The following is a 286,658-nucleotide window of genomic DNA, read 5'->3' on the forward strand; positions in this document are numbered from 1 at the left end:
GGAAATTTGAACAGTCCTTCATTTTTTAATCCTGCTGTGCCTAGTCACATGCAGTGATGCACTGCTGTGTTATTACATAACGACTAACCAAAATCAATAAGCTTTCCACTTTTTATTTTAATCTATAACCGCTGGAATAACCACGAGGCAACACCACCACTAACCAAACACGCTACACGTGCTTCACACACATTAGAGCCATTTTCAGGCTTACAGATATCTAGCAAATGGCTCCATATGAAGCTACCAACTTCTTGATGAACAGCAAGCTATTTAAGTACATTGTGCATTCAGAAAGTAAGAGGCATGTAAGGATGTGGCACTCACCTCTGTCATGAGCCCATTTAGCTCCACTTCTGGTCTGCTCCAGTGGCTGTATACACATATATTGATTCACTTGCAGCATCAAGTGCTTCATTCACAGTGTCTGGTATATATTGAAGTAAATCTATGACAAACTCGTCAGTTTATAAGAATTCAGTCTGTTTTCTGAGCCTGACCACAGCATGGAGGATGCTTCATATAAACTGAATGTGCAGCTGTTGGTAGGAGATCCATCAACTTCCATCATATTTGATCTCTCCTCGTCCTTGGCATGTACACAGGAGCCATAAATATCTCATATGTAGCTCAGGTGTAGTATAGGAAATTCCTTCTCTTATTGCAGGTTTCAGCAATCAGAAGCGCGGGTGCCAAAGAAACCCACTCCATTTAATTTAATTTGCGAGAAACAAACGCTATTTATGAGAAATGTCTCTTCCTAGAATAAAGTAAATTTATGACAGGAATGGAGGCCAAGTCTACTAAGGCCTTGCTATCCAGATCTGCCATCATAGTTCAGTGTACCATGGAGTAGTCAGAAGCATTTCCATTTTACAGGATTTTATATTGGAGCTGATTAAAGGTTTTACTTCATGCCAGACAGCAAAAACACATATCAGTATGAGAAATTATTCAAAGAAAATTTAAACTTTAAACAATATCTGTTTTATCACTGAGTCTTTTGTTGGGGAATGTTGATAGATATAAGTAATTGTCACACAGAGAATTCAAAATCAAGTTGATAGTTGGTAATTATATTGCCTGGCACTTACAAGTAACAGAGAATTCAACAGATATCCAGTTAAAACATAATTAAAGTAATACTCACATTTAAACACCATTACTGTTAGTTTTTAATGCAAATATCAGCAGATATCAGTGAATGACTGACTGCTGCAGAGAAGTTAATAGTGCAACATAAAGAACATAAAGAACAGGTGCAGTGACCAAAAATTATTTTCACAGTGCAAAAAAACAAAAGCTTCAACTGAGAAAAAAAAAAAAAAAGCATATTTTGACATGCAGAACATTACTGTGGGAGCCAAGTGAACAGATACAACTCACTGGATCAAGGGAGTTCATTAGTGAAATTGTCAGTGTATTCTCATATACTATTCAAAGGTATTTGTAAATGTATTCAACATAGAAAAAAGTTATTTGTGTTTGCTCTAATTTTCAGATTTGTCTTGCCACATTTGACAAACAATGACATTCAAACCATGATCTGTCTTTGACTATCATACTCATCCACGTTCCCCTTTTGCTGGAGTGACAAAAATCACCTGAGCATTTAGAATGATCATCAATTTATCATCATATATTTCAATTTTAATTTGAAACTTGTTCTACCTCTTCAGTAGCAAACTGCATTTTTGTGTGTGTGTTTAATTGGAAGCACTTCAAAGTAATTTTTTTTCTAATGTATTAGCATAGCACATAACCACATCTGTATTCTTATTCAATTCAGAACAGGATATTTCAGAACGTTTGTGTTCAATAGTTAGTTTTGGGGTCAAAGGTATGACCACCATTTGTGAAATGATAAAAGCCTGGCTTAGATGTAAGAAAATGAGTGCCAAGCCTTACTGAGATGTGGATCCATGCTTTCTACAATGTATGATAAAAAACAGCCCCTCTTTGAGCCAGTAGATTGATCAAAGTTAGAAAGGAAAAATTTAGATTCAGGGAGAAAAGTACACTAGAGATATGGTATACTTGGTAAACTGCTGATTTGTGCAGCTAGTACCCAGGGAAGCCAGAGAATGTGAATGGATGCAACAAGTTTGGAAAGGAAAAGGCATAGACCAATGTAGGTAGAGACTCTATGAAAGCATTAGACGTGCAGGAGTCAATAGTTTAAAAGTATTTCTGCAATAAACAAATCCGAATTTACATGCAAGATTCGTTTTTGTAAATAAACTGTAATAGTAAAATTAGATATTTCCCTTGAATGTCTTCTTTTTTTCTGTTTCCTCCCAGCATCTGTATAGTCACCTATCAGATAAAGTCACTTTTCCCCTAATCTCTTCTACATGGCCACATCAAAGAGTATGAACACTTAAAGACATTTGCATGGTATTAATTCACACACAATTCACACTATCTTTTGATCAGGATTACTTTGATTATTTCAAACAGGATTGGCTATATTAAATTTTTCACACCCCCGACATCATATTAATTGTTTGCTCACCACTGCCATGAAAAATCACATAAGCTGGAAATAATAGCACTGGCATAAACATCTTGAGCCTGATTATTAAATGTAAATATTTTAATCTGATTTTTAAAAATCTCTCTTTTTACAGATTAAAAATAAACAGATAAATGAAATATATTCATAAATAATTCCAGCGATCACACTGAGGAGGCAAATTACTGCGGGCTTCTCTGGGCATGTGCCAAGCCATTAGATCACAGTGAATGTTCTAGAACTCTACAACTTCCTATAACACTATTCTTATAACCTAGTGCTTTACCATATTTTTAGGATATCAGCCGTGCTTTGTGTGCAGGTGAAGTGCTGTAGCCTTGCAAGCACATCATAGGACCAGGTATTAAAATCAGAGGTCTCATTTATGATCTTTCATGTATTTGATAGGTGGCTCTAAGAAAAGTCTTTATAATCAATTGCAGCATTGGGATTGCCCACGTTGTAATTGCAGTTGCAGTAATACTGCCTCTATTATAAGTGACTTTGCGATCAGCTGACTGGGAAATGAGAAAGGCGAGGGGTTCTGTGGGGTTGTCCAGAACAACTGCAAAATCTTTACAAGTTGAACCTCTGTGTTGCAAGTCAGCCTCATGGATTTCAAGCCTAACTTCAATAGGAAGCATCTGGGCAAATGCTCAGCTGTACAATCACAAATCCATTTTCACATGCCCACATTAAAAGCACCCAGCAGCCTCACAAGATACAGCTCATCAAGGAATGGAAAACATGCAGCTGATGGTCCACCTCTAGGTCTTGCTCAGAATCAGAGATACTGTATAATCAAGAACTGACTTGTTTTGCAGTGACAAGCACTCAACACCACTACAGAACAACCCAAACTATTGTATTTAAATTACCAACAAACAATCCCATTAGAACAGATTGAGAAATGCTCATGCACATCTCTCAGAGAGTGGAGAGTTGGAGCACACAGCATTCCATAACAAAGGGAACCCCTGTCCTGTCGCTTCCCAGCTCCACAAGCAGACAAATAAAACTCCTGTCTCAGGAGTCTAACATAGCCTGTGGAAGATCCCCAGAGGCAGAAAGGATGCACTGTTGTCACTAAATAAATTGAGGAACAGCAGTGTTGAAGATTCTTTTCAACATTTTTCTCTAAAAAAAACATAGTAAACTAGCAAAAGATTAAGATTTTGTGATTAGCAGCTGAATAAAAACAAGTAATTATTTTTGAGCCAAACAAGAATGGAGTATCCTGAGTAATTTACACTGAGTAATTAAAGTAATGAATACTTGAGACTCTATCAAATAAACAGTCCCTAGAAGCATCATTTTAAGAGAGGCATGATTATAGACAGAACAAAAGATGTACAGCATACCTGTTTCAAACACATAATTAAAAAAAGGCACAAATCTCAACAGCTGAGCCTCTAAATTCCTCACTGAATATGATCTGTTCCTCAAACATTGTTTACATGGGTGAATCTCCCATCAATTAACTGGTACAACTGTACAGGTATCATTACCTACATGAACACAATTACTTTAGATTCCTTCAACTCCGAGCTGTGAGGCCTGCACCCCACCCTAGGCATCACTCAGTCGCCACAGTTGCCAACCTTCATCCGAGTGTCAAAATGCTTATCTCCAATCTGCCAGATGGTAAAGTGACATGAAAAGACTGCGTGGGTTAATGTTTTCAATACAACACCTCAGCAGGGTAATAAAACAGGTAAAGGCTGCTTTCATAAAACAGGGAAAAGTGTGTTCTGCCATATAGCTGTCGTGTATTGAACTTGGCACTAAATCAACACAATTGTACTTTCTTTGTCCTCCAGATTAGAAGAACTGCCTAAGTAGCACTTTTGCAATGTTGTAATAGCCAGCGTGGTGAGTCACTCTTCTGAATCCATTTGGGTGCCTTCACCAGAGAAATGAAGCTCCAAAAGTGAAGAGTTGTTGCTGATTATCTCAGCAAGCTCCAACCTTCATCTGTTTTATACCTCTCATCAGACAAATTATGGCTACTTCTTAGAAAACCTCGAAAAGTATTTCACTCTTAACACAGAATGGAGAGAGAATACTGCTACAGAAGACTGAAGAGTCGATTTGCACGGCCTGCAACCATTCTTGCATTGGGTCAAAGGTAAGCACGTCCCCAAGTCATTTTGGCCTGGGTAGAGCATAGATTACATCACCTACTTCAGTGAAATAATACTCAGCAATTTGGACTTTGCAAAGATTCAGGATGTTTGGATGTCTCCTGTGGTATGACTGCATTTGTAAGTTTGAGAGGGGATAATATTTGGAGGTGGCAAGTTCAATTTCATATGTTCCTCCTGGCAAAGTATAATATATAGTTGAAAGAACAGACTACACTGAAATTTCCTTAATGAAAAGCTAATTGCTCATAATGTGACCTGTTTCACCAAGAGACTCTTATGTTCTGATTAAGAAGAAATCTCAGGTGGTTCTCACAAGATGAATCTTTTATATATAACGAAATATCTAACAAACATTGGAAAAAACTTCCAGGAGGCCATAGAACAGCCTTTTTCACTTCTGACTGATGTTAGCTATAGACCAGCTCATCAGCTTGAATCGGCTGCCCCTTGCTAGAAGCAGCTTCACTGATCAGGAGGAAAATAATTTACATGAAGCCAAACTTTGGGTTATCTATTATTATTAACTATTAACTATTGCATTAGCACCCATTAGCATTCATAGATGCTTATGAACATTTATGGAGACCCACCAGTGAATGTCAGTGCAATGAGGCAGTTGCATTTCAGCAGAGGTGACAGCAACTCTGCTTGCGTAGATTATTACAAGCACAGCATTACAAGCACAGCTCTTGTTCATCACTGGTGAAAATGCACCAGTGACTAACTAGCTAATGATGGTGAATGTGTTGAAAAAGAGTGTTTTGTAGCTGAGAATTTGATCAAACAGTGTTATTGTTCTCTTTCTAGCTAGTAGTTGTAGTTTCCATGGAAATAAATAGGAGGCATTACTTTCAGAGCAGCCAGATGTTTGATGATTTGGTAACATGACTGTAATTTTGGGGAAAAAAAAAAAAAAGATAAACTGAACAATAGTTGAGAGCTCCACATAACTTAAATGACTTGAATTCAATAGGAGTAATTAAAAACAAACAATTTGCATTTGGAAAAAAAAGCATGAGGATTCATCTGTGATATTTCGTAGTGATATTTCAACAGCGTAACCATGAATTTTCCCAGTGTTAAATATTGGCTGTTCTGCAGAATTTTTTTTTAATGTTTGTTTCTTTGTTTAATAACAAATCAGGAGAAAGGCTTTGTTTTTTATCAGCACAACAATTTAGATCACTGTTTTAATGGAAGTAAGAGCAGTAGGCATTTTCTTCACGCCAGCACCAGCATGTGTGAGCTGAATTGTCTCTGAACTACAAGCAATAACAAGATACTCCTGGTGCCAGAAAGCAATTAATTATTGTGCAGCAGCCAGGTTAGTCTCGGGGGTGGAAGCCCCTATGGCACAGCCACATGGCAGCCTCAGCTTCTGTACGAAGCAAATCCATTTCTTGGGTAATTGCTAAGTGGTTTTAAGACCCCTCTTGGACTCTTGGAAATACACCACAGAATTTTATTAAAAAAAAACATCTTTCTAAAAGGTTTTAGAATCTTTTCCACTGTGTGGGAAAATAAAAAATAATTTAAAAAAAAAAAAAAAGGTAAAAAAAAAGGGTGTAGTCAAAATACTGTTGGTTGTCCTGAAATTCAAAAGGGCTATGGAGACTTACCACTGCATACGAATGACCTTTTGTCAGCTTTTCCCATCTGTTATAGACTCCATCATCCAACATCTGCTGTGAATTGGGATTTACAAGACAGACAGCAAAGAAACCACTCATGCTGACGAGGCAGGGAACTCCCAGGTCTCAGTCCCAGGGGAAAAACTGCTCTGAGGGTGCAGCATGCCCAGTGAGCCTTAGAAAAACACTGTTGCCTGCCCAGAACCAAAAAGAATACCAAATGCTGATAAACTATCTGATTAACTATGAGGATGAAAGATTTTTTCTGAAGCCTGCTAAGTTCTCTATAACTGCACCCAGATGGACAACTGTCATCTACTGCTTCCTCTGTAGCAACGTAACTCCAGTTACATAAGCATGCAGTGCACACTGAATTTCACATCACTGATGCTGCTTGAAGTGTGCCGTAACATTTTCCAGCCGAATATATATGTTGCTCCAACTAATATACATATATCTCCAGAATGCAGCTAATGAGATGCAATTATTCACAACTGATAAGACTCTTGTTCTAAAATCCTCTACATGAAAGAAAGAAAAAATTGAGTTGCAGAGAGACTTCTCCCTTTCATCACTACTGTCAATTATAATTCCAACATTATGTAAGAAACAAGAGAAATTGGCTCTGATCTGGCTAAAGGTTAACAAATGCAGCAGTTCAGGGAACTAGAGCAGAAGAATACTAATGGCTCCTGCACCTGGAACACTGTTTCCCTTTTTAATTACCTTCTTCTACATCAGTGCATTTATAATGCATTCAAGCCCAATACATTTGTGAAACAGCACAGATCTTCAGCTTCAGAAAGTCAAGTTCAAGTCAAACAGAGAAAATAAGAAGTTAACAAAACACTCACACTGTTATCGCTAATAAGGTAACATAAAATAACAGTTGACAGTCCTGCTCCTCCATCCCCACTAAAGTAAAACAAAATAAAACACAAAGCATTTTTCTCTGGATTAGTTCACAAATATGTTTGTCCATTCTCCTATGTTAATATTTTTAGATTTCTCTATAAATATTCTAACTTCTTCGCGCATACTGACAGGTGACAAAAGTTTTGCAGCAATGATGTATTTGTTGTGAAACTGTGTTCACAACAAGACATGTAAAAATTTCAGCAAGAATGCTATAGCAAGAGATTTTCTGGCATGGAAGTGGTCAGGATTATGCGCCAGATGTTAAATTAAATGTCTGAGGAAAAACACAAGGGAGGGACTTGAGGAGTGATGAACCGCTCATCTCTCAGTGCCATCAGGAAGTGCAACAATTTGCACGCAAGACATGGACAGGATGAAAACGTGGCTCCTTCTCCCCAACCAACTGTCCCACCCTGCAGAGGCCAGGGGTCACTGTGACACAGCATCATGGAGCTGACAGTTGACCCTTGCACACCCTACCGCCAAGAAATGCATGATCTCTCCCAGACGCTGCTCACCCACAGCCTGCTTTTTGTCAGCTTAGTACCACTGGAGAAAGAGGTGAGGTGAACTGGTCAGAGCTGTTCAGACAACATTTTTGCATGAGATGAGTCACTTCATTTCTGAATTCTCAGTGTCTGTAGGTCTATAGTCTGTGGGACTGGTAGGCAATCCCAGGAGGCAGAAGCCCTCCCTGCTCAGTGGGGCTGCACGCTGACTATGGCAGGACTATGACCAGTGCCAGCTCTCTGTCCCCCTGCACCCATCACAGAAACATCTGCACTGCAGGCAGGATGACTGTTCTCTGATCTGCTTTCTTTTTTCAGGGCAAGGAAGCCATTGAATCCAGCAAGAGGAAGAGGAATTTTCTGTAGATAAGAGGCAGGGAGCATCAACTGCTTCCAGAAGGGAATCATGTGGAGAAGACGCCCAGCACCTAGTGCAGCCATCAGCATCGTTCTGCTGCTCGCCTCTTGGACCAGTGTCTCTCTCCAGGACTGAGGGGATGCCTTTTTTTTTTTTTTTTTTTTTGTGAAGATTGCTTCTGCTACTGCAGCAAGCTGATTTCAGAGGCAGAAGTACATCCTTGTTTAATACCGAGGAAAGATTAGTTACATGTTGTGAAACTATGGCTACAGTTATTCATTAGGGACTTGTTTTCTTCTTTTTATTTAATTTTTCATTAGGTCACAGGTTGTAGTTGCTTTCCCATTCTTGCACTCAGCAGATGCTTGTAGGAGCATAAACAATGTATGGTAATTAGCCCCACTAACACTTACTCCTTGCAGGAATGACTTTTTCCATGGTGTATATCCTGCCAAAGGAAACCAGGAGACCTGTGAGCTCTGAGTAAGAGGCCCAGGCTATTAAATGCCACTTGGAGACTCATATGCTCTCAACAGAGGCTATACAAAACAACCCCTTGGGTGAGAATCCTGCTTCTTTTGTTCTGGGAGGTGTGAAAAATTAAGTGTAGTACAATTTAAACGTAGTGAAAGCCACAACATTGAAGCCATTTTTCATGAAGCTGAGTGCAATCATTGGTGTGTGGGTTCTGCATAACCCACTGCTTTGCCCAAGAATTTTTCTAGTCTGACCCAGCTACTCCAGCTATGAGCTATCAAGCAGTAGCTGTGGCTGAGAAATAGCTGACAAAAGTTTAATGTAAAGAAGTATCTCCTTTTCAGCCCATGAATGACCTTTCTGATTCATGCCAGAGTGCTTCTGCACATGGATAGGTCAAACAGAAAATCTGCTCAGTCAAAACACAGCAGAAATACAACTGCTCAGTCATGAGTGTGACAGACCTGTTAGCTGCTCTTACAAACCTGACTGCATGTCTCGCAATCCTTTGGGCTTTTCTCACAGCTTTAGGTCTTGATGGCAAATGTTACCCATCTGACGGCCTAGCCTGCAAGCCACAGGCCCTTTACATAGACAGTTGTCCATCTTGTAAGTGCAGAGTGAAACAGGGATGGGGAAATCATGGGTAAAATAAATAGGTGGTTTTATTTAGTTGATACTTTCTTTGTGAAAACCATTTCCTGTGCAAGTGTTTGAGCCAGAAAAGCAGGAGCTGAATGTCCCCTAGTTGACATGGGTGACTCTACTTCTACTGCTGCTCCACATTAGGGTCATCTGACCCCACCATGCAGCTTCCCAGGGTCCAACTACAAAATTTCTATCTTAGTTTCTTCCCTTTCTCTAAGTGCTACTCTTAACATTTTCTCCTATGTCTTCCATTTTGAACATGATGTTCTATTATGGTCTTTTAAGTCTCCTTACCTTTTCGTACTTCATTAGTCTCTTCCCATGCAGTCTATTCAGCCTCCTCATGGAGGTCCCATCAGCAACTCATTACTGCCAAGTGAGCAACTTCAGAGGTCCAAAGTCCCAGCTGTGGCTGGAAGATTCTTCAGCTAAGCAGGCCTGGCCACAGGGCAGGAGTTGGAAAGAACAATCAAAATGAGTGCTCTGGTTAAGCAGGAATGTCTATCAATCTACATTTGAGTGGGTAGGTTTTTGCTACCTAAAGTAACTTCAGCAGACATATTTCAATGTCCACCAAACCTGCCTTGAGATATGCAGAGAGCACAGAGGAAGGAGAGCAAGAAGTCTGTAATGCCACAGACAATGAAGGACTGTGGTTCCAGTATAGAATGTTAACGGAGAGTTGCTGTGACAAATTAATAAAAGTCGGTCGAAAATACAGGCTGTGCAATAATGATGTTATCCAGTTCAATTTCATTTTATTCATTCAAAGTACTGAATCAGAATTATTATAGTCACCAGCCAGTGGTCTTGATAATTTTCCCTGCCTGCATGTTTATTATCAGGTTTTTCAGATTAAAGCAAGAATAGTGAGCAGCTCATGTTAAAATACAAGGCTGTGAGCACATTCTTCAGTTTATAAAAATTGCATTTGTCAAGCTTCAAGTTGGCACATGGATTGGGAAGGAAATTAGAGAGTGCAAATCCATTTGCAAATGCACTTCATTTCATAAGTAATCATGTGGGGAAACACAAGGATGTTAAAACATCTAATGTATGGTATACTCAACAGATAAGACATCTACACTGGGAAAACAGATTTTTCGAAGTAATGCAGTCAGAAATAGAAGTCAGTGGAGTCTGCCATATTCTCTGTGCCTGTGCAATACACACACACACACACTGGCTTTTTTCTCGTACTGCACACACCAGGTGAACATGAGATCTGACAAGGCCTTTCATATTCACCACTTGCAACCTACCCTCGCACTCTCTGAACTGAAAGGTTTTGTTCCCTGTGCAACCTGTCCTACATATATTTTTTAAGGATCTGAATTCACTGTTCGAAGAAAGAAAAGAAAGTAGTTCATTGTTCACAGCTTAACTGATGTATTTCTGCACTGGCACCTGCATAGACAGTTTCTCTCATAGGTATGAAAGGACAAAATATCAAGGATGGCTGAACAGAAGTCGATCCCTGTGACACTTCCCTACAACTAGGACAGACCTGATGCCAAACAGAGCAGCACACAAGAGCTTATGGCTTCTTGCACCGAAGGCTGAAATTCAGCATCACATCACCTGCAGACAATTCCCAAGGTGGTCCTGCACTCCTCCACACTGGAGTTTCACCAGTTCTTTGTTTCATTAAGAGCTGTTGGAGATTTAATGTAGAACACATACTTCTGAGATGTGTGCCAACATTTTCAAATTGTTTGAGAGGTCACAGCGTACCTGAAGAATACACTGCCAGAGTCCATGGCATTCATAAGGCCCCTGAAAGGTGATAGTACTGTTTGTCTGCCAGCGTACATCTATCAGTGCACGCCGCCAGGACAGGGTAAGGTATCATGGGAGAAAGGAGACTGGGGAAAATGAACAAAGAAAAAAAGAAACAAGAAAAATTAAAGTTTCTTTATTCTAAAACTTGATTATTCTAAAGAAAAAAATGATTGATTTTGCTCTTGCTAAGAAATTTGCCACATTTATCTCTTTCTTCCCCTCTGTACACCTAAGAAGAGTGGTGTGTTGTGTGTGGAAATAGCTCAATCAAGCTTCATTGTATGTTGCTTGAAATTATCTTTTATGGAGCTCAGCATCTTGAAGAGAATTTCCAAAATGAGCCAGGCTGCACTAAACTAGCTTCGTTAATGTAATAAAACTTCAAAGTAAAGGATTTATTCCATCTGTAGCAATCAAAATGTAAATAAATACAAGAACTCAAATCATTCATCTAAATATTTGGGTGATTATATCACTTTTGGGAAGCGTAACACTTACACCAGCCCATCAGGGAACGGAAAACAGGAGATTCACTCTCAGGAGATTCATCTACATTTGATGGCACAATACTGGGTTAGACAGCACGTTACTTGGGCTGCACAACACCTCTCAGAATGCAGGCCCTGAGTCAATACTGCTGTTGTACGACATGTTGTGTAACATCTCTTATTCATAATACAGTATTTTTAGTTAGCAATTGCAAAGATTTACCAGTGTAAGGAGGGCTTTCTTCTGCTAGCTGTATGGGCTAGATGCCTGTTATTTTCCACATTTAACTGAGAAATTTGAGCAGGGCAGTGCCATATTAGGTGCTGTACTGACAGCCTCTGTGTACTGCTCCATCCCGTCCCAGCACTGTCATGCTCCAAATGCTCCTTTATCCTCACCAGGAAAGAGAAAACAGTAGCAAATACAACTTCTTACCTTTCTCCTCATGGCTTCAGTACTGCTGAAGCAGCATTTCTGCTGGGAATTTTCATTATTACTTTTTGAAACATTCATTAGATATTTTATTTCATGCTGTGGGACAGCTTGAGTCAACAAGTTTAAGAAGCATCTGGACAACAAACTCTTAGACACATGGCCTGATTCTTGGTCTGTACAGAGCTAGGAGTTGAACTTAATGATCCTACCTGTGCAACTTATTGTAGGGAATCTGCTTTGGCAGTCCCAACCAGGGGGTTGGACTTGATGATCTCATGAAGTTCCTTCCAAACCCTGCAATTCTGTGATCCTTGTAAGTCCTTTCCAGCTTGGGATATTCTATGACTTTATGAAGTTACCCAGCAACGCCCATTCTTCTTGCTCTTCAATTCCCTGCCTGGTCAAATAGGACTCTGTGAAACATTGTGAAGGTTTTTTGGCACACGCTGTGCACTGAAAGCAATGAAAAGACATCATAATGTTAAAATAGGACTGTCACCATCTTACAACTATGAAGAGATCTTTAGTTTGATTGGTGGACCATTAAAATGCAGCCCCTTAATGAAGATGTAGCTCTTGCACAGGGATCATTTCTGGAATATGAACCAAGATTTCTGATTAAATCTCCAAAGCCATTAGGACAGGGCTTTTCTTTTTATAACCTATCTCATTAAAAAAATATTTGGATCCCTCTTGTTACAGTTAGCTCAAATTCTCATTAAGTCCTCTTTTATGATCATTTTTCTAAAGCTGACACTCGTAAAGGGAAACAAAACTACTTCCTCCAAAGGGCTTTTCCTTTGTGCCCGCTGTAAGGAGGACAGCGCGGTAACGCTCAGGAAAGCTGCTCTGCACCGCACACAACCAACAAGACAGCAAAAACAGTGAAAACAAAATTAAGCCAGAAAAGGAAACACTCATATTCATGGGTCCTGAGGACACTTCAACAAGTTCACAAGGGTCTAAAGCACAGCAAATGTCATGAGCATGATCCACTGAAAATATCCTGCACAAATCTTAAAAGAAATTATTTAAGAACATGATTTATGTGAGGTTAACGGTAAGTTAGTTTTGCTTGTAAGATCAAGCCAAACAAGCTAAGAGAGGGTAAACTGATTAATGCTTCCCATGCTATGCCATCAGTTTGGGGTCTGCAACTTTAAAAATAATGCTTCCTCCATGTGCTCCCAGCACAGACCCGTCCTCAGTAGCAGAGTGACGTGGTGTCAGGGCTTCGAGGTTTGCCTTGCAGGTAGATGTAGACAGAGACCTGTTTGATGCTTACCTTTACTGTCATATTTCACCCCCAATGCTGGTGGCTCAGAGGTGAGCTCAGCTTCATTGTATGCCTCTGTGCATTGGGCTTCTGCTGGTAAATGGTTATATGTTGTGAAATTATCCTAATAGCTTCCAAGTAGAGGGAAATGTTGCATTTGTATATTTTTCACTGTTTTATTGTTGTAAATCCTGTTGGCTTCTGCCACAAGTGGGAGATTCTTTCAGTGCTTGATCCATGAGAAAGTGGCAAGGGATGTATGCCAGCAAAGACTTTACTGTCAAATGGAAGGAGTGAGATCATAGAGGTGAGGTGCATGACAGGTTCCCATGGCATGGTGATGTGGGAACCAGTGTTAAAAACCAGGCTGCAGAAACCAGGACCCTGCTTTGCTTCCAACCAAAAATAAAGCAAGACTCGTAAGTTCCACAGTCCTGACCAAACAATGCAAGGTTTTACATCCTAATCCAGGACAAACCGTTAGCATGCAAACTGGCCAACCACCCACTGCACCGCATTATCAAGGTCTTTTTGACACGCATAGGCAGTGTTCCTCCAACCTCAAAGACTGCTGTCTACTTAAATATCTCTCCTATGATTGCTGCTGAAGTCAGCAAAAGGGTTTTGGTATTGGGAGTGTTTCATTCACTTTAGAGAGGATTTAGAGTGGAAGATGATTTTTTAAAATGTATATCCACACACATAAACAGTCACGCTCACACACACACACACAGAAGCAGTTCCCTAAAATAATATCCCTCACCAATCCCCAGTAGCAGGCACATTTCTGGACTGCTAAAGCCCTGTGGTGTCTGGGACTCTTTAGCTTTTGGTGAAGCCAGTGGGAGCACTTTGCAGTTAGTACTGAAGTGTTCCCAGGTCCTAATTAGTCTCTACGCGTAGGATGTTGAGCAAAGGGACCCTGCATCCTCACTGGGGTAACAGGAAGCAGTTTGCTTGGAGGTAATTTGTATTTAGTTCACTGCAGGTTACCCATGTGTAAATAACTACATGTCACCCACTTATGCAAAATCATAGGATTTTGTTGATACAGCATTGAGGCAAATATGGCACAGGATTGCAGTCTTAAGCAGTAATGCACAGACAGTAAGAGGGCACAAGTATCACACTGCAGATAACCTTGCATGTTACTTTTCTCAAAAAGCAAAAATGCTTCTGCAAGAAGCTTGGAGGGTCAGCTGGGGAATACACTGATGTGAGCAACCAGGTGGCAAGTCTGGTTCATATACTCTTCAGTCTCCCCACTTGCTGTTCTAAGCCCCAAGGAATACAGAAAGGCATCATGATCAAATAGGGCTGGTTTCACCAGTGACTCGATTTCTCCTTGTTAGGCTCGTTCTGCTGCCTGTGTACAGCTTCTCACAGAAGTAAACTGATTTTTTTTTTTTGGTAAGAACTGAAGACAAGTGTGTCATTTTTCTCAAAACATCAATATTTAACATGTTTCTTGATAAACTAAGCTTTAGTTTTCTTATTCTCTGACTTCAAAGCATTTAGTGGCCTAATACCACACCAGCATACCACATTACATAATGAAGCTTTTTTTGATGCTGAATATTAATTGAAAAAGTCCTCAGCACATGGAATGCAACAGCAGCACACGTAGGCATCCAGGTCACAGAAGTATGCACATGGACCCAACAAAACCCATACAGAACTGCAAGTTGTAGCCTTGGCCTCAGCCCACAGAGGACCTATTCTTTCTCTGCTATTCAAAACTAAACTGAGTTGAACGATATCTAAAATGACCTATCAGACTCAAATACTAAGAAAAAAAAAGTTTAGAAATGCCAGGAAATAAATATACACTAGGGAAATGATTTAAGCTATCCAAATGTTTTGAGTGCAAAAATAACATCTGAAAAAAAAAAGGTTATAGATGTCATTATGCTCTGAATACTGAAATCATTGCAGAGTGGCAGTGCAGAAATAAATGCAATGTTAGTTTTTGTAGAGACAGAAATAGAAAAGAACATAGAGATTACAATGCACTTAGAACTAACACATGGAAATATGCTGACCCTGCAGCTCTTGCTCAAGGTGGAGCTCACACTTCCATCATATTCTAGCAGGGACAGAAACAGAAAACTGTTAGGAGTAGACAGAGAGAATGAGAAACTAGAAGGAAAGTTCCAAGAGTAGAGCTGTTTTGTTCAGAGAAGAGATATGTGAAAGCAAGCAGAAGTACAAATATAGCGAAGGTCACATTGGGTGCTCCATTTGCTAAGATAATACTGCATCCATGGAAGGGAGCAGCGGTGGTTTAATGCTGAGCAATACATGACCTGATTTTCTTTCAGAAATCAATCCAGCCTTTCTGATTAGGGTCAAAATCTGAATAACATAACAATCTGATGTTTGATTTTTCTTAAAAGAATATATTGAATAGTTTCCTTACTTGGTAAAGACTGAGAATGAGCTGTTCTTACAGGTGAGAGTCACATTCTAAGAGATTTGCACTATCCTTTGTAGGAATCCTGACAGCTGTCTTTCCTATTCCAAAGTTTCTCCCATAGCAAAAACCCTCCAAATCATCCCCACCCCTACTTTTAGTCATAAGCTCTTCACGTGTATTTAAATAAAATTGGTGACAGTGATTAATATACTCTGCAGATTTCAAAGTCCATACAAGGAAATCCTCACTGTGGTCAGTTGAGTGCAACAGCATTTCTGTTCTCAGAGGAAACAGGAAAATCAAAGTTATTCTCTGCTTTTATTTTCTCCAAGGTACACAAATGTCTCTTCTTAGCAACTGCAGTAAAGAAGCTCGGAGGCATTTCAGCTGCCACAAGAATTACACATTTGATATTTTTTCTCTTGCTGGGAAAGAGGAGGGTAAAACCAGCATTGTGATATTGTGGCACAAATGGAGAAGTTTTTACTTCATTTGGGAAACTTCTCAACTGGTTGAAATGATACCATCTTGGAATGTGGAAGTAAAACCTGTCCAAAATCTGTGCCTCCCTTGTGCACAGAGAAATCTCCATTAGGTTCCCTGTTTGCTTTTCCCTATGCAGGGTGAAAGGAGAGAGCTGATCACAGCCAACCTGCTGAAGTGCCAAACATCATCAGTCCCAAAAGTAATTAGTGGAACTATATAATTCTATAAAGAGAGGGACTTAGACTCAAACATGGTTGGTGGTGTATTTTTCTCTCTAAAGACTCAAGTTCAGATTTTCAGCTTTTTTGTAACTACCATGGTTATTTAAATGATGTGTGAGATGTTACCGGCCTAAACATTCGAAGCATGAAAATGCTCAGTTATCTCACTGAATGTGTCCAAAGGTCTGCTCTACAGGGAGGAAGAAAACAACAGACCTTGTACTTTTGCAACAAAGGCTCTTAGAATACAGCCTGGAATACCTGGAGCTGCATGGAGATAGCTGGAAAATGTCTTTGACCTTGCAGTAACCTTGTGTAAACTACATTAATCACAAGTAACTTCTGTATGACTGTCCCCTGTTGCCCATGCAGTGTTAAGAAACATCAGTGCATTATAATTGTTACTGCCATACTTAAGGAACTATCATCAGTTGTGCCATAGATTACCTTTAATAAGTACATTTTGAGCATACTGATTTGAAAATAGTACAGTCAACTTCTGAAATGATCAATCATCCTATGTAAGCTGGACAGAAAACAAATCATCAATAAACTAGACCACAAGTTGGAGGAGAACAGCAGTAGTACAAGATAAACCACAGGACAGATTTCATGCAGTTGGTGGGAACCATGATTTGATTTTTTGTACTGCAACAAGGCCACAAAGGGAAGTTGAAGCTGTTTGTGAACTGTTGGGGGAAGCAGAGAGACAAGTGGCACATGTGATCAATAGGAGAAAAGCACCACAATTTGGAGTTTTGGTGTTCCTGTGTGTAGAGACAAGTTGACTTCAGCTGTTGGTCTCAAGACTAGGGTTTTGGCCCAAATAAGAGGAAGATACTTGTGTTCATGGCTAGTGAATTGCTCAGTTTGCTAGGAACGCTGCTGGCATTACTACACACAAGATATCTGATTTAAAAAGTGTTAATTTTCCAGTCACCCCTTACGTTTGTGGTTTTTGGTTTTTTTTTAATATGCAAAGTTGTGCAGGACTGACAGTTGCCATAGGCACATCAGTAAAGGTTCAAAAGAAGTACCTGGGAGAATATGATTGCCTTTGAATCAGATTCCAAAGGGAATCAAAGCTGAAACTGAGTTGACTCATACACACACAGATAGACATAAACTACTGTGGCAGGCGAGGCAGGAGAAGCAGTCTGGGTACATGAAGCAGCCCAGCTCCCCAGCCACACAGCAGTGCTTCAGGACTGGAAGCACGCCGGCAGTTTCCTGCATCACCCATTTCCTTTATCGACTCCAGCTGCTTTTAAATGACCAGAGGACTTGAACTGGGCCTTCGAGAGACAGCACAGAAGGTGAACAAAGCCATACAGACCACTGTTTGTTACTCTGCTTCACAAAATGGGAATGTTTATATAGAAATAGAGAGGAATCCATTTACAACTGTCTTCTAGCAGATGAGAGAAAGCTCAGCAGTCTTTACTTCATTAAGAGGAGAGTTTCAGTTTCATATCTCTCGTACTATCTGTGCAGTCATGTTTACCACGGGAACAAGCAGGACTGCTCTGCTGAGATCTGTGAGCAACCTTCACCTCTTGTCCATTACTTTTATATTCCACTACATAAAGCATGCATATCAAAATGATGCTTTGAATTTAGATAATGGCTTTCATCCCACTGCCTCGAAGAACATTATTCTAACCATTGAATGATTGCTTAGGCTCATTTTATTTAATAAAGGAAGACTTTCATTAACTGATTTGAAATTCTTGAAAATGGGTCATACTGAACCACCTAGGAACTTCATGTGAACCTTGCTCCTTCAGCCTCACTGGCCTGGCAAAAGGACAACTCTTCAAAAAGATTTGGATTGCTTCACTAAATCTCCTGTTTTAAATGAAGTCTTGATTAACTGAAACATCAAACAAGTTTGCTGATATCAAGGACAGATACATCTCTGCCATTTTCAGCCTGATCTAGTGCTTAATGTAGCAGTTGGCAGCCCTGCCTGCAGGAGGAGCGTTGGAATTAGATTATCTTTGAGGTCCCTTCCAACCCAAGCCATCCTGTGATACTATAAGTACCACTTCCCCCTCAGGTTTGCTCTCCCCAGCTTTCACCTGCTCAAGTGCTGTCATGGCCAGGGCTCACCATATTCCAGCTCTTTGGAGCACAGCAGCCTCCCAGCAATGCATCCGCCTGGGGTTGGGTGCTGCCTCTGCCATCACCCAAAGAGCTCCTGCATTTCTGCAGCCAAGAGCATCTCTTTCACGCAGGGCCCCCATGTATGTGGTGCCATGCATTAACGGACCACCCTCGCCCCATAGCTTCTCTGCTCCCTCTGTTCAGGAGCATCATTTAAACAACATGACTCACACTGAATGTATTCCTTGTAAGTTAATTGTCTTTGTCCTTTTCATTAATTAAATTAAACTGGGAACATCAAGTCTATACTGTCAGCCTTAGCTTCAGGCGCCTTCACCTTTAGATAATTCCTAACAACAAAGGATGACTCAAAACACGTGGCTGTTAACACCTTTCAAATCAAATACAAAAAAAAAAGATAAGCCTTATGCACAGGTGACGCTTATCTTCTACCATTTAGCAAGGAATACAGACAAGAATGATTCCATTGTTCATTTTCATATCAACTGGCAGAAATTATCTTTATTAGAAAAATGAATTTTTCATATATTTACATTTTTTACATCATGTTATACTTGGCACGTGTGTTTTCTCCAAATAGTTATATACATTTCGGTACACACAGACATTCGAGTCTCCCATTCCCTTAATGTTTTTCTACATATTTAACAAAAATGAAGAACACAATACAATTCTGTATGACAACCATAATCATTATATATTTCTCTATCATAAAAAGTTTGAAGCAAACATCTGTTTTAGATATGTTTCAAAATATTTATACAGTATTAGCACTCAGTCATGCACTGGGTTAAAAGGTGGGTGGGGAGAACTGCTGTGAGATGGTACGCGTAACGCAGGAGAGGTGCACGACTCCCAGCCCCTTTGGGGAGCACTGTGTGCTGTTGGGGAGATCCTACTACAACCAGGGCTTTAAAGGCGTGGACAGATGGGTGCAGGGGTAGCTGGGTGTATGCGTGTGTCCATAGCGTGGCAGTTTAAATTGTCTGCACGGAAACCTGCGTATTAAAATTAATTTCATTTTGCTAACCCTATCTAATGAAACAGGCAGTAATTGGAATGCCAAAACTAGTTTTTAATTCTTCTTTTTTTTTCCCCCAAAAACCTTTCCTTTTGAACAATCCATTGCGCTATGAGTTTTATCGTGAAATTCTGGATCCTGTGAAAAATGAATTATTTCATCCTTTATTCCACTTTCAAGATAATTTTTTTTCTACTCTAATGTCCTGATTAATTTCCCTGGGTGCACAGAGGTCTTCAAACCTCTGCTATTCTTTGCTAGCAGTAGGAAATTTATGAAATTTACTTTGCAATACTATGCTCTTGAGGATGTTACGGTAAATGGCACTAAGTAGCAGCAGTGATGGGCTTTTTAATTTACTGTGTATGGAACCAAATGGTTCCAGGATTTCTGGTAAGATGCTGTTTACGGAATGTGAACTTCTTTAGCTGCAGTGTAGGTTACTGCTCTGTGCAACAAGATTGGTACATGTAGAGCCTTTTCCCCAGCAAAATAAGAATACACTTCCAAGTGTACCAAATAATTTCTTTCTGAGAAGAAAACAGAGCTAATATTGTCAATTCTTTTCAAGATACACATGAAACTAACCCGACGCCAAAGGATCAAAGGTTCAATATTAATTTTTGCTACATTTAATTTTCTTTTCAGAGTACAACTGCAAATAACTTCCAGTCAAACTCAAAATAGCATATTACTGGAAAATGTTAATAAATGTTTGTAGAACCTTTGTCACAATGCTGAATTTTTCTCCTGCCCCTCATTCCTAAAAAAAAAACCCAAACCTTTATACACATACATTTATATAAAGCTTACATACAGCTTTCAAATATATACATGTATGTATATAAGGAATAATCAGAACAACACATTACATTTACAATATTCAAGTAAATAGGTAAACATATTTTTTTAACTGCAAGCTAAACTTTTAAAATTCTTCTGGTGATTTTTGTTTAGCAGCACACAGAAATATTTGTGTTTCATCTTAGTCAGCAAAACATCTTTACAGAGGCTGAAACAAAGCATGAAATGCCCAGGTTAGTGTAAATTCAACTCTCATGAGTTAAAGTTAACAGTGTTAGCTCACAGGTGAAATGCTTCTAAAGAACCTAGAATGTATGGATGCAAATTTTGCATAAAAGTAGCATACTTAGATAAAAATCAGGTAGGAGTCTGCCTAATGGTAATGAATTCTGTTTGTACCTTCTGGTTTGTTCAGGGAAGACACAAAATACACTGTGCACGTGGGCGTGAGGTGTGAAGACAGAGAGATCAAGCTGTTCTTCATCAGAGCAAAATGGACGCTCTGAAATAAATAAGACTATTTTAAAATAGTATAGCTGATATAAATTGTAAACAGTTCTTATTAAAAATTGCACAAGTTTCCTTTCTAGCTGCACGCAATTTTACATGATGCAACTTCCCTACCTTTGCAACATGAGGTTTGGTTTTGGTATTTTAACTCTGAGCACGACCCACACTAAGAATGTGCTCTCCCATCAAGCACTCACACATCTCTAAGTCAAATAGTGTTTTGCCTATAGTAGAAATCCAGATCTAGGCTGGATAAAGACAAGATAACAAAAACTGTTCTTACTGCAGGGAAAGGAGTTGGAACAAAGTCCTTCTCCAAGACACACTTGCAATGAGTCATAGAGAAATGCTGACCATACCAAATTTTCTGCTTCCCTGTTTAAGTATGGGAAAAAATGACTAATTATGCAATGCTCCCTTTGAAAAAAAGCTCAGGAGTAACTTCAAATAAATGAATCCATGGCAATTTTTTATCATAAGTTTTGGTTAGAGCATTCTGAATTTAGAAAAGAAGCCAAATATCACCATCTCTATGTCAGGACTTTCACATAGTAATAAAATGGCCAAAAGCCCATGCACCAAGAAGTTACTAACAAGCATCACTGCTAAATACTGCCTCTGTACAAAATACATTTTGAAAACTGCAGTCTGCATGGATGAATAGAATGGCCTCCACTGGTACACACACCCACTGATCCTTCCTGGAAATTTTGGGTTTTAACTATTCTCCCTCAGCTATTGTAAATAATGTTTTTAATGACCACGTTTGGATCACATAAATTGGCACAAAATTTTAACATCTGGACCACTGGGCCAATAGACTGTCTCTGGTCATTAATCCTCAAAATAGCACAAGAAGACATGCCTGCATATATGGAAATGCCAGCAAGTACCATTTCCAGCTCTTTCAGAAAGAAACTCTCATTTATTTTCGCATCCTGGTATTCCTGATCCCCAGCAAGTCCCTCAGCCTCTTCAGCAATAGGCATCAAACACTACAGTAAATGCTGCTAGGGAATTGGTGGCTTTAGGAGGTTTGGAAAGGAGAGTAGAGAATCATTTACAATAAAGCACTGCTGGAATGTGCCCCACATTTGGGAGATTACTCATATATGACTGGGTGGGAAAGGGTATGCACGCACACGTGTTTATACTGTATACATATTTAGGTTAAAAACTATTAATAAACAGCTTTCTTCTGGTATTTGGTAATTAAAATATCAGGCTTGTATCATTCAAAATAGTGCAACCTACATAGCAATATACAGGAAAATTACACGCATTGTTCCTGTTACCATTGATATGCTCTGGCACATCAAGATGACAGGATATCCATTTCCATAGGATTAACCTTTTGCATATTTAATTGTATTCTTTGGCCCATTTTCCTGTGAAACCTCGTATGACAATATAAAGACTTTGGCTTAAAAAACAAAAAGAAATAAGAAACTCTCTTTTTTATTTCAGTGATTTATAATCTCCAGCAGGATTCAAATCACCTTCATTAAAAATTAGCTTCTAGAAACCACACTTTGCTGCCCATCACAGACCATTCCCTAGTGTGGATAACTGTGAACTTCCAATTTCCCTCCTTTTTCTCATTTTGAACATAATTTACACTTCAAAATTTGACCAACACATACTCCAAATTCTTTTTTGACTCCTCTAATGTTGTTCCATCAATGAACAAGAGAAGTCTCCTTCCCCAAAGCAAAGGGCACAGGAACCTTGTGAGGGCCTTCAATTGCAGAACTATGAGTCCAAATACAGTGAGAAACAGAATCCAAAATATATTTCCAAACTGTGTTTTGCCATTAGATGCCATTATAAAACAGGCTTAATGAATGATTCTCAGTCTAAAGAATCCTGTAGTGACGATTAACACAAAGCTCTTCAAAAGGGTTATTCTTATGTATGGCAATGTACAATACTTCAATTAAAAATGTATGATCATAATTCAGTTGTTCAGAAAAACACACCATTTCTTCTAATAGTTCTAGAAGTGCAAAACAAGAACTTTCTCCATTAAAATTTCATGTAACTATAAATATTACCATTTGCCCACATTAAAGCTCAGGACCATTTGTGAGAAGTGAGGAAACCTTCATTAATTCACAGGCAAATTATCATCTCACTTGGAACTTTACAGTGCACTGAAAAAGTATCATAATATTTACTGGTATTTACTTTCACAGTTTAGAACGCGCACACAGAAATATAATTTTTGAAATATCAGTGAAAACAAATGCTAATTACAAAAGGGAAAGGATGAAACATCTAACAGTATAACTGCTGATCACCACTACTTCTGAAGAGCTGGAGAGTCAAAAATCATCTCTTTTAAATATGTAGTACTCAATTCAGTGTGGTTATCTGCTAATAATGATATTGCATGACTACAGCATAGTTATATTCTCTACTAATTTAATACAGGTAAAGAATTGAGGAAAATGAGTAAAATACTTAAGTGCAAAACAATGAAATCCTGCTAAATATTGAGGTAACTTAATTTTACTTCTGTTATTTCTGGTTCTTAAATGATAGATATGACAAGATCATCACATAATCAGCAGTGGATTCTTACAGCTGTTTAGACTGGCATTCATTTTAAGAACACTTTTAACCAGGCTAGATGCATCCTGCAGGATGTAACCAAAAAGCTCCCAAACCTGCATAGACAACAGTGCATTCTCGCTGCATTGCAGGGAGATGCATGCTTGTAATCATGACTTCCAAAGAGAGCATATTCTTCAACAAAGTACTCTCTATGCAGGTCTAGTGAAGAAGGGCAAAAAATTAAATTAAATGAAAAGCTGGATTTGATTGAGGGACTTATTTACAAGCAGTGCAGTAACCCTCCTCCAGCAGAGCAGAGAGAAGCAAGGCAGAATTTCTGCTCCCGCTGAACAGAGGAGCAGACACCAGTGAACGCAAACAACCACTTCTACATCCCACAGACATTGCTGCTACACTGCAATGAAGGCGAACAGGTGGAAATGGGATTAATTTCACAATGACAGCTGAGTGTCAACAAGAATTTTACACTATGTACAATATGTGCACATGAGACAGAGAAGTCGGCACGATCAGAACGATGGAAGAGACAGGATGGTCTTGAGGCTACTCTTGTGTAACTTAACCAGAGCTCTGCAGGAGACTTCAGCTAGAACAGGTGGAGTCTTTTCTATACCATAACCTTTGTCTGTCTGCATTTGCATTTACGTCCACAAATAAGTACACAACAAGGGATTAAATTGTGCTCCCTCCTATTGAGAATCACTACTAGCATTTTGCTAATATGTTTAAGCAAGGTGGTACAGGTTCCACTGAGCAGGGAAATGAATCATACATAGAGTCATACTTTGAAAGACCTTTACACTCTTTCAGAAGATCCTTCAGCACTAATTCGAAGGTTCCACTCTCAATAGGAAAAAAGGTTTTGATTAAAAAAATTAACATCAGTAAAACAAGTGAATTAAGCATGTCACCAGAAAACTGCTTTTATGTTGTAAACCAGACTGCCCTATGCAGGAAATACACCTACTTCAGAAGGATATTTGAGCTAAAATTAGAGCCAGATATTTGAGCTAAAAAAAAGCTAGAGCTGGGAAAGGCAAAATTTAGCAAGTGGATTCACAACACTCCATTTTGACAGAAGCACAGAATGTGATGATTAACACTTAACACTAACTTAACTACCCAAGTCACACAATGGATGCTGTTCTCTTTTAACTAAGAGGACTTCATAATAAAATATCTGTTTTCACTAGGTTTTATACATAACACATTAAATTCAAAGTAAAACAACAAAAACATTCACTCTTTAATTCTTTCTACATCCAGCCTGACTCTAAGACCTGTATCATAATTCCTGTTCTGTTTTTTGTTGGTGAACTCAACAAGGGAAGGAGTGGTACTAAAATCTTCCCCATCACTGTATCTTAAGATGCATATGCTACACAGAAGAAATATAAAAATAGCAAGTTATTCTACAGGGAAGAGATGCTAACACTTTTATTTCATGCTGGTTAGTCACAGGGTATAAAGAAAATGGTGATACTGTTTAGGTTGGAAGTACTGCAGAATCCACAACAGACAGCTGCAACTTTAGCAGATATTGAATAAGCACAGGAATCTATATGATCTGCAAGGTGTAAACTGGCACTCACAGACTCAACTGAGCAGATTTTGAGGCTGGGATAAATAGTCCACTACTCTAGTAAGCACGCCTGAGATCTCTGATTAGTGCCCGTGCTTCCTAAAATATCTGCAATAAATGCTTTCAAGACACATCAACACAACTGCTTCCAAGCCTCCAGTGCTCTGACTGCCATCAGGAGGGAGCTTTCTCTCTTTCTCTCCTTACACTGGCAACACAAAGAGCTTAGCCTTCCAGCAGAGAAACCCAAGCGCTACATACCTCTAGCTTTTGCTACCTTAGGAACTATGTAAAAAAATTCGTTTTCATCAGGAAAAAAAAAAAAAACAAAAAACAACTACTAATTTGCCTTAGCTTTATTGTTACTGTTAATTTAACTAAGTGTTCCTGAATGACCACAGAGAGAGAGACATGTTCATGAGATGCTGCCAAAACATGGTGGGCTGGCGGTGATTTGGATTCAGTGTGTCCACAGCACTCTGTTTCCTAACTGAGCTTCTAAAGTAGCAAAATAAAGAATTCTGAGCGAAAGCTGCCAAAACATTGAATGAAAATTTCCAGAAATACAAAGAACTCTTAATTTCCTTAATTTTATCTTATATATTAAAGTATCTTATTTCCATGCTTTTAAGTTAGTGGGTGGCTACACTGCTCTACAAAACACAAGCAGAAAACAAAATTCATTTGAAAGGAAAAGGAAAATGCACTGTGGTGAAAAGGGGAAGACAAAAACATGAAGAAATTCTACAATGTCTTTAAAAGAGGAAAAAAGCAAGAGGCAGGAATGTCTACATAGCTGTTTTTACCTCCATGTACCTACTTCATTCCTCAGCAATTCAATATCCTGCCTCCATAAAAGTTGTCGTCCAGGAGCAGTGTAACACTACGGGACATGCTACCAAGAACGGCCCATATCATTTACAGCCTGATTCAGTTCCAGCTGGAGTCACGGGAAATCTTGGTGATAGGAATGACCAACAATCTGCTAGAGCTGTAATCAGGAAAATGTAACAAGTCACCAGCACCATCCAGAAAGGTACAGAAAGGATGGCCACTTATGCAGGAAGATTCTTTTCTCCTCTTCAAGTATAGCAGCAGCTAGAGTGAGAGAGAGGGAAATACAGAAAGTCTTGATCTCAATTTAATTGAAAGTCAGTGCAAATATATCAACAAAGCTCAGGCAATATTCAGAGTTCCATATGCCCTACAGCTGAGCCTCACAAGCTATGGCTTGTGGCTCTACTGTTGGAGCTTTTCCTTCAACTTCTCAGCTTCTTCTTCTTTACATGTATACATCAGCAACCACACCAGCTATTCTAGCTACAACCCTGCACTTCAGCCTTTTCTTCCCCCTTCATTCAGACATATTACATGCCAAGATCAAAACCGCAAACACATGCATGATTCTTATCCCTCTACTTTCAGTATCCTTTTTTTTTTTTTTAATCTCTTTCTTTTTCTTTTAAGGCAGCATAGTTTATTCCCATGTGAACAACTGCTGTGCAACATTATCAAGTCTTCCCTCTGTCTCTTTAATTTGGTTTGGTGTGGGATTGTATTTTGTAGATAACCAATCTCTACAGTCACCAGAAATCTCAAACGAGAAAAAGCAAACACTGCAGTGTACTTCTTTTTAGCTAATTTGCCTGAACATTTCACAGAAGGATAAATTCACCTGGGTTTAGCATGTTTGCATTTGGATCTCAACAGTTTATTTAGAAAATGTCGTAAGTGGGAACTTTTCTTTCCCAGAGTTTTATAGACAGTACTTGTCTATATATTGAAGCATGGGTGTCTAGTTGCAGATAAAGATGAAGTTACAAAAGACTTGGAGTGAGCAGACAGTATTCTGAGTGCTTTCAGATGATGTGAAAGACAAGAGCCACCATGGAGTTTTATGATTCACTTGGTAAAATTCCCAGCAACTTGCACAGTAGTTTTTGATGTGATATCAGCAAACAGACAATTTGCTGAAAAACACAGGTGGTTCCAAACACTTAAGATCTTGTTTAATCTACTATGATTTAGAAATTAAATATGATTTAGAAATTAAAATTTGCCTCAAATATTTTAATTATATTAATTACAACAATACTTATGTCTTTAGTGCATTTTCCTTCCTATGGACCTAAGATGAATAGGGTAAACGTGTATGCACATGGGAAAGGGGGTTTGATTGTGAATAGTAGTGCTCCATCCCATCCATAAACATCCTATCTCTGCTTGGTTCATACAGCTATTCCTGAGATAGAATCCCTGTAAGGGCAGTCAAGGATCTTTTTATAACAACCAGAGCCAGTGAGAAGCCAGAAAGCATATCATGTGAACCAGGGCCAATAATTGCAACCAAATGTCGAACAAGAAATACTCAAAAGATATTTGCTCTGGACAGAGTGCAGATGCCCATAGATATGCTTTCTGAACACAAATATAACAAAGTATGCTGAGATTTTTGGAAGCTAGGAAGGGATTTGGAAAACCCAAATCCCATTGAATTTTATTCCTTCCAAAATATCATCCTTCACCATTATGACGAAAGTACAAATACATTTGCAAATATCAAGAATTCATTGTGGACCGTTTAGTAATTAGTCAGCTCAAATCTGTTTAATAAAAAAATTGTAAATAAAAATTCAATAGGCCGTATTCTATCTATCACTATATGTCATTTATATTACCTCCCATTTGCAGCGCTCGTCTGAAGGATGCTAATACTAACTACTAAACAACTTGCATACTGTAACTCTGACTTGCAGATATACAATTACAGCTGATGTAAGTATGATTCTATTGAAAACAACTTTTGTTTAGGGAAAAGTCAGGGTAATATTTACATTTTCCAATTCACAGTGGTAATGGTTTCCTCGTTCACTGATTTTCAGTAAAATCTAAGGAATAATTTAATAATCTAATCATCTAAACTTCCCATACATGGACAAATAAATAAATAAAATCAGAGTGATTCTTATACTACCAGGACAATGGGAGAGAACTACCTGTTGATACTTTAAATATATTAGCAATTTACTTCTTTAATTTAACTACAATTTACAACTGTACACTCTACTCAAGAAAGTCTTCCCCTTTTCCCTTTTACACTCCCTTATGGCTATGGGATGAGGAAGGATGCATAGCACACATTTTGTTTCTGAAATATGCTGATTGATCTTCACTAGAAATAAAAGTCATATAAGAATACAGCCTTGTAATGTGAATATTTTTTGCATACCGGTGAGTGGTGATGTGTGCATATATTCAATTTATAGGACAGATTTGATTAGAGAGGTTAAAAAAAAAAAAAAAAAAAAAAAAAAGTCTGATGTTCAACAAATATGCATGATATTCCAGAAAGAAGAAGGCCCACAAAGGGCATTAATCCTTCACGGTATATGCAAATAAATGGCATTGCATTCCTTGCTGATTATACTGAACATATGGCTGTTCGTGTTTGATACCATATTAACAGCTTTAGTAATACTAACATACAGTTAATTAGATGTCACTAACATCCTATGAACAAAGAACTGTGGTGGGTTGGGATTTGGTTTGGGAACTGAGGGAATAAAATAAATACTATACAGCCCTGAGTAATCACCAGTAAGGGGCAAATGCAAACCTGCATACTTATTAGGTCTCAAGGTTACTAATGAACTCCACAATAAGTGACATATATTGATAGCTAAAAATATATACTCTGGATTAGGCAGCTGTGAATTTTTTGACAAGATGACTGCAGACTTTTCAATGAACTTAGTTTCTAATGGCAAGTGCATGTGAAATATAAGAAAAGCATTTGTAAATTAACATTAACCAAAATCCACAGGGCTTCCTTTTGGTACACAGCAGTTCACATGTTTGGGTCTACAGTCTTCCCATTTATTTTCTGTCAGTCTACTATGAACATACTAATTTTGTGCTAACACACTGTATTTTGTTAATTAAGGTCCTGGAGTTTGGGTTGGATTCTTTTTTTTTTTTTTTTAAAGGTTTTTCTTCTTTGAAAATGATTATGAAGCTAAGATATATTTTTGAAAGCTTAGCTCTCTGGTCTCTTTTAAAGAGTCTTATTTTTGTAACTTAGCAAATGCATTCCTAATTCTTTTTGTCTGTGTCATACTACATGCATACCATATTGCTTATCCGGTACTAGAAAATCATTAAACATTTCTAAGGACAAAAGTACACTGAATGATACTTAGCAACAGAAATTAGAATAACCAAAATTATAAAATAATCAGATACAAAATAGCATAGTTGCCAACATATATTGGGGCTATTTCAGTACAGCTTGCCATTTATATAAAGCATACATAAATGGCTATTTTTTCTCCTTTTCAACAAGACATATTTTAAAAAGATGGTTGAGAGCATACTAAGTTCACCTATTCGTGTACAAAAGTACACTGAGAAAGGGAGAGGTTTACATATCATTTACTACAGCAGGATATTGTTAAAGGAAATATTCTCCCTCTAAGATGGTGGCAACTATTTTTCCCTATAGATAAGTGTTCATGGAAAATTTAAACATCTGATTCAATGCTAGGCATTTTCTTATACACACGTCTATTGCTACAGGAATTTAAAACCCTTGGAGTTGAATACACACTATTCCTATTTGCAACATAAGGCAAAACATGCTCTGAAATGTACATGTCATTATGGATCCGACCATCCCTGGAACAGTATGATGCTGTAGACTTTATGGATGACCTGAAATAATTATCATTTCTTCCTCTGGTTGGTAACGAATATTTATAAAGATCAGCTGGATTTCGCCTAAGAGATAAGTGCTGGTCATCACGATACGAGTGCAGAAAGGGATTATCTTCTGAGTGAATGGGATACAGGGACTTGCTCCTCTTACTGTCCTCTAGAGCATGGGTTAAAAGTGAGGCTTTGTTGCTCAACAGTTTGCTTGAGGGAACGCTAAACATGCTTGCATATGGACTACTTTGGAGAAACTTCTCTTTATCTTTCAAGCTTATACTACGAGAAGGTCTTCCAAGATCAATTTCCCTGGACTTATCAGCAATATTATCAAATGAATGTTGCCTGCTAATCCTCAACTTGTTTTTTTTATGATATTGCAGAGCATTATTCTGTGACCAACTATGGTCATATATTTCTTCAGGAAGTGATAAGTTCGTTGTGTCCTGCAGCATCTGATCTTCCTCAATATCATAGAGGTTCCCCATCCGCAAGCATGCATCGCATTTATAGGGCGATCTGCCTGAATAATGTCCCGTATAAGTGGGCAAATTGGAAAGACAGCTCCTACAGTGGGTAGAATTCTGTCTGTATCTATCATTCATGTCAACTAGGGAAGCATTTTTATCTTTTAAACTGTAGTGCTTTGCATAAAGTTTATACTGATCATTATTTGGAAGACTGTCTTCATTATGCATGGGAGTCCTGTTAGCATGTTCTGCTTTCCTGTAGTTGTCATTGTGATCTTGATAAACACCAGGATACTCTATAGTTTCTGGAAGGACAATGTTTTCGATATATTGGGGTGTGTCCAAGCGGAATCCTGGCTCCTTATCAGCATCAATTGTGTAGATTTTATCCCGTGGAGAGCTCTGTTTAGTTTTCAGATATGTCAGTTCCACTTCACTACAGTCTTTTGGGTATTTTGATGCTACTGTTCTTTTTTTAAAATTGTCCTTGGTTTTGTGGTGCTTATTGTTGTTATCAGGTTCCATATGGCAAGTAGCCCGGCTTGATGTCTCTGATACATCTGAATGGACAATCTCTTCAGGAAGATATCTTTGGCTTTTCACTGAAAGTTGCCGGTTTTCATCTGACCCGTTTTCCCTCTGAGAACCTTGACTCTGACGTACAGATTCCTGACGTAAAGATTCAACAGATTTCCTCCAAAGTTGCCTGGGTCTGGAGTTTACTTTTGCTTCTGTTGTTACTGCAACCTCTACTGTATTTGGGTTGGACTCATTCAGTGTGAGAGGATGCTGACCTTGGAAAACATAGTTGTTAAGATTGTCCTTGTGTCGATTGCCAGGAAGTGTCTGCAATTCACTCATGTTTTCACCAAAAAAGTTGTCCTTTGTCTGAAAGGATCTGTTATCAGAAAAGATCAAGTTTCCCTTATCCATGACCATGTCCATAATCAAGGAACCCCTCTGAATAAAATCAGCTGTTCTTTTGGGGGAGTTAATTCTTGAAGGATTTATATTGGTCATATTTTTCGCTGTTCGTAGTAGTTTTAACATGTTGGTTTGGGAATTGGTCAAAGTAAAGTCAGGGGACTTCTTTTTTTCTTCAATGTGTACTCCATGAATGCAGCTATAAATACCCTGTAATAAGAATTATATAAAACAAATTAAATTACTATATGTAAATTTTAAATATTTTCAATCCAATTTCAATGGCAATAAAGCATTGCTTATTTAATTAGTAAAAGACATATACCTATTCTTGTAGTATTTGTTTAGATCTATATGGAAGAATAGTTTCTGCCATAATCCACTGGCAATGTAAAGGACGATTGCCAGTATTTTACGAACCAGTGGTCTGTGTTGGCCTCCCATACTTTATTCCAGACAACAGGATTACCGGGGACCTCAAAAGGTTCCCTAATGCCATCATAAAATACAGCTAACCTTCATTAATGGAAATTCTATTTTTCCAAAGCAGTGATTAAATTACCGCTCTAAAAGAGGCATGCAGTAAGGCTACTAGAAGTTATGGCGCTCTTCAGTTCTTTCTAAGCCTGAAATTGAGTTCATCTGGGACAAATGGTTCAAGTCCATCCTGTATGTAACTCTTACCTGTTTAGTGGCTTTTGTGAGTTTGAATGATATCCCGGACCCTGTGAAATTTGCCTTTTAAATAAGCATTTTTTACCAGAGAAGATTGAGTTTCACACTGAAGACCAAAGTATAAACTTCAAATACAAAACATAAAGATGTAAGCATTTATGCTTTACTAGGCAATCTCCAACAGGCTAGGGCAGAGTGTTTTAGTGCAGTTCCAATACAATCAAATTTACTCTAAAAGGTAATGTTAGCACATTTTTTTAAGAAATTAGGCTTTTCTTTTTAATCATTTTCTGCTCTCCTCAGCTATATACAAACACCTGCAAAGTCCATTACCTAATGAAGCACTCACTTAAAAAATTAAATAAGAAATATTGATTTGTCAAAAGGTTTGAGAACAAGCACCTACTTCCTTTATCTTACTGCTCACATTAATTATTGGGATATGTAAATCTGCTTTGGATTTGGTATTATTAAAAATTGTCTTACTGTCTAACCAAACACAAATGATACTTGTGTTCGACTCTTTCTCTTATATAAGTTAGCTATCAAGAAAAGCCTACTTAAAAACTAGTCTAGTACTTTTATCACTTAAAATGTTTATGAAGTACACAAACCTGAGAGTTAATATCTGTCACTAATTTAGTGCTTATTTTGTTGGTTGTGGGGTTGGTTTTGGGTTTTTTTTTTTTTGTTCTTTTTTTGGGGGGGTCGAGGAAGGGTGAGTATTCTTGAATATAAGCAGCTCTGCCTTTCCTACATCAAAATCTCCCTTAAATATATTACATTTCTAGCATTTGATTAACAATTATCCTGACATGATAATTAATCTGGTAGAATAATCCATTGGAGATAAGACTTCCCCTGGAGTGCCAGAACATAATAAGGTCATTGATCACTTTGTCAGAGTTGTAAACAACTATTTCAAATGTCCAGGTGGGAATACAAAGAAAAGTGTATTAGGGAGGCAGTGCTCATACTGTCAATTGCCTGAAGGGGTGAAATGCAAAGAATACTAACCCTGCTGATTGAGAACAATAATCCTGGTCTATCAGAGCAGATTCCAGTGAAGCAGAATCTAAGCTTCCAGTAAAATAAGTGCTCCCAGACAAAGGTAATTAAACTGAGCGCCATGGCTGCTGCAAGCATGTAAAAGACTCCTGCCATGTTGTCAATATCCAGCTGGCTGCTCATGACTTCATTCTTCTCATTGTGGCAAATACCAGTCAGCCACAGGGTTTCTAACTCTTCCATTTCACCTAGGGAGAGCAAGGAGTCAAAACTGTTAGAATGCAAAAAATTAATTGTCACAACACTAGAAAGTCTTTGCAAACTGAAAAATACAGCACCTTTTAATGCCTCATTTGTGAAGCCTCATTTCTGAACCTTCTTAAAGACCTTACATTCCACGTGCCTACGTGTGCATATACTTTTCATTCACGCATCCCTTATGTATTTTTGCACACCAGTCTCCTAACTCAGTCAGATGGTCTTGGGTGTTAAAACACAGAAAATCCAATCAAAAAAGATTAAATGACAAATTATGAAAACCAGCATAAGTGATAACAGCAAGGTTCAGCATTGGGCTGCTCTGGATGCCTCACCGGGCCATCGCTACTGCAGTTATCAATCACATTTCCTCTTGTAGCTGGCTGCATTTCACTAATACCTAAACTGATCCAGAGATTATGTCTTCAGTCACTTCCTTATCTACAAGATACTTTTAAAGATCGATTTGAGAAAGAGAAGATGCAATTTGTCAAAACTTTGTGGGTTTTCCAACAAATAGCTTCATGGCAAAGCAATGGCAATCACCAACACTAGATGGAAAATTACACAAAGCACAATATTTACAGGTCACACTGATGTAAAATTGGGAATGTGAAGCAGGAGATTGTAACCCAGCCCGTACATACAGGGAGCGAGGAAATACAAGTGTCATTCTAAAAAAATTCTACTGGGTTTCATAAACTGCCTGCTTTTGTAGAAAACAACATGCTGACATGAATGCTTAAATGCATGCAGTATGTCTGTTCCTACTTATATTTCTTTATTTTTGTCTCTCTCAAATACAGTCCTTCTTCATGCTTTCTGTTTTCCCTGCTTCCAGCCAGAAAGCTGGGTGATGCAGGGTCTGCAAACACTCTCCCTGCCCCATGCTCCCTTCCAGCTTCCCTCTGGCTGAGTCCTGCACACCTTTCTCTGCTCCCCACCTCACCACTCTCCCACTGCAGTCTCCTTTGGCCTTTTGTTGCTGCCTTCCGAGCAGCAGCAGGAAAATAAACATCACAGAGCAGTCTTGTTTTCTGGTTCTGGCTATACAGCATCTTATTGTAATTAAACCATTTACTTTACTTAAAACTAAACAAGCAGATCAACTCCCTGTTAGTCTTAGCATCTGTATTTCCCACAAGAGATTAGGCCTTCGATGAAGGACGCTATCATTTAGCAGCAGCTGCCAACATGGACAGAGATATGCGAGAAATCACATTTGTTACTGCAAAGACTGTTTTTTTATATTGTATCATATGATATTTTTACACACTATTGTTGTTCTACTTACTGTAGCATTGCAAATGCATACATATGTCTTTTTACTCTCTTGGGAATATAGTCAGCTGAGTAAATCTATTATTATTTTTAATAATAGGCATAAATTTCTGTCTAGATAATAGAGAGGGCCAAAACAGCTCAGGATATGGCTTCAATTTGGGGGATGAATTCACACGCTTCTGATGCGTAATCCTTACCGAGGAATTAGGAAATGCATCTTCTGTATTGTAATCCAGCGAGCACTGTAGTAAAGATCAGGAAAAAATGGCTAAAAGCTGTACTGACTTTTCAGCTACCTTCAAGCCAGACGAAAAGATCAATGACTTGCTGTGCAAGAAAATTTTAAAAGGATAGAGTGCCTGGGCAATAGGAAAGCTGCAGCCCACAGATAATTTGGATATGTGAGTTGGAAGCGGAAAGCAAGATGCAATGGAGAAATGGATTCTCAGGGAATGTGAAGGAAATACTGAAGCAGAAAAGACAAGCACTGGGGCATTTTAGGAAAGGCATTTCACAAATTTGCAAGAGATTATTCAGTTTTGAGTTAATTCTGAGTTTAGTTTTGTGCTTGAAGCATGAATTGAACCTCTACACCTGAAAAAGGCCCTGTGACTTCTCCCAAATTACAGTGCTCAATCTTCAAAACACCTCAGCACATCCCCTAAGAAGAAAGTCAATTTCATGAATACTTAAAAGGCTTCTAATCCAGGAAATAAGCACAATAAATTATTAATTGTAACCATATGGATATTGTACAATCAGTACACAGCTATCTGGGGGTCGTTGTGCACTGCTACGTCTTGGAACATTTGGATTTGTTTGGTATATATGCACACGTGCTAAACCTCATTGGACTACCTGCCTCGTCCATCTTTCAAGCCCTCCCCAGGGTCTATGAATAAAACTCACAGGCTACGGAACAGAAAAAAATTTGAGTCCAAAGACAGTGATATTTCTGGTTTGGGCGTTAGTAGCTGAAGCTCTGACAATCAGCCCTCGTTATTTCCCACAAGAAAATGCACACCTCCCAGGATTGTCAAACATCAATTTGAGTTGACTGCTGTGCCCTTTTACAAAATTCAGAGAAGACTTTAAACCTCTTTTTCATTAGTTTCCCGTGTGTTCCTTCCCTTTGGCTTGTACATCTGAAGTGACTATTGATAATCCACTAACCTTTCCAAAAACATCACTACGGAAACAAACTGGGCTTGTTTGAGTTGAGACAAGTAGCAGCACCCTGGTAAGCTATGAAGAACAAAGCATCCCTAGGTCTCACAGATCCTGCTGTTGTAACAGCCCTTTCATTATATCTGATAGTGACAGAAATGACTGTTAATTAGTAGCTAAAAGTAATGCAGTACAATTTTATAGATCATAAAGTGCTGTGAATCATTGGACTGTCATATTTATTACATGATATTATCTAGGAATGGACAGATTAGGCTGGCATTCTAGTGTATGAATCATTTCCAGTGTGTGTGTGTGTACATACATGTACACATATGTATGTATGACACAGACACACAAAAGTTACTCCTTTAGCTGTAATAACTCTTTGGCCCAGCTGATCTACAAAACTAGGAGAGAAAAAAAAAAAAAAGCCTGATCTTTTTGTTACCCCTCTTGTCCATTTTTTGTTTTATATCCAAGATATTGATAGAATTGTTCCAGATTTCAGTAGCAAAGTACATCATGACACTACCATGTAGATTATAGCATGTTAGCACTATATGATAGAATAGCACAATATGATAATGCTATATAAGACATATATATAACAATGCTATATAACATAGCATTATGGCACAAGATTACAAAATGAATGGTTCCAATATATTTGATAAAATAAAATAAAATAAATAAAATAAAATAAAAAACTAGTGTTAGTTTCTGTTTAACATGGTCACAGTACAGCTCATCTGCAAAATTCATAGATAACTGGTGCCTACAGTAAGATATGTATCAATATTTTAATTTACATTTATATAAGGTCTGCTTCATTTACAATGTAAGACTCAGTTTAAGCAACTATTACATTATTATTTTTTTATCTCAGTGGTGCTGAGGGGCTGCATTATTCACTTACAGTGCAGTATGGCCCTCTCAAACAAACTGCAGAATTCTAGCTCTCAGTGGTAGTTTAAGACTATTTACAAAGTTTTTGCGAACAATAAAAAGGTCCCTGTAAATTTCTCTTGGGTTGGTTTCTATGTGGTGTGCTTTGCTTTAGCTCTGTTTACACAGTTGTTTGGCTGTGCTGACTCTGAACTTCCCAGAAGTGCTTTTCTGTCTACATTTAGTGCAACACTTCTAGCTTATCTGATAAGAAAAACATTATCCAGACACAGACAAGATACAGATCAAAGGGTAGAATTACACTTTTCCTCATCACAGCCTTTAGCCTTTTTTGCATGCTCTGGGAAATATCTGACCCTTCTGCTATCCTGAGCTGAAAAACATGCTCCCATTCTGCAGCTCTTATCACTGCCCCTTTCCCTAGAAAAGTGTCAGCTCTCAGAGGTGCTTGTTGGGGCTGCCAGAATATCTCCATTCCTAGCTCAACCTCTTGCAAGGCCCTGCCATCATTTCTTGGTTCTCAGCTTTGTTCATCAAACACCTTCCCAAAACAGAGCCAGCACCTTCCCAAATGATGGCCCAACATGCTTAAAGCTGTTTGCCTTATGGAATGTTTCACTGATGCTATTTTCTTTTCTGAGTGTTTCATCCCCCACATCTATACCTGCAACCAGGAAGAAGCACACGTACTGATAATCACATTATTTATCAAAAGCAAACAAACAAACAAAAAGCGCCTGTCATGCTTTTATGATTTTTGGTTTGGCTCCACAAACCCAAGCCTACATAAGCCATCATTCTCCACATTCACTTACAGAAAAGTAGTTTGGGAGTAACTTTTTTTTGTTTGTTTGTTTGTTTTTTTAGGGGAAAGAACAGCTTTTCAACATTTGTCTGATGTGTTCCTCCTACTTGGTTAAAAGAAAAAATGCTTCATTATCACTCAATAGCTCCCTAGTTAAAAACTTACCAGAAATAAACAAGCACAAAGCTTTATAATTACATCCAAAAAGAGAACAAAAAATGATGATAACCTTTTTTGCTGCTTACTTAAAAAGAAAGTTACAAAATTAACTTGCTGCTCCACTTCAGTGAAGGAAACAGGACCTCTGAAACCCGAGCATCCTCTCCCCCTTCTTCCTGAGGATCCGAGCATGGAGAAAAGGGACAGAGTGCAGAATCTAACCCTGTATCCTCCTGATGCCAAAACCAATTCTGTTCTTCCATAGTTAATAAATAGCAGACACCAGAAGCACTGCAGCCCTGGTAGTGCCCCCATCTGTATGCCCACAGACATAGAGCTTTCCCCTCCTCCCCAGAACTGCTGAGCAGCACCAAAAAGCACCACCTCAGCTAGCGCAGCTGTGGAGAGAGCTTCAGCCTGGTAGAATCACCCCAAAATTGTAGCAGGGTTTCCTTTCTTTGATTTTCACTCTTGGGAAGCAAGCCAAACCTGGGCTGGATTTCAGTGTGACTTAGGAACACAGCCAGACTAACCACAGACTCAGTGGCAGTCCAAAATATCACACACAAGTCCCAGGCACTGCATGCTTTTAGAAGCTGTGCTGCATTCAGCAGCTCCCGGCGGGGAGCAGGCACTAGCAGAAGTTTGGACAGGGTGTTTGATGGAGGGAAATGGAGGAAATAATAACTACAGAGATATGACTTCGGAATTGACTCTACACATGAGAAAAGCCTGTTAAGAAGCTGTTAAATCAAAGTTATGGGTGGGAAGAATAAGCAGCTATTTACAAACAGTGATGACAGTCAAAGCCCTGACTAAGTGGAAAAGGAAACAGGAATGCTCCTTGTGAAAAAACACAATTTGGTTATTTCACTTTGCTACCTTCTCTGCAAAAACCTGTCTATCAGATAAGCAATGTACAATAGTTTTACAGCACTTATAAGTGAAAAATCTACTGTTTTATCCTGATTCTCTTTTTATGCTCAAATGATCGAAATGTTAAAAATTGTGTTTTAATTTTTCATATGCATTGAAGCCTATATAGCTCACTGAGCTATTAATTTCTTCCTCGGGAGTCAGGTGTTCTTTTGCTCTGCTTTAACCCCATAGGCTTCTACTCATCCTCTCTGGGATGCTGGAGATAATCACTGATGATTCAAAGGCTGCCTCAGCTACTTGCTTAGCTACTCTGGGGGAATTTTTCATCAAGTCCTTACCTTAATTTTAATCTATTTAATTATTTTACACAAAGAGAGAAGAAATCTATTTCATATCCCTTCTGGATTGCAAAAAAAAAGATGGAATTTTGCTTTGTTCCATTGGTGATTTACAGCAGCCCTCTGGTTTCAGCACACCCCAGGCTGCACAAGGTGCAGTGCAGGAGGAGGTCACTGTGGCACAGGTCACAATGCATGTGACAGCATGCAAAGCCACAGGCTGCTACTGATACTCTGATGGGTGCTAACTTGCACATAGTTATAACCTCAGCCCAAGGAGCAAAAATGCAAAGAATAAAGAAAATCAACATATACGAATGGGAGATCTTGAATAAAGGGGTTAAATACACACGTTCACATTGGGCAAATGTAGGGCATCATGTTCAAAAGTCTGTGGCTATGCTCGCAGAATCATCTGCAGTTCATGCTGGACAAATGGGACAGTTTTCAATTTGGAAACAGACACTCTGGTGTAAGGTCCCACCAGCACCAGAGGAGGAAGGCAGCACTCCATCATCTCCAGACCCCAGTGTAAGAGGCTCTTTGCCCTGAACAGAGGAGTCAGAAGCCAAATGGGTTGATGTGTGTTTGGTTCGATAAGCTCATCAGTTTCAATCTGACCTAGTTATGTGAACCATACATTGCACTGCATGTAAGATATTACATAAAAGCACTATGACCTCTTGAATTCAGCCTGGAACCCCCAAAACAATCTCTTACCATGGGAATTTTCTGAGTTATTTCCCCTTGTAAATGTAGTAAGAGGAACACAGACGACTGATAGTGATAAACTTATGGTGAGCTAATGACTGTGCTCTGCATGCCCCTATTAGTGACAGATGAATTAACAAAACCGTTAAGCACGACTTTCAATATTACAATCCCTCTCACTCCTGTTCAGCTACACAAACAGCCTCCTCTTATACACTCACACTCTCCAGTCACATTTGTTCCACCCACTGCTTAAGGAGGACACTAAATATATAAACAGAAAATCACTGGGATTGTGGGTGTATTCTGCCTAGGCAGCACGCACTGAAAATATGTCCATATAATCACATACGTATTTCCTTCTTGGTTTTTAACGGCCAGCATGAGTCATTCTGCTACACTTCCTTATTGCTGAGATTTGGAAGGCTTCTGCTAAAACGTGAAGAAAAGTAGCAAGGCATTTTCCTCTTCCACATGTAAGGGGGCAAATCTTATTTCCACAGTTGCCTATTGCCACTAAGGTGTGGGAAGCAATTATCCACCCAGGAAAATGATTCTTAGCACATTAAGCTATCGAAAAAAGCACATAAAGATTAACCAGAATTTAAAGGTATTAGGAAGGGGATAACAGACTCTCTGAAGAAATTCAAACCAAAACCAGTTTTCTTCTTTACATCTTTGTGTCTCTAATTGCTCTAAAGGCCACTGCTTTGTGGGTCGGGCTTAATACAGCTATACAATCTGTCCCTCTTTTCCTGGGGATCTCTTCCCAGATCTCTGGTTGAACTGAGCTCATGGCCTGCAGGTAGCAAACAGGTTACAAATCCCTCACATGCACTCGAAGCTCCATCTTGCCAGCTGGCTGATATTCTTCCACTCCTCTCCATACTTGCCCTCTTTACGCAGCATTTTTCTGTCTCTCATTTCCAGCTATTTCTGCATGCACGTGTCTTTTATCCAAACTGCTAAAGGTTCCCTGCTATCTTTCACTCAATCCTATCTGCCCTCTGAAGCCCTTTTACTCTCTTAATCCCAAAGCAACTTTGTCTTTTGCAGTGCAATAGTCTCATTTACTCAAAAACACCAGAGAGAAATAAAAGTGATTCTCCTCCAAACCACAAATACATGACACTACAGAAGATTTCAGAAGCAACATCTTGCAAGGCACTCTGCAATATACATTTTGAAGTATAGCTCTGCTTTACATCACACCGTGCAGCCCAAGCTAGAGCAGCTGGCTGAAAGTTTGTAATGTTGAAGGCTGGAGGAACGTGTGTGCCATGCAGCAGTTCAGCAGCTATAGACTTGTTGAATTACTCAGCCTGTGTGTTTGAGCATATATGGAACTCATCAAACTGCAAGCTAACACACTAAAAAAGCAGTTGACAGCTTCTGGGGGTAATGTGTGAGATATTGGGCATGTCAGACTTCCCAGCTGCTCCTTACAGAGGTTTATAAGAGAAATCAAAGCACGTATCATGCAACTCTTCAGTATTCAACATCTCTGTTCTGACACATCGCTGTCGTTGTGGGCGAAAGATCCAAACAAAATGATGGTGCTGTTTCTCAGCAGCTGTATCATTTTGTTGTTTTGGAATTTTTAGGTGCTTCTATTTCTCAGCAGAAGACTGAGAAATAGTCCTCTGTGTGTCAGTACAAACATTTTTATTTCTCAGTTAAAAAAATGAAAGTTTCCTCTTATGGCTATAGCAAGCAAAACTTGAGTAAATAAAAAAGCACAACCAGTACTTTAGAAAATTACCTTGATGATCCACTATTTCAAATGAAATCACAGATTCTAATTGCCAACTGCAATTCTGCTCAGATAATGAGATGTGATTTACAGGTAGTCAGAACTGCAAAACTGGAAATTCACTGAGTAGTTTGCTTCACCTGTATCCATTGTACAAGAAAATCCTAACTCAGTATATTAAAAGGGCTCAGTGATCCCAAGTAATTAACATTATTAATAACAAATGCATACTTATCTCAACTTCCAACGAAGTGAGCAATGTATATGAACTTGCACAGACCAAGTGAGCAAACAGTTCTGGGGATAGCTGTGTTGGCAGGTATTCTCTGTTCTTCAAGTTTGTGAGCAACTCCTTCCCATGTTCCTTCCCCATCTCTCCTTTTCTCTTGATTAGAATAATAAATGTGGCATCCTGTAGCCTGATTCCTTCCCACTTTACCACTGCAATTGTCATTTGGCAGTATTAATCTGCCCACCCAGCAAAACTATCTTTAAGATCAGAACTCAACTCATGTAGGTACAAATAAGTCGCTCAGTCTAAGGTTAAAGCTATTTCTAACACAAATCTATGTTCCTTTGTATTTACCTTAATTTTCACCAGTGGCAACAAAATACAAATGACAGTTCAAAGCTATTAACTTCAATGCAGAAAAAACACTGTCGTGTGGGATGAAAAGTTTACTAAAGGTCAGTAATACTTGAGCTTGATGTTTTACATCAGTGAGGGAGAGCAAAAAGGTTCCTATCAACCATGCAAAAAAATTTCACCTGAATGCGTATATGAATTGGATACAATAATATCCATTATGGAAGAGGAAAAAAAAAAAAAAATCACAAAAAAAATCACAGTGGAAAGACCTACGTAGGACACAGAAGATTCTAAAAAATACATTCCGAGATCTCAGAATGAGGCAAATATAAAAAAGGAATGAAATCATTTTTTAAATCACAGTAAACTTTTAAAGAAATCTTTTAAAGAAATTACATGGTCTTATCCAAATATCTAGCAAGTATCATCCAAAAGGTTCTCTCTTTCACTCCTTAACGTAGCAATCATATCAATAAATGGCATCTTTTCTATTAATTAGGATTTTTCTTACATTTAGGAAACTCATTAGATTTACAGTCATTCACTGAAACTATTCTGTAGAGATGAATATTCTGTTACATATACCAAATAATGATTCAATACTGCCAGTCACTTTGTTGTTTTATAGGCATAATAAAATCAGCAGAGACAACACATGCAAAAAAAGTCTTTCTGTTTTCATTTTGTATGCTTATTTACTTAACCAACCTCATTCAGACTTCAGTGTGGATTTCCCAGGAGTTTCATCCTAAGATGAAACTTTCCACTCAGACATGTTTGCTTTTAGTCTGGAAAACTTCAAAGAGATTTTTAGTGATACAGCAAAATGACGTTGGCCTGAACTCTGGATTCATCCCTTCTGATTCATCAAAACAGACTTACATAAGTTCATGGCAAAAAAAGATTATTCATCAAACTACAGAAATTAGACCTTGCTTACAAATATCAGGTCATGAGAGTTCTAGGCAATAATTCTTTACGTTTAATTTCCTGGTGTTTTGTTTCAGCTCACAACATACTTTACAAAGCAGTAGAAGAAATTTCAATCTCAACATTATTCTTTGTATTCACATATATATATATAATCCTGAAAATTATCATCCAGATCTATGATGCAATAAAGTGAGATGAGGCAGCAAACAATTACAGGACTAAAAGAAACACACCTATTCTTTCCCATCATATACGACCAACCGCTGTCCTCTTATATTCTGCCCAAACAATTTTCCAAACGAGATTAGACATTTGTTAAAAGAGAAAGTGATCATGTTAGCATTCATGGGTTGTTCAGAATTCTGTCTAAACATATTGAAAAGTACCACTTTTGCTTATCTTCTGAAGTAATCTAAACATTGATGAACGTGGGAGCAGTACTTTCATGACAAGCTTTCATTCATGACAGGCTATATGTACCAAATGCTATTCTGTACATTATTTCTGTGGAAGCTCTAATATCAAGTTTTGTAGACAACCCAATTGTTTTATTTTCAGCTACTAAATATGATTTAGGGAGATAAACATTCATATGCTATGTAAGTTCAAAGGCAAAGCATAAGTACAATTATAAGGTTTTTTCCCTCTTCTTTTCCATCCATTTTGTTTTCTCCCTGATACCAGGAGACAAAGTGACATGTATAAATGCATTACCTGTGGTATTTTTAGGATTTTTTTTTTCTTCTTTTTTTTTGTAATAATGGAACAGCTTCAAATAATTTCTATTTTGTTTATTTTCTTTCCCTGGCATTTCATTTCTTTTTGCTGGATGAGGAAGTTATCAAAAATAATGAGAGTAAGCAGGAAGAAAATGCAAGGCCACAGTGATGCTCTGGCACATCTAGAGGGGTTTGCCCATAACTGAGAAAGACCTCAGATCCTCTTTCAGACTGTGACAGCTTTTTCCCTTTTATTTTGGGACAAATATTTTCAATTCTCTGATTCTGTCTTCCTATTACGAAGGGTCAGAATTACAGCATCTAACACTTCTTAATACTATTACATAAGTAGAAAAAGTGTTATATTCACAAAATACTCAGAAATAAGAAAGCAAAAACTTTAGCCAGTTAATTCCTACTACATAAAAGAATACTTATTTGCTTGAAACCTAGTCAGTGTGGGTGATATATTCATTTCTTAGCAGAAGCAAGCAATGTTTATTCCCTAAGCCTCTCTAAATTCAGCAGATCAATAATGGTGACACTAGTATTTCTCCTTACAAACCAGACCAAATCCATCAGTAATGATGACTACGCCTCTTTCAGAGATTTAGTATTATAATAGAAATAAAATCCATGTGCTTGAAGACTAACACACTCACTGTCTCCAGTTTGAAAATTACTGTCTAAAGGATTTTTGTTGTTTTTAATTGAACAGGAGGCCACAAAGCTAAGGTCCTGCACTTGACAATTTAAACTGCTATGACATGTTTTAAGAGTTCTTTTCCTATGAAACCCTCTATTTCACTGTCAAAGAAATGTAAAGTGAACATATGTATCTATGTAAAAGACTCAGAATCATAACGTAACATGTACCACACTGATCTGAGCGAGGCTTTTAGACAGTTATAGTCTAAGGATTTTAAGACTAGTTAAAGTCAGTCGCAGTTTCAGTCAGTCTTTCTCTCTTCTTGCCATAAGGAAGAGCTCAAAGAACTCGTCAATGAGAATAATCATATTAATTCCTCTACCTACAAGACAGGTATAGAAGAGCTAACTTGGCCATGCTGAAAGACAACTTGTCTACAAGGTAAAAAATCCTCAGGAATTTCTCACAGGCAAAAAAGAAAAGAAAATAAGCAAATTTAGAAATGCTTTTTAACATTGAGGCCAACATTATTTTGTGATGCATATGGAAACTCTTTCTGAAAATAGATGCAAGTGTCCTAGGCAGCGAGGTGAATTAAAAAACAGAGTAGAAGAGAATTCCTGTCTAAGAACACGGAGAAATATTTTACCCATTTGTTTACACTGTGTTTTTTTCCATAAAGACTGTAAGAGAAGATCAGTAAAATCCTCAGAGCTATTAAAACTGAATTAACATCGCATATGCAGAAAAAGGAAAGGAAAGAATAAAGATTGGTCCCTACCATCTCCAACAAATTGAAGAAGGGCGAGATCAATTTGTCTCTTCCACGGTGACCCTTTCTGAAGTGCTATTCCATAGCCCGTAGTGGCAAAGATGTATCCACTGCCTATTGTGACAAGTTTGCAGCCTTCATCTCTTCCAGCCTTGTAATTCAGCACTGCTGCATCATAGATGAAAGCATCCAACTTCCTGAAATAAAAGAAAACATTTTACAAACCAAATCATTAGGGACAGCTGTTGTCAGACTTCTTTTGTCCTTGATGTTAGGACCCTGTTGAATATCTTATGGGTTCTTTGATATCATTAATTACATATCCTGCCCTTCTGTATCTAAAATTAACAAAAGGCATCTATTTCAGTAAGGGGAAAGTAGGACACATAGTTTTGCATTTCTATTTTAAGGGATGCGGTTAAAAAATACTGAGAGCAGGAGAAAACAAGCTACAGAATGTCTTGCCCTGTTATCTTTGTATCTTTGCATCCCAACATGGATAATAAAGATACTGAAATGCAAAATGATCTCCAAATACAACAGAAATGATGAGAATTTAGAATGAAACTTACAAGAACTATTTTATTTTTTTTTTATATAATGAATTGACTGAAACTGTGGCTTAACCAGTTTTCCCTACACACTCTTTGTTTTTCTTTCCAAAAATAAACGGTGAGGTGGAAATGAAGTCCTTGCTAAAACAGAGGGAGGTATTGAAGCATATCTGACAGAGCTACTAAATTTACTTTAAAATTATCAGAAATATTTATTTATCACTTGAAGTTCCAAATATACTATTTGTGTACCTGAAACACAGCAGGAATAAAGGAACGTGTGGAAAAATTCAGGTCTTTCAGCTTATCTACCTACAATGTACGAATGGAACGATCTGATTCTTTAAGATATACAGCTAACATAGCAAAACAGAGGGAAATAGAAAATCGATAAGGAAAGGAAAAGAGAAGGTATCTTTCAGGGATCATTTTTAAGAAGCACTACCAAGCAAGACTTAGGTAAAACTGGGCATGGCTGTTTCACAGATGAAGCCAATAAAAGCGTGCATATATGCAGAGGAAGCCATTTTGAAAGGCAGTCACTTGCCAGCAGAAAACTCAATCAAAGGCCTACAGAAAATCATAAGCAATATTTAACAGAAAAAAAGAAGAAACATAAGTATGTTTTGTATTACTACCCTAGATCCATAACCAAAATATTTAAGATGTGTAACACAAAAAAATCTAGCAGAATACAGAGACAACAAGAAAAAAAAAAACAGCGTATTTGCTCAAAACCCGCCTAAATTTTGCACTAAATAAGTTATTACTTCTTTTAAACATCCCTTAAGAGTCAGGGGAGTGGGGAGGACACAGCACACAGCTGGCTGCACAGCTGTGGGAGGAAGGCTCACCACACATCTGCCCCCCTGGCACTGCAGCTCCAGGCACTGCCCACTGTCCTCTGCCTCCAAAGAGCTGCAATACATTGCTATGGTGCACTGCTGAAATGTTCTGAAGGGATGCAAATGACAGAGGCTGGCAGAATGCTGTTTATAAACAGTTGGGACCTGTCTTCACAGAAAGAGAATTGTAAAAATAAATTCACTGTGGCACAAACACATACAAGGGTATCAACTGCAGTTATGTTATATCTATACGCAGTCTGTACCAGTTGTGAAGTCTGCGGCTGTTCAGGTTTTGAAGTCACACTTGTCGCTTATCTTCAGCTGTTTTTCATTGATAAAGCTTTTCATTTGTATTCCCAGATTAGAGCAAGATGGAGGCATATCAGATTTTGGCTACTGACAGAGAAGAAACACTTCTATACACCACATAATTCAATGTTTGTTCTTAAATATTTAATCAACAGAGCGATGCAGTAGCCTAATTTTTACAGATCAGATAGCAGTACTTTGACACTGGAGAAACAAACATATCTGTCTCCTGTTATATCAGAGAAGAATGAGGTTTCTGGGAGCGATGAAAAAGTGAAGAGCAAAGTTTCTCTCACTTCTTTTTGCACTTTATTTCTCCCCTGTGAGGATATCCACTCATGGTCACCATCCAAGTCATCAAATCAAATTTAGTGAGGTATTTAATTTGGAGAAACAACAGGTGGCTCATGCCACTAGAAGAAATAGCTGGGCCATCATTTCCTTTGTTTTTCCATTCTTCTCTAAAACTGAGTAGACTTAATACTCAGCACAAGCCCATCAATGTTAAAAATCTGATTGCTCCTTCTTTAAAATGGGTAACAATATGGAGAGAACAATTCTTAAGCATCTAGAAGATCCTGTGTCACAATCTCAGCCTGTAAATGAGACACAGCAGCCTTGTGCCAGGGCAACAGAAGTGGGCTGGCTGAAGTGGGGAGGAGGTGCCGGGACAGACCCCTCCCAGCTTCCCCATGCAGCATGGCATCAGTTGCAGTGGGTGCACAGTGAGGAAGGAGGGAGGCTTTGAATGCACAGACAGCTTTACTTTGGGGAACTTTCTCTCTGCTATGTCTAGAAGGTCACAAAAAATACCATTATGTAAACAGATTTAAAAACATGAGGTACTTTTCTGACAGAGGCTGAGGGCTGAAGGCTTCTGCATTGCTGCCCAATGCCTGAGCTGTAAATCAAAAAATTGATCGCCCTGAAAAAGTCTTGCTTTCTACAAATACAAGCTCATATTCAGAATATATTTTCCTGATTTCCACCATAAATCTTATAACCTCTCAAGGCTTAATTATCTCTTCAGCATGTGCTGATTACAGAAGCACTTTTCCTTGCAAAGCACAGCTTCAGAATACGATGTGCCCCTGGAGTGTGGGCAAGGAGTAAGCCACAAATGAAACCCTCAAAGTAAGGGCAAATGGCCTCTTCCATCATGAGAAGGTAGACTTCCTGACACTCTGAGTTTGGAAGAATTTTCTTTAAATGTTTCTCAAGAAGAGCTTATGAAAACTGAGGCAGCAAAATCTAGACAAGTCAAAAAATGCGATTCTTTCCCAGTTGTTTGCAGAGGTGGCAGTGAGCCATAAGCTCCAGGATAAGACAGAAAGCCTGAAAGGCTCAGAGCCTTGCACAAACCTCAGTCAGGTAAAGATGAATCGATTAACTTGTAATTTCAGTGCAGCCGCTTCAGGGGGCGAAAAGCTTTGTCACATTGTGTAGGTTTAAATAAACTGCTAAGAATTAGAAGAGAGAACAATAGAAACTGGAATGCAGCAAGAACAAAGATTTATAGCTGCCATGGACTAGCCAAGCATGCCAGGCTTCTTTAATGAACGTGGAGGAACAGGATTACAGTCTTATGACTCATCAGAGCAACTGGCAGGTTGGTAGAGTTCCTCTGAACTACTGCAATAATCCTGAATAAGAGAGAAAATAAACAGTTTGGAATATTTTGTAAGAAAGTCTACAAAGGCAAGCGTCCTTCATTACTCAACAAATACAGAGAAGACTGGGAGGGGCGGGAGAAATTTAGCTCATACAGCATAAGAGAATAGCAGGTGTTAGAAAATTATGAATTGGAATAGTTCTAAAATAACCCAAAACATTACTGAATGCAATAATTTCAAGTGTGAGATCTGTGAAAAAGAAATGCAAACAGTCTTGTACCTATACATTTACAAGTCACCAAGAAGCATAAGAGTTGAAAAATCAGAATAGCTACTGCAAAAGCTCTTTCTCTAGAGTGCTGCTGTGCACATTCAAAAAATGCCTGTGCAAGAAAAATTCAACTTAGAGGAAAAGGTACAGAAGAATAATTTCCGTAAAGCTGAAAACTGCTTTCCACTGTAAGTCATTTTCCATTTGCACACACTTTTCACCAAATTCATGGGATGGAAATTGAAAAGCAGGATTAGGAAAATGCCTCTTTATTAGTTACGGCTTCTTCCTCAAGAATAAATGTATCATTCATTTGGAAAATGTTATTTGCTTCCTTAGCCAACTACACGATCCTTCAGGGATTTTGTTTTTCTGATGGAAAGAAAATGGAATAATCTAAAATGACAATCTGTTCAGTAGTTCTGCAGACGCAGAGCTGTAATCAAGCGCACCAGAAATCAACCTCTTTCAATTACTTTGTGTCCTACTACGACCTGTGTTGCAGTATTCAGAAAATGAGATGGATGCTTTCATGCAGTCCTGTTTTTTTCTTTATTGTTCTTTACTGTCATTCACGGAAGTCTATGGAACAAATAATACTGTGTTTGCATTGAAAGTCAGTGGAATTGAAGCAAGACTGAAGTCACTTTCCAGCTTTCAAATAATGCAAAAAATAGTGAATCCAAACATACAATATCTTCAGCAAAATTAATTTCCTGCTAAAACAGGAGGCTTCACTTGTCAGATTCAGGTTTGGAATATTCAGGACATTAACTTTAGAATCGATTTTTTTTTAACTCTCATTTCCTTATGTTTTTTAACACCCCAAATATGTTCTTTTCATGGCCACGGAAAATCTGTGTATAGTTACTAACACAGGTTTGACTTACATACAAACAGAATGCATAGAAGATACGAATCACAGAAATCAGTGTGCGCTGCATTTTGCTGTAGACAGCTGTTTGTGATTTTTTTACATTTTTGATGAAGTGTCTTTTAAACCTAAATGTGCACCTTCTGGTTTATTCTGGTTATTCTGAAAAGTTTGTTACAAAGAGAGCGTGATACCTGCTCACTAAGGCTCCATTCCTGTCCTTTCAAAGGACAATATTTAGAATTATTTTCTTGTTACAAGAATCAGACTTACAAGTCAGTGAATCCTCAAAACAATAGTTTTAACATCATCTGTACTCTCCCCTTTCATCCTCCTCATCCCCAAGAACACTTATTTAAGCTTTGTCTAATAATGATTTTCGATATAGAGCTCATTTTCAAAGCATTCTGCAAAAAAAACCCACAAAAAACAAAAAACAAACAACACACCACTTTCTAGCTTTCTGCTTTTAAGAATAAATCACATCATCTGCAAAATAGATTCATTTATAAGCACTTAGCATTTGATTTTAGGAAAAAATACAAAACAACTCATAGCAGGATTAAACATGAGCATATATTTTAGAGATCATAAATACCACTGTTGGGAAGGCAGCAAGTGCATTTTGCAACTGCAAAAACAGTGGTTGCAATATATGATAGATTTACAGATATTTTTTATTTTTAAATCCAGTGAAGGGATAAAAGAAAGCATGTCAAGAATGCAGAGTGAGAGACACAGCCTCATTTGTGCATCTCTAAAACTGTGTCCAGGAGTCTAATGCCCAAAGGTCACCACGTAGTGGCACGGCAATCAGGGAAAGGAATGCTGCTCTGAAGAGGAGGCTTCAATAAAAGTGCTCTAACGTGACATTTTGGCATTATCGGAGCAAGAGAAGCAGATATTTAACCTTTAGCATGAAGAACGGATGATTTCCTCTACCCAGTTTTGACAAAAAAAGCATTTCAGGCTATCTGATGGCACTTCATCACCCGCAGAGACTTTGTCCTACAGCATACATTCGCCAGCTCTGTGCAGATCTTAAATTCACACACGCTGGATGGATTCTGTGACACTTTGACATTACCAATTCAACAGGAGCTAATTTAACAGCCACCTCCCACCACAACACAGGTTAGCAAAGTTTTATCCACTTAAATGATGAACTCATTAGCAGGGAATGGATCTCACTGTCCTCACTTCAATCTTCACACAGAAAACACAGGCACAAAACCCAGAAGAGCAGCCTCTTGAAGACATTAACACCACGCTGCACAACCTGAGATTGTGAGGGCTCTTCCTCACCTGCCAGGGAATCTCAGGCTGTGAACCTGCCAGCACAACATGCCTGCAGTCACCTGAGCAGGGATTTTGTCCCCACGCTCACAGGAGTTCGTGTTCCCCATCCTCTGCCCACCTGCCTTCCTTGTCCCTGTAGCATTTTCCTCAGTAACAAAATAATGGAAAATGATGCACGCCTGTATGAGTACTTAAAGCAGTGGAATACTGTGCCCATTTCAGGTCACAGTAGCCAAGCAATGAAATGCTTGCAAAGCATCGGTTATAAAAACACAAAATTTGAAAAGTCAAGTAGGGGGAATATATTTTTAGATTAAAGGTTTTGTCCTAGTTAGAATAGCATAATGAAGGATGAATTCAGCACATTTCACCAAGCACCTGATCTCATCCCCAAATCAAAAGAGTATTAAAACTTAGAATAGCTTCCTCTCAAAAGAAGAGGGGTTAGGTGGAATATAGTTCCTTTCACCTGTTCATTCATTTCCAGGTTCTTTTAAATATTAAAGACATTAGGTAGATAATTGCATTACCTAAGAAAAATAATAATACAGACACAGAGGGTAATCTTTTTAAAATAAAAAAATAAATCAAAAAAGCATTCAGGTACTGAGTAGTGGAACTAGAACTAAATGACTATAAACCACTTTTCCTAGAGGCAAGTTGTTCTGGATAAGCTGTTGGGAATCAACATTTATCTTACAGCCATGAAGAAGATCCTGATGATGTGACCCAGCTTTAGAGGAAATTATGTTTTCAGATTCTGTTTATAGATAACATGAAAACACTGAGGTATGCGTTTCCACAGACATTTTAGTGAGTGCTTTCTCAGATCCTAATAACCATCTAAATTCCAGTGTTATTGTTTACTCCCCATCCAAACCTGTTACAACCAACCTCAACCCCTGGAGTCCTCTGGAGCAGCACATTAGGTCCTACCAGACTACTATATATTTTGACTTTTCAACAACTGACCTTTCCTTTTTTTCCTCCAACTCAACCACTTCTAGTAATTTTTCCAAAATTAGCTAAAAGAATTGCTATATCTGTAGTAATTTTAAAAGTTAAAGAAAAGTGTGAAGAGTCTCAATTGCGAATACTGTAAGGTGTTGTCAATCAGATCCAGTCAGAAAATGTTCAGCCACTAGATTAAAAGTTTAAAAATTTATGTCTGCTGAGCATTTCTTTGAGTTCTGGTTGCAAGCAGTTATTATCTGCCCACAAGAATGATGAAGAACTTGTGCTTTTTATCAAAAATTCACAGATACAACTTTTCTCTCAAATCGGTAATTTCTCTCATTGCTTTACTCCTCTTTTCAGGTGAAAAGGAACAGAGAGAATAAAAACTATAAACTTTTTCCTTTGATGAAAAATTGATAACAATTTTTTCTGCAAAACAAATTGAAAACAATGGGAAAAAAAGCTTGGGCTTGCATCCAAGCGAAGATGTCAGCTGGCTGCCCAAAATACAAGGGTTTTTTTAAATTATTTTTATTTTAGGTACACCACCACTTTAATTGGCAGATGCAATTAAGAGAAAGACCTGCTGGGCACAATCTGAACTGTGTTCCAGCTGACAGAAATGGAGATGTTTGACTCCTGGTTGTGCCTGCAACACACTGTGGAAGCTGCGAGCACAGCCTCTGACCAGCCTGTATCTGTTTAGTGAAGAACAGTGTGCAGAGCTGTGAACTGGACACAATTTATAAGCATTATAAACACAACAAAAATCCAATTCAGGCCAATAAGCTTAGGGACTGAGGGCTAAAAGGACATCAGAGCCTTCTGGGGGTTTTCTCTTGCACTTTCTCTGCTTAGAAAAACTGCATGCTTAAAATTTTTTTTTTTAAATTGCTGTTTCAGATGAGAATGTTTGTAGGAGTTAGGGGAAGAACTTCTCGTGCCACTCACACTGTTGGATTAGCTGCTTTCAGGTGTTTCTTCTAGCATCATAATAACAATGTCATTAAAAACGTTGAGGAAAGGAACAGACAACTCACCTGTTCCTATCAAAGCAGCTAACAGCTCAGGGCACATCTGTAGGTCAGAAATATCTTCTTTGGACTGTTCAAGTTTGATAATCCTCTGTATGTAAGGCCATACCTGCCAAGAACCCTGCAGAATTGCTGTCACCGTGGCATTCTTTATGAAAAGCTTTGTGTTACTGCCAGTATGCCACAGACAATGAGAGAATAAGGCACTAACCTTGATTATATAAATCAGCAAACATTGCAGTCATTAACAGGAAGGCAGATGGAAACCTAAGGAAACTTTAGCATCAAATCCTTGAGTATACAGTCACAGCTGCGGCCGCAAATAAAAACTGGAAAACATTAACGACAGCGAAGGGGTCTGCAGCTGTATAGCAAGAGACTGCCTGCCTGTGGAACACAAGGGATTCATTACTGCAATTTTCCTGAAACGAGTTATACTGACAGCTTTTTGCAGTGAAGCTGAAATAAAGTCCTCACATCGATATGCTCTCAGAACACAGCACCAGTTAGAGAGGCCATCACTTCGCTTGAAACAAGAAATGCGCTGCAGTCTAATTTCCAGGAGAATTAAGGAAATAAAGAAAAAATTAGATGGATTCATCAGTGTTGGCAAACAGATAATGAAAGCTTCACATTTTATCTCTGCCACAGGAAAATAATCTACCAATGAAATTTTGTCATTTCAGCCATTAGCAGTTAAATTCTAGTCAGTGCACCGGTGTCAATGTGCCAAGGCAAGGGTTTGAACACTGAAATCACTTTGAGTGTATGGCCATTGCACTTCCCTTGAGAGTTTTACTGCAGCAGAACATTCATACATGGGGAAGTACTACATGCAAACTCAACAACTCTGAGTAGATACAACCCACAGCAAAGGATTACAACAGATACAGAATTCTTCCAGAGGAACACCGGCACTGTTTATTTTGACTTGCAGCAGACAACATCAAGCAAACAATCTTTGCAAGTCCTTACCAGGTCTGTGGTCTATGACTCTATAATTACCAAATAGTTCATCTTCAATAAGCTGTGCAGAAGCAGCAGGCTGCATGATATGGAAGAAAAATTGCTTTTTGTATGCTACCAGTGATGCTGACGAGAAGAGAAAAACAGATAAAAGGATAGCTCTGACAAGAGATAAAGATGAAAACAAATGAAATAGCAGTAATCAGAACTCATACATACTGAAGAAGAAAACAGAAAAGGTGTATTTGCTGGGAAAAAGAAGCAGTTTGTGAAAGGAGAGATGTCATCCTCAGAAGAGCAGTGGTGACATGGCTCCTTGGGGCACAAAGTATTCACACTCATAGGCTTAAGTGAAGTAGGGAAAAAGTCAGCTTGATCTAATGTAGAGAAGGGATGAAGGCAAACTTCACATGAAAGCGTGAAACAATCTGCAATCTGGTAAAAAAAAATCATGATGGGGAAAGGCAGAAGTTGGGGAAATGTCAAAAATGAGGAAACAGCTATGTATACTGAGAAAGAAAAGGGAAAAATGCTGTTTTTGAAGAACATAAGCCTGGACAAAGAGAAGAGGCAGGCAGTAGTGATATTCTGACACATGTCTCTTCATGTCTTTTCTTGAACAAGGAATGCAAACTAATACAGCCTACTATTAGACAGGCTCATTGTTTTCACCTAGGACACTTTTAGCTCTGCAGAGCTGAGGTGCCAGCCATAGGAACTGCCATCACATCCTCACCAGATTTCTTGGCAAAATGGAAAAGCCAAGTGGGGCAAAGGTGCAGGTGACAGGATGATCACACAGGCAGATTGGTTTGGTCACCAAAAGGCAAAAAAAAATATAAAGTCATGCTGTCTGATCTGTATCTGAGCTTATTGCCCACAGTTAGCACATTCACTGGGGGTTTCTACAGTTTTTGCGTGGCAGAAACTGCAGTGGGGAAATATGTAAGCCTATTTGACACCACTCTCCTGCTGAAATGTCCAAAATTGTGATATAAGCTCAGCCAAAGAGACACTTCCCAGCATCTGTCAATGTGCTGTTTAATCCTCCTGTAGGTTCTATCAGAAAAAGTACAAAGGAGTGCAGCAATTATCTAAGAGTTGCTTACAATGATCCAGAAAACTTATCCCTAGAGGTGTTCAGTGCCAGATTAGATGGAGCCCTGGGCAGCCTGGTCTAGTATTAAATGTGGAGGTTGGTGGCCCTGCAGGTGGCAGGGAGGTTGGAGCTTCATGATCCTTGAGGTCCCTTCCAACCCTGGCCATTCTGTGATTCTGTGAAAACATCACACATGGCAGCTTATCGGAACCACTTGCTAGAGAAATGTCAGCCAGAGGGAGCAAGGTAGGCACCTTGGGGTGCCTGCTCTAAGAAGTTACTTAGAAGAGGGAAAAGACTCCAGTTGAAATAAAATCTATTAAATAGAAATATATGGATAGTTTATACTGTCAAAAGCACTAAAGAATTTGAGGAGGAGCAGCAGCTGGCAGAGGAGCAGCCAGCCCCAGTTTTAGTGAATGTCCTGAACTCCCTGTAGCCAGGCAGCTCCCCCTTTTCTTGCTTCAGTGTCTGTCAGGTGGCCTTATTTTAAAGCTAAAAGTGGCTTTTCAAGGTTTTCAGTACCACAAATGACAGATGAAAAGTACAAGGAACATATATCCCATAAATAAACCATCCCTTCTAAATGAGCTCAAGAAATGGTTGAATTTAGGGAGAGCTGCCTATTCAAAAACTGACAGCAGGAACAGTAGCATTCAGCTCAGTATATGCAGTGCACAATGCAGATGTCTCCTAGGAAATAAAATTTGCATGGGCTTGACTCTGTCCCCGGTTTGCAGTATCTTGGGTGAGGTCAAGTGCACCTTAAGTTATGTGTTTATTTTAGAACAAACTGTGCTTGAGAAATGCCATCTGAGAACACCTATAGAAATGATAATATAAGGAGTCTAGTTGGTTACATGGAGACTGTGGAAAAGAAATCCATGGAAAGGATAACTTTTTAAGGAAGAAAACCTCAGAAAGGTTTAGTGAGTTCAATTTTTTTTTTTTTCTCCCCACAGAAGAAATATATTACAATCTACAACATGTTTGGGGGAAGGAGAGTAGAAATTAAAAGGACAGTTCTCACAATAAGGACCAAAAGTAACAGCTAATTTAGTACAGGAAGAAATGTTTCCTGTGCTACTGTAAATAATAGTTGAGACACCAAGCAGTCACGGGAGCAGATATACTTATCTGCTGTTGGCAACTTAGTCTTGTCATTTAAAAAAAAACAATATAAATGTATCTAGATAAATCTTTAATCCAGTATCATTAAAAGAAATACGCAGGCTATTATCAAGCCTGTATGTTTAGAAAAGATTACCAAAGCTAACATACTGCTCTCATCCAGACGCAAGCAGTGAGTTGCATTCAAACCTTTTCAGAATTAAAATGAAAATTCAGTCTTCTTGACCAGCCAAGTAGAGTGGGCTGGTTTGCCAACATTATCGGAAGCAAGATTAGATTACATATGGGACTATATCATCTGGTCTCCATCATGTGGAGATCAAAGCCAAGACTTCAGATCTGACAGCAAATATATAGGGCCAAAGAATGACAGAAAGGATGGAAAGATGAAAAGAAATCTCAGGTTGTTGCACACTCAGCAGACAAACAAGCTTAGTCAGAAATGTGCCCTCTGAAAACACATCCCTATGGATCAGTCCTGAAAAGATACACCAGGGCTATACAAATAGTCATCTGTTTTGAGCTCATCCCAAATGCAGGTGTTGCTGTAGCTCCTCTATTTAAATTTGAATAATACTTTTTTTTGCACTTTGAATCTATAGTATATTGGACATCAAAGCATACACACAATTTAAAAGTAGTCATACAAATCATGGCTACTCATTTTCTTTTCTGAAATCAGTACACTGTGGTTGGAAGAAAAAAAAAAGCCATGAATTACACACGATGCCTGAGATCGCTGTTCAGTATCACAGTAAGTACAGATCAATATTTTTCAGCTTTTGTAGTCTGCAAATTCCTTAAAACTCATGAAGAAGCTTACCCAGTTTTCAAGCTGACCAAGGCATCTTCAACTCCTTTTTGATTATATTTTGTCATGTAGAGGTGCATATCAGGGTAGTTGTTTCTGATATTCCTTTCTGTGCTGCCATTTGGGACAGTTCCAAATCGAAAAGGAGGTGAATAATCATGTGGCCTTTGAAACTACAGAGAAAAAAGGAAAATCAGGATCTTTCAGGCACTCAAAATAGGTACCTATGGAGATGTAACTTTAGCAAGAAATAACTACCAGGGTAATTTCAGGTGGAAAATAAAAATCTTGCATAGGCTGTCTCAAATTTATTCTAGGCAAATGCATGGGGTTCACACTCAGCTCTATTATATCAGAAACTGTCTTCACACTGGGTGAACTACACAGAAACATCTACATGCCAATTAAAAACAGCTCAGATGTGCCACTTTGATAAGACTTTCTTCCATGCATTGAGATATGGAAGAACCACAGAAACTGGAACAGAGAGATTCTGGAAGATGTTCCCCATCTGCCAATGTGTCCTTAGAGAACCCAAACTCCAGGCAGACACTCTGGTATATAACAGTTGTAGTTGATAGTCATTTCACACCTTCATCTCAGCGGAGACATAGTGGGTTGCCAAGGGAAAAGGATCATTTTCACATCCCAAACAGAGCCTAACACTCTGTTCCAGAGGTGATGCGGTGCGCAGGGAAGAAAAGTGTGAGGGCTGACTTCCCTCTTACCCCTGTGATTCAGGGGGAAGAACAGTTCTTGCATCTTCCCCAAGGCTTCAGCAGCTACATCACTTGATAGGCAAAGTGTCTCTGGAGCTTTCACACCTATAATCCTAGATGCAGTTTATTCCTACATACCATTTGCTCAAAGGTAAATAGATGTTATTCTACAGTTTTACCCTCTGTTATCACTATTGCATCAGCACAAACAGGCAAGCCAGGGACTACTCAACAGGATTAACAATAGCTCAGGGCACACACAAGTGTAAGATAATCTCACTCCAACACTTGCTACTAGACCTGAAAATTATGTACATATACATTTTTCAATATCTCCCATTAAGCACCACGTGACACTTTAGAATTGTTAAAATGTTTCTCTAAGAAAGAAATTTTGAAATGCCATTCAAATTAGAGGAACTATTGGCTAGTAAGGGAATTCAATTAAGCACTGATAAAAGCAGTCACCCATAAATTCCACGGTAAAATGCACTCTGTTTTTGCTGTAGAAGTTAAAGAGCAATCTACAAATCCTGTGCTGCAAGAGAAGCTAATATTTATACAGCTGCTGCTTCCTTTGGGCTACATATGTAATGCTCCTCTTTTTGAAGTTTGGTCTCAGGGCGTTAAGAATTTTCAGTATCCAGTGCCAATTTGGAAAGAAAATACAGTTATACAAAAAGTGGGAGTATTTTCCATTCCATCAAACCCTGACTGTGAAATTATGGCTGCAACAATATTTTCCTGTTAAAGAACTACAATTAAATGCTTCATTTTAATTAAGCATATTTTGACAAAGCATAAAGAAATGAACTTTATTTTCCTCTATTCATCTAGCTAACAAATGTCTTACTTTTCTCATTTTCCCATTTCACAGCTATACTGTTTAAATTATTACTTTGCTACTACCTTGCACATACTAATTGACCTATGCACTAAAATTACACTATATACCAGTCATGGTTCTTAGACTGTATTTGCTTTCTCCTTTTTGTGTTCACTACGTGGCACTGAGGCAAATCCTGCTTTTAAATTTATGTCTAGAGATTCTACTGATACATCTGTAGTCTGCTATTATCTTTATTTAAATGTTCATATAATTAATTAATCCCTGAAACAGTGAGATGCCTTCCAATAACTCCTAATATCTGATTCAAATTTTCGAATTAATAAAACTGAATGAGAAAAAAAAAATCAAAAATCGACATCAATTTCAAGACCTGTAAAAATTGCTGCTGTTGACACGATTGGTATTTATGGAAATTCAACGGTAGCGAGCATTTTGCAAGCTTGGTTCCTAATCCTGGGGTATAACATGAGGGATTTGGGAACAGGAAGATCATAGTGGAACACCTTGGTGATTTACAAATGGAGTTTGGTTTGAATAGTCCCACTTTTCAAGAACATTCAGGTGGGTTAAAGTTGTTGGCACCATTTTCCTCCCACAGGAATGGTTGCAGTTTTCCATCCCAAACTGAACACTCAAATAACAATATTTCTGCAGGAAAGCACAGATTAATAAAAAGTGCTAGTTCATTTTAACATCATAACGATATCAAGTAATTCAACTGATTAAATAATTTGTATATGAATTCGCATACAGAAAAGTCAGAAATGAATAGTTCCAAACATCCTCCACTGACTGGAATTTCTTGCCACAAGGCACTTAACCAAAAACATTGAATGGTAACGAGATATTTCTGTGGAAGTGATTGTGTGGCGCTGCTGCCTGATTACGTGTAAATGGGAAAACAGTTTAAAACATTTTTACTAATGCTGTACTCTTATCTAAGGTGCATAGATTTCTAATCAGTAATTTTAAACATGTATTTAGAGAACTGACGTGTCCTAGGCTCTATGATTCAGCAGAGATCTGCGTGGTGTGGTAGGCATAAAAGAAAGAAAAAAGCACTGAATCTACAGATGTACTCATTTTCCCTAAAACCCCATAGTGGGAATTAAAATGTATCATGTCTGTTAGGAAGCAATTTTCTTCCTAGACATTTTCTGAAATGTTAATTTTTTTCTTTTTAAAGTTGGTAATAAAATCCTTAAATTTAATGCACAAGCCCCCTGCTTGAATCATAACAGCAGAGATATCAACTATTATTCAGAAGACAAAACAATTCATTCTCCGTGCTCTGCCTGCAGCTTGATCTGTAGCACATGGTAACCAAACCCCAATCCTACTGCTCTGGGAACCTCCAAAAGGATGCCCAAGCTTAGGAAAAACAGTGCTTTTAGTTTGTTTTTCCTATATGCCTAAGGAAAACTGACAGTTTCATTAGGCAGTAAAGTGATCTTTCACAAATGTTTAATATGGACTTAATTTGATGATATGCACGTCTGTCTGAAAACGTTGCTATTTGGAGCAGTTGTTAGCTTTGTTTTTTTCAGGACTATTTTAAGGAACAGCAGAAAACTTATTAAAATAGTAGAAAATAGTAAATATTCTCCCTCTGCTAACAGGATTTTAGTGGAAGTCATAGATGGAGATAGGAAAAAAATAACCCACATTTGAATTCTGATTTATTCTAACAATTTGCTTTCTGGTCTTTGAAAAATGTAGCTGCTATGTTTAGTAACTCCAAATTATTATAATCACCATTCAATATCTACCTCCAACAAGTCTCAAAAGGCACTGAAGGCTATAATATCAAAGAGGAGAGATGGACAGGGGTAAAATGGTCGCCCTACTATTTCATCAGCCAATACTGCCTTTTGATCTCACCCTGCTCTGTTATGACACAAGGATGGCTCTAAGTAACTAGAGAGCTTGTGCTGTCTTACCTCACAAAAAAAGTAAAGGTAATATTCCAAGAACATTGTGAATCCTAAAAATTAAGGAATCTGTAAACAGCATCATAAAGGCTCCTTATTAAGGTGGAAGAGAATCCCCATGACCACATGCATATGGAGCATTTTGGAGGAACCACAGCAGACAAAGGCTTTGGAAGACAATTCTGTCCAATGCTTCCTACTTTCTCTTAATGATTTTATCTCTCTTCAGATGAAAAGGTATAAATGGCCTCAAAAGTAGCAAGTGCTATGAGAGCCAAGCTTCAATGGATACTTTTGGACTCGTTTTCTATACCTTTTTACGAACACAAAGCTTTTAGAAATCTTTTACATATACAAAAATGTCAAAACATAATTTTCCTCTTATCTTCTAAATCATCTGAGTTTATGAACGCCCACCCCCAGTAACTCCAGTACATGCTGTGCCATGTATTTCTGGGTGACACGCAGATGACACAGCACTCAGAAGTTTATTAGCAACATTATGAAGGATGACAGTTTAATCAAGAGGTCTTAAAGCCAAGAAAGGTAAGCAGCATGTTGCTGTGTTCAGCAAAACCAGGGGTTGGATGCTGGTGTAAACGCATTCCTAGGGTGGAAGTTACTTAATGCTGAGTGTCGGAGTGACTGCTCAGAGATACTTATTCTCCTGACTTCTCTATTATCTGTCAGTTATGAAGTATTGAGAAACTCCTGAAGCTCTGATTGGGAATGATTTATTGCTTGACAGCACTGACAAAGGAGCATGACTTTTCAGTTATGGAAGTAAGAAAAAGAGGAAAGTGGAAGAATAACGAAACCAATTTCCCAACCACTCACAAGTTAATGAAGGCCAATTCAACTAACACAGATAGGAAAGGAATCTTTAGGTTTAAGGATTAAAATTATGCTCAGCCAGTACAATTACTCAGGTCTCTGGCTATTTTTCTATATTGAAATTTGCCAACTTAACCAGAATTTGGTGAACTTCTAGATGTTACTAATTAATTTTACTCATATGCAATCTTGTCTCTTCACACTGGCGTTTGCCTGGGACAGCTCAGTTTGCAGCAAGGGTCAGAGTTTTCCTGAACTGTTCCACTGCTAATGATATTACAAAAACAAGGCAAAGACAAGAGTAAAATATTATATATTTTCAGTTATGGAAGTAAGTATATTATATACCCATTAATTACTCCTAATTATTCAAATTTTGAAAATTTGAGAAAGCTCAAGCTTGTAGAGAACCAAAACCTGTGCGTGAGAAGAACATTTTAAATAGATTTTTTCTTTAGTGGGTTTCTCGCTTGTTTAACTAATTTAATCAGAAAAGGTAAAGCACCCCCTGATATATCTCTGTATGTTTCAGGCAGGATTTGAAGAACTGTAAAATAAAATTTAATCTTAAATAACAAATAAATAATCTGCACATGAGTCGATGTTATTTTCTGATTCAAGTGTTTTTTCTTTGCTTTTTCTTTTGGGTTTTTTTTTTTTTTTTGGTAGAAATAAGATCTCATTTAGTAGAGAGAACAGAAAAAGTGACACCAATAAAGATTATTTAACATCTAAAAATAAATTGTTAGTCAATGGCTACAGAACAAATACAGAGACTTTCCCAGCCCACAGGTAAGAGGGCGCTCAGCACAAGTTGGGGCAGAGGGAAGACAGCAGTGTGTTGGTAGACCTGAACATCAGCATGGTGCCAGGTGGAAGCTAAATCCTGCTCAAACAGAACTTCCCAGGAAAACACTATTTCATCAGAAACAGGACAAAGGATGTTTTAAATCTGTGTTTTTAATCTGTGAGAGGAGAAAATCTTTTAGCTATTGCTTGCTAAATATATTATCTTTAAATAGAGGTGCTTCTATTCATACTCTTTCAAGGGTTCTGCTTGTTTTTCCACAGTTTTTTTTTTTGTTGTTGTTGTTTCCTTTTATCCGTTTTCTCCCTAGCCATGCTTGCAAGTCATGCTTTGATAATTCAGATCACTCAAAGGCCAGTCATTGAGAACCATTAAATCAGTAAACAGGTGTGAGTCATCTGAACTGTTTCTTTTTAATAACAATTTCTTTTATTTTCTGTCCTTTGAAATAAATCCCTTGTGAAGTTCTCCCTTCTGCTACACTCTGCTGAAATATTACTTCTCAATGTCAATATTTAGTTTCATTTTAAAACAACTGGGCAGAGACTTGACAACGGTGTGCCCTTTATGTGCTTTGTGCATATCCTTCACAACAATACTTTTGTAAATGGACTTCAACCCCTTGTGCAGTTGTACTACAAAACAGTCACTCAAATTAAACAACAAATAAATAATTGCTACGTCTCTGGTTTATGAGACAATTGATGAAAAATTAAAGTTCAAAGAGCTTGTATATATTTTCTGCAGAAGAAAACTCAGTCAAGCTAGAAAAATGTGAAAAATAAGTATGTTTATTATTTGTCAATTTGTGTGAAACTTCAGGAGAGCTTAAATGAGCTGTCATTTATCTACAACTTATCTGCAATTCTCCAGTGCAGAATCAAAGTCTCTCAAGAAATTCTTGAATCCAGGAAAGCCACTTCCACATTCAATATCATGTGGCTTATTCCAGGTAATATCTCAACTTTACTCTTTCCATTTTATACCAGAAATATATTCAAATGTCTACAGCGAACTTATATGGATTGCTAATGTTTCTCTTTGCCTATGCTAGTGTCACTCTAAATCTGGACTTTCATCCATGCTATATGAAAATCAAAAAGACTTTTTTTCCAAGAGCACTGACCCTTTTCAGATAATAACTGAATAGTTACTGGTTTTATGAATGTTTTGTCAATGAATAAACTATTAACATTCTACACAGAGATGTTTAAATCATTTCAAATGTCTTCCATGCGTTCAAGATGATTTATCTGCTTTTTTTTCAAGCTTTTATAGGGTGGTGAGGCATCACGTTTAATCTAACAAGAATTGATTTCCATCACAAAATTAATGTACTTTTAATTAATGCAGTTACTTTGGAAAAGGCAATACAAAGACTTTGAAATCAGTCAGATATTTTCATGCTTTGAGTTTTTAACTCAGAAAGAAGTAATACAGTTCCAACTGATTATCTTGCTCAGTTTTTTTAGTACAAAGTACAAATTTGTAGATGGATTATGAAGAATAGACATTAATGCCTTTTGAGGCAGAAGACCTACCTTTTTATCGCTCAGTCCTGTCACTTGGTCAACAAACTCCTCTTGAATCATAAATGCAGCTAAGTTGGCAGTATAACTAGCCAGGAAAATGACAGCAAAGAAGGCCCAAACTGACACCATAATTTTACTGGTTGTCCCTTTGGGGTTTTGCACAGGCACGGAGTTGTTGAATACCAAGCCCCAGAGTAACCATACTGCCTTTCCAATGGTGAAGGATGGTCCATGGGGATCTATAATTGCAAAGAGTAATAGTTTTAGTTGCAATTATATTATGTTGTGGTAAGATACCCCTCATAACAAAATGTACTAATCAAGACATGGTTAAAATATTTTAATATATATTCATAGTCCTCCCAATGGAATCACAGGATTTATCATTGGCATTCTGCATTGTAATTACACATATGTCCATAAATGTTAGAAAAATATTTGACCACTTTTCTATCCTCATAACCAGCCTTAGATTAGTACAATGCAGACACCTCCAATAATTTAATTATTATTAAACAAATAAAGCCCAAAGTGGGTATACTCAGTGCATGTCATCGTTTCAGTAGAAATGTATTTTAGAGCAATTTTCACAATACAATTAAGCACTTCTTAGATTATCCTCTCTTTGCTGCATTGCTAAGTTAGACTGCAGTAAAATGAACGTAATGGAGCCAGCCATTGGTTTGTAAAACTACCTTATAGGGCCATTTAAAATTGAGCTGTTGAACGGATGTATTTTCTGAGCAGCAATGGTAAGGAAGGTATATGGGAAGAAAACAGTCTAAAGTTCTTTTTATGTTACTTAAGAGTGTAGTGTCATTGAGCTTCTGCCTGATGAAAACAGGTAGGAAAGGGAGTAATATACTTAAAGACTCCCATTGATTTTAAGCTCTCCATATTTCAAATGAATGGCAACTGGATTTGTGGCAAGCCTCTAGGAGCTGCTAGAATGGTGTAGTGCTACACTATGAATTTCTGGCCACTATATAATTAATTCTGGCACATGAGGTGACAAAGAACAACCCGGCCTGCAGATCCCCAGTATCTCTACAAACCTTTAATTTCCCCTTCCTAAACACAGTGTTTATTTTGGACATAGGTTACAAACGTACCATCTTATCGAAACGATAACATCATCTGAATATTACAGCAAACTCCTTGTTCAAGAAGCAAACCAATCACAAACTGGAAGAAGCCATTAGCTAGTCACAGTCTCTAGGATTACATTCACCAAGCTGGGAGATTGCTTGCTATAAAGTGAGGTGACAATGATTTAGAAATTAAAAACAGCCCACATTCTGAACTGAAAGTGAAGAAAGGGGAGGATGAGGCTACCACAGTACATGAAATCCTCATTCTCAGGCCAGTGCTGATATTATACAACTTAATCAAGAAAGTCATGTTCTGTATCTCATTTATTTTGCCAGTATATTCTGAAAATTAACTTTCTATAGCCAAGGATGCAACACAGTAAGAAATCATGCTCTCTTGCCACTGGGCTCATTTCAAGGCTGAGTTCACCACAAGAGAACTATACCTTTTTATAGGGACTATATAAAACTATATACAAGCTAACAGCTACTTTTCCAGCTTGCACAACAAATTACATCATTTTAGATCATTATCTCTGAACTAGCTCTGAATTCGTAAGTCAGGAGTCCATAGAGTTTATTCCAAGTTCTTTCAAGCTGACAGTTCAGCTGTTAAAGTATACTAACCAAACATTGCCTGAATATAACTGCTTTTAATAACACTGTTCCGTGTCTTTATTGCAATGAATTAGAATGTAACCCCACCACAAAATCATATTTTAAATGAAAAGCTTCACGACTGCTTTTACTGCTTTATGTTATGTTTATTTTAAAAGATGGAGGGCAACGGATGGTAAATACATGAATACTCTTCTGATGGCTCTAGGGTTGTGTAAAATGCAAAGCTTACCTCTCCCTTGTGCTAAATTCCTGTTATATCCTACAGGACTGAAGTACTCAAATATAAATACAGCCATGGCAGACACAATGAGAAGCATCACAAACATCATCACCCAGACAGAAGCACTAAAAGGCTCTGCAGCAAAAGAGACAAGAGAAACAGAAACAGTTCATTAAACCAGTCACATCACAAGAATTCCAATGTCTTAGGGCTAGGCAAGCCCACTGGCTTTCTTTAAATTAGCTGTTTCAACCAAAATGCTAGCAGATAAACAAGCAGCAATGTAGAAGGAACTGCTATTGCTCACGTATTCTAAATCACAAATTTAAGTTGCAACTCAAATGCAAAATCTGTGTATTTCACTCCTTCAACAAAGCCTTAACTGACACAGAGGCAAATTCTTGGCTTGACTCGCTGCTCATCCCGTTTACAACTCATTTCTGTTTATCCTATGGTGTATGCTTTTATCAACAGAATGGTCCCATCATTATGACCGTATTGCTGCAGAGCAAGAGCAATTAAGCGTATACATAAGACGTTTGGCGTTTCAGAGAAGTACACCTCTCTCATTTTCTATCCAACAGAAAGCAGTAGGGAAAAGAGCCAAATGTTTCCATCCAAAGCAAATTGTATGTTTCTTTTTTTTTTTTTTTTCTTCTGTTCACTTTTATCTACCTCTAATGAAGATGTTGTTTCCACCGATAGCAAACCCATCCTTTAGCAAGTCTCGCTCTCATCTGGGAGCAAATTTCTGAAATCAAAAGCTTTCTATGGAAAACTGAACGTCAGAAAAAGTGAAAAAAACAACAAATATGATTAAGTTAAAGTAGTTTAGAACAGAAAACTAAAAGCAGTTTCAAGTACAGAATAAGCACCAACTATCTGAAGGGATTGTTACTGCCATGTGATAACACAGCGTTCTTAAATATCATCAATAACACCTTTGCTTAATCAAAAATTCTCTGTCATTTAAGAAGTTCCTGTTTTAGTCAATATAGTATAATAATGCAGGCAGTAAAGGTTTTCTAAGTCAAAGTAATCTCTTTATTCGGTCAATTTATTTGGGGGTATATATGCTAATTTTAGTAAATACTGGAAGTGTGAATGAGCTCTGAAGTGTGAGAAAGAAATCTTCAGACTAGAACAGAACCAAGAAGCACAGGATGTGACAACAAGTGAATCTGCACCCATGCTTTGCTTTTTTTGGAAGCTCAAGGCGTTCTTCCATCCAAACTTCTTCATTCAATGAATTTAACATTTGAAAATGTTTTGGATGTGAACTAACAAGACAAAACAGGGAATTATTAAACCATGCTGTTCTCTTTCCTATTTTAAGAAATGTATTTCATTTATTATATTGTAAATATAGATTATGAAATTCTTTCAATTATTACAGAAATTTGTTTGGAAGAGAATACTGAGCAAAATAACAATGTTTAAAAGGAAGAGAGCAATCCTTTCAGAAACAAATACGTACACCCAAATACACTTACTAAGAAATATTCTATGAGTTCATGTATTAATTGGAATTAATTGGAATTCACATGAAATTATCGTTCAATATTGACATCATCTTCAAAGAAGTAAGCAAGCCTAATGAAACTCTTATCAAAAGCAACACTGTGGAAACACCAATGGTAATTTGTCAAAATTTAACTAAGGCAAAGAGCAAAGCAAGTTGATTTGAAACAGCAAGCTATAAACAACAGTTTAGGCAGAATGCTCTTTAATAATTTAAGCAGATTGGTAATGAGATGGAGGATTAAAAGAAGCAACAGCAAAATAAAAAGCTATTTATAATAACAAGTAGTAAGTTTGAACAACTACAAAATCAATTGAATAATAAAGTTGATCCTCCTGTGACATTACAGATCGAATTATGCATTCAGCATTTTCATTTGATTCTCAAAGGCAGAAAGAACATCCCCCAGTAAGCAGCTGGTTTCATGTTTCAATAGAGTGAAAAAAACCAAAACAGTAGTATATGTCTTGTTAGTGTACAGTTCAGAAGATTGGCTATGGAGAACACTGAGCAGTAAAAAGGTTGGATTACTCCACTAACTTCAAGTTTTACCCTCACACACCAAAAAAGAAAAGAAATACACACACAATACATTAAAAACAAAACAAAACAAAACAAAACAAAACACAAAAAAAACCAGATTCACAGATTTCCTGTTCTACCAGTTTTTCCAAAATGGACACGTGGCCTCGACTATAATAAACTCACTCTCTTAAACATATAGAAATCTGGATTTAGGTTTTTCCTTACTTTGTCTGAATAAAATTTGAATAACATCTCTACAGGAAGTAGCATATATTAACTGTAGAAATAAATGAAGATGTTTTAACATTGATAAAATTCTTATATGCAGGGAACACCCACATCAGAAATAACAGATATGAGGAAATCTGTCAGAACACAGTAGCAGTATGGCTTTCAGAAGTCAGACACATCTGTTGCCAGTTTAGCTGTCAGATCTATTCCAGTCATAACAAAGTCTTCTCTTCTACACTTTTCTACAAGGGGTTTTAAAATAATTTCATAAATATGACTGTTAAAAAAAAACCACCAACAATTTATTATGGGCTAAACAAGAATATGTTAGTGTGTAATGCAGCTTTTCTTAAGGAAATCATTGTCATTTGGTGTCCCATTATTGCATCTGAATCCAGCAGCATTCATGTGCCAATAGTCACATTAATCAAGTTTGTCAATACCATGCTAACTTCTTAACACATAATTCAAAAATTGATGGGGTGAAACCTACCCCACTCTACAGAAATGCAATTAAATGATCTGGAGGGGTTAGAGAATCATACCTAGAAAAGCAGATGGTGAAACTGTGCCATTGCTCCGTGACACCATGACACTGATCCCAGTCTCAACAAACGGCACTGAAAAGTCAACCACTTCAGAGCGCTCTTCGTTAATAGTGAGAGACCCCACAGCCATAACTGCACGATGATAAACCACCTGATCCACGAAGAGAAGACACCACCAACATTACTCAGTAGAGAATACCTTGTTTCCCCAAATGAATTAAAAACAAACGTTGCTAAGTTCTCACTTAAGAGCTCTTTTACCTAACAGAACTTACTTCACCAATCATTCCATTCCACACATTATTGACTTTTTTGCCATGCTTCCCATTAGTCACCAAGTACAGGTCATATGTGAATTTGACAGTTTTAGACAACTTCTTCAAGATATCAATGCAGAATCCTTTGCAGCACTTCTTTACATTAGTTCCCTCATTAGTTGAGTTGCTGTCAAAAAGAGAGACACACAAAATTTTCTTCTGAGAGAAAAAGAACCACCACAAAAGCAAGATTCAGCACACTGTAAAACAACACTTTTTCCTATTTCTGAGTGACCATGTTTTTCTGAAGTATTGGATAAATAAACAATAGAATGCTTTATACAGTGGTTGCAGCTCATCCTAATCACACTGGAGTGGCTTGACAAGAGCTAAGGAGAAGATACTGACGTGCTTCCGGCTGCATTGTCTGGCCTGCTGGACTTCATCACAGGCCCCACTTAGGGATGTCTCCTCAATTTAGGTTAAGTCTTTTTTTTACTCTCAAGACGCATAAGATCACATGGAATTTAGTAATTACAGAACTGCCCATCTTGTAAGCTGAATAAAGGTGCAGCAGTTTTCAGTACTGAAAGTGGATGCTGCACGTTTTGCTGCAGTTTAAGAAAGTGACTTTCAGCTACCTTGGGATGCCAAGACCGCTGAGGAAGGTCAGACAAGCCTTACCAACAGGCAAACTAGAGTCTCAAACTGAGATCAGCCATGTAGATCTTAGATAAGGTTTTTCCTTCTATTTTTTTTAGAAAAGCTCTATGGCCTCTAGCACTTTTCAGTCTGAGTTTCCTCAGAGATCAAGGCAATACTTTACTGGCTTTGAAGAAATTCAGATGTTTTATGTAATATTATTATTACATATGTAATTGTAATTATGTAAATAAAATTATGTAAATAAAAATATTTTTCTGGACCTCAGGATCCACTGAGCAATTTCTAGAAATCTTCAAAATATTGACTAGATCTCCTCGCACCTATTCAATGAAAAAATGTTATTATATTAATTCCAGAAATACAAAGACTGAAGCACAGATCGGGTGAAGAAGCGCTGGCAATTACTCAGTGACAGATGTTTCACCAATTTTTAAGAATTGCTCCAAAATTGGAGCAATGAAAGCAGAGGACTTTTCTCTGTCATAGCAGTATTTTATTCCGGTGTAGTTTCTCCTCTACCAAACTTAAGCATAAAGATGCTGTTTTCAATAAAAGGAATTTCTGAGCTGTAAACTAATTAAAGTTATTCAAGTGGGCACATTTCAATATGACAGGAAACAATTCAAAGAGGACTCATTAAATCAGTCCAATTTTAGATACTCTCTCTTCTTTCATGAGACTGAGAAGGGCTAGTTCCAGTTCAATTCAAATTTGCTGTAAACTGATTATCTTGTAATTAATTCAATGTTACTTACAAGCTTATAACTAGAACCTTCCAGCTTATTAAAAAGGAAGCACACTGCATGTGAAAGGGAGAAAGAGGAAGAGAAATATGGAATGAAAAGCAAGAGAAAAAATAGCAAATTATAAAAAAATATATACAACAAAAGAAATAAGGGAAAATAAATAAAGAAAATGGGGGTGCATCTTTTGCACTTAAAAAAAATGGAAGGATTTACTTACTTAATTTTGACAAATTTACGACATGGCACAGTGTTTTTTTGGCAGCTTTCCATCAAAGGATCCACATCTTCGACGATGACAAAGGGAGCCTCCTCCAGGGTGACAATACTCAGGTGGTTATCATCTGGGTCACTGTCTGCAAAGGAACTGTACCTTGGCCAGACAGAGTACTTCAGGCTCAGTGAGTTGTTCTCCCATTTCCCCACCTGAAAAACCCAAGATACACAGGCTGCTCACATCTGCTTCTGATTTTTCACAAATGAGTTCTCATATTAAGTGCACTGGGATATAGGTACAGGAAATGACATTGCAAAGACACTTGTCTTAGTTTTTTTTTGTTATCAAAACCACTTTAGAAATCTTCAGCAGTTGCATGAAGTGAGAAACTGCATTGTGGTAATGACAAATAAGATAATGCTATTTCAAGAGAGAAAAGCTTTACAAAGCCTTGATAATACCAGCTAATGGTAGCTATCACTTGGCTACAGGCGTACAGAAATATGGCAGGTATCATATGCATTTGAACCAGAACAGCAAACATGTCTGTAATCAATCTGTTAAGTAGTAAGAAAACAGGCATCAAAAATAAAAAGAAAACTAATGGCTTTGCCACACACACACCGGGCCGATGACCAAAGAATCACAACAGTTCTATGTCTTCTCTACAGAAATTACTTCATGTGTTAGAAGAGGCCTTCACATTTGAGAAGGCATTGCTAAAGCATTTTGCCTAGTCCTGGGTTTTCTGAGCTGGGCCAAACTAAGCAGAACAGAAGAATAATCGACATGACATGTTTCTTAGTAGAAATAATACATTCTGCCTTAATTACTGCCAAATAATTAAAAAAGTTTAGCAACTAATCAAACAAGCCTTTGCTGTTAGAGTAAATATGTGGTTTTAGGACTAGTGGGGAACATGTCCAGTTTTACTTTTAAATTATATATTTATTATTATAAATTATCTTATTTACTATTATAAATTACCCAGCCCTAATGAACCTGTATTTTTTTCCACTGCCAGAACACCAGCAGTGGGCATATGATTAAAAAATGATTTAAGTGTTTTGAAAGCTCTAGCATTTTTAACTACTTTGTAAATCTAATTGCAGTTTACCAGAGCAGTAATGACAGATTATATAAATGAGCTACCAGTCCACATAATTTATAAACCAATACATTTTAATAATCCTTCAGTTACTTAAGCTAAACAAATTACAAATAATCATGAGACTAGTGAAATATTTGTTTTGCAAGGAAAATAGTGGGAATTAACGATGCTCAGATGCTAAAAAAAAAAGACTGTATGAAATTTTTTCTTCCCTTTGGTCTTCTAAAGACTTTAAAATGAATTGCAAAAGTGCCCAAAGAACATAATTTGTATCTCTTCCCATTTAGAGAAGTAGACAAATATGTGCCCTTTGCAGTTTCCTTTCTGTCCTGTTTCTAACGCAAGATATTTTGCTGAACTTTAAAGTAAGAGGTGGAAATGCCAAATCTTTATACACTTAAATTAGGAAATTCAAAATATCCCAAGAGAATGAGGAATTCTAAACCAGCAGGAACCAGGCACGGAAATTATATTACTTACAGTTCTAGTATGTAATTTAATCAGAACACAATAGATGTAGATGTAGCCTTTGAGAAAAACAATTCTATGCACAGGAAAACAAATGTACTTAACTCTACAAGACAGTTATATTGCAAAAAACTGTTTGATTGCCAAGTTCTGGTACATAATCTCATTCACAGCAGTGTCTGTGCTGCTTTATGTCAGCTTAGACAGCATCATTGATGGCTACACCCTAAGTACGCCAGGAGGCTCCAGCCAGAGCCTTCCACCAAACAAATACACTGAGTACAACAGTGGAAAATGTGCCTGCCTATTCCAAACAGCAGTAAGAAAAGCAAGGTGACTGGGGCTCAATTGCCATTGGATGTCCAGGAACATGGCAAGAGCAGTGCATGCTGTTCTGCATGTCCTGGTAAAGGCTCTGGAAGCACCTCCAGTGTGCATGACTGTCACACAGACCAAAAGGAACACAAACAGCCCTCTGTGATATGCACTTATCTGATCCTATCAAAAATACAGTGGCTGCTTTGTTGTTAAAACAGCAATCATGACATATTTCAGTACTTTACTTAAAACAATTGCCCTTTTATTGTTCTGAGGAGGATGCAATCAGTGATGTTTTTAAGGAGCTGAACATGGGGAAACACTCATTTTTTAGGTAGCTGCATATCTAAAGAAATGTTATATTGATTAAGTCTCTAAAATCCAAACATCTGCTTTTTCCACAGATCTACCTCCATAGTCTCTTATTATATGAGTGTCAAAAAGTAATTAAGACCTTCCCTCAGGCCTCAGGAGCATCACCACTTCTCTCTGAAGAATTCTGCTGCTGCATTGCCAGCACACTGAATTCACCTGGGCTTCAAAGAGGCATTGCAGGTCATCCCACAGTGCAGTGAGGGACACACAGAGTCAGAAAGCACAGTGGCAAAAAATAACAGGATGAAGATTTCAATATAATGAACAATGGCAGAATATTCCTGAGAAGCCTTGCTGGTGGGAAAATGGCAAATAAGAAAGAGTAATTAGTAATGCCTCTATGTCACTCCTTTTGTTTGGGTAGTATTTGTGTTGGATTTGCTTGTCCTGATTTAAATAGTTAGAATGAACATTGGATGTGCTCTGTCACTGATGCTGGACTCACAGATGAACAGTTTTCATCTTTATTTGGTAATGGTGCTGAAGAACACATGTTGCACTTCTTTCTACCATCCAGCTACAGTTCTGAATGATCAAAACACTTTTGTTTCTTATTTATTTTAAATGCAGGGTAAGAACTTAGCTTTCTGCAATTAAAGCACGTGGTCAAAATACATTAAAGTTTTTATAGTTACATTAGAAGCCTTCCAGCCTCAACAGAACTAATAGTAGTACTGCTAATAAGAATCTGAATGGTATTAATTATTTACACAGTGTTTTGTAACCTCATATATTATTCAGTTCTTTCAACATCCTTGTGCAATTGATGGTATCAATTTTTAAAAGGTGAAGAGTTGAAATGACAGAGAAAAGCTGCAGACTAAGTAAAACTGAAACATTAATATGCTCCTGCTGAAATTCAGAGAATTTATGAAATTGAATCCATATTTTGCTGTCTTGCAAGATCAGCATTTGTGTCACTTACGTAAAATTCAGATCTAGGACTATATCCAATCAGTATCTCTTTTGAATGCATGAAAAAGTTTCACATGCTTAGGTGGGAAAAACTGGTCATAACACATTTCCATTTTATTTCTGAACTTTATAAAGAGATTTGCTTGTAAACGGAAGAATTTCTGTGCAAACTCAAATGTTCTTATTCAAAACTCTTTAATGACTTATCTGTGACAGCAAAGAAAAATAACTGAGACACCAAAGGCACGCAAGACCTGACTTCACCTCCAAAGGCAGTAGAATAAGTTCATCTATAAGATATAAAAACTAAAATATGAAAAGTTCAGTTGCTATTTTCAGTGGGAGGCAAGAACTACATTTGAATAAACCATGTTACGGTGAAATAGCTGACCAACCTGGACAGCTCCAGCATTTGCCTCCAGTGCCTTGCAGCACACTTTTTGCAGAACATGCTACTTTGAGATCATCATAGCTACTGATGAAATGAACTGAAAATGTCATCCTCTGACCAAGTCCAAGTCTCTAGATTGCAGGCTCAAGGGGTTCCTTTTTCAACTAGTATGCTTACCTTGTGATATTGATATCCCTTATACAAATATTCATGAAACAGCCAAGAAATCACTGCAATGCAGGCTATGGTAAACCATTAATCACCTGAAGGTAAAACTGACACCACTGGTAAAACTGATACCATTGTTACACACCAATCAAGTGTAACCTGGGTTTACAAGTTTTTCTCTGAAGATGTTAATGCTATCAAATCGTGACTCATACAGTTTATCATCAAACAATTCAGAATAAAATCTCATTGATTGGAATTAGACAACAAAGCAGGAGGAAACAACTGGAAAAAAAAAAAAAGGGCAGGTGATTGTGACAGTATAAAGGCTCAATATCTACATTGTTTCTTGTTAGCTACCTCATAATGTAAAAGGTACAGAAAAGCTGAATTGCTTACTAGATACTTTATTTTTTAAAAGCAAATGTCAGCACAATACACATTTTCATTTCAAGAAGAAGCAAGAAGTGGAATGTAGTTATTAGTTGCTCAAATCTGTTAAATCTTTTGGTTCAAACAGCTGTTACGTAAAGGAATACAGTGCACAACACAATGAAAGGAAATCTGCATGTTTTGAAGCACTGTTGACAATATACCACAGAATCATAGAACGGCTTGGGTTGGAAGGGACACCAAGAATTATCAAGTTCCAACCCCCCTGCCACAGGCAGGGCTGACAACCTCCAGATCTGGTACTAGACCATATACCCATAAACCCTACCTGTATTCTAACAGAAAATGATTTATATGCCCAAGCCACTCTCTGATCAGTGCTGGCAGCCACAGCCCCAGAAGCCTTTACACCAAACCAGCAAATGAACTTATGTGTAGACTGGACAAAGCTGTGGCTAGATAATCCTGGCTGGACTTGCTGCATGAAGAATTTGGAAATAAATGTTGTTCTTTCTCATGTTTCACAAAACAGGAATCTAAAGGAGTAAGCAGTAAATCCATGTATTCATAACAGAGATCTGACATAATTTGCATAGCTAAGCAAAGACTGGGAGATATAAAAAAATAATTAAAAAAATAAAAGTAGTAAAGTCACAGATAACATTGAAACACACTGTTTCTACTGTGGAAATCCTTCTACTACAGTGATGAATCTTATTCTTTACGTCTGTGGCTTAGAAATCCCAACTTCTACATAACCAATCTCAAGTGAACTCTGCCATTCAGAAGTCTTCACTTATCTCACAGTCTTCAAGCCAGCACTGCTTGGAAAAAAAGTTAGCCAGAGGCAAGAGGTCAGTGAGAGAGTAAAAACACTACAAAGGCCAGGCTGCCAAAACTCTATGTTGATAAGTTATGAGATGGGTAGAAGAGAATTTTCCTGAAGATAATTTTTTCTCCTCCTTTTCCTGAAAGAATTTTTTTCCACTTAAAGAAAGAAAAAAGTGAAAGAAATATGAATTGAATTTGAATTGAAAGTAATTTGTATTTGAAAGAAAGTTGAAGCAAATTTGAAAGAATTATTCCTCTGGGCCTGAAGTGGTCAGGCAGTTGAACTCGATAAACTGTCAATGTCCTTTCCACTTCAGCTATTCTACTCTATTCTTTAAGAGAACAGATCAGAAAGTAGGCATTTTTTTTGCTGTTCAAAAGATAAAAAGGAAAGAAAGAAAGGTGTTTTAATGAAGACATTGCATATTTAGTTCTGGATTTGCTGTTTATCAGAATAAGTTAACAAATTTCACCTGCCTTAATTGGTTGAGGTTTTTGTTTTGATTTTTTTTTTTTGTTGGGTTTTCATCCATTGAACTTGAAATTGTAATTTTTTTTTCCTCTGAAACATAATAGAAATATTCTTTTAAGATTTCAAAACTTAGTGTGGGGCAGAGAATCACTTCTGCTAGTCAGAGAGTCAGCTGAAAGCACAGCTTGTTAATGTTAGGCAGCCAGTTTCATATTCTACCTGCATCAAGGTGAATCTCAAGTATTTGGGTTAGTGTGGCAGGCACAATGGAATCAAAACAAAATGCAACTTCTATACTTGGTGCAGCCACTCCCTAATGGCAGGAACTGTAGATAAATCGGTATAGTTTGCTCAGTTTTCCTCCCTCTCCTCTTTCCTAGAAGATTAAAAATATCTTAAATCAATCTTCATTTAAGTGTAACACACGATCATCTTCACCTTCAACCGCGAGCTGTTACAAAATCCCATCTGATGACGAGTCACTTCCTCAGCCCAACTAGGCAGCTGTAGAATACATGAAAAATACAGCTATTTTTAAAAAACGTGTTCTTTAAAATCTCTTGTCCATTTAGATAGTTGGTAGTATGAGTTCTGTTAGAATGACAGGCAGTTAATTGAGCATTAAATAAAGCAGAGCAGGAGTATTTGGACTTCTGGATTATGCAATATGGAAGGTGGAACTACTGAATGGTTCAAAGACAGGTCTAAAATTCTGATTTATGTTCCAAACTCAAACTCAATTAACTACATATAGTTACAGTCTCTAGCAAACTGAGCTATAGAGAAAAAAATAAAAAACTTGGAGTGAAAAGACCATAGAAGCATGTCTAGGAAAGTTCTCATTCTGCCTAGACCTCCTAAGAATTCAATTAACATTATTGGAGTAATTAAATGGAAAATGAGCTTAATATCAGCAGATGCTATGGTATTTCTTTGTTGGTAGACTCAAAAACAGAGGAAGAATGTGAAAATGTACTGAGATGAAGTTAAAAGTAATAAACACAGCATTGTTTTCAAACCAGAACATTCAAGCTGAGGAAAATGTTAAAAAAAAAAAAAAATACAGACATTCTCTGCCCATGGAACTGTCATAATCTGAACCCAAATAAACTTTACCCTGCTTTGTGGAAATGCCATGAAATACCTAAGTGTTTATGATAAATTTCTGTCATTCCTAGTTAGATTGCTAACACAGTAATATGTGTCTCAAAGAAATATTGAAGATGACCTCCTTTTGAAAAGAAAGCAGTAGAATTGGTTTTGGGAAAGATCCTGTCCCAAATTATAAAACCTCTTATATATGCCCAGAGGAACATAACTCTTACAATATATAAACAGATACATATATACAGTCAGTTCTTTCACATATAAAGGTAAAGAGTTTATTTCACTATTGTAGATGCAAGAATTAGTGCTCCCGTTATTAAAAAAATATGTATTAATCTATCACTGTATTTCTTTTAAACATCTACATTCTTCTTTATTTCCTCTTTTTATGCAGACTATAATTTTCTCTTTTGCTTAACAGAGAAGGAAAAACAAAAAATAGCAGAGAGCACGGAAGAGTTCATTTAACATCAACCTGAATTAGCAACCACAGGATCCTTGTCTCATTCACTCTTGTCTAAAGTACCTTGCAAATACCATCTATTAACTATGCACTTTGGCCACCTTGGCCATGCCTATTCATTTTCTGAAGAGCCCAATAATTAACTATTTGGTGTGGTTATCAGAAAAGCAACAGAAATATAGCTAAGAAAGAAGGAAAAGCAGCAAAACTACTCATTGCTGTACACTGCAGGGTCCCCTCTCCTGCTGCACCCTAAGCAGTCTCTAAATAACACATAGATGGTTGGTATAATCCTAACCACACACCCTCATGGAATGAGAGAAACAAAGAAAGGCCAGATCCTGAGTAGAGAGAGAAAAGAGCAGAGCATTCTCTTTTGCATGCCAGCATTGGCACAAAAAGAAAGTCTGTCACACCAGCACATCTCAGAGAAAACAAACAAATAACTCGGTCCTATCACCCTCTTCCCAGCAGATGGGAGCTGTACGCAATACGCAGCCATCATCCTTTTGTAAGGGAAAATGTTGCACGACAACACAGATGCTAAATGCGCTCACAGGATTACCCCAATAAACCTTTAAAAAGGAAAAAAAAAATAAAATCACAGATTCTTTTTCTACGCTGAACACACATACATTGCAAACATACTTTTTGATCTGTCACACTTTCATGAGGAAAATAATGCTGAGCAAATACAAAATCTAACTCATCTTGATCTACAGAAAAACTATTTGTTGATTTTATTTGGCCACCCATTTCCACGTACAAGGCAAGTCTTACATCAATAACTAAGGAGCATAAATCAACTTTGTCAGAATAGTAATAACAAATAGCAGCAGAACAAAGAACACAAGACAAATCCTTTCTCCAGAATCAGCATCTGTTGTGGACCTTCTGTTGCAAAACCTTTGTGTTGCTTCATGCTGGTCAAGGTTTGCATTTCACATTGACGTTCTTAATTTAAATGACAAAATATGACGTGGGCATTTTCATATCTTATTAATAAGGAATGGTTTACAGCCTTATATCTTAGATGAAGATGGCCATTTGAAGACTTTGAAGTTTTCAAAAATTAGTGCAAAATCTCACATGGGGTATGCAAATGTACTGTTCATCCCTTATGGCTGCTCCTTACACTGACAGGAAAGCACCAAGACCACAGCCATCAAGGCTCATAGGAAAATTAATTACCCACAGAGATTATAAACAAACAGAAAGGAAGAAAAGTAGAAATAAGAAAGGAATAATCATTCTTTGGAATACAGGACATTAAGAAATGGTGCATAATAATTGCTGTAATTCAAAAAATCCAGCACAGTAAAAGCTGAAAGGCCTTTCCTTTGACCAAGTTGAAGCTCCCTGACACAGAAACAACATACAAAGAACCTTCACTCAGCAGTACCAATACAGGGATGTTACAGTAAGACTAAATACCCTAAATGACAAGAATGAAGCAAGGAAAAAGATAACCTGACATGTTAAGGGCATGCTGCATCTGCTATGGGCATCAGCTTAGGCACAAAGCTACCGACAAATGGTACAGCATTAGATCATGCATAGTAGTTCATATAGACATATTATAAATTTTAGCAAATTTTAGCCCCATCATCATCATAGGATTATACAACAGTTTAAGTTAAAGGGACCTTAAAGATGGTCTAGCTCCAAGCACCTCCATAATACCTGCCAGGTACACCTCCAGCTGGACCAGGCTGCTCAGGGCCTCCCCCAGCCTGGCACTGAGCAATTCCAGGGATGGGGCTTCCGTAGCTTCTCTGGGCAGCCCGTGCCAGTGCCTTACCCACCCTCTGAGTAAAGAATTTCTTGCTAATTTCTGATCTAAATGTACTTTCTTTTAGTTTCAAATCATTGCTCCTCCTTCTATCACCACACTCCCTGCCAGAGTCCCTCCTCATCCTTCCTTTAGGCCCCTTCATGTACTGGAAGGCCATCACAAGGTCTCCCTGGAATGATCCTTCAGCTGTCAGCTTCGCACACAAGTTCCCAAAAAACGCTCTGTAACATCTCAGTGATGGTTTATTATCACAGTACTTTGACAAAAAACTTTGTCAGAAATCTGACCAAGTGTTAGGCTTTCCAGTTTTTGTCCAGTGAAGTTTCATCTATGCCATTTCATCTGACAGTTGTCTCTCCTTAGCCACACAAAAGTAGATGTCAGTAGACAGATGGAACTCTCTGTGAAGACCTTGGTCCATTTATTCCAGGCAGGAATCGTGCACTCTCTGCCTACTCATTTCTTCCTAGATACAAATACATACAACCTCATACAGGGCTTGCAAATCTGGCATATGTTAGTTTATCAGAGCAAATTCAAGTTCTACACTAATTCCTGCATTAATAAGAAAGCTTAAAATCTTTGGTTACATTTAGAATAAACTTGGAGATAAATAATGGTTCATCCATTACTGTAACTTGCCTACTTCACTCATGCTCACCAAAGCAAAGAATAAATCACAGATCTACAACTTAGTCAGTGTTGGTCCAAAATTTAGTTCTCAGAAGAGAGAAGAAAATACTGACATCCTCAAGCTAACTTCACCTCTATTAATTGGAGAGCACCAACAAAATTTCTTTTATTCTGGAAATCATCTTTACACATGGAAAATGATTATCTGTAAATGCAACATAGTCCTCCCAACCTTATTTAACATACAGCATACACACAGCTAATTAAAGTTAACCTGATTTTGCTACTGCTATTTATATTCCAGTATATAATTTTAATATTGGGTTGATTGGTTTTATGTCAATTAATTTTCCCAATTTAAGGAGGAAAAAAAAACCAGAATGAAACGAAAACTAATAGCCTGTGAAGTTTGGAACTCAGTGAGCAGGCAAGGTGAAACATAAAGGTCACTTTGCACTGAGATGAGCTTAATGGGGAACATGCAGCTGGTACTGATGGATCTTGAGATTTTCTTCAGTTTAAGTCAGTGTTGCTGCAGAGCGTTGGTGATCACTGGGCAGCACTGGCAAATATATTAAGTTTCATTGAAACATTAAGCTTGTCTTCTTAAAAATCTCTTGTCTGAGAACAGCAACCCTGTTGCCTGTCAAGATTAGAAGGGAGAATATGAATGTTGATGACAGAAGTTCGAGCAGCTGCTCAATGATCTGTCAAAATATCTTGCTGGATGCCTGCAGAACATGCCCAAAAGTGATTTTCAGTCTTCAAACAATTATCATCCAACCAGCTTTTTTCAGAATCAGATATGGGACAAATTCCTCAGTCAATCCCATTTATATGTAAAGTTTCTATTTCAAAGTTTTGATACTGAGTCATCTGCAGTGAAAAAATGAGCTTATTTTCCTAGGGGTAAGATGAATGCTCTTCAACTATGCTTGAGCGAATTTTCTATAACCTCAAGCCTTGAATCAAGTATATCAATTTTGAGACCGAGGAAAACTGTGCTTAAATAAAAGCAGATTATTACCTAAACAGAAGAAAATTGAGTTTTCATATTAAATCTTATACTTTCAAGAGGATATTGGACAAAAAAAAAATCCTCACATAAAACACTATTACTCTTTCTTACATAAAATATAGAGCAAGTACTCAAATTTCTGTGTACATTAGTTATATTACAAGGATTAGCAGACTGTTGCATTGGCAGTTTTTCACATGAGCAAATCATTTAATTAGATTCTAGGATTTGATGTTTTCCATCTACGACTGAGAATATTTAATAAGACTTCAGTAAAACAATTCTGTGATGCTAACTGAAATACTGCAATCAGAAGTAAATGCGTGCACTTGTCAGGAAACTCAAAGCAGGAAATGTTGGACCACAGATGTCAGTTTTGAAACTGAGCAAAACAGTGCAGTGAGAAAGCCAATTTCTTTCTCCTTTCTCCTACGAGATAAGAAGTGAGGAAAGAAACTTGGAAAGAACATCAGTACGGCACTACAGAGATGTTCAAATAAACCTGGGGTGGGCAAGAACCTCCCTGTGTGTCTAATCAGAGGAACGTTTCTGTTATTTCTGAAGAGCAGAGTGAAATTCTGCTATAAACGTGGGGTGCTCCAATACAGCTGAAAGTTGCCTCCAGCTTGCCAGGATAATTGATTAGTCAGTTTATTTGTCTTCATCCATGGAGGCAGGGATCAGCTTGTGGTCAGAGGGATAATTCTGGTGGTGACAGCCCGTTCTTGGCTGCCTTTCACTTCTCTGCTCTGACATAATTAAACCTGGCTGCTTTCCCATAGTCCTACGATAGAGAAGCAGACAAAACTGCAGCTAGGGGCAGGCTCTCTCTACCAAAATATCTCATCTGGCCTCTACCAAAAGGGCTCTAAATCTAGGTAGAATCTAGGAGTAGATGCAGAACATTTTCTGGGCAGCAGTGTCCTCTCAGTTACTCTTTCTCCTTCTAAAAACACCTCATAGACACCAGATGAAAACTGTAGGTCTCATCCTACAGAGAGCCTTGTAGCCCAGTGCAGTAGGTGGAGTGTACACTTCTGCCATACAATATGCTCAACTAACTACAGCAAAAGCTGGACTGAAACATCCATGCTCTCATAAAGGAGACACTCAAAGGTTAAAAGTGGCTCAACTTATTTCTTGCACATACTGTTGGTGCATATGTTGAGCATTTCTTCACTCATTTTTCAAGAGCATTTAACCTATTTCCCCATGTCGGGTGAGTGCTCTCTTTAGAGAAGTATCAAGATCCAAAATAAATTTATGACACCATGAGCACTGTTGTCTACCAATATGCCCATTTTCTGCCCTCAGTGCCACACTAATATTCCCCAACTAGGATAATACTTTTCCAGAACATTATATGTGATATGAAGACTGTTGCAGAATTTTAAAATTAGGTAAGTAATTGGCATAACAGATACTAAGCAAGAGATTCTCCAATGATTCCAACTGACAGATTTGGGTAGAATTAAATTTATCCAGAGAATTAAATCAAATGAATGTCAAGAAGCACACAGCATAATCTAGGATTACTCTCTCTGTTTTGCATGACTAGCATATTTACAGAGATGTCCTACATCAAATAATTCTTATTTTGTCATTATTATTCAACATCATGAAGAACCTGACAGCCTTACAAAAAAGAATTGGATTTATGAGATCCTAAAAGTATCAGACAAAAGAGTTCAAAGATTTCGGCAGCAATTTAGATAATGCACAGTCATGCTTTATGAATTTAAAATAGATCAGGGGGTATGATACATCTGTATTTTTTCCCATAGTGCAAACAAACACTAAGGTGTTGGTTTTTGACACATGGTATCACAACTATCCTGCAAAACATCAGAGCCAAAATTGAGAATAAAATCTGCTTAAATTCTGTTGAAAAATCCCATCAAACAAGTAAAAGGACTTTTCTGTATAGCTCCTGGATTGTGTCGAGATACACAAATCCATGCACTCAGACACTTAAGGTCCAAATTTCAGGAAATTTTTCAGTCACCCATTCTAGCTGGCTGAATTGTGCTAGAGAAACAAAAGGTGCATTTCATAAAAACCTGAAATCCATGTGATATCTCTTCACTGATACGTTGCCTTCCTCATTAAAATTCCTTAGACCTACTCAAAATAAAGCAAAATTACCTTCTCTGAACTGTTGTGACAAACCTGCTACAGCAGAATATCATCATTGATGTGTGTGATATTAATCTGTCTGCTCGTCTTTAATATGGTTCTGCCTAGTCTCTCCTACCTCCTCCCATGTCCTTTACCTACGGATGATGCTCACCTTCTCCCACACACGATCTTTGTTCAGTACGATCACCACCAGCCTGGGGTGTGCCTGATAACCGTCGGCAGTGAAGGACAAATCTTTACCTTCCCAAGTCACATTCATCATAAACCTGAAAGGGAAAAAAAAATAAATAAATCGGTGAAAAATTAATCAGCTGTCCAGTGGTTAATGAGCAAGCTAATTCAGTCATCGGAAGCACGATGAAGTCCACGCACTAAATCCTGTTAATGCTGTAAAAAAGCATGAAGTCTGTAAAGTTTAGTAAAGCCTCAGTTTGCGAAAGTGGAGATGCTGAACATTTTTGGGAGCCTTAATAGAGGAGAAAGAAAAACATTATTTGTTGAAAATAATACAATTCATGACACAGACATCATTTTTAAAGTAGTTTCAACATCATGGATGACTTGTCCACTCCATGAATCATCTTTTTAGCATTTTGCACAACTTCACCAGCTTTTCAGCACCACTGTAAATACATCCACATCAGACCTGCATGTAATATCACACTTTGGTCTCACTGCAATAATACTCAGGTCAGTGGCCCAAGACTTGCTCACCTGGTCAGACTTCAACATATGAGCTGACACTGCAGCTTTCAAACTGTCTTTGTGACACACGGATAATTTCCACTAATGCCTTCAGCCAAAAAGCAGTAATTAAGGGGTTGATAATATTTCATTTCAATATTTTTAAAAAGAAAAAAATGTATATTTTTTAGTTTTTATTGATTTTCAGTGTTTTTCAAAACATCAACTAGTTAGCACTAGGGGGGGAAAAAAAGACATTTTAGAGGGTTTCTAACTAAAACATACAGGGAAAGGGAAGATTTCTTTTTGCTCTTGTTGAAAACTGTTGGTTTAATCCCAAATTTCCTGCCTTTGGATTTGAGCATTGAATCAAAAACTGCTTACCACACATCTCCATGTAACAGCTATAAAACTGAAAATCTATGCAACTGAGTTTTCTATTGTTATTTCATTTTTTTAAAACAAATTTGTCAGTAGAAGGCTATTACTCAGAGTGCTACTACACATGCCACCTCTCCTAAGATGGACCATAGCACTGTTGTTTGCTTTCCCTATCCTCCTCCTCTACTGCATCGTTAAGCTGCATGTTCTAAAAACAGAAAACCACTTATGAGTAACCCAGTCATTAACAATGATTACACCAACTATATCAAGTCATTGTCCCTGAAGGTTTGAAATTGCTTAGCTAGTTTTTACTAATTCTAGTATAATCTACCTAGCTTAGTAAATACTGTTTTTATTTCCCAATTATTGCTCTCCATCTGACATTGAAACATGTAGCCTCTTCTCTAAAGTGCTGCCCTTTTGGTGATTCAGAAACATTGGCATTCTGGACATTCAAAAAATTCTTCTTGCTCCAGACTTGCCTCAAAAAACATTCTTTTTCTCAAAATTTTCCACAGAATTGTAACAGAAATCCATCTCTACATTTGTTCCAGTTCTACACAGCTTCAGTGTTTCTCAGTAAGAACAGATTGCTTCTACTGCTCCAGGGTCAGAAAGAGTGATGAGAAACTGCACTTTTTATTTAAAGCACAAATATGGGGATCTTGCTGCCAAGAGGCTCAACTAGAGGAGCACCTGGGCCACGCTCCCTGGACTGAGATATTGCAAAAATCTATCATTTTGCACATTACCCAAACTCCCACACTTAGGAAAATCAGGATGAAAGGGAAGCGAGTAAAATGATGGAAGTGGCATTGGTGTACTTTGGCCACATTGAAAAAAAAAAATAATAATAATCCAAACTCTTAGTTATCAATGTGAGCCTGACCAAGCTATCCTGTGGGTGAGAGGAAAAACTGCATCCATCCATCCTACTGGGAGACCCACTGGTACTTCCAGAAGATAGCATACTCTCCACCCTATGTCTGTGGTCTGAAATAACCTGGTTCCCAGGATATGCTGTGAGATGAAATTCAGTCCAGGTTTTCATCTACAAGTTCTTCTTGAACTCCTCACTTAACACCTCTATTATCCCAGCCCTCAGAGAGATGTGCTTTGGAGGGCTTAAAAGTTACTCCAGAAACTCCTCGCTCATTGCACCGTGCTTTTATACCCACAAGAAACAGATGCAATTTTACACAGTGTATTTGTTTCTACAGTAGCAGCATGGCCTCCTGGTGAATCTGACACAGAAATAATTCTTCAGTGTCACGTTCAAAGGAGAAGGTTTTGTGTAGACTTAGCTGCTTGAAAATCCCAGCAGCAGAAAGCACACTAAATAAGAGAAGATAGATCCAAGAGAAATAATGATATTATATCATAACAGTTAATAATTAAATGAGCACTGCCCTAAACAACCATATTAACACCATTCAGCACCGGTTTGACAGCAATTTATAAATTCACCCATCACAGCAACTCGTATTTTATGACAGACTTCCAGCGTGAAAATTTTCCCCTCGGCAGAACTTTGCTTTTCAGTTGAACTAATTTCCCATACACTACATTTTTCATCCAGCACTGAAAAAGCTTGCTCAGGAATAAAAAGCTTGTTTGCCACCTCGAGAATAAGCGGCAAACCAGCAGGCAGAACTTGCTGGCAGGTATGTGTAAGAAGCCAGCACAGCGCTCACTCACTGCTGAAAATTAAATGTGCTGTGACCCAAGGAATAGCATGCCGAGGGAACCACCACCAAGGAAAACTAAGGACATGATGTGAAAGCAGGCACTGCTTGTATTCACATTTCCCACCATCCTTTATAGGAGGTCTACCCCTTCTGATTCATAAATAAGAAACAACTCTCTCCCAACGAGCACAGATTCTTATGGGGTCAGGCACAAATGCCCCTATTTCCACAAAACTGGGAGCCAGGAACGTTGTGTCCTCCTAAGGACTGGAGCAGACATACCCACCAAACTACATAAGGCTTTGGTGTCCAGTCAGCATTTTTATTACACAGCCACTGGTGATCAGACTTGAGTTGAACCCTCCTCAAGCAAATTTTAGTTGGATTGTTACCCTTGATTTCAAACACCACTCATCATATTTTTGAGATTTATGTGCAAATCCTCTAGAGTAGAAGCCATTCAAGCACCATCACAAGAGTCAGAGCTGTAGCTGCAGTTATGCTCAAGCACTCAGCATAAAAAGATTAAATCTAAAATGAAAAACATACATTTTAAACTGTGTGATTTTATGAGCCATTTAGCAGTGAAATACATCTTGCAAGTTTGAAAAAAAAAAGGTCCTCTAATCTGTAAAAGTCTCTTAAAATTTTATTGTCATCCACAAAGGTATCAGTGAGTGACGCAGTCTGAGCTACTCCAGTTTCTCAAATTGCAGCAATAAAAAAGAGCTTCAAAGAGATTCTTGTTTTCCTGAGAAGATTCTTCTGTACAAAATTCAACTGCCTGTGTTTTTCAGAACTAAAAATCTACATTCACATCTGAGTTGTCGTTTTTCCTCCACAAAGGACAGACGTCCTGCTCTGCTTCTGCTGGCCAGGATCCTACGCTGCCTGTCTCTTAGCAAAACAGCTGCATGCTGATTAGGAGGAGTGAAGAAAAAAAAGTATTTAAATTATACGCTATTCTTACAGAGTTTTAAATACACCCAAGATTAGTTCTGTGCAAGACATCTTTCATTTCTGAATTGTCAGTATATATTATCCTTATTCATATTATTTATAATATTATTATTTATGTTTTATGTATATTTGAAGTAGCTTTTGAATTGCATGTGACTGTGGTGCTTGAATATTTGCAGTCCTTATTTCAAGGAAGTAATGCAGCATACACCTTGGATTAGTCGTTAATCTGCTTTCATACCTCATTAATGCAACAACCTTTGCAATGACATGATAGCAGGAGGCCCTGTGGTGGTGTTATGACACTGAAGTCTTAATTGACTTTTGCTAACCGAAGTTCATGACAAAGATTCCCCAGGTGATATGTGCATGAAAGATGGGAATCTGAGGCAGAAGCTAAGCTGCTCTCCATACTAAATTCAAAATAGGTTTTTATCATGCAATGAGCAAAGCCTGTACTATATCTCAAAATACTTTTAAACATTTATACAATTCTTTTCACTTTCCTTAAGAAAACTGAAAAGAGAAACGCTGAAACATTCCAACAGAAAACTGTTCACATTGAATTTACAGCAACTCTTCAAAGCACCAAGGTTAAAAAGTGCTCTTGAGATTTCCAACTTAATGTTTATAGATCTGGAAAGATCAAGAACTTTGTCATTGGACCTGTGAAATCCAGCACATGGCCACACGACCCACAACTCCTGCAGCTCACACCAGCGCAGCAAATCCGATAACTCCCTCCGGTGCCATCATAACAGACTATCATTTCTTATTTAGCCAATTCCTCACCACGGGGCAGTGTTTTGAGTTTGTGACAACCCCATGCAAAGGAGAGAAACAGCTGAGACTGAGGGAAATACCAGCTTCATTAAAAAAACAAAAACAAAAAACCTCTCCTCTTCCTTTCCCAAATAAGGGACTTCCAAAATGAGATTTAAAGGAGATGAAATATCTCACAACCAACATCAGCTGATTTCACTTTCCTCTAAACAGTATGAACCAATCATTTTAATAATCTTGACTGTTTGGGCCTATACCTAAAAAAGCAGGAAGGAATCCAAGCTTTTTCTTTTTTCTTTTTCTTTTTTTAAGCTATGAATTTTTTTTCCTGTATCTTTTTGGGGCTAAGCTTCCTTATTCTGTGAAATCTGGAAAATATCAATAGAAACCTGATGAAAAGTGATTTATCATTAAGAAATAGCCTTTCTGAAAAACATCTATGAAATTAGTATTTAAAAGTCTGTGTGTAAAGGATTTAATGTGTTGTACAAAGTATGTGAAGAAACAGCTCTCAAACAGACCACTATTAAACAAGATAATCATGCATTTTTTCAAACAGATAAGCATATTTTTCAAGACCATTTTTCATCATAGGCGATGTAAGATATTTTTTTCCTTCTTAAGCTCCTTCCCGATAATGCAAAGAAAGAGCCTCCTCTTCATGCCTCTTCCTCCTCCTCCACATCCCCAGCCCTCAGACTCCTGAATATAACTCCTGCTTCTAGAGCTGCATCTCCCTAGGCCTTGAGCCAGCATGGATGAATCAAGTTTTAGGAACAATATGCTCAGTGACTGTGAAAAAGGAATGGCACGCCAACTACTTGTACCTTGTGCCAGCTGTTCCTTAAAGCACTACATGACACCAGATCTGGAAATGTCATTTTGCCCCAATTCTGCCAGACCAGCAACTAAACTCTTGGGGAACCCTTTTAAAAAAGAGGCATGTGGGAGCAAAATTAGGAAGAGTCCAGCTGGCTGGCTGGGTGCTGCAGGCTAGCATAACCTATCAAAAACCAGAAGGTTCAGTGAGCTGATGTTATTATTAGTAAACATATTAGCACTTTTTTTTACAAGATGTTGTATTATTTTGCTTCACCTTCTCAGCAGCACATCAAACTCATCCCTGCAAAGCTTGCTTGGTTCTCTGCAGCAACACCATCTCCAATATCCTTTATATTTCTACTTGGAATTCCAATACTTGCTAATAGCCCCAAAGCTGACTGTGCTCAACTAAACAGGCCATGCTTGTTCTTTTGTTGTTTTGTTTTGGGTTTTGCTGTTCTTTTTATTTGCTGGGAAAATGTTCCAGAAGCCTCATAAGCGGGTGACTGACTTGATCCTTCTGCTTCTTAAACAGACCTAACCAGGGAAAAACACCTGATACAAATTTTCCATAATTTCAGAATCACTTTGTTAGTTTGCCAGCATCATTTCAGGAAGCTGGTGAAGCTCAGTTTTATTTTGAGGGAAACAATGACAAGTTTCATCAACTCAGTTCCTGTTGCTTAATGCAGCTACAAAGAACAAAACCATGCAGAAAAGTTTTAAATTACTGAACAGGGCACTTACAGCACGTGAATTAAGAGTAAAATAAAACACGTTAGTGTTTAAAATATGCTCACTGGCACTGTTAGATTTAGTATATCCCTGCATACCAAAGTCCTAATCAGAAAGTATACCCAAATTAGCTATCTCCCCACAAACCAAGTGAGCAGCGTATGTGATTATGGAAGCTTGGGTGACAGTCTCAGATCATGCCTTTATGCACAGGGCACTGCTGTGAACACACAGTTACTGCTGGCTCATGGGCAACCTGCTGTCCAGAACACTCAGGTCCTTCTCTGCAGAGCTCCTCATCAGCACGTCAACCCCTAACCTGTGGTGATGCATGCAGTTATTCCTCCCCAGGTGTAGGACTCTACACTTGCATATTGGACTGCATGAGGTTCCTTTATCTCTGCTCAACTCCCTGATCTGTCCAGGTCTCACTGAATTGCAGCACAGCCTTGTGGTATGTCAGCAAACTTGCTAAGGATGCATTTGATCCCTGGATTTAAACTGAAAAAGTGGAGGTTTAGGTTAGATATTAGGAAAAAATTCTTCATTCAGAGTGGTAAGGCACTGGCACAGGCTGCCCAGAGAAGCTGTGGATGCCCATCCCTTAAGCCATTCAAGGCTAGGCTGGATGAGTTCCTGGACAGTCTGATCTAGTGGTTGGCAACCCTGCCCATGACAGAGGGATTGGAACTGGACAACCTTTGAGGTCTTTCCAGCCCAAGCTATTCTGTGATTCTATGATTCTATAATTTAAGGTCCCTTCCAACCCAAAACAGTCTCTGATTCTATGAAATTACACTTAGTTTTTCTGCAGAGCATCTCTACTAGTAAAAAAGCATTTTGCTCCCTATATAATTAAATAACAACACATCTTCAAACAGACTATAAGGCAGATGATACTTTCCCTCCCTCCCACCCCCCCCCCCCAAGTCTTTTGACAGAACTTAATGAAATGAACAAATCTCCGAAAATTGGAAAGCATTAAACAGATATGCTGGATTATCCATCAAACCATTGTGTCCAAGTAATACTTGATTTCACTTGAAAGAAAAAGAGGAAAATGCATCTGTCACTGCTAAAAGCTGGCATCGAAATATTGAACTTGATAAATGAACACCAGGACTTCAGGGACAGCACATTCTCATCATCTGGAGCAGACGTTTCATAGGCAACTTGCAACAGCAGCACAACAGCATGGATAAGAAAATGAAATGTTATCATAGGCCATCATCTAAACCTCTTTGGACTTCGGACTGCTGCTGCTCTCTGGCTAAAGTGACAATGAATAATGGAAACAAGGTGTGGGCAGAGCACGAAACCGAAGCCTGCCCAGAGCAGATTTTTAGCCCTACAACTTCCCTACAAAAAGTAAATGAGCCTCCAAAATCCTGCATATTTTTGGTTGTATTTGGAAACTGGATGTAACTAAACACAGTATCAACAACTGACTGCTGGACAGGCATATCAAGTTTTTTTTCAGACATAACCCACCATAACCCAACATGGTTATGACTTTTAAACACAAGAACTCTACTAAGCCATGCAGAAGTAATTTTATTCATACAGCAGTAGAATTTTCCATGACAACTAATAGGGTTATTTTGTTTTGCTGTTTGTTTAGATGTTTCCTTTTTTGTAAGAGAGCGAGCATTTGTTCAACTGACACTGCTGTAATGAACTGCTAATTCTGGATATCCTGCAGTGCTGCTGCCAGTATTTTGCACAATAGTATTTTTCTGTATTGGAAGATTGTAGGTCTTACATGAATGACAAAAGACCTGAATACATAGAAACATTTTAAATGTGCAGAAAAAATTTCCCTATTTTATTTTAAATCCTTTACTCGTAAAGAAACACTGATTTTTGCATGTGTATCAGAAACGAACAACAATCAGACCATTCCAAAAACTAAAGCAAACCAGATTTTTTCTGGGTCTGGAAAGCTAATAAAAGCATTTTAGAATTGCCATGACAGGGAAAGGTGTCATGTTTGTGTGCTTCGAAACATAGCCAATTTAATACACAAAGGATTTGAAAAAGAGGGAGGAGGAGCTTTCACTTCATAGCTTTCTTTACAAAGAATTTCTTTATAAGCAGAGATGAACCTCACTAGATGTGGGAAGCAGCACATAAAGCATTACCTATCTCAATTTACACGCAAATTAGCTATTATGGCATCGCCCTAGAATACAATACTGGGTTTAAAGCTGAATTAGACTGTCATTATAACAGACGGAATTTAAAATCCTATTTTCTGCTCTCCTCTTGAGCTTGGTTTTGCTTAGGCAACACCATATAGAGTCACTTTTCTGCTGTCTACTGAGTGGTCTTTCCCTGAGCTGGGAAGTGGTGCCCCTTTGTGCAGCCCCATTTCTATACCAACAAAGCCCAGCACAAATAGCAACTCAATACAGCAGGCCCCAGGTCCATCAGCTGTTTACAGTATTTCAGCCCTTTACCATTGTAGTGTATTCCAAAATCCTTTGTTCACGTTTGTTCCTTAGTACAGTGTCTTACGCACTTATCTTTTAGTAGAAAATACAAAACTGCACTATTTGTGGCCTGAAACTATGAAGGTTACGTTTCAGAATAAAATCCCAATTTAGGGGATTCCTTTCAGCTAGGAAAAAAAACTTAACATTTAGGGATGAGAAATATAAGGTACAGAGAATTTGTGTAATTCACCTTGGCATGACTAGTGAGCTCCTGGAGAATACTTTGCAGAGCTAAATGATTCTGTAAACTTACTTTTCTTATCAGTTGTATGTGACAAAAACAATTCTTACATAAGGAGGGAGTTATTACATAAGGAGGACTATTTAAACTTTATTTATTTTAGTGTAATACTAGTATTTATAAATTAAAAACAATCTGTTTCCTGTTGATGTGGTGTTGGAAAAGCTCAAAGCGTCATCTGTACAGAAAACACATTTTCACTTTACAACTCAGTGTTCTGCAGCATAAAAAGACTTTACTAACCAAAATGCACTGTGTTAAAACACCACTGAATGTGCATCGTTCAATGCACACTGCAAAATCTCCTGGTGAAGTCTAATCTCACTGCCCAATCAGTCACAAGCCCTATTCTCACAGTCATAAATTTTTCATCAGAAAAAGAATGATACCTTGAAGAAGGACAACTTGCACTGAATGCTGAATGCCTAAATCCATTCCACAGCTGTGAATTGCCAGACCTGTGGAGTTCAAGTTCTTATGGCCTGTCCAACTGAGCCACTGTATTTTAAACACCAACACACAGAATGCCACTTATTTTTTTTTTGCAGAAAAGAACTTAAAACAGTGGGCTTCTTTCTTTGCACAGATCACATTATTAAAGCACAGAACACAGTTAAGGGGATACCATTTGCTTTAAATTTTATCTATTTCAGCCAGTGCATGATTTGAGGGTTGCACACATGGCATGGGTAGGACAGTCCTCCCAGCAGTGCCTCCTGCCATGGGTGTCCAGCTACAGTTCTATACAGGAGCCATGCCAGAATGGCGAGCCAACACAAAACTGTCTACTGGCATTCTCCTGGGAACAAGTGGTAGCAAAGAAAGAGTTGCAGATTTTCTGCAATCCCTTCAGTGAATTTGGATAGTTTTAGAAGCAGAGGCTTAGAGATAGGCAAGCTGCGACACAGAAAGAAAAAGTGGAAATGTCATACCTAAAGAGGCTATGTCATACTTAAATTATGACTTCCACCTACCTAGTGGGAGTTATACCTAAAGAGGGCTGTACCCATTTCCTAAGTTTGGCCCTACTGTTTATGCACTACATGTATGAAGTGATAAAATTCATTTACTCAGCACTATTTGGCCTACAAGGGAAGTTTCTGAAGCATGTTGTATATTAAAGATGTCATTTTCTAAGAAAAAAACTAACCACTCCTGGACACCATACAGCAATCAACTCCCAAACTAAATATACACATACATCTCAGAAGATTAAAAACATCCCATAAACTCCCATATGAAGCTGTCACTGATTTTTCTTTTTCTGGCAATTCCAACCTCCTTTCCTGTAAAGAGCTGCATCTGCAATATTCAGTCAAAACAAATTTCATAAATGCTGCTTAGTAATATCCCTAGGAGAGATTGTGAAGAGCTATAAAAATATGCAAGATTCCTTTTACTTCCTCTCAAAAATCAGCTAAAAAAAAATTGTTTCTGTGTGGCAAATATTATGCAACATTTGGGATACAAGTAATGAAGAGTACCACATCCAAAGGGGATAAATAAAAGCACAAAATTAATAAATAAATAACAAAGAATCCTGATTTAAACCTTACCAGTTCCCATATGACAAACTCCTCTGAGAAAACATCCATACCAACTTGAACTATGCAGATGAAGTTTTACAGTTATTCTAGAGGAAGTGACAAAAATGAAATGCTCACAAGAAGAAATGAGAGATTTCAGTTATTAGGTAGTAAAAGCTGGATAACTAATCTAATACTTCTGCAATATCCAGGATCAGCTACTTAACCTTACACATCTCTTTTCTTCTGAAACATTAGCATGTTCCTGCTGATGCAAATGAGAGTCCTGGTAACAAAGGCAATGCCTTCAGTAGATTTTGGTAATGTGCCTCACAGTTCAGGTACGTAATGGCACTATTTTATTAACTTCATTTCATACCACCTAAAATCAATTTCTACTGCCTTTGACATCAGACTCAATGCCTATTCTCAACAGCACATATCATTTCCACGTGTACAGTTAGCAGTGTAGCAGTTCTTACTGCCCATTCCCTTGGAACATCTGAAATTCATTATTCAAAAGGGGGGTGATGGCATTATCAAAAACTATTTTTTCTCCTTTAAGAGACATGCAATACTACTATAATGGAAAATTACCAAGGTTATATAGAAAAGAAAAAAAAAAAGAAGACAATAAACCTTACTGGTGCAAAGTGTGAGATGGCCGGTCATTTTTCTCCAGTTGACCATAGCAGCTAGTTTTTGCTTCAGGAATGAAGGAGTACTTTTCCAGCATGGCTGATGCAGCAGTGGCAATAATCCCAAGGCCATCCCGCACTCGAGCTTCTAAACTGTAGTCCCATTCGTCATAAGATGCTGAAATGAGTCCCGAAGGAAATTCCTTGGGAGTAATTTCTGTGTTACCACTAACCAGGCTTGGAACTATCCAAAAGAAATCATACCCGGTAAGGCCCAGTGAGCGAGCCTCATCTAGTATGTAGACAGCTTCATCCTTGGAACAATAGAGAAGGATGACAGATGAATGAATTTTCTTCAGCTGAATTTGTGTCTTGGCATCTCCAAAGGCAGTATCAAGAATGATGATGTTCTGCATGTCCCATCCTACAAAACTATTTTCCACTGTGGTCTTAATGACATTGATGAAGTCTCGATATCCAGGAAAGGTGGTGGTTACCAGAGAAAACACGTGCCAGTCATAATCCTGCATGATCTTAAGCATGACGATGGCTTCCTGCTGGATAGAAGCCCCAAATTGGAAGAATGTTGACATCACATCCTAGAATACAAAATACATTGAAAGATTACAACTTCTGGACAAACCTAAAACGAAGTGCATCTCTACTTCTAATTCTTAACTCCACCACAGCGACCAAACTTCTGTTGAGTTTAAAGAACTTACTGTGCTCTACCATATTCAGATCATTAATAAGCAAGGCTGATTGTGAGTTCTACAGCTAATTAAAATACTTACCAAAGAGTGACAAACTGATATTCATGGAAGATATTTCTAATAGGTTTGTCACATGAAGACAACGAATTCAGTACTTACTGAGGAAGCATAGGCTCCTCAGAGGTAGCCATTATATATGTTAAACATCTCATCTTCAGCTTTAGATTCATCAGACTTTGACCCAAAAAATTCATAGCAAATTTTAGTCACAGTGGAACTAAATTCCAATACACATGCTGTACAGAAATGAAGCAGCTCTGTTACTTCTAAACCTACTGAGAGGTGCTTTATCTCCATGCGCTCACTCAACTTGGTTGAATTTGATAAAACTCCACAGAACTACATTCATTATCCCTATGTACTGAGTTCACTACTGCTCATAAGCTCACTAATGTTCATGCTCCACTCAAGTCACAAGGTCCATTGATGCCCAATGAAGAATTAACAGGATGTCACTCCAGAGAAAACCAGCAAGCTGCCAGCATCCACATTAAAGTGCTGAAATGGAATTAAATTCAAACAATGACTCCTAGGAGTCAGACAAAACAAGTGAAATACTAAAAATGGAGCTTTTCCTTTCACAAACTCTTTGCTAGCAAAGTAGTTTACAAAAGGAGTTTTGACCAAACATTTTGGTAAAGTTCACACCCATATTGCATGAATCTTTTTCATATAATTGTGAATGTGAATGTTAGTGAAAGATCAAGCAACTAACATCAAACTGTGATCAAAATGATGAAAAGATTGAAATTATATGGTGAAAACAATTCTGAAGTCAGGAAAAGTTAGAACAAATTTAGTTAGAAGTAGTTGTGGAAAAGATTAAATAATTCTTTATTCCAAGTGACTTGATTTTCCTGCCCCAAATTAGCTGGATTCAAACAAAGAAACAATAAAAAAGAAAGAAAAGACCAAATGAAAACTTCATGTTTCCTTCTCTTGCACATGAATGTACATTTCACAGCCAAACACCTCCCAGCGTGTACCACACAAGAAATAAGTAATCTTCCAAATGCTTTTCACTTAACATCATTTTTGAATATTGCATATGATGTAAAATTGTCACTACAGGTCAGCACTTCAACATTCCTATGCCTATGCATAGAACAGACTCTAGTTTAGAACAGTTCTCTTTAGTTGTGTTGTTTCACTGATGAATATATTACACTACACTGATTTTAATTAACACAATCCATGTCTGTAACTCTGTCACCATCATAAGAATTGCATATTTCATTTCCCTAATTCCAACCACGTGAATATTTCTCTCAAAAGCACACCCTCAGCTGTTATTACAGTGTCTTATGTTTCCTTGCTCTACCTTTTCCATGAGATGAACAGGACAGATTCACAGCTGCTGTCACAGCAGAGGTTAGCCCTGTCATCAGACTGTGACTGCGTGCTCCTGAAGGAGCAGCAATTGTTGGTTAGTTAAAAAAAACCACTTATCTAAAATACCACACTACATTTCTATATGAAAATACAATGCTAAATCAGAACGAAATAGGGGTCAACAGAAGACAAAAATCAATTTTCCACTTGAGGGATTTTTCAAATTTATGTTTAGCAATATTAGGACAAGAAGCAAGAAATAACATGGAATGCAATTTAAAAAGCAATCTACAGAATGATTATATTCAGTTAGAAATATTTTTATTACAGAGACTACAGGTAGGACTTTAAAGGTATGTCAATTGCTTCATTCTCTTTTTGTATCCTTCAAAGAGATCCAGAAAAATAATGGTTGTTCTCTTATTTTATGGCTCTGTAACTCAGATATTCTATTTGATATTACTTTTAAGGTACATGGTAATAAGTCTAAATATACAGAAGAAGCTGTTTCCTGTTTAATGACTTATCGTATCTATTTGGCATATTTATGGAGACTGAAAAAACTGAAAACAGGCGATCAGTCATGAGTTTAAGCTGAATCAAATAATATCACATCTAAAATATAGAGAAGGAAATTATTTTTACCAGTATCAAATGCAGGTGAAAAGTGTATCTCCCAGTGCGCTACCTTGGTACTATTTTTCCTGGACTGTTTGAAATGATGCAATGATCCCAATGTAATGAAAAATGAGTTGTGTTTAGCTGTGATTGATAACCAGGTTTCACATCTATGCATTCCATATGAACCCATGCAAAATTTTCAGTAAATGCAAACACTGAAGGGAGCTGAAAATAAAAGCTTTCCTTCCAAGAAACCCCACGCACTTTTAAACTCTTATGTTATTAAATTTCTGCCTCTGTTCATTAAGAGAGTATAGAACATGCAATTCCCAATACAAACATCACAGAGGTGCCTAGGGAGAAAACTCCTCCATTATCACCATGGGAGCAATCTGGGGGGAAATTAAACAAAACCATGTACTTTTAGGAGAAGCAGAGCAATATGAGACTGTGGAATTTAAAAATTATTACAAAGAGAAGAAAAGATTTCCTTCCTTAGGATCTTTCACTTCTTTCACATGTAGCGAAACATTCAGCAGAGCAGAGGCTCTACAGACAAGGATGGATTTTATTTTCTCCAGATCTGCCTTTGTATACCTGTAAAGATTTTGTGTTCTACCACTGGTTACTGAGAAGATGGAGGCCCTCTGACAGAGCTAAAAAAGGATGGAAAATTTCTTACTATGTCATTTAACTGTGCAAATGGACAGCCACTACAAGATAAAGGTCAACAAAAAATAAAGTAAGCCCTCCATTAATTCTTTAAGTTTGCTCTAGGAGAAGAATGCTCAAGTTAGAAAAGAACAGCAGCAAGCAATGGAGTACATCATGGCTTTCCCATAGCTGACATGTCCCTTTTTATTATTTCAAGGAATAAATATCAGAGAAGCGTGATTGTGAAAGGTTAGTACCAGCTTAATCAAGCATGTTCTCCTTCATATCCCAAGGGAGCCTCTGCAGGAATATATTTTGTAGAGGCCTCTGTACTTTCAGGTCATGGTTTTATCCTAAGAATTTTGCTAGTTAACAGTTATTTTTTTTTCTTTATTGTATCCATTTCATTTCATACTGCCTTTTTGGCACATCTGGGCTAGATGTGAGATTCAACACTCCCATTAGTTTTAGCTGTATCAGAACAGCATATAACAAATAGTAAGAACATGAAAATTTGGGTTTCTAAAGATCATCGCAGAGTCCACTGATTTTCAATTCTTCACATTCTTCAAACAATACAATGTCACATCTAATGAAGTTAAAGTAACTCAACATGCCATCACACTGTGAACGTGTAACTTAATTACAGAAGATGACTAGTTTTGCACAGAGATCAGTGCTCCAGTTCTCTGGGCTGGAGCACACCATCTGGGCTCTCATTCACAGACTGTGCAAACATTACAAACTGGAGGTTCTGCCTCAGCTCCCATTCCACCATGACAGGTAAGGGAAAAATGTTTTCAAAGACTGAAATGACATCAACAAAGTTGTAACTGTGCCTAATTAAAAAAACAACATGAACCAACAGGGATTTTCATTTGATAAAGATTTACCCACAAGATGTTAAGCATATAAATTATTCGGCAATGTTGGACATATTTTATGCTATAGATTATAGCTGAGTATTAGTTCTCTCCCTTGTAACAAATGCAGATAAATGTTTTGCCATTTATCTAATTTAGATCTGATTTTCTCGCAGTTGGTACAACAGTATCCTCCTGCCTTATTTGTGCAATTAGTCAGCACTAAACTGATACTCTCCTAGAAAGACCTGGTTTTCATGGGGAAATGACTTAAAATTAGGCATGCCTTACATTTTCCACCTCAAGGAACACCAGATTTCATTTCAAGAGCTGATGGGTGAACACCCTTCAAACAGTTGTTATGAATTATTTGAAAGCAATCAAGAAAGTTAATGACTTTTCAAAGACAGAGAAGACAATTGTGAACATTCTCCAGTAACGTTGGTGAAAGCTTTTTGTTGGATGGAAACATTCATTTGCCAACAATACTCATTCAAGGCATGACAAGAAACTTGTGGTGGCAGAGCAAGAAGTAAATGTGGTCCTGTCTCTTATCATGTTGCTCTGCAGATAAAAAGCTTAGAATAAACTGATGACCTGGTTCTGTGCAGGTTACCTAGCTGGATGAAGAAAATTATTCATAAAAAATGATGCTATAAAATGAGGTAGAAAGAGACACCAAAGCGAAACCAGAAAGTCTTGAAGTGTTTTCAGCTACCACAATTTTACCCTAAGTCTTTCAAAGTGCACTTGATGGAGGGAGAAGGGGAGCCAGAGGGCCATCTTTGGGGTCAGGTGATTACCAAAAACAAATTGAAATTCATAAGAATAGTGGTTTGTTTAAGGAGCCTGGTGAAAGTGCAGGAAATCCAGCAGGGATAAAGGCAGATGACTGTGGGAAAAGTCTGAATAACTTTCCTTTCATAGCAGCAGTGGTTCATAACTCCTCTAGAAATAAAACCATAAAGACAAAGGATAAGTGAAAGATACTAGGCAAATGAGCCACACAGATAAATTAAAAAAAATAAATAAATTAAAAATATGTATATTGGATATAGACAGTCCAAGCCCAACATTTCTACTCTCTTACACCAGTGCATTATTTTCCAATATTCACATTGTTTCTTATTGGTATTCAGATACTACATACTTTGTGAACAAAAGAACATGCTAGGCTATGTGGAAATCCAATCTGTAGCCTATGAGAGTTATCTATCAAACCAATTAATTCATATAGTTAGAACTACATCTTCTCCCACAAGGCCATCAGAGATGAGCTTCTCTTGATTTGTGGGCAATCTGGGGAGCTTCAATGGATGTAGAAGTACAGCATTTAGTTTAAATTGACTTATATTATTTCTTAGAGGAGACAGCTTTTTCTAATTATAAGTGCTGAGAATAATCTCACTGTTAATGACCATGCTTACTGATAGCAACTTTGTACACAGTTTAACCAGCTGACTGTAAACAAGAAACTGGCAGCCCAGTTTCAGTGCAGGCAGATGGATCTGACACGTATGATGACTTCAGAATTTCAAAGGAACCCTCAGCTCTCCCTCAAAAAAAAAACAAAAACAACCAAACAACCCTTTTTCAACATGCTAGTTTATATTTTTAAATTTTTCAGCAGGTAAGATTCCATTTTAAGAGTTTAGTCTTACAAATCTTCTAGCCCACACAGAATCACACAGAAAGCCCAAAAGGGTCTTATCATGTCTTTAAGAAGTGTAGTGCCTAAATGTTGTCTCGTTAACAGCTTTTTATGGCATCAGACTAATTTGGCTTTTTTTCCCCCAAATCAGCCACCCTAATTGATATCATCCTAATGCGGCCAAATATTTAAAGATGCAACAATTTACTGTGTGCTGTCCATAGGATATGCTGAGATAGAACCCGGTTTACTTATGTTTTTGGTACATTGCCTGAATGATTTATAGAAATTTAGAAGAATCAAAGTTATGCAGTAATTCATCCATAGGACAAACTTCCATTCCAGCTCTTTGATATCTTACACAGAAACCATTTCATTTCACTGTAAGGTAATATCACAGAGTAATTTAGATATGTACCTTATACACGCAGCAGATAAGAAAACTGGTTCAGAATGAGAGGTTTATAGTGCTTAAGGACAAGTAGGCAAAGTTTTGTATCTTACCTGGTATAAGTACTGCACAGGAAAATTCTGCATATCCATTTGCTTAAAGCTCATGCAACAATTAATTTCACAGAAAGATTTTTCATTCCATTTCTACTATTAGGAACATTAAAACCTATACCATCCAAACTTAATAATCCTGTAAGCAGAATCAAGACTTCACTTAAGCATGATTCCATTGGTTCTATCCAAGAATCCTGACTTAAATCCAGAATCAGTAACAATTTGTCATTTTTTGGCAGCTAAATAGTCTGATTATTTATTGTATGTATTGCATAATTGTGCAGAAAAGCCTTACATTACATAGAAATATACGCATAACTAAATATCAATACAAATGTCTAAAGACATCATCTCTTTATCTGAAAACATTTGGTCTCAATTGAATGCTAATATAATTCTCACTTGTATTGGGATGAGATGCCAGAAAACCATTAACTAAGTCATTTCCACACATCTACACTTAAAAAGTAAAAATGAAGGCAACAAACAACTTCCCCCACCACCCCCTTTCACCAAATGGCGAGTATGAAATATTAAGCAAGTTAAGCCAGTTTAATTTTTACCATGTGCTTTTCCCCTATAAGCCAGGACTGTAGGACTGGCCAACCCCACACCAACTCAGCCTCATTGGACTGAAGACTGAAATCCAACAGCATGAGGCTAGCTGAGAGGACAAACAGACAGATGGGAAGGAAACCTTGTAAAAGAAAGGATAAAAGGAGTTCAAGGAGCCACTCAGAGCAGCTTTCCATGGCAACAAAGATTTGTAGGAGATATCCAAGCAACGGAGGAAGATGAGGATAAGACATGAGATTCAAGATTCTTCTTGATCTCTTCAGGATGACAGATGCATTTTGGTTTCCCAGGTGGTTTGTGTGCTAAACAAGAAGTGTGAACTTGATTCACATGCCTTTGGGAAGCAAAGTCACAAAAATCACCTACTTATCCAAAGCATGCATGCTGCTTTTTAATTCACCTAGGAAGAAGTGCTTCAAAATACTCAGTGTGCTCCTCTGCTCTAACGTAAAATCAGCAGATCTGAAGAGAGGGTACTCCAGGGAAATGCCATTTATGCTTATCCTCTTTATATTTTCCTCTTTAGGCACCTTTGACCTCTCGGGCAAAGCAACAGCTGCTTGTCTGTTATGCTAATAGGAATTGCATGCTTTCTCAGAGCCGTCTCAGAGCCGTTACAACATTTCTGAGATGAACGGTCTACACCAATATGTTCATACCAACGTAGCTTGAGCTGAGAGGGTGGCTGACTGTATCTTGGAATGAAACTCACTGGTCAGAACATAGCTCAAGTACCAACATAGGATGGTGTTTCACTGGTACTCATTTCAGATCCTTTGAATAATCATAGTTCAGATCACCTATGCGTAAAGAACACCATCCATATGAAAAGGAACACAAGGTGGTGTGGAATTCAGACGTAAGCAGACCAGTTTTACAATAGCAACGTGCTACCCAGGTGAGGACATGAAAATTTACAGTTGCACATTATGATGGAGGGTAGGTAAGGTAAGGTAACATATGCAGACAAAAAACTGCACTGCCTATACTTCTTCTGACACCACCCACACTGTTCCACGTCTTTGAGGTAAATCTACATTTTCTTTTTGGCACTCTGCTTAAGGAGGAATCAATTTATTTAGCTGCAAGAATGTCACACATCAAGACATTTGCCAAGTGCTGTTTCCAAGTGCAAATAATAAACTGGGCAGAAAAGCTTTACCTACATATATTCAAATTACTGAGATTTTTGTACAGGCAGTAAAACTATTTTTTTGTGTGTGTGAAATAATGTCGTTCAAATTACCACTCCTTAGTTAAATGGAGGCAAAATACTTTTATGCATGGTTCTGACTTACAATGAACATCTGAAGGAAAATAACTTAAAGAAAGGAAATGTTCAAATTGCTAAGCTAAGGTCCCTGCAGGCATAGTAATTCTTTCTATAAATGCTTCCATATTTGACTGTCATACTATGTACAGAAAATACTGTGCTGTTGTAGTATATTAAGTGTCTAATTTCCAGCTATTAAAAAAATAAAAAAATAAATAAAAATAAAAACCAAACTTCTGCTCAATATTCAATACAAGAAGATTGCATTTTTGTGAAGAGGATTGAAGCTCTCTTCCTTAACCTGCACAATATTGCTATACTTTGAAGAGAGAGCTGCTGTAACCTCATCCTGAATAGCAATAAGTGACAAAACATTATTTAGATTGATGTTTCTAATGCCAATGATTTGTTATTAGTTGCATTTTACAACACCAAGCATATAGCTCTTTCCTAAAAAGGCACAACACCACACAAATCAATGACTTCTATAGATTCGTATTAAACATATCAATATAAACAACAGAGTTGATCTAACACTCTAACACTGGTAGGAACATGAAAGATTTTTAATAAGTCTCCATACATACAGCAACAGATCTCTTTCAAGATCCATAATGCAACTCAATAATAAGTCCCCTCACAGCCAGGGGGAGTTCAGGATGCCAAGCAGCCTACAAAGGTGAGGATGCCCACACAGAATGGAGCAAGCACACAAATAGGAGTGTTTGGCTGTGCTCTTTCTACCCACACAACTGTATGAATCCTGAAGGAAAGGCGTTGAGTACTCAGTTAACTAACATAGATTGCCTTCCAATACGAAGCTCATATTCCTTAACAGAACAGTGCAAAGTTGTTTACATGCCAATCTTCTTAGTTCCTTTGAGAATAAGTCTTACACATAGAATAGCTAACAACAGAACTCCTGTCCTCACCAGTTAAGTGCCTTCAGCTCCACGCATAAAAGATGAGTGCTCATTACATTTCAGGGGCCTTGTATAACAAAGCTTGTTAAGAAAGTTGCAGCTGCAGCTTAGATTTCAATATATAAGGCACAAGGGACTGTGGTTTGCCTTACAAGCATGTCTTGATTTGTCTCCATTTGTGCCCCCAGTGTCACATCCTAGAATTACAGAGTTAAATTTAAGAGTACAGAATCGTTTGTGCTCTGCAGGTCCTTTAGTAATAATCCATAAATCTTCAGCTACCCAAAATTCAGCCTGAAATACTGACACTGGAAAGCAGCATCCCAGCCTTCTCCATCTGATACTTGCTATCCACAGCATGTGTAACCTTTCACCATCATTAAACAGCTTACTGAAATACAGGACTGATTCTCAGCTGGGCCATGGCTTACTGTCACACGATGAACAACCAAAAGGAAGAGAAAAAGCAGTGACACGACCCTTTGCAATATACTCCACCAAAGGAGAACTCCTGGAGCATGGGTGTAAAGTGGAAGAACTGAGCCAGACTTCACGGCACCACTCTCACTAGGCTGTCCTGGCACTCCTCTCCACGAATCGTAATTCTCTCTTTAAAAGCAATGCAACCCAGCGTTCGTCAGATGATGATATTTCATGTTACGTTAACAGATAATTAAAAGATGATGAATAGTGAGTCTGAAACAGATCTCCCCTTTTGTGCAAGGAAACTGTGGTGCACGCAGAGACTGTGCTGTGCTCAGGAGCAGACGCTCCTTCATGAAGGGACCACAGGAGGGGAGGATCGGGGTGCAGGTTCCTTGTCCCACAAGTTCCTTGCTGGGCACTCCACACATAACAATTTCCCCTACAGCACTGCTTCCAAAGGGCATTTCTGATGGCACTCAGCTATTCCTAACACCTACAGCACAACTGCTGTCAGGAGCTGACACAGGTCCAGAGGCAAACATTCAGCACACTAGAGGCACCATTAGAAACAGATGAATAGCGCAGAACAAATTAACTCCTTCATTGGTAGCAGCAGATATTTTCTTTCACTGTGTGTAGATCGCATACTACTAATAAGTATTTGGACTCTCACTAGTTCCTGATAAAAAAAATACATTATGTATGAATTTATTTACCTTTTAACCAACAAAACACCTTCATTTGAAAATATAGTCTTGAAATCTCATCACTGAACTCATATGAAGAAACGAAAAGGAAAAAAAGGCAGAGGTGAGGGCAGAAACAATACATTGTGATGGATGACCTGATGCCAAACATAATCAGTTAAGAAAAGCCATTTACCAAGTCCATTCTTTTAAAGTTAATCATCCTTCCTATTAAGAAAATACTGAGAGTAATGTTATTTCAGATTAAATGAGTGAGGGTCAGTAAAAGTTTAGCCCAGCAAATTAGAGCAGTAATTAATTGTTATTCTCAGTAATGCAGCTTAGCCAGCAATTATCTCTCTATCTCGTCAGACTGTATTTGCACAATGACAGTTTCATAAAAAGGCACTTACACAAAAGCTGCAGTTCAACAGCTATCACTTTTCAAAGATGTAATAATTTCCTTAGTAATAAACAGTACAGCCTTAGAATAAGTGAGCATATTTAATTTCCTTTTAAACCTTTCTTTCCATAAGATTCATTTATCCCAAAGGATACACAGAATAACTGAGTACATGCTACAATGCTACATCTCATGAACATGCCTTGAAACCACCTGTACAGAAATAGGTTCTGGTCTCCCTTTCCATGTTGTAAGTGTGGTCCAAAGGTGGTTTTGCTCCTATACTGGATGATAACATGTCACTACATGTGATAGGATGTGACTGTACTCACCTCATCTCAGTCTATCAAATGATAAAATACAATTTGACTGTATAATGATTTATGCCTGTGAGATATAAAATGTATAGAATTATGCACACTGGAAGACTTCTGCACACCAAATGCTTCATTTCCATGCCTGGAGATGAAGAACACTTCCATTTGATTTTTGTCCAACAAATCTCATAGAGAAGTTAGATTTATTGTCATACAGTCATTCCCCAGAAACAAAGCACTAACATTTTCTTGCTATGAAAATATCAAACCACTTGTGGTGATCAGGTAAAACACACCATTTTTTTTTCCTCTGAAAAATTGCTTTTCTTATAGCTTCACACAAACCTCCAAGATTTTATATGGCGTATTTATAAGCAAAGTTCAACACAAAGTATAGAGTGAGGTATAAATAAAAATGAAATCATTAAGACAATATAGAAATGATTGGTGCTATGGCAGGAATAAGCACAGAGAGAAAAGCAGTCCCTGCTCCTGAGAAAGGGCTGAAATTATTACTTGAAAATGAAACAAGTGCATCAAAATGAGAGTTCAGCTGAGCAATTATACATACACTGCTGCACTTGGAAATTAAATGGATGCATAAGAGGAATTCTCATTAACTCATTCATTTAAATTAATATACAATGAGCAAAAGAATTTGAGTAGACAGAATAATAAAATGATGTTTGCTCCAGCAGACAAGGAGGAAAAATAGAAAAGAGATCTGATTGCCAACACTGCTACACGGGAAGACTTATCCTCCTCTTTGGTCTCTCAGATGCACTCAAGAGCATCATGAAGCCTGGAATCAGGTGCCTATTCCTACTCATGGATATAATGTAATTTTTCCAGCTATTTAAACATTTTTGCACTTTCTCAATATCTTTAACACAGACCTTTTCCCACCCCATCAAGCAGCAGCTGAACAGTAGATTATTTGAAAACAGGAGCAACTTTGTTTATCGCAAAGCCTAGGGCCAATTCCTGCCCTGTACAGAAAGATGGGGCCCATCACTCTTCCCAGTCTCCATGCAGGCTCAGGGAAGTTGAAGGCTTAGCAGAAGAAGAGCAGATTAATCAGAGAATGTGATTCAATTGGTGATATATTCATAAACGAGTTCCACCTATTCCCTCCACAACACAGATTGGAGAATTCAATCTCTTTCATGCTCCTCACCTGATTTCCAGAGCTGTCTATACACAGAGAGCAATACATGGCCTTCAAATGACTGTGTTGACCAATTTCTGTATACTCGAATACTTCATAAAATTGGATTAGAGGGAAAAAAAGATTCAAGCAATTAACATATAAGCCACGATATTTAAATAACCACTGAGGTGCATAGCAGTCACCCCGTTACCAATTTACAGCTAACTGTAGGATGTCTCATTTTAACAACTTTTTACAAACCATTTTAGAATTTACATTGCTGCTTAAAGTGACTCTACTGTCTTGTCAAAGAATGTGATCCAGCCCATAGCCCTTCAAACAATGACTTCAGCTGCTGATCAGCCTCTGGAAGCACTGCCCCAAAGCCTTTCCTTAACAGCTTTTACCTCTGTGAAAGTTCTATCCTCCAAGATCCACAGACTGAGAAAACTTGCAAGTCAGAAGAACAGATAGCCTGGCAGATGTTACTCAGGTTTTTCAGGCCAATGAATGATGATCACTGTTTTAACCAGCTGTATTTAACCTTATCTAACTGATTTGCCCCATTCTCCCCCTCTCCTTATTTTCTAATTTGTTACCTTTGATTGGCAGCTGTCACCCTGGTGGTGCAGCTGGAAGAAGGACTTGCATGAATGCTCCTCAGCTGCTCCAGTGAAAAATCAGTCATTCTGTTTTAAACAGGGTTTTGTGCCTCTCTCATCTTAACTGGCCGGCTCTGCTCAAAAGATGATGAAGAGCGTTCAGCAATTTTCAGTTCTGCAAGGCTGTAACCCCTAAAGGATAGGGATAGCACTGAGCACTGCAGGGCATGGATGCAGCCTGGAGTGGAAGAGACTTAGTCTCCTGTTACTGGAATCTGTTAAAGTAGTCTACACCTCTGAAAATGTGGGTTAGATTCAGATGTCAGGTAGCCATAAAAGAAAATGCACTGGTGATTAGAATTTCACTGACATTCACAGCAATTTAAAGTATTAACTGCAAAGCAAAGCAAAAATCACACCTCATTCCAATTCAAAAAGCCAAATCAGAAAGATTACCTCAAAAGTCATGGCCTCCTATTTAAACTTACATTAACGATTCATATTTTCCATCTCGGAATGTAGAATTAAGGCACTATTCGGAAATATGAAACACTTCAATGCAAGCTTTGCATTTATTTAATGCAGTTTTTGCAGGTAAGGAATTACACCTTATCTATTCAGCTTCCTTCGAGTTTGTACTTTTGTTGAGCAACTCCTTGACATCAGCCAACAATAACTTCAGTTTTTCCTGATCAGGATATAGATATAGCATGATATGGCATCCTTCCTTTTTTTTTTTTTTTTTTTTTTTTCTTGGTATTTAGAATGTATATTTCCAGTTACACTGCTGAACTAAAAAACAACACAAGTTTTTCTTGCCTTCCTTTGATACTTCTAGCTTTGGCTGTGCAGGCCTGCATAATAAGTGCCATTTATTTACAATATCTTTGCAGAGAGGTATGAAAATCTTGAATGTTGAGAAAAAATCCTAATGGTGCAACTAATACACCGATGCAACTAACTGAACATGCTGGGTAAACTACATCAGAAGACTAAGCTAAAATAATAACAAATGTCATCTCTGTCAAAGGAAATCACAAAATGCACACCATCTTCCAAGGAGTGCTGGTGATGGCTGTGGCGTAAGCTCATGACCGCTCATTAGGCATGATTAACTAACTTTCCTCTTGCATAACAGAATGCTCACTGGTCTCCAATTAATTTGGGTTATGAAGAAATATCATTCTCTGACTGGAGTTGTAGGATTAAAGGAGATGACTACAGTCACAGTAACTTCTGGAATAATCTGTTCATGAACCAAGTCCTACACTCTAAATGGTCATAAAGTTATTCTGTTCCCTGCTGGATACTCACTCTTTTCCAAGTCACATCATTATATGTGTTCGGGAACATCCAACATCTGGAGGCCATACAATAAAAATCTGTTTCAGAACAATTTTATGGGCTTTGTTACATAGCTGAATATAAAAATGATAGCAATAAAATGCATCTTACAATGCACACACACAGCAATAGCAATGTTTTAACACATAATCCACATACAGCATACTCAATCCACATACGTGCTTTCTGTCACACTCACTCCATCACAGCAAGTGATACCTGCACAGCTAATGCACTTTTAAAAACCATGGAAGAATCACAGAACCAAAGACATTTGCCTCCTTGGTGATTAAAAGCTTAAATATCAGACTATTTTAATTGAGTTTCATATTGCCACAATTATTTCATTTATTTTCCACTAGAAAACAGGAATAGTGATTTCTAGTTTGCTTCTCACCTTAGCAGCATTACCCCTAATTCACCCCTCAGCCACATTAAACACTTGAATAGCAACCCTAAAACTGGATGTTTTGAAGACTTGTGATGAAGGTAAGCGTGACACAGCATTTTGAGTGTTTGTTGTTGCTTCCTTTTGTTTTCCAGATTCCAGATCAAGTTCTGAGCTCTGCAGCTATCTTCTGTCCATGGACCACAACCGCTTTCAGATCCCAGCTACCTTTCCACAGTCCTGCTCCTTCCAAGTTTATTTGCAGACTGCACCTCAGACTTGCAGAGGCTGTGTAAAGTTAATGAAGGTGGACTGGCTAGAATTTTCTTTAGGCTATAATTCTTCCAGTGCTTTCATTCCGTCTCTCACGTCAGTAATACTCTATGTACTGAGAGAAATTTAACTAAGCTTTTACAGCACTTGGGCATAGGCAGACTGATGAAATAGTACAGAAATGAGTAGCAAATTTCATAGCACATCACGCACATCAAGCAAACAAATCCACACATCTGATTGTGAGGAAATTCTTTCCTTTAGGAAAGTAAACACTTCCTCGATTTCCAGAAAAGCATTTCTAAGCAGATCTGTAGAACCTAGAACTCCTGAACCCAAATCCCAAACAATTCTACACCTGATCAACATTAATGGCTGCAAACTTGCATTCTCAGCAATGAAAGAAAAGCAAACACCCATCTGCAAGCATTGTCTAGAAGGTTTTAACCTAAATTATTTTTAAATTTCTAGATCGATCCCAGTAGAGCCATTCTCATACTATTACTATAAGGTTATATATTTGGACTATTAATATAGTACTAAATAATACTGAGTAAAAAGTAACAGTGTGTTTTTATTAGAAACACAGTACTATTAATAGATTAGTAATTATTATTAATTTATTAATATCTAATAATTTATTATTAATTTATTAATAACTAATTAATTTATTAATAACTAATTATTATTAGTAGTAATTAGTGTGATTTTCCATTTCTGCCAAATGAAGGCCTTTTTCTTGTTATCTATAAATCAAATTCACCACCACTCACAGCCTCCAGAGGTTCACCTATTCAGATTTGCCCCTGGACAAATCTGAGTGGCAGTGGAACATGTTACTGGGTTTTAAAAATTAAATTTAAAACCTCACAATACCTTTAGCTGTTGACAACTAGGACTGGAAAGCATTTAATTCTGCTAAAGGAAAGCAATTATCTACCTCTTCTTTCTGACAAAAAAAAAAAAAAAAAAGGCACAAATAGCTTCTGTAAAACATTAAAAGAAAAGGAGTCAGTTTCCACATCTGTGAGAGACCCCACTGAAATCTCCTGCCACGATGTTTCTTGTGTGAGGAACCTTGATGGCTCGTGGAAGGCATTTTCTTCTGTCATTAAAAGGCTATAATAGAAATCACTTTTGGTCTTTCTACAAATAATGAAAAGAAAATTAAATACACAGTCTTTTAAATGAGTTGTTTTAATTACAAGTGGAAGAGAGACATAGCCCCCAAGTGACCCATAGCGCATGGATCCATCTCTTGTCTGAGACAAGCAAAAACATCATTTCCAGCAAGAGAAATCTGCTTGTGGGTGTTGCACCCCCACCGAGCACTGAGCCATAATGATGATTTTTGGAGTGCTCAAAGCTAATTTGCAGGCCTTCCATGAGCACAGCATCACAGGGTTTGAATGCTTCCTAAACACAGAGGAGTTTATCCCAACATGCCTGTAATTATCTTGTTGAAGGAAAGCAGAGTAATCACAGCTTCAAAAAATGATTCATGGGAAAACGGTGTACAAACCTTTCCTATTTATGTTGTCTCTTCGAGAGCGTTTTCAAGCTTTTGTTTCTTAATACACTTTTAAAACTTCTACTTAACATAGTGAAGCCTTGCTGGGAGTTCACTGTCATGCATGTTTTTGAGGGGGAAGCTCATTGCATAAGGAATGTCTAGCTTGGCTCATCCACCCTAAGGTGTCTCACACAGCAGCTTTACCACTGTCAGATTTACCTCTGTCGCCAGGAAAAATTAATACCCTTTTTAGGAATCTGCAGTTTGTAAATTTACCTTTTTTTTAAGTTAGTTATTACTGTCTACTGTTTATATTTGTACTATGACAGAGTATTAAAAGATTTTAAATAAAAATAATGAAGTATTATTTATTTTAGACTTACTGTTATTAATAGAATCAATTATTATGCTTTATCATCTTTGCTATAAACTGAATGTTAACTTTCATATTACTGTATTACCAGAAAGAACCAAAGTCCGAGATGACACATCAAGCTAAAGAAATATGTACTCAACACAGAAGAGGTTCTCAGACCTGCAGGGGGGATGGAAGTAATCCCTTGCTAGGGAAAGCTTGCAACTTTGCCCTCTTGCTAGCATCCTACACCTTGGTCATTGCCCTCATTAACTTCCTGCTGCTTTTCATTAGAAGGGAAAACATATAAGTAGAAAAAAATGTAAATTTTCAAGATTTACCAATTAATTTTCTTTAAATTTTTCATGTATTTGTTCACAGTTGTCCAAATAAGTAAGCAAATGTTGCCACTTAGCAAAGTATATTCACCAAAAACACACAACTAAGAATATACCTGTCTCTTCGATACTATGAATAGCAACGTGATCTCTCCATGTAACATCTGAGATTCAGTATATCAGGAAATAAGGTGGAAACATGCACACAAAAACAATTAGATTGCATCAAGCATTCATTATAAGCAGATGCTTTGTTCTTTGTTGCACCTTTGTTCAACAAATCTATTTAAAGTCCAACTGCAGAGTTACCAGTCTGATAAGTTGTCGCATTGTTCTACAATACTCTCTCAAAGTCCCAATCAAGGTATGCAAGCATGAAGTTTTCTAAGATTCTATCAGCAAAAATTTCCTACAGCAAAAATACATTCCGTGTTTACATACATCATCCTTTCCTATGTGAAAAAAATTCTGATGACAGAGGACAGATTTCTAAATCAGGCAGTAGTTTCCTTCTGCAACTCTACAAGTTAAGGAACAGTGCCTCTGCAGACACATTTTATGGCTGCATAAATTAATTTGGCAAGGTCTGTAAAATGGTCTAAAAATCGATGTCAGAACTTCAGAAGACACCAACATGTTTATCTGTGCTTTTGCAAAACACGACACGAATGCTGAACAGTGCAAGAATTTAATGTGATATTAGTTTAACCTATCACTGCTCCAATCAATCAATAAAATTGGAATAATTTACTCTCCTGTGACTGAATGCTGAATTTAGCAGTTTTTCTAGATACAGAGCCAGATGAGACCAAAGATTTAATTTCATTAGGAGTCATTTTTGCTGTGCTTCTCTAAAAAGAAATCTGACTGTTCCATGAACGAAAGCAGCCATTAAAACAGCTTTGTAGTTTCAGAGCCAAATTGCAAATCAGAATCATGCTAAAAATAGATCATATGCACTTCCTGTCTCAACAAACACCATTCAAAATAATAAATATAAAAGAAAAAAATATCCCAAGCATTAATGTTAAAAAGTTAAGGAAAATGTCACATTGGCACCTGAATGAACCCTATCATCCAACCTGTTTTAAGTTGCCATCGACATGAAGCATCACAAGGATCAGCTGCAGTTTGGATCAGGCCAAATGAAGGAATTTCTATGCTACCACTTTCAGAGTAGAAAGCTTCCCTTTAAAATAAGATGTTGACTGTCACTTGGCATAGCAGGGAGACAAAACTGTCAAAGCCTCCTATGCTCATCTTTTCCCTTTGTTACTTCAAAATCCATGCTTTGCACTGTTAAGGCTTTAAATTCTCTCTCTTGTAGGAAAAAGTGTGTCTTACAAGAATAAAACATTATTCAGTTTAATTCACTCTTCAGGAGAATTGTTCCTTTGAAAATGCTAAATGCTCTTCCCAAGGTGTCTTGCACTGCATGTAAAACATTCTAAGGGTTCAACACTCAAATTCTTGAAGATGTTAAGCTAGATGCCCAGTTTCATTAAGGTCAAAGGGAGATGGAAGCCTGAATTTCTCCATGACCCAGGCTTAAGAACATTCTTAATGTATACAGCATTTTCAAAACTTGCTCTGTGTTTAATCACCATCAGTATTCCTCTGAGAGAAATTCTTACACTTTTCACATCATCAGCATATGTAATTCTAATAGAACCTACAAAATACAATAAATGGGAGGTCTTGTACACCACACCCTATGGGTGGCGTTTCATCACCCAGGGAATTAAGAATATAAAGGCTACAGGTTTGAGGAGGACCCTGCAGCTAGCTTTTGCTGAGAAGAGAGCATCTCTGAAAGCTGCCAAATGGCAGCTGCAGAGCGTTACAGCCCTTTATAAACTTCAGAGGATTGGAATAAACAAAACCACTGTTTTAGGATTTGCTTTGGAAAGCTGCCCCTGTCCTTTGCCCTCACCTGCCAAGCATAGCTGCACAGCTTATGATTTCCCTGTAAGTGTGAGCTGACCCCTCTGTTGCCATTCGTCTTGTACCAGACACACATTTGATGCTCAACACAACTAATTACAGGTGGCTTTGTACTGCCCTAGGGAGCCTCTCAAACTAGTTTTAAATATAAAGTGGCCAGAGAAAAAAGTACAAGGTTCAGAACTACAAAAATCATAAGCTGACAATTAATCAGTGCATATAGGAAGCCAACAACATTCCTGTGCTGTGCCTGTATCTCCAACGGTCACAAAACTGGGATGGCCTGAGTTCATCATCACCAACAAGAAAGTCAGGTGCCTCCAGAGAGGAACAATTAGTAGCTACCATGCAACTTTTAATAGGCAATCACAGAAATTGTACAGAGAAATAACCACAAATACATGCAACAGACACTTGGAAATGTTGCCACGAGCACAGAATCACAAACTTCTAAATCTCAACAGCAATTCCTGCTTTCAGAATACAGCTGATTGGCCTCCTCAGCCACCACTGTCATAAAGCTGTATCTTGAGCACATGTTGAGGTCTGTCTCTCAAGCCAGCCCATTGATGAGTCCTTAACACCTATATTTATAGCCCTGTCCTCCTTCTCCCACCATCTGCACTAAGCCCTAGGGAAATCCTGGAATAAACCTAAGAAACATTTCTTTTGCAAGCTCAAAAGTGCTAACTCAGGAACTACAACACCTTATTGCAGAGGTCTCTACGCTTCCTGGGAGTTACATTTGAATTATGCATAGATGTATTCCTTACCCTCAGCAAAATCCACGGCTGCTGCTGCTGCCTTTAAAGCCACACTATTGCTCTCACTAAAGGCACAAATTCCAATCAGTGCAATGCATAATCTGTTCACTGATGCAATAAAATAGACTTGGAATTAAAGACACCATTGTCTTTACAGTGACAAGGAAAATGAGTGGTAAAATATCACAGAATTAGTTCTATTAATAATCTTATTAAAAATAATTCCTTATAGCAGTAACTTCTTTCACAAAAAGGTAAAAAGTTTTTTCCTGGTAAAATATTAATTGAAAGCTTAATTTTAAGAGGGAAAATCTATAGTGTTCCTTGAAAAAAAAATTCAAATGCCTCACCTGAAGAGATTGAAGTAAGGTGCAGGAAGTCTGTTTTAATACAAATTGTTATTTTCAAAAGTATGTGAAAAAAGTGAAAAAAGAAACATCAAAAAGAACTTCAGTTTATTGTGGATCAGTCTCTATCTATACAGTGCCATGAACTAATTTCATTGCCAGGTTACCTTTCAGTCTAATATGAATCAAGTCACTGGATACATGAACTTCCGGGTATGTGGAAAGACTCATTAGAAGACACACAAAATTCACATTATTGGTTAAATAGTCCAGACCACGAAGTAGGCCCTAATAGAACACTGTTCACAGGCAAAAGCAACTCAGATGGAAGCAGTACAAACAGCTTGAAGCTTTTATTATCTCACTCCAGTTCCCCAGGGTCTTAACGATGGAAGCGATATCAAGCAGAACATCATCTGTGTGTCCTGCTTCCTGAACTTCCTGGTTCTCTTTGTTAAGCAATTTGTGAAACAGTAACACACAAAAATAATGCATTTTCTAACACTGTAGCAGAGGCGTATTTCCTCACTCCCACTCAGCACCATTATAAAGTAGCATATGGTTGAGAGGTAAATGACTTTGAACCTGCCACTTAAGGACTCCTGCCCTAAGCAGGAGATGATACATGTCTAAGAGCAGTCTGACACAGGAGTGGAAGAGCATTACCTGAACAAAGAGTCATCACTGTCACCTCATCCCCATCTGCTTGTTAACTCTCATTACTGCTGACTTTTAGCAGGTTCTGAGGTTATATGCTTACATTAATCTAGATAATTTGTATTTTCACAAGGTGGCACATGGAGCAGTTCATATTTCATCATACTTATGTGATATCAGCACTTAGTTCTCTCCGACTTTCAGACTGTTGTGGTTGCAGCATGTAAACCAGAGAGAAGATTCTGCCCCATCAGCAGAAATTGAAAAACCTAAATCAAACAGCACAAGTTCAAATGCACTGCCAAATGTTATTTCTCTTCCCTGGCAAGAGCTGAATAACCCAAGCAGTACATAACCAGCTACCTAGGTCTAAAAGGCTGTACTAGCTGCCAGCACTTCTTGACCTGTTTCTTCATGGCTTGCCAGAAAAGGAGAAACAGTATGATACATCTGATTTACTATCACACAGGGCCCAAATGTTTGCTGATTGCACAAGTTATAAATTTCCCCTCTGTTCTTAATACACTAGCTGTTAAATTGAATTATCCTCAGTAAAATAAATTCTGCATAAATAGAGCATTTGCAATTATAAATGGTCTTAAATAGACCACTTTGCACTGGAATACAAAGTTGATATCAGAAGTTGCACAAAAGCAATCTTATTTGCTCAACATCCATTATCCTAACACTGGAAAAGGTTGCCCAGTGAGGTTGGGATGCCTCCTCCCTTGAAGCATTCAAGGCCAGGGGAATGTGAGCAACCTGTCTGCAGCAGGGGAGTTGGAATTAGATGATCTTAAAAGTCCCTTCCAAACCAAACCCCTCTGTGATTCCATGATTCTAAGAACTGGATGCCTACAGCACAAGTGTTCATCCTGCTTTTCCTGCTGAACTCAGTGAACAACATAAACTATGATATTCTGGCTTATGAAAGAAGGAAGAATGTCCCAGTACTGAGACTAAGTAAGGCTGCAAGTCAACTGATCTCCAAAGCCAGCAGAGCTTTGAGCAGCTGGTTGGACCAGACAGTTCCAAAGGTTCTTTCAAATCTGAAATCTCAATAGTAGTCTAATGAACTCTTCTCATTCACAGAACATGATCAGGAATATAGAGGCCTGTATTGAACTATCTTGAGCCACTGCCTCGGAATTTTAAATTATATCAACATCAGTAGATGTGTATATCAATACAAAGTAGTGCATCACCCATAACCCCTGTTACTCAAGCTAGTTGTAAACTTAAATTCATGGCAAAATCCCTGCAGAAAGTGCCTGTCATGGGGTGACACACCAGCTGCCAAAACCCTGAGAGGGCAGTGGTCCTGTCCCATTTTGCAATGGTACAAGCAGTCATCTGTCACGTCAACACAAACTGAAGTCAAAAGTGATTAGTCCATGCAAAATGGAGCTATAATCTCTGGCTGAAGAACACTAGATTTCCTCATTAATTTTTCACAGCTATGTGCTTTCATGGCTTCTGGAGCTCTTTGTTGTTCCAAACTTGGTCTCACTTAGTTTCAAAGTGTAAGTATTACTTTAAAAGTCTAGCAATATTAATATAAAGGGTTGTTGAACAAGATAGGAATGAAAAGCAGAGGATACTTCCTTATCAGGATTCTGTTGAGCCCATGGTATTCCCCCCATCCACAGGTGACAGAAATGGCTTAACACTCTACAAAAATTCAATGAAAGCAGAAATTCAACAGCATCTGAGATGGGCTCCACAAGACAAAGCAAAAAAATAAATTCTTAGCTGAGAACACAATGGAACAAAGTACTAGTCTGACATCTGCAAAGATAGCTGATAAGCACTGAATACACTGTACCTATAGAAAAAAATCCTTTTCAAAAAACATCTATTTTTTGAAACTTTTCCTACAAATTCAGAGATACAGACACAGATCAAAGCAGACAAAAACCTCATGAACTTGCAATGCTTTCCTGCAGGATTTTACCCACATGAGTGAGCAAGGTTTCAGTGACAGATCCTTGCACCCAGCCTTGCCCCTTCCAGCTCAGCACGTTCAGCTGTTTTGGTCCAGCAGTTGGCCAAAGGCTGTTCCTTGGATGGCTGTGAATTGAAAATAAGCATCTGAAAACAGAAATCTGCAGCTGCTGCTTTTAGCCTCCTTTCAGGGTGTACTGAGAGCTGTGGTAGACACCAAGAAGCAAGTATTACTCTTGATGAACTGTAAAGGTTTTCAGGGCACCGAACAAAGTTTCTAGCAAACAGTTGCAGAACAATGGTATTATCTGCATTAAGGAGAGTTACTGGTAGAGAAAAAAGTGGTATGAAAATAGTATTTTTAAACTAATTAAAATGTGGACTGGATCAAGCACACAGTAGATTTGACTTGTAATGGTATCTTTGCCTAAGACTGTTGCATCCTACCCAGCACAGTAAAGACAAAATTACTGGTAGCAATATAACATCATTTTTAATTGACCCAAAAAGCAAGCTGTCAGGGTATTTTTAATCTGCCAAGCAAGTTTTAGGTGTGTGGGAGGACACCTAAGGACTTACAAAGAAAATATCTATTATAGTGGAAAACTGAGTGAAAATAATCAAACCGAGGAGAAAGTTAGGAAAAGCCTCCAGCATATTCTGATAAATTAAGGGCTATATTCCCAAGATCATTACATGGTGTCTATGATCAATTCTCAGATCATCTACACATTGAGAAACTTCCATTATCTGCCATACCCCATTCAAAGTTACTCAAGCCAAGAACCTTCAACAATTATTTTCTCTGCCTTCAGCTATGAATCTTAGAGTGGTTTTAGGGAGGCTGAAGTCGGCTCCAGTTCAGAAAGGTCTAACATTAAACCACTTCCTGCACAAACATAGTTTAGGAACTGGCATTACCTTTTGGTGTCAGTGGGATTTGGCAGCATTACAGAGGTTTGCGAACATCGTTTTTTGCAAGCATGAAATGTTCCAATACATTTTTCAGAATGACGGAGCTCATCCTCGCTGTTCACGTAGCCTTTTCTTATTAAAAGGACTGGATGAATTCATCAACAATTGTATCCTCATCCATTGTTCCAATATTTCTACCAGCAGGGGAAGGCAGAGGTTTTATTTTTACTACTCAAAGATGAGAAATCTTGCTTTCATTTTCATCATGAACCAAGTTTATGCCATATCCAGGAAAAACCTATATGGACACATTTGAAGTTCATTCACATTCTGGAAAGAGGCCAAATGTTATACAGTCCTCACAAGGTTGCTTTAAAAGCCGGACCAGTTCCTCGATCTGATCTGCGGCCCAGCCATACAAACACTGTGCTGACACAACAGATGTCTGGGGGAAGGTGAGGAAACAGGCAGGCTTTATGTCATATTGCTATCAGATACAACCCACTGTGAGGCCATAGCCCCTGAGTACAGACAGCATATAAATACATCCAAGATGAGGTCATCTGAAAATAAAAATTTACAACACCCTACAGACACAAAGACGCAAATCACAAGTTCTCTAATATCTCGTATTTTCTGTACTCTTTATTGTTCAACAATAGCAGTCTGACAACAGTTGATTCCAAATATTCACTTAAGTGAAAAAATCTACACATCACACACACACACAAAAAAAAAAATAATCCAAATGCTATATTATCATTATAACAAAAAGAAAAAGCACTGCTCTAGGCACAATACCAAAAAAACCATCAACACCGCATGTCAGAAGTGATATAATTATTAATCTACTACCTAAGTCTGATACTAAGCAGGGTTACTTCCAGTCTCAGAATGGACCAAAGAATGTGCTATTTTTGTAAAAGGCATGTCTATCTGAAGCCCAGAAAAGGCCACTGCTACCTAGCAGGCTTTCTCTGGCACAGATAGTCCTGCCTTGAATTTATTCCTACTGGGACTACAGCACATATTTTGGAAGGAGACCAACCTAGATTTTCACATTTTTAGCCAAAGAATATCCAACTCAGTTCATCCACAACATTAGTAAAATCTGCCAAGTAAAATCTGATTAATTAATCACTTCTCAGAGTTAAAACCTGTCCATCTTTTGTGAATTTAAGTTTAAGTGTCTTTCCTTCAAAACTGTTGCTACTCAGTTGAAAAGAAAGGTTTGTTGTCCATTTAATTACTTACTCTGGTTGAGATACAGGTTCATTTTATCTTGGCAAAGAAATTCATAGCTTTGAATTCTTGCTCAATTCTCCCATGGTTCTTGCAGGAGAAAAACAAGTTGGTATATTTTGTCTCCTACAGATTTCCTTACAATCACCAGAACTGGACAGTTAATTTCTGTAGCAGTTTGATTATTCTTGGGCTAAAACAGCAGCAAATCTCACAAAGATCTCTTATATTCAGAAGAGACTGTCAGTATCCAATCGACAACTTGTAAGAAAAAACTGAGAAGGATTTTCACCAATAAAGCTAAATATGCATTATGTACAGTACCAGCACTCTTATTACTAAGTCTTATCTCCCATGTGAACTAACTGACTGTAGGACAGTATCAGGATCTAGTATTCAGGGGAGCATTACACAGTATTTTTTGGCATGTCATTTGGCATGACATATTCATTGCTCTTCTTTGCTTCATGGGCTAGTTACATATAATAGGACCTTTATCAGAATTGGACAGTGACAGCATTTTTCACTTATCAATCTTCATGTTCTCCTTTAATTATTCTGCACCTTTGAGCATAAAATCCAGTATTTACATTGAGATTTTTTATTCTCTATCAATAATTTCCAGATTGTACTGACTGACTACAGCTTCTGCTTTAAAATTCTCATCTAATGCAGGCGAAACAGATGCAAGTTACAAGTAGCCACTAAGGGAATAAGCATCTCTTGAAAACAGTGTGTTGATTCCTAATGATAAATGACAAAAAATACTCCACATCTCCTCCTTAACTGCAGCAATTGTAAAAGTCAAAATCAGTCACTAATGGCAAGGGGAAAAGACATGAGTCGCTAAGTGGAAGATCTAATCAAGGAGAAGCTGGAAAGTTTTAGATGTAGTTTTATTCATCTGACACATCTCTTTGTGGTACAGCATTGCTGTAGGCAGACATGCCCAAAGAATAATTGAGTTTGTGATAAATAAGGGATGCTGAAAGCATCTTCTACAGAGAGTAGGAAGCTCTTTTCCAATCCAATAAAAAACTTGATGGGGAAAAAAAATCCTAATTGGGATGAAAAAAAAATAATCTCTACCTAAAAATCAGTGCTTACAAACAGAAGTGTTGCAGTTTCATAAATGTAACACGTTCCGTTTTTTACATTTTCATGGAAATCAACTCATATTTATAAAAGCTATTTAAACTGAAAAATAAATATTAAACAGAGAGTCCATGAATTATCTGTCCAGATATGTCTGACATTTCCATAATTGCCTCAGGAAATCTGCACAAACAAAGCACTGTCGTTATCATCGCTTACAGCATCTCCACACCAGCTGTGCAGATCAGCCACTTCCCCATTTTCTGTCCAGTTCTTGAAGAATGAAGGTGGGACAGAACTGCCACCACCTTCCTCCTTTACCTGGTTTTTCATAGTCTCTACCTACGCCTGCCAAACTTCCTTGGCTGATACAACTTTATGCTCTTTAAAGGAGATATTTTCCTCAAACCAAGAGCAGAAAGTCAGCAACCTCTTCAGAAAATGTCCTGGATCTCCAACTCATGTTTTTCTTTCTACTGTCTTTTCAGCATCTTTGCCCATTAATAAAATTCTTGTACTGTATGTGAAGTGTTAAATCTTGTCTGATATCAGGCATTGCAAGAGTGGTTTCTTATGGCCTGAACAGAGAATGAACAGAAGCTGCTCCTTGTTCTTGTACCGTGAAGCACCAGGGACACAAACTCATTGCTGTGCTGTTTGGATTTTCCATTCTAATAAAGAAGATATGTCAAAGCCCCTTACCTTGAGTCATTTTGGTGTGCAGTACTGCAGTCCTTGTATGGCAGCCTAGAAGCCAAGATCTGCTAATTACACACCTGACATTGTAGTCAGATTTCTTTTTACCCTCCCTGCTTCAACACCTCACAGAATCAAATGATAAAGAAGACAATAAAGAAGAGCAACAGGACAAAGCAATGGCATCCCAGCTCATCCTCAGCAGGGTGCAGGACAGCAGCAGGACTGTTCCTGTCAGAGCAGGCCATTAAGGCAGATCTTCTTCCTTGCCACTCAGCATCTTCCGTCAGCAAATATTGTTCACTTCATTTAAATTTGATAAGAATATTTCCGGGCATTCACTAACTTTATTTGTTTCTTGTCTCTCCCTACCAGCAAATGCCAGCTTATTTATACCGAGACCACGATGAAATCTGCACAACACCTGTCAATCTTCCCCAACTTTGGCTGAGCAAGAGCCCGATGTGACTTGATATTATACAAATCTCACTTTCTGCACGGCTGTTAAAAACTGCCATGCTGCCTAGAAAATTGCCTAGCCAAATACAAAGATCGCTCATAGAGCTGTGGCTCCCTAAAAAGCCAAACTTTTTTAACAATTTTGCATCCATGTGGCTTATAGCAGCCAATCCCAATCTGATGGTAACAGAATTAGCCAGCATGCCCTGTCTCACAGGCTTCCTTTTGGTGAGGGCTGAGTTTGACAGCCCATCCTACCACAGGGGTACAAGGCCTGCCATACACAGAGTTGCTGCTGCACCACCACATTTATTTACAGTGTCTGTAGCATACAGTATCTATTTATTACATGTATTTCAGCAAACCTTCAAATATTCATCAATCTTAGAGGAAAGCTTTCTCCCTTAGACTGTTTTAATAACGTGACTCTATTGCCTTTTTCAGCACAAAATAAAATAAAGGAAGCGCAGAAGTGAATTTAATAAAATTCCTTCCAGTGTTGGACAGAAAACCACAAATGAAGACAAATCAGGAAGGAGACAACACAGAATCATAGAACTGCATGAGTTGGAAGGGACCTTAAAGACCATCTAGTCAAACTCCCCTGCAATGACCAGGGACTCCTACAGCTTGATCAGGCTGCTCAGAGCCCTGTCCAGCCTGACCTTGAGTGTCTCCAGAGTGGATCAGGAGCACAGAGGGTTAAAATAAACACCTACAACAGCCGCATAGAACTCTACAGTCACACTGCACCAGCAGCCCTGTGCTGCTCATCCTTACACGCTGCCCTGGCTCCTTCAGAAAACATCCACTGAGTAATATTTAAATCATTTACAATAACTTTGGATTTCTTTTTCTAATGCTCATGAGCTTCTGCCCAGCCTGCAGCATGCTGCTTCCTCACACCCTGAGCAGTGCAGGAAACTGCCATTCTGTACTGACATAGCAGAAGGATTTCAAGGAAGGTTCCAACATCCTACTCAGGTGCTTTCAGAAGCATGGGATAAAAAGTTCAAAATGAAGAGTGGCACCACAATGACTGACAATTACGGCCACTTCTCCTTCCAGACTCCTGCAACTTTAGATTTTGATCACCAGCAACAAAGATTATGATCAATTATAACTGTCAAATATTAAGGTGCACTTCTCTAATACTTTCAGTGTTTTATTTCTTTTCTTAAGGGGAGAAAATGCTAAGATATTGGGTTAGTTGTAGCCACAGTTATCAGTGTGGCCAAGAGAAATATCGATTCTCATTTTAACCAGGAAGCCCTGTGGCAGGCCAGTCTGCTCTAAGGGATGTGTCAATCCAAACAAGATTACCTGAGGATGCATGGACCAGATTACTTTGTTCTCCTGCTCTATTCCTGTGTATTTAATAAAGCTTCTCCAGAAGAAAGGCACCCTAGGACCAATGAATTTTCATTCAAAATTCATGAGCTCTATTAATCTATCAAATAAGTATTTTTATTGGATCTCACATAGCTCCCTCCAGGCAAGGACATTTTAGAGCTAATTAAATAGAAACCACTGCACTCACTACAGTCAGTACTCAGCTGAGGATGCTGCTTCCATGTTCTCCTGCTGATCCTCTCCCATTAACTTGCCATCAAATGTTCTCAAACTACACGTAAATATACAAACTGATATGAATTAACAAATCAGCAGTAACTGCTTGGTTTTTAAACATCTGCCTATAAAAACTATTCATTTCACTGGCCAGAAACAATTTTCCAATATTTAAACCACATTTCCTCAGGAAAACAGGCCATTAAAAATATACATATAAAAACGTGATTCCAGGGCTTACAATTCACATGAAGTTTCTGCTCTGTGTGGAAGTTTATCTGAAATTCTGAGCAAAACTCCAACATCATTTCAAGTGGCTCAGAAGGCAGTACTGAGGAACACTTCCCCAGAAAGATGAAAGAATGGGTGAACTACTGAAGCTGCCTTATTAGTAATATCTGTAAAACAACTTAAAATGCACTTGTTGCATATTAAAGATCTGGAACAGCTTTTGGCCATTACACACAGAGAATATCACAACAGATAATCATTATTTCACAGATGAGGATGAGTGAGCGTCAGGTTTTTAATATGCACATGTTGAAATTGAAGTTCATTTCTTTTCTTCATCTGGGGAATCTCCTGTTATTATTATATCTCAATGCATCAGCCTTATTTCAGGTCCAATGCTTGCAGCATACACATTATTTTCCTAGATTTGTTCCTTAAAAGTAACCACAAACAGCAGGAACAGACGATTCATTAACTACAATCTTCTGGGACAGAAGACTTACCTACCTGGTCTATCCTATTAAGTGATACATATACCAGTGGTAACACTACGTACTGTGCTGGTGATCTCTGCATCACTAACAGTGAGCGTACCAAAGCAATGAAGGAACTAGATATTGAAATCCAACCAAGCTGCCGGGCACCTGCAGAGGAATCTCACAGGCACGACTAGGCTAGGCAGTATCTAGCAACCAAAACACTAAAATGCAAAACAGGATACAGCAAATCTCCCAAGCAGACAGTGATGTATCTGGCAGGGAGATGAGGTAAATGCACAGAAGGGCAGAGGATGAGCCCATGTGTGCAGTGTCAGCAGGACAGGGAGCACCCACTGCGTTAATGGGGACGTGGGCAGTTGGCACAGCTCAGCTCTGAGCTCCAGGCTCACCGGCTCTGCTGCAGGATGCCATAGAACAGAGAATTCAACCGACTCACCTTTCCCAAAATCTGTAAAGAGAAATTGTTTCACAGATGATGTGAAAAGCGTTAGGATATACCTTTCAAGTAGGTTACAGCAGCTTACCAAATCACTAGGAGTCCAGCTTGCATTATTAGGATAAGCACACAACAACATAAGACCTGGGTGGGAAATTTCTGAATTTATTCCAAGTTTGCAGAACCCTTCTTTTCTGATAATGATTCTATGACAGAACAGCACTTTCTCATGATGCAGAGATTTCTGAGAATTTTTTGTAAGATGACACATAAAGCTGATGCCACCTCTAAGGAAATTTTCAGTGTTGCTTTAACTGGGCTCACTTAATTTACAAATAACATTTTGCTGTGGGTCCAGGAGGTATACAAGCAAAGTGATCCAAAGAGAAACATTCCCTGCATGAGATTGGTCCTCACCCAATCAGATTTCATGGCAGTCCTGCTTCCAGAAACTCCTAGCACTCACAAAAAAAGTCACAACTCCTTTGCATTTATTATAGGTGGGACAAAAGTGCTAAACAGCTTACCAAGCAGCACAGGGCTAATTAACATCATATCAGCTCTAATTGGAAGTGATTCAGCAGTCTCAGCCTTGTAGTAGAAGTCTTTTCAGGACTCACTGATGTGAAAGGCTAATACTGACATCAAGAAGTGTGCAGTTATCAAGCTCTCAGATCCCAAAAGGAAGCTGTACAGTAATTGTTCACTGGAGAGCGGTCTGCAGCACCAGCAGGAGATAAGCCAGGCACTGTGCTGCACTCTCCTCCATGTTACATTATTCAGATGCACTGCTAGCAAGCACACAGCACTGCATGCAGTGGCTGAAGAGATCTTTCTTGTTAGCGGGTTTCCATAACAGGTCAAGCTCTGAGCCTCAGCTCTCAGTGCATGGAGGCACACTATTCTTTCCAAGGCATTTCACACAGTCTAAGACCTTCATATGTTATTTCACCTACCCAGGCCTCACAGAGAAATAGCAAATCAAATATCCCAAAAATACCAAAATCCAAAAACAGGCAAAGAATGTGACACTTTTATAACCAAATGAACTTCAGCAGCCTCTTACTGCTCTTCTCTCTTACTGATTACTGATGTACAGCTAAATAGAAAGGAGGAAGAAAACTAACAGTCCAAAATACCCATTATTATAAATGTATTTTGTCACATTAAATCATCATTTCCTTGCTAGGAGACAAAACTTTTAAAGGATTTGTTCCAAAGCCTGAGACCTCCATATAAAACTATACAAAATCCAATGTAATGGGCTTTGGCATAAATACAGTTTTGTCTGTGTTCCTAAATTAGTGGTTTAAACAGATGTGCAAATTCTCCAGTCATTTTCCAGGGGTGAAAGCTAGCAGTGCACAGGAAAATTGCTCAGCAGGGCATAAAACAACAACATGAACCCAAAACAGATTCTAAACCCAAAAGTCAGCGTGCTGAGGCATGTATTTGAATGCAAAGGTATCCCACACCACTTTTACCCCAGAAAAGGAATGCTTAATACATAAATATTGCTCCAGAAGAGAAGGTCCAGAAGCACTAAAGGGATCCTGAGCTATTTGTAAGGTGCTCCCTTGGTTTTAGCAATTACTTTTACAAAAGTCTAGCTTAAACAGAAAGAGTATAGCGCTATAAAAATGAGCTCCAAGGACACATTTCACATTTAAGCATAGTCTATTACCAAGATATAACATTTTTGTGCATCATTTTCTATTGAAGAAAGCTCTGTAGTCTGGGAAATGATTGGATCTAACTCTTTTTGGCATGCAAGTTCTCCTCTGTGCTGTGAAAGAAGAGCAATATGAGTCACAGATACTTCTCTTATACCTTTTTTTTTTTCCTAACAAGTGTAGAAAATTCCACAATTTTATTACTTGTTTTAGAGACAGCAACAGATGGACAAAACCTTTGCTTCTCTCATGTTCGTATGCCCTGTGACAGTCAGGCCCCCATGAGGTATCAGTGTCCCTGCAGCCACAACAAGTGGGGAGTGACACAGTCACAGCCCTGACTTCTTTCCCCAGCTCCATCATTCTACAGAGGCCTTAAGTATCTACATCAACTGCCTTCTTCCCTGCTTGATAGCTGTTGTAAGCTGTATTTCAAGATGAAGCACTAACTTAACAGACTGACTATTGAGCTAAATATCTACATCTGAATTCTAATGCTGTGTCAGACAGAGTAATTCTTCTTGGTCCTAGTCTCCACTGCAGCCCATTAAATCACTGCAATGGCAAAGTACCTAAAGCAGCAAGAAAGCATATGATGTAAAACACGGGCAGAGTGAAAAGGCTAGAAGCAAACTACAACAACTACTACAACTTCTGCCATGGGCAGGATTGCCACCCACCAGATCAGGCTGTCAGGGCCCTACCTAGTAAGGGCAGCTTGGATTCACAGCACCTTCCCTGTACCACAGCAGGAAGCACCATGTCATATGCTTTTGCTGATAATGCATAATATTCGCATAGCACTGATGAAATAATGGCAGAAATCTACTAGTGTCCACATGACATATTACTAATCACACAAATTCATCATTTTAGGAAATCTCACCATGACTGATTACATTAAGTAGCTCTGCTGGTTCTTCTTTTCCCTTAAAATTATGCAAGGCAAGTAGAGGGAGCATTACACAGCCAGTGCTATTCTACAGTCATCCCAAAATTCTCTTCTTCTCTCCCTCTGTTTCTCTCCTGTGACCTTACCAGCCCACTAGACAAATAACAAAACTTAATCAATCATGGACAGTTAAATCAGAACTTTCCACTGGAAAGACCTGCAAGTCTCAATGCACTTCCAAGCACCAAAACCTTCTACTGAATTCCCCTTGGACAAGGAGACATAAGGTCCAAAACAGGATGAGCCCAAAAGTACTATTTTCTCAAAAATTTTAGAGCAGTGCCCTGCAAGTCAGATGTCACAAGCATACACAAGGCTAGATAACACAATATAGGCTGCTACTGCCTATTTTTCATCTGTTTCATACACTGTGAGGACCTTCAGCAGGCAGACTGACAAATCCAGTACCTAACATACATTATAAAACTTACTTGGGGTATCACGGAGCCTCAGAGAAAAAGGCCAGGAGTGTCACACACAAGCAATCAGCCACAAAACCCTTGCTCTACAAGCCAATGAGGTTTATGCAAACTAAATGGACACAACAGGCTAACAAACAAACAAACAAACAAAAAGACTTACTATAATGAATAAAACATTTCAGATTTTAGCATGTAAAGATTAAAAAGTTAACATGACAATAAGCAAGTGAAGTTCATTTATTTTTGGATTGTGCATTTGTGTCACTTCAACTGTGCACAAAAGGTTCTTCCCTAATTCATATGGCTTTTTAGTAGTTTGCATAATGCAGAAATTAACAGCAGAAACTAAGCAGGATCTGTAATATGACTTCATTGCGGTTGATAGAAATGGAACAACAAATGAGGTATCCATCCAATATCTGCTCCGAACTGGAAGATATTCTGACTTATCAAATTATGTTAGATCTAATTTGGAAGGAAAAAAAAAAAAAAGTCACTATAAGTTAAATCTTTCCTCAAAATTACTGTCAGAGTGTCCATGTAGGCATCAAACAAGTACTAGGATGAAATACTAAGTCCTGTCTTATTACTAATACAATTCATTGCCACCTTCTGCAGTAGTGATTTCTGCATATCTGAAGAACAGGCTTTTCATTTTTAATCTCTGTACATCACTGAATCCCAGTGAATTCTGCAGTGCTGTGGCAGAGCAAGCTGCTGCCATACTGCTTTTACCTTCATATTTTGTCTCACTGATTGAAAAGTCAACAAAACAGGTTTATACTTATTTGACACTAATAACTAGGCTGCCTCACTTGCAAATGAAGTTATAAACAGACTGTTTAGCATGTTAATGTGCTAGTAAGCTAAGAACATCTCTACTTTGCTCTCAAGGAGTCTCATGCTATGAGCATTTTCATCAGCGATTAAAGTATTAAAGCTTATATTGTAACAACAATTAATACTTTTCAGTTTCCTGACAATATTCTAACTCTTTCATCTAGGATTCAAAGCAATTTACTGATATGAATAAATAAATTCTCAATAGCCACACTGTAAGCTGTATCTTTGTTTTCCCAGAGAGGAAAGAGATGCCCTGAGCAGTGTGCAGTCATGTTCACAACTGATCCCAGCCTGCACAGCTGGAGAACTGACAAAGTGCTTCACTCATCCAGCTAGGGCTCAGGCTTTGATTCCAGTCTGCATCTGTGAGGACGAAGACCTACATTTCTCAATGTACAAACTGAAGATCAGAAAGAACTGAGGAAAATGTAACAACAAAAGGTATTACACACATAGGTTTACGTGTATTTCATTTTTCAATACATATTTAAGAATAAATCTTTTGGCAGCTATAGACATAAAAGGAGAGAATAATCTATCTTCTTAATACCCCTACAACGTTCAGAAATAATGCAAAGGTGAGGCTGAATAAGGCCCTTGACAACTTGCTCTCACTGTGGTGTCCCTGTTCACTGCAGGAAAGTTGGACCAGATGGCCTTCAGAGATCTTCCAACTCTGAGGATTCTACAATCCTATAATAACACAGGGATGATCCAAAAGACATCAAGCATTTAATCACCATGGTTCCCTACCCCATAGACAGAAACAGAGGACTTCAAGCAAGAAGAGTATGACTGTTTCTTGCAAAAAAGAATAGGAGGAAAATGGACTATCTTCAGTCTGCTCCTCATCAGGCATTGCTACGCGGCAGCTGTCTCTCTGACCTTATAGCAGAGAGCAATCCTAAACTCAGATTTCCAGACAAATGGGAAGGGCAGTGTGGCTGATCTAAAGACAACTCCGAGTGCCTTGCAGTGCCACACAGTTTAAACACCTAATTAGTGAACATATTTTAAGTACCTGTTATCACTTCCCCTAAAACCTCTTTTTTCCTGTTCCCTTGGACAGCCCATGGCTGTCTGTTGTAACACCAGCACAGATGGAAGATAAGGTTCAGTGCAGACAGACAAGGAGAGAGGGAACTTGAAACTTCCACAGACCTATAACTTCAGCGTACACAACCTGTGGCTTCTGAGTTACTGCGATGTCTTACTACATATGAGTATTCTCTCATTCCCTGAAAAAGCTTATTTCACCCTTGGCAACAAAAATGTCACAAGGTAGGGAGGTAAAGGAAGAGCATTCTGAAAGTTTGTAGAACAGCTTTCACTACTGCTCAACAGAAAGTGGGATGTACAAATGACTAAAAACTCAAGGTAAAAGAGTACAAGAGTAAACAGGACTACAACGGGATCTGCAGTTAGAGCATATAGAGTTACTTGTGAGCCATAACAGGTTCCACTAAATACATAACCATATAAGAGGACCAATAACTGATCCTGTTAATTCCCGCTTCTGCAAATAAATAAATGTCTTACTGCTACAATAATATCACGTAGTACAAAAAAAGATGCACCCTCCTAAAAGGGCAAGTCGTAAATTACACAAAAAATAGGCAACCTACACTGAGTCTCAAGCCACTGGACTACGAAACAACTTCAATTTATTATCTAAGCAAAATGTCGAGTGCTGCTACTTCTATATTTGTATAAAAAGCTACCAGGAAAATGCCGTCAGTTAACCACTCCTTCACTGCTTTTTGTTTGAGAGTGAAGGCAAGTAAGGCCTCATCAATGCTGCCATCTACAGAGCACTTCTCCTTCCTAAAAGATTTTTTTCTTTTTTTTTTAATGAAGACCTTGAGATTTTGCATCACCTGATAGTAAGCTGTTCGGTATCACCTCAGGTTTCCAGTTGATGCACAAATAGAGCAATATACCAGGAACTTTTTCCAGGAGAGAAAGGGAAAAAGTCAAGCCGTAACTGTGATTTCCAAACAAATCCAGAGGCAGTCCCATCCACTCACACTATTGTGGCTCATGTAATCTGCAGTACAAACGCATCACAGACTTCAGCAGAGGGGAATTAAAAAAAAAAAGTCAAGGAAGAACAGTGAACAGTTAGCACATAAATAGCTGAATTAAAAGAAGAAAAAGCATTTGGTGAATCCAATAGCATTTTTAACTTTTCAGCTTCTCTAAAGAAAAGACAAGTGAATATATATGCAAGTAAATAATAAATAATAATAAATAATTCCTTCTGATAAATACATTCTAACTCTAAATATAACCTTTTATATATTCGCTACCAATACAGCTGCTTCACGAGTTCACAACTTTCAGAAGGCACAAACAAATCTCAACGTAGTAAAGAAGTACAAAAAATACAAAAAAATTAATACATAAATACAAATGAACAGACAAAATGATCACTACAGCAACATTTTGCCTTGGTTTACAGTTGAGAAAATAACCTACGTTATTTGAAAGAGTGTTTTGAATTACAAAAACACACTTGTACAAACCTAGGCAGCTTCCTTTAATACTGATAAATCTCACACTGGGAGGTACTGTTACGGGGCAAACTTCACTTTGTCTTGCCTTCAGTCAGTGCTCTGCTAACAGCAGGTTTCCCTGTTAAAACCATGTTTTAGCCACATTCAATGCATTCTCTTCTGTAATCACAAAATGCATTCCCATTAGGAAATTAAGTCATAACTGTTCGTGCTAAATCCCTTCTAAACGCACCATACCAGTTAGCCCTGCAGCCTCAGAGATGCTGTTTGCTCTGCAGAGAGCTGGCCCCACTCCAGCACCTCACCTGGCCACTGCAGGCAGGGAAACGACATGCAGACAGGACCAGTTGTCTTTTGCATGTGATTTCTAGTGAAACATGTTTGGCTATTCCAGCTGCACTCCGTCACTGCCAGGACAGGATGGGAATCAGAAAAGGAAACAAAGCTTTTGCTGTGGAGCATCTCCGAAGACACACACTTCCAGCAAGTGACAAGAAATCTGCAGTCTGGTTGCTATGAGTGAGCACTGTTAATGAGCACACCTACAGGAACCACTGCAACCATCTTCCATGAAAGATACCAGTCTGTTCTGGGAGGGGAGCTGACAGGCTGTTGTCATGAGCACACAGACCGAAGAAACTAAAAAAGTTTATGAAAATGTTCACGGACATCAGCAGTGTACAGTGAGCTCATAAGTGCAGGCGTGTGACCTCAGTGGCTTTTATAGGCACACACATCCTGCCCCAGTGGTCAGGATTTCCAGTAAAACACATTTAAAAGCAGAACTTGTCAATAAAAGGGGAGGCGTTATCGGATGCATACATTCAAAGCTGATGCTCATTGATTTGCAGAATTCAGTCACAGCAATGTTCCAGTCACTTCTGTGCAGCAGTGAGATATCAGCATAGATCAGAGACCTAAGCTACACACAGCCATGAAAACATGACGCTGCCCTCACACACACTGAGCCAGCAGTATCTTCATGCTGCTCCTACAGCAAACAAAGCCCTCAGTGTGCACCAGGTATTTTCTTTCCACCCTGCCTGCAGCTGCACACACCTGGGGCTCTACAGATGACTCTGCAGAGCACCATGCAGGTGCAGATAAACAACACCCAGCTCACACACAGGGGTGTATTTCAACTTTGGTGCAATACTGTTCAGGGTTCAGGGTCAGGAAGAGAAATCAACAGCCCATTTTACAGACAACTTACAGAAAGAAATCAAGGATACTGGAAAGATTACGAAGGGCTATCAAGACATTTGTAGCTCCTGTTCGTGCATTCACAACATACCACGGCATGGAAAGGTGCAAGAACACAACTGTGGTGGAACAACTCCCACCACACCACCACATAGCAGGCACACACAGAAAACATGGCAGCAAGCCTAAAGGCACAACACTACGTTTAATTTCATATATAAAGTTTTGCACAAGTCATACTTTGGAGAGGAGCTGTTTCTATTCAAGTTCATATGAATTTCAAATACTTCATTTTATTTTTAAGATGATGGATAACTAGAAGCCAAAGATTTAGGCTGCACATCTGAGGCTTGAAAATACAAAATCTGTTGAAAGCAAAACCAGCTAGGCCAACTCTGAAATCATCAGCAGAGAGAATAAACTTTAATTAGACATCTTCACCAGCAGGTTCTTGTAGACAGCATGGATCTGCCTGAAAAAATATATGATGTAAGGAAAAGCTGTCAAAAATTTTCAGCAGACATGCAGGCATCACATGGATGAAAGGGACATGTATATTTTTTGTAAAAGGTCACTGCCAATAATAAGTTTGGTTTCAGAACTACCAACAAATCACAAGTACATACAAAATAGATGCTTCCAGAAGAAAGCCGTATGTAAAAATTCCTTCTGTTTGTCCATAGTGGCATTCATAGTGGTTGAACTAGATGATCTTTAAAAGATCTCTTCCCGTCCAGACCATTCTATGACAGATTCATTCAGCTTTCCCTTGTACCTCTATCTGCCTCTCTGCACAAACATTCAGAATTAGAATGCTGAAGGAAACCCATTCAGGTACTACTTGACAGCTCCAGCCCAATTACCTGCAACTTTTCCCTTCTCTTATGTTCTCAATCTGCAATGGAGCAATAAAGTGATAAATCTAATAACACAAACCACTAGTAAAAGTATGTCAGCCCTTATCATATCCATTTGTTCAATCTAACTGCTAAGGATGCCCTTTGGCAGTTCATCCCTCAGAGGGAACACCAACTCCGCCATGCGAATACATGTGCAACCTTTCTTAACCTTTAACGGGCTTTGACCACAAGAATTTAAATGGCTACTGGAAGCATTACAACACAAAGTCAAATTATTTTGCACTATCTACATGCCAGACAGTAGTTGCAAAGGAAGATACAAAAGAGAATCTTTTTGCCAGATTCTGGAACAGAAGGAAAACCCAACAGGAAGGGATACCTAAGTCTGGAGCACACATTACTTCTGATCTGCACGCTGAGCATTAGCTTTATTTCTGATAACACTTCGATGCATTAGTCAATGCATGATCCTGATACAGAAGATCTTACAGAATATCATTGAAATATATTATTAAAGCTTTCAGGAAAGCTATATGGAATATGCATAATGTCAAACAACCCACATCTCAATCAGGTAGCAAAAAGCTGCATGCAGTAATTCATTTTGAAAACTTTAAATGCTCTTTTTCCCAGGAAACTTGATATCAACGGCAAGGAATGAGATACCACCAACTTACAGAGATAAAGTCTTCACTGCAATGGCAACACATCAGTGCCCAACAGGCTGAGCATCCAGAAGCACGATGTACTCTGCACCACAGCCCTTTATGTTTTTTTGATAGATGGTATTTGTAACTTTTCTGATCACAAAATAATTTGAGGGGCCATTTGAAATTCCTTAAACAATAATGAGAAATCAGCTTAAGGGATGAAGGAAATTATCAATTCAAACACAGTGTCTTCTATAAGCAATAGCTTCATTTTTCACCTTACAAAGCCATCCCTGTATTCTCAGAACTAACACAAGCAAAGACCTATGCTAATGACCAGTCTTGGCCTGCTTTCATTTGCCAGAGTTATGAAACTCAGCTACCTTAATAATTGTACACATTTCCATCTTCGTGCTCTAATAAAGCACATTTGATTTTGTGCAGTGTTTATAGGCTTTGGCAAGTTCAGAAGAAAATCACAGTTTTCATCTAGGCTAATGTTTAAGTACTTCAGCATGAAGCTGCACCTCTGGAAGACTCAGAGGCTTTCAAGTTTGGGACATGCCTTGCCTCTGCCTCTCGGGTGTCTTTACTTCCACAAGGCTGCACTTCATTGCAGGGCTGACTGAGCAAAGGCTTGTGAAGTTGTCCCTTGGGTGCTTCCCCTTCTCTGATCATGCCTGTCTAATCATTTCTTTTTTCTGAGATAACCATCTTCTCTTTCTGTCATACGGAGAGAAAAATAAAAAATGTCAAGGTTGTTAGAAGTGCTTTTTAAATTAATAACTGTGGGTCTGCTCCCCAACATTTGCTTACTTAATAAAAAGCGCAATGACTATCAAGAAATTTCCAGTATTTCACCTTTGTGTGAATTTGTTGAAAATAAAAGATTTAACAATCTCTTCCTTTACATAACGGTGATACACCATACAGTTATAGCACATTAATTTTGTGTAATAGCTCTCTGGCATTTTTATCTGCACAGCTGTTTAAACACACCTTTAATGTATCTCAGAAAACAAAATAATATGAGAGCAGGCAGCGAAAACAACTCCTATACAACATGAGCTTTGAAATGAGAAACATCATTATCTTCCAGCTCAGCAAAAAGGGGAGAGTAATATCCAGTGCCCTTTACACAGTCTTTTTTGAACACAGAGATCATACTGGTTTCTAGAATTTCACAAATTCTTCTTATACCTACCGTACTACTGTTCTACTACTTTTGTTAATTTATTTTCCTTGATACTTTTTGATTTTTTGGCAACAGTATTTTTGTTTGGTATCAGATCCATATTTCCAATTTCAAGCTAATAATCCACAAACCTATGTCCAGCATTTGTGGCTCCATGAGGCATTTCTACAGCCAAAACAAGAGTGCTTTCTGGTAGAAGCTGTGCTGTGCCAGCTGGACCGGGCTGGTTGCTGCAAAGAGGCTCCTGACCACAGTACTGATCTTGAAGTAGGCACTGAACGAAGCAGCCTCTGCAGCCTGCTTGCCTCCAAGTGCTGCTGAACAGCAGATCAGCAAGCATCAACCTGGTGCAGGGGCTGGAAGCAACTGGACACTGACAACTGGAGTCATATGCAACTGCTGAACATCTTGTTAGTCCCACTCAGCAAAGCTGTGGTTTCAGAGTGAACGAACGCTCTTGTCCGCTTCCATCCCCTTTGTTTTCCTTTGAGCACACAGACTGATACCTCAGTGAGAAAGCCTGAGTCGCTTCTGCCAAGTCACAAAATTCAGCACAAAGATACAAAGACACTGTGATATTAAAGATCTAGATTTACAACGCAAAACACAAGCACAATTCTACATATAATAGCAACCCATTTCTTCTAAGTAAGAAATCATACAGTTACAACTATTTCACTACATTCGCAGTGAATCAAATAGTGCAGCAAGTTTAGGTCTTCTAACAGCTCTCACCACAGCAGATTACACGTAGCAGCAGCTCCACTGCTGGTGTGTCCTATCACTCATGACCTTACACAGGAAGATTTTGCTGCCGCCCTACAAGGACGTCTACATTTCAGAACAAAAATTCTTTCCAAGGGAAAAACAACGATATACACGATCAGCTACTTATAGAATTATTTATTGAACCAATTCTTTAAGCTCTGGTTGGCCACAGGTGGATTCTGGTCAAACTACAATGGGCCCAAGGAGAAGGATAACCACGTGTTTAAAGAGAATGAACTTTCTGCAGTGGTTATAGCAAAACCATAGGACCTGGCACAGTAGGTGGTAACGCTGAAAACTATCTCACGCTGTCATTAAATACCTATTTTTAAACTGCTTCTACCAGACTTTTGACATGAAAAAAAAAATCCTACTTGCTTAGCACCATCAGAATCTTTTATAATACATACAACTTAGCTCCTGATAATAAGATGTGAAACTCCTGATAACAAGAAGTGAAATAATAACTAAGATGACTCGGGAGCAGGAGCCTTTTGAAAATCACCCTTTTTGTAGATTCTATGTCAGACCAGCAGATTAATTGCCATATTTTAGTGAAGTACTTAGAGGTTTATCCAGAGGAAGGAGAGTCCAGAGAATTTATCCTTGTTCCATCTCTCGTGGCTGCAAGCAACTTCAGCACTGCTCTCAACAGTTCCCTTCTCCTTTTCTTCCCCCATACAGAAATCAAGGTCTCAAACAGTACATAATAATCAGCGACTGCTGAAAATTTAGTAATAAAATCACAAGTATCCTGCATTTCCTTTTCAATATTTTGCTTTTATCTGAAACTATAAGATCTGTATGATTCCCACTGTCATCAAATAAATGCTGTGTGCCTGCAGCACATTCCAGTAAGCAGCATGGGAGATACACTCCTGTCCTGGGATCAGATCCACTTCAAAGCATCTACTAAGGTTTCAAATTCGCCAGTGTGTGTTCAAATATAAACTGTTCTTCAATTGCTCTTCATTAAGCATTCTTACACTCAAATAATTTACTTGTGTTTTCCTTTATGTACCACTTATCCCATCGTTGCTTCTGTGATGAAGACCTACTGCAACGTCATCAAATTCTACTTCCCTTCTCAAGACTGTCAATAGGATAAGCTCTCTGGCATCTCTCCCAAAAAACCCTGAAAACTGTAGGAGACATCTTGGTGGCATAGAATTTACAGTTGCAGAAGCCTACTCATCCCAAATGGAAACAGCAGCACTCTTGTATGCTGGGCGGCACATTTTATGCGCACCCATGAGTTCATCCTCCCACAGTGCTGCTGCTTTCAGATTCAGTGCCTTGCTGTGACACTCCCAGAGGTTCCTGGTCACCCCACTCTTCTCTGCACTCCCAAACTGGGTAGCAAGTTATCCCTTTTATTAAAAAACTTGATCATATAGAGCCATAACTAAACAACTGGTACAAGCCATATACAAAACTCCAGAGAGGTTTTTTGCTTAAGGTCTCTTATGCTCTGTTTTTCCTGAGAGTAAATGTTGGTACCTGAAGGAGTCTATCACATTCATAACACTACTGGCATTATATGTGCAACACTTCGTGCAGCAGTGTTATCATTTATTTGTGTAAGTCAACTGTTAGCAGAATTCAGAGAGACAGAACCTGAAGAGGTCACCACAGCTCGCACTGGAGAAGCATCTGCCTGTGGTCAAGCTTACTGATGAAAAGGTTGCACGTACCCCTCAGACCTATTCATCATGACAGCATAAGAACAACTCTTATCCCAGGTCAAGAACCTGGAGAAACAATCCAGAGGTGAACAAGGCTACAACTAACACAGAATGAGTGGCCCAGACAATTGAGAAAGGCCAATTCTCTGCAGATCAGTCAGGACTACTGTTTGAATGCGTCGACCAAAGTTACACAACCAAAAGCAAAATTGGCATGGCATGGCCACTGCAACACTCCACAAGGCTGTGCTACACACATGTATGTGTGCCTAGCAATACAAAAGAATAGTATTTCCTATGTTTTTCCTAACTAAAAATGGAATCACATCACACGTACAGGATTATTTAAGGGACTTTTATAGCACTTAATTTTATTAGAATCAGATCCCTTATTTGCATGATTTATGGTGTACTGGGTAAACTGAGTTGGTTATTGATAAGTGTTATTTGGCATTTTAGAGGCTGCAAAAAATTGTTCACAGCACTTCATACATTTTGCATGGAATAAACTATATACACTTTGTACACATGATAAAACCAGTTTGGCACAGCATGATTTTCTACTGAAGCATCCACTTAACCAAGTTATCTATTTTATAAATGCAAAAAATTCCATTTTTGGTGACCATGACAATCACAGATGACATTTAACTTTCTTCTCTTCCAGGTTGTGGTGAAGGGTAGAAGAGATGAGGGACGGCTATAAAAATACTTTGGCCAATTACGCACCCAAATAAATATCCTCAATTGCCTATGGCACATGGATGTAATTAGACAACATATTTCTTCTAAGGCTGTTTAGAGACGTGGTTGAATAAACACATCAAAATATGGTGTCTTTCAAGAGCTGAACTGGAAAGGTCAGGAAAAAAAAATTAAAATCTTTTTTCTCTATGCAAGTCATGGAGAAGGGGCAAGACGGAAAAGACAACGGTTATTATTGAAGAATGCATTTAATCGTAAAACCAAGGTTCAGGCCTGCACTTTTGAGGAAGATGAAGCTGTCCACAGAACTACAGAGCAAGCACTCTGCTTCAGAAAATCTTGTTCCACATTCACTAATTCTAATCTTAACTATCCCACAAACCCAACATTTGATTCAGTCAACATCAGATTCACACAATTTGGTGTCTGCACTGATGGAGCGCAGACAACTTTTTTTTCCTAATGAAGCATTCCGGATCCAGGCAGCAGCTTCCATTTTCTGTTTAATATTCTTTCCCAGTTCTTTTGAGTTACAAAAAAGCTCCCATAGAAAAGTTGCATGCTTGTGTCCAATAGCATATTTCAAAGCAGCAAGGTGTCACAGTGCCATTCCGTCTGCCAGCACCAAACCAAGCAAATCTCTGCACCTCCAGAGAACCACACATTTGTTAGTATTGCTTCAGGCATCCATTACTGACAAACCAATACCAGGTCAATGCACAGGCCAGCCCACTGCCTGGCAGGACGCAGGCACTTCTGGCAGTACTAAACACACTGACAAAACCATACAGCATTAAGACTATTTAGAGAATGAGTATAAGCAAATATTGTTAAAAAGAAAGAAGAAAAAAAAGTAAAAAGAGAGAAAAACAACATGAAAAATAAACATTCCACCTAAACCTAACAGAGGAATCATGTGGATGGTTTGATGGTTAGGCAGGTAAATATGTATCACAGAACGTTATGTATTCTGCTAAGATGCCTGAGTCCCTTGAGATATTTCTCTGTACTAGTCACTTCTATTTCAGATCACCAGCCTATAAAAAGAAAGAACTAATATAAACTACCATACGTGCAGCAACAGAGCTAGCATCGATATTAATACCCCTGGGAAGATAATTGCCTGCTCCCTATCATCTCATGAGGAGACATACTGAGAAAGTTTGCAAGAAATCTGTTTCAGTACAAATTCTGCTTGAAATCTTTTTGAAATAAGTGGGAGGACAGAGATGCAAATATAAGAGAAAATCACTTTTCCCTCCTGTTCATCCCCTGGCAGCACAGTTTTTCCTCCGTTTCTGTATTCAGTTTCACTTTAACCTCAGCAATGCTTTCAAAAATTTGGATTACCCAAGGCATAGCACCTCTTCGCAAGGCCACCACAATACCCACAGCAAAAGATTTGGTTTGAAAGAGGTAAGAACCAGATAAATCAAGTCACTGTGGAGGCAACGTTGAAAATAACACAAATGCCTTGAGCTGAACTTATATGTGACTGCATTTTTGGTGTTTCTCTGTTTTCTCTGTAATGCTAGACAGACTTTTCCTGGGGCACAGAATGGTCTTTTCCCTTTTCATGCTTCACCAAGCCAGCCCTCAGTTGTGCTGAACTCTGACACAGCCACATACATTGCCAGCTCAGTCAACAGCAAGGAGGATACCACTGTGCTATGGAACCAGTAACACAAAAAATACATTTGCTTTAAAAAACCCAATTCCTTACAAAATGTAAACTTCAATGGGATGTATGTTTTATTCATTTTAACAACAAAATGAAATTAAGTACAACCCAAAATTTTAAAAATAAAGTTAAAAAAAACAACTGTTAGATTCCAGGCCACAAAGTAGCTACAGAAGTAATCACAGCAGTGAATGAAGCTGCCTTCCAGTAGGATATTGTCTGTCACATCCTGAATCCTCTTCAATAGCCATTCTGAATTCTCCTTCTATAGAAATCAAAGAGTACTCTGCAAAGAGGCAGCTCTCAAAACTGTTGAAGAGTTCACTCTTCTAAAGTTGAGAATTCCACAAACCAGCATTGGTAAGCAAAGTTCTTTTCTCTTTCCAAGGTTCTGTTTTACTGCATGCAATAAAGCTTTCCTGGTCACATCAAGAGATTTCTTAAATGGCTGGTTTGCCTGTCTAGTTGCTAACTACTGTGGGCTTCTTACCTAACTTGCCTGAGAAAAGTGTTTTTTGGAGAGTACTGAAGAGAGAAGGAGCTTTGCTAATAGCTATAATTACATGCTCGAGGTAATTTAGTTGAAAATGAGCTGCATAGTGTTTCCATGTGGCTCTAATATTGCTATGTCTCACAGTTAGGAAAGAAGCAGGAAGTCACAGGGAACCTACAAATTAGATAAATAGGATCAAAGCTAAGAAAACCATCTGCGGACTTACCTGCAACAACCCGTTTGCCCAACACAGGCAGAGATGAAGCAAACAAGCAAAGCACAAGCATATGTTGCTCAAGAGACAGCAGTAAACCACAGTGGAAAACAAATTTTATTGCTCTGTCTTGCTCTTAAGTATCATCAAAATGTTTTCATATTTCATCACTGAGAGCATGCACTGTGTGTTAACACCGAGTGGCAGAGCCACAAGTCAGCACTGCAGCTGAGGCTCCATCACCCACTGCTACTGCCCAGCAAGGCAGCAGGTTCAGGAAACATGAGAACACCTCCCTTGCTACTGTTTGCTCTTGAAAGATGGAAGTAATATCACTGAATTCCAGAACCAGGCAAAAGATTCACAAAATCATTCAGTCTGTATGTAAATTGGCATGGCTTGCCCAGGTACCAAAAAATGGACAGCGCTTTGAAAACCAGGATCAATGAGTACATTTGGAAGAAAGAAGTCTTTTCTACCAGAATCATCTTTGGAAAGGACAAAAGGTCTCAAAAGAGAAAATGCAGGAAAAGTGAGGAGTGGAAAGGGTGGCAAGGAAACTGTATTGTAGACTGTATTTTTTTCCCCATATCATTAAAAGGCATAGTTAAACATAAAACTAACATTCATGAACAATTAGATAAATCTCTACTGAGATTGCTCCATATGAAAACAGCTTTAGAGGTTAAATGCTTTAAATCTAAGAGAAGGCTTAAAGATTAAGCAAAATTGAACTGAAAGTGCTTTGGGTAATGGCATCTTGATAAACAGAGATCACACTTACTTTGGCTGTATGCACACATACGTGTGCCTGAGGCAGTGCAAAAGCTATTCTTTTCATCATCACCATCACAAAATCATCACATCTGCACATCCTGAATTTTCTCCCAAGCCTTAATATAAATATCAGTAGATGTTACCTCTGTTGCAAAGGGCTCAGTCTCTGGTAGATTGAAGACATGCAAGTTAAATGAGAACACTGAGAAAAAAATCATGGGAATACCAGCACTAGGAAACTAGGCTTACATAAATTCTATAAAATGAACTGCAAACTATGAAAGACTAGATTTGGAGCTTTTGACAGGTGATTATGGAGTCCTCACGTTGGACAATGTCCTGGAAGACCACTTAGAAATCTGGCTTCTGCCAGTTTTGCTCTTACATCAGCCAGTATTTTTGCAGTTGGTGTCAAAAGCAAATCCTACGCTGCATCCAAAGTGATCATTCCAAAAACATTTCTCTAGTGCTAGAAAAAGCCCTTCATACTTGCCTTAAAAAAAGACATTTACAGTGAGTTTTGCCAGGAATCTCAGCATTTACTTACATATCTTAAGGGCTATAAGAGAAACTATAGAGAAGGAAGCTTTTTTCCAGATTCACCACAGACCCAAGGACTCTGATTCACTTCCAGTGACAAAAGTTTCAACATAGCTGTTCAGCTAAAAGGTCACTGAAATAGTTTTTTTAAGTTCTTCATTGTATTTTTTTGTCAATAATGCACAGACAAATCTACAGAACAGACAATGGGATGGGTAAAGAGGTCCACAGAGAAAGAATAGATGTGCTTAAGTTCCAGGAGTGAAAGATCCATATAGTTATTATTCAAACAGCTGTGCATTTGAACCATCTGTTTTCTCAGTGCTATGTAAAGACTAAAGAACTGGCATTTGAGTACAGGAATACTTCTGAAGCCATTTAATATTAGACCCAGAGTCAAGAACATCATTTCAAAGCTTGCCTTTACGAGTCAGGGTGTCCTGTAGATCCAACATTCAAAGGCAGCCATAGTGTCAGCAATGGCAGTGAGATTAGAACACAAAACTTGGAGTAATTGAGTGCATGACAGAACACAAGATGTCAAACCTGCATTGTCATAACAAGTAACTGTAAGCCATTTTGAATGGGGACCATCAGCAAATTATACAGATTGTATCAAAAATGAATTATCTGAATATCAATGACAGTCAGAGAGAGGTTCTCACTTAAACTTCTTTATATTTTTCAACCAGCTATAGGAGAATGAATTAAGGCAGAAGAAGGCCATTATCATTTTCCTCCATGTTTATAGACACAGCACAAATCAAAAAAACCTGAGGGACACTGCTAGGATTTCACCTATAAAACTGTCTTCCATTTCAAAACTCAGCAGTAGAAGTGTCAGACAAAAGAAGGACACTTAGAGAACAGCAAATTACTTAAGTGGCTAAAGAAACTGAATTACGAGGATTTGGTTGAAGAGACATCTACAGTGCTGTAGTTAATAAAAAGGCTAAGGGGGAACTAAAATTTGATTAACTGCTTTTCATATCTCAGTATGCTTCATGTACTACATTAGAGAACTGAACGAAGCTGCTGTGAATATGCTTTGATCATTATCAATGCTGCTAAAACACATCCTAATTCAAAAAAAAAAAAAAAAACCACCAATCCTGGCTAGACAGAGAAAAAAAGATTTCAGGCTGTGTATCCAGCAATGAAAAGAAGAAAAAGGTTTATCTGATAAACAGAGAAATGAAAATAATACAAATTCACCACTATTTGTTTAATTAAAATGATATTAAATCTAGCAGATAATAACACATTGGAACACTGAATTAGACTCTGGTAGGTTATGAGATTCTCTTTGTGCTTTCATAATCTTCAGAGGTACATAATTCAGCCACTGAGTTCTGACTGTATCATGCACATTTCAAACATTTAAGTCTTCTGTTTGTAATGTGGATTATCTCTACATTTACCTCTTTATATACTCCAAAATTAAAACCTTTACAGTTAGATTCAGAGCCCCTGGGCTTTTACAGCGTAAGAAACTTTTACATCACTCTGTATTTAAGAGTAGAGAGAAAGCAGAAAAGTTTAGAAACTATGTTGCAGCAATTACTTACCATAATAAAAAGGCTTTGTAAGGTCTGCATGGAATCAAGTAAAGGAAATGGCATATTATGCAATATTTCTTTTAACAAATACTCACATAGGCAGACCATGTTATACTTCAAAGGTCATTCAGAGCCTGATGGAGTACTGAGAGGAATCTGATGATCCAAGTTACTTTCAGAGAACTGTTATTTTTTATTTATTTTTATTTCAGAGATGATGCCATCTTCACCCACACCTTTTATTTCTTCGCACTTTTAAGATTACCACTTAAAATACACTTGGATTGCAATACCAGTAAAGTACCTAGTTTTGCACATAGTCTTTCTCTTTTTTTTTTCCTCAATCTTTTCAATTTCATGCTCTACAGCCTAAACACTTAAATTATGAGTTCATCTCCTGTAGCACTGCAGTTCTCTACTTCTTGTCACACAACATGCAAATGAGATCACAGTACATAATGTCATCAGTATATATCAGTCAAGACTAACTTTCTGCCTTGGACACAAAGCTTAAGAAAAGTTTTCCAACCACTGTATGGCTCCCCACAACTCTAGTGGGAAAAATAAAAGCTATAATAAGACCCTCAAAAATAACCACGTAATCAAATATCCCCAAGACTCATACAATTCTTATTCTAAGCCACCTGCCATTCATCGTATTTTCATCCCTGCTCTATATAAAGCCATTTTCAAAGAAAACTTCTGTTTGATAGACAAAAGACTTCAGGCAACAACAGCAAATGAATGCAGATGCCTTATTCCATGCATAGGGGATTCATACCTTGGCTGATGTTTCATTCAGTTGAGTGAATTTCTTTCTGTCATAGATTTGCTGCACTCACCATATTACAGCCCTTGCTTTGTTTTGCTTTCTCTCCTTGAAAGCACATCATCCTTGAAAACACCCAGTGACTAAGCCAGACAAGAAAACTAGGACAACTGTAGCACTTTATCATTTGTACCTTGTAATCTCAATATAAACTAAACAGTGAAAACAGAAAAAAATACATTCACTTCATATGTTGAAGTCTAAGGAAGGTGTTGCAATCTGTGTATATCAAATGCCTAATACCAGCATAAAGCCAGACTAAGCCCTTAAGACAGGTAACATTTTATATCACTTAAAATGCTGAAAACTTTCCCTGCACCCATGACAGCAAGATCAAGCTTCCTCTGCTCTTCCATGTCTGTATCACTGATCCAGCAAATCCTTCAAATGCTCACACACATCCCTCTGAACGCTCCTTCGTTAACGCAGCGGTATTGGAATAATGAAACTGATTGATGGAAGACTTGTAAAGAGAAGGGGGAATCATCAGCCATTTATACAGCAATCTCAGCCCATAGGCTACTTTTTACTAGGGCAAATTAGGCCAACAGCTGAACTGCAGGACATGCTGATTTATATAGGGCTGCTAGCCTGTCAATAAAATGGTTAAATATATTTGTTCAGAGGTGTATATGTCAGAGGCTATTTCCTCAAAGTCCCTAATGAATAAAAGTGTAGGACAGTGCTGTCATTTCAACTTGGATCAAAACTCACATTTTATATACCTTACAGGATTCTTTATAAATGTAAGTGACAACAGTATTTTGTTATCTAATTAATTAGACATCTTCATTAATTTAACTGAGCAGTAGGGTAGTCTAAAAAAAAAAAAAAAAAAAAAAAGCTGGTATATTCGTAAGTGGAATAATCTTGTCCAAAAATATTTTGTGTGTGTTGAAAGTCAGGGTCCCGTTAGATATAAAACTATGCAAACGTACATGCTGTAAACCTAAATCTCTTATTTGACATCTAAATTATTTTTGTAATAAAAGATACCTCAGAATAAACACAACCACTGAGAAACTGGTTCCATAAGCAAGATGCAGTCATGAGACCAAAATAATGTACCCAGAGCACTCTTCATTTACACACCTGAATTATAAGAAAATGTTCTACATTTCCCCTTGGGGAAGAGGTGAAATATGCTCCACTGAGCTGGAAATTCACTGCTCTTCATTTTTCTGCCTCCGGTTCACTTGGATATTCTCTCTGTAAAGCTGGTGGATTGATAGCAGGGAGTTCCAGAGAAAATGGACACACATTTTTTGACGTTACATCATAAAGCTTTGCTTTTGTACATCTGTGTATGGATTTATTCAGTCGTATAGACTTTCCAGCAATCAGCCAGCATCCCAGTTTCCTTATAAGCAGATTCAGCATCAGGTTGCAGACTCCATCGCACCTACCACTTGGTAGGTGGCTCAGAGCCATCTGTCCATCTGTCTGCCCACCCGCCCTGGCAGCAGGGGACAAGTTCCTCTCAGCCACCTCCCTCCCATAGCACACAGCAGCGCTGGCACTGCTAGTTCGTCGCAGTTCTAGTTGCTGATCCTTAAAAACAGCTTTGCTTATGGCCTTTTAGAGACCATTTTTTCACCCTTTTATTCTTGGATCTCTCTGACACTTGAGTAATGCTGATTTAGGTGCAGACTTGCACAACACATCTATCAAAGGCAAGAAGCAGAATATTCCAGGACTTGCTCCAGGCTGCACCAAAGTCTTTAAACGGTTTGGACTCATTCAGTACTTCCCACTTTTCTTTGACACATATGCCAGACTTCAAAAAGTCATCACTAGTCAGCACGTCTGTACAAACAGATGTAACCTGCATTGTCACCAGGACTGTCTGTAAAAAAGAACAAATGGTGCCAGGCCCTTCTACTACCTCAAGACATTCGTCAACTTGTGAACATGAGCTCATCAAAAGAGAGCACAGCTCTGAGGTGCAGAACTGGTGAAGTCTTTCTCCAGCAAATTCTTGTATACCTAGGACATGGCTTTCCTTGTGATTTCAGTTTTTATTGTTGCTAGATTAGAGTACATCTGTGTTAACAAGACAACTGCAGAGTACTCATAACTAAAGAATCAAACTCAGTATAGTAGAACATTCTATCATGTAAAGCCTTGGGAAGTTGCAGAATTAACAGTATTGCATACCAGAACAAAAGAAGAATCCATGAAAACTGCTGTTCTTCTCAATAGCTGTTTTACATATAGGGAATTTAGGCAGAAATTTTTACAAATATCCAAGACCAAGCCAACATGGCATTAGTTTTGCAGTAGCAATGCATGTAACCTGCTCTTCTCACGCAGCTGTAAAATGCATCCTTTAAACACATTACATCTTATTCTACTAAGAAACCCCATTCTTTTGTCGTTCTGCTGATAAGAGGAAAAAAAAGGGGAAAAAAAAAAAAAAAAATCAATCTTGCATTTCCAAGCTTGAAAGTTACAGCATAGCTCCTCCCCCCGGGGTCCTACTATTCTCTATAAATTACTTTGCATTCTAGACAGTCTGGCTACATTGCCAACACATCAATTATACTTCACAAGGTTTGATTGCTAGATTTATTAAACTTAATATAATTAAGCGTGAACCTTTTAGCCCGAAACCCATATGCTGTAAGTACTTGAACAAATACATCTGAAACTTTTAAAAGTTAATTAGTAAAACAAATGTATTATTTTAGATCTAGAAAATAGTTACACAAAATAGACTACATTTAATCTTACAGGTGCACAATGGGCCATGAAGTACAAAGCACAGATCAGTCTTCCATGAAGTGATAAATGAGGCTAAAATACAGACAGACAGACTGACTTCTGGAAGATCCAAATTTAGCCCATACGAATTGTGAGTAGACTGGAATAGTAACTGATTTTTTTCTCCTCAAAATAGTTCATTACAGATTACAGAACAAACTTCAGTAACCTGTGCAATTACCAGAGTACAGACAAATTGAACGACAGGTATAATTTCAATTGTTATGCAACCAGCAGAATGCAGGAAAGATCAAGGAAAGCTGGCCTTGGCAACTGCAAAACTGTTCTTAGGTAGCCACATTTTTGGTAAACAGCCTTTAGTTTGTGAGTGCCAAAAAAGAAAAAGAATTGAAGAAAACCAACTCTTAGTAAATAGCATTTATTGCAGAAAAAAGTATTGTATATGTTTGTCTCTGTAGATAAGGTAAGTGACGTTAAGATAACTTTCATAGACTGAAATAGCACGCTATTCATTCCTGAAGTGCAAAGCCAAGCATGAATTACATTGTCACTGATCATGATGTAACATGGACCTGAAAAAGAAAAAATTATCCCAGGATGCATTGGTTATAGTTCCCATGGCACAGCTGCTGAAATTTCACTGACAGTCTACAAAGCACTGGTGAACAATAATCACCTGAAGTACTTTGCACAATTCTAGTGATTCTCATTCAGGAAAGATACCTAAAACTGGACAAGAGTTGAGAAATGTTATAAGAATAATGGGAAGAAAACAAGAACCCACCACGTATAAAAAAGCTTAGCTGGTTTAGCCCAGCAAACTGAAGACCAAGGAATAGAGACTCACCTATTGTGAATGGGATAGGATACGACCTTCAGAAAGGAGCAAAAGCTGTCTGAATTAAAGAATGCTGCTCACACAGCCACAGTGTATATGAAGTAACCCTGAATAAATTTGGGCTCCAAAATAAAGTAGGGTGTCTAATCATGAAGATAAAGAGGGTAACAAACATCATCTTTCTAAAAGACATATAACCAAGCAAGTTTTAATGTGATTTTCGCACAGTTTATGGAAGAGATTTTAGTTCACAGTTCTTTAGATGGAAGCTGGGTGAAGTTTATGAATAGGACGTGAAATATCCTGATAAAAACCAGTAAGGTTGAAATATAAATGGATAACTTTGCGGATACATCTAAGTCACAGCTCCTTTGGAAACAAACTCATATAGCTGGTCATGACTGCATGGTCTTAGACCAGACCAACCAAAATATTCCTTTCCCATCAAAAAGGATGATGCTTTCTCAGAGGAAAACAACAAAGATGCTGTCAGCCTCACTGAACACAGGGCAGGAAGCAGAATTAGAGGACAGCTAGTCTAGCACTACCCAGTGCAATTATTACATATGTTATATTATAAATTTAGATTTCAAACCAGATGGACACTAATAATTCAATATTAGAATTTTCTGCTTGAATTTTAAGTAGATCACATTTTAGTTGTGACTCAGTCTCAGACAAGTGGTGGTAGTGACACTAGAATTTACAGAAAAGTAAAACCAAAGTGAATTACAAGTTCCATGAGAGTGAGACATACTGAAATCAAGACTGAAAATTGAAAAACTTGGCACAATAACAAAAACACAAGTAAAAGCTTTCAACCAAAGATAGTATTTTCAAGGCAGCAAGACTATGGTTAGGAAAGTTCTTGTCAAAGCCAAATTTGAGTTACAAGCTGGGCAGAAGCAGGTGATGAAATAAGATCTTATTCTGTTCTGCTCCATTAGAAGACAGCAGTAATTTGCAGATAGAGCTGCAGAGAAAAAAAATCAAGGCACAGACCTTTTGCTTGCATCCTATGCCCTTCAAATTTGATTCTTTCCCTCTCAAGTAAATTGCTCTTTAACTGAAATTATGGACAGATATACTGGCAGAGATTCATAGTCATATACAGTTTCTCAAGTCCAAGGCTAGATTTGCAAAAGCCCGATGATTCCTGTCTCTAAAAATTCATATTTTACAAATAGCCTTCAGTTTAAGCAGTGAAGGCATCTGTTTGTACAAAATGACTCAACCAGCATACTTCTGTAAGCATCCCTTCTTAGTAATACTGGTGTTCTTTACATTATCATCATATTAAGAAACATTAGAACTTCTCTATATTTGTTAAGCAGATATGAAGGAATATAAGATATCTTCCTAAGCTGACAATGATGTCACCCAGTTTCCACAGTAATTTCTGACACACTAGGAACTATATGCAGTGTCAGTAGCTAAGTACTGTACAACCAGTGGTGTGCAAAGCCACAGCTTTGACATCCAATATGTATCCCAGCAGAAATGAAAGGGCGAGGGAGAAGGGAGCAGTAATCAAAGACACCTTGCCAAGCTTGTTTACAATAATCAAAATCATTCCTTAACATAATGCATCGTCTCATGTGAACTGTAGCTATACGTGCAAAAAGCCTTATTTTTAACAAAAATGCCAAAATCAGTAGCTAAACAAGACCATCAAGAAACACAAGCTGCCTATTCTCCTGCTGGTAGGAAATACAATATTGACATGTCTTTTAACACAGGTTTCTATGACCTAGGTCATCGCTGTGGCAAAAGGTAGAGATAACAAACATCAGACATTGCAGGAAAGTCATTTAACATTTACAAAGGAAATTTTAAAATTAACCAAATCTGTTCAGCCTCTCCTCAAATGATTATGCAACACACTATAAATTTGAACAGTACCATCTGGAAGGAAGATGTACAATGCACATGCATCCATTATTCGCACATTTTCACACTGTACCAAGCCTCTGGGAGAATGTACTTTACTGTGTTATTTGAATTGGAAAAACATCATGTAAGGACTCAAGTTTGAAATGAAAAGGCTTTCATTTAAATTGAGTCGCAGAATTAAAAGCTAAACTCAAAACACAAAGTAGAAATTGTATGCACATTTTCTAGCGTTAGGGTAGTAAGAAATGCACGCTGCTATTTTGAACACCTAGTTCAGGTAGCTACATTTCCCACATGGACACTGCAGGAAGTCTGAGTTAGGTCCACTAAATCACCTACCCTTTAAAATCTGCTTGGGGAGCACCAACTCTTAGCTTAAGCACAGGCAGAATGACTAAAGGAATTGAAAATCGTTTAAATTAGTTAGATCTTCATTTCATAGTACTGAAGGCTTCTTAGATTTCAAGATCTCTGTCCTTCATGTTGCAGACATAGGAAGGGAAGAGTACAAAGCCAGTCTAGGGAATGAAGACCAGGAGAGATCACAAGCATGTATTGCAAGACAGAAGTAAAACAAAGGCTTCTGGGAAAACTGAAAAGTTCTTTTCTTCATTAATAATTTATCAACAATAGGCTGGTACTGCAAATAGCAAAATGCAATTGCATTTCTCTGAATACAACTAGGTTCCCTGGAATTACGTACCTGGAATATACACTTACTTGAGACATTTATGATTTATTCGCCAAAACCCAAATACAGCTGTATCTACACATCAACACATCTCTGAATGCAGCATTTCTACTTAGCAGATTAACCTATGTTCTACAGATGCATTGGAGATTCATCAAAGGGGTTTGTGGATAGGAGTAAGATCTTCACCTGCATCAGCTGAATTGACTTACTAAAGCAAACTGCCTTTGGAAGATCTAATAGGAGGAAAAACATCTTTCCTTTTGCTACTCATAAATTATCCCCTGCTCTTTTATTTCCAAAGAAGCAGAAATGGATTCATGTTTGACCCGTCTCATTCAAAAGCGCAGAGAAAAAAACAAGTAAAGCTTCGTTGCAAAAATCCAGTTCCTATTTACAGACAAGATCCAAACTAATTTACTAGATAAACTTCATAAGACCCTTTGCTTCCAAGATACAGGCCTTTGTCCTCAGTCACTGCATTAGCTGGCCAACACTCTATTCCAAGGATCATTCTGAAATTCTGCATCAAAAACCAAAACACAGGGAATTTCAGTCTATATAAAATCTGCTTTTCCCAACTATTTTTAGGCAGTAATTCAGGGGGAAAAGAAAGTCTATTCAGGGAATTCAGTCAAAAAAAAATTAGATGTGGAATATATTTACAGCTATTATCTGTCCAGCTCAACTTGTTGCAAGTTAGAATTAATAGGGAAATGGATACAGTCTTTCCTCCCTGAACATTTATGCATCAATTAATATGTGGCTTATAATGCACAATTCTAGAAACAACTGTAGACTTAAGCAACAAATAATCAGAACAGCCATGGGCTGGAGGCCTCTTGTAGCAGCCTGGAGGCTAGCAGTGGCTAGGTATGCCTTTTTTCCTATCCACAGGAATAAGCCAAGCAGAACACCAGGTGGTAATTTGGCTGAATGTTTAAGTAACACTTCACTATATTTAAGAAGTTGCTTGGTTTCTTGCAGTTGAAATACACATTACTTAAAATGTGTATCTTGTATTTATTAAAACAGGCATCAGATGGGAGTTCTTATAGAGTCAGGAAAATTTAGAAAAGGATGAAAAGTGTCAAAAAAACCCTCCAGTGACTACAGCCTATTTCTCTACAGAAGGCTGCTTCACACTTCTCCATAGGGTAAAGAAAACACCACGAGAAAGCTCTAAACTCATCTGCTCCAGAAGGTGTAAAATACATGATGGAAGTGTGAGAGGAACCAGTAAGAGAACTGTTGGGATTTTCTCACTGAGTCCATGTATTTGAATGTCAGCAATTTTAATCTAGATCACTCATTACACAACAGAACTCACCTCTCTCAGTGTGATACCAGGAGACTCAGCCTGTTATGTTGCTTCTCTTAGCTCTCAGCAAAGCTCAGCAGGCCAACCATCTTTATGAAACCTGGGGCTAACTCCAACACATCAATTAATTTTATCAATAAATACCCTTCAAAAAGATCCCTCAAGCTCACTGTTATTACATGAGACGTTTCTCTGCAATGCAATTTTTGGTTTGCAAACTGGGCAGGTAAACACTCAAGAGTGCAGTGAGCTTCCTTGAACCAGCTCAGGCTTTCTTTTTTCCACTCCCTCTTTTCCTGTTAACACTTTTCAGTAAACACACTGCATGTTAATTTTCACTGCTTATTCCCGCTTGCAAAATAGGCCATTATTTCTCAGTCCCAGCAAGTTTTCTAACTGAACCAGTTTCTAAAAAGTTGGCAAGCAAAACCAAGCTTTCTGTTCAGATGGGCACAGGTGTTTGCAGTATGACATTTGGGATATTACCTGACTGTAGCTGATGCATTCACAGGTTTGTCAAGCACAGCTGATGGCAGAGGAGTAAGCAAAGCAAGCTGGCATTACTTGACAAAGCACTACCTACTGTTGTTAAAATTAACACAGAAAATACCTTTCCATAGAGTAGGCTTTTCTTTTTTAGCCATCCGAGTGGAACAGAATTTGAAGAACATCAGTGCATAATCACTCAGTGATAGGGATGCCATACCTGATTGCAGAAGTAGCACAGTGAAACATTCTATGAGAAAAGGCAATTTATCAAAGCCTTCTCTTGCTCTTTTTAAAACCCAGGTGGAATCCTGGAATTTGACACTTTTCAAGGCTTCTGCTCCCCAGGAAAGCTCCATCTTTCTGGTCAGTGAGTATTTACCTACACAAAGCAGATTAGCACTAGAAAAAGCTCTACAAGCCCACATGCCCCCAACCCAGCCTGGAGACTCTGCATGATATGAATCACAGAGCCACTCCCCAGTCCACCACCTCTCAGTCCACCTTCCTCGCCAGATGAGCATCACAGTTCCCTGGTTACCAACCAGAAGTCACAGACATTGAACAGCATACTGGAGAGTCTCTTAGGAAACTGTGGTGAAGCTTTTCAGAGGAGAAAACCAAAGAGAGGTCAGTGTGGACAGTGATTTTTTTTTTTTTTTTTTTTTTTTTTTTTTTTTTAAATGTAAGACAACGGCAATTCTGATTCCTGACCATCCCATTTCCTTGTCTTTAATATTTTCTGATCAGAATGCGGGCAGAAATACTTACTAGTGGAAAAAGGGCTCTTGTTAGTGAAACAGTATCTTCATGACACATGTTTGCAAAACTTGAAGATGTCACAAGAAACAGCATAATTAGCAAATCCTTTGCACTCCCTTCACGCATATACACATCTAACTCCACTATTGGGCCTATCTCAAACAGCTCTCCTCACACACAGCAACCTTGTTAATCACCCTCTGCTACCCGCTCCAAAATGAATCTCAGCTCCAATTTCTGGAGGTACCTCCTTCACCCATTCCATTGCCTAGGCTGCTGCAACTACCCCAAAACTTTGCAAGGATCTCTCTTCTCCAGTCCCTGCAGCTTTCCTTCAGGCTGTCTTGTCTGCCACCTTCGCAAAGCAAAGTGCTTGCTCTACTCCTTGCACAGCTGCCAAAGAACTTTAAGCCAGTGCTGTACAGCCAAGGACGCATGGCAGGAAGCATTACTGAAATAATGCTGGAGCATCCCATGTTTGGCAGCTTACTGAGAGAGCCCAGCTTGGACCCCTGCTATCAGTGATTTACAGGGCATGTACACAGCTGACTTTTTCTTTTGTTTAGATCCATGGTCAGGGCTGGCAAACATCCCAAACACTGAACAGTAATTAGCATACTCAGCTAATTAACCCCTTCTCAACAACAGTCCTGCACCTTCAGGCACCATTCAGTAACACTGCTGTTCGGTATCCCCATGAATGGGACACTGACACGTGCTCTGCATGCTGCAGTAGTCTACTCATGATCTTAATTAAGAGAAAAGAATATTCCTCAGAAACAAATCATAAGCAGAAACATTTGATAGTTGTGTGACAATGTCAAGGAAGGTTGATTTCAATGGTGAGGCACAAGGTTGCATCTGCTGAACTTCTGCCTTCTGGGCATTCCAAGTCCATAGCACCTCTAAAAATTCTAGTTTACTCAACTAGAAAAACTAAAAATAAAGCCAAACATTAATGATGTGGCAGACTGACACTCACAGATGCTGAAATCCAATGCACGTCAATGCTGACCTAGAACAACTGATAACACAAAGGAGTACATCATCTCACAGCCCATACACAGCTGTAGATAACACAGGGGCACTTTACTGGCCATAGCTTGCAAAACAAAACAGCTGCTGTAAGCGCTAGCACAATTAAAATTCTCTTCTCTTTCTGCAGCTCTCATAACAGACAGAAATGAGAAACCTCTGTCATTCCTCCCAAGGTTATTTGTGCACTCCCACACAAGAAAATACCAAACAGTGTATGAACCTGATGAAAGTTATGAGTCACACTTTCAGAAAAGACCAGGAGCATTTTCTAAAGGAGCAAACACAGCTGGTACAGGCACTGGTCCTGCTCCAACTCACACTTTTAGGATAACATTAAGTCTGGAGGGACTGATGCATTTCTCAAAGCCTGGTGTCCATGCCCAGTACCAGCCCAGGCCCCACACCTGCAGATGACTTCTGGTGTTTTCTACACACATCAGCACCAGATGCACTGATCAGATCAGCTGTGTGAGAAGCAGCGCACAGCAAGTCTTCTAAGACTGCAGAGCAGCTACTGCTGCAGCAGCAACAGCTTCACACAGACAGACTGAGTCAGATGTTCCTTTGGGATAGCACTTCCATGTTTTCCTGTGAGGCAAGCGGTTCTGGCAGCCCCTGAAGCTGCAGCCTCATACAGGCAACAGCTGAAGCTTCAGGAGAGAAATGATGGCTGCCCAGTTATCATCTTTAGAAGCAGGAACCACAGATGTAGTAGATCCACTGCTGGATACCATGCTCAGATGCCTGCAAGCTCTCAAGCAATTCATGAAGGAATTAACTGTAAGATCTGTAAAGCAGGTCCTCGTTGGAATAAACCAGGAGATTTCTTTTGTTCACACCAGTGTACAAAAGAATTAAAAACAGTCCATGCTAAGGTAATTCTTCTGTATAAAAAAATCCATTTTCTCCCACAAAAATACTGAACCTAGAACCCAAATTCCAATATCTGTAAAGAGTTTTATGGCTAGCATCGTAGTAATTAAGCCATCCTTAAATATATCAAGCAGTTGTAAGATGAAGTAGTAACATCTTCCTGAACATTCAGATGATCAGTTAATCAAAACTGCTCATCTCAGAGGGATCTGCACTCAGGAAGTGCAGTTCTCATTCTAAACTGTAACATCCAATCATAATGATCATTCTACAAATATACTCAACTCCTGTGCTTATCCCACAGCTTACCTCATTTCCCAGATGACTGATGCAGTCTCCAGCTTCACTCATTTCCTCAGTTCTGAGTTATGCATGAACATAAATGATTATGGCACACTGAAAACCAAAGTTATAAGGAACATCAAAAAGATGAGATTTATTCATACCAACAAGGTTTATATGAGGTAAAGGGTGAAATTCTCTTATAAAGGTGCACCCATTTTTTACATCCACTTTCAATACAAAAGCTCTATTTTAAAATAAACCAAAAATTGATCTGTAATATTTAAGCTTTTAGTTTATCATCGTCTCTATTTCAATTGCTTAAATGTACAGGATAGGATCTAACTTAAACCTGTTTTTAAAAGTTCTCATTAAATCAAAAGTATTTCCTCCAAACTAAAGCATCATAAATAGAAATTCATTAGGTCCAAATAAATTTACTCATTAAAAATCAGGCAAAATACATAGCTTCAAGTGAGCTTTTAAATGAACATTGAGTTTGCCAACTTCAGCTTTTGTCATCAATGTGAAGAAGAAAAAAATGGAGGCAACGGTTACAGCTCTCCATGCTTAAGGGCAATCAGCAGCACATGATTTTGTCTCAGTTTGGACTTATTTCACTCTGAAGAGGCTAGAGACATATTTCCAAAGAATCTTCTCACTATTCCAGTGGCACATCAGTTCTACAATGCAGATTTTAGCTTCATGTCATCCCTGTGCTCAGCACATGAAGTTGAGCACAGTAATTTATGAGTACACATAAAAATGCAGAAAGTTGCTTGATTTCTGAAATCTGATCTGTCCCCTTAGTACACCTCGATGTACTGCCCAAAACCCTGAACATTCCTGTAAAGGTACATTATAAAAAGTCTCCTTCTGTCCAAGCAGCCTTGACTGCATGCAATAGCATGCTAATTTAATGCAGGCACTTAACCATGTGCTGGAAGCAGGGTAGATAGTGGTGGGAGCATTGACTTGCTACCATAAAAATACAGCCAGGGAAATCTGCAGAGTAGACAAAGAAAGAAAATCTGTACCTGAGCTCTTAATTCACATTAAAATTAAAAGAAACACTACACCTGCCACAGAACAAATACAACTTATCTCCAGGATAGCTGCATATGAGAAAAAGCAAAACTCATTTACATGTCTTAACAGCAAAACATGGCCTGGAGAAATTCAGCTCCATATACTTTAGACAAGTCGCTCCAAAAATGAGAAAAAGCTACAATCAAAAGTTCCCCTTTCCCAGTGCTATTGCATCTAAAAGATACACAACCTCTTTAATAAAATCTGGCTTTCACCAGCAGCTACATTTTCTACAAGCGATGGGTAAATGGAACCGTGTGTTATCTTACAGATTGGTGATCTGAAGCTTAAACCAAATATTTACATTGTCATGATGATCAGCTTTAATTCTTGAAGTGCTGCTGCAGATCTCCACCCGAGAGTGCTGTCACTGCAAACTCCTGGCAGGAGGTTCAAGAGTGAAAACATCACATTGAGTTTACTCACAGGAGAGTAGGAAGAGATAATGAACTTGCACAAACAGCCCTCTCAGGTGCAGCCTCACAGACTCACTTGGAGGTGGGGCACAACCCAGACCGACAGCACATGAAAATTCTGGAGTCAGAGACAAAGGCAGAATCTAACTGCCGAAGAAGCAAGAGCTGGATTCTCAGCACTTTGAAGCACCTTTTGGCAGAGAGCTCCAATAGAGTGCAAAGCCCTGAGGCTTTCCGTATTGCAGGGAAAATGAAAACTTCTAACGCTGCAACAAGAAATGTAAAAGAAGTATTTTAAGAAAAGTAACTCTAACATGAAAAGTAGAAACAATCATCCCACACTTCCATGCCTTGTTCTATACATCCTATCTGAAAAGCTATCTCCCACGCACAAAATAGGAGGAGGATGGTCTCACATATACTTTACAAGTTAAATTAGGAGCGGTTATCATCTTCAGTTTTTGTTACATATGTCAAGTAATTAAAGCAGCAGAAGTTGCTGGATTTCAAGAAACACACCCCAAGTATAAAGCAGCAGCTTGTGCACAGCTATACCCTGCGAGGCTAGCACCAAACAGACAACTCCTGCCTATTTTCTTTGTTAAAATAAGGCAATCACCCTGAAGGAACTGTCACCATAAATGTAGCTGTAACTTGCACTTTTGACATCTCACAGATTTGAATCACCTGAAATGAATGTTAATAAAAAAGAAAATGTTGCTGTGTTTGCAACGAAATACCAACAGCGCTCTACTATGAAAGCACAATAACCACTGGCCATTGTTTTTGTTTCTAGCCATGCGCACTCAAGGAAGCATTCAAGTATCTGTTTATCATTTTAACATTTGTTAGGTTCCCTACAGTGAACCAGGGACCTGCAGACAAATGTCAAGTGCCTCCGTTACCTTCAGCTTACACAAAGCATATGAATCATCATGCCATCACACACACACAAACCCAAAGCCTGATGCGAGTTCTGTTTCAGATCTCTCCCTAAAACTTATCTTTCATAAGTCACCTGAGAGGTGTTCCCCCAGATTCAGCCACAGCCCGGCTCGTTACAAGCCACAAACAATGCACTGACATACTGCCTCATCTTAAAGATTGCACTTTGTCTAGTTTTCAAGAGTGTTCAATCTTATTTGTCAATACACGAGGTATAAATCCAAAAATACCGGGATAAGCGTCATGTATCACCTATGCTAGCTGGCAAAGGTTTGAAACTGCTGCCCAGAGGCTCCCAAGGCTGGATGTTTGGTTCTCACCCTCTGCTTGTGTTTTGACTGACAGCCCTGCCAAGGGGGAATCCTTTGCATTAAACCTAATTGTTTCACTGACATGCTGCCAAACAGACACCTCCATTACACCCCTGATGCACCAGGGAGAATTACAGCTTTTATTTGGACTTCCTGAAAACTACACAGTAGTGCATGCCAAGATGAGGTCCTGACATTATTCACAATTTAAAGGAGGCAAGCTAGCAGTTATCTTTAAACAGAGTGCTGTTCCTTTCTTTAAGAAGATTCCTGATTCCCAGAGAGCAGCAGCAAATTGTACCTAGTCCTTCAGTGGTGTCCTGGACAAGAAGGATCTTTTGTACTGTACTACCTGTCACAGCACACAGACAGGACAGGTCAGTTTAGCACTGTTCTTAGACACTTCCCTGGTACATAGTGGTCTATTGGTCCTTTATGTAAACACAGTCCATTTTTATCTTCTTTTAACACGAGACTGAGGAAAATATCTTTACAATGGCAAACAGTGCTTATTTTGCATTACAGCCTGTGCAGCTAAGTTCAATGGATTTAAACACACAAACTATGTAAAGGGCATTTATCTTAGTAATTATAACACTTACTAATCACGTGATTAGCAGAAAATGCATTTGTGCAGGTGATTATGTCAGTGCTTTTCTCTATTTATGATGGTACCTCATACACCAACTTTTCCTGCGTAATCAAACACTGTCCATAGCCTTGCCAATATTATCAATTCAGATTCTGATTTTATAGTTCGAACTACTACCATTATCACTAATTAAGATTAGCAAGTTTAGAGGAAAAACATAACAGAAAGAAGCAACAAGCTTTCTGTTCCTGGATTAACACCATTTCATTCAATAGCATAACTTATTTTGCACACTGCCTCATTAGACAAAACACTCATTTTGTCTGTCTTCCACAGACACGCTCTGGTAGCATTCAAATACTGGATACAAATTGTCTCCTTCAGAGACTTGGCCATGGCACAAACCGCTGTGGTCGCTTTTTAATTTTGCAAGCATTCACCACCAATCACCTAACTTCAGTTTGTTAAGCCTTTTTCCTCAGAGCATGTTTTGCACTGCAAGCTCTCCTGTGCTGTGCCCACCCTCCTCAAAAAGCACAGAATAAGAACTGAGAGCAGTACACTGTCGCAGTCAGTAGGGAATTAACATGCAAAGTTTTCTGATTAATGATGATTAGCATCACACGCGATGTTCTGAACTTTTCCAACACAAGTAAATTATGCCATTATGCAGTAACACCCCAAGATCAGTAAAGAGGTTTTCTTTTTCTTTCAGTATTTCACAGGCCAGTGGTACACAAAGAAGCATGAATTGAGAGGAATACATACTTTGAATGGAAAAAAACATCATTCAAGACTCCATATGTTATTCTCCTTTGTCTATATGCCCCCATATCTGCAATCCACTGCAACTTGCAGTGGATTCACAATGGTACAGAGTATTTGCAGAGAAAAACATTCTAGCGCTTGCTTATAACATCAATATCAGCATAACATTTCAACATGTTTCACACACACCTCCAACAAGATTGATCTACCCTAGGAATACGTGTCTCAGTAGAAAAAAAAGCAAACATGTTCTAGGCTTCTTCCCAATGCCACGCAACCTCACAAATCCTAAAATAAGCTACGGAGAAATAAACAGCAGTTTGGTTTATTCCCTGTTTTGTCTTTTCCAGCAATCAGAAACTACTGCTTACAAAGAAAGGCCCAATCAAATGTTACAGAAGAGAAGCAATTCATTGCCTATACATTATCTTTTCGATATGCACTGCCACGATGAATTACTCCAACATGAAAGCCAGGTTACCTGACAAGAGCCATGACTATGAGCAGCTAATAGGTTAAGTGTCTATTGGAAATACCTAGTAATGCAAAATTAGTGTTCATACCCAGTGTCGTATTAGGGCAGTTGTTCCCAGTTGGGGTTTCCAGCTGATTTACTTGACGCTCTATCTGCAGCAGTAGGCAGCTTCATTACTCAAAACTTCAAGTGAGACAGCTCCCAAACATAAACAGATCAGCAGAAATTAATCAACGTGGCAGATGTTATATACCCCAGAGGAAAAATAAAAATATAAATTAAAGAAGGTTTTCATAAACCTGGTAAAGTCAATAAGAGGCTGTGCTCACTAAATCAGCCTGGATAACATGGGTAAGGTTACAACAGTGCCAGAGTGGAACAGTATTTTGGGTTAGTGATTCTATTATTTTTTTTTTCCCTTATGAAGAATTTTTCTTTCAGTTGGCAGGAACAACCTTTCTGACAGTATGAGTAATAGGGTCCTGCAAGTCACTGTCATAATGCTTAGGTTAATCACTTCTTCCAAATCTGCATGGTCACTACTGTCTACTGCTTCAACCCTAAAATTTTACGAAAGTATCAGAATTCTGAGCAAAGAGTACACAGAATAAGCTAACACTATAGCATGGTCCAACAGCCTGCCTGAAACTATAGCTGGTTTTCTTAAATCAGATGTGAAGTTTAGGAAATCAGATTCTTACTGCGTGGACAAAGGGCCAGTAGGAGATCTTGGCACCATAGGGAGTCATGGCTGCAACCTTCCAAATTCCTCCCACATCACAGACTTCATCACAGAAATCTTTCTTCATTAGCAGCAACACTTTTTGAGCAAATTTGTGACTTACAAGAACTAACTGATCACATCTTACATACAAACTAAAATAAATCAGCAGAAGACAACATCAGAGGGCAACTCATTTACTGCTTGTTCTTATGTGAGCAACATACTGATTATTTACACACTAATATCTGCATTTCTATTGCACTTGAGTCTTTTGAGGAGTAAAGGTTTTCCTGTATGTGTGTGCAAGTATTTAAATATCAACCTAAATGGTTGTTTGAGAATCTGGGTGCCATTTTGTGTCTTTTATTTTGACTAAAATTAGAAATTAGCAATACCTCAGGTTTTTGTATTGTCTTTCAAAACTGCCACTGAACAAGACAGACTAGACCATTAATCTGCTGACTTGCTAAATGCTTCTTAAAGTTTTGCTCTCTCGGTAGCATTTCAGACTTCACTTCGGAAAGAGTTTGTGGTGACTCCTTTAACTTTGCTACCCTGAGTACAGCACAAAGCACAGCTGCCATTCAGAAACATTTCCAATGAAACTGAGGCAGGAGGCCAACTCTCAGTTTTAGTTCAGGCTGACCACAGGCAACTCAACTGAGGCCCTGAGGGCTTCTGTGTACCAGTCAGATTAGATCAGAAGCAGCAAAGGAGAGAGAGAACGTAAAAGACGACAAACTCAAAATCCTTTTCCAAACCTCCCCTCTGTCAGCAGCAGGCATCAGTCTAAAGAAGAAACAGTAGGGGGGAGAAGGAAGAATCAAAGCTGAAGACTTAATTGAAGAAAATAAAGCTGAATGCAGATGGACATCACTTTAAAAATAAATAAATAAATAAATACCCCTAACCCTCAATTGATAAATGAAAAAGTCAATAAAGTGATGAAAATATTCTTATAAACATGAAAGCATGTTTATAAGAATCAGAGAAACTACAACATGTAATTGCTACCATGCCATCACAGCTACACTTAAGAAGAAAACGACACGTGGGCATGACTCACAAAAGTAGCTGGGGAGCAGGAACTGCTGTAAGAAAAGTGCTGCCGTGCATAACTGTCCTGTAGCTGGAAGACAGCCCCCCGTGTTCAGAGTAAGAGTTTCCTTGGTGCATACAGAAATGATTCACAGTTTTGCCTGCACTGGCAAGACAGCTTTATTTATTATCTGTGCTAATTCTCTTCCATTAAGTCAGTGAAAATAAATGCTAAACAATACCGGCTTTGCTAACTCAAAGATTAAGCCATCTCCTTCAAAAAGAAATCCATGAACTTGTGCCTGGAAAAGGAATCCACCAAATTACAACATTTTCCAGCTCTTCACATTGCCTTATTCTAACAGTGAGAGTACAAATAGAGCACGCTTCTAATTTCTTGTTCAAAATGAGGTGCATCCTATATTTTATACCTTCAAATCCACTCCTCTTACCTCCACTGCAAGGACACAAGCATCTTCACACAAACAGCAAAACTTTCTAAGAAGATACTTTAAAAACTATATTTTTCTTTTCTCCCAAAAGCACACATAGGAGTGCCTTAAAAAACTTTCCAAAGCACTTTCCCACCTGCCTGGGCCTTTTCTTTCCACTTGGCCACATATTCTCCTTAATAAGCACTTTATCACAAAATAATTGGCTGCTGCAGGTCCCTGAAAATGAAACAGCTGTAACAGGCAAACAGATTATGATAATTCTGGTATTAATGAAGTCTGGAAGAAGCCTAAATTGCTTCGGGGAAGAAGCAAGCTTGGTCACTTTGAAACAGAATTTTATCCAATTTGCTGTTCAGTCATTTCTAGAGCAAAAAACTTATTTATAAACAGTACTACCCATGTGTTGCAGACCATATGTAACATTCATTAGCACATCATTTCAGCCTTGCTCTCTGGCACTAAATTATCAGTAAGGATTTAGAATGTTTCTTAGAAGTATTTTAGGAAGAAAATTCCATTCCTGCAAGGACACCATTTCAGTCCTTTAAGCATTGCTGCACAGAATAGCATACAAATAGTGCAGCATAACTAATGTCTTTATAGTCTTCCCTCACTAATGTTCTGCTGTGTATGTATTGTCATGCTCTGTATTTGCAGCAGATGCAGAAAATACATTTTGACCCCACTTGAGTCTGCACAGAATTTACAGATTATGAAATGCACTTCCTTCTCCAGCCTTATATAAGATCTGTTCAATAATAAAATCAAACTCTCAGCGATAGAAACACTCATTTGCAGTTGCTCAAGACTGAAGGCCAAGCACAGTGTCTCTGAGGAACCCCTCTCAGCTGATAGCGGTGCAAGCTGCAAGGAAGCACCTGCAATCCTCAGTTCCTCAGGCAGCTGTGAGGGCAAGCACTAGCCTGGGGCAAACAGCCAGGAGAGATTTTCAAAGTTTAAAGCTATATTGTTAACATCTCTCTGAGCCTTTCAAAGTCTCTTAGTTCCAGACAGCCCCGAACAGCAGCAGGAATTCCTGCGTTGCCCTGTCCTGCAGGGCAAATGGCAGCCCTCAGGCCCAGCACACCATGCTTGCCCTGCAGTAACCCATCCTATGCCTCAGGGTCAGGTGTCCACCTGGAGGAATCTTGTTTGCCCCAGGTACGCTCAGGAGTGAGCTAACGCTTACTTATCACAGCAATTTCTGCTTTCTTGATATGGTTACATGCAACAATCTTGCTATCATCACCTCTCTTAGTCAAGTCACTACACGGGTATTAGCTCCTGGCACATTACATTTTCCCTTTCTGTGATGGCACTTACTAGAAACTCTTTCTCCAGAGCACAAGCAAGAATTAATGGGATTTTGCTTAGTAAACCAAACTTTTGAGTAAGCCAACATTTTCAGCAAGTCATTTCTCAGTGCCCGAGGCAGCTGCTGCTTGGCCTGGAACTCCTTATTATTTAGAGACAGAAACACTACCACAAACTTGAAATTTAAAGTATATACTGGAACATAGAGAGATTTTTAGATGTTCTTTTCTCATATTTGGAGATTATGGAATAGAGACTTCTGAAAGAAATGATCACAGTAACTGGTACAAGGCAGCAGCAATTAGATAGGAGTGGGAACTTGTAAAGCCTGAAATCTGCAGAGCTTGAAGAGACATGGCAGTTTGTAATTAGCTTCTACATGCCTACATAACACAGAATTAAAGTTAAAATCATCCTGTGGAAGATGTTCATGCAAGCAAGGTGCTACTGGTTTGGTTCTCCAAAGCAAAAACAAGGCCACTGCAATCAAGCAAACCTCCAGGTATATTTCATGCTTACTCATTTCCATCTTCAGTCCACAGAACAGACATGAATTTCTGGCACAGCTATTAGACGACACTGTTCGGGTGACCAGCTACAACTGCACCCCAGGCTGTCCACAAATTCATGTAATATAAACCACAGCATACCTAGCTTTACATTTCTGACATGCAGACAAATTCATCCTTAGATTAAAGAGAGAGTAGACCACACAACTCTAACTTTTCACCTCCATGAATGTTGCAGCCTTCTAACCATGCTGCTCCATGGCTGTTAACAGGTTTGTTTTTTCTCTAATAAGACAGGATGACATGCAGGAAACAGTTTTGTTATCTCGAGTTGAGAGTATGTCTTCATGACTTCTCCCATGAGAATTCCATGCCTGCCTGAGGCACAAGAAAAGAATGAAGCACAAAAAGCAGAAATATTCAAGCAAAAGTAAAAAATCCTCCTACTTTAAAAAAGTCAAATTAACATTTCCTCAGGAAAGAATATCAGTTTCTAGGAGCTAAGATTTTAGAAATTTTGCAACACTCTCTTGTATTCTTGCATGGATCCCAATGCCTATCTCTCTTTCCAAAGAGAATCTGCACAGTCCAGGAACAGTTAAACATTAGAATTCTACTCAGCACACTTCATCTTCACCAAATCTGGCATTTATATATGCCTGGCTAGATTTGGAGAGAATCCTGTAATTCTACTGTATAGTTATCTCTGTCTTTCTATAAAAGTGATTAAATATGTAGGATTGGAAAGAATTTCATGCCACAGGTCCTCTTCCTTCTTTGTTCATTTACCAGTTTCCATCATAACAGTAGCTGGTTCCTTATTATTCCCTGACTGTCTTTCTTTCCCTTCCAAACACTGTTTAGTACCTTCAATCTCCCACCTAAATCATGCCCGCCTTAGTTTTAGTCCTCACGTCCATTTGATGTTGTTCAAACAGCTTTTCCTCATCCTGCCTCCAGCTATCATATTCCTCCTTCAGGCTCATTTTTACTAGAGTCATGTGCCCTTACAGCCCAGAAAGCCAACTATATCCTGGGCTGCACCCAAAGAGTCGAGGCCAGCAGGACAAGGGAGGTGATCCTGCCCCGCTGCTCTGCAGTGGTGAGTACTGCATCCAGATGTGGTGTCAGTACAGGAGAGACATCAACCAATTGGAGCACATCCAGAAGTGGGCCACAAAAATGATCCAAAGGATGGAATACCTCCCTGTGAGAACAGACTCAGAGCTGGGGCTGTTTGGCATGCAGAAGAGAAGGTTCCAGGTAGACCTGAGAGTGGCCTTTCAGTATGAAAAAGGAGAGCTACAAGAAAGAAGGAGGGCAGACTCTTTAGCAGGGTCTGTTGTGATAGGACAAGGGAAATTGGTTTAAACTAAAGGAGGGAGATTTAGGCTGGATATAGGGAAGAAGTTTTTTATAGTAATGGTGGTGAGGCACTGGCCCAGGTTGCCCAGAGAGGTGGTGGACGCCCCTTTCTACAAGGGCTTAGGAGGATTCAAGGTCACAGTGGACCAGACTGTGAGCAACCTGATTAAGCTGCAGGTGTCCCTATTCATTGCAGAGGGGGTGCACTAGATGACCTTTATTCTGGCCTTCATCAGCACCAAAAAGTTTGCTGCATACAAGTGCTTCAGCAAGATGTTCCAATTTGGCCATATTAAATCTAATCTCTTTCTTCTTTTACTTCTCTCTACTCTCATGTATCCATTTTTACAATGCCTCCAGGTTGATAAATTTACTATAAACTGTAAAATCTGCAATCTGATAAACCATACGTTGCATTACTGTAAACAGGCTGACCATGTTTGGTGGGGTTTTTTTTGTTTGTTTGTTTTCTAAATTGAAACACAGTGACATCCAGCAAATTCAGCATGCTGTCCTTTAGCCATGCTCTTACTCTCAGAAGTTTTCCATAATTTCCAGTCATGGTCAAAAGACATAAGTCTAATGCTTAAAAACTGAAATAAACATCCACAATGAGCAGCACAGAGATTTTAATCCTATCCACCCGGTCATGGAGAGACCTGCTAAAATCTGGGTTAATCCTTCCAATCCTTAGTCAGAAATGAAAGTCTGTGTGATTGAAATAGCATGCCAGAATTAGATTTGCTTGTGGCAAGGATTCGATTAAGCCAAAAATTAAGATCTTGGCCATAGTTAGAAATAGTTTCAGTTAAAATCAAAGCAGTGCATTTCTACTAACAGATACTATAATCCACAAGAGTCATTATACTGAGAACAAACTCATAGCCCTTCTCTCCACAGGAAATTAATTTGGGGCAAATCTCATACATGCTGACAAAATGGGATTTTGACAGGAGCTCTGTCAAAAATTAAAAAAATAAAATAAAAATATCAACAGCTCTCCAAAATGAAGATGACAGCCATTGAGTGGAGTACCACACGTAAGGCACAGACTCCAGAGCACAGAAATAAGGACAACTACTTACACTGCAGAATTAGGATGCAGATCCTCCCAAACTCACCAATGACAATTTTAACTGCTGTATATTTGTTACTGTACTCAAAAACATGACATACACATTAGACATAAAATATTTATCTCAATCTATTCCTCTGTAGTGGCCAGGGGGTTGTTGTTATTTTTAGTAGATTATAAATATCAGCACAGAAAATTTTAAAAGGAACTATTCTCCCAGGAGCCACTGTGCTTGAGGTTTGTTTGATTAAAGATTGCACAGATCAGGCTGGATTAAGTGTAAAATATAACAAACATTCTGAATGTGCTTCTGCAGGTACGTTATGGACAACTCATGCCAAGCCTGGGTTTTGTGGAGCTGCTGCTCCCCCAAGGCCTCTGGCTGCCACGTTTCGTGCCCACAGCATCGCACTGCACACGGTTACTGCAATACAATTTTCAGTTATAAACCTTTAGGGGTTATAGTAACAGAATAAAAGAAGCATACATTCAGCTCTAACCTCCATACCAAGATAGCCAGAGGTTTCAAAGTATTGCATAAGCACATTTCTGTAATCTTCGCTGCCCCAAAGCTGGAAGCTTTTACTGAGGCAGGGCTCTTTGAAGTTACTTTGGGAATGGACTCTCCGCAGATGGAAAAACAAATGATTAAGCCAGCTCAAGGGGGATTCAGTCTTATTGTACATACTTGATTTTAAAAGAAGCTAAGGGAGGGAGAACACGGTTTTTTTTTAATACAACCCCAGAAAGCTTGTTAAGAAGGAAAACATACCATCATCTGAGCTGAACCAGAAAAGCTGTTTAATGACATAGCGACTTTAACATGCAAATGAAACCTTTAAGTGACCTGAGAAAGCTAGACTCCATTTCAAATGTGAAATGTTAAGTATGAGGTCTGCTCCTCAATAATGCTTCCTATTGTGTTATGTTGGCCTGTGAAGTCAGAGGCAAACCTTGGGATGGCAGTGGTGGTTGAACCTTCCCACCAATATCCCACTACATTTGGTTAGTGCATGACAGATGGCAGCAGAGGGGCACACTGATACAATGACTGTTGAAAAACTGTTTCGTAGCTGAGAGTTTGCTCTATCAAATAACGTTATTGTGCTTTCTGCACCTGTTGTAGTATTCATGGAAATAAATAGGAGGCATTACTTTTGCAGCAACTTACATGGACCGTCAGATTTAATTTAAGTAAAACAAGGTTCAAAATATTTAACCAGAAGTCCAGCAACTAATTTGGAAGAAAGCACTGTAAGGAGCAACAACAGCTCCTGACACACCAAATCACACCTTTAACCAGTGACTGCTCTTTCTAGCAGAGCATGCCTTCAGTCCAATGTATAACTTTGAGTTTCAACTAGGTTGGATATAAGGAAAAAGTTTTTACAGTAGGGGTGGTGAGGCACTGGCACAGGTTGCCCAGGGAAGGGTGGATGCCCCATCCCCGGAGACATTCAAGGTCAGGGTGGGCCAGGCTGTGAGCAACCTGATTGAGCTGTAGTGTCTCTGCTCACTGCAGGGTAATTGGACTAGATGGCTTTCAAAGGTCCCTTCCAACTCAAACTCTGTAACTATATATTAAGAGGCAAACTATATAACTATATATTAAGAGGCTATAATTGTATCATTACACCTTTTAAGTAATGAACGTACTGAGCAACTTCTTAGGATTGCAAAAACTCCTTCATCTCCTAACTCTGCAGCACTAAAATCTTTCAAAAAGCATTTAAGCAGGCATTAAAGGATATTTTAAATATTCGCTTGCTTTGCATGCCTTTGCTTTTCAATGAACTCAGTTATGCTGCAGGGACTTCATCTTCCACACAGGGCTCACACATGGCCTGTATGCTGTATGTGCAGATGCTCCCTTTTTCTCCATGTGTCACCCTCCTTGGCATTTGGATATGCCTTTGCTGACCTGAAGAATTGTTTTCAGCATGAACTGTTAGCTTCTGCATGTCTATAAATTACTGCACACAGTAAAAAAGCAGTAAAAGTTGGGAAATTAGTGAAGTTCATTTCTATTTTGCCCTATATTTTCCATGGCTTTCAGGCAGTGCCCACTGAAGTGCCCATTGCAGCTTAACAAATCAATAGGACTTACATTGGAATAAGGATTACTGAGCTGGACCGTTACATTTTATTATTGGATAACTCACTATTTTAAGATCTCAAGCTCTTACTGTGAACAGGGTAAATCACAGAGCAGCTCTTCTCAAGCCAGCAGTCACCTAACACAAGGAAACGGAGAACCAGTGCACACTTAAGGAAAACAACTTATGCAAGCACACAAATAACATCGTAAGGCTTTCAAAGACCATTAAAGGAAAGTATGAAGTATCCACATATTCATTTAAATTTTAACTTCGAGACTGTAAGATGCACTTTTAGGACAAACTGGGAATCTGAAAGTTTTTGTATAGCAAGGAGCCATTTAACAACTGCTCAGGATATTCTAAATATGAAGATTATTTACTAATTACTCCTATCCCAATTCATTCATATCAGTCCTAGTGTCATTTCATTGGAAATATTCCAGTTATTCTTATGCTACAAAATGATGATAGAAGAACAACAGAGATTGTAGCCAGATGCCTCCATCCTGATGTGAAAAAGGTTTGAAAAAGGAAAACGTGACAACCTAGAAAAATTTATGAGAAGTGTCAGTATGAGCATATCTAGAAGATGCAGTGAGGAGATTTGTTTACTTTAGCCAGTTTAAGGAAAAGAAACCAAGCAAACTTGTATTTTTCCTTCTGCAAGAGAGCTTACCCTGACAGCAGCCAAAATACCTCATGTGACACTTCCTTATGCTCAGAAGCCATTGCTTCTTTTCAACCTCATACAGTCAGCTGTTCGGATGTCATCAGCATTTATATAATTAATGATCCATAAATATGTACCGTGCAAATAACTACAATTTAAGTTTACAGGTGCCAGTAAATGTAAGTCTTCACAATATTTTAAAGCCGCAGCAAAACACATTCTCAAACACCATGAAGGGGAAACTGCAGAATCAGCAAGCCGCCATACACTGTGGAAAGCAATTTGTTTTCATACATTTTAAGTGTCAGTTCACCCTGCTCCCAAGTATTGTGATGCCCCCAGAGGGAGATCTGAAAATCAGATTAATTTAATTGAAAATGAGTTGAGAAAGAAGAGATTCATCAATATATTTTCAAATGCCTGTTCCTCAAGTCCAAGGCAGTTGGCACCCCCTTAAAGCACATGCACACAACAGAAATGCATTAAAAAAGTACATTTACTGCCACAAATCAGAGAATTATTCCAAAAATAATTCTGTTTTCCATAGAAATTGATGTTTACCTAGAAGGACGTGGGTGCTGGACAAACTGGTACAGCAATAAAAAGAAAAGTAGTGAGACTGTACACTTAGGAAGCCTCTAGGCTGACCATCTGCAAAGGTTGTAGAAAGGAGAGAATGTAAATTAAAACAAAAAAAAAAACCAAAAACCAGGAGAAAGTCAAATGTCATTAGGAAACAAACGTGCAGTTTCTGATACAGCAACTCTGAGATGTTTACCTACAGCTCAGTCTGCCTACACTGCACTGCGGAAAGCACTTTAAGAACAGTTCACCAACAGGAGAATGCAATGTGCTGGGTGAAGAAATCACTCAGCAGAGCAGCAGAGCTCTCCAAACTCCCAAGGCCAGGAGTCCTGAAGAGATACCAAGTTGGAAATGATGGCTGGAGTTTTGAATTCTTTTGGATTTCTCATATTTCATTCCTCACAAGTAGTAATAAACAGACCACTTTCATCAGCAACTTCTCTTGCTGGTTTCTCACCATCACAGCTCTGCACCTCCATTACCCTGGCTCAGTTTCTCACCCTTTCTGTGTTTTCTACTATTAAATATAAACGGGCTTGGCTTAAAGTCATAACAGTTGTGACCTTTTTTCTTGGGATTTCAGACAATTCTTACTTGTTCCAGTAATCATATTTTAGCATAACTATCCTCTCTATATACACTGAAAGAGTCCTAGTACTCCTGACATTAAGGGACCCGATTTTAGGTGGAGAGGTGTATTTCCTCCTAACCAACCTTTCTTCTACCAGAAGTGAATTAATGCAATAAAGAAATAAAACTGAATGCTAGCGTGACAGCCCAGCACAGATAGGAATAGCAAGCAGATGGGCTGAAGAGGAAGGCAGCATAAGAGAAGAGTGCTTGGAGAGACACAGGTGTTTGGGGGAAGGAGATTGCATTCAGAAGAGACTGGGTATGAAATACTCAGTCTGAGCAAGAAAAGAAAACAAATGCTTCTTTTTACATCTTCTGTACCAGTTCAGTTTTGTCTTACACTGTTAAGCTACAGAGTTTAAGGTTTTGCATCTGAAGCACCAGAGTCATCCACATCTTTGGCTAGAATCCAGACTCCACAGTGGGAAATTTCAGCCTTTTTGCATATAACAGCTGAAATGCAGAGCAAGAAGGAAGGGAAGAAACAGCAAATGGATTGAACCAAACCAAAGAGGACAGGGTTACTTTACTGACTACAAAAGTGACGTGACTATCTAAAATAAAGCAGACCATCCAAGCAGTACTTGACTGGAATACAGACAGCCTCCATAATTTTTGCATCTGTTTTGTTATGATGAATTCACAAACCTTATCTTGTCCCAATTAGGTACTTCATATAACTCTGATGCTTTTGCCAGCACAATTTACCCAGAACACTAAATTAGCCTCACACACACAAAAAAAATAACATGTAATTTGTCTGGTAATTATATGTTTCTGTAACTCCTAAAAGCAACTCATTACAGAAATGTTGCGCGTTTAGAACAGATTACCTTAATTCTATTTTCTGTTTATCCAATTATAACTGTCGTTCCTAATTGTATTGTAAATTGTGTTGAGCTGGAAGGTGGCTATAAAATCCTCGCTCTTCCCTCTTTCATAGTGGCTTTACATATGCAATGTGTTTCCACCAGGCACAAAATCAATGTAGTGAAAACAAAGCAATCCTATTGTGAATTCTGGTCATGGAGAGAGGCAAATTGGTAAACACAAATGGTCAAAAGTTGGTGCTGACAGAATTACAGGCACAGAGTCCTGAACCAAAAGCTGGGACACTGAGAAATAAACGCTGTGAGGGAAGGGATACTAAACAAAAAGATGAGCATCTTCCCACCCCACAATCCCTCGAATGAAACATTTATAGAAGCATCCCGCTCTGAGATGCACAAAAGCAGGCTATAAATAAATAGCTGAGCACAGCACAGCACCGTGCCAACAGCAGGGCCAGCGCTCCCAGCCGCTCTGCAGCAGGTGACCAGCCTGCATCAAGGGAACAGCCAGCTATCCTCTGTGGAGGCCCAGGATGAAATCATGTGCTCAACATTGCAGTGGGGATAGAAAGCCCAAACCACTGACCAATGAGTCAGCTGCTGGTGAAGAAACTCCCTAAGAGAGCATACTCCAAGCCTGGCATTAAGGTATGCAGCATTTTAAAGATGAAAGTGAGTGGCCTCCATGCACCAACCACTGCTCCTTGTAGGCTCCATCCTGACAGGAGGAAATCAATGTGCTTCCACACAAAATACAGGCCTCTCTGGCAGCACTGTACTTCACACAGGTCTCTGGAGAAGCCAGAGAGCTCAGGGCTGGAGCACAGCTGCAGCCCTGAGGCTGCAGAACCAACTTTTGGGTATTCTGTATAGACAGACTGTCCAGCTTACATACCTCAAGTGCAAGCACGGGGCTTTTCTCCTGAGAACATTGAGTGTGAATCAAATATAAATAGCCAATGATGCTGCTACAGTTTTATTAATTTCAGGAGAGAAGAAAATATCTCAGGGATTTAAACAAACAATATGGTGACAGATGGCATGGAGACAATCCAGGCTGGGCTCCCTCAGTAAAATGCACACGACTTCATAGCTCCAGGAGAGGGGAAGCAGAAGAGGCAGAATGGGGCTGGGAAGAGGGCAAGGCTGGCCCAGATGACCCCCAGTTTCTGACAAACAAAACCAGTGCTGGAATGCAGAGACTCTTCACATTCAACTGTTATCTCAAATGAGTGGCAAATATAAAGGGCTATTAAGCTACTTATTCAAATAATCTAAGCAAGCTCTCAAAAACAATTAATAGAAAAGATGTTAAAAACATTTTTGACATGATACCAATGCCCTTCTGTTCTTTCACTGCATAATTTTATTAGGATGAATATTTTCAGGCAGAATCAGATACATTCTGATTACCAGAAGTGCCTTATGAGAGTTATAATAGTCCCATTATTATTTTGTAGCTTAAAGGAAATCATTTTAGGTTTTATGTTTGAGAACGCTTCTGGAAAAAAAAAATAATTCTAAAGATGCCACCAAGAATTTCTGCAAGCAGAAAATTATGCTGAAGGCCTGGTGTCCTACTTTTCCCTGCTTGGGAGCTGGCTGTGTTATAATTTCCCATAGGTAGGCAATAGCTTGGACAGATGCATGAATGATCTAGACACTGACTTACTGGCAATTTTAAGATGTTCTCAAAACACATGGAGGCATTTATGGATTCCTGTTTTCAAGAACTGTAAGAACAGATAGCATGAAGAGAAAGAGAATGATACCTTTGAGATGAAAATATATTACACTTACTGCAAATAAGATTAAGTCCCAGTGAAGCCCATCACTGCACTCTGCTACATGGGAGCGGTTTATAGGATCCCATCCTGCAGCCTGGGCTCAGCTACAACACTGCAAACTGCAGCAAGCTGAAAACAGGAGCTTGCCCACACCTCATCCACCTCAAACACCAGGTAAACTCGAAGATATGGTGCTGAGCAAAAGACTTCTACTTCCTTCAATCTGCTTACTAGTTTTTGAAGACATTAGGAATTTCTGTCACTGTCCTCTTCCTTGGATAAATTACTCCAAGTTTGTCTCCCAGAGACACAGTTCAAAGCTCACTCTCACAGTATTACAGGAAATCCACCACACTTTCCTTCATCAAACTAAGGGGGAAGAATGAGGAAAATACAAAATAGGCAGGAAAATCCTCTAGAAAAGTAAGAGAGAACAGGAGAGAAACAGCAAGAAAGCAAGAAAACAAAGCACATCATGGTATAATGCTCCCTCAAGCTTTGAGGCATAGCTCAAAGTAGCAAACACTGCAGCAAACACCGTTAAACTTCACTTTTCCATAGCCATGACAGCACAAGCATAGCGATGCAAAGCAGCACGCTGCATCCTGACCATCTCATGCTTGCTGAGAGTTGGCTCCAGGTAAAAAAAAGCACAAGAAATTGAATCCAGTCCATATGCCTCAGTGAGACAGATTTCAGGCATTTTTAACCATTTAATTACAAACAGTTATAGCACATGCGTGTAAAGGATACAACTGTGAATTACATGCTCAGTTATAAAAATCTTTAGCATATGCAAGATTTTATTTTTAAATAAATATCTATACATATGCAGAGGGAGATCAACACTGCGTTTTTGTGGCAGTTAAAAGTGCAATAAGAATTTCTGAAAGTTATGCTTCCTGTAGCAGCATTAGTACAGCAAGAAAGGAAAATCACTGGAAAGGAAACACTGAAACACTCCTTTACAAGAGGCAGAAGCTAGAAGTATTGCTAGCATGCAATGGAACAGTATAATGTATGAAAGATGAAAGATTAAATAAATACTGGTATTTTCAGACCGAGGCATTTAGCTGTAGTTTCATCTTCCTACCTTCTGCAGTGCTAACCAAAGCCAAAATCATTACCTTGTTCAGAAGTACGCTGCCACATACGTGCTAATATCAGTTAACAGCAAAGGCAAGAATGAGAAGTTAGCAAATTTAAATGAAAGGTTTTCTGTAAGAATGTAGGACTGTTTTAACATGAGCTAGGGGGAAAAAAATAACACACAGAGACATACAAATCAATAAACAGCTCCAGGAATCATTATATCCAGAAGTGATCTACAATAAAAAAGAAATCCTACATCCTCTCCCATTCTTTGCAACAATTTTTAAAGCATGAGAATTGAAGCACATTTATGCACAGTAAGCCTGTGGAGCATCACTCCCTCCCTGCAACTCCTGAGAGCAGGGCTGCAATCACACATTTGGTTTTGGGCTCCCCCCATACAATCACCACCACCTCTCAGTAAGTCCAAAGGACTGGAGGCACACAAGGCTGCAAGGAAGGGCCAAAGGAATGGGAGTTTGCTGGAGACAGGTAAGGACAGGTGTCTAAACAGAGTTAGTCTCACAGCAAAACAAGAGATGTTCAGAGCCAGACTGGAGAAGTTCCTGAAGGACCTGACCCAACATTGCAGCTCACTTGCTGACAAATGGGGCTTCGGTTGGGCAACCTCCAGAGATCCCTCTGATTTCTGTTATTCTACCATTCTGCATTCACAGCTAGGAGCAAGGCAGATAAAAGGAAAGCAGAAGATGGTGGTAGGTGCAGAATGGATTTTATCCCAAACAATTAATGAAAGTGTTAATTATCAGTGTTAATTCATCAGCTCAGAGAATAACAAAGAATTATAATATCATCACAGTATTTCCTGGGATAGTAAAGATTTATTTTAACAATTCTAAGGCTATTTCAGGAAGTGCCACTTTTTAATGGCCCTAAAGGAAAACTGCCTTCACCTTTAGTGCTGCTCAGCTACACGCATGCTTTCATCACACTAAAATGCTTCCCGTTTTTGTGTCTTTCAGAGAGATTTCTAACAAGAAGTTAGACTCAGTTTTGAAATATACAGAAGTACCATAGTTCAGAGATGCTCAGTTCTCACAGGTGCTTTTATAACACAGGCGGCTTCTTTTCACTTCTGAAGGAAACAAATCCTTCGTTATCGTAGCAGAACTAACCGTAATGTTCTTAGAAAGGAGTCTTAATTACAATCATTATAACGATAGCATGTGGTGAAACAAACCTAACTTAGTTCAAAATGAAATGCAGAAGTCAGGAAACAGATTCTAAGCAGTGTTTGGTTTAAGATTTCAAACCTCTACAGACAGGGGGGTTAATAAACAGCCAACCTGTTAGCAGCATCCTCCCAGGGCTGCCGACGCACAGCAGGTTGGCACACATGTCCCACACACAGTTCTCATCTTGTTGCAGTGGACTGTCTCAAATATGAACATTCCTTGAGCCCACGGAAGAACTGGGGACCAAAGTCCACAGGAGCACCTCATTGGCAGCAGGATTGCTGCCAGCAGCAGGTGACAGTGCTGATGACAAGCAAAGCACGCGCTGCCGTCCAGGGCACCTCTATGGTGCAGCTGGGGCATGCAGATGCTGCACAGCCACAGGCACCTCGGAGCTTTATTGGTTGGGCTTTAACAGGAGGTACCAGGTGAGGGAAAGCATAGAAAGCATTTCAGTACTGTTGGCTTTACACACCTGCCATCAATTTTATAATCCATATGAAGCAATGCATTCCCTGGGCTGTGCAGCCGAATTTTAACAAGGTTGCAGCAAGGTCCTTCTAGTGGCCATGGCAGCACCCAGAGCACAGCCAGCGCTCACACTGGGACATCATAGCCCAAGAGCAGTATTAATTAACAGCGCAGAAAATGGAAAGCTCATCCACTCATAGCGTTCCAGGGAAGCCTGTAGGAATACAGATTTCAAGAATAAAGATACTTCTCTTTCACATCCACAGCTCAGCTCACGTTTAGGACAGTTAAGCATCATATAAGCACTGGCACAGAATTCACTGAATTGTTGTGCTGCCTGTGTGCCAGCCTTGCTTGTAGACTACAAGTGAGCAGGTACAACACAAGCACACTCATTTCCATCTAAAAGTCATCTAAAACACAGTGCTGGCATGAATCCACACAGAAGGAAGGAAACTACCAGAGCCACACAGTAAGGACAAATGAAATGGCCATGGAGTACCAGAGGTGGGAATTCCATCCACAGGCAGGAGTGAGACTGAGCACCTTTTATGTATGCTAGCAGTCTCTGTACGGGAGACAAAACAGAAGACTCAACACCGATCAACTTTCTACGTAAGGCAGCAGCCGTGCGTTTCGGCTGAAATCCTGACACCGCCTTGGAAGGAAGATTTTATATTTGCAGCTCTTCTCCCTCCTTCATCCCCTCTGCTTTTCTGACAGCACTGCGAATTTCACCTCCGGCTCCCAGGAATTCGTTCCCAAATGATGGGTTAATTGAGTGACACACGCAAGTCTTATTTCTGCGCTGTTCCAAAGGCACTGCCAAGATATACTGCACACTGGAACAGCCAAGATAAAAACGGAGGCAATTTCAGTTACACGATCATAAAAGTCCCTCAGCCAATTCAAGCTACTAAAGACAGCTCTGTTCGATTGCCTTAACACACAAGTGAACAGTTTTGATTTCCCAAATGGAAATCTTAGAAGCCAATATTCAGCACAGTGTTATATTATCACACGGCGATAACCCCCAACATCAAAGATGGTGACGTAACAGTGACAGTATTAGCATACAAGAGGAACACAGTATTAACTTCCTGAGGCAGGAAAAATGCAATCTGTTTCATGAATAAAAGTATTTCATAAATAATCATCTGTATCAGGAACATCCTGCATTCAGCTACTGAGCATTGATACTGTACAGATTTCTGCCAGTTTCATCACTCAGCTCTCCCTGGGTTCTTCAGTCTCAAATGTTTTTGTACTGGTATAGAAAGTTGAGTGACACACATCAAATAGCTTCATACGTATCTAGGAACTCTAACTTCAGTAAGATAAGGAAGTCTGTACAGTAATTTAAAAGCACAAGAAATAACCATCTGTATTACTTGGCGGCATTTACATTTACATTTAAGATAGCAGTACTGGCTGTAAAGATCTCCGTACAAATCAAGATGTCCAGCCCATTGTTATAGAATCTCTACTATAATTCAGCAGTTATTACTCTCACCGTTGTATCACAAGTTTTAAAGGTCATTCATGATACTGAGAGATGAAGATCTCTTTAATAACAGCGGAATACGTTTTTTGTGAGAGAAAAGGTGCAAAAGATGCAACAGATCATTGCATCTTCCCTACTTCGGCTCCCCCAAGTTATGATACCACTTCATATTCAGATGGATACAGAGAGATCCCGAAGGACTATTCAACAGTCATCTATAAGGAAGAACAGTCTTTAGGGAATGAGAAAACCTAAAGGGTACAAGTAACAGGAAATAAGTTGCAATTAACATCGTGTGGGATGCTTGCAGTGCAAGCTGTGTGCTGGAAAACCAGCGACTGCCTGCCCACACAAACTCCCTTCCACACAGCACGTGCTCTTCAGCATCAGCAGGAGCTTCTCACAGACCCTCAGGCCAAGCAGCTCTCCACACCAGAACGCCTTGCCCAGGAGGTGCCACACACCTACTGCTTCCCAGGCAGCACCAATGGCTCCACAAGATCAAACCTACCTGCAGTGCCAGTAAATATATTTTTAACTGTTGCAGTGTTAAAGCAAATGAGCTGCATACGTGAGTCACTTCTGTTTGCCGTTCCACAATCTCACGATGGATTATGTAAAGAAATGTTTTCCAACAAAGCAGTTTGTCATTACCTCCGGGGTTCTGACAACGCTTTGTGGATTTTCATGAGCTATAGTAGGAAGTTAGAAGTATCTGGTTAGTGAAAAAATAATTTAATTAATACAGTGACTACAAGCTTGCAAGTCTATTTAAATTATAGACCATAGCAGATCACAAGAGTTCAGTCTAATACAAATGCCCTGTTACAACTACTGTCCTTAAGCTATAACTTGCTACTATTCTGCCATGCTCATAAATAGTATCTGCTTATAATTTTGTATTTTGTCCCTACAGTTAGTTGATTGAATTCTTTGTTACTTTTACAGCCAAACATTGTATTTGCTAATAATTTTTTTGAGGTGATCAGCATTAGATTTGGTGGAGAGTAAAGTTTAATTAGGATCACTTTTAGAGTGGAAAGAAAATTGAGTTTCAGGTATGAACCCCAAAATATTTTAAAATATTTGGTGAGTAGCCAATGAGGACACTGCTCTGTATATTCTTTTATTTCTTAAAGTAAAAAGAGATAATTAGAAGTATTCTTACACTGAAGTATTAGAGTAATGAAGGCTTTGAATAATCTTCCTACCTTATCTGCCATTATCATGGAGGCCCCGCCATGAATTCCAAGAATTGGAATAGAAGTCTGAGATGAAATAAAATCCAAAATCTGAGCTACTGCCTCCTGATCTGAGTCGTCTCCAAAAACCACTCCATGGATCTTGGTACCTGACATCAAGTCGCAAACGTGTGTTATGATGCTTTTAGGGTCAGTCTGGTTCACCAGAAGGGTCACTACATTAACATCAACAGTCAGGTCTGCTGACATCTCCCTGGTCCAGAGAGATCTGATATCTCTCTCTGTGATATCCTTGGTCCTTCCCAGAATGACTGCAATGTTCAGGACAGGATAATTCTTCTCTGCTCCACGAACAAGATCCAAAGGTGCAAGAAGAGCTTGGAGAACCAGGAGAGCACAGCCAATTTTCCTCATCTTTGCCAGCTTTATCCCCTGTAAAAGTGATCACATTGTATGAGAAAAGGAACAGAGAGGAAAAAAATATGTACTGCGTATCTCCAGTGGAGGTTCTAAACAGAAAGCTTCTGGACACCAGACAAAGTTTAGCAGCTTTTTATAACACATTCTTCACGTAGTTTCGTTTCAAGCTTACATCCCTCAAAAACTTGAGTTGGCAGTGATAGATGGTACTGCAGTTGGTCTCCCACAAGCAAGGCAACAGGAAAAAAAAAAGCACAAGTTCGGAAGAAATAGCCATTAACATTTTTTCTGGGTGGCTAACAAAATTGAAATGACTGAAACGATTCAAACAAGGCGCCATCATCCTTCTCTTTAACCTTGCCTTCCTAAAGCAGGTGAAGAACAGAAGTCTGTTTTCCTTTGGTGTGTCTATTTAAGATTTAGTCACAGTCTGGTAGAAAGAGGTGCGTTAGCTTAAAATGAGAGAAGCAAGCCCGAGGTCTGCTGGAAAGCCCAGTCCGTGTACTCTGTTCATTGCACAGCATCCCAGAAACGTGCTGCTTTAGTTCTGAAGATCTCTCCTCGCCAGCTGCTGCTCAGGCACAGTCTACTGCATCTCTGGAACAGATTCAGCAGCACAATATTCTATCTTAATTCTTCTCCCTTCTCTTACACGGCATTCACTGGAGCATCTCAGAACTGCTGATCTCAGACACAAAGTTGTCCCTGGTGTTGAAGGGGAGGGTGATCCAGAAATGAGCTGCATTGGGTTACTTCAGAATCAGCTGGATCTCTGTACGGGGCTGAATACAGAGAGATGAGCCAGAGAAGAAGTGATCTAAACTATCTGACGGAGGGAAAGGAGCTCTGACTCCGCAAGATCTCCCTCTGTTTCTGTGCCCCCGAGGGATTTCCACCCCCACGACTGACTGCTAACTAACTGCAAGAGGGGAGTCCCTGTGCCACACTGAGCCAACCTTGTTGCAAAGCGTCACACAGAAAGCACCAGCAGGGCTGGCCAATCAGGAGTGGCAGTTTTCAGATCTCTTTCAACATGCCAACCGTATCTCCATCATCAATCAGAATCATCTGCTGCTGAAACGCACACCAAGACAAGGGCTTGCTATATCATCACCTCTTGTCGGGGCAGACTAGGAGATGAGCTTGTTGAGACCATTTAATTGCAAATCAGTCCCAACGTGCTTCCTAAATCAAAGCGGTGCGGGCCACGTTCCCACCGCTGCAGCACCAAAGACGGCGCAGTCAGCGGCGGGCAGAGCCACAGCGCGGCCTCTCACGCCCCTGCACAACCCGGAGATTCGAACCCGCGCTCCCGACACCTCCCGCCCGCACCCAGCGCCGAGAGCGCCCCGCTCCCCGCCGAACCGCGCCGAGCGCCCACGAAGCCCGCTCGCGGCGGCACGATGGCGCCCCCTCGCGTCCGCGCGGCGCCGTCCCACGTACCCAGCGCCTCAGGAGACGGAGCGGTGGCGGCAGCCGCGGGTGCCGGTGGTGCCGGTGCTGGCGGGGCCGCTGCCGCGGGCATGTCGCGCCCCTCGGTGCCCGGGCTCACAGGCGGCCTTCGCGCCGCCGGCCGCAAGCGTGATCCCCGCCGCAGAGCGCGAGGCCCATCGCATCCCGGGAGGGCAGCTAGGCGGCCAGAGAGATGGGCGCAGGGGGGCTGCAGACGGGGAGAGAACGGAGGGAAGGAAGAGGAGAGGAGAAAAGCCGTCAGTAGGGCTGGATGTTTAACGGGGAAAAAAAAAATAAAATCAAATGTAATCTCACGTGGCACGCGAACTGAATTACCGCGACTGGAAGCGACTCCGAGTGACCGGACTCAAAAGTTTCCCCCCACCCGCCCGCGTTTAGGAACGAATCCGGGCTCTCCCTACCGGAGATGGCCCTGGAACCCACAGCCCGCCCGGCAGCGTCCTCAGCCCGGCCGGCAGCTCCCGCCTCTCCGGGAACGCACGAGCCGAGCCCGCACGAGCGCATCCCGCCCGGGGGCAGCGCCAGCGGCCAACTCATCCGCACGGGCAGGAGGGGGGCGGCTCGTGGCCCGCAGGGAGCGGGGAGCAGCACGGCGCGTGGCGCGAGACTCCGCATCTTGGAAGGCACAGATTCGTTCCCAATTTTCCGTAAATCGACCCAGGGAGACACACAGGCTAGGGTTGCTTCGGTTTTTCATTCGCTATCCTCAGTAAATATGCACGGAGACACTTCTTAAAGCGACCCCAGGACCCAAAGGCTCCCACCGCTGCTCAGCGCCGCACTCACCGCGTTCGCACCCCACATCGCTCTGGGCTCGCCCTCCTCCGACTCATCTCAGCGGGTTCCTCTGCAAACAACGGGGCGGGAAATAGGTCCTCTAATGCCGGGATTTCATCCCGCGACTTGCGCCCACCGCGGTACGTGCGAGCCTGGCAGCTCTTTATCTCCTGAAATCCCGCAGGATCAAGTTTTAGCAGAGCCATCACAACTGAGATTTGCTCTTTACTTTTGGCAGGAGGCGTTTCAACGTCTTCATGGCTTTTCTTTTCTTTCTTTCTTTCTTTATTTTATTTTTTTTTTTTTTTCCGGCTGTTGGAAGGGCAGTTGCAACGCTGCTGCGGCAGCTCCCGGTCCGATGCTCCCCGGTCCTCCACCTCCGGCGGGGCTGACAGCGGCGCGGCCCCGAGGCTCGGCGGGAGCCACCGACGGGAGCCACCCGGCGGCCGCTGCCGGCCCCCTCCGCTCCGCCGTCCCCAGCCCCGCCGCCTTTGCCGGGGCGAAGCTCACGGACGCCTCGTCAAAGCGAGACAAATCGCGGCTACTTTGAAGGCTCCCCCTCCCCGTTCTGCCTCTCCCAGAACCAGCGAATGAGTCAGACCCAGGCAATCGGGGGAGGTGTCACATCGGGAATGGTGAAAGCGCCGGGGCTGGGGCAGAAGAGAGGCAAACTTGAGCGCTGGTCTCACGTTAACAGTCCCAGCGAGAGGCTGGTAGCCCGGGAAACCCCCAGAGCGTTCTCCTTTCTCTCGATGCAGAGGCTGTCGAAGCGAAATCCTTGCCGTGGCTCAGGAGAGCGAACGTGGAGCGGCGGCCTCCGCGCTAAGAGCAGCCCGAAAAGCTCCAAACCGCCGGCAGGATGCACACAGGCGCCGTGCAGCAGCCGGCTCCGTCGGGGCGCTCCCGCTGCTCCGTGCAGCCCGACGCTCCCATTCCAGGCGCTGTGCTCACGGCTCGCGCCCGCCCCGGCCAATCCCGCTCCTGCTGCACCTACGCCATGGCTCTGCTGCTTTCCCCGTTCCGGCACCTCACTCCAGCTGCCACAACTTATTTGCTTCTGCCGGAATAATACACCAGCTCGCTACCACAGGCAGGTGACGCCTTCTTGCAGCGACACTCATTTCTAATCGAAATAGCTAGGAGTAAGACCGACCTGCATCGGGACAGACCCCCTCCAGTAGCATCTGCAAACTTTGGGCTCGAACAGGTTGAACCCAGGCTGCCACTCCCCTCGGGCACACAAAACACAGAACTCGGTCCCCAAGACACTTAAGCACGCGTCAGTTTTACTGCTCCTGACAGTCTGTTTGTAAGAGTCCTCAGCAGATCTATGCCTTTTCTTTCTCGAGAAACCTTATCTCCTGACTTATTTAGATACGACTTCCTCAGATGTCACATTAGTCTTTCGCAGCAAAGCAATTAAGCAGCTACAACTGTGCAAGTTTTTAAAGTTTGATGTTTAAGTGCATCTTTGCATGTCATCCCGATGCATGCTGTCCTCCTGTAGCAGCTCCAGCAGTGATGCCGCAGTTCCACAGGTTTGTCACAGCAGCAGCAAAACAGGGATTGGAGACCTCCAGCATCCTCGAGAGCAAGTTAAATTCACCGTGGGGAACCGTGACTCTAACGTTAGTAATTGAAATACGTGTAACAGTAACTTTTAGCATTTGAAATACTAAAAAATGATGCAGTGTCTTTAGAACATACCTCGTATGTAACACTCTGTGCATCATTGGGGCTGAATTTGGTGGTTTAGAGACCAACAAAACCAATAGTCACATTTTCTAGCCTTACCAAAGCTGCGTGATTTTCACAAGTTGAAAATTAAATATACTTCAGCATCATCTCAAATATTTTCCTCAATTATTCTTATAAAACCTCTATAATGGGAGTACTAAATAAAAACTAAGTCCAAATGAAGTGCTCGAAGTTACACTTGTAATCTGTGTGTAAAAAGGGAACAGTTACACTGAAAGCAGCATGACAAACTCCGACTTCTCTGCGCTTGGCAGGTTACAGGTGCAGAGTTAATATTGTCCTGGAGAGGAAAAGCCAGGATTGGTGCCTAAGCAAATGCAGCAGTGCAGCTCCAACATCACTTCTTGAAGCTGGGGATCCTGCTCTCCGAGAATGCTTTCCAGGCAGTGTGTCCCTACCTCCTACCCACTATATAAACCCATATATAATGGTCCATCTTTTCCTCTACAGCAAAACTGCACTGGAAATAGGTTTCCCACTGCCTTAAAGTTACCTATTGCAGAGTACTTTTGTCTACAGAAACAAGAAGCTAAGTTGTCAGGTGCAAGAAATATTTCCAAAGGAGTTGAGAGGCGATGGGGTCCCCCAGCACAAGGGGCTTTCCCCACTAATAGCATCGAATTTGTTACCTTCTCACCATTTGCTGTTCTTCACCATCTGCAATGCTTACCTCAGAGACCAACTAAAATTCAAGTTTAAGGCCCAGGTTCAAGAAAACCCCATTTTCCTCTCTCTTTTTGGTAGGGGAAACATTAAACAAAATAATTAAATCCATCCTTTCAAAAGTGTGGTGAATGCCCTGTCCTTGGAGACATTCAAGGTCAGGCTGAATGGGATTCCAAGCAACCCGACTGAGCTGTAGGTGTCCCAGTTCACTGCAGGGGAGTGGGACCAGATGACCTTTCAGAGTCTCTTCCAACTCAAACAATTCTATGATTCTCTGAAAAAGGGATTTGTTCTCATGTAAGCCGTGATTCAAGATTTCTCTGGAGCAAACTGCAGGTCCTAGCAGTGATTCTCATTGCTGGGAAGCACTGCTGCATCAGTGTCCATGTTGTGAAGCAAGATGGGAAGTAAAGACTGCTAGAACTGGTTAAGGGGAGACTGCCTTTGAATTTATTCCGACTTTTAAAACATCTCTATTTCCATAACTCTTTTTACATTTTGAGGATATCTCTGTAATTAATAAATCTATATTTACCTGTGTCCTATCTGCCTTAAATACTTCAAGCCCCTCCGCCCTGAGAAAGTTTCCACAGCAAGAACTGAAGAGACATGGACATGAGATCATTTCTCGGTGCACACAGGATCAAGTCTGAAATGAAATGATTTGACTCTGCAAAACCTTAACACATTGCAAATAAGCAATAGCAAGCTTACTTTCAGGTTGGCTGCAAAGTTACAAACATAAACGAACTGCACAAGTAAAAACAGGAAAAAAATTCAACTGCTTTCAGATTTACTAAAACATTTGGTTACAGATGGCCCTCTTATTGAAAACTGGCTTAGCTCCTCATTTGGCAGTGTCCTTTCTTGTACAATTTACCAAGTCATGCATGAAATGATGGCCTTGAGCTACTCTCAGTTCTGCAAAGGACACAAGCTGGCTGCCACGGAAAAACAGCAGCGGCCTCAGTGAGAGGACCTGGGGGTACAGCATCCATCTCCTGCAAACAGCTCAGTGAGAACAGCCCAGCAGTTACTGCCCACCCATCACCCCATCATCAGGTATCTGACTTTCCCCAGGATTGTGGCCAGAAGCTGTTCCATGCTCACCAGGGTTGTGTCTTTGCCTCTTCCATCATTATTTTTCCCCTCTCAAATCACTCTTCCGCTTTATTTCCAAACTCCGCTGTGCAAATCTCAAGAAGAATACTGTTTCTCTGGGAACTGGCTAAATTAGTCAGATCTCACTGAGGGTCAAACCAGCATTCCGTTGTGATTTCCATGCTTTTTAATTAAAGCTGTGCTCTTAACAGATCTGTGTCACAGCAGTGCCGTTCTATGAAGGTTGTCAGAAGCAATCCCATAGTACATCCAGCTGCTTGCACGAGGACTGGACTTTGCAGATCTGAATGAGCTGAGAATGCCTAGCTTAAGGCTTCTTCTCTTCTTACCCAGCAGAAGTTATGAAACACCCATCTATTTCTAATAAAACTTTCTAGGAAGCACCCAAGAAAACACCTCACCTTGTATATCCAGCACAACTTGTTCATTCATGTCCAGGAGCAAGCAAGAAGTTGTTGACTGTTTAGGGCCAAAATACAACCTCCTCATCTTCACTGCATACAGTAAAAGTGACAAAGCTTTGTGAATCAGATTTGTTTTTAAATACTGTTTCTAGTCTTCCTTACCTCTTAGCCTTTTACCTTCCTTAGCCTCTTGCCCATCTATTTCTGGGCAACGCAATGGGCCCCAGCTTATATCAGTCTGCCTATAGGATGCTCAGATACTGCAAGAGTTTGAAGAAGTGGTTTTGCTTCTGCCTCACATGGAGCATTCTGTGTCTCTGTGTTTGAGACAGTCTACATTTATACAGACAGATTGTTTGCCCAAAAAAGCTCCTATATGTAGCTGATGCATATTTTTAGAACTTCTACTAAAAACGTGTTTCAAGCTGGAGATTGCCTCTTCAAAAAATTAGAATGACAATCACATAGTCCCAAAACCCAGCCCTTTGGATAAATACATATGCATTATGCATTCAAAGGGCTGGACAAACTGATGAGGTTTGAAAACATTTATCAGAAGACTACTACATATATCTTGAAGACAGGTGAACTCCTACAGTCTTAACAGTGTTAGTATTGCCTGCAAACCAAGCTTTAGTGGAACATTATGAAGTTATTTCACTCCAGATTTGATTTGACACAAAGAAAAGACTTCTTCGGACTGACACCAGACAGCAGTGACCTCTCACACTCCATTCCTCAGCAGTTCCTGCTGCCAAAGCTGCACTGAGGGGGAAGCTCTGCAGTGCCTACACTGCAGCTGCTCCCCAGGGCTTCGCTAAGTATATTTCTGCTTAGGGAGCTGAGACTTTGCTAAATCCAGAAAATCAAATTTAGTAAAGGTCGATGATAGCTCCTCAACACAGAGTTGCCTCAGCTCTAGCTGGAGGATATTTTTAAGATGAGTAGTATTTTGCTTCTCAGATCCAACTCATTTCTCAATTGTAGGCAACGGCTCTATTAAAACTAGGTGCTAAAGGCTTATGAGACACCTGAGCCAGTAGGAATAGATCCAAGATAGAAAAATGCCTCTTGGTCTTAAATTACAGTTCCACATGATGAGTCAGAGCCTTCTGTTGCCCATTTCTGCAACACGTTCCATGGCTTTTGTTCACATACTGGAATGCTCTTGAGCCACTTGACTGTCGGTTTCCTTCAAAGTGCAGTGGTCACGGTTCTCCAGGGTTCTGCACTGACTTGGCTCTTGCTCCTGCCCAAGTCCACCCATTCTTCTCTCCTCTCAGAGAGGAAGCCTCTTGTTTTTCCCTGCCTGGGGAGGACTGAGACTCCAGCGCTCTCTACATCAACTGTGATTATTAGATTTAATTAGTTTCATTCTATTGCACTTTCAAATCTTGCATGGCTTAATCTCACTGATGGGAACAAAGAATAAGACAAAGGGGTTTAAAATAAAATAACATTAAAAACACATTCATCTACCTAAAAAGATACAGGCTAGCTTACCCAGATGATCCCATTTCTAGTAACCAATACTCAAATCTATCTTCACTGTAGCTCTGGAGGCTCCAACTCAGGAAAGTAAAAGCTGTCTCCCTTTCCTCTGAAGCGTTTGCTGCCTGACAACAGCTCCTAAGGCCTGAAAGAACTGGCTTCTGCTTCCCAGGCAGGGAAAGTCAGGAAGGAGGGAGGGAGGATTCAAGGAATCTCTCAAGTTGCTCGGCATGCAGGAACTGTCTGCTCTCCTTCTCCAAGATAATTCTTACGGAATGAACCCTCACTATACATGGCTTTTGCTTTTGTTTGTAGTGGTTTCTGAATATTTTTAAAACCAAAACTTTGGATGGTATTACAAAGGCCCTTTCCCAGAAAAAGTTACTGTTGAGAATCATACTATTTCCTCCTCTCCTGCCCTAAGGGGAAAAAAGAAAATACTATATGGACTTTACAGAGAGAAGTCATGGACTATACAAGCTCATTTCTAGCTTTCATTCATTGTTACTTCTAAAGCTCAAATGTCACACCACTGCTATAAACACTTGACTGGAGAGGAGATGCTTCTGGTTCTACAGGTGTCACACAATAATACAGCTGTGTGCTGCTTGGAAAGCAAAGTTGAGTTCAGAGGCTGAGATTTCTGTCAATCCTGTGCTTGGGAGGATACTGCTGACTTTGCTTGCAGTGCCACTATAACCCAGTCTTCCCAAGCTGGTTCAACATTCAATATACAGGTATATTTTGTATTTAAATATACACATATGTGAATATTCTCTAATGAAATGTATCGTGATAGCTGTTCAGAAATTCATAAACTGAAAGCAAAACAAGCAACTTTTCCAACAGAGCCTGCTGATTTCCTGGAATGACATGATCACAACCTCATTATAGCAACTTAAAAAGATATCAATGAAATCCTTGTTGACTGCTGACATTCTTTAAATTGAGCTCAGCTGTTATTTGAAGCAGCACCTGCTAAATAACAGCACTGATATCTCTAAACCATCTTCATTCACAAGATGAACACATACGTGTGTCTAAGTACATACTTTAAACTGCAGATAACCTCAGATTTGTTTTATCTGCTCATCCACGTACATTCAGTAACACAAACACTTGTAGGGTTAGCAGTTTCTTTAAGTGACAATTATACCTGCGAAGTCATTAGATAAATATAAGCTTCTGAAAGTTTTTCACCAATCTATTGAACAAAAATGGACCCACACCCAATTTCTAAAACTAGTATGCAATTGTTAATTTTTTATGAGTCAATTAACTGGAATCTATCTTGGCAGACAGTTCTATACTAACAGTTTTCACACAACTATTTATGTTCCTACCAGTTCTTTCTACAACAGATTCCAAAATAACTGTGATATATGTAGGAACAAGAATATTTTTGGTTAAGCCTGCCAGATCTTATCTTTCACCTGCAAAAAAAAAAAATAATACAACATATAAAAAATGTCAGATATCTTGCTTCCTTGGTGTTAGCCAAAAAGCCAGAATGCTGCAAGATGACAAGAAAGAGGACAAAGCTTTGTGTTTAGGCCTTCTTGCTGGTGGGGAGCCATGCACCTCTCCGAGGAGCCGAACACAGGAGGAGGGGCTCAGGAGGAATTCTACCTGCCCTTACCTTGCACAGTGTTTACAGCTTCCAACCTTACATACTTGAGTATGCTCTCATTTCAAGATTCAAAAATGTGTATTTGCAGAAAAAGCAGCACGTGGAAGAGTTGCTCCAGAGAACCATTTGAAAGTTCAAAAGCAAAGTGAGAAATGAGTTTTGTATTTAACCTTCAGATTATCCAGCCTTCATTTTTATTCTAGCTGATCAAAATGAACTTTTAAATAATAACTTTAAATAATAACTTAAAAATAATTTCTTACGCTGGCCATTTACACTAGGAGTGAATTAGAAAATTTGTGGGGTAGAGAAATTCCTCATCAGACAAGATTGCTAATGGTAACTGATTGTAGCAGGCCATGAAGGTTTAGTACTTTCAATGTACACTAGGATTTCAGAGTATTCTTTTCTTATAAGCCTTAAGATCATCTGCTTCTTACATTGATTTGATCACATTTCATCTGTGAATTGCTAGTACAGTGGAGCAGTGGTGGGCCTGGTGTTTTCACAGGAAGAATTGCATGTTTGTAAACAAAAGTGTGTTTTGCTTCTTGAAGTTCAATTAACTGTTAAGCTAAACCTCATCTCAGGATGATTAATTAAGGCACTTAGATCACTGAGGGAGAAGAGCAGGAATAAAGCTCAGTTTCTAAGGATGAGCAAATAGTATTTTTTCATTCAAATTGTTTTCCAGTGAGTTAATTTTATAAGCATGAAAAATACAAACACAAGAATCAGCACAGAACCAGAAGCTTTGTTGTTATATATGGATCCATAAAAATACCACCACATGATAAGAAGGAACATTAGGCCAAAATTCTACCTGGACTTATCAACTTATGAAGCACTGTGTTTCTAAAAAGAAATTAAAAGGCAAATAAATAGTTATAATTGTTTATCTTTTTTTTTTTTTTTTTTTTTTTGTGTGTGTGTGTTCCTGTAAAAGACAGAGATGGAAATTAACCTGAAGAGCCATTTAAAATAAGATCAGATCTGACAGTTGTTCACTTATCTCAAGATGCAGACTCAACCAATACAACCACGTCTCAACAAACGTGCCCTGTTCCAGCTGAACACACTAGTTAGCATCATACACAAAGATGCATTCCTAGCAACTATGGAGAACGATGAGAGGCTTTTGAAACAGATTGTGTATGTATCATCTTTGGAGCATGATATTGTTAATCTAAGCACATAATATTAAAAATAAATGTTCTGAAGTACATTACTGTATGAAATGCTCCTCTTGAAGTGTCATATGCTCAGAATAATTGGCTTCACTCACAAGGCTTCTGAATAGTTAAAGCTCCAGCTAAATCTCCAGATTCCACTATGACTGCTCTTATCTGGTAGAACAGCATCCCCATGTTTGATCTCCCTCCAAGAAAAGAAGAGGGAACAGTATGAATGGAAAGCCGGTCTAGAAGTTAAAGGACATTAGAATTAGTCAAGGGGACAAAAAAATCAATTTCATGCACTGCCTTAAACGGTAATTACCTAACAAATGCTGCATGCCACTAGAGTACAGCAGTCTTGTATAAGCACAAAGCAACCACATGCTGTACATTCTTCTATAGGAAAGGTAAACTTAGAACATGAAAACAGCTATTTCAGCAGTTACCATGCCTTCTAACTGCAGCAGCAGAATGACTAAGCTTGCTAAAGCTGTGCACTGTACAAGCTGCTTCGAGTCATTGGTACCAATCCCACCCAGTGAGAACTCCTCTCTTCCTAAGTGGTGTGAACACCAGTATGCAAGCTTCTCACACTTTTACAGTCAGAAGCAAAATGATGTGTTGAAAGCTTGCTTTGTGCTAATACTAAGAGCTTAACATCATTTCGTACAAGGCTTAAAATCCAGATCTGCATTCGTACTGCAGTTGGATCTGGAAGGCTCTAGCCAAGAGAGATTCCTGGCTGAACATTTCTTTATAGCTCCTGGTGCCTGAGCTACAGAAAGATTTCTTTGTGGTTTTGTCCAACTGTTCAAAAAGTCAAGTCCAGAATGATATCAAAACACGCAATTCAAGTATATTTGCTGTGTGAAAAATAAAATAAAATAAAATAAAATAAAATAAAATAAAATAAAATAAAAATCAAACCCCTGCATAGGAGAACTCCCCTGGATTGCACTAACCTTTCCAGAGATCAGCTGGATAGACAACATGTGATGTAGTTGGATTTGAGTCACTGGCATTATTCTGCAAAACAAGATATGTCCCACATGAAACAGCCTAAAGTTAGTGTTGAGCATAAGCAAGTTATTTTAGTTTGTTTCTGCATGGAAGCTACGTTCAAAACTAGGTTGAAGATTTCCAGTACACAGCTATATTTATATTGTTTACACTGAAGCTGTTTCAGAAGCTATCCACATACTGTCCACATCAAATTATTTGTCAAGGTGTGATCTGTAACTGCTCTTGGAGACGTTAGCACACAGCTTTGATTGCTCAGTAAGCATTTAACGAGAGGAAAGGAAAACAACACAGCCTCATTGATTCAAAAATTGTTATGGTGTAATCTGATGTAAACTGACAGTGCAGTGTAGTTGCAGCACTGCATTGCATCAGAGGTGAGCCAAGCAAAGAACTAGAGCTAAGAAGAGTGCATTTAACTCTTGAGAGACCATCAGAACAAAGAGCAAAAACAAATAAATCAGTCGGAGCATAGCTAGGATTGAAAAAATCCCATTAATCAGGTCTTGACAAGGTTTGACTGCTTGGAGCACAGGAACATTTACCAGACATAACAAGCATACAGACAAAGCTTGTGTGCACATGAAGTGCCTTCAAGAACTCTGGAGAATACACACAAGCAAAACAAATTACAGATGATGTTTGCCTTCTTTCCTGACCCTGGTGAAAACTGACAGACGAAACCTTCCTGAATTCAGATCATCTCCACTGCCTGGAGAGTTGAGGTTCTTTGTTTTGTTGAGTGCAGAGCTAGGATTTTTCTTTATTTCTTGTGATGCTCTTCTAATCACCCCATGAAGGCTGCAGGCATATACTCCAACCCTGCACATCTATTTAAGAACGTGCCAAGTTCCTAGGTGGAACTGCAGTTTCTTTTCCTTTTGTAGTTTACAGTTACTCCCACAGCTGCCTGCAGGGGAAAGCTAAAGAACACAGAGCAGATACTCCTTCCTGTATAACTGTCCCCTCCTTCTGTACAAAGATACAGAGATCAAGTTATTCACTTCTTGGCTGCCACTCCTAGGTCATCTCTGAGTTTGTGCTTTCATCCCATATTTTAATTCATTTAATTGCTTCCTTACAAGATTTTGAAGACAGACTTGTCAGGGAGCCATGGGTACAGCCAAAGCAAGCATCATCTCATTGAAGCACAGGCTTCAACTATTTCACAGTTTTTTGTGAAGGCTACCACTATCTCTTGTAAACTACCAACTCTGCTCTGTTTGTATGCCAGACTGATCAGATTTTACCCTAGCATTCCTTCTGCTGCTCCAGCACCTGAAAAACAGATTCACTTCAGCAGAACTGTGGTCAGAGCTACCATGTTCACTTGCAGTAAAGGCATGACACAAAGGAGAAATGGTGCAGCATATCTAGGAGCCTACAGCCTGCCTGTAGATTTTAACTCTTCCACACTACATTTTTTTATCAGCATACTATAGCTTTCCTGTACATGAAGTCACTTAACCAGAAGTGTATTGCATTTACAAAAACTTTAAGAAATTATGGCTGAACAGTTAAGTGTTCTGTACAGGTCAAGACAGAAGAGAGAACAAAGGGTGGGATTTGCTCTAACTAGAGAAGCATTCCCTGCTTGCATTCCAGCATTTCAGAGAACATGGGCAAATGTTTTGCCAGCAGCTTCCTTGGTGATGACTCACCTAGCCTCTTTTTTCCTCAGCTTCTTTACTTTTACATAATATTACAGAAAAGCTCTGTTTCCCATCAAGGAGCATCTCGCATGTTTTTTAAACACATTAAAGAGGATTTACTTTGAAGCTTTGAATTGTCTGTAGCTTCCTCCAGTAGAAGCATCACAAATACTGCCATCTGAATGAATGAAGGATATTTTCAGTTCAATGGTTAATCCAAAATAGGAAAACAAACTTCTGATTTAAAGAGAGCAGTGTTGTTTTGAAGGAAGTGTGGCACATTAACTTTTTTTTTTTTTTTTCCTGAGAAAGATAACATTGTTTCAAGAATATTTGACTAAAATTACTACTTTAACAACTGGACAAACTCAGTAGGACTGGATAGCAACGCCATACTTACAGATGACCCAAATCCATATTTTCTACTGAATAAAAGGCCAGGGAAAAAAAAAAAATACAGCCCATTTCTGTTCAGAAGTAGAATGCATTAGCAGCCTTTTACCTTGTGTGCCCCTTTCTGTCTGCCTTCACTCCTCAAAACAACCTCTGGTCCAGCAGGATCCTAACACATCCGCTCAAGTTTATGCACTGCTCTGCCTTTCTCATGAAGTATTTTGAGAAGATCAGAGAGGATTAATTGCTGCCAACCCCCAGAAGTATATAGGTAGATACTACAGTATACTTCACACTATTGTATTTCAACAGGAATTGCTGTACTTTAAATTCAAATGCAATGTTATCAAAATAAAGATGTAATAATCTTATCAAGAGGGGCACAGGACTGAATTAATTATAAAATTATCAAGCATAATGGCAACACATTTAAAAATATTTAACTACTTAATGAATAGATTTCCAGGTTATACTGTTGATCAGTGTGCATTAAGACAAATAGCTTTCTCTTTGCTAAATCCATTTCTGCTCCTTGCAAGCTACAGTAGTCATAGATGCCACCATTCTACACAAGCAGAAAGGGAAAGACTAAGCAAGAAGGAACTGAACAGTGGTTACTAAAGAAATCTGCTTGAGTGTGTCTGTACAGCTTAACTTGGTAAAGAGCAGTAATTTGTTCTCTCAACTCATGATGTGCTTGCTATTTGCATGTAGTGAATTATTCTTCTCTCCATACTTGAAAAGTTGCATTTATTGTTGTTGTTTCTTTTTTTTTTTTTTTTTTGCCCTAGTTTCATTATTATAAATTATTATGCTTGCATCAGCTTCTGACCTAAATCTTAAGAAACTGGATATTTCTAAGCTAGAATTCAGAGCTTACGTATTCTCAGTGACAGCCACAGTTCTGGGACACAAGCTCAGATTAATGAACTGTTGAGGAGAAGTATTGGAAAGTGGGTCTTGAAAACTCAGCTAGGAGTCTGAAACCAAAAAGGGACAACAACAAACACAGAAACCATTTCATATGGAAAAAGTGAGATAAATCATCTAGGAGCCAGTTCTACAAAATACTGCAATCTTGCATTTGAGACCAAGGGAGGAATGACCTGGTATGGAGGGCAAGAGGGCCTGACTGCAGAGCAGGTTGAACTGGCAGAAAGCAGGAATGCCAGAAACAGAACAACTCCATTCCAGCTGCTTTTTCTGGCCACAACAATGGTGGAATGCCAGAGGACATCTCTAGTGATCAGAGTTCATAGAACGGCCTGGGTTGGAAGAGACCTTAAAGATCAGCCAGTTCCAATCCCTCTGCCATGGACAACAGTGCCACCCATGATAGCTCATGTTTCTCAGGGTCCCTTCCATCTTGGTTTCTAAACACCATGCCAGTGCTCACAGAATGACTGCTTGTTCCAGTGTATGTAGGGAATCAACTTGCTCTTCAACCTTGAAGACCCTTCACAGACCCACTTATGCAATTGGACAGCCTAATGCATTGCTCACTGGATCTTTTTACACTTAAATATGCACACAATTCAGCTCAAGCAGTACAACAGAGATCCCCCAGGAGCCAAATGGAAGTCTCTATGCTCAGCAAGAGTGATGTCCACAACAGGAGCCTGTTTGGTTTTCAAAACTCAATGTGACTCATTTCCAGGGTTAACAAAATAAAACAAAATAAAATAATCACAGAAACAAAAAGCCATATAACAATTTGTCCAGAACTACCATTTTCAAGTGCTGAAAAAAAAGTTGATTTCCACACAATTCCAATACCCAACAGATTAAAAAAAGGACTGGTGGCTGGCCATTAACAGTCCATTTCCATCACATTTCACCTGTTCTTAGAAAAGTTTCTTAGGAACACCTTCTTGGTGATGCAGTACGCCTCAATTCACTTCTACTTTTCATCCTCTTAATTAGGATGGGATTAAATTGAGATAAAATGTGGAAAAGTACAAAAATTTTTCCTTGCCAAGACAATGCACATCCTGCCACTGAAGCCTCAGCATAATGGGCACACAGCAGGTGCCATCCATTCACTTCACTGAAAAGTGTTCATCTCCCAAATTAAACATACACCAAAATTTATGTTTTTCTCTTTTTCTTTTGCAGACTCTCAGTTTGACATTTGCACTACAATCACTACTAAATTGCTACCTACATTTCAATATGCACAAGTTTCTCCAACTAGAATGTAATTGGCTTTTTTTTTTTTTTTTTTTAATTTATTTTAAATCTCTTCAAGTAAGAAAGCATCATACTGCAAAATATTGGAGTGGCTTTAGCCAACTCACTCACTCCTCCTCAATAAGACCCCACAGGAGACTTCCTCAAGGGTAGAAGATGGATAATTTCAAGTGGACCTGCCAAACTGTGGCCTTCTGTTGTGGACACAAGCAATCTGGTAAGCAACCTGCTTTCAGGAGTCATCAAGACTCCATCATTCATTCTGTTCCAACTCACTCATGCCTTTATGAAATTTATGAACATTAAATAAAAGAGCACCTAAAAATCCATTGAGCAATGAGAATAAAGGAAGAGATTGCTGTCACTGAGCACAGACAATTAAACAAGAGATTGTTTCAGCTATGCAGGTTCCACAGTTCAGTTGTCCAAAAACAAAAGCCAAGAGGCAATATTTTTTCACAATGCAGAAAACCAGCCAGCACTGTCTGCCAAGAAAGCTTCCTTTGGTTTTGTGTTTCTTTTACACCAACTATTTCCATCTTCTTTATAACAGATCTGAACGATACAACTCCTCTCTTTCAATATTTGCAACATCAATATGCCAGTCCCACTTTCCTAAATACCTCTTCTGCCTTTTGAACATCATTTTTATACTATTTTCCTCTGACGCATTTCTTTCAGACTGCCTAACACCCTTTCCTCTATTTATTTTCATTATGAGCTGTTAATTACATTTCTTCTCCGCTCCCAGTAGTCCCTCTCACATCTGAACAGAGGGAATGTATCAAGTTTCTCAACGGGACTCTCTTCTAGGAGGTGTTTCCATAGGTAGCATCAACTCTCCCCCCCCAAAAAAAAAGAAAATCTGGATTAAAAAACAAAACCTTGAAATCTATTCAGCACTACATAAATGAGATTAGTTCCCTGTTCAAGAGCTTTGGGAGAAGTTGGTTTATCTCAATGCAGAACAGGAAAACAAATCGAAGTCTGAAATCAAATTTGCGGAATGAGAAAAGCTCTCCATCTCACTACATCAACAGTTAACTACCACTCAGAGAGAGAAGCAAAAAGGAGGCCAGCAAAACAAGAAGTATCAGAATTCATATTCCTCATGACCAGTATGGCCAGGAAGAATTTCATTCTCACTGTTGAGTCATGGGAGATTTCCTGTAATCCCAGCCTTGCCTGCTTAGTTCTCCCTTTCCTCTATTTGTTGTGCATAGTTTCGAGTAGAAAGGTACTTTCTAACACACCTGTATAGATAATATAAAAATAAATGTAAGCATGTTAACATATCAAATTGCGAGCTGCAGTTCTTACACTGTTTTCCCAGCTCCAGCATTTCTCATCAGAAGCTGCTTTGGAACAAATCTGTTTCGCTCCTAGAACCAAAGTCATTACTGTGATCACTTGGGCTGTCAGCCCAACCCTATGCAAAATTAAATGACACACAAATGAAACCCCTTAAAACGAAGTTTAAAAATAGCCAGCATGCATTCATTCACACAACCAAAAGTGGTGTTAGACCAATAAACTCAGCCACATCGTAACGTCCTTCAACAAGCAAGGAATTCTGGCTTAATCTTGATTAGGGATCAATACTCATATTGCAAACACATGAGTTTTATTTTCTTCTTAATTCCTTGAACAAAGAATAGAGGGTTTTACCTTCAGCAGTTTCCTACAAGAAACAATAATAAACTGCTCTATTAAAAAAAAAAAAAAAAAAAAAAACAAACAACCTTGATCTTATCTCCAATATTGAGAAGTTAAATCTTCAGATCTGCAGAACGAAGTCCACTGTTAGAAGCCAGTTCAGATAACCATGATTGTTTTCAATGTTCCCTATCAAGTACTGTCTCAACAGCAGTAGAAGATGCTTATTTATGACTAAAGTAGTTGTGAAAGACATACACAGTGAGACATTTTAATTAACAATTACTCATTGCTACTGAAGTGATTTCAAACATTTATTTCTCAGCTGTGTACTGGGTAAATTGTAATGGTTTCTTTAGCTTTTCTATTTTCATTCAGAAGGTAATTTCCAGTCTGTGTTCAACAACCTGTCCTCTCAGTCATAGCTGACATAATATTTTCAAATGAAAGATGGATAATGGCCTTTAATGAACGGTGGTGCTGAGCTCTGCAGTTGTGCATGATTCACATCACAAACTACGCTCCAGTTAAATTTACGTTATTTCCTTGAGATGCTAGAGACCCATGAAGTAAACTGCTACTAATGGGCAGTTTCTATATTTTATTGGCAGCGCAGGTAATAAAGCAAAGGAAATGAATTTGCACTGCAGAAGGATTTTGCTCCCTTGCCAGCACTCTCCTCTCACTTGAATAGAGCTACCTGTGTGGAGAGGTACCAACACAAAGAAATCATTGAACACTAATGAATTTAGAGCTTCCACAGTCAAGCTGGCCTGCTATAACTGACAAAGCAAGAGCCACCTGAGCGAGCAACTTGGCCCCCCCCTCTTTTCAGACAACAATATATTAGGAACTGTACTTAAAAGAGCATTTATATTTTCTTCCACTGGGAACTACTCAAGGCACAAGAGCAACATTTCAAATCAAAGCATCCTCTCAATATCAATTTCACCTGAAGAGGTTGCCACTAAAATGTGACACTGATATTTCTATAAAACCCTTCAACAACAAAAAAGTATCTAAAAGTATCTTCTATATAAGGTTGTGTGCATTTTTCAACTCACACCTCATCTGGCTCATGATTTTATTTTTATTTTTGTCAAGGATGAGGTTTGGCCATGTTTTAGTTCATACTTTTGACCTTCATCTATTCCAATAAAGGTAAGATTGAAGACTTTCACTACTGCATTAACAAAAGTTGGACTCATAACTGGTTAAGAAATTTTGACATGCAAGAGAACATGGTTATATACCCACATAATTACATTAGGTAATAATTCATATTTATGGCTAAGCTCTTGAATTAGAAAGCTAAGCTAAATTTAGTAATTTGCCTCATACTAATGTGTATTCCTTTTATTTCATATGCCTCATTCTATTTCCAGTTATGGCTTAGAAACTTTCAACATTTAGTATTAATTATAAATTGACATTATTCCAAAGGCTGTACGCAGAGACCTTTAGGAAGCATGTCAAAAATGAGTGCCTCATCCAAAGCATTTATGAGATGAGATTTAAACAAGATATAAATCCAAAAAATTTCTGTATATCAGTTAATCAGATACTTTACCTAAGCATGAAAGAGGACATAATTTATCTTTTAATGTATCTTTACTGTTCCAAAACCCATCTGTCTTCACTACAGGGTCAAAATTAGCATCCCCCTGAAAATCCCTTTCTCTTGCTCATGCACCCACAAAACCAGAATTTCAAGGAACCTCTTGGAGTCTCATAAATACCATAAATACTGTCTTACCTGGGTAAAAAGGTGTACTGCAAGATTTGAGGGATTAGATTTCCTTTGCTTGAGTAAGTTAAAATTCCCTGGCACTTCACAATTTATAAAAAGTGAAAAAATAGCTAGAAAAACAGATGCTCATAGTGAGTTTCCAACAGCTAATGCTGCAAAGCATAGCCAGAGTTGGAAAGCATTAGCAGCATCCACGTGACACTACACAAGTTCAGGAACCAAGTGTACAGAATCCTTAAAAAGCCATCACAAGCTCTATGCAACATTAAAGTCTTAATGCTTATTTCAGCTCAAAAGCACTTCACCGAAATGTCCAACTCCACAGCTACTGTCAGTCACATTTACACCTTCACAGCAAAATCAGAACTCAGCCAAAGGACATAGCAGTAGGAAAAAAAAAAAAAAAATGGCCAAAAATTGAACCCTCAGTGTTTTTAACAATTCATATGGAATATGGTTACATGCTTTGAATTCCTCTGCCCAGAAAATAAAGTGGATGGAAGCAAACTGCTGAGGAAACTTCACTGATAAAAACCAAAGCTCCTGTAAAAAAACAAGCTTCCTGATAAAAACCAAGTCTCCTGTACTTCAAAGTTCATTATAGCAACCCATTCCACCTGACATACACTTAAGTCCTTGCAGCCTGGAGGGTCAACTGTATCTTGGGCTTCATCAGAAGATAAATGGCCAGGAGGGTGAGGGAGGCGAGCTCTGCTCTCATGATGCCCCACCTGGAGTAGTGGTGCCAGGTCTGGGATCCTGAGCTCAAGTGGGTCCATAAGAGGCTGTGAAGATGATCAGAGGGCTGGAGCATCTCTACCACAAAGAAAGGCAGGGCTGTTGAGCACAGAGAAGGATCTGAGGAGTTCTCACTGCAGCCTTCCTTAAGGGGGAGTACTTAAGTACTTAAGGGGGCTTATAAACAAGATAGAGATTGACTTTTCATTCTAGAACTATGGAAGGATGAACTTGTTATTCCTGATAAATGGCAACCTCCCATTTACACCACAAAACTACCCTCTGATCTCCCATCAGTCATCTCCTCCTTAGCCTCAAATCTTTGAGTGGCAAGTCAATCCGTAAATGAACTCCTTTATGCTAATTGGGGCATTAAGATGACTCAAGGAGATTGGCAGTCAGTCAGTTTCTCACTGACCCATAAGCACAACAGGAATTTTAATACCCACTTTACTAATTTAGCTGACCCAATCCTCTGCAGCACATTTACTAATTACAGCTTTAAATCCTATAAAGAAGTTTATCTTTTATTATAATAGCCCATTACCAACACCAGGCAGTGGTATTGAACAGCTTTGGAAAACTGCCTCACTAGTAGTTTTTCAGAGAGTATCTCCATTTCTTCCATAAACATTAAGGCATTGTTTGCCTCTCACAGTGTATTAACAAGGCATAATTAACTTTGTATCAGAAGCTCAGCCAAGAGCATCAGAACTGATTAGCATTTGTAATGAGATAAGAAAAATAAAATACTCAGAATTTCTGTAAAATAGAGATCCTTTTTAGTGCATCTCCAAACAAGCTCCTGAAAAGTGAAAACACTGAAGAATCACAACTTGCTTTCCAGAAAGCTCCTAGCATGTCCAAAGTCATGGAACAGTAAGGAGAAATCAGAACAGAGAGGTCAAGTAAATCAAAGGATGAAGAAAAGATTGCAAAAATCCTTTGTGAACTGTTGATTCCCAGCAGAATTAGAGGAAAAAGATACTTTTACTGTCTCCTATATTTCACATTCAAGAACGCAACAATCTTGGCAGAATCAACACTGGGTTTAGTTTCCTGTTATGGACATGTGTTACCAACCTTCGTATTTCTAGATGCTTGCTTTTCAGTCACGATCAGACACGTGGTGAACATCACTCCAGCAGAGCACTCAACCAGCAGGCAGGACTGGTGAGGTTGCAGCCCAACCTCCTTCCTCCTGAAGGAACACCTCTCTACCAGGCTGCAGTTGGGTCTGAACTCAAAAGAATATTCAGTAGGCCCATAGCAAAAGCAGCACCCTATTGCTAGTTATGGGTCACAGGTTCTGTATTAACTCACCCTTGCAAACCCTGGGAATTGCACATCTTTTTCTGGACTTGTCTCAGTCTATCTGTATAATGAACAGGATGTGGCTATTCATCTGGTTTCAGTTTTAGCTTGCTTCATGCAACTGTATGGTGTAAGGCCTATTGTTGCAGTAACTATGAGATATTTATGATTAATATAAAGTAGTAAGTAGTTATTGTGTATAAAATAATTTTGACCCTAAAGTAACAATGTCATGCAGAGTAGTTCAAACACAGGATGACAAATGTTTTGAATCATTGTCCCTAGTTTTACCTAGCTCCAAAATTTGCTTGCACTTGAGGATTATTAGTCAAAGAAAACAGAGAATATGCATCCAAAATAAACGTATATATTCTGTATATCTTACACAAGAAATTTAGCTATAATGTGGCATTCCAGAGGTACAAAGAAAATAAGAGGCAAGCGCACATTAGAAAATGAGAACAGCCTCAGGTGGACTCTAAATTAGAAAACAGCACAATCAACATCAGTGTCCTTCTTGCAAAAGATTCACTAGCTGTAACTCCCCATTCCCCACTGAGGAAGGCTGCCTCTGCTGACCTTCAGACTCAGAAGGCTAACAAACGGGTGAACATAGCAGCGGGGACAAAAGAAATAGGCACCAGGATGCATTTGAATAACAATTTTTACCATATTATGGACTAAGATCTTTCCTACATTACTTTCTTTATCTGCAGTAATTATTCCTGGACTAATAACTCCTCGATTAGACTGCTAAGACATTAATTAAGGCAACAAACTCCTGTGTTAGCCCCTGCATTAAGTATTTCTTTAGCCCACAAGCTACACGAGGCCAGAGGGAGAGTGCACCTGAAAAATGATTTCAGATGGGGAAATTATGAGTGCCTGCTCAGATTTCAATTCAGGCAATTAAATAAAACCAGACAACTCGGAAAACACTGCACTGCTGAAAACAAATGCTTGAATTTCAAGGCTTCATTTGAATTAGGTATCTAAAATTAGTTGAAATCAAGTATAAGACGGTATATTATTGCTTAAGAATAAGAAAACAAACTTGTAATCAACAAAGTTAAACTGACTTTTAGCACTTATCTCTAAATGATAGAAAATCTGACACCAACAGTGCAGTGAAGACACCAGCTAAAAAAAAACCAAAAACAAGCTCCTTCACTTACCTAACCATTATCCTTTAAAGTATTCATTTTGGAGACTCAACTATTTCTTGATTTTCTTACCCTCCTAAAAAGTTCTTAGAGAACCAGTTATTTGCTGATACCTGAAAACTAGATGACTAGAAACATCATCCTTAAACTATTAGACAGGGCTTCTGCATAAATGCCTGGCAAATTGTTCTGTCTTCTGCCTTTGAGTAGGTGTTCCTACTGTTTGAGATATAATAGTTAAGTGATTAGCATACATATGAGTTTGTGCTGACATGAACATTCATACTACCAAGTACAAAAATGAAATACAAGAATGATAAGCAACATTTTAATATTTACTTTAGGCTGTACAAATATCACCAGCAGCCAACAGCTGCATAACGTATCGCTCAAAACAGTTTTCAGCTTGGTTTTTTTTTGCACGCCAGCAGAGATAATAAGGATCCCCTTTTACAGGCACTGCATTTTTCCACGCTTTGTTCAGGAGCCTCAGAGATTCTGAGGCCTGCAGGCCGTGGGTTGGACACACCTGCTTTAAGATACGTAGAGAGCACGCACGGTACAACACAGACAAGAATAGCATGACTTTCAGCAGCTCCACCGCTATACAGACATGACTCAAAAGCAGCATACACACAACTATGCAGTGATTATGTACTGCAGTAAAGAAGCTGTACGTTAAAATAAAGCAATCATGGATTTACGGAGAGCAACATAGGAAACATTTGGAGAACTTAGAACTGTGATGCTAGAAACTGTACGTGCCATTAAATGCCTTTTCACATGCATGCGCACCTATGGTAGACTCCTGTTCTCCTACCCTCTTAAGAGCATTCCTCATATACAGCAGGATCTTGTAGAACCAGGATTTATGTCCTGGCTAGCAAAAGGTTGGAACCCACTTAATTAAAAGCATAATAAATTTTTCAGTTGTCTTGTAATTCATGTCTTGTAATTCAATACATTTGCTTTGAAATTCAGGTGTTTTAAAACACATTATCCAACCACCTTGATTTATTATCAGTTCACGTGAAAGAATGAAGGCACAGTTTGTGGTTTCACTGCTACAGAGGTGAACTCACTGCTTATCTGATATTTGGCTTTGGGACTCCTACTGTCCCAAAGTTGAAGCTTCACATGCATCACAGGTCATCCTGTGTGCATTATGGTCTTCCAAATGTTCCAGAAAAACAAGTTCAATTCTCATTTTAGAGACCAGTAAGACCACAGGGGAGAAACAAGAAAAGTATATAGATTTAAATAAAACTATAACCACTGGCAAACACAGGGAGGATTCAATCCATGAGAACAACTGGCAGAGTTCAGTTAATCCCAAAGTTACAGAGATTTAAAAATGTAAATAGTAGATTCTACTCGTCAGTGTCCACGATGCTTCCTTATTTTACAGATTAAAAAGTACATTTATTTCTGTTTTCTGAGTTCTTTGCCTACTTCTGACAAGCCTGGCTCACAGCATGGATTTCTGCATAACATTGCCTGAGGAAGCTACTGAGCTCAAATAAAGCTCAAGTAATCTTATTCCTTATACTTCTTAATTCCAGAAAGATTTATACTTCTTAATTCCAGAAAGATAACCTGAACAGTAGATAACAGTAACAGTAGATGGTACACATACAGAAGGATACATTTTTTGGTACAAGTGCTGTAGCAAACAGAAACACCTGAGGTACAGTGACTGCAGGTAGTGTAGTATCATTACATGTATTTGAATGAACAGTTAAAGCATTCACTTTATCACAATGCCGTGAGCTAATTTGACGAGAAACTGGACAAATAAATCACTTAGTTTAAAGATCATTATGATACATCCAATAACTTGACAAGCGTTCCATATAGAAAATCTTTTTTTGAGCCTAGCACAAGAAGAATACGTAACAAAGGAACCAAAACAAAGGTGAGGAGGTAATCAGCTTTAATTTCTCATGACACAGATTAACAGCAAAGTTCACCCTTTTGAAAAAGCTCCGCAAACAAATGGAAATGCAGCCCCAACATGAATGACAGACTGCACAGTGCTGTCTCAATACAGGAGCTGCCACACATGCTGAAAAACTGTCCTTCCCCACAGTCATTAAAACCATTTTTAGGACAGGCTGAATTATTTTGACTGAAAAAGTGCCATGACAATGTTATGTGCTGTACATTACAGAAGCACACAAACCTTTGCTCCAGACAACTGCATTATTTATATAAAGCACCAGAATACTCTATGCTGCCCTGTACTCAGAGAAAGAAGGGCTGTAACATATCCATGCTAACTGAATTCTATTAACCCCTTTTATTTAAACTCCCATCATAAAGGAAGTCCACCTGACTCAGAGCCAAAACCATCTTCACTGTCTGCAAAAGCATGTTTCATTTACTGAACTAAATGTGATAGATTTGTTAACTGTTAAGCTTCATTGTAATTAACAGTTAATAGAATAAATGCCCAGTGTCAGTTGACTGTCTACAAACCAGTACACATTCTACAGAAGACAAAGCCCGTAAGCAGGAGAGGCAAAATGTATTCTTAGTAAAGAAAACTTCTACACTATGTTCTTTGGCAACTAAAAGAGCTCCAAGAGTAGAAATAAGCAAAAAAGGGAGATCTGCTATGCAGGCTCAGTTGAGATCTGCAAAGGTATTAAGCAACTGGTTTCACACAACAGGTAAGCTGTCCTAAAGATCAATACTTCACTTTAATTGGAGGACATGGATTCAAGAAACACCTACTGACCTGCAAGCATCTGCTTTCATGGTCCTCCAGCCATTAGGGCAGCACACAGAGACATGCACACTACTGTTAGAATCACCTCATCTTAGCAGAACTGTAAACCTAGAAAGGATCTTTATTTTAAATGAATGAAAGTACTTGAGAAAATCACCACATAGTAATATTTTTTCTTATTGTTCAAGTAATTCTTGGAGAGTTAAAAGCCTGTTAAAGCACTTCACAAGTAGAAGTGCGCAGAGTCCCCTCTGCCAATCTGATACATTGAACAAATAAATAAAATGGTAATCAGCAGTTTTCCCTGAGCCTACCATACTGCAGCCAACTAAGCAGCCACCAAGGCACAGCAGAGGCAGGTTACTGCCTGCAGGACAAGGAGCCAAGAACTGTGACACAGCCAGCAGGACAAGGGCTGTGCCAGCCACAGCCCAGGCCAACATTACCTAAGCAGAGGAGTAGGGCAGGCTAGATACAGCAGCTAGGATTGGCCAAGAGCCCAGATCATCAAACAAATCCACAGTGACAACACAGCTCAGGCCAGCAAGTCAGTCCACACTTCAGGCTCCAGCCTGATGATAGCACTCAGGTTCAGGAACAGCCCAGTGGCAGCCAGACAGGTTCACCATGACAGAGGCAGTGGAAGAGCAGGAAATCAGCCCATGGGGCAGGGCCCAGACTCAGTGAGATCCATGGCACTACAAAGCCTAGCCACTGCCACACCAGAAGACAGCCCAACCAACAGAGCAGGGCTGAAGACTGAGATTAAACCAGCCCTGTGGTGTGGTTGGAGGCTCCAGGAAAGGCTGACCAGGGCAATTAAGACCTATCAGTGCCCTCAGGGCCTGGACAGCAACTGAATCAGAGCACTTGTTCTAAGACCTACACTTTCCTCTTTACTGTTTTACTTGTTTCTCTTTACAGACTGCTTGACTGCCTAAAATAAGGCAAAGACAGGAATTTCATCTTGCCTTTGATATTGCAGCTATGGCATACTATGGTGTGTCAGCTTGCTCTGACTCATCTGCATTGAAGTTTGTCCTGGATACGGTTTGCTTGCTCCATTTTGCACTTTATTTGTCTATAATCTACTCATCTTCATCTATCAAAATCTGTTAACCTTCTGCGGTCCTCCACTTCCAGCTTCTGCTATGCGTATTTTTTCACTGCTGTTGTTGCTTATAGCTGCGCTCAACCACTTTATGCCCTACATATTGACTATCATGGTCTGTATTTCTCTTTTCGCCCTTAATCTCTAAAAATATACTGATGAATAGGAATACATATCTCTTAATATACAGGTGAAATAGACTTAAAACCAGCATTTTCCAGGGACACTCCTAATAATACCCCTAAAAGGATCCTGCACCACCAGTTCTTAGTTCTGAATACCAATTCAGATGCTAACTCATGCAGTAGGTGGATTTTTATCACACTATTTAAAATAACCAATTGTTAACACAAGTTAGTTTCTCCCACTTACAAGTCTGAGATACATTATACCATATTTCAAGAAATTAAAGACATTGCTAAATAGTAACTCAGTGACTTCACATTCTCTCTTTTCTCAAACTTACAGCTCAAGAAGTTTTGAAAGCCCTAATGCTATTTCAGTCTATATAATTCAACAGACATAATTTGGCAACTACCTCATATAATAGCATTCTGATTTGAATGGGTTGAAATGAATACCTGAGGCAGACTCCAGAGCTCTCCTAAGAACAGAGTTTTCCTAACATTCCTAACATCTTCTTTACAAATGTAATAAATAGTAGCCCTTGCATTTTCTTTCTCTTCTAGGTGATCAAATCCTAAATACTGGATGCAGAAAGCATTAGCATTGAACTGCATTGTACTGCACAGTGGTAATGATCAGTTTCACAGCATTAAGTAACACCCTCCCATCCTGCAGTATCTCACTGTGCTCAGTAATGAAGAACAGAAATTCTGATCAATGAACAGTATTTCTTCCAATTTCCTACCAGAGCTCTTGTAGCTAGGCAGTGCAGTTTTATGTTAAAATACAACATTTTTGTCTAGTCCTAAGACTGAAGATTTTTCAAAGTACTTTCCTTAAATGCAAGATCACCAGCTATATGAAAGGAAAAAAAATAGCTGGTGCAAGAAATCAAGTAAGTTCACCATACCTACCACACTGCATAACACTATACTAATCAGAGGGACAAAAATGATCACTTAAGAGACCTGAATCATTACTGAATTTTGCATTCAGTTTCCTGCTTCTTTACTTGACTTATGCCCGGAAGTTTTACATTTAAAATCTACATTGTGAAAACTTCCTTGTTATTACTAACAGGAACATAGAAAGTACACAAGAGTTACTAAGCATAACATACTCTATGAGATATGATTCCACTTTGCTAATGAAGTCTACACAAGGTAAAACAAATTGGCATCTCCATACCCTTCAAATTCTAAGATGAATGGCTCTGCAAATGGAAAACATGCAGAGTAAAATATATGAAAAATGGGAAACCAGTGTGGGATGGCCTAGCAGAAAATACTGCTGGACCCATTTGGGTTCACAGCATAAAGTGCCACATTAATTATTCTAGAATCATACGTAGACTTTTCTCCATCAGGCAAGGCCCAGTTTTCAGATGCCAAAAATTTATTAGCTACTAAATTGCACAAGTTTAAATTAAATAAAGCAAGCAGGGAAAACTATAGGCAGATTTTGTCTGCCTGAGGATCAGGAGAACTGTTGCTACTCTTTCCTTTCCTCCAGTAACAGCAAGTTATTAGATCAGCTCAGCCATTCATGCATTTCCTAACAGCTGTAATAACATAAGCCAGCATTACACAGCCCATATTAACAGTATGCCATCACATGCCATCACATGGGTGCTGGCACCACGCTGACACAGCAGTGGTTTTTTGAAGGAAAAAAAAGCAGATCTATACCTTGTTAGTCTACTCTCTGACCTGGCTCTACATGGATGATACAGGTGTCCCACAAACGGAATGTGAGACTGCGTCATATGGAAAGAAGGGGAAAGGTAGGATGCAGCAGAGCTGATCTGAATTAGTTTAAGCTGCTGTGTAATGACATGTACAGCTACTTATTTAGTAGCTGAAAGTGATTAGAAAATAAAGACTTGAATGAGTCAGGTTCTGTCAGACTATATGCATATGCAGAAATTGCACAGACGATCTCAATACGCACTTATTGATGTTTCATGTTACCTAACTTACAGTATTAAGGGCAAGCTACACTGTGCTTTCCACATGATACACAAGTCTTTCAGTTCAAGCCTTTTAAAGAAAAGTGTGTCATCTACCTCTATTTTCCTAGCCAAAACTCCCAAGTTTTAAGTGGCTGTTAGATATTATTAACAAAAGAAGTAAGTTAATAGCAGAAAGATTTGATGAGCCAGTGGAAACAGCTACAATACATCAAAGATACAAAAACCTCAGAAAGCAAATGGAGGATCAGGTGAGTAAGTTCCTCAGCCTTGAGTACACAGATTAGTGCTGGGTTTCCCCAGGAAAGGCAGCCATAAAAGCCCAAGACAGAAAGACACCATAATTCTCAATTTCTCTTGGTGACCATTGGATTTTGAGGAACAACGCCAACAACTCCTCTACAAAATTGTCACATCCCAGTGATTATTTCTCAAAATTACTCCATAAACATAGTAGACCTTTTCTCCAATAGAAAGTGGCCAAAAAAATGGCAAACTTCAGAATTCAAAAGATTTTTATAAGTTATACACTGATACAAAGAGTTATCATTCTTTTGAATGTATGCACTTGAGTAGCATATGTCTTTATCACAGCTTACTGCTACTTACAAAATGAAGGCAAACAGGCCCTCATTTGCTTCTGTCACAACACTAACAGATGTTGGAAAAGACAAAACAAGTGAACAAGACATATAGGGAAGGCTTGGAAGATGGTCCCTAGAAGAATGACAAATCTGTAGAGACAAGTTTGCTCTGGAGCATGCCAATATCCACCGCTGGTATAACAACAGCTCTCAGGTTATTTCTTCCATTTATGAAAACATAAACAAAGTGATATGTTCTTTATATATTCACAGAACAACTCTCCATATTATATGCCTGGAATGCCCAAACAAAACTCAAAGAAATCAGATTTATATAGAGAGAATATAACTTCTTTTTTTTTTTTTTTTTAAGTTGATGCAGTGGCATCATGAGGCCCTCATATGTTTTGAGTCCTGGCATTCGAAACAAACACAGGTTTTTACTGGGGTAGATCAGAAAAGGCATTTTTGTTTATCTCTAATAAAAGTACAAGGGAATGAAAGTCTGACAGCAGTATGTTTTAATGCAGAAACCTTGTATAAAGGTTTGTTCAGGAGAATGTGGCCAATTAATTTGATTTTAGATGTCACAGTGATGTTTCTGTCTTCATAAGAATACATTAGCTTTTAAAGACAACATAAATTTTGTGTGACGTTTGACAAGCTTACATTTACATGTTAGTATAAGCTAGGATGAATACTTACAAGTTGTATTAAATTTTGCTGAACTTGGTTCCTTCCTCATATATATACTTGAGCTGTAAATTTTCAAAGCTGGGAGTCCCAGAATGAAGTTTGGGGAGTATTTTCCGTACAGATAAAAGTGATTGACAAATATCCTGTATTATGCTAAATCAATGAACTAGTTTTTGACTGGAAATGATGTTGAAAGCAATGAAATTATGGAAAGCAACTAATAAACAAACTAAAAAAGCATAATCAATGCTACCCAGCACAATTTCAAGGAAATTTACTTCACGTGATCACAAACTTTCTCAGGCAGAGAGTTTTCCAAAGTTTTGAAATGCAGATGTTTATCTGCAGCCTACAAATTTGCGTATGGCATTTAATTCCTAAATAAATAAATAACAAATTGACTTTCTATCTGAGTAATCAATATCAGGGGTCTCCCTTAGATCTATTATAGATCTATTACTGCTATTCCAGATCCATGTTAAGATTTAAACAAAAAAATTAGAGTTGGTACATAACAAAATCTGTTAAATTACTTATTGTCTTGCCACCACCTCACCTTATTTCCTTTCATTTTTTTTCTCCTAGCTTACTGTGACACTCACTGATTGATAAAACTAACAGCACTAATTCTAAGTGAGATGCTTGGTAGGCAAAAGTGTTGTGTAAATATATGTATTGGTCTTCTGTATGAACCCATCTCCACTTTTCTACTTACCATTTAAAGTTTATGTTTTTCTTCCTCCTCTTCTCCCAAAGTAGTGAGGAAAGAAAATTAAAGGCATCATCTTATGAAAGATTCACACTGCTCTGAAATAGACTTGTCTGTTGGCATGATTTGTTACAGTTAAGGAAAACAGCTGGATATTTTCTTTTTACTAATATGTCAAATGCCTCCTTATTTTAGAACAAGATTATATTATTAAATCTTCATATTTTTCTCTTATATCTGCCAGATTTTTATCTACAGAATAGATTTTTACAGTTTGGGTAGATTCACAACCTTTAAGGATCCTCATTCCACTGCCATAGAGATTCTGGCAGCCATATGGATTCTTCCCACAGACACTACATGTAAAGGTTCATTTGAGCTATTCTGTTTCTTTCTGCTGAATGCTGTCTTCAATACTAACACAGAGTGCTTTGTGATACCTTCAATCTGTGGGCAATTCTGCTACTTTGTTCTTGACTGTTATTTGCTGTCCAAAATATCGTTTCAGAACTAGTGATCCCTCTTTCATTTTCACATTTCATTTACTTGCTGCAGAGTGGTTCTGCTTTTGAGCTGTTTTTCAATATATTTAGAGGAAGACTCCAATTACTCCCTGCTCCAAGCCTTTCAAGACAGATCTTGTATCCAGCCCATGCAGCAATTGCACCACCCAATGGAGCCCAGTGTGGACTCCCCATTTTTTCTCAATAACACATCAGAATTTACCTCCTATTAGCCTGCCTAACCATGGCTTCAGAAAAAAATTGTGCTGAATTCAGTTTATGAATCAAATGTATGAAACAGACATAGTGGATTTGGCTTATATGCTTGGTGCCCCGCTTCTCACTGGATTTTGAAAGTCAGCACGTGTTCTGCCACATGAAAAGATACAGTATGGAATCTGTAAATGAGAGGAGAAGTCAACTAGACATTCTAATCCTGTTAATGTTTCTTCTTCCATCTCTCCTCTAGAAGATGGAGCATCATGCTAAAATATTACAAACCAAAGAAACACAAAGTAGATAGAGCTATGATCGCTCCAGAGGAGAAAGAGTTCCAGCTACTTCTATCTCTTCTGCAGAGCTTCTCTGGGCAGATTCAGAACCTAATGGTCTTACCAGGCTCTAAAAATCATTTGGCTTCCTTTCCTTTGAGAGGAATCTAATTTATGCATGCAGGAACGGCATCAAGAACTGAACCAGCAGAAACTAAACGGAAGTAATCAGGGAACTCCCTTCAAAACTTCACTGTTGCTCTGACCTTAATTGCTAATGCAAACAGGAGCCAAAGCCTGAGTAAAGGAGTTCACTGAGGAGACACGAGTCCTTATACCTCCCTCCATAGGACAGAGCACAGGAAATGACCATACAGCAGAGTAAGGTGAGGAGCCCATTCAACTGCTACTAGCATGTCCTTATAAAGCTTCTGTTTCATTATTTAAAATATTTAAAGCAGCCACTCAAATAATGTAATCAGTGACTGCACAAGCTTATCAAGCATCAGGTTACACAAGCACCAAGCAACACAAATACAATCCAGTATATAACATTCCTGGTACATACTCTTGTATGTTTAGAAACAAACAAGTTCTGAAAGAAGCAGCATGAAAATTTCTCCCTGTTCTATTTCAATTTGTAAATCAAATCAGTAAGTAAAAGGCTGTAGTTGTTCAGTCCAGGAGGGAAAAAAAAAAAAGCAATCTAGACTATGCATTGCAAAACAAATTTTTGCAAGACAAACTTTATTTTGCAAGGTTAGTAATAATACTGAAAATTGGCAGGTGTTCAAAGAATAGCCTGTTTGTTCAAGGCTTCAATTCCCTCATCAGTCTATCGTACATCAGACTTGACCAAAATCAGGTACAGGCTCTTCTGCTTAACAAGCTATTACTCTTCTGCTGCTTATAAACACTTTCTTAAGACATCTTCTTCTTAAAAAGAAAACATCTCTGCCTGGTCTGTTGCAGTGATCACTCCCTGTTTGCTAAGAAAGCCAGCTTCCCTGCTTCCCTTAGAGAAAAGCTGTAAATCATGTTAGGAATTATGAGGTTGAAGTGGTTTAAATTTCACTGAGATGACTTTTTCTCTCTTTATTCACACATTTCCAGCAATGCTAGCCACATAGCAAGATAGCTTCTGAGCAAGTTTCTCATGAACAGATTTGCTTCTAACAAGAGTCATACACTGCGAAAAATCAAGCAGATCTGGATTACTTTGGTGTACAGAAACATTTCTGCACATGAGCCAGACAAGGCTTAAGAGCATGACATTAACTGTTTGCTATAGAATCCAGTAAGAAGCAGCCACTGAAAGAAAAGAACAGACCTGTTTAAGTGGCTGATTGATTTTACAGTGTCTAAATTCGAACACTTGAAGATGGTGATTACAGGAATAGAAAGGAAATGTGGGGTAAGGACTGGATGTATTTTCAGCTAAAATCCAGGCAGCCTGATAATTTTTTCTTATATTATCTGAGAGATGTCAGGCCATCCCAAATACAAGCAGTTCCCTACCCATTTGCTTATACATTCCACCTATAACATGTTCATCCAGATTTATCTAAGAATTTCTAGGCCTTAATTATATCTAATAGAGCAGAAGCAATGTCCTTCTGTGCTGTTATTTTTATTTTGTGGTTATTTCTCACAGAGGAATCGCCACGATGAAATCACATAGGTTTTTTGGTATGCAAAAGTTTTGCTTAACGGTCACTAAGAAAAAATACATGACATTTTATGCTCTAAACATTCCCTGGGAAATGAGAATTGCGATTTAAGTCTGTTGTCTGAGCAATGATGTAGCTACTGGAAAAGCTAGAAACCTAATAAATCATTTTGATTAATGAAAATCCTTTATGTTACAAACCTTTCAGAGAAAAATTAAAATAAACCCCAAGCTCCTCTGTATTTCTAACCATGAGTTTGCCACTAAACCCAGCAAGACAGAAGACTGCAACTTCACAAATGTCCTCCATGATCCCTTTGTCCTTATAACTTTCACCAAAGGATAACGCGATGAAAAAACTCCAAGTGCAAAATGATACATTTTCCAGTGTCCAAACAGCCTTTATCCCAAGTTGCATTCATTAACACTACTGGGAGTGGACTGCATTTGAGAATCTCCTATTACCACTATTTCAATAAAGCCTCACAAGCTGCTTGTGAGCTAACAAATTGCTCTGCAGTTACAGCAGAGCAAAATACGTCCTCAGACTTACAGTCTCTACATTGCAATTCTAATGTTAATTAATGGCTATTCTAATGTTAATTAATATATATATATGTATAGAAAGGTTTGTTATATTACTGTTGCTATTAAAAATGAATGGCATCATTTTAGGAAATGAACCATATGTACAATTTCCAAACAGCAACTCTTAAATCTTCAAAAGGCAGAAGGAATTGGCAGTGTCCTCTGCTGCACCTGAACTCCAGCTCTTCTTCCTGAAAAAGAAATAAAAGAGAAAAACAAATAAACAAAACAAAACAAAACAAAAACAACCCACAACTTGACATTGAAGCTTGGCATGTAAGAATCTCTTCCCTCAAACCTCCAGCTGCACTCTTGCTAACACAGCATGTGATAACCAACCCTTCTTTGCCACCGGGGAGCACTACAGACTCAGGGTGCCCACCAGGACCCCCAGCCCCTTCCTTGCACAGCCGCTTGCTGGGCACTATTTGCCGCATCCCCGCTGCAGGGCTCTTTATACCTGCCCTTCTCCAACCTGCTCACTATCCCTGCACAGATCCCTCCCTGCTGCATTCCTTTCTGCCCACAGGAGGTCAGATGAGTTGAAGGAACAAAGCAGCATGCCTCTCTCTTCCTCCCTCTGCCAGAACCCTGAATCTGCCAGACCCCATTGATAAATCACCCTTCATTCCCTGCAGCACCTCTGCTTGCTGTTTGCTTTGAATTTTACCACACAAAGCTTGGCGATCACAGTAAGAAGCCTCGAGGCAGCCTTGCTGCAACGAACTGTGGAAGAGAGCTTCATGACTGACACGGTGCAAAGCAAGAGCAGGAGGAGAGCAGCTGACCAGGGCCTGCATGGCTGCCCTTGGTGTGTGCCACACACAGGCTGTGAGCACAGAAAGCATAAGTGAGCTGAATACTCCTGCTGGGATGGCAACCCCTGCCTAGGCCTGGCGGGCCCAAAAGGTCACCTCAGCGTGTCTGCAAACTGCCAGGAGCTTTCAGCAAACTGTGGGCACATGTAACAGCAGAGCCCTGCACCTCCTGTGGGCAGCTGTGCCATCAGGGGACCCTGCACTCATAGAAGAGGGAGGTGCTTGCAGCCCTCTGACCACGGCGGGAAGCAAGCAATTTGTGATGATTGACAATTTAGAAGTGTGTAGCATTTGGTTTACATGCTGAATGGCAGATATTGATCTTGCTCACGGAGCTCCCTGGTTGCTGGCTGGTAATTTAATGCATTGCCTCAGCTCTGGCCTGATTTGAAGCAGACAAGTTGAGCAGTTTGCCTTTGTACAACTGCCCTTTGCCCTTGTCCAGATGCAGTACATGCTGATTAAAAATAACTGGCTGTAGGGCATTGCTTTTCCATTATGCTGTGCATATTTGAAAATATAAATTAAAATATTAAGTGTGGTAATGCTTTCTCACTACAGCAGATTCCTGTTCACAAAGGAAGACCAAATTATTCAGATTTTTATTTTTAAGATCCCTGCATTCATTCAAAAGCAGGGAACTGCAATGTTCTGAACCAGCTCTGGCCACAGAAGTTTCACTTCTGAATGCAAGTATAATTTGTAATGAGGCTTCTACACTTCACTGTAGAAAGATGAATCGCTGTGCCTCGGAAGCCATCTCATCTTCTTATGACTCTTCTTCATGGTGATAAACATACAAAACACTACTTGAAAACCAAACCTTGAAAGCTAACGCTACAGCCATGCAAAAGAACAGCAGATAAATCAAAACTGACATGAAATGACTGAATCCAAGGGCAAGGCTGAAGCAACGAGAAGATTGGGCAACCTTGATTTTTCAGGTAAGTGGAAGGGAGGGGAGTGCCCACGTAGAAACCTCTGCTCACAGAATGCAGTGAGCCTCACAGCACAAGCACTAGGCCTGCATTTGCTATAGGGGTTCATGGGGTAGAATTTGCCAATTTGCTTGTTTAGTATAAAGAGATGCCCAGCCTGAACTGAAAACAAGCGTGCAACATATTTATGTCCAAGGAGAAAAAAAAATACATTATTTTAGTAAGAAAATAGAGGAATGATAGGCAAAAAAATGTATTCTGACTTGTCATGCATAGTGAGAAAAACACCACCTCCATTTCAACATTTTAGTAATACTCATTTCTGATAGGACAATTAGTGAAGAAGAAAGTAATTCCTACCGCTGGGAATGGTCATAAGCAAGTCAGACTACCCTAATTCCTCCTTGAGTGCATAAAAAGCACCTCCAAAAGCTCACAACCCTTCTAAGTGCAGGCTCCCTTCTCCAGGACATAGCTGGAACAGACACCGTGTCTCCAGCCTGGGGGTCCTGCTGGACACCCTGACTCAGTGGTGCACCCCTGCAGCAAAGAAAGGTTGGTTACCACATGCTGTATTAACAAGAGTGCAGCCACAGGTTTGAGGGAAGAGATTATTACATGCCAAGCTTCAATGTCATGTTGTGGGGTTGTTTTTTTTTTCTTTGTTTTTCTCTTTTTTCCTTCTTCAGGGATGAGAACAGCTGGAGTTAAGGTGATGCCGAGCAGAACCCAGTGCTATCTGGGAAGGCAGAAACCAGCCCATATTGTCTGCCTCCTGTGCCTTTTGCAAAAACAATGTATGTACAGCATGTGATGAAAAATCTGAAATCTAGGAGAATGTCCTTCAATTCTTTTTCATTATTGCTAAGATATTACTTCACACGCTGTTCACTGCACATCAAAGTCATGTGCTGCAAGTGGCACTCATTAGAAGGGAGCAATGGAAATATTAAGAGTTGCCCAGAAAATGCCACCTACAGGATCTGCTGAAGATGGTAGCAAAAGACTGAGTTAAGCATTAATCTTCAGATACACAAGGAGGTCTCTATGCAGAGGACAGAAATAACATAATGGTCCTGGAGGGCAAGGATTTACATCGCCTGTTATCAGCCAAGGGTAAACTCATTAAGGCTGAAATGTGTGTTGGGGCAGTTGTAGAATTTCAGCTGATGTTAACAACTGCATGTCAGCAGATGCATGCTGGGTTTGGTACAGGTGTGATTTATTATCGTGTGGACTGACAAAGGAGCAAGTGGTCTCATGAACACCAGGCAGTCCTACTGCTTGTTGTTGACTTCCCAGCCTCTCAGTCATTGTGTACTGAATCATGAGGAAAGCTGAACTCGGTATAGTTGGACTGCAGAGGCTTCAGAAGACGAGTAATGGGTTTAGCTTTGAAAAGGAGATGATAAATACACCCTGTTATTTTCAACTAGCTGAAGTTAAATGGAAACCGTGATGTCTTTCATTAACTGCCAATACAGCCCAAAGTTTCCATCAATCACATATTTATCTTTACTAGGGCTGTCTAGCACCACTAGTGAGTGTTTTATGCTGACCTGAATGTGACTGAGAAGCCTGAAAAAGCAACACTGGCACTGTCAGTGCTAGCTGCTCCAAAGCAGCCTGTCCTATTTCTAAGTGCAGTGTGGGGAACAGCTCACATTTTGCTCGGGGTGACAACTGGATGGCAGTTTTCCTGCTCTGAAACAAGATTCCGTATTTCACATGTGTTTAATGAACTGCCCTATACTAAGGTTTCTCAAAGCATTGTACATCTGGGAAAAAATAAAAATAAAAAATCTTAGATGAGAGTTATTTAATGTATGTGGTTCTAAAATCCTGTAGTGCATGAAAGGTGAAATATTCACCTAAATGTTTGAGAGCAGAATCGTCCACAGCTCTCGAAAGCAAGTGAAAAAATCTGAATGAAGAGTGCTTGAGCAGAGGGAGGAGGATCCCCAATCCCTGGGGATTTACACCTTGCAGAATGCTTCAGAACTGAAGTCGGGCTTTCTAGAGGCGTTTTGAAATGGGAATGCAGCGGTGTTTCGCCACGAGGAGGCTCTGTCGGAACGCGAATTGCACAGCACGGCCAGCACAAAGGGAACGATGCACGGAGTACCATGGGCAGGCACACACACAGCTGCTCCAGACACCTTTTTCTCTTCCTTACGCCTTACAAATTGCCTTCCTCCTCCTCCAAATCTTTCACGACTGAAAACGTTTTAAGGCATCGGTTCCTAAAAGGATTGCAATTTTTAAATCCTACCAACTTTCAGGTTCCAAAACAGTGTAATTCTTCAACACAGACGCTTAAAAAATTTCTCTGCTGGAACAATTTTACTAAAAAGTAAAACTATCTGAAGTGATAATACGAAGACATCAAGGAAAAGAGAATATAGCAGCTGGTCTACTTCTTGCTGATAACATATTAAGAAGATCGAATCCCTGAAGCAGTGCACCACACACTGTATTTCTGGCTTTTCCCTTGTATTTATGTGTTTGTGTCTCTGGTTTGAATGAAGTTTTCTGACACTTATAACAGCAATATAACTGCCTTTCAATTTCCTGGTAATTGATTTTGATTTAAATTTGCTGTGTTGGCTCTTAAAAGTACAGTTTCACTTCAAAGTTGGGTTGTTTTTTTTTCAGGTCTTGGGGTGTTTCGCTTTTTGGGGGACTTTTTGGAGGAGCAGTAAAACACAGGATTGCTTCCCCAAGAAGCAACAGTAAAATAGACCAACATCTGCCCCATGTGGTGTAGTCCAGATGCCATCAGGAGCTTTTTGTAACTGTTGAAAGTGGTAATAAAAATCAAATTCTGTGACAGCACCTGCAGCTGCATAGTGCATATCTGTCATAAAACTAAGTGACTGAGAACATGCATGGGTTGCTGAGCTTTGTGGCTGAATTAAGGAAAAAGAAAACAGAAGTCTACAAATTCAGTTAGTTTGGTATTGATCCAAAGTAAATAAACATCCTGCTGACAAAACATACACCCTTCAATAGCACACAACATTTTCTAATTTGTTATTATGAGTTTGCAAGGAGTATTTTCTAGTCTAGGCAAAAAGCTAAAGGAAAGACAGAAAAGAAGTATCAGCAAAATGCTGAACGTTAATACCTAAGAGATAACCTGTGACAATTCTGGCAGCTTGCAAACTATACAGTAGCAATTAAGAAGTTTCTGTATTTGCATGAAGGAAAGTTTGTATGAATTAGAAGCTGTGCATTTGGCTTGCAACCCTTGTTCAAATAACTGCTTTTGTGTCAGAGCCTGGATTTCCAAGCATGATCCACATCTTCCTCACTGGCAAGGACCCCTCTTTCTCCAGAGCTTGTTGAAAAATTCAACACTGCTCCTCCTCGTTAGTCTGAAACTGAAGGAGTTCCATGTGCAAAGTCCAAAGGTTGATGCACTGTCACAGACCCTTGCAGAAACTGAACCAAGTGTGCTCCCCTACACAGTTAATATTTGTGCCTGCTCCATGAAAACCTTAGGAATGGGTATGTACAAAGTAGGAGGAGAACAAGTGAAATAAGGGTTTGACTTACTGTTCATCACAGGTTATTATCCTTAAGTACTTCTCATTTTAGAGCAATCTGTGCAAACCTACCTGTACTGCTGTCGTCCCAGTGCATGGGTGAAGCTTGGGTTGGAGAACATACAGAAGTTGGTGGCTTGTTTCTAACATCTCTCACATGATCAAGGCATTCAAAATAATCTTAAACACACAGCTTTTCTGCCAATGAGGAAAAGAGACCTTACTAGTAACTGTCTTATCACATGTGGGTCCTGCACTACATGGCAGCTATTCTTGTGGGACCACGCACTTACACATTAGTACACTGATGTTCTCTCTACTTACCTGAAAGCTCTTCAACAAATGACAGTACAGGCAGGAAGAGTTCAATTTTACCTGTTCATACAAATCCTCAACTATTTCTCATCCCAGCTTGTATAAATATACCCCAAGCTTAAAGACAAGGTCAGACTGCTGAACGTATTGAGCTTGCTAATACAAGAATTTTTAACTTTATTTTCATGTACAGTTTAATAATATATAGAGCATAGAAAACGGTATATTTTAAAGGCATATCAAGTAAAAAGAATATTCTAAAATATGTTTGTCCTGTTAAAACTCTTGTTCAAACTTTTTGGCATTTATTTTCTTGGTACTTCGAATATTGACATATGTTCTCTGTGTGGCACCACCTGCATGCTGCTGTTTGTACACTGAAGTGTGTGTGCTTTTTACTTCTAACTAAAGTGACAGAGCTTTCATTGTAGAAGTAAGCTGAGTTCATGTATATATACATCTTTATCTTAAATATCTGCTCTATAAATGACCTAAGCACTATTAAGGCAAGAAACTGAAGAAGCATCTCTTCAAGTCAGTGGCATTTCAGCTTAATTTACAGTGTTATAGAATTATCTTCTAGATATAAAATAGCTTTAATGCACATTTGTTTTAGAATTTCACCCTTAATATTTCATGTTTGAATAAGACTAGCCAAACACCTAATTTACAGACTACTTTCAGCCTTAAACCCACATCTGTTTATTTAAAACAAATCCTGCTTGCTAGCAAAACTCAGGTTTTGAATCTGAAATGTATTCAGCAAACAGCAGAAACACTTTTTTAAAAAGTAGGGTAGTAATGCCTGAAATTCAGTGTTCCCACTAAGAGGAAAAAGATTAACAGAACAGTAGCATCATGCAAGACTGGGAAAGTGAGAATGCATTTCTCTCAGACTGATCTATTGTTTTAACTGCTGTTATTTTCACTTTTTATTTGCTGTTCTGCTTACTTGTCTAATTAACTTCTTGCTGGTCCTGTTGTACTTTCTTTGCTCCCTAATAACAATCGTTAGAGCATTTTAGGATGGTCAGGGAATGGAGATGGAACAGCAAGACCCATTACTCATGTCAGAGACAATTCCCATACAGTTCTGTGAGAACTCAAGGATGAATTATCTGCAGCAATGGGTCAGACTATCAGCTGCTGTGTAATAGGCTAAGTTATCAACATTAGTAGAGCTATGTTATTTTGTAGTAGTAATTTTGTTCTACATTAAGTGTAAAATTTCATTTAAAATTCATTTATTTTTATTGCCTATATATTGGGTCAGCTGTAGTGAATATCATGAAATGAATACATGGTTAATGCTTTTACAAAGTTAAATCTACATTTTAACATCAAAGGTGTGACTAACCAGAAAAAGCTACTTTATTCCCCACACTGGTCTCCAAACCCTGAAATCACCACCAGCCAAAGCCAGTATTACATTGCTGAGCAGTTAAATCTGGTATTACAGTAATTCTCTCACAGAATTATTGAAAAGTAAAAATCACCAAAAATTTTGAAAAACTATCCTGGAACTCCTATGCATGGTAGTTACACTCTGATTTCTTTAGTAAGAATTTTTATTCAAATAAAATCCAAGTAGGAACTTAGAATGAATTTTGTAAAGGCCAATTTCCTAGTGAGCAGACACAGAAAAATAAAAATAAAAATAAAAATAAAAAAAGCTTTTCTAAATTACATATTAGCCAACATGATATATCTAGCCAGATCCCAATGTAATAAACATACTGAGTTTGGCTGCAAAAAAAAAAAAAGTTAAATTTGGTACTGCACAATGAAAAAATAAGGGGCTGCAGGACTTGAGTGGAGCATCTCTTTCTGCTCAGACTCCTCCAGTCCCAAGCTGTGCACTGAATTTCAAATTTGCTTGTAACTTTTCCTGCCAAAGGCTCTATATGCTTAAATTAAAAGTGAAGAAGAATAAAGAGAATCATTTGCTGGAGTACGAAAAAGAGTTGTTTGCTTTTGCAAAGCAAGTGGTTTTAATAAAAGCTTGATGACACTTACTGCACGATATAAATAGCAGAACGTTCGTCCTCTGCTGGAACAGCCACATTGAGTGCAGCTCTGGGCTTTTATACTTGTTTGCTTTTGCACCATGATCTTGGCCTCATTTTTCACTTCCCCTGTATTTATCCCATCCCAAAGGGCTAGATCCAGGCCAGGAATATGCTGAGCATATTGCTTCCAAATTAATTTGCAAAGACTTTAATAGTAATCTGACAGAGGCCAGGAACTGTTTATGCCTAGAAAAGGGAATACACCATTTCACCACAGATGATGGTGAAATAAGTAAAAGAAAACTTGGGTCAGTCTTGCTCAGACTGAATGCCAGGCATTCCATTAAACCTGCTGTTGGTTGGCTTTTTTTGTATTCTGTTTCATATCAAGAACACAGTACATTTTTAGAGAAACAATACCTTTACTACAAAACCATGTAAATGATTATATACAAAATATTGGAATTTGGTTTTGTACTGTCATGACAGTAATAACTAGCTGCCAACATTTATTTACGTTTCCTTAATACTAGGTACATAACACCACTGATCAGAGTAAAGGCAAATGCAATCCAGGCTAAGACGAAGGAATAGCCATACTGGCCTTTAGAAACTTCAATGGCATATTCAATGCTCTTGTGCAGTTCTTCGTGCCTATCTGTGTAAATGGAAGCTGCAATCATCACGCACAGACCTGGAGGAGAACAAACAGCAAAGGTTAGTAATTTTAGATAATATCAGTACGTATAATAACCATCCACTGACTCTCATCTGGCAGCCGCTTCCAGCAGTGTCTTTTTTGCAAACACTTATTTTCCATCTGCAAACTAAACTGGGGGCATTTCAGGACATGCTCTCAGTTTTTTTGGCAGGGACTGAATTTTAAGTGCTGTTGCATATTCATGTAATTTGCAATGAACACAAAATGATTCTTAACATCTGGATAGTTTTAAAGACTAACAAAAATTAAGGAAGTACCTGCCTGCAACATTTGCAGTTACTTAATTTGATCAAGATGCTCAGAATCTTAGATTCCTTCCCTCCCAGATTTTTACTTCTGAGCTGTGATATTACCCATGTTTCCACTGCCTAAACAGTACAGAATTGAGCAGTTCCATGTTTAAACATATATGCAGGACAAGCTATGACCTCCAGAGCCCTACAGAGTTCTCATACAGCTCATTCTTTTTGAAACCTTTTTCCCCTTCCCTTTCGTACTTTCATGTGAACATCATTGAAGTCACAAGTGTTGAAAAATCACTCACATGACAGGAGCTGGATAATAGAGGTTAACACAAATCTTTCTCCTTGCTTTAGACGGAAAAGTTGGAGAATGAAAACCAGAAATGCCACACAACAGAAAATAGTAGATAGGACCATGGAGGCCTGAACAGCCTGAATTGATTGATATTCTGCAAAAACAAAAGCAGCTTTGATTAGAAATAGTTATCCCCCCTTGCCTATTCCAGCAATGAGCAGAAGGGCAGAGCTGCACTCTCTAAGCAGGAGTTCAGCAGACACAGTAAACCAACTGTGCAAGCCTCAGAGGGTTCTTCTCACTTCCTTTTTATTTATACAGCCAGTGATTTAAAGACTTTTAAAAGCTTTTCAGAAAACTGAATAAAACACTGAAGAGACCATTTCTCACATACCACATCCTCCACTACCCTCTGTATACTAAAACAGGGTGAAACTCAATTGTAGGCTAAATTCATATTAGATTAGATGTACCTTACATAATGGGATTGTCTCCCTGCAATATAGATACGACCTGACACTCGGACACCAAAATTACTACAGGGCTACATGGCTCTTCATTTACCTATTTGAAATACATACTAACTGAAAGTGTGGGAACATAGTTAAAGTAACTCTTGAGAATAAAAAAAATATATATATTTTGGTAAAGAAGGGTAAGTTAGGTTGTACTGTATATTAATTCTTTGCATAGATATTAAGTACAATATCTATGTTAAAACTTCAGACTGTGTTCTCATTTTCTTTCCCTTTTACCCCTATGCCTGTAGAACAGTGTATTTATGTTCTTTTAAAGTTCAGTTCTGAGAGGCAAGTTCCACCGCTGCAGAGCTACCTTCAGATGTCTTCACCACTGCTACTTGATCCAGTACTTTAAATGTTCTTTGGCTCTTGCTCTTAATTCCTTGTGTTTAATCCCTCATATTGGGCTTTCAGTGTACCTAATAGTTCCTTCTGTTCTCCTATGAGAGAACCTGTAGGAACAGTTTGCTTTTCCAAAATGGAAATCCAGTATTGAAGAATTTAGAAGACATGAGTAGTTAGAACATACAGGTTTTTGAACAAGTATATATTCATGTCCCTGTAAATTTTATGCTGGTTTCCTCTATCTCCTGCTAAAGGAATTGAGACATATGCATGCACAGATACTCACCTCTGAATTGAACAGTAATAGGTGTGCAGGTGCTATTATTTGTGGCACATGCACTCCAGACATCTGTAGAAAAATTATCTCCTACCCACCAGGCCTGCAAAATAAAAGTAAAGGCACATCCACTGTAACAAACACCTGTTCACTAATCTTTGAAACTAAATTTCAGATGTAATGGACTTAAAAGCATTTGTACAGGCTAGGTCTCAAGAACAAGAGGGCAAGAAACTTGTTATTCTTCCATATTTGGAGATAGAAGGGCAAGCCAACAGCATTAAGAATTGGAAAATAATTCTGCATTCCCAGTAAAGAACTGAAAGCTTCAGTGCTTCTGCTTGAAATCAAGATCTAGGCTTGGGAAGTAATGAGCAGAAGAAAGAGACCAGAGACCTTTCTTCATTTTTTCTGATAAATTTGCACTGAGTCATGTACTGACCACAAAACTGAAGGCTGCATGTTATCTGCTCAATTTTGGAATAAAAGGTATTTCTTTATTCATGTATCATTTTCATTCTAGACCCATGTGAAGTAAGAAAGGGACCAGATAGCAACCCTGAAGCACAAGGGATTTTCTACTTTTCAGACAGAAGTCTTGGACGTTCAAAGATTGCTCACTCCATAAGATACCCCAACAAGCTATAATTTATTCACCCAGACCTTCTTTGGAATGTAAATTCCCTTAAGGCACAACACTTTTTTAACTCATGGGAAACAGCAGGGTAATAAACCAAGAAACAGAAACCCTGTTTACAAATTTTCTGGTTCCTTACACTGAATGAATTAATCTCAACTAATGTAGCTGTGCTGTCAATGTGCAAATGCAGTTCATGCACTGTGGCATCTGACTGGAAGTAATAGCAATAAATTAAGATCTCACTGTGGTATTTCTATTTCAGTGTTTTAACATTTAATGCAAAATAGTACTACAGTGACTGAACAGATTCTTATGGCAGCCTGGGAAATGCTGCAACCACTCCACACAAGTGGCATTTCCTCAGGAAATCCACTCCAATTCCGATAGCTACGCAGGCCTCAGTTTTGAGTAGTTTCTGGAAAAATAGGACTTTTAAATATGACTCCTGGAATCAACAGCTGCTTAAAGAGACGTACCAGAAACCTCACAGAATACCAGCCAGATTTGCAGCAGTACAGCAATTAGGACATCAGTGTATCACGATGGTAGCTATACCCATCAGAATAACTCTGGATTACTGTGTTAAGAAAAAGCACTACTTTCTCAATAGCACTAAGCCATGCATTTTTTTGCTGTCCAAGTGGAATAAATTATTTTTCAGCTTTGAAGGCTTTTTCATATTTTGAGAGTGATTTTCTTGACAACATAAAATCTATGAACGTGCTAAAACCAAGCAGAAGCTGGTTGCATAGTTTGTTACTGCTTAAAAGTAGTTAATGACACAAAGCAGAGCGCGTGGTTTTGGAATTCTGTAATCCTTTGTATGTAACTGACCTGAGCTAAGAATAATTTGCCTGTCCACTGTCCTAGTTTTCTAAATATTCAAAGGAGCGGGGCAATAAAACTTGGTTTTAGTGCTTTTAATTGATGATCTACTCCAGCATATCAACTAGTTGGCTGAAAAATAACATGTCAGTTCATAAAATTTTGCAATGAAGAGCTGTGGATATCTTATCATTTTACTTAAAGCACAGTCTTCGGAAAAACTATGGGATTCAAACCAGCTTCACAAGTAAAGTATTTCCAGTAGACTTCTTTTTTTTTTAACATCCTAAAAGCCTGTGGACTCACTCAACCTGTCAGAGAAAGAACCCAATGCAGTTAAGAGTACCAGTCACTGCCAGCTGTTTTGGAAATAAGTCGTTCATATTAAGAGCTAGATGTAAACACTGGAAAGCAATCTTTTTCTTGTCACAAAAGTAATTAAAATAAATTTGAAAAGAAAGCCACACGATTCTAAAACTTTGAGCTGAAATTGCTTCAAGTGAATTGAAACTAATTCATAGCAGAAATTACACTCCTCTGAGGATGGTTTGAAGAAAAGAAGCCAAATCTATTTTTCAGTTGCATAATTTTAAGTGTCATATAGGCACTAACTTTAGGATAATACGATTTTTTTCTTAAACAAACGTTTGTTTTAATAAAGTTGGTGGAAAACTTCTAAGGCTCAAAACACATCTAGCAAATTATCTGAAACACAGCAAGTAATAAAAGACTGTAAAAGCAAAGAAATAACTGGGTACTTGAGGGACAAGAAGAAATGACACTTACATTGTCAATAGTTGAGATGAACAACAGCGCTGCTGAAGTTATGTGAAATATAATAATGAAAGCCAAAAGAATCAACATCCTTGATGCGAGGAGTATTTAGTTCGAGAAAAATCTGTTAAAAAAAAAAATTGAAAATGATCATTCTTTAAAAGCTGTTAATTAATCAACCCATCATTATACTACTTCACTGTGGCTGTAAGTGCCCATGGTCATTGCAAGTGTATTTCAGAGCACAATACCATTGAAGAGTTTGAAAGGTTGTATGTAGTTTGGCTGCAAGGCATGTATTCTTTCTCCAGAGGTAAAAGACTTCACTAATCATGCTTTATACCAGTATGACAGCTTTCTGTTTGTTACATGTGATATGTAGCTAGCACCACTAGTATTTAAATGAATTTCAACTCGAAGCAAAGCCAAGAGGTGTGTTTTCATAATGTGCAAGTGGGATGGCTGCAATGAGTAAACAATTTTTTTTCTGCAAGCTTCTCCAGCGGAGGTGTAAAGCACTCTTTCACGTTGACTTTCAGAGAATTACTTTTCAAATGACAGCCTCATTTCCATGCTATGCCAGAACTTCCACAGGCTTTTTGGTAAGGTCTTGTTTCAATCATGCTTTTGAAGTAGGGAGAACTGTAGATTTCAGTAGGATGCTGGTAGAACAAAATGAAGTGTTCCATGAACTATAATGTAGATATAGGAATAGCTATGTTGTACCTTTGGCTTTGTACAGACTGTCCTTTGTACATATAATCACAAGATTTATCCATTGGTGAATGACTTAGGGCTACCATTTTCTCCAGTAGAGTTAAATAACCAGTTAGCAGTGCAACAATTCAGTCATCTTCTGTTTAGTAACTTAACACTCTCTCTAATGCCTCTATTACCTACTTACCATACATGGCCCATTTCATATCGTTTCACATCTCAAATGAAAAAAACAGATATCTTATACATAGTAGAACCACAAACATTTCTTGAAGTGTAATCCCCAGCAAATCTATGAGCAGGCAATAGTTATGGAAAACTACCATATTTTACACAGGAGTGTGCAATTACCTGGCATAGCCATTGTCTTTTCCTTACCGTACACAAAAGCTTTCCAGATGCTATAAGGAAACCCCAGTCTTGCAGACATTTTCTTTGCATTTAAAGTAGCACTATCACTCGTAAGGACCTTACGTATGTTTCTTTACTTCCTTAGCTTTGGAAATTTTCTCCTATGTCAGATGCCCACATACTTTTAACGCAGCCAATACATGGAAGAAAAGGCAATTATTTGAAGACTTCATTTTTTCATACCCAACCCTCTCTCCCTTACTGCTGATTCTAGATTCACAGGCTGTCACAAGTATGACAAGCAATGCAGATGGAGTGTGTAATCAAATAAAGGGACTACTTCGACAGCATTTTCAAAGAGAATAGCTGCTCCACTGGCATTTTTATCAATCCAAAATACAACTGTACTCTGCAAAACTCAAACAAAAAGATAACAGCATATAAACATGCTGGAAACAGACTAGAAGTTCCAGATCAATCCTTCACTGTACTCACTGCAGCACAACATTTTGCTGCAGTACCATGTTACAACGAGCAAAAAGCCAAAAAACATTAACGTGCTTTTGAGATGCAGAAAACTGATCTGATAATACTTATTTCTGTATCAAACTTGAATGACTGTACTGGAAAACTAAGTCAAATCCTAAAACAGGGAAAGCAGCTAGTCAAATTTTATTCCAATTTTCTCTGCTAACTTGCCTTTTCAATCACAACGAACAACAGAAGTAGTAACTTCTTCCAAAAAGCCAACTCTGCCACATGAGTCAGGATCTTCAAATCTAGCAGCCATATTCCACTTCTAGAAATGTCATTCATGGCTGCCTACTGAGACTTTCTTGAATGAAAGGCAGGAAGAAGGAAAAGAAGCTATCTTGTGGGTTTGTGTAATGCCACATCAAAATATCTCCACTGTAAAACGTACCAGTCTTCACACAGTCTTCACACACACTTCTCTTGTCTTGTGGTTAGGTTTTCTTCAGTTTCATTTGTTCACAGATGGTATCTAAGCAGACAATAGTCATCTGCCATATAAGGAATGAGAATCAAACTGCACTCTATTATTTTTAGGCTAACAATGCATCTTATTACATGATGCATCATAAAATGAGACAGAAAAAATGTAACCTAATTAAAACCAACCTTTCAAAATCAAGACTTGCCAGCTCAGAACTTGCTAGTTTTAATCAACTGAATGGTTTTGTTTTACTTCTTTTAGCCATAAAGAGCAGATTTTTAAACAGGGTGGATGAACACACACAGTAGATGAGGAGACATTGTATGTTTGTCCCAAATAAAGCCAAAATTAAATGAAAGAGCATTATGTTTTATTTCACACACATGCACACACACAAAAAGGCAGTAAGAATAGCCTGATGCTTCCCAAGAACCTTCCTAAAAGCCATGTGTCATGGTTCTATGTTTTTTTGGTTTTGGTTTTGTTTTTTGCTTTTGGGTTTCAGTATTCCACATCAAAACATCATGTAGTGCACGGGGCATTAAAGTGTCACTGCCCCAATTCCAAGTTCCTATCCCTGTACATTATAGCAGTCACGGGATCTGGCCCTTCCGGGTGGGGGGGTCGCTCTCTTGCTGCCTTGCAGTGGGTGCTGGAGGTGCTTTCCTGGCCGTTCCAAGCTTTTCAGGTTTGAATCGGTCCCGGGAACTCTCTCTCTCTCATCTTGTCTGATTTATTAATCTCAATTTCAATTAAATTGTATATATTGTGTTATTTTGTATTCCGATATCATAGTAAAATAAGTTTTCCTCCATAGATTGTTGCCGCTGCTCTTTTCCTCCCTTCCTTCCTTCCCATTTTTGTGGGACTGGGGTGGGGGGGGAGGGCAGAGGCCTGTCGCCCCTGTCACGGACACAGATTGATCTGATCAACTCCGTGACACCATGTTTAGATAATTCCCACTAACTTGCTGGCAATGGCTCCTTTCCTGAGCTGCAAACACTAGCAAAGGCTACAAACACTATAAACAGTGTTTATTTTAATGGACATTAAGCCCTTTGGGGGAGCTAGGCTAATTCCAAGTAATTCATATCAGGGAAGACAACAACTTGCTCCCCACTCCCAGAAGAGCACAGATAAATCTGCAGGCTTCAGTCACTCCTAGCAACCTCTTCCTACGGACAGCAGGGAGGAGCATAAGGAATAATGAGAGAAGGGTCTTCCAGCTGAACCCATACATCTAGGCACAGGAAGCACACAGCAGCTCCTTCCCTTGAAGGTGTAGACAGCAAAGAAGCTGCTCCAGTATCTGCATCCCTTTCAAGGCAGAAAGACTTCATCTCTCAGCACACCCATAAGCAACCACTCTTCATTCGGTCCTGACAAATCTGGGATTTAAAAGTTTATTTTGATTACTGAAGATTCTTCTACTCCCTAAACAAGTTTTTCTTTCACTGGCTCTCTGAGGCCTGTCCGCATACCTTTCCCAGAAGCAGGCAGCAACGATCCTCTCTCATAAGCTGGCAAATGATGCGGTTATGTTTTTTTTATGGAAACTTTCTGAGAACACTGTTTGCATTAGCATTCAGAATTCTTAATATTTTAACTATTTATTACTAACCAGATGCTTTAGTAGCTTCCTATTTCTGCTTGCTAGCTGTGAGTCTCCCTGATTTTTATTCACTGTTCCTCAAGGGTTCTTTCCCTTCAGGCTCCCAATTGGTTCCAGTTGTTCCAGCAGCTGAAGCTTGCCAAGCCAGCAGCATGCCACCTGGCAGCATGATCAGCATCTGCCTTCTGCCTCGTCTGCAAAATGGAGGGCACCTGCAGGAACAGATCAGCCTGCACCACTGCTTAACCCGGCTGACCTAATTCTGCTCAGCAGAAGCACATATTCAGGTTAGATTAAAACTCTACCTTTCACATTTAATTTATGTAGCCAAGAAGATACTGGCTCTTAACACTGATTGCTAATGACAACAAAAAATACCTTTTCTAAAAAAGTCACATATATTCAATGCTCTAACACTTGTATTGTACATGAACAAGAATCTACAATTACATTAAGAAGATGCACAGAAATGATCAGACACCTCAAATAAAATTTTAGTATCGATGTGTGATGTAATGGAGGATTCTATACTTGGTTGTTGTTGTTCTTTTTAATTTTTTTTTTTTTTTGCAGAATATCCTACTTACCCACTGCTAGTACACGCTGACACGGAAAGCTTTCTTGCCCTTCCAGGATTCTTACTCTCAAATTGTTCAAAATTTCCATTTTTGTCTCTTGATTATAGGTAAGAATACTGGCATTGATCAGGGTCGTGACTGGGTAGGATCACTTTTAATATCTATCATTTGAAGCAATGTGCACTATGCTTTCTAGTTGAGGTGCTTATAATTAGGTCCACTGCCTTGAGGCATGGATGAAGACCAGGATGGTGCAAAAGATATTGTTCATGTTCCCTCAAACTGGCTTGACTTCTTCTAGCAGTTCTTACACCGTGGACGCAAGTTTCAACAAGGAATGTCCCAATTGTGCAAATGTTTTTGATATATTCAATAAGCATGATTAACTACGGGAACAGGGCCCAGAGGCTGTGGAATCTCCATTCTTGGACATGCCTGTAACTTAACTGAAGCAAGGCCCAGTGCACCCTGAGCCAGCTCCCTGCTCACAGCAGGACTGCTGTGGAAAGAGTGTCAGAGGCCCCTCCAGCTCTGCTCTGCTGTGTTCTGCAGCTGCCACAGGAAACCCCCACGCTCATCTCCAGCAAGGCCCTGAGAACAGAGGGCCGAGTATCTGACTGACTTCATCACGTGACATTGAAAAAAGGAGATGTTGGGGTTGCGGTAAGAATGGTATTGGAAGTCAACATCAATTCTTCAACTGTCAAACACAGCATTTCATAGCACATCACAAAGTATGTAGCAAGGCAGAAATGCATAGGTAGAGCTGAGTTAAAACTGCTTCCTACCAGTGAATCCAGGAAAGATAAATTATTAGAAACCTACTGATCACATCCACCCTTGCTGTAGCGATAAGGTTTCCCACAAATGCTGCTAAACTGCAGGACACCAGTCCTACATACACACATGCATCTATATATAAATATAGATTTCAGTTACCACAAAAGAACTGTCCCTGAGTAAAGATCTAATGCCGCCTTATTTTGCAGAGGAAGGATAAATGCACCAGTCACACTCATCTCTAATCTTCTCACTAATACAGCATATTGGAAATGATAATTTGCATGTTCGCATTAGAGCCTGATGCACTTTTCAAGAGGCTAAGGAGGACTTCTGTTATTATCTTCAAGACATGCAGAGACAAGAACTTTTTTTTTTTTTTTGGAAACACAGTAAAACGATGTAACACACAGAACACCACAAGGGGGGAGGAAGGGGAAGCATTCAATCCATGTTTCCCAACATTTCTGTTCGGTAATAAGCAAACACATTACAACACTGACTCACTTCTCATTGTCTAACTCCCCCCAATCACTCCAACTTTAAGATAAAGTTTATCCTTATTGTCCAGCAGTATTGAGACATGCCTAAATGAATTTCTTCTGCTTAGTACAGAAAGCAAGAACAAAAATAGCCTTGATAGCTCTCAACAGCAGGTTTTATCACTACCTCCCAGCCCAGATGTGATCTCTGCAACCCATGTTTTTCTTTCTTCCCATGTGGTTACACTCTGCTGCCAAGCTACGGCTTGTGTTTGTGCATACTTAACTTCTGCAACCAGAGCACCATGTACGCAGCACAGTTTATCCTGCACTCGTCTGCGCTGAGAAGACCAGAGCTTATCTCATAATATGGTCTCTAGCTCTCACTTCCTAACATCATTTATTTGTATCATACTCAGTTGAGTCCACGTATGTAGAAAATCTGAACTCAGGCAGTCGTGGTGCACGTTCCCAGAAGCAGGGTGAGAACAGCACAGAACAGCATGGCTGAGGTGTGCAGGCTGCCAGTCACCCACAGCTGGTGTGCAGAAAAGGCACACCCAAAGCAGGGGCAGAGGATCCAGCCAAACAAGTCAGCATACCTGCAGCCTTCTGCCCCGAGATCTTTCACTGCAACCAGCGTGGCAGGTCCTGGGGCCATCAATAAGAATTTAATTCAGCTGAACCTTCTTGAGGTTACTGCTGTAGAACTGAATAAAGGCAGGCCTTCATTGCCAATTCTTCTGTCCCTAGGTGCTATAATTAAGACCGTATATGTGAAGTTAGAAGAAAAATCTTGTATACTGGTCACATGAAAAGTCTATCATCTTGTGATGCATCATAAGATGTTTGGATCTACATGACAAGTGCTTCATTCTGCTCAGAGCTCTTGTGCCACATCTCATTGTGTCTCATGACAAAGACAGAGAACTCAGGAGTCAGTGCATTACCTCTAGCGCTGCCTAGTATTCTCTGCTTTATATGGAGGAGAGTGATACTGTAAAATTCTTTTTTTTTTTTCTTTTATCAAATACAAATTATTCTCTTTTTCCTGAGTGATTCTCAGAACTGGAACCTGAAGGGAACTAAGTTTAGACAGCAAAAGTATCAAAAGCTTTGAAAGTTTCAACAATGCCTAAACGACAAGAAATTCAGGAAATTTAACATGAAGAAAATAATTATACCAGTTGAACCAACCCACTTCAGTTTCATTATTCACTTCTGTCTGAGTTAATCAGGAACACCAACATTAGAGGACAATTACTGAGTGATATTCCTTAAAAGAAGACAAATAATATTCAAACTCATACTCTGCCCTTCAGGTTCTCTATGCTGACTACATATAAAACTGGGCAGCGCAGTATTGTATTTAAGCTTGACTCTCTGCTAACTTGCATTTTTTCCAGTTATTTCTTTTTATGCAGGAGACTCCAGACTCCTGCAGTCACTTTTCCTCCCTTGCCACCACTCACTTACATTTGGTGAACCAGTTAGGTAAACTTTAGTGGCGCATATTGCTTGTTCTCACCAGCTGCTCTTTCATTTTAGTGATTCTGGATTAAAACCTCAAGATGCCTAGAATATCATTTGCTTCAGGCTAATTCTTCTAATACCAGTTACACTTCTATTTTCAACCTTCAGTGGCTTACGAAATACTGGTGCCCAAGACTGTATTTACGTTACTCTGACCCTACTCATAGTCCGTGGTACCTGTAGGTTGCTCCACCATTTGAGTAATTCCCATTGGATTGCTTCCCTGTTGATACTGTTGCCATGGACTTTTAAGCAGGGCAGCTGGCACATGCTGGAGCTGCCCTCCTGCCTGCTGCCATGTCTCTGCGCAGTAAGTCAGAAATGATTAAGCACATCCTTGCATCTGTCTTCTTTTTACCTGTATTATCAATGTACGCTGGAAAAGAAAACAGAACTTAAACCATCTAGTTCTATTTCAGACAATGACTTGGGAGCCTTACTTTATAGAACCAACTTCTAAACATCTCACAGGACAGGAACATTAGTCTTGAAGTTAACCCTGCAGGTAGATTTATAAACTGCATGTAAAGACTTTGCTGCTAGTAAACCCTCAAACACATACTGATAGCTCTGTGGTGTATGGTGTACTGTTAGAGATCACAGGTGTACAAGTTGTAAAGAAAAACGAGTTTTCTCATTAAAATCTTATTTGTAAGAGTAATTCAGCACTTAAAAATACAAGTTTACCAACATCTGCAGTCTCTGCGTTGATGTTCACATATTCTTCATTATCAGGGAACTTAAAATACTGTAGAACTGAACAAATGTGAATTCATTAAATCTAACAAGATTCTAAATGTTTCTTTTTATATAAAGCCCATTAGGTCCATGTACTGAACATTTGTACGTAATGTCCATGTAGACTTGTTCTCAGACAGGTCTGAACTCTGCTTCTGTGGGTAGTACCCCATACAGCTGCAGGAACACGTACTTAAGTAGTAGGTAGTAAAACAGGCAACCTCACTTGAAGGACTTTTTGGTCTTGATGCATCTTGAAAGATCTCCAGGGACCCCAGATGACCCATTCTCCATGCACAGGGGTAGATTTAAATTGAGACTAGTTTTAATGCTCAGGTATTACATGGCTAATAGTCAACATGGAAACAGCACACACTTTTTGAACCAGGAATCCGGTCAACCAGCTAACAAACCTCTAAGTGCTGACTGGTTCAGATTAGACCTGCACAAGACTGAATGGGATCATGAGAAGGAAGTGCAAAGAAAGAGTAACAGTCTGCACTGCAGATAGGCTCTCATACCTTCATATTAGGAAAAGTTATACGTATGCTTGTTATGGAATTACACTTCAGGTGCTTGTTTGATATTGGACTTGGAATCAAGGAGGCAAAGTGTAGTGCCAGTCTTTACATGGTACAGATACCATAAGATCTTGCTCAGGAGCAGCACTTAGAGAGCTCATAAATTGGGAAGTTACTCAAGCTTGCAGCTCCTTGTGCTATCAATTTTATGTAGAAACTTCTCACTTATGCTTCCAGCTGCTTTTCTAAGTCCTTCATCACAAAGCAGGGAAATCAGAAGGAAACGAAACAATGTTGCCCACATACAATGACTGAAGGCATGCAAAAATAATAAAAATAATACAGCTGAAATGAATGGCTAGAGTTTGTTTCATGTAAGTTACACTACTTATGTCTTTTCAATTAAGTGGAAGAAAATGAAAATAGAATCACTCTCCTGACCTAGATTTTATGTGCAGCAAGCTGTCTTAAAACCCATGAACTTCAGCTGAACTAAACCAGTCAGTGTGTTGTATTTGACAGGGAAATACAGAGGCGTGGAGGCCAACTGGCAAGATATAGCATGGAGTTTTTGTTCAACTTCCTTCAGGAGATCCTGCCTTGAAACCAAAGCCCCAAGGTCTGCTTTATCTGTGTCTTAATAAAGCCTTTTCTTATTATGGCAGTTAAGTGTTACCTGGGACTGCCTGAAGAATAGTAAACTTGGAATTAAACCCCCCTTCCTTTGCCTATCATTCACCTACACGTGAGTGGATCCTGAAGCACCATTTTAGCTCCATTTTACGTTAAACCTTAACTTCTCTTCAGAAACCCTACCTGGCTACCAAAGGTAGAACAAACTGCTTACCTGTTAAGTCATCTCTCCTCATTAGATCTGTGCTATTAAGCCAGAACTTCAAAGACTGGGAAATTATAACCCTGCTATCCCATACATTTCCAATCAAAACCAAGAAAAAAAAAACTGCAGCAAAATAGGCTAACTAACTGCTAGCTTTGAGTACCAAGAAACAAAGAAATTGATGCTTCTAATTTCTTAGGAATGTTTTTAATAAAGTTTTGACCTAGGAATGGCAGCGTTGCTGCCACTTCTGTAACCATGTCGGTCATTTATTTGCAAACAAGTTCAGACTGGGTTTAGACTTGCCCTACTACTCCTTTCACTATGACCTTAACTATTGCTGCTTGAACTACAGAACAAAGTCAGTGTGCCATGAAAGCCATTGTGGGCAGACAGCAAAGCAATCAGGCAGTGCCTATGGGAAAACACAAGCACAATGCCTTGCCATAGGGTGGGGAAGTGGCACTCACAGGGAAAATGAGCCTTCTGACAGCATACCTGAAAATCCTAAAACAGTCTTGAGCTTAAAAGATTCAAGATAGAGTTATTCAAATACTCCAGAGAAAAAAAAAAAAAGGAATGAGAAGCCCAACAGCCACCATGTGTTGAGAAGATCATTTAGTAGGTAAAAAGCTGCAGTCACAGAAACCAGCTTCCTATAGTGGGCAGACAAACCCTTGGCTGCAGGTACATTTGACCAGCACTGTTTAAGCTTTCATCCTTTCAAAACTGCTTTTTCGATGCTTTTGCATGTTCAGCAGGAAGACATCTGTCCTCTTCAAGCAGCACAAAGAAGCACTTTCTTCACAAGAAAATCTTTTCAATATTCTTCATTTTCCCTAAGACCACTATGTAACTGTATTTTTCTGCTGGGTAATCATAATCTGAGGTTTAAGCCCATTCAGCACAATCCATGCTGGTATAAGGTAGGTGGCTGAAACACCATCTCTTAATCCCCATCAAGGCTATTGTTTGTGTCCTCCACCATCTGTTCATCCACCTTCAGCTTATGCTGAAATAGTCACATGCCTTTGGAGAAATGATAACAAAAACCTGTCTTTAGTGAAAGATGCCCCATGGCAGCAATCCATTGAAGAGATCTGTTGTACCTCAAGAGGTACACACTGTTTGGGAAAACCCAGCAGTAATGCGAAAGAAGGAACAGCTCGTATACTGCTGGTTTGGGTTTCTTACAAAATACGCATGTGTTCTCTTAGTTTTCACAGAGGCATCTAAAAATACTACGAAATTCCCTAAATTACATATAGGTTGAGCTTCTTAATATACTTACAAAATTGGGAAAAAAAAAATAAACAGTTTCTTACACGTTATGACACATAGAAGGGAAAAGAATAATGTAACCTAAAGATGAGAACAAATAGCTATAAATCAGGTATGAGCACACTCAGGATGGACGTAATAACTCTCAGAGCTCTCAGGTTCTTGGAGCAACCTCACAATCACCACAACAAGAAAAAAAAAAAAAGCCTGTCTTTTTATACTATATATGATAGAGTGTTAACCAAGGAGCAGGTCTGGGAGCCCAAAAGAGCCCTCTGGTTCTGTACTCCTGCAAAAGATTATCCAAGCAGTCTGATTTAGGCCTCCACATTTTCTGCAGCATCCTTTTGCAGGATCAACATGGCCTTGGCACTCAGTAGAATTATCTCATAGTTTTCAAGAACTTCAGGTACTGCTGGGAACAAAGCCGACTGTTGGACTGTACACTGGAGTAATAACAGAGTGTGATCATGGGACCAATAACAGGCAGCCCGCTTGAAGGCAGAACTCACTCCTCAGGTGGGCAGCAAGCTTCAAAGAGCAGTGAGGTCTGGCCTCGTGAAGGTGCCCTCAGGCCCCCACTCCTTCCCACATTCAGCAGAACTGGTCTGGAGCAGCCAAGCTCAGCACAGGCTACCAGCACATCCCCGCCTCCAGCCCCAGTGAGTGGGTGACCTCATGGAGCCAGGCAATGACACGGGAGCACCAGTAAAGCTTTGCCAGCTGTAAGACGTGCCTGGGAACCCAATCCTGAAGCAAATCACTGAGCCAAGGTGTGGCCTGACCTCACCCGCACTCCATCACCACACGGCCATGTTCTGGCACCGAGGCTGTCCCCACTCAGTACCTGCCGGGGCAAGGAGGCATAAACCAAGTGTAACATGAGACCTTCTCATCAGGTCGACAGTTTAAATGTGTCATCGGTCTGATCCAATAAAAAGCAAAAAGAACAAAAAACAAAAGGCACCTGCAGCATTAATTCTAGACAATAATAGAACTCTGCAAGCAAATCTCAGAACCTGGGTTTCACTGGTTACAGGCTCCTGCTTATCCAAAGATTAATCCAGATACAACAGAACAGCTTGAGTGATTTATGTTGTTCCACCTAATTAACCAACAAACAAAGGCAGAAAAAGTCTGTCTTTCCAGATTGAAAGCGATTCATTTAATTCAGTAGAAACGAAAGCTGATATTGTTTTAACTTTGGCAGATGCTCTATGGAAATTGCTAGCAATTAAATGTGTTATATTCACTGTTGTAAAATTTTCAAACTGCTTGTTTTGATTTGGCGATGACTTGCTCTGTATTGAGAATTTTTAGTTTTAGTTATTTCAGAGTTTGCACATCATCTATCAGGAGATATATCCCTATTGACTGTAGAGCACTTGGCTACAAAATGAAAAGAGCAAATTCTTCCTCTATTACTACTATTTTGTTTCACAGCAACATGGTAGCATTTAACTGGTATTAATACTCAACCAAGTAATCAACTTTCTGAAGGCTGCTTTTACATTCTAATTTGCAACCAGCGCAACTGAAAGTAAAGCTTAAAGATTGCCAAATGAACTTTCCCAGCTCAGGTAGAAGCATTTCTAGCACCTCTTCACTGTAGAGTTTCATGCACCAGTCGGCTGCTTTTTTGTACTCTGGGCAACCGAGCCCAGCCAGCTCCTGCCTGCATCAGCCTTGTTCTGCCCCACAGCCCCTCCTTGGCCAAACTGGCTGCCTATACAGGGCCTGCTTCACCACAGGCTGACCTGCCAAGTAAAGGCCCCATCGAGCATGCTAGCACATGATAAAATGGGCAGGTTCATTCTCTTTAGGCCTGCTTTAGGCTCTTCCTGCAGTCTCCAGACTACGGTTTGTTTTTGTGTTTGAATTACACTGCTGATTTGTTGCTCCCGTGCATTGAGAACTGTCAGCCCTAGAGACCAAGGGAGTCTGTAAACTGACTGAAGAGCTCAGCAGCAGCACACACATCTCAACAGGGATATCTGGGTACTTTGGAAGGTCCCTTTCTGCCTGAAAGAAGGGCATGAATTTCATGTGCCACTTAGCACCTCCATTACACACTCACACTTTCTGTGTCATTCCAGACACCGTGTCATGTTTAAGAATTGGAGAAGTCACCCATAAATGTATGTCCCATAGCCATCTCTAAGGTGTGCCTGAGTCAGCCCACTTTCTGCCCAACCTAAAGTCTCCTTTGAATATCTCTCCACAGCCAGAGGGCTGTATTTTGAGGTCACACCCAAATTATGAGGCTTCATTTGGCATACGCATACCATCATTAAACTTGCCCATGAAACTTCATAGACAAAATAAAAAGGTGTAATTACATTTTCCCCATTTGGTGAAGAAACAAGAATTCCTTTGATGGATGAATTCAAGCCATCAGGCTTTCTCTTGAATCCCACCCAGCAAGATCTATTTTCTGAAAACTGAGATGCTTATCTTCCTGATGAAGTCATGAACACTACCTGATGTACTGAGATACGTTCTACGAAATTATCTCCTCTCTAAAATAGCAATGCTTTCAACAAGGATAGCGAATACAGAGCCCACATCACAACAATCATTAGTTTGTTTTGAGCATCCAAAAAAAAAAAAAAAAAAAAAAAAACCTAACAAATGCTGAACAGCTCCACAAATGGAATTCCTCACCGCTGTGGCTTATGCTCCCCCCATTTTCCCTCTGAAACCAATGTGATTTCAGTAAGTGTGTTCCTTTCTCCTTTCACATTTGTCTGCTTTCAAGTATTGAGTGAATTTTATACATGAACTGTTTGGTACACTGCAGGATAAATCTCTTTCTTATCAGTTCTTGAATAACACAGTGCCTTATTCTGCCAGGTCTTCTTCCAACAGGAACATGGCAGCAGGACCCGGAAAGTGCATCTTCTGCTGGCTAGCAATACAAGTGGTCTTGTCCCCAGAGACCTACTTATCTCTTTAACTGAAAGCATTCTTGTTGTGATTTATGGGGTGGTGTCATTCAAGGCAGAAATAGAACATGAAGTCTTATTGGAAAATCAGAATATATACAAAGTACTAAAGTGAAAAGAAGCCCCTTGTGCTGCCTAACACCTCATTTCTAAATGGACTGGCAAACAGCAGTAAGAAGAGACAAACTACGACTGATATAATTAGCAAAAACTGAGGAAGGCCTTCACTTCTAAATACCTGAATGGGACTCCTCAGTACAACATTCTTCTGATCATTCTAAGAACTTCAAGCCCAAGATGGGAAACAACCCTGAGATAAATAACACCATAAAAGAAAAGTCATGAAAATGGAAGAGAAAGACACAAAACAACTGTGAAGCAAGAGATGCTAATAAGTCATGAAGCAACATTAACCAGCAGTGGGTAATAGATGAAGCTGGTGATGTTGATTTCATTTAAGCTGTGTTTGCCAGAAGGAGTAACTACAGCATCTGAGAATTGCAGTAGAACTCATCTGAGAGCCTCCAACCTTGACTGGCTCTGTCTGTTGAACAATTTCCATTATTAGCAAGAGCTTTAAATCTGTGTAAGCAAATAGAATACAGTGTCTTTCCTCCCTGGCAGATGCACAGCATAATCAACACTGTTCGGGTGCTTACAACAGAAGTCCTTCCAGAGACCACAAATAAAGAATACACCACCAGCAGTGTCTTGTCTACTGGTATTATGTTGTTTTTATTTTAAATTATACCAACAGACTGTTTTCCTTCCCAAACAAGTATGCTAACAAGAAACCGGTCATCTTGCTACAGATCTCATGATATAATTGTATTTCACTTTGAGTTAATGTTGGTGACTCCCCGGCTGGCAGAATAATTCCTAGTTTCATCAGAATAAACCTAGCAGGGTATGCAGCTGACTTGGTAAATCCATGTCAGCCATGCAGTTGACACGATACAAACTATGCACAACTGTATTCAGCATGAAGAATCAATCTTCTTCCAGGTACCCATTCTCCAGATCTATTTTACAAGTTCACAAACGAGTGCAGAGGACAGCAACACAGCTTAATGCCTTCAGAAAGTCCACGCCCAGGCACCCATCACACGCAGGCACTGCTGCTGCCTGCCCACCTGCAGCCACCTGCCATCCCACTGCCAGCAGGGTTTTCTGGGGAGCAAAGCCTTCAAAATCAAAGCAAGAGAGCAGACAGAAGAATCACAACCTAGCACTTCATTTGACAGAAAAAGTATCTGCTCGGCAGGAGAGAAGGCTTATGTTACATAGCTAACGCACCAACCTTGTATGTATGGAGTCTGAAAGTAAAGGAAAAGAAAGTGTTTTATTTTTCTTTTTGATGGAGACCAGCCAACCCTAGCTGTTTCTTTTCAAAGCTCCTACAGAACTCCGTGAAAATGTGCCTAAGTGAACAGCTATTCTCAAGTCAATAATGAAGTCAGATACTTCTAAGATGTTCAACTGCAACAATTATTCATCATTTACGAAGTATTCCCGGGGGAAAAAATAATATATATACAAAAAAATAATAATCCAGCACCACGTGAACAAGTTAAGGTGCCAAGAGCTTAACGAGGAGGCTGAGCTGCGGGTTTCTCGGTGGCAGCAGGCTGTAAGCAGCGCCGGGGAAGCGAGCTGAGACAAGGAGTCAGTGGGAGCTCTTCCTGAAGATGTCCAAACAAGGAGCTGACCTCCACAACTGCGTAATGAGAGCAACCCGCCTTGCTGAAAGCCGCCTGCCCGGGGCCGGCACCGAGCTCCAGGCTGCCAACACCGCCCTCCCGGTGCCACGGGGCTCGGCAGCCACCAACGGCCCCTCTGAGAACGTCGGAGCGGGTTTTTGAAACCATAGTTTGACTCAAGTGGAAAAAAAAAAACCCAAAAACCTAACCCTGGCAAAAAACCGAAACTTCACAAACCGAAGTCTGCGCCGCGTTATATATAAAAGTTCTTCCACTAGGGGGGGTTCGGCTGCCAAAAACAATCAAGAGTTACTGTAGTACACGCAAACTCCACTGAAATAACATCAACAAAGAAAAAAAGAAAAAATAAAAGCGAGGGGGAAAAAAGAAAGAAAGAAGAAAGGACCCTGAGGAGAGGGCGAACTCAGCGCGGGGCGGCTCGAGACATCGTGGCCGCCCGCTCCCCCAGCGCCGCTGGGGCCGCGCGCCCAAATCGAGGAGCGGAGCGGGGCGGCGGCTGCTCACAGCCGGCACTGCAAGCGGCGGCAGCCGGGCCCGGGTGGTAGTAAACAAAACCCCCCTCAACTTTTTGATATACATATAAATATTTACTTCTTTTCTTTCTTTCTTTCTGTCTTTTTTTCGGTTTCTCCATCCCCTCACCGACACAGCCGCCCCCCTCCCCCCCCGCCCCGCACAGCCCCGCGCCCCCCCCCCTACCCCCACCGGCCGCGGTACTCACGGTGCGCGGGGGCCGGCGGAGCTCTCCGCGACCGTCTGGCGGCGGGGCTGCTCCCGCCCTCCTGCAGAAGTGATGTCAGACGAAGGCTGGGTGTGGAAAGAAAATAATTTTCAAAAGTGCCCCTCATCCGCCTGCGGAGGCAGAGGTGCGTGTGTGTATGTGTGTGTGTAGAGGGAGGGACGGGGCGAGCACGGGAGAAACTTTTCCCCGCCCGCTTCCACTCCGCCCCGCGGCCGCAGCAGTCCCGTGAGCGCGGCCCCGCGGGTTGAGGCACCTCGGTGAGAGCGGCGGCTCTGTGAGGAACCGCCAATTCTCCGTCCCGGGAGGGCAACGGTACGAGGAGCTCCGCGTCCCGCCAGCAGCTGTGGAGCGAGAGCCGTATTGAGGCAGAGCCTCCTTCATAGAGACCGTAGCTCCGCTGAAGGGGAGCCTGCAAAATTCTTGTCTTTTTTTCATTCACGGAAAACAAAAACAAAAACAAACTTGAATAAGGAGAGCTGAGGCAGGTTTTAGGAAGCCATCTCCGCGCATCCCATTGGTGACCGCACACCTCACGAGCTCTGAGGAGATCTGGTCAGCGCCATCACCGCTAGTGAGTCGGTCCTGACACGTGTCTGTTCCCAGCCTTTCGCAAATTACATGACAGAATAGACCAAATAATGACTACTCACAGGTAGGCGATGCTGCTTTCACTCACAAAGAAGACAACTTTTGGTTGCCTTGCAGATTTTTTAGAGCCTCTACGCTTGCTCAGAGGGCTGAGAGATCCCATGTGCTGATCACAATCAGTTTTTACCACTGCTTAAGGTTGGCTCTTAAAGTCTTTGCACAAACAGCTGCTGTTCTGCAGAGCAAAGCCCAGTTAGTGCCTAACCAAAAGCTAACAGCACGACCTGCATTTCAGCCCCTCTGAAGGGCAGCACTGGTGGCCACGCACTGCTGTCAGCAAGCTCGTGCACTGCTAAAAAGCAGAATTACAGCAATGTGGTGAAAAGATTGCTTCAGCAGTCTAAGTTCCATCAGCTTCAATCACTATGGGCAATTCAACTGAGAAGATGACATTCTCTGACATAGAAATCACTCTGGGTGTCTCATTTTCAGTCTGAAATTAGCTTTAACTCTGTTACAACTACAAACATAAAAAAAAAAAAAGAAAAAAAAAGTGTTCATTAATCACTTCAGAATCACAAATATGACCATCCAGTGTCATAAACAGTCCCACCTGTAAAACTTTGGATTTCTACTAGCAAATAAATTCCAAGTTCTGGGTGGGAGAGATTGGCAAAGTGCTCTAGTGACTGCTTCCTTTTGTTCTTCCAACTTGCCTTGTAGTTAAGACAGGATTTGGAACACCAAGTGGTTATAGGAGGGATGCTCATAGCTCTGAAGGAGCAAAGGGAGAAACTTGAGAGTGGCAGTGGAAGATGTGGCACTGCTTGCATATGCGCAGGGATTTTGGGAAGGAAATATGTCAGGCTGAGCACTGGGAGCGCAAGCACCTGACCAAAGCATTAGAGTTGAAATCATTCCAAATATTCCCCTCAGGTTTGCCAGTGGAATTGTGATATTAACCAAAGTACTTGATTTTTAAACAAAAGATGTTGTTTCTTACAACTTAAGTGACTAAAAAGAGGAAAAGTGACTGTTCTACTTCACCATGTACTGCATTAAAAGCACTGCCTGCTGTTAAGTGTATAATACTGTTCCTATAAGAAAACAGAGCAATATTTAGTGGTAAAAATAGTCTCAGTTCTTCTTCTTCCTTAATTTCTCTTACCTGTGTTTTTAATTGTTGTATAGTTGTCATCCATATTTCATTCTTAGCTAGAAGCTAAGAATAAATATTTTTAAAGCAATATCAACACAGTGCCAGAACACTCCAGGCTTTAAATGGAAACAAATTATCCAGGTTCTATTCTTCAGGCTTAATGCTGGATTGATGACCTTTGAGTTCTTTTTTTAGATAATGCTGAGTGTCCGAAAAATGCTGTTGACCTTTTTTCTGATTCTTGGCTCCCTTGCATGAAGGATGGTACTGTGGAGGAAAAGATGGAAGGCCTCCTTCTCCCTTGGCAAGCTTACATGGAAAGATACACTTCTGAGAAAAAAACAAAACAGTAGAATTCGTACTGAGAAAGCACAAGACAGTCATTCCATGTCAGTTCTTCCTGCTTGTCTTATCATATCCTAGACTGGATCTTTAAAACCAGATGGGATTTGTAAATGAGCAGGTGTATCTCTCCCACTTCTCACTACCAGCTGCTGTACCATCAGCACTGGACACAATTTACCTGTATTTTGAGAGAAGCCTTTTTCCCAATGTATATAGTTCACTTTCATAATTGAGAAGCTTTTGGAACAGGGTCTTGAAGTGCAGGACATCATGACCTGACCATCATGAGTGTATATAACATAAATTCAGGGTAAAACATTGGCCTTACTGGTAAATATTTATGTACTGAATGTTGAAATTTTGATGTAAAAAGCTAGAGGATGACTGCAAATAGATAAAATGAGACTGTGACATAAGTGTTACTTTCTTTAATTTCTAAGATAGAGAAAGAAATGGAATAGTAATAATTTTATTTTTATCTTTATTTGTTTATTTGCATACACAGCTACAGCCAATTTGTTTTTGTGGTTCTTATTGTATATCAGTGAGCGAGAGAATAAGCACTTCATTGCAATTTTTCCTCTTTTATTTTTTTAGGAGTAATTATCTCAAAATTAGAGTGTAGGTTGCTAGTTTTGTCTTTGTTTCTGTTTCCCAACAGAGCAGATGATGAATTACCTCCAAGTCATTAAGTCCTTGCAGGAAAAATAGAAGTGTTTGAGAATGAACTCACTACTTCTGTTTTTCACATGAAGAGGCAGTAGTTGGGGGAGCTGTAGAATGAACTTGAAAACGTTCTTAAGAGAGCACAGGCAAAAGAAATCTCACGTGTATTTCAGGTACAGTAATATGGAAAAAAGAACCATGCAGCTTTAGGTATCTGAAAGATTGATGTACAAATGTGTCCACTTAAAAAAAAAAAAAAAAAATCCTCTGTAATTCTTTGTCTAGGACTTATGGGAACAGTAAATGTTGCCTGCTCTACATAGTGCTGCCATTCACAGAGCTTTCTATGGAGCATCTTTAATCCTTCCATTGCTGGTTATTACCTTTTCTTAATGTAAGTTCTGACAAGCATAAAAGCTTTGCAGAAGTACTGAGACACCTCTGTTGTTTTTCTTTATTTAGAGTTAAAAATCCTTACTGAAAATTTTGTAAAATAGGGTCTGGAGAGTTCAAATGTAATGTGAGTCATAGCCATGATTGCTCAGCATTGGAAAGTTTGGCAATCTGGAGCTGAGAAACCTAAATTGTTTGCTTGGGAAGTATCCACACCTTATCACATGATGCACACAGTGTAAGGAATAGAGATAGAAATAGCAGTTGATTTACTGTAAACTCTTTTATTTTGTTTTTTGGAGCAAAATCACATTCTTCTAATGCTCAAAATCCAGAGGAATGATTTCTTCTACCTTGGGAAATATGCTGTAGAATGGTTCCATCATTGGGCAACTAACTCTGTGAAGGAAGAAATTAACAAAACAATGAGAAAATAAGAAAACAAACTTCTCCTCTCTCACGGTTCTTAAAAGGCCACAGAGAGTGAGCTGCCAGACACAGAACATCATCATGCTGATTTCATTAGCCCTTTACTACCCACTGAGGCACACCTGGGTTCTCTTAGCTCTGCCCTCACCCCTTCTCCTTCAACACTGTAAGAGCAAGGAGGCTTTTTGCTTTCGTCCCTTAGAGTGCTGGTATACCTGTAAGAAGGGTCTCACACCTTTACAATCCTTGGTGTGTCTTTAGTAAACACATACTCCTACCTACTCCAGCCTTAGGAATGTTTTCACCACCCTCTTGCAGAATCATAACGAGATTAAGTAAGAGCTGCAGCTTCCCAGCAATCTCTGACTTCTTGAGAGCTGAAGTCCATGTTTAGGCTTGCTGAGTTTAGAACAGGGCTGTTGGAAGAAGTTCTGAAAAACTTAGGAAATCTTGAGAAATGTGAAAAAAAATTCTTATTCCCCTCCTTAATTAATATCAATTAATACACTTCTCCAACTGCCACTTATTTTGCTGTCACCCTCTGAACCAAATGATGTGTGAGTCCCTCCATCACAAAAAAAAAAAAAAAAAAAAAAAAAAAAAAAAAAAAAAAAAAAAAAAAGAGCCAGAAAATAAATGAAAGCCTTTAGGTAGCTACAACAAGGCTTCACTGAAAAGAGTGGAAGTCTTGGACATAAACAGCACAGCATATTACAGAGCTCTGTTCCATTGTTAATGCAGCAAACATGTATGGTATATATTAATTCCAAGTTTCCTTTTGTTTCCCAAGCTGATCTGCAGAACCTGCAAATCAGTCAAGAGGATTTAAATGAAAAGGAAAAGCTCACCCTTCCTTTTCATCCCCGCTCTTGTATGTTCTCTTGAAAAATGCTCTTTTTGTATTAACGTTGTAATTACTTTAAGGAAACCAATAAAAATTCTGACAAAAACTAGCCAAAGCAAACTGTTGCGGCCCCTGGAAATGTTATTACTGGATCAGACAAAGCTATGTGATTTCATTAAAAGAACATTTTGAAAGCAGTATTTCAGAAAATGGTTATGGATAATGGTGACAAAAGCACTGATTCCAGGAGCCTTTAAGGCCAGAGGACATTTTGGTTTGTATAGCTGTTGGCTACAGTGTCACCTTTCTTGAGCCCATTCGCAGAGCCTTTCTGGGTCTAAAGTTGTAAGGACTATGGTAAATTACAAAATGAGCTCAGTAATTGGATCTAGCTATTAAAATTCTGTAACGTTAGGATTTGTCAGCCCTAGCTTTGTTTGGAAAAGGAAAGGAAAGAAACTGGCAAGGACTAAAGACAAGCCGCAACAAAAAATAAATTGTGGAGTCTCTGAAGTGCCGTACAGCACGTCAAGGACTTCATACATTACAAATAAATCTGTACATTGCTTTCAATCCTGCCAAAACAATCACAATAGCAACCCAACCGTCTAAACATATTAGCTTTACAAATCAAATGCAGAAGAAAACAAATTCTAACCAGTCACTATGCTAGAGAGATGAAAACTGTAGCCTAGATCTTGTTATTAACAAGAGAGGTAATAAGGACTTGGCCAGAGAAAACTTGCCATTGTTTGAAATCTGTAGAAGTGTGTGGTTAATGGTAAGACCAGGATGTGATTGGGCAAACAAAATTCAAAACAAGGTCAAAGTGTCCACAATAAAAAACTATTTTGAAAAGTAGCCACTTGTACTGCTTAGATAAAGGATCTATTTCGTCAGTTGGTTACTGACCTTGTCACCCAAAACAACACAAGTCTCGAACCACTCAGAAGTCCTTAAGAGTGAACTAGAAAACATGCCTGTTTGCTCCTGAAAAGAACTGATTACTCTCAGCACATTTCAAGTAATATGAAATGTTTAGAATGTAAGAAATGAATAAATGATTTCTTCATCTGAACTGTAAAGTGAAATAATCTACTTAGCATTTTCATTTCTTAGTAAAGTCCAGACACATGAGGAGAGTTAATCCATTCACAGCAAAAGATGTGACAAACAGCTCCACTCCTCACAGTGCTATCTTTCTGTGTGAATCTGCTTGCTAAAACATACCCGTAAATACACAGCTTTCAACTCTGACTTGCCTCCAAGACAGTTCTGCTGACAGGCCGATGCAGCAAACTATAGCATTCCTGCAGCTTTCTCACTTCAATGGCAAGTCTGCTGTGCAGACATACTGCTTCCCCTATAAATTGGTGCACACATACATATACACATTTCCAAATATCTGAACAACAAAATTCCAGTCCAGGAACCTGATCATCTGATAAGAATTTTTGGGTTAATATGTTGACTGAGGACTAACACACTCCACAGAGTCCATGCGGAAATTCATTATCCTTGTTTATTATTATAGCATGTCTCCATCAGAATATTGTGCCTACTTAAGTCTGATGTAAGTTTCAGTATTTTAATGACCACTTTGTTAAATCTCAAAATAAAGGCATTACAGAGAAGGGAGAAAACAGCCTCTACAGGTCTTAACTCACTGAAGTCAGTGCAATAAGCCCTTAACTCCTTGTGTGAGCATTCAGCAGTGAAACGGATTCTGACCTCAGATACACATTTCTAAATCTCATTGTCTTAATTGAATGTTGCCACAGGCAGGATTTGAACCTGTGCGCTTTTAACACATTTCACAGAGTGGAATTTATTTTCATAGTGATTACAAGAATTAATACTAAATGGACACAGCATGAGCCCTGCCATTAATAATCGCAATAGTTTTTAGTGAGCTACAGGCAACTCTAATAAAAAGCATAAATTAAAGGTATTAACAAATCTTGCAAATTTCACATTTTATCTTCTACTACATAAACAGTGCATAAGGGTATCGGGAGACGGCGGCGTGTTGTAACTCTTGCAACATTATTAGGAGTCTCAAGGCATTTAATGTTTTCTCAAAGACAATCATAGGAATATGAGAAAGCCTTTTACCCTCATATCCAATAAAAAAAAAGACGAAAATATGTTTGTCATATAAAAGAAGGCCCAAATTCATTTTTAAAAGCTGTCATTTTTCAAGACAATTTTAAAATGGATTGTGACTTGACTCCTGTGTTTTAAATGTAGGCACTTGCCAATGCTAAGATGCAATCATACCGGTGCAAATACAAAAAAAAAAAAAAAAAGAAAAATTCCCCCAATACAGCAGGCAAAGCTGTATTGTAATAACTGACGCCTATATATGCACTCTAATTTTAAATAAACTTTGGGAAGGTAGCAAATGTTACAGTGCAGGAGCAAGCTGTAAAAATCAGTTTCAGATAAAAGGTATGGGCAAGAGATACTGATTAATTTAAATACAGACTAGTGGAAGAGGGTTTGAAGCTGAGGAGGAAAGTACAAATTGGAAAGGTCTGCCTGCATTGCTTGAAGAAGTGGCTGTGCGTAAGCCCTTCTCCTCTTTCCCTCTGACACTCCCTGTTTCCACTGGAAGGAAACACATACATGCAATTCAAAGGGAAATCTAATTGTGTTCCTCCAGACTGGCCATCAGCCTATAGCTGACATCTGCCTTTCATGATAGGTGTTCAATTAGCTGGGCAATCTGAACAGCAATCAGCAGGAGTGAATGGGACAGTAGCAGGATTTAGATCAAGGAGCAGGACTTTGTTGAAGGTAGAAGTAGCGCTGTAAATTTTAAGTAAAAGCCATTAAAACTTTAATTTATAAGAGGTAGTATCATTATGATGATCAGGAAGTAAGATAAGAAAAAGTGTGGGGTTTGTGCAAATAAGTGAAATAAGTGTGGCGTTTGTGCAAATAAGTGGTAACTGAAGGGGCATCGGGAAATTGCCTGAAAAAGAAGGTGAGAGTGACAGTGCAGGGCATAATCTGCTGTATTTAGCAGAAACAGAAAATGTTGAGTGAGATTAATCTAGATGACTTGTACAGTAGCTGTGTTCAGGATCCAGCTTTTCAATGTGATCTACACATAGTTTTGTTGAGAAATGGGGAGTATTTGTCTAACAGAGATGAGAACAAATTCAGCTAAGCTGAATTTCTCCTTGATGGGAAGTGAATTCTTCTCTGGAAGTGAGTTCTCCTCTGGAACCAAAAGCACTTCTGGGAAAGCTGTTTCTTCTTCCCTCCCTCCTTTCCACCCACCCCATTCTAGGGCTTGAGTACTTGCAACTGTTCCCTTGCCAGGCAAATGTCATCCACTGCACAGTTGGATCCACTGGTTTACTTCTTGCATTTAGCCCAAGATCAGTCTAGACTTGTCTAGTATTGCTTTGCATTCCTGGCAATTGTAAGGAAGCATATGTCTTGCTGGCTGCATGTGGGCTGCTCAGATTGAAAGAGATGTGGCCAGAGTGCCCAGGCTGGGCTGCTTTCTGAAAACCACAACAGCTTCAGCTCTCTTCCTTTTAAGAATTCCATCTAGACTGTGTTGTTTTCTTTTCTCTGTGGTTAAAACATCACGTAGGGCAGTATTTACAATCCTCTGTGTGGAAAAGCGTATGCTCAATAACATCTAGCCTTGCAGTTCTTTCTCTTTTAGTAATGGAGAGACTGTATCTCAATTTTGCTCCTGCACAAAGCTCCTCTGTGGATGCATATTCCAAAACAATTAATAGCAGATAAAATCCTAATTGTTTCTTCAGGAAAGGAATAACAGGAGTAAACACCTCCACATGGGTTTTGTAGCTCACTGGATGTGCTTAGCCTGTAGAATTACCAAATGGGTCAAGGTCATTTCTTGAACCTGTTCTGAAACTTAAAAGCTTGGTAAAAGGGCACCTTTTTTTTTTTTTATTTTGTGAACTATTCTCTTGGCTTAAGACTGCACAGATTTTGTTAGATTTACCCTTTTTATAAAGCTTTGTTGATCACAGCACTTCTTACTTATGAAGTGGACTTTGCACCTACCTGCCATCCAGTTTTCTTATGAAGCTTTACCAGTCTGTCTGTGATGATTTCTGTGAATGTTTGAAGACTGGTTATAATTATTTCCATTGACCTGATACAGTTCTTACTGTAGCACATTTAATTTTCATGGTGATCTGAGATTTATTTACATCTGAAGAACGATAGAGTCTGACAAATGTTGGTTTGAAAAGAGAGGTAAGACTGTCTAGTTATTTAAATCCTCCAAGGGCGGAAATCCCACTGCCTCCTCTCTCTTGGCCCATTACAGTGCTGTATTACCCTTCTGGTAAAGCAGGTTTTCCTAATATCCAATCTGAATCCTCAGTGCTGCCATTTGTTGTCATTGTCATTGCCTTTGCTACGCTGTTTAGCAGTGTGAAGGAGAGTTTGGCTCTGATGTCTTCATAAATCTATTTTGATGAGTTGTAGGCAGTTATTAGAATTCCTGTTACCCTATTTCTCACCAGCTTAAACAAATGTTTTTTTGTAGGATGTATGCAAAATGTCCTGCACAATGAAATGTGAAAGAAGAAGGGAGAAGCAGGGAAGTCAGATGAGAACATGGTGCCACAGCAGCTGTGTCTGGTGAGTAGCACTGCAACACCTGCAAGGGTGAGCTGCATGACACTTTGCTCTGCAGTTCACCAGAACGTATCTGGTAGTGAGGTTGCCACGAGGTTTCCTGTCAGTGTCTATTTTTCAGGATCAAAGGACATATTTATTTCATCAGTTCTCTATTTAGTCAGGGTTTAGATGCAGATAAGTGAATCATTACAGATATCAGGAAGCTGAAAATTCTAAAAATGGCAGTCATTCCTAGAATGTGAGTGTGTGTCAACCATTTCCTGCTGTTTCTACTTCAGTGTGCTCACATGTGCCGAGGTTACTCTAGGAATTTAGATCTGTGAAGCTGAAGGACCTATGTTCTGGAAATCTCTATGTGAAGAGAATAATATCCAGTATAAACCATTCAGGATATACGATAGTTTGTGTTTTTGTATAACCTACATTATGTCTTAGGCATAAAGAAATTATAGCCTTCAATTGCACAACAGCAATAAGATTATCTTCCTCCCAGTTATGTATAAATTCATAATCTGAAGCTTGGTGTTTCTTTATGTATGTCATAGTATACTCTTGAAAATTGTTCCCTGTGGCACAGGACTATATGTTATGAGAGTGCTATAATAATGTTACATAAGATCTGTTTGGCTCAGTCTTTTGTAGTTGAATCTGTCAATTTATCATGATGAGATAATATTTCTGTTTTGTTAAAGTTTACTTATTTTGATTGCACCTATTTTGTTCATATACAAGCATGATGAGCAAAAGTATAGTTCAGGAAATGCAAATGTAACATCTGAATATTTTGAGAGTGGATCAAGATTTAAACATCACAAAGGAAGGGGGAAATTGAGACATAAGAATAGTCTCAACTAAGAACAGACATCAGAAGGTAACTTGGTACACTGCTGTTGACCTAATGTCAAGGGATATATAAAAAGTATAAAGTAGGAAAAAAAAAGTTTCATCCTTTATTTACAGTCAGCATTTTCTCAAAGAACTGGAAAGAGATTAATAATGCTAACGTGCTTGTCTGTATGGCAGGAAACAGTGATGCACTGTAGTTTTTTATGAGCAAGTGAATGTGGATGTGCTAAGATAGAAAGTCATAGACAGTAAATTATCTCCTGCAGTGCTTGGTAACTTTATCTATAAAGCTACCTTCTCATTTTCCTCTGTGACTTCATAGTTTATGCAGTACATGTGGTTATTTCATTTAGTAGCAGCACTTTGTTTTCACCTGATACACTAGGTAAGGTACATGTAAAACAACACAGTTTTCACACTTTCACATACAAGCCTTTGGAAAGCTGTTGAACATGGAAGTCACAAAAAAATGTCTGTGTGTTTTTTGGCAAGTATAGTGGTGCTTATAGTGAACTGATGCACTAATCATTTTTCGGAATTAGCTTTGGAAGGTTTAGATCAGTGATACCATTTATTAGTAACTACTATGAAAGTATTTACGTGCTACTGTAAGTTATTTTTCCAACATGCTCTGTTGATAAATTTACAGAGAAGGAAATAACCTTTTTGATAATCTGGCATGGAACTGTCTTTACTCCCTGTACCTCACAAGATTCAATGTGAACAAGTACAATGAGTTAAGCAGAGCTCATAAATATTAGATGTTTTTGTTGAAAAACATTGAAAAATCTTCTCCTCTATGCTTTAATAAACATACGTTAACCAAGAGCATGGTCCTAAATATCATTCAGTAATTTTACATCACATGCTTCAATTGTTTGTGACTGCCAACTATCCATCTGCCATTTTGTTTGAAGAGCAAACAGTGAAGCAGTCTGCAATCTGCAGTTCAAATTCACAGGAAGGGTGTTAAAATTCTTCAGGGACTGTCATGTTCAACTTTTGGTTGATAACAGTAATCCCTCTTTGAAGAGATTTACTCCTTAGCAAACATTTTTCAGTACATTAATGATTTATGAAGTCACTGAATGCACAAGATCTCTCGCCACTCACAGTGGAGAGCTGGACATCATCTCAGCGTAAAAGTAAGAATGCCTTTTGTAAAGAAACATGTACAAATCTTTGTTAAGTAAGTTTAAATTGCTTGCAGTGCACTTCCACAGTAACCCTTGTCTGCTGACAGGTCTGTGCCAGAATCTCTTGAATTATTTAGCTGGTGCAGCTACTATACTACAGATTTTCCTCTCCTCTTCCCGTCACACTCTTTCTTTTTTCCAGAGTGATGGTTTTCAAAGAACTGTGAACTCATCAGTGATAAACCACAATCCCTGAACAATACAGACACATATAAGCTCTATATGTACATGTATACAATGTCTTCAATAAAGATACAGATGGTGTAGATCTAGACTGAGTACTACCAGTCTTCCATAATTCAGTCAATAGAAATTGCTCATAGGAACAAAATCTCAGGAGCACCATATCATGTTTAATACATGATACAGAGAGAGAGGAATACGGAGAGAGAAGTGCCCCAAGAACAGATCACAGAACAGAACTTCCCCCTACCTAACAAGGCTATGTAATGACCAGCGTACTTTTGTGTCTGCCAGCTGCTGTCAGACAGGCTGCATAGTTGAGCAGATGTTGGAAGAGATTAGAAAGTACAAGGAATAAATAATAAAGTGTGGCATGAAATAGTCTCGTTGGGGTTTTTTGTGTTCATTTTTTTTTGTTTGTTTGTTTTGTTTGTTTTTGTTTTTGTTTTAGTAATTTCCACTTTCTGCCCTTATGATGAGGATGTTGGCCAGTAAATGAGACATCTCACACTATCCATCTCCTTCAAGAACATAAGGCCAGTTTGCATACACAGATTGAACAGAAGAGTACTGCTAGAAAATCAGACTATAATGGCATTCAGTCTGGTCAGTAATAGTGCAATAAATATCAAAATTTAAAATGTTTAAATATCAGAGTAAAATACCTGATTTTAGCAATGCTGCTAAGATGCAATCAGTTATACTAGTTATTACTACTATTTATTTAACCTCTGAAAGGCCAAACTTCTTCCCATTCCAAAGACAAAGTGGTTCTGTCATTTTCAAAGTTCTGCCTATTTTGTAATACTTATTTTAGAACTATTCATACTCAGATAAACTGGTTAGTTAACCAAAAAATTCACGGTTGCTATTTGGTTGAGTCTCTAGCTGGAAAGAAGGAAGGAAGGGATTCTTCGTCTTCTTACCCTATTTGGTCAGAAGGTGTAAGCTCTTCCTGTATTTTCTCAGTCACTCTGTTTTATTTCTTCTGCATGAGCAGGACAATTTAGCCTGTTTCTCTACTCTCCTACAACCTTGCAGGACTTCTCTAGTCTCAGCTGAAGTGCTGCTCTGCAGAAGGTGCTAGAAGGTAAAGATCTTGTCCTTACAGCCCTTTTTGGTATGTGGAAGCCATTGTAGTCTGCAGATCAAAACAGCCTTAGTTGTTGTGAAAATATGGACCTAACAACGCTTTGTAGGTGCAAATGGTTGTGGATTTGGTGGGATGTAGCAAGATTCTATTATTAGCTTTTAAATTGCTCAAGCAGTTCAAAAGCTGTTTGGGATTTCTAAATTGTTCCTGAAAGAATATGTAGAGTCTCTTGGGTTGAGTCATTCATCCACTGTGTTCTCATCTGAGTTTTCCCATTACTCTCATCCATTGATGTTCTTTGTTTTAGGATTCTTCATTCAGTTCAGGATGTCATTGCAGAAGCCCCTGGGGAATTCTTTACCACATCTTAAGAAAATGTAGCATTGGCTCCCAGCATGCAAACTTCTGTTTCTAGGTGCATTTCTCTGTTGTAACAAGCATTGTCTGCTTTGAACACAATACAAATTGAATGAAGACTTTCTGTGTGTTAGTTCCCCCCATTGGGCTCTGCATCAGAGCTAATGAGCATCTTTCTGATGCTGCACTACTTGTCCTGCTCAAGAAGCTGCTGTTGCATAGAAGTACCTCCAATCATCATCCCAAAAGTTATTTCACTTGCTCTTTACTCATGTCCCATTTTGTTAAGCACATGACTACCTTTTATTCAAACTCTGTGAATGTGGCTTAGGACAAAGCTAGTGCTGCCCTTGTAGTACTGAAGATACGACTTTTTTATTTTTTACATCTATTTAGGATTAAAAGTACCTGGTATTCTGCCTTTAATTTGAACAGGTTCTACCCAACCCAGTAAGAGCAGCTTTCTACTTATGCCCCAGAAGGGCATGAATATGAATGATCTTAGAGCTGCATTAAGTTTCTTCTGAGTATATTATCTTTACTCACATGATCTAGCCATCTTCAAACTAGTTTGTTTCCCAAATGTGACTAAAACTAAGTCTGCTCTTCCCAATGCACTGGGAAGACTGTACTAGAGTTCACAAAGATTTGGAGTCCTTGAGTTCTTTGAGTCTGAGTGAACCATATCAAGCAGCTTATTCTCCTTTCATTGTAAGCCCATTTATTTTCTTCTCTCTATTCCTGTTTTAATTATGTACAACCTTGCTGCCGCCGTAGTGAATGCTTTCCTCAGTTTGTCTGTACAGCAAAGTGCTGATAACAGCTGCTGAAATTCAGTCCAGATGAATGCCCTTAAACTGCCTCAGTGGACAACTCAAGTAAGTGCCTCCCCACCTTGCCTGCAGGACTAGGCACTGAGCTGGCTCTGGCAGCTGCCTTAGGGTAAACAAGGGGTGAAAAGGAACCTGCAGCCCTGAAGTAGGAACGAAAGGAGACAGTGAGTCCACTGAGGCATACAACACTACTCATTTTCTCCTGTGAGGCTTTACTATAAACAAGAAGATTTGCTAGGACTGCTATCAGCACTTTGAAAATCAGCTTCATCTTTGGAGTTAGCTGACCTTAGTGCTTGCTTCAGGCTCTCATTTAATCAAAACATGCACAGCAAGAGCTCTTATGTCTCTTTTTGCAAACCACAAAATACTGTACAGTGTCATTTTAGCATCTTCCACCCAAAGCATGCTGGTGTGTGGCAGCAATGTGCATTTGCTAATTATTACTTACACCTGGTAACAACGACTTCAGACACCCACTAAAACAAAAAGTACAATACTGACAAAAACGTGCTTTAAAGAAAGCATTTTCTTTCCACAAATAGGAGTCCATCCATGAGTGAGGGCTGTTGCGATGTTTTCAGTCCATGTTTGTGTGTGTTTGAAATGCCCTCAGTTGCGCATCACATTCTGTACAAGATGATTCACTTTTTCCAACCACTTCAGTGTTGCACATATGGAATCTGTTGTATATTGTCAGCCAGTACTGTACAATGCTTCATCCCCTTGTGTATATAAGCCATGCTGAGGCTTCAGCCACTCCTATAATGTGCTTATTTCTGCAGTGTTCTTCACAGGAGACAGAAAGCAAAGATGTCGGATTTGGATATTTTACTCTGCAATCCCAAAATGTAATCTAAGAATATATTAAAATTTATTATAATAGCCACTGCAGGAACACAGAAGATTACTTGATGCTATGTTAACTTGCACAGTTTAGAGTGCTTAGCTTGTGATCTCAAAATCTCTTCATTTCTGAGATTTAAAGTTTTTTTAGTATTAGAAAGATTATATCGGTGCTTTTCTTGAAAAAGCTTTTCAAACTTTTGACTGTCACATTTGTAGAAGATAAAAGCCTTTTTCCTTCTCATCTGCCTTGCCCTTTCAGTGTTTGGCAATTGAGATTAAAGCTTTTGCTTGCAGCGAAACAAAAGTTCTGAAGTAAGCAACTGCCAATAAACATGTTGTCTATTGTTCCAGAATATTCATAATCAACTATAGATCGCTGTGGCTGATTGGCAGTACTCAGCGACTGCTTCAAGAGGTTAGAAGTGGCACCAGAACTTGTGGAAATGTCACAGGAGGGGAGCGGGGGCCTTGGGGATATGCATCTTTTCATTTGATCTGCCATCTAACCTGGCACTACAGCAAGCTCTCATCTTTATTCAAAATATTGGTTGTTACTCTTTGGACTATTTCTTTTTTTCCTATGCTGTAAGTGATAGAAGCATCCACTTCAGATTATTTTCCAGTTTTTCTGTGGCTGCCTGTTGCGGGCTCCTTCTCTTTCCTTTCGTTGGGCACAGGTTAAGCACTCTGAACTTCTTGCAGCATTGTTCGAGGAAGGTTATGGCAAGTATGTGCTGTAAGTCAAGGCACAGAATAATAAACTAAATCTCAAAATGTTGAATCACTTGTGTTGTGAAAACATAGATTCTAAACGTGGGGACTGAGTGAACTCATTGAAGTGCTGGTGCTGGAGAGCTGTTTCCTCACCTTCCTCCTTTATGTGCTTAAAACCAGCCTGACAGGTGAGAAACAGGCTTTCTGGTGTGGGTTATGTTATGCCTGCTTTGATAGTGCCTGCAGCTCTGCCAGGTGCAAGGTGTGGCCGCATGGGAGCTGAGCTGCCTTGTGCTGAGTTGTTTATCTTTGCTGGGAAACCTGCCTTTACCAACTGGTGGTAGGGAACTCTGCGCTTAAACATCGTGCTCAAAGGAGACCACCTACGGTGAGGGAAGCCCCATCTGCCCCTGTATCACCCTATAGTGAATAATTAAATCCATAATGAAGAAAGAAGAGTTCGTACTATTGGAATGCTGTGTTTTTATTTTCTCCTCATGCCTAATTGTAATGCCTTTAGAATCTGGAACCCTCTCCACCCTTCCAAGACAGAGTTGTTGCTTTGTAAACTGACTGTATTACTGTTTTCTACATATCCAGAATGGTAGTGGTGGTGCTGTAGTGTTTGCTTGTGACAAAAACAATCTCACAGAGGCATTCTGTCTTGAGGACCTTATTTCAGACCCACAACCAGAAGTACAGCCAGCTGAAAAGCAATCTTTCAGTACCAAGCCCTGTACTAAAATGCTGCCGTAGTTTTACTGTTGAATGGAATATCTGCATGTGCCAGTAGATACTGGAATACAAACTCTTGTTTCATAAACAAATGCAGTTTTTGATGCAAACAGGTTCCCAGTTTTAGAAAATGGTTTGTTGTGCTAATGGGGTTGAGGACAGCAAACATTTTAATTTGTCTTTTTTGTGATCTCTAGGTTATTTGTGTCCTGTCTCCCCTCATTCTCTCCTTTCTTCTCTCATGGAAAGATAGCTTTTCTTTCTCTTTTCTGAACTGAAAACTTACTCACATAGTGCTATGTAGTCTTGCTTTTCATGAATGTGAGGAAGCCATCCATGTGGGTTCATCCAGTAGATGAAAATATATAAAACACTTTTGTAAGTAGTACAAAATTTTATACACAATACAAAGAATTACAGGAGTTTGTTTCTTTGTCATCTTGAAGAATGCATTACTGCCTTTCAGACCTTGAACCTGTGGTGCTATATTAATATGAATTTTGCTAATGGCTTTACCTAAAATGACTGCTTTACATAAAGTACAGGAGGGAAAACACTAACTTGTGAAAATTCAAATAATTTTGTGGGAACAAAATATACACTTGGCATTTTTTGACAAGGAAGAATTCTTAGTGGTTGAATGAGAGAGCTGTCATTACATGTGACTCTGACCAGTTAGTGTGGCTACCCTTGGGTCTTGGTTTGCAGTTCTGCTGGCAGTGTTGCCTCCTGACTTTCAGATCTTCCTCTGTCCTACTGAATTTGTTTAATTTCTTACCTATTAAACATCCTCCAGGACACAACTGAGTCTGTGTACTGCATAGGCAACTCCTCTGGTTCAAATTCCTGTACTGCCACCCCTAGAATATGCCTGGTGTTTGGCAGCCATTTGTTTTTCAAGTAGGGATGGAATGAGGACAGAGTTCCTGTCCTGAACAGGTCAGTCTAATTCATGTTTTACCTTACCCCTAAGCATTCAGCCTCTGAGACCATTTGGCATTATATATATTATAGACATCTGTTTCCTCTCATGTCATCCATTAAAAGAAAAGAAAAAAAAAAGGCTTTGCAGCATCTCTCCAGTGTCTGCATGGATGCATAGACAACAGGCTGGTATGCAGTCACCTGGCATCATCTTAGGGAATGAAATACGATGCCTTCAGAGTTTAATTATGTACTTTTGGACTCCATCACAGATCAGACCCTGAAGATGCCAACATTTTCCTACAGTGCTAGTTTCCAAGTTCAAAAAGGTAACAGCTATGGCAGTTTTTCCTCTTAATTGAAGTCACGTGGTAGAATATGCTTGATAATTTAGGACTGCTTGATTCTTTCCAATAAAGATGCAATTGGTTGGAATAGTTTTAGACTTGCTGTCTGGAGGACCTGCCAAAGAGCTGTTTTATAGATTTTAGCATTTCCATTTTGCAGTTTTCCATAAGACACTGCATTTTTTCCTCTATCCTGGATAAATACAAAGTCACACACTTGAAATGAAATCAAAACTAAGGAGTATTAAAAGCTGACTTGAGCAGGAAAGTCTGCTTTCAGTTTGTTGCTTTCTGTTCTGATCATGAAATCTGAATTAAATTTCAGCAGTCTCACTAATTAGTGTTTATGTAGCAATGTCTGCTAGCCCCTCTTTGAGCAAGGGACAACTATAAACTGTCTTTTAGTGCTTTAGTTTACTTTGGTGAAGATGCTTTGTTGCCAAGATCTTTGTTCTTGTTCTACTATATTCAAAATAGGAAGGAAAAAGTTTTTATGTTCTCACTAAAATTCACAAATTAAGTTTTTGGTTTTGTGGTTTATTTTCTTTTTCTCTGGGAAAAGATGGTGGATGTAATAGTGTGGAAGGAAAAAGGTATCCTTACATACTGACGCTGACATTTTGATTGTATCAAGAAAAAACAGCTTTAAGTAAAAGAAAAAGAAATTATTTTATGTTTTACGCTGAATTCTTTGGGTAGCAAGATTCTTCTGCTGCACTGTAAAATGTTTGTATGTGGAGAAGATTTCAAAGGAGATTCTAAAGAAATGCTGGTATTTACCACAGATGAATGAGAATCCTATAAAGCTCTACACTTGTTCTTTAAGTCACAGAAATCTTTCTTCTGGGGTTCTTCATAAAGAAATGTGGCTGTTCTCAGCAAGGTAAAAGCATAACTTTCTATAGACACATAAACAGAATTAATCCCAGCCTTCCAGTCTTCCTTGGCTTTATGAGAAGATACTTGACTTATTAGTTTCCATGTTTTCTAAGTCAGTTTAAAAATCCAGAAGCTTAGAATGAAATATGAGTTTGGCCATTAGCAATTCCAAATTCAGAAACTCTATTCTTCTGTTGGATAAACTCACTCTTCTCCCCAAAATGCAGTGTGCCCTGCTTGCTTTTGGATGACTCCTTGCAGTTCTGCTCCTCTCCAGTCACCAGGAATGGGAGTTTTATCAGCACTCTTAAATTGTTTCATTTGAACACCTATTGGCTGCCAATCAAAAGTTGTGTAATGATAACCACAACCAACTTCATCAAGCCTTTGTGCACATAGTGGAGAGGAGGAAAGAATTCAAATTTTTTCATTGTATGGCAATACAAAGTCTTCCCAAGAAGGTTTAGTATTAAAAATTGTTCAGGTTAAAGCCTACTGATATTCAGTACACCTATGAAAGCCAGACTGTTAGGTGCTGGGTTTCAGGATTGCCAAAAAGTCCTGTCATCTTAAACTCTGAGTGGCATTTTTAGATGCACAGAACCTGGTGTTTACGCTGAAATGAAAAGAGATGTGCCAAAGTGGTGATGCCTTAACTTTACATGCAGTGAGCTCCAAGTGGACGAGTTAACAAGATGTTAGCATAGCTCAAGGTACAGTCCCATTTAATATAGAATATAGAATTACAGGATTCTGAGCAGCAAGGTCTCTGTGAGATTTAATGAGTAGTAATGTTGCTAGATGTGGCACAAAAAATAAATTACATAGAGCCATTATTCTTGCTTCTCCTTTTTGCATGTGTGGTTCTAGCTATTTGTTTGAATTTTCTGTAATGACTTCCATGACTTCATATTTAGTCTGCAGAAACAATTAGAGGCTTCATAATCTCTAGAGCCTCAGCTTTTACTTAAAAAAGGCAGAAGGTTTGTCACTGGTTCTTTCTGATATTGTAAAGCTGGAGAGAGTTTGAATGTGGTTTCTTCAGTCCAGTATGAGGACAGCAAGCTGTTGACTAAACACATCTTTTTTACTTCTCTTCATGAAACTGCTTCACGTATTTTATCTTCGGCTGAAACTGATTTTCAGCACTGAAAGCTTACTCTGGTGGCAAATCATGACATGGGACAAACTTAAACAGCCTCTAGTGTCAGGACTTGTGTTTGTAAATAAAGCCTCTCTGGTTTAAGCTGTGATCATTTTAGTATTGGTGTCTTTTCACTCAGGAAGAACCAGAGAAGATGAAGTAATAAAGGTCAGTGTCAGAGTTCTGGATCTGCACGTTATTTTGCTGGGCAGATGGCTGCAGATAGTTCTAGCAGACTTTACCTCCCTTTCTGATTTTCTAAGAATAAAAGGTGGTTGGAATTCCTGTTACCTAACTGTTATAAAGAAGAACAGTGAGCATCCTGTTTCTGAGTGTCTATGCAGCCCACACCCACTCATGAGGCTGTGATGCCAAGAAGTATTCAGCCAATTACATTTAATGTTATTGATGAATTAGATTGAATAGATGAGTGAAATCACAGACATGTAGCCTTGTGTCTTGCTCTGTACTACACAGAGCTGTGAATGAATATAAACAACACTCATGCCTGCAACTATCTGCTTTGCCAACTATTTTGTCCTATTTTTTGGTATTTTTTTTCAGTGTCCTACTAGGTGCTAGCAGTAGGCAAAAGACTGAAATGAGTAATGTCTGCTTAGTTATAAACTGCAGAAAACAAATAATGCAGTAATAACTTTTGAATAATGTTAAAAGTAGACATCTAAATTAACTCATTATTTAGACTGTGCCATAAAGATGTCTTATTTTGTTGTCAGTCTCCTTAACCCAGTTTCTGAAGTACTGTCAGCATTCTGCCATCTGTATTTTTGGTAGTGTCCAGGTCTTTCAGGTCAAGTTTTCCCCTGTCAACACCAATGACTGAGCTCCCATGTACACCACAGAGGTGATGTTTGCTTATGAGGCTGTGTGTGTACATTTTGAAGGACTGGCTTAAACAGCACTTAAACGTCTATTCTGAAGGAGGGAACAGCATCATTATCAAGACTCCTTCTGGCCAGTTTCTGGGTAATAACTTCATGGCAGAAATTGCCTGTAATTACACAAGAGCAAAGAACTTCCTTGCCACTTGCCAAAGCTCCCTTAGAACACTTCCTTTATAAACTTAATACAGGTATTTGTCCAAAAACGAAGTTTAATTTGAACCCACAATAAAGAAACTTAAGCCATGTGTAGCAGTGCCACCTAGTGTAGTCTGCCAATCCCTGGTGTTCAAGACTAACACATTTTTACTCCTTTTGTGTCTTGAATCTATAATGGTTCAGAAACCAAGCATTACCTCTTTGTTGTAGAAAGGCTTTTTAATTTTTTTTCTCTTGAAATCTGGGCCAGAATATCATCTTACATGAGTCTGGCTCTTAGGATGTCTTTCATTTTTGTTTCACTCTTCTTTGGAGACTAATGACAAAATGCTTTGAATTAATCCATATAGAACAAGTTATTTTCTTCAGGTCATGTTTACCTTTTAAAATGAAGCAGGTAGGTAGGGTGGAGCCATGATCAAATATCAGCTTGGTATTGCTGATATCGACTGAGTATCCCAAACATTTTATGAGATTATTCACTGAATAAAGCAGCAGTTAATACGATCCACGCAGGTAGAATTTTGCATACCATTCTATAGAAAATTCAATTGGGGGGGAAGGGGGAGTTGACAAGAATTAAATTACTTCAAACAAATAGTAAATGGTTTTTCCTCTGTGAGAATTTGAAAAAGAAATAAGTTTAAACATGCTGTGGCTTTTAGCAAATTGTTGTAACTTACAAGTCGCAGGCTGAGAGCTGTTTCTGTTCTCTATTGTCTCCCTGATGTCTAAGAATATCTCCTAATACTCTGAGTCTTGTTATAAATAAAGCCGTGGAGTGGATTTTTATTTCTACTGTAACTCTATTTCTACCTATTAACTAATGAAATCTAGAGTTCATCTGGATTTTCACCAGTCTTCAGGAAGCAGGTCTAGTTCTCTTTGCCTGTTCAGCTAAGAGGAAGTACATCACTGCAGCTGGGATTTGTGTGTTTTTTCTAGATTCCCAAAGGAAACGCTGTCAGCCAAAGTTAGAAATGGCAGGAGGACAGAAAGCAAAAGGCACAACTGCTGGATTTAGACTTACGTAGGATTTGCACTGTTTGGCATTCTGGCTTAGCTGCCTCAACGTTTCCAGTTTAGAACTGTTTATCTAGTGCTGTCTAGTTTGTTAGAAACACGCTGCTGAGGCCCACCCACGGAACATGAAAGGTCCTGTCTTGAGATCAGGTTGCAGATATGCCCTCCTTACATCTGCTGATTGCAGCCACCATGGGGGGAAAGCTCTGCCAACAGGATATCTGAAGGAAAGATTTATACGAAAGGCTCTAAAGATTGTAGATCTATCATTACTCAGCATCTTTTGAGTAGATAATTTATGGCATATTGATTCTCAGAATATCAGACTGTTATGCGGTGTGAATTACAAGCTCCTCAGAGATAACTCCAGATGCTAATGCACTTGAGTTCTTCCTTTGAAGGCAACATGAGACTGATTACTTCATGCTTCATAGGTTTATGCTTCTTCGTAAGTGATGAGATTCACGTTCAGCCTTACATGTGCATCAACATGATTTTTGTTTGCTTGTTTCTCCTAATTTGGGGCTTGTTTCACCTAATTTGGGGCTTGCTTCTTCACCACTTTGATCAAGGCAAAAGTAGCTCCAGAACATTCCCCCAAGAGGATGTTATCAATGGAGAAAATGGACTGTGTTTTTTACTGGGCTGAGTTCAGTATTTCAACATGCATCTATACAAAGAATGATTAAAATTAGTAGTTCTAATGCAGTCCATTAACATAGGCAGTTTTGGAAGCCTTAGAATGGGAAGGCATCCAGATAGCTTCAAGTTTGTTGCTTAACAAACTTGTTTGTAGCCTAATTTATTTATTTATTACAAATATGTGACACACAAAAATGTCAGTGGTTCCATAGCTGCTGATTCTAGGCAAGTACAAGCAACAGCAGGAATATTTGAGTTTACTGGCCCTGGTGGATCGGTAATGCCCAGGTCTTCAGGTGGCATACGAAGTGCATTGAGGGCATATAGAGGGAAGGGAATGCTGTCCATAAATGTGAAAATGTTTGATCTTACTCTGTGATCTTGATCACTGATTTAGTGGAAGGTGATGGTTTACACAAAAAACAGGTGGTTTCCCATTCTTCTATTCTTCCCATTCTACCAGCATGCGTTGTTGAGAGTTGAGTTTCATCATTAATACAGAACGTTTGAGGGTTCTAGTCACTATTAGTTTGAGGGTTTGAGTCACTATTAAAATGTTGATGTTGCATCACAAGCCCTTTTTTTTTTTTTCCTAGGTTATGTAATAAAAAGTTTTGAAAGTACACCAGAGGTAGAGATCCTAATGGCAATGTCTTCCCACTACTGTTGCATACAACCTGGTTTGTTTTGGTGTCATAGTCTCAATTAGGTCCTGCTGTAGACCCCTCCAGGGCAGTCTTCTGCCACAGTCAGCAAAGCCAGTTAGCTTTGGAAAGGAACTTCTTGAAACTCAATCACTTGGCTTCGCTTTTATTACCAAGAGGCAGCCACATCAAATGGAAAATTTACTTAGGTGGGTTTTTCCAGATCCAGGGTTGATTTGTGGATGCCAGACTGACATATAGCATAAACAAGAACTATGTATTTTGGCCCAGGGAAAATCAAAGTAAACAGTAAGTGCAAGTGCAAAGTAACCCCCAGATCATGATTTTAGACTCTTCTGGATTTCACACTGGCCTTGCATCACCCATAAGAGGACTCTGTAACATCTGTATCGTGACCTAACACAGAGGTCTTATGTGAAGCCTTGGTGGAAAGTAACTAAAATGTTATTTTTATGTTGTGTAATAATAAAAATCTTCCATGGAAACCTAGAGGGAATTGTGTGTTATAAAAATTTACCAGCTTTCTGGGTATTTCTGAAAGCTCATGCATTTTTTTTTATCTTCTTCCAAATGAGTGTTCTGCTCTGTCCATTTAAATTCTGCTGGTGGCTTTTCCCTCCATTTTGTTCTGCAGTTTAAGTAAAGGCAAATAATGATGTAATTTTACCAACAGTTGTTGAATTTTATTCTTTTTAAGGATTTTAAGGACAAAGTTCAGATATGTGGGTATGAAGGTGAAGTGTGGCTGCCACTGTGCCCAATCTTAATCTCAGTGTTGGGCTTTGAATAAGAAACCTGTCTGGAGCTGTAACCCCTGCTACGTGCAATGAGTAGCTGTGTTTCAAAGCAGGCCATCCTTACCAAAGTAGTGTACAGAATGTACCTGTATAATTGAAACAAAATTGTAGGAATTGTAATGCATGCTTGACAGCTGTACTTGAGTGCAGAACAGAAATTTAATTACTTGTAAGATATTTTCTGTATCAAGTTCAACATAGCTGCTAATTTCCAAGAAGCAAAGTGAACAATATTTTGAGGCAGCATTCATTTACAGATTTTACAGGGGGCTTTACTGGAAGGAAATTGCTTCCCAGTCAAAACAAAGCCAGCCTTCCTTATCTTGAGGATGTTGTGGGCTCTGCTGGATTTCAATGATGATGAAGTAGGTAGTGATTATTGTTGTTCAGTCCATGCTGTATTTTTTTCAGTCATACGAAAACATCTCAAAACTTCTCTATATGAATAACAAGGGGAGACACAACAAGTTTTCATACAGGATAAGGCTGGAAAATATCCGAACCTGAAAGCCACATACTGTTCTCACACTTGCAAGCTAAGCACATACAATTGGAAAAGTAGAGTGTTGTATACAGTAAAAGACAAATGTCCTCTGCCTGATGATCTACAGCAGAAATGGGTATAAGCAAAAGGAGGCAGTGTCCATACCTAGAATGCACCTCTTTCCTGAGGCCAGTTTGCTTTTTTCCTTTGGCTGATGGTTTGATAAGAAATAGTTACAGTAAGATCCCAACTGACTTCAGAGGGAGCTACCACAATCCCTGTCCTTGGCCAATTTCATTTTGACCCAGTTGAGCTGTGATCCTGTTTAATATTTCCAAGTGAGCAATGATTATAGGGCTGTGGACAGCTGTAGTTGAGTATTTTCTTTGGCATTAGTATTGCCTAGACATAAAAGTGAGAGAGCAAAATGAGGCGAATGGGTGATTCCTCCCTCTGGATTGGCATAACTTGTTTTCTGTGATTACCAACTCAGCTTTAAACTGCCTAGATTGTGTACAGCTTAACTTTGATTGATTGATTGATTTTGCCATTACCATATCCTTCGTCACAGCATCTTACTTGGAGATGCTGCTATGCATTTCAATTTGGTGTAATTTAACATTTAGATTTTCAGCTAAATTTAACATCCCTAGAGGCGTTAGAGTTTGCAGACTTTTTTTAATTAAAGTATTATGATGCCAGGCAAACAGTATTTTCCCAGGCTGTCTGCTGCTGATGCAAAGTGGCACGCTCTGTGTCTCCTGAGCGCAGGGGAATGTCCTACTGGGAGAATTGCACAATTCAGTGAGGAGCACCTTGATTATTAGTCATCTGTGTAATGGGAACTATTTAAAATCTTGGCTGCTAGTCTAAGAAACTACTGTTTAAAAATAAAAGAAACACCCCCACAGAAAGACATTCCAGTACAATATTTTATGCGAAAGGACCAATCTTCATTCACATTTGAAACCCAGGTGGCCATATATAATGGTTGCAGTTACAGTGTCATTACTTTTGTTGATGCAGTAGACAGTGAATTTTGACTGCTCTGTTGTGAATGTGTAGCAGAACTGCGTATCCACATTTGTTAGTCAGTCAAGCACAGCTGTGTTTATTGCTCAGAGCACTAAAGTCAGCACAATCCACACTCCTGGAAAACATTCAAGGCTTTGCATTCTGTGCAGAAAGGATTTAAATAAAATCTGCTGCTCACTAAAGGCAGCCTATCCCAGCTCTCTCTATGGCAAGCCAGCAGCCCACTGCATGAAAGCCAAGCCCATTTAATTGTGAGGGGAAAAGGGGGAGGACTATGAATTGAAAACTGTGAACAGAAATGCACGTGTAGAATTATGTCACATGATGCCAGTGAGAAATTTCAATGAATAAAACACTGAGTTCACTGCAGAGTCTTTTATCCAGTAAGAAATGGCAATGCACAAGCTTTGTGAAATATATGTTAGCTTAATTACTGGTAAAGGGATACCCAGAGTCCAGTCACTGAATAATAGAGAAGGGATGTGAAAAAACTCCCACTGTCCATTCTGTCGCTTTAACCACAAAGATGTACCCTTATCAGTAGAGATTCTGACAAGGTTCAACTTCAAAATGTGTGTAATATCTGAAAGGAGAAAGAATAACAAGTTAGTGGTAAGCACGCAGTAACACACAAGGATTTGGCTTCTTTCACGTCTTGACTGTGCGTGTATGCTGTAGAGGTGGATGAAAAGTAGGGACCATCCACGACCAGTCCCACACTGCATCAGTTCTCCTTTTACCTCCTGTTTGTGGCTTATTTGCCTTTTAACTTGTAGGAGAAAGGGAACATTTTTGTGGAATTCCATTTCAATTTTGAGGAAAAAGTACTAGATTCAAACCTACTGAATCACAAGTAAGACACACGCTTATTAATGATGAAACGAATCCAGTAAATGTGACTAGTCCAGTAGAGTGCTTTCCCATGTAGTGAATGCCTTCATTTGCCTTTTCCAGTAACTTGTGGAGAAGTCTCAGGAAGATCTTTTCAATATAAGATTCATCAACAATGGATTAGAGCAAAGAAATAAGTTGCACAGTTTTTATTCTGCTTTGAAATACTTCTGGACAGTGTGACTATGTGAGACTGGGAATTTTCACAACTGTTCTGTTCTGAATTCCCTAGTTAAAGTTCCCCTAACAGGTTCTCTTGAAACTGCTATTTAAAATAAAAGCAATTCATGTTTTTTAAGACAACAAATATAATGCAGTAATAAAATGTTTCTGTCTTAATGTGTACTTAAGGAAGTAGTAGTAAAAGTAACTGAGGTTTTGAACTTGGATTTTTGTTTCCTCTTACTGCTGTAAATTGACCAGCCAGTGAATAGTTTAAGTTCATTATGCTGATATATGGCTTGTGTTGAGAAACTGTAGATGTTGTTTTTGAAACAGGCCTGAGTACTTCTCAAATTTCATCATCATTTCCCAGGAGAGATCGGTACAAAGAATTACACAGAAAATTACTGCTAGTCTGTTGTTCAACCTGAATGCATTCAAGTACCTACAGCACGGATTCTGCTGGTTCTTAACCCATGTTTCTATTGCTTTGTGGCAGTACTGTGAACTGTGCTGATTGAGAGCTCAGTCCAGGCCAATTGAAATCATTACTGAATTTTCGTAATTTAACATGAAACCAGTGCTTAGTGTTCAAATGATCTAGGAGATGGAGGGAAACAGAAGACAAATCATCAATAAGTAATCTTCATTGCAGAGCAGCCTTGAAAACCAAGTGAGATCGTGACGAGGGATTTAATTTTGGTGTGAGGGGAACAGTGCCGGAGAGGGGAAGAGGTAAGGAGGCTTGATTTACTTTGTTTGCATATTAAAATTATTAAGCCTATTGCTGATCAAAGGAAGCAGGTGGCTGGTGTTACAGAGTTAATGATTCTTTGCAGTTCATTATTAGTAAGAGCTACACTTGAAATGAGCTTTGCACATACTGAGAAAAAAAATGTAGGAACTTCAGTACAGCCATGTCTTTACTGTCTTAGTTCCACTTCTGCATCTGTACAATGCTGCAGAACGGGGCTGAGTACCAAAGCCTTAAGCTAAAAGGTTACATTCCACTTCTGTGTGGGTGTGGAAGGAGTTTGGCTGCCAAGGAAAGCATCTAGGACTTAGTAGTGGTGGTTAACAGAGGATCGCTGGTGAAACAGAGATGGTGCCAATTAGGTTCATGCACTCAAGATTGTTTTGCAATCAAGTCATTGCCTGAGCCTTCAGACTTAGGAGATTTTGGCTGGACTTTCAGAAAAAAAAAATCAGAAGCTGAGAACGTCCATACTGACCCACAAAGGCCCAGGAAGTCTTTGCTTAAAGACACAGGCAACTGGAAGCGTGCCAGCTCATGAAATGAAGACGGCGTGCAATGGAAACAGGGAGCCTACTGTGTCTGTGCTGCTATCCAGCAGTCCTGTTACCAGCTGCAAGAGGGTTTCTGACAAGTCATGCCTGCTTTACAGCCTAATGAAAGAAGTTTGCCTTATAAAAAATAACTCCTTTATGATGTCTGGACACCTACCATTTTTCTACATAAGGAGGAAGACAGAAACTTGTAATACTGACCAGGGAAAAAGCCACTGAATGTGCCACAGTTCCTAGCAAACTTTTTTAATGTTTTACCTTATTTAAAGATGAAATTTAAACATAAATAATACAATGTTTTTCCATACAAAGGAACTGATGAAACTAACAGTTAAAAGTCAATCCAGTTGCTCACAGTAATTACTAGTATAGCTTTTTGTCAGTGCAAATGCAAAGTCCAAGTTCTCTGGAAACATTTTAAAATGTACAATTGCTGTCAGCCAGAAAGACTGAGTCCTTCTCTCCCTACCTCACTCCGTATTTTTAGCACAACTCCTAAATTCAGGAGCTGAAACGAATGGTTTCGTTTTCTTTTATCAGTCAGCATGGTAAAGTTATTTTTCATTCTTGCATTTGTTTGCCTACATTTCAGTTTTTGTAGTTAAATAGAATTTTGTTTTTGATTAATGGAATCAGTGCAGCATATTTACGTACAGCAACTTCTTCCTGATGGATATTCTTTGAGGAATGCATTAAAGTGGTGAGCGTTGCAGTGCCTCTGTCACATTTCTTTGCCACTGGTTCTGTGTTGCTGTTGTTGAACAGCAAAAAAAAAAAGGCAGGGATTTGGATGTTGAAGACTTCAGACAACAGCAAATGGAAAACACACAAGAGTGTCAAAGCAGGATCCAAGGGCAGAGGCCAAGAGAAAAACATCCAAGAGCAACTGAAATGAGAACAGAATAAAACCTTAAATAAATCACTGAAGGCTTGGTACCTGAATGGACCTCTGAACTGCAATTTTAAGAATGTAACACTTTAAACAGAGTTGTATCAATCAGTGTCCTTTTGTGATGTGATTGCATTGTCAAAATAAATGAGACGTTCATAACCTCCATGTTGTAAAGGAAAATTCAGCCAACTGCCAGTGAAAACAAATGGCAATGCAGTGAGATAGAACCTCTAAACTCAGTACTCCCTCTCATTAAGATTAATTGGTTGCCATCAAAAACACCAGAAAAGTGTGCATAGACTCACTTAGGTCTCTAGGGCATGTGGGAAGATTAATGGCCTATATCAAACGTAATAATTTTCATTGACTGGGTAAGAAAGAATGTTCTTTTCTTTATCAGAACTGTGAACCACTTTGTTCTTTATATGATCTCTCCCCATGGACTCTTAGTGTCTTCCGTTTGTCCTGTTCCACCTCCACTCAGGAAATGATGTCTCATTCCTTTTTTCTAGCATGTAGCTGTAGCACATAGTTGTCATATTGTGACCAACAGCTAGATCTCATTTTCCCAATACTGTTTTTAAAATCTATCCAGTCGTGTGCTTTTGGACTATCAAAGTTAGAGGCTGTGGTGTGCTGACAAGAACACAGTGGATTTCTTTGTATCTTACTAAGAAATTTTAATGGCTGTAAGATCAGTACATCCAAATATTGCTTATTCTTCCTTTCTTTTGCCGGGTTTATTCTGAATAAAACTACTGTATTGAAACCTGTTCATGTAGCTATTTAGTTGAGGATAGGGAAATTATAAATATTGAAACATTTCTAATTGACATTGTTGATTAGAATACTAGCAAATAGCTTTAGATGCACTCCTCCACCAAGTGATACAACTGTGTAACAGAGGTGTCTTCTTCCATCATCTGCAGAAATAAATGTTGACTATCAGCTGGAAACGCCATAAAATCTTTGCTAAAGTTTGTCTTCCATGTGTCCTGAAAACTCAGGATTCAGTACAACTAAGTTAAATCTCCCTTATCTACTTCTGAGACATGACTCAGAAAATGGTTCAGACAGATGTTTCAACTTATGTTCTGAGTCTTACTTTTTGTTTTGGTATTGGTAACTTTTTATTAATCAGAATGTTACCCTCTGTTTTGCTACACTAAACTTGTTTGCTTTTTTAAATTTGTCTAGCATTAATGACAACGTCACACAACTGTGCCAAAAATCAAGCATGTTGTCTTTTCCCCCAAACGGCAGTATTCTCTGTAGTGTAAGAAAGAATTTTAAATCCAGAAGTTCAGGAAGTTTATTTGGGGGAGTTCAGACCTTCCTGCAGAGGTTGCTTTGATAACTAATATAACCAAGGGTTGAAAAGGAGAGAGAAATCCCAGTTGGCAAGCCTGTTCTCTGACAAGGACCAGCCAGGACACAATTCCTCTGATGACCACTTCATATATTTCATACAGACCAGTTCCACTGCACTGTGTAAGCCCCAAAGAGTGAGGGAAGAGATGTAGCTGTTTCTATTTTTGATTTCCAAACATTTTTCAGCAGATGATGTGATACTTTTTCCAGATTCTGGGACAATGTATGCAAGTGAGCTTCATCTGTTTGAGACTTCATAAAGGAGAATTGGTAGGAAGAGACTTGTTGGGGGGTCTGAAAGAGTAAGTGGTAATAGATGATCTATTGAGTAAACTAGCCCAGGAAATAAGCCTGTTCTTCCATCAAAATGTGTGTGCTTAAGTACAAGTGTTTATACCCCCATATAGTATCTCTCCACATAATGTCTGTTAATGACACCTCAAGGCAAGATTAAACAGGAGTAGCCTGGTGAGTGGTAAGGAGGATGGTTAGGGAGGGTTGTTTGCATTTTGTGTCTCTTTCTTTATCTCTTATTATTAAGGTTTCTTGCTTGTCCTCTAATTTCAAGCTTATCCTGTAATTTAAATGCATGTCAAGTGGATAAAACCTGTTGTAGGTAGGAAGCAAACAGTACACTGTTCATTGCCTGTAGTTGTGCATTCACTGATATTCTTTATATCAGTCGAGGCACCCAGTTTCATTTCTCATCAGACTGAATGTATATTTTCAGAATTAAAGATAGTCTGCAGGAATGCAAATCTCTGCTGTATACTGGAGCTGTGGCAGGGATATTTCTGTGGATGGAACCAATGTAGACAAGACTGCACTGACTTTCAAAGACAAGAGGAAGCACATGAGTGTCGTGGATAGGATTTTGTATTGTTCCCTGCTAGCAAACTTGGTACTAAATAAAACAAATATCCCAGTGTGAAAGAAAAGCTCATTGGCTACAGACTGAAACCCTCAAGAGGCAACTTTTCTTTTTCTATGTTGTATTTCTGTGTCCGTATTTACAACAGAAAAAGAACTCTCACGGTATCCTGTAGTTTCCCTGAGTATGTAGTAATGAGGTTAGCTGTATGATACTGCTGATAATGCAAGTTAAGTTTCCTGTGCATTCCTCTTAAAAGATATAACCCATTGGATTGAAAGAGAGCCCTGTTGGAGGTTGTAATGTAAGACTTAGGGGAGCCCTACACCTTTCTAGCACGGTAGCAAGAGGTGCAGTTGGACACTGGGCATGTTGTGCACAGGCAGCAGGATGTTGGTGGTAGTGTTTGGTTTTAATATTAACCTGTGGGGCTCCTTTGAATTTACAAAGACTCTGAAAATAAAACCAAATGTATTCTACTAGTGCTCTTTATCACTGGGTGCATTGCATGATATGACTGTCATTGTATTGCTTTTCTTCTAAGCCTAGCACTGTGGTCTGTTATAAGTGCTACTGTTTTGTGGGTAGAACTTCTTTATGATTAGAACACTACAATAGGCAGATTGGGATTCATCCTTCTTTGCTGGATTCCTCTTTGGATGTCTGTGAATATCCTTATTGAAGGCTTATATTGTTTGTCCACTTCCATTAATCCAGTTGCCACTGCCCTTGCTTTGCCAACAACACGACTCCTGATGTGTCAAAGTAGCATTCATGGGGATCCAAAGTGTGAAGTTAAGATTGCAGAAGCATTAAATAGTAGGATTTGTCTGCAAAAGAAGAAAGCTCATCATCACAGCTTGTCAGTATAGACTGTGGGAGTTGCTTTATTCTTCTAATGCATATGCACTATTACAATAACTTTGACATGAGGTTTTCCCTGTTGAAAAGTAAAAGATCTAGGAGGCTGATTTCTTGAGACTATGGTTAAATTGTGTGCTGTTAGGATTTGTATATAAGCATAGTAATAATATGCTGTTGGAGATTCCTTTGCCTGAAAGTTTCTACTGGTATTTACTGACTCACTGCTTCATCGTGAGTCATATCCTTAAAATTCTGCACGTTTACTATGTTTCTTACCTAACCATTGCATATCTAGTAACAGTCAGCTTATGAACAGCTTTTGTCAATAGGGATATGGTAAGAGTGAATTGACTTGTAGTGGGTGGTTGAGAAATGTACAGCATGCTGCTTGAGAAAGGGTTAATTGAGGCATGCCAAGATGTGTACGGTTGGAGGTCCAGAAGACACAAGAAGACCTTAAATAGTATGAGGGCATGGATTAGTCATGAGGTTGGTAAATAAGAGTTGTTGTCAGTAAAGCCTAGGAAACATCCATAGTAATGCTTTGATGAATTGGATATCTCACTTTAGGGCTGTATGTATTAGCAAAGCAAATTCCACTTGAAATATATCTAGATCCAGTCTCACAGCTGTTTCTCCAGGATAACATGCAGGGGGCACAGATACCCAGTGTCACATGTCAGAGAGGCAGCAATGACATCTGAGAGAGGGGACAGTGCTACAAACAAGTACAGACTGTGCTCTGTTCAGTGACAATGTCTTGACCTGGTTGCTCAGACCTGACAGGTTTGTAACCAGCATTAAACAGCAAAATCTGGTTTAATTTTTCCATTTGCTCAGTCTAGCAGTAGACTGGTAAAGCCATGAATCCATGATCTCTACAGTAAACTGTATAATTCTTCTAATATTTGGTTGTATTCTGAATTCACAAAATGACACATCGTGCTAGGAGAATTCTAATACATTTTATAGTTGGAACTTGCTTCGAGTGAACTGTGAGCTGCAAAGGGAAAAGATGGTCAAAACCCTCCTGGGATGTTATCACATACAGATGTAATGAGCCAGCACTAACTCTGAGCAAGTCACTTCAGAACATTCAGTATCATAAAAATGTAGCTTGGCTCTCCTTTTTTTGTTATTAAAGCTTGGACTTTATCAACCTGAATTGCACCTGCTGCTTTGGTGACAGAGTTAGCCTTATGGCTACACTTCTCACTAACTGAGCAGGTTGCAGATGTGTTGTGATGTTCTCCTGGGAGCTGTGAAACAACCTCAATTTTGAGTTCTCTGATACTCAACTATAATACTGACATCCAGTTTAAGTTTCTGCCTAACTTTTGGCACAGTATCACTTTTGTTTTCTAATGCTGTGATGTTCATTGTTTTGAAATTCAACAATGCTTCATGAGATAAGTGGAATGCTGTAACATTTTTTATTTAAAAAGATATATAGTAATAAAGAACGAGTGAAAACAAGCAGATGTAATAGCCCATTGTATCTTAGCTCAGCCCAAAGTCTATAAATCTTGCTTTTATCCAACTGAAAGAGGACTTTTTTTGAATGTCTGGGATTTGTTTCTTCTTGCCCAGCCAACAGATGACAAGCAGCTCTTGGAATTTCTCTGTGCAGCAATAGAAACTCTGTCACCAAGATTTTGTCTGTTTATCCTGAAAAAGGATCCAAATCTCACCATGGAAAAGTAATCTGGTAGTATTTGTTTTGTCCATTTCAAGTTAGACTCTAATAATAATTGAATGCAAAGATGGGAAGATAAGTCAAGTGGAAGGAAATCAGAAAAGCAAAAGAGCATGGCAGAAAACCTGCTGCACTCCTCTGTGTGTAAACCAGATCATTGGAGAGGCAGTGAGTCTTCTCCCTGGTGTGTGACAGTTGATTAAAAAGCCACAATTATTAGCATGGTGTTAGAATGGTAACTTGCTCAATCTCAAATAGCAGCTGTCTGTAGGAAGAGAAGAGTCATCCATTCAGGAAAAGGAAACTTTATTTGTAATTGTTTTTCTGTATAACTGTTGGTAGCTGTTAACGTCAGCATCCTCAAGGTCTGATGGTTCTCTAAAAGAAGTTCAGAGCAATGACTAAAATGTAATCGCAGCTGGGAAGACTATGTGGCAAGGCAGTGAGGGCTGCCAAACACAATGTAATATCAGTAGCATGCAGCTTCCACAGATCTGCGCTGCATTCCCAGCAAGACCCTTCAAAACAAATTTTAGCCCTCGTTATAAATCAGAAGTTGAAATGCAGACAAATGAAATCTTCTCTTTTGCTTTCCTGCTGAAAGTATCATCCTGGAAACTTAGTGTCTCATACAATGTAGGAGACTTCTTCTACTTGGTAATGTGCCACTCATTTCTTTTGATGCTGCATGGTGTGAGGCAAAGCTGTGTAAGTTTCCAGGACATGTAAAATCTTAAGGACAAGCACAAAGGCCTGTAAAATGACTTTGATACTGTTAAAATCTTGAAACCACCTGCAAATAATGCTATCCTTTCCTCTCATTTCCCTTCCCAGTTCTGAACTGCAAGACAGCCAAGAAAGCATTCCCAAGAGCTCTCCACAAAGTCTGAATCATTTGCAAACTTGTTTTAACTTCTTTTACAGATTTAAAATAACTTCTGAGACTCTGCATGTGCCAAAGAATACACTGCAATGGTTCATACAGTGTGTTTGAGAAGAACACAGAACACACACAAAAAACAGGTTGTGATCTTGCATGTACATCCTACATATTTGCAGGAGGAGTGAGAAAGCAATGCTGTGGTGGCTTTGTGTGAAAAACGGCATTAGAGGATTTGTATTTATCACTGTAAGAAGCTAAATACTAAGAAATGTATAAACAGAAAATTGGAAGCTTATTCTACACAGGATACTAATTAGACATTTAATGCTGGTTTAAGGTTTTCACTGAGAGGGGAATTTGATTCCGGAAGGTTTCTGTAAGTACAGAGAGGAATTAGCTGCCCCAAGGTCTGCTGAACAAATTCTAACAGCCAGCTTCCAGTTTTACCTTTACAATGATCAATTATTTGAAAATGAATGTTTTCCTAGCAGAAAATCATCCTGAATATTTCCCATTTAAACCCTGTTGCATAAATATTTGCCTTTATTCAGCGATGAATATTCAATATAACAGAGTGCTGGTTTGATTAATGCAATCATGGAGTATACACAGACATACAGGGAAGGCAGAGCAGCCTCTGACCATCTTACATGCTTCATTTCTATGCTCCAGAAGAGAAATGTATGCTTTGTACTTCCACATGGGGAGAGTATGATCTGACTTATGGTATGGGGGCAGGATCTGTTTGTCTTGCATTACCTGGCTTAGTTTCACTAACGAGCTGTGTGTGTCTATGATTTTGATGTGCCTGTATTATACTCTCATCAGTAAAATTAAATAGCATGAAAACAGTCTTTAAAAATAACTAAATAAATAACCTGCAGTGGGAAGGGGTCATCTGAGAGAATGGAACTGGTTAACTGGCTATATTCTTTGTTAGGAAAGAATCTTACTTCCTGGTATTACTACTGCAGGTGGGTTATAAAGGATGAAAAAACTTTTATATAGTTACCTGAAGAAAATTATTCTAGTAGTGGGCAATGAACGAAACATTATTGACAACCTGAAGTGTCTAGTTTGGAGCTTGGAGAGGTATTCCAGAAACCAATTGAAGCAGAGACTATTTGTCTCTTTTTGTCTCTTTTTAGTAGCCATGCCAGTGCTCTAATAAGGGCCCAGATGTAAATGCTGAATCCCAGCAGCCAGAGCCTTGGGTCCATTTCTGAACTTAAACCTCCTTTCCATGGATACCAGTGGTGAAAACCTGTCTCAACTATAGTATCTCTGAGACAAGAACTGTCACTTAACCCTTGGGGGCAACAGACGGTTTGTGGTTTAATGGACTGAGGGGCAGCTCCAAATGCTGACATGCCATAAGTTTTTCAGCTATATAAACTTCAGTTTTGACAATCTAGGAGAAAGTGAGGATCAAGGATCTGATTTTGTATCGTACGGAATGAATCGTGTCTGGGAGGACTGACATGTATTTGCATGCCACTCCCGATCTGCCAGTTTAATGTCTAAATACAGCATGTGTGTATTTTGTATAGTTTTAACAGAAAATGCTACTTGTCATGCTTCTGAAGGGATCTCATGCCTTTTATCTGCTCTCATCTGCAAACTGCCATGTATGGTGAATATTCAGCATCATCTGAGGGAAGGAACTATACAAACTTTTCTTCTGTGTTTAGTACACAGTCCTCCTCTACATCTGAATGTAGCAGCACTCTAATGAGAACCAAAGTCCACTGCTTTTTATTTGCAGCATTAGCAACACCAAGTATGTGGAAACTATGGAGTGTAGATCAAGGGAGTGCCCAGCAAATGCTCACAGAATCTGCCTGGAGCCAGTTCTGCTCCTTTCCTCTGTGTTCAGCAGCAGTGCAGCCACTTAAGCATCTCAAAGACCAGGGAAATGTGGTGTGAGGCAGCAAACTGAGGCTGAGGTTATGAATGTAGCTGATTCAGCATGACCGAAATGAGCAATAAACCCAGCTGGACTCAGGTGAGCTCCATACACAGGTATGCCTTTGTGGATGGTGCTGAGCAACAATTGCTGACTGTTTTATGAACTAGGGCTTGATGCAGCCTTACCAGGAACATCCTTTCTCTGGGAGCATGATAGATGTTCTGCTGTACTCTTTTATGTTTTCAGAATTGAAATAACATAAAGGAGATGTACGATGAATCCATGCAATGTGTATGTTATCCACTCTTCTTAAGCCTGTGAGAATAGATAAAGGCTTTTCTAAGCTATCAATGGATTTGTTTGCCAGATGCTTTCCAGATGAGTAGAGCGAGGATGGAGAAAGGAGGACTTTTGGCTCAATGCAATCCCTTTGAGTCCTTTCATATTTCTTTCAAAACAAGCTTTTGATTTTTGAGGAACAGGAAAAAAAATTGGCAAGTGGAAAGCTTTTTAGGGGGAACATTAGTTTAAGTAATATTTCAAAGAAACATTGGCATTTTTAGTCCTAGAGAGATGGAGAAAATTCCTCAAGGCTTTTCCAGATTCTTGGAAGGACCTTTCACTTTTTCAATACATGGGTGTTAGTTTGCTAATGTTGAGGAATGTTCTGTATGTGAGAAGTCTGAAAATAATAAAATTGGCATTTTAATTACTTGCAACATTTTTTTCCCCACAGCCAGTATGTAAGAAGCCACTTGTTCAGTGCACTCTGCAAAGCAAAAATGGAAACAAGCTATTACTTTGTTTTGTGTTTACATCCTGACATTTCTAAACAGAAGAAGAATGTAGAACACTTGTGGAAGAGATGCTTTTCTCTTAAATTTGCAAGAAATAACAAATGAGAAGTTTGATTATGATGAATTTGATTGGGTAATCATACATTATACGAGAAACAGTCTGAACAAATAAACATCTCCAGAGAGTTGGACATTGTACCTAGTAAAATCCTATAAACAAAATACTTTCCTGAAGAAAGAAATGTCACAAACATTTCAGTACCACTTGGACTACTGGTGGACTATATTAGATAAATCATCAAGAGTACAATGAACAGAGAAGCAACTAGTGAAAATAATGACTTCTCTTTCCTGGGCTGTCATTGCTGAAGTCATTGCTTTATTTAATTTAAAAAAAAAAAAAAAAGACTGATAATAGAAAGACGCTTCATCACAGATAAGGTGTGCCCACAGCTACAGTCCTTGAGCCTACTGCATCCAGGATCAATGCCCAGCATTGAGGAAGGCAGCCTTCTATAAGTCATGGCTCGACGGTTGACCACCATCAACAAAAGTTGTGAGTGGTTCCCACTGATCTGTCATTTCCTTCTTCTCATACGGGAAGGCTATTGATTTCTTTTCTTTACAAATTGAACTTTGTACTGAGTATGTTACCTACATCTCCAGCTTCAACACACCTATGAAAGTGCTTTAAAATCAGCTGTCATTTGGAGCTGTGTACTTAACATAATTTGCAGCATGGTTATTTTGCTGTGAGGAAGCACACAAAAACCATTCAAATTCTGGTTTCCCTTGAATGCACTTTCTATGAGTATTTCTAAAGCACAGACTATGCAGCGGGTTGGGAATGAACTGTAAAACATCTCAGCACAGTGAGTCTTGGGGTAAGGCCATGAAATGCTATTTGTTGAAATAGGGAACAGCACTTACAGTTTTTCAGTGAATGCTTAGCATAGCTATATACCACAGTGTGAGTTGCAGGTCTGGAACATCTCACTGTCAGTGCCTAAGACTGAGAAATCTGTATATTTATTCTGCTGCTAGTGCTGTTCATTGCAATTCTTCATTACTGAGTCAAGCTGAAAAGTTAAGGTCACATCTGGCTTAAGTTGCCATTGCTGAATTCATCAGGCAGGAAGGAAGTGCATTCTGCAAGAAAGAATTTGGATGGTAACTATTACATTCTCCACTTTCCCCATGTGTATGATAAAATTAAGCTGATTGCTGTAACTCTCTCTTCCCCACATCTTTTCCCACTGCATGTCCTTGACATCCAGCAGTGTACCAATTTCCTTCTCTCTTAAAGCCTTCTCAATGCCTTCTATGCTGCAAGTGGTAGCCACTGCTTGTTTTGCCAAGGCCACATGCCAGAGAGCAGCCAAGGCAATCAGTGTGTGGCTGAGAGTGCTAGTGGTGGAGAAGTGTGATTCCCTTGGGTAGTGAGCAGTTTAATTCACAACTCCAAACAGATTAATTCACTGTTATAAGAGTAGGTCCCAGTCTTGGCACCTGAGAGAAAATGAGCTTGTAGGAAGATGGCTGTGAAAAGCTGTGGCTGGGCAATTAAGATTTTGAGTCTGCTTCAGTATCAGTAAGAGAACTGCAGTTTTTAAAAGCAACTACTGTCTGCTGGAATGGTAAAATGCTTGGAGACCAGAAAAAAATCCAACTTTTCATGCAACATTACCGCAATTCTCCAAGTCATTAAGAAACCTGCTGAGCCAAACATTACCTTGGATTATTCTCCCATCATTCAATCTTCCTGCAACATGAGGTTGGGTAATCTGATGATAAACACATTTTAAATTTCTGAGGTCCTAGCTTTGTCCGTACTGAATTCCACAGTTGTTATCTGTGCCTTATCTCAGTTCTGTAAAAGGAAATCATAAATTAGTGCTGCTCTTGTAGTCTGTGCTGATTATTAGTTCTGAGGTGGAAGGAAATGCTGATTCCAGTGAAAGGCATCTTAAATGAGGAAGGCTGTGTATTTAAAGTTTGTCTTTGGCAAACAGTAGGAGTTTGACTGCACTGCTGTTCGAACACTTGTACATGTGACGCAACTGAATCACAGCAATATTGACAGTTTCTGAAGAATCTAAAGCATCAAAACTTAATCCACAAAGGATACTTAAATGCTTTACTTGACCCTTGTAGGGGCACTCTTACCTGGATTCTGAGCTGTTCTGTGAAATCAGATTCACTGTTTTGGGATAACATTGCTATAGGCAGGGTGGAAGTTAGGTAGCAGGGGGGAGAGGATGCATGCCGTGATTCTGATAAGCTGAATTCTAGGCAGGCACCTTGAAGTCTCTATACCAGAAGTCAGCAGTCTCTTGAAAATGAGTTGGCCTCTTGTTCTAACTGTCCCACAAGCCCTCTAGAAGATGCTTTGAAAAGCAATGCATAGTTTCCTCATTTTATCCTTTTGGATAGTAGGTGTAAAAGGGAACTGCATGCTGCCGCTTGGAAAAAAAACCACTGTTCCCTCATTGTTCTCTGTATGGGAATTGCTGAGTCACGGCCTGAACCTCTGATTAATCACCTGAGGTGAGCCTTGAGTCAGCCAGAGGAGCACAGGTGAAGGCAATTCACCTGTGCTGCCGGAAGGGGTGGAGCCAGGCTCCACCCCTCCTGGACCTATTTAAGAGCTGGCTACCAGAGGGGAAGGATCTCTTCTGGAGATCCCCTCTTTTGGTATCTTCTGGTGAGCTCAACCCAAGGGTAAGCTCTTCCATTTATTCTCTTTTGTGATCGTTGTCTGCTTTGCCTTACTCTCTTGATTATATTGCAATTATAACATCTTGGTTATACAAAATTATAACATCTTGGTTATACAGTTCTCTCTGGAGAATGTGGGATATTTTCTGAGTTGAAGATGGAGAATTACAGGTATCTCATCTTTCCCCTTATTCCCAGACCTCTCACAAAGTTGTTTCTATAATGACAAAAAGTCTGAATGCAAACAACTGGGCACCAAGTTGTGTTGCTAAAACATTGATCATATGAAGTCTTTGGAATTCTTGTTATATCTTAGCTTCAGAAACATATACAGCAGTAGCACACAAAACTAGTACTGTCACAGCAGTAACACAAGATGACTGACTAGGATTCACCATTAGTCTGATCATGCAAGCAACAGATTGGAGAAGATACTTTTTTGCAATGTTATATTGATTTGCAATATTGTTTGCAATATCATTGTCTCTCTTATGGAAATGCAGGATGTAGCACCTCTCATTTTCACCTGAAAGGGTTTTTTGTCAATAGTAGTTGACTTTCTTAAATTTTTTCCATCTGTCTGTCTTTTTTCAGTTCTTTCTGTTGAATGTTTTGCTTGATATCTTACCATCAGCCTTGAAGGAGATTATTTGTTTTATACCTAACTACAAAAATAGTATCTTGTTAAGAGATCTCTGATCACTGCTTCTCAGAGGGAAGGGAAAAGGAGAAGCAAAATCATTCTAGAGGATGCATTCCGACAGCTCAGCACTGAGTTTTTTGACCAGTTGTCACCACTGTGCCATGAATGTTCAATGGCACACATTTCTCAGGAGCAGGGAGGAAACCAGGTAGGCCTGTGTTCAGCAGCCCCATGCAGGGACTAGGGGGAGCAGGAAAACAGCAGAGATGGGGGAGGTGAATTGCAGGCCCTCTGCACCTTCTCACCTTTCAATTCTTGTATGATTCAGTATTGCCTTCAGTAGAGTTTACTCCCCATAAGGTATGGAGATGTTGTACCCAATATCCAGATGGGCCAGATCTTCTATGCTTCCCTGCTTTAAAATAAAATGTCATCCTCTCAGGAGAAGAGATCAGTTGATGCAATGCCTTCTCCATGTTGTAAATCTATATCATTTTGTCATCTTCCCAGTTGTGTTCATATGTGTAACTGTTCCTATTTTGGAAGCTCATTCTAAAAACATGCATATTGTTCAGCTCAAAATAATCAGCCTGGTGTTGTTTCATCAGTTGTTCTCCATTCCCCTCATCTGTGCCTCAAATATTCCAGTCAGAGGGAGAGACCTGCCTCTGCTTTCCTCGAGGTATCCAACGCCCTTGCCTCCAGGCTCAGTGCCATGTGCCAGGACACGCTGCTAGACCGCGACAGGCCTAGATACCACAAAGTGTTGGCCTTGAGTAGATCAATCTGTCTGGCTGCATAAACTCCGTAGTGCTTTAGTACCCAGAATAGTTCTTCTAAGAATATGAAAGGTAAATGGACATTAACGTGCTGGAGCTATCTACAGGTAATAAATCATAGTGCTTAAATGTTTATGTATAGAAATTCTCTCCAGCACACAGCTATGATTTAGCTGCCCCTGAGGGAAACAGGTAGTAGTTCCTTTACATAAGTACTTTCAGCTGCGGCACAAAAATAATGGATCGTTTGGGGCTATCTGCTTGGCAAGTCTGTCAGTTCCACTGCACAAACTGCAGACGTTTCCCACCACCCCTAGTGATTTGTTTAGCAGCAAAGCCTTGCACATCGCTTGCAGACTAGCCAAGCAAGACCATATTATTCTAAGTTTCTCCTTGTATGGAGTTGTGACTTCAGTAAAAGAGCATTGTTTGCTCAGGCACATATTGTTTGCTCTGTGTTTAGGCCACAAGAAACCTCAGCTATGCCAAAAATCTGTGCCGAAGTATTCAGAATACATTTTTAAAAAGTGTTCTTCCATCTAACTGTAAGCCATTGCGCTCTCTACTCAGACAGGAGCACAAATATGTCAGTTGGTATTTTATTGGCAAAATCCCTTTATGCCCAGTACAATACAACAAATTCATCACTAAGTAACTTACACAGATGAATTTTTCCTCTTCTCCTGTACATTTAAAGAACAAGCACAGCTTTGAAGTTCTAGAATAAGGAGCATATTTGCGATGCATGATAAGGGACATACATTAGCAATTAGTCATTATACTCTCACTTTCTTCTGAACACAGATTATAATTGCTATAGCACCACTGAGCCCGTGTAGCTTGGGTGACACTTTCCAATTATGAAATTCATCTGGAAAGCTGAGTGTATTGAGGGACTCACCCTCTTCATAGGAGTATGTATATCTTTGCAGACACCAAGGAGAACATTGCAAACAGTTTTCGGGATCCCAGCATCCCCTGAGCCCACAAGATAGTTGCTTTCTTGCACAAAATGGAAGCACAGCATTGCCCTTTCTGCATGTATCAGATGGCTGTAGGGAGAGACCTGGCAAGGGCTGTGCTGTTTTCTTACATGAGAAAGGTGAAGCGAGGACACCGAGCAAGCAGAGTATCAGCAAAAAGAGCAGAGCTCACATGCTGCAGCTCTCAAGGAGAGGGGCAGGCCGTGGGACAGGGAGCAGCAGTAAAGACTGGATCTTGCTAGTGGCAGGTTAGAACAAGCAGCTGCAATTTCAGCAGCCAGCTTAACCTAACTAAACTGAGACAGTAAGAGCACAAGCCCAGTTCTGCAACAGCTACATCCATAACTGATTTTTCTTGGTGGGTTTGATCACGCATGTACTCCTGCTACAGGAGGATGAAGAAAAGCTCTATGTTGAAGTCAGTGCAGATCAGATGTATTACACAAAAGTCCTTGAGTCAGTGTCTCCAGATTCTGGGAACAACTTCATGGAAACACTGGAGCAAAACTGAAGCATAAGCTGCTGTGCAAGGGTTCTGCATTTCCGCTTAGCCATATGGATAAATGGCTTTTACAGGCAACCAACAGCAGCACAAACCAAGATGATGATTTGATTTGTGTATGTAAATGCTTTTGGTCAGCATGCCTGCAGTCTAGTAAAATGTGTGTCACGTCTGTGGGCAGCTGGCTCTGAATTCTGCCTCCTGGGGTTGGCCAACCATCTGCCATTCAGCCATCCTCTGACCTGCCCTGGGGCTGCTGCAGTGCAGGATGGCTGTGGAGCCCTCCAGCTGGCCTGTTTGTCTGTGGGGTGTTCTTGGGAGTAGACCCTGGGGCCAGTGGGGGAACAGCAGTAATGCTAATGCCACTTTAGGGTTAGGACCGCCAGGGCTAGGGAAGACTGATGCTGAAATGGACAGGAGGGCTTAATCACAACAAAAGCATCCAACAAAATGGCAGCTAGTGGAGAGAATGCACTAACCATGGCAGCACAGAGCTCCGTTTTGACTGTAAAACACATGCAAAATCCCTGGTTTAACATTTAATGAGCTCATTGCACAGGCTGAAGGCACAGCAGCTCCACAGTGCACTGGTGCCATGGGCTGCGCGCACGGGGCTGCACCAAGCGGTGCAGGAGTGCAGTGTGCTCAGATCCCAGTGCCTCTCTGAAGGGAGAGCAAACAGACACAGCTGATGCAAATGAAACTCCTGAGCCCATTTTCATGTTCCCCTCGTTTTCCTGTATGGCGTGTTTGTAAATGCTGCTAGTTAAACGCAGGCAGGAACATCAGGGTCACGTACACACTTCTGGCACGGAGTCAGGCCCTGGGAGAGCCGGGGCTGAGGCGGTTCCAGGTGGAGCTCTCTGAGATAGCTGCAAGTGCAAGTTTCACAGACTTCTCTTGGAACATTGCCTGCAGGGCACAGATGCGATACTGGGAGATGAACGCACTCCTCTCTCTGTTGCATGTTTGTAACAAAATAGCTAGGTTTGTTTCTGATGCTTCTTCCTCCCAGGCCACAAGCAGCATTTTGCAGGAGCTGATGGAGGATGATGGCTGTCATGCGTTCAGTGGACAGCGTACAGGATGGCTCCTGTGGCTGTGGGGCTGCTCAGCACATCCATCCGTGCCCCCGGAGCTCCATGCCTGCTGTGTCACCCCCCTGGCTGGGAAATCTGTGGCTCAGAAGGCCCTGCAGGCCCAAGGACCCGCTGCCAGCAGTGTGCCAGCGCCTTCCTGACCATGCTTTGCTCTGTGCCCTCTGACCTACAGAATATTCTCATCACTCCCTTTTTTTTTGTATATAGCCTCATTTTCTTGTGCTGTATTTTCTTATGAATGTTTGTTTCACAACATGAAGAAATTTCCCACCAGAAGACAACCTCTGCCTTGTTTATTTAAGCATATTTCCTTTCATTTTTTTTAACTTTAAAAATTCCACTCAATATTAGTTACTTTGGTGATAGTAATAAACTAGTAAATGCCTTCATACAAACAAACAAATAAACAAACAGTGGTCAGGGCTCTCATTTGTATAGCCTAGGTTGGCTTTAGATAAAATACTCTGGATTCTTTTATATAAACCTGAATGTCTTTGCATTGGCAACCAATGAAGGACTGCCTTTGTGTTTATAAATCCTCAGAGAAAATCTAAACAAACGTTCAAGCTACTGTGTTGTCTCCTCTTATTTGTCTAATAAGGATACAGGAATGTTATCTGTGTTTTTAAAAATAAAAAAATGTAAGAGATCAAAGGACATCATAGGAAGAGTGGGTAAACATTTATGAATTTCAGTTGAAAAATAACAAGAGTTGTAACGTACAAAGAGTTAGGAGGGTCTTTCCTATGACAAACAGTATTCAGACAAGTCTGGCTTGTGTCTTGTTCTCCTGAGCAGGTTTTAATAGAAGATTTGTTTCACAGTACGGATTTCAGCAGGCCTGGGGCCAGAGAACAGATCTGAACTGGTAATGCACATAATAAGGAGGCAGCGGTTATTTTATGACTTAAGTTAGAACAGCAAGCGTGTTCTTACATGCTGTAGGATCATAACTCAGTGACAAGAAATTTCTGCCAATCCTTAACACTTCAAAGCAGTGCAGAGTGCAAGAAAGATTTGCTGTTTTGCATTGTCTGTAGATTTAAATTCCTTATTGCACAGTAAAGCATTATTTATTTCTTTGTCATTTGGTTATTTATCTCTTTGTTGGAGTTGGTTGTGCTTTTACTGTAAGAATTGAATCTCTTGGTTTAAAAAAGAAGCCCCTACTCTTCTTGACACATATTTCCTTCAATTAAAAAAAAAAAAAAAAAAAGAATTTGAGAAATAAACTGAAAATTTCACGGTCATTTGTACATTACTACTTCGGCTACTGTTCTGTTGTAGAAATCCAGATCCAGAGCCATCTGTTTTTGTTATGTTTGCCTTTACTTTATTACTACCCTCATCTTCTAATTAACCTCTTTTATAGAAGCTGTTGAACTTTGCACTTTCTCTCACAATGATGGAGAGAAATGATCCAAAACCAAATGGTGTAGTGACAGTCGTGTATCATAACTGCTTGTGGATTACAGTCTCAATCATCTAACAGATTACTTTTAATCGGGATTGAAGCAGACAGAAGTGCCAAACCTCATCTCTGATGAACATAATATAGATAAGTGCCATATTTCCATATTTGGGAGAGCAGGATCAGGTGAAAATACAGGAATTACAGGAAATGTGAGAAAATGTGGGGGGAAAAAAACCTTCTTTACAGTGCATGGAGGTTATCAACTCTGGCACAGGCTGCCCTGTGGGGCTGTAGAGTCTCCATCCTCAGGAGTATTCAGAACATGCCAACAGCTCCAAGCTGACTGCTCTATGCAGGGATGGCTGGATTAGAAGATCTTCAGGTGTTCCTTCCAACATCAACTATTCTGTGGTTCTGTGAATTCAGTGTTTGCTGGACCGGCCGCATCATGGTGCAGATATTCAAACACTGAAGGTTTGACTCCAGATTTGCTTTTTGAGATTCAACACTGCGGAGGTGTAAGTCAGAGCAGAACCCTACCTGAGACAGTAATTACTTACCAAACTATTGGCATGTATTCTTCATTTGATTTGCATATTCATATTACATCAATGGCCTTGCATGTGCTGTAAGTAAATGTGTAATTGGGCGTCCTTGGACTCTTGGTAAAATTTGGACATACCAAATGCACTGTCAGGAAGTGGAAAAAATATCAGATGTTGTGAAGGGCCTCTCATTCTGTCCTCCTTAACAAAATGGAAGTCCATTAATATTATAAAAAAAGTGAAATTCTGTGTGACTTCAAACTCAGCACTTTTTTAATCTCCACAGTTAACATTCGTTCTTCGTCTCCTTAACACACCTTAACATCCCGTGCTGATTTCGTGCATGCCAGATCTTACCTGGCTCGGTGGTTCTGCTGGGATGACTTGTCTTACGAGAACCATCGCATGCACTGACTGGGAATGGACACCACCTGTACGTTCTGTGGGGCACATTTTACTTCCTTGGTGTGATTTAATAAAGTAAAATAGCAGAAATAAACTACTGGTAGATTGGGGTAAAATGAGGTATCTTCACTGCAGTCAGTAACTATGTGGGACTGAAATGGCATTATCATTACTGAAGATACTTAGGTCCATTGTTTTCTTGCTCTGTTTGGAGGTTATAAAAGTCCATAAACTTTTATGAGGTATGGTTTAGATAATATTAGGAAATAGCTTGTCTGGAACTAAAATTATCTCATTGTCTGAAGCAGGCAGGGACAGGTTTTGGTCTTCTCTGCGTTACTTTATCTGCTATAAAACAGATCTTATCTTTCATGTTCTATGGATCTGCTTATTAGATTTGTGGGTTAATTAAGGATCCAGTTCATAAGAAGAGATCCATGAAAGAAAAGGAAAAAAATGCCTGAAAGGATGTTTATGTTCTGTTTTTGTTAGGGTTTTCTGAAGAGATTCTCAGATTTATCTAGATATCTTTATGCTTGTTAGAAATGTGTTTCCTTTGACGTATTCCCATCACAAATAATATTAACTGTGTTTTCAAGGCTGTGTAAATTTATTTACACATTAACTCAGTGACAAAACAAGATTATAATCTAGCTTTTCTGCCTTACCTATCAACTCAGCCTTCCAAGAACCAAATACTGACTTATCTCCATCCTCTAAAACTTAGTAAACAAATTTCAGCCTTTTCCTATTTATATAGGTTTATAACCTAAGCAAGTTTCCCTCTTTTCTTGGATAGCCTAAAGAAAACTGTATGCTTTTGCAATGAATGTGAACATTATCAGCAAACATAAATGTGCTGCTTATGGGGGTACTACTAATGACAGACTGGAGCATTTTCTTTGCTAAGGCTTTTCCACTAGGTTGATATACTTTGTACCTTCTGGCAGCTATAGTTAGGGAATAAAATCATTTTCTATTCTGCTCTTATTTTGTAGAACCCAAAGAAGTTTATTCTTACTGATGGAGGCTGAACCTCGGGGAGTTACTGCTTTCATGCAGAACGCCGCTCTCAGAGAATGGGACTATCTGTCGTAGATCCCTGATTTTAGGCAGTCACTCCTAGTAGGAGTTCACACTGTGTTCAGACGAGTTTGGTGTTGTTTGCACTGACAATAAAGAGGGAACTCCACCCAAAAAGCAGAGCTGAGATCTTGCAGAGAACGTGGCTGAAGAAAGGCAGAGGGAGGAGCTGGAATTAATGATGTTCAGAGCCCTGTTCAAGCCCAGCATCTCTATCCCTAAACCCCCAGATTTACAAATTCAGGACTTGTCAGTGATGCTGTCTGCTGTCAGGAAAAGATTTTTCCTTGTTTCTTTTTCTGTATAAAACTGTTCAAAGAATTTGACTCTCCTAAAAGTGCTTTCCTTCTACTGTATGCTTCTTAATTGGGTTTTTGGCATAAGAAGGGGAGAAACTATTTCTAGCTATTAAGTAGTTGTGTGAACTGGGAAAGACTCCAACTTCTAAAAATTTCTTTGATGCCTTCAAAAATGTTCAAATTTCCAAATAATTTTTAGTCCTCCGCATGGTCAGCTGTCAGTATTTGATAAATAGGGTGGGGCCATTGTCAATATTTAACAACTCAGTGCTAATATTATTCTTCTTACGCTGTAAAAATAACATACAAAATGCAAATCAAGGGCTTTACAGTTTTGTGGTAACAGAAGCAAGTGATAAAATTTCCCTCGCCTCTGTACCAGAGCATAGAGAGGGAGGAAAATGTTACCAGTGGAAACAGTCCTCCCTGCTGAGAAACAAAATATAGTGAGATTCCTCACTCTGCACTAGAAGGTTGTTGTGATGTGTTTCAGAGTAAGAGACAGTAAGATATGACCATTAATTCCAACCAGATTGACAACAAAGTCTTCAGTGAGTCCCCCCTACCTCCATGAGCCCTGGAAATGCTCTGCACTGCTATCACTAACCCAAACTATAAACACAAACTGTGTTTTTGGAACTCTTCCCACACCTGGGGAATTCCTCCCAAAGAGCTGGAGACATAATGCTGGATGGAGCAGTCAGCGCTGTTCATGGCCACGATGCAGGAATTAATTTAGAAAATGAAGATGCAGAGCAGCCAACGTGAAATGAGTTTAACGAGTACCGGAAATACGTCTAGATGTTACTCCCCAGTCACATCTTGCAAAATGTTTTCCTGTGATTTTGAATCTATAGAAACATACCATGTGTAAATGGTTTGACACTCAACAGGAAATGTTTGGTTTTTTTTTGACTGAGAAGTAAAATGGAGTGTGAAATGGCTCAGTCACAACCACGCTCAGTGAGAGTCACGGTTAACTTGCC

At 39.2% G+C, this 286,658-nt stretch overlaps 2 protein-coding genes across 3 annotated transcripts; both read right to left on the reverse strand.

Annotated features, from left to right (window-relative positions):
- Positions 1-29,449: 29,449 nt before the first annotated feature.
- On the reverse strand, positions 29,450-179,354 carry GRIN2A (glutamate ionotropic receptor NMDA type subunit 2A). Its single transcript, XM_042827976.1, has 13 exons — positions 179,337-179,354; positions 176,667-177,089; positions 93,279-93,871; positions 82,468-82,582; positions 69,723-69,928; positions 68,112-68,280; positions 67,834-67,987; positions 65,020-65,145; positions 63,088-63,317; positions 56,417-56,577; positions 44,648-44,835; positions 32,723-32,961; positions 29,450-31,240 (listed from the first exon to the last, which is right to left on the reverse strand). The coding sequence occupies exons 1-13, from the start codon at positions 179,352-179,354 to the stop codon at positions 29,450-29,452; spliced, it is 4,413 nt and encodes a 1,470-aa protein (XP_042683910.1).
- A 30,095-nt stretch (positions 179,355-209,449) lies between these two features.
- On the reverse strand, positions 209,450-238,864 carry EMP2 (epithelial membrane protein 2). 2 transcript variants are annotated; one of them, XM_042828191.1, is made up of 7 exons: positions 238,668-238,864; positions 222,907-223,018; positions 220,665-220,758; positions 219,520-219,666; positions 216,003-218,948; positions 214,254-214,625; positions 209,450-210,817 (listed from the first exon to the last, which is right to left on the reverse strand). In XM_042828191.1, the coding sequence occupies exons 2-5, from the start codon at positions 222,982-222,984 to the stop codon at positions 218,764-218,766; spliced, it is 504 nt and encodes a 167-aa protein (XP_042684125.1). In that variant the 5' UTR covers positions 222,985-223,018; positions 238,668-238,864; the 3' UTR covers positions 209,450-210,817; positions 214,254-214,625; positions 216,003-218,763. The 2 variants fall into 2 exon arrangements, with proteins under 2 accessions (XP_042684125.1, XP_042684126.1); XM_042828192.1 differs by lacking the exon at positions 214,254-214,625.
- Between the last annotated feature and the right edge of the window lie 47,794 nt (positions 238,865-286,658).

Source organism: Centrocercus urophasianus, unplaced genomic scaffold, assembly GCF_019232065.1.
Source record: "Centrocercus urophasianus isolate 14NV4802_14NV808 unplaced genomic scaffold, USGS_Curo_1.0 seq_29, whole genome shotgun sequence".
NCBI lineage: Eukaryota > Metazoa > Chordata > Aves > Galliformes > Phasianidae > Centrocercus > Centrocercus urophasianus.

What these genes read in the sequence shown, in the direction of transcription:
- EMP2 (XM_042828192.1), bottom strand. Translation starts at nt 222,984, where the DNA reads ATGTTGATTCTTTTGGCTTTCATTATTATATTTCACATAACTTCAGCA. An exon ending in TCATCTCAACTATTGACAAT is followed by an intron (nt 220,759 to 222,906) that starts GTAAGTGTCATT and finishes TTTATTTTGCAG; the next exon opens with GCCTGGTGGGTAGGAGATAA. An exon ending in TATTACTGTTCAATTCAGAG is followed by an intron (nt 219,667 to 220,664) that starts GTGAGTATCTGT and finishes TTGTTTTTGCAG; the next exon opens with AATATCAATCAATTCAGGCT.
- GRIN2A (XM_042827976.1), bottom strand. An exon ending in CCATCTCACACTTTGCACCA is followed by an intron (nt 82,583 to 93,278) that starts GTAAGGTTTATT and finishes TTTCCCTTTCAG; the next exon opens with GTTTATGATGAATGTGACTT. An exon ending in CGTAAATTTGTCAAAATTAA is followed by an intron (nt 68,281 to 69,722) that starts GTAAGTAAATCC and finishes TCTTTTTGACAG; the next exon opens with CAACTCAACTAATGAGGGAA.